The sequence below is a fragment of the Rhinolophus sinicus genome, linkage group LG07 (assembly GCF_036562045.2).
Source record: "Rhinolophus sinicus isolate RSC01 linkage group LG07, ASM3656204v1, whole genome shotgun sequence".
NCBI classification, from domain to species: Eukaryota; Metazoa; Chordata; class Mammalia; order Chiroptera; family Rhinolophidae; genus Rhinolophus; species Rhinolophus sinicus.
Window position 1 is genome coordinate 104,350,131 of NC_133757.1, and position 288,358 is coordinate 104,638,488.

The 288,358-nt window shown below is 40.3% G+C and overlaps 2 protein-coding genes, 2 long non-coding RNA genes, 1 other non-coding gene and 2 pseudogenes across 24 annotated transcripts; 2 read left to right on the forward strand and 5 right to left on the reverse strand.

Annotated features, from left to right (window-relative positions):
* Positions 1-2,104: 2,104 nt before the first annotated feature.
* Positions 2,105-34,568, reverse strand: LOC141572734 (uncharacterized). Of its 3 annotated transcripts, none has more exons than XR_012498175.1 (4): positions 31,117-34,568; positions 28,885-28,964; positions 4,037-4,124; positions 2,105-3,471 (listed from the first exon to the last, which is right to left on the reverse strand). It is a non-coding gene; the product is annotated as an uncharacterized LOC141572734 (long non-coding RNA). The 3 variants fall into 3 exon arrangements; XR_012498177.1 differs by lacking the exons at positions 28,885-28,964; positions 31,117-34,568 and adding exons at positions 16,939-17,080; positions 22,608-22,813; XR_012498176.1 differs by lacking the exons at positions 28,885-28,964; positions 31,117-34,568 and adding an exon at positions 22,608-22,813.
* On the forward strand, positions 22,933-28,532 carry LOC141572735 (uncharacterized). Its single transcript, XR_012498178.1, has 2 exons — positions 22,933-24,618; positions 25,406-28,532. It is a non-coding gene; the product is annotated as an uncharacterized LOC141572735 (long non-coding RNA).
* Positions 34,569-36,728: 2,160 nt separating the features above from the next.
* MND1 (meiotic nuclear divisions 1) lies at positions 36,729-83,587 on the reverse strand. Its single transcript, XM_019722334.2, has 8 exons — positions 83,523-83,587; positions 77,981-78,046; positions 74,052-74,109; positions 70,329-70,477; positions 51,073-51,147; positions 48,269-48,383; positions 41,687-41,731; positions 36,729-36,971 (listed from the first exon to the last, which is right to left on the reverse strand). Exons 1-8 carry the CDS (start codon positions 83,523-83,525, stop codon positions 36,865-36,867), a joined length of 618 nt encoding a protein of 205 aa, XP_019577893.1. The 5' UTR covers positions 83,526-83,587; the 3' UTR covers positions 36,729-36,864.
* A 261-nt stretch (positions 83,588-83,848) lies between these two features.
* On the reverse strand, positions 83,849-217,713 carry TRIM2 (tripartite motif containing 2). 18 transcript variants are annotated; one of them, XM_074338427.1, is made up of 12 exons: positions 217,552-217,713; positions 136,602-136,783; positions 132,470-132,707; positions 121,890-122,041; positions 120,511-120,691; positions 118,923-119,646; positions 107,105-107,208; positions 106,707-106,874; positions 100,857-101,037; positions 99,694-99,764; positions 95,544-95,684; positions 83,849-88,228 (listed from the first exon to the last, which is right to left on the reverse strand). In XM_074338427.1, the coding sequence occupies exons 2-12, from the start codon at positions 136,733-136,735 to the stop codon at positions 88,076-88,078; spliced, it is 2,247 nt and encodes a 748-aa protein (XP_074194528.1). In that variant the 5' UTR covers positions 136,736-136,783; positions 217,552-217,713; the 3' UTR covers positions 83,849-88,075. The 18 variants fall into 18 exon arrangements, with proteins under 18 accessions (XP_074194528.1, XP_019578109.1, XP_074194526.1 ...); XM_019722550.2 differs by having other exon boundaries at positions 100,869-101,037; positions 217,552-217,708; XM_074338425.1 differs by lacking the exon at positions 217,552-217,713 and adding an exon at positions 189,409-189,562 and having other exon boundaries at positions 100,869-101,037.
* On the reverse strand, positions 88,844-95,528 carry LOC141572736 (large ribosomal subunit protein eL14 pseudogene; annotated as a pseudogene).
* Positions 136,811-139,350, reverse strand: LOC141572737 (large ribosomal subunit protein eL34 pseudogene; annotated as a pseudogene).
* Positions 217,714-227,317: 9,604 nt separating the features above from the next.
* On the forward strand, positions 227,318-227,424 carry LOC141572991 (small nucleolar RNA U13). The gene has a single exon (XR_012498578.1). It is a non-coding gene; the product is annotated as a small nucleolar RNA U13 (small nucleolar RNA).
* Positions 227,425-288,358: the final 60,934 nt, after the last annotated feature.

The following is a 288,358-nucleotide window of genomic DNA, read 5'->3' on the forward strand; positions in this document are numbered from 1 at the left end:
GCAGAATTATGGAGAAGTATGTATGAAATAATGTCAACTGAAAACAACTTAATGTAAACATGAAAATGTTTACATTATATACAAATTTTATACACAAGAGCAAAGCGTGGAAGAGGCACTAAGGAGATATCTACTAGAGTATATCAATTTTAAATTAGAGCCTTGTAAATTAAAATGGTTTTAAAAAACACCTAAAATTGATGAAATCTAGTTATTTTAAATATACAAGACATTGACCATGCTTTTGACTTACTTTACCCTTGTTCTTTTTTTCTTAATGAGTACAGGTGAACACCAAGCAAGTCTACACTTGTTACTACATCTTAACACATCCTGCGTAAAATTGACAGTGAAGTGTCAAGCCCACACCACCTATATGTATGTACTCCAGAGAAGAGTCAATGTACCAGGTCACAAGGTGGCTGTGAAGATTAAATGAGATAATTTATGCAAAGCATCTGATATAGATGCTCAATAAATGCTAGTAATGATATCATCGTGTATTCACATTGTAGGGCCCTGCCAGACCTTTCATTAACAAGGTAATTTGATACTGATATTTAATTATTTGAATTACCTATTATCATTCATTATCATATCATTTATCACTCAGGCATGCTGGAAAAGGGAATGATTAATGAAAATGTACATATAACAGCTGTTTGCTGGCTTATCTATCCATCTGTTTTGGGCCTCACCCCAATTGTGACAACAAAATCAAGTGTTGCATCAAACCACCACCACCATCGTGGCTGGGAACCACCAGGGAGGAAATGCCCAGAGGGCATGGTTCTTGAGTAGAGTAGAGCCTAGTGGTTAATTCAGGTACTTTTGAGATGCAAACTGTTCCCTTGACACAGGGGAGGGGACCCTTCCTATCTGACTTTATTCCATTTCATCTTATCTCAGGAAGCCTCAGTGCATTGGATAAGAGTTCTTGACTTTGGGCCAGCCTGGTGGCTCAGGGGGTTGGCACTCAGTGCTCCTAACGCCGAAGGATGTGGGTTCGATTCCCACATGGGCCAGTGGGCTCTCAACCACAAGGTTGCCGGTTTGACTCCCGCAAGGGATGGTGGGCAGTGCCCCCTGCAACTAGCAACAGCAACTGGACCTGGAGCTGAGCTGCACCCTCCACAACTAAGACTGAAAGGACGACTTGAAGCTGAACGGCACCCTCCACAACTAAAATTGAAAGGACAACAAACTTGACTTGGAAAAAAAAAAAGTCCTGGAAGTACACACTGTTCCCCAATAAAGTCCTGTTCCCTTTCCCCAATAAAAAAAAAGAAAGAAACTACGGAATCCGGAAAAAAAAAAAAAAAGAATTCTTGCCTTTCTCAAACTATTCTGTTGTCTTCAACAATTGTCCTTTTCTATTATAGGAACATCAAACAATTTGGGGGAGCATGAGAAGTCACAGTTAAAAATAGTCATCTTTCTCTCTATTTCAAAACTCATGAAACTATACAGTGAAAAGGATAAATATTACTGTACATAAATTAAAATTAAGTTGTTTTAAATTTTTAATTAAAGAACGTTTTTAAAAATTAAAGCAAATATTTTTGAAGGGAGGCTAGAATGTGATTTATACAGGATGCCTCAAGTCCTGCTAAATGTTTAAATATGATTAAATGAATGATACACAAATGAAAGAAAAAAAAGTCATCTTCCTAATTTCCCTTGCAACTTGGCATGGCTATTTAGCCACTTCTGATCAATGAGATATAAGCAGACTTCTACTGTCATGGCTTCAAAGGAAGCTATTGTTTTCATGATGAAAAGGAATAGATTCAGCAAGGACAGGTCTTTTGTTTTGTGTCCTTCCTCCTGCTGGAATATAGATGTGATGCCCAGAGGTTTGCAGCCATCAGGCAAGCCAGAGGGAAAAAGCTATTAGTTGAAGATGATGGATTAGAAAGACAGAATAAGTCTGGATCCTTGATGGAATTAAGGAATTGCTAGATTGTCTGCCTTTAGATAGTTTGTAAGCAAAAGTCACCCCTTACTGCAGTCAAGTTTTCTGTTACAGCCGAAAATAATCCTAAGTGAAAGGAAAAAAAAAGTCTTTTTTTAAATAAAACAAACATGAAACTAAACAATCATCATTAACAATAACCAGCCTCGATATTAACAGGATGCTCACATAACAAGGGAAAAGTAGCAAACTCATACTTGGTTTATTTTACAAGTGCAAATTAAAACAATTACCATGCATCATTTTATATCGAGTTAGCCAAAGAGAAGCAACAAAATATTGATTAGACAGCTGCAGAAAAAGTGCTTATCACTTAGCAAATTAGTTTATTGTCCAAAGGGCAGCGCTATCACCAGGGCCATCAACTTAAGTCTATGTAGTGGCATTCCTATCCTGTGCAACATACCGCTCTGGGTACCATCTATGAGATTCTCCCCCTACCTTCTCAATCTGCTTTGCAGTCTCTTCCTCCTGTGCCCAACCTCTAGTACCCCAGGGCTTAGTCCTGGCTACTCCATACTTTCTCTCTCTGGATGAACTCATCCAGCCCCATGGTTTTACATATTTGTAAGCTAATGAGACCCAAGTTATAATTTCAGCCTTGACCTGAAGTTCCACACTCACATATCCAAAGGCCTACCTGCCATCTCCACTTGAGTGTCTAGTAAGAATCTCAAAGCTAACATGCGCCAAACCTCTTGATCCCACCTACCCAAACCTGCACAGCCCGAGTCTCCCTAACCTCCAGTCCACAGCAGTACCATCTACCCAGTTACTCAAGACGAAAGTCAAGGAGTCATATTTAATTCGTCTTCTCTTCACACCCTTTAAATCAAGAAGTTCTGTGGTGCTCACCTCCATACTATTTCCCGCACCTCCCCTTTCTCCATCACAACCCTGATGGAAGCGCCTCATCCCTCACACAGCCTCCTACAATTGCCTTCTCCTGGTCTCTGTGCTTCTACTCTCAGCTCTTACATGTTGGTTGGACCAACATGGCCAAAATGATCTTTTAAAAACAGAATTCAGATTATGTATAAAACTCTCCAGTGGTTTCTTACACAATTAGAATAAAATCCAGTTTCCTGTCCTGTCCTGCATGGCACTGTGAGAGCTGGACCCTGCTCCCCTTTCTGACCTCGCCTTCTATTATATTAGTCTTTCCCTTGATAACTGTTTTTCAACCCAGGGGCCTTCACGTTCCCCAAGCCCACCAGGCTTGATTCCCATCTCCGGGCCTTTGCACTTGCTGTTTTCTCTACTTGCTGTTGGTCGCATGTCTTGCTGCTTCTCATTCACATAGGGCTGCCATGTATGGGTGTACATGGAGCTCCCGAGAAGTAGGAGCTGATTCACCAAACCAGGCCTTAGCTCGACGATGCCTGGAGCAAGAAGAGCCTTCTACCGATTCCACTGACGATGGCCAAACCACATGCCTGCAATGCTGTGTCCGCTCAGAGGGGGCAGCTTTTTCTAATCAATATTATTTCTTAGGTCTAAGGAGAAAGGAGAACTGAAAGTCACTGGAGACTCACTTTACACGTCTTATGTAAATGCACAACAAGATTAATCTTAACATCCTTATTTCGCATGTTAGAAACTAAGATTGAGAGGGATAAATTGTTAATCCAGAGTTAAAATTGGACTCTAAATTCCATTCACCGAACTATCTCTAAAGAAACAGGAACTCACTTGGAAACTTCCATTTTTTTTTTCCTGTTTTAACTCTACTTATTTTAGGATGCTCATAGGAAAGTTACAAAAATTCTGTAAAGGCCCAAGCTATAGTCCTTAAGAATAAGCTGCTATTACTACATAGAGCTATAAAACATACCTTACCTATACACCCGACTCCAGGTGATAAATTAAGATCAATATGAAACCCAGTAAAGTGGGTCATTTTTTTTTTTTTTTTTTTTTTTTGCGTCTCCACACTTTTGAACATACAGACCTTGTCCCTCTACTAACTTTTGTACATACTAGCTTTATAGTCCATTTGGGAAAGTCATTTGTGTAAACCTCTAAGATAGTCACTGCATTACCTTATTTGTTTGTACTTACTATTAAAATTTTCTACTTGGGAATTCAAAATGTAGACTAAGGAGCACAATTTCTTTTTCTCTTCCTTGCTGGCTTTCTTTCTTCCTTGCTGTTGGAAAAGATACAGAAGTAGACTTCAGAAGGTTGGCAAGAATTGCAATTCTGTAAATTGAGTCAATTTCTTGGTAGATGATCTTGGAAAAAATGTTTCTTTAAGGTCCCACTTAAGCTATAAAACAAGGCCTAGCCTTAGTCTGGGAAGCAGAAATAGTAAGTATTTTTTCAGCTCCATATAATAGTCTGAAGTGATTCCATTGTAACTCAGCTTCCTCTTCTAGAAATGATAGATAACCCGCATCTAGTGCTAGGCAGAGCCAAATCCGAGCCTAAGTGCTTTGCATATGTTAAGTCATTTAATCCTTCCAGCAACTCTATGGTGTGTGGGCACTATTATTATCCCTCTTTTACAGATGGAGAAATTGAGGCACAGATAGGTAAGGTATAACTGCCCAAGGTCATAGATCAGTAAGGCGCAGAGCTGGAATTCAAACCCAGGCAGTCTGTCTCTGGAATCTCGGCTCTTCATCACCAGAGCAATGTTACCATCCTATCTTCAAGTGACCGGAAGGGTGATGCTGACCACTGTTTAACAGTGATCATTAGAAACATATGCAAAGCACACTGACATTGGAAACACTGAATAAAGGCCATGGTGGCACCAAGAAAACTAACAAATTATTTTGAAGAGGATGTGGGTACTGCATAACCAACTTCTACTCATTAAATGGCATGCCCGGTAGTGGGAATGGGTGTGTGTAGGTAAGGTAACCTTGATACATGAGTTAAGTCATATGTTGCTGTAGGACCTCCCCAAACTAATACCATATATCGATTTCCATAACTATTCAGTTGGTGCAAAAGTAATGGTGGTTTAAAAAGTTAAAAATAATTGCAAAAACCGCCAAGACTTTTGCACCAACCTAATAGCTAGGATCCTAATAGTAGTATTTCAGCAACACTTATGCGACTTACCCCTCTAAACAGGCTAAATGCGATTTTGGAAAATATGTTTCACGTTCTTGAACAAGGCACTTCCCCTCCCTGGGCCTTTTTTTCTTGCCTATAAAATGAAGCCATAAAATGATATGACCTCTCCTTTCCATGTCTAACACTGAATGATTTTCTGTTCAGACCTGAGAGCTTGGAAACAAGAAGCTTGAACTTTTTATCCATCATTTCTTACTACTTCAAAATCCACTGAGTCAAGTAACTTCACAGCTTCCTGAATCGGCACGCTTTCAGATTACAATCATGTGAAGTTTGGCACTTAAAGTTCAAATAAAAAACTGCCAGGTCAGCAGCAGGGAGCCAGATGTTATGGAGAAGTGATAAAGGGGGTGTGTTCTCGCCTTAGGTACAGACCTGGACTGCCAGCCTAGGGCCACTTGGCAAAGTAGACAGTTGGTAGGATCTCATGTCCAATCTGTGTGGCCTTAGGCAAGTTACTTAACCTCTCTGTGCCTTAGTTTCTCACCTGTAAAATGGAAACAATAGTCTACCTCAGAAGTTATGGCAGAAAAATAAGTAGCTAGAAGCCTGCAGAAGAGTGCCTGGCACATAGTAAATGCTTCATAATGTTGTTTTGTTATTATTGTTGTTCCCTATATTAAGAAAAACAAAATGAGAACATGAAGAAGGGAAACCCAGAGTTTGTAGGGGCACTGCAGGAGCGGAGTGCATGAAGGCCCATAAAATGCAGCTACAGAGTCAACTTGACGCTAGGCCACTGTCAAACCAATGCCCTTATCTTGTGAAAAGGCCCCCATTTCAGTTCTTCCCTTTAGACATGTGCTCAAATTCCAGGCTCCGGAGCCAAGAGCCAAGGTAGGACTTCCTTGCTTTTCCTCCAACTGCCAAATAAAGTGGACCACCTACTGAAAAGGGAACATCTCAGGTGAGATCTGATCTGTTTCTCCCCTTTTACTCCCCCTCCCTTTTCAAGGAATCACAATAATAGGGGCAAACACTTACACAAGCCAGGCTAAGTCACTTCCCCAGGTCAGAGAGCTAAGTGGTGGAGCCAGAATTCAACCCCAGGCAGCCTGGCTCCAGTGTGTGCCTGTGGGCTGATGACCATGACATTTTGCTGCAACACAGACTGCATTCAGCGTGTGTGTGTGTGTGTGTGTGTGTGTGTATACACTGTGACATCTGACTCTGTATCATGCTATGCGTAGTCCTTCTATATACCTCCCTCAGGAAGGAAGCGGCAAACTTGTGATCAAGGAGGGCCTCCCCCAGCGTAGTAAATTAGTTCCATGCAACGCACAATTGTCCTGGTCCCCAGGCCAAGGCAACCGCACAGGACAGCAGGTCCTGTTACTCAGGAAGAGAAACCAGGCAAACGGGAGGCATGGAACACAACCTGAGATGAAGCAGCTGCCAACAGCGGTATGGCGGTAACAGCAGGAGCAACCCAAACTGGAGCGCAGCTGTGAGCCCAGGACTCTGGCCGGCAGCTGGCAAAGGGGCAGAATCACAGACAGTGGGTGTGCGACCCTCCTCAGAGGCCATGCTGCTGCTGCATGCAGCCAGGGCGCTGGGAGGGAAGCCTCCACCATCCAGGAGCAGCTCTTCTGGGACATCTGGATCCCCAGAAAGTAGGGAGGGGTGCAAGCTACAGGAGAACAGCACTGTCTCACACTCGGGAGGGGCCCGTCCTCGCTGGCTGTGTGTCCTTGTTTGCCTCCCCACAACCCCACTTCCTCTGTGAGCACACACAGTAAACTTGGAGAGCTGAAGGCTGGTAAATTAATGAGAGACTTTGGCAATCATCTGTGTGAGGAAAGAAGCATCTAGACTGGAGCAGTGGCAGCAATTCTGCTGAACAGCAACCAAGAGTTCTCCCCGCACCACCAATGGGTAGGCACATGCTGAGTCAGCCCAACAGACAGGAAGAAATGACCCATCCCAGTCCCCTGGGAAATTATTCTTGCTGTATGTTCAAGATAATCTCAGTCCTGAAATTTTACATTGATAGAAGTGCTAATCAAGATAACTGCAGTATCATTTTTATAGTGATTAAATCAACAACAACCCCAAAAAGCAATTATTAGGTTGGTACAAAAGTAACTGTGGTTTTTGCAATTATTTTTAACCTTTTAAACCGCAATTATTTTTGCACCAACCTAATATAAAACACAGCATTGGGAAAGACTCGAAGAAGTGCACTTTCACAGTGCCCAGGACAGGACGGGAGAGTACTTTTTCTTGAAGGCAACCTGAATACATAATAAGAGCCATAAAAATGACCGGAACCTTTGACACATTATTTTGAGAAAATAATTTTAGTTAAAGATATTTATAGCAATGTTATTTGTAATAGCTCCAAACTGGAAACACCCCAAATAAATCCATTACATGGAAATGGCAAAGATAACTATGATAGATTCAGTGAAAAACTACACAGTACGATGACATTTATATATATATATATATATATATATATATATATATATATATCAAGGGTTTTTAAAAGCGTAAAAAGAAAAGACTACACATACATGAGGTGAGAGCAGAAGGGATTTCTAGGCAATAAAACTGGGACAGGGTGGAGGAGAGTGTTTCCTTTGCGCGGAATGTGGGGTTCGTGAAGGTGGAAGGTAGATACAGCTCCTCCTGAAAGGTGAGTGCCAGGAGCAACATGGACGAGGTATGTTGAACCCAGACCCGAAAAACTAGAGAAGCCATATAGTCATAAACAATTAGTTTACACACTTTTTTCTGTCAAATGATTTAAAATTTTCAATTGCAAAGGGGACATGTGTATGGGTTTAATTGGATAGTGAGTAGACGACTGTGGTGTGAGTCATCAAAGAGCAGGTGGGCAAGCTGGTTACCTAAATGGGAAAAGGCATCACTGATTGGACTTTTCTCTGCTCTTTCTGAGCCGGTAACTAAAGATATCTCTGAAGCAGAAAGCTGGTACACAGGCCAGTGGCTCAGAAGGAGCAGAGCTCTGAGCAGGAAATGGCTAAGACAGACTTTTTAGTTGTCAGAGGAAGTTGATGTAATGAAGACAGGACCTTGGGAAAATGTTGCTCAATTATTCAGACCAAATATTTCAGCTCACCTCTGAAGAAACCCAGATGATATCTTAGAACCAAAAGGTAAGAGGTCAAGCGCATTAGATGAAGTAATGTGTGTAGAAGCACTTCGCCAGCTGAGAAATGCTTCATAAATACTTGCCCTGGAGACTAAGCCTTCATTCTAAAAGACTGCACAGTTAGCCAGTGTGTTCTTTATAATCCTAAATCAGTAGATGGTTTTATAAGTTCGTATAGTTCTAAATCTGAACAAGTAATGGTAAAATCATAATCTTTGTTCTATTTGAAGCTATAATTTTGTCTTAACCATTTACTTTTGTTGGTTCTTTTCAGTAGCTTTTGGGTGATCTCTAAGCCAGCCATAATAGATCGTGTTGTGAATTAGGAAAATAGTTCATAAACACCAAAACTGTGATTGGCTCGATGATTTTTTTTTACTCTGAATATTTTAAATCACATGACCATTCATTCATTCACAATCGCAAGAAAAGCGTTGTGTCTCTGTAAGCAGGATAACAGTGGTAAGGCAAAGAAAGGTCTAGAACACTATAGACTCTTAAAAGAGAAATGAAAGTAGGGCTACATTACAAACCGTGCTTTCTGCTGAGCTCAGTGAGCAAATAATTTACATCTTTGCAAAGAACATTTGATCTTTCTTGCCTAAGCCCAGTGCTTGGCTCCGTGAAGCCTGCGGAATTGTGCTAGCTCCATGCTTGCACTTACACGTCTCCTTAATGCTTGGCTCACCAGGGCCAAGAGTCAGCTTCTACCTCAGGCCTCAGGGATATCAGGTTTCAACTCCCAGTGTGTGAATCTTGTATACCTCCCCTCGTGCCTTACTAAAATGAATACTTTCCATTTTTCTTCTCCCAGCCACTGGGTCTAAGGGTGTTTTCTTTCCCTACTGTTGTTAAACACATCACCTGTATCATCAGGCCCAGATGGATGAGGTAGATAGCAGCACTTCTGAGAAAGGCAGTCATCTTGACTACATACCAGGTTATTCATGTGATGAAAGTACCGTTTCATTTTTGATGGTCTTCATTTAACATTTATCCCTGGGGTGGGGTCTTGTGTTCACACACACACACACACACACACACACACACACACACACACACGCAGAGCCTGGTACTTTTTAGGCACTTTTCCAGCTGTGAGTTTAGCAAGGCTTCCTGCTAATGGGGAGACAGACAGAATTACAGCTCCAAACATTCCCCTGCCACTGATCCAGAACATGTGTTATCATATCACACGCTGTAAATTGACTCCAACGCCCTGCCAACAGGGCACAGGCTGCATTCCAAATATTTTAGGCCTGGGACTGTGGTTGTAAAACAGAAATATGCCATGGTCCCCCCCTTAATTTGGTGTAAGCATGGGTACGTTTGCTAAACATTTTTGATTCTTACACTGTGTTTTGTTCTGAAAACGTAGAACAGCCTACAGAATCTCTATACCTGAGCGACAACAGACTTATCTTGAAGATCCCTAGTCCCCTCCATTGTTCATGTCACTTCCAATCTCTTGGTGAAGGTTGGTTACCAGAAAATAGGGTAAGACAGAGGGAAATTCACATTTAAGATAATAAAGGAACTCTCATTCAACGGATGGGAGACATAAACAGTCTGACGACGATCGTCTCATGGGAGTAGAAGTCTAGGGTTTCAAATGCTGTATAAACAGTTGCAAAATCTCTGCAATTACTCCAGAAACGAACTCCTAGCACAGATGGCAACATAAGGAATCAACATACATGTTCAGTCCATGCTATCCCATGTTGACAACCTGAGTTCTTATCCACTCATCCCGTATTCAAAATAAGTGTCTAGATGAGCGAACTTGTGTTTATTTTTGTGACTATTAAGGACTACAGTGTGAGTGAGAAGAGAGTGTCACTAGCAACCTGGCATTGGGAACATGGCGGGGATAAGCAGGGTGTTGGCTGAATCTCCTCAGAAGTCCCCAGCCCCAAAGGGTCTGAAGAGCCTCGATTTGGTTACCACGGTGAAGCCATTTCATTCCAATCCTTTCACCTGACAAGGTCTCTGTTGTTTCCTCACTCTTGAACATTAGCCCATCCACAATTCTTTGATCTAACGCCTCCTCATTAGAAGCTAAGAAACAGCCACATATGCACACGTGGGAACAGGGAGTTAATACATTCGACAAACGGGCAAATGCCAGAAGGTGAATTGCCAGAGCAAGTACTCAAATTTTATAGAAGAGGGTTCTGCATATTTTCAAATTAAATCTCATTATATATGGAAGAATGCTAGTATAATGGTGGCTGTGGCCTGGTTCACCCCAATGTATTAGCTAGTGCTAACCAATAAATAAAACCTGGCCAGCGGCATAATTACCCCAAATCATTTTCAAGTTGGTCTGGGATAATGAAGGCATTATTCCACTAACCTTCGGGCGGCGGTGGTGGTGGGGTCTGGCTTCCAGGACCAGCTCATGGTCAATCAGCTAAGTGACTCACCCTCTAGGTCTCCAGTTCTTTAACAGCAAGATGGAGAAGTTGGGCTGCTGTTGCCTCCTGGAGATCTCTCTTAGGTCTCAAATCCTATGATTCTTTTCCTTATTAGCCCTTTCTTCTTTGAGGTAAAAGAGTCTACGGTACATTACTAGCCTGTCTTACTTGATTTTGCTAATTTAAAACCTTTAAAGGATAAAAACAATCAAGTTTAAGGAGGTATATATGTTACCAAAATAAAAGAACTCTAACTTTTATATAATTTCCAAAAGAAGTAATTATGTCTATTTGGGAGAGGCGATCTGTAATATTATAATAGGAAAGAAGAATTCAAGTCTAAGCAGAATAGGTGTTTTCATTTCCTGAAAACCAAATTATGAACAATGGCTTTAAAACCAGATTTAAATTCTATAACAATAAAGGTGGATTCTTCTTAAATATAAATCTATCTATAAAAGACAAGCGTCTATATGTTAAAAATCCCTCGAGTAATGTTCTCCTGTTTATTTCTACTTGTTCTATTCCAATAGCTACTATCAGGGGCAGCATTTTCTGTAAAAGCCACTGACTATAAGCAGCTGGATTCGTTGACCCGCATCCCAGCTGGTACTCTCTGGAAAGGAGGTCTGCTCTAGTTGGTTGTGGGATGAGAGTATTTAAGAACCACGTGTAGCGAGGCTGGAGAGTTTCTCCTGTCTAACTTCGAGGAGGGGCTTGGTGGTGGTAGTGCAAGTAGCAGACAGGAACGAAAGTGATTTTAAATAGAGAAGTGATGGTAGGCCTCATTGGATAGATGATATTTGAGCAGCAGTCAACCTTGCAGCAGCCTGGGGAAGAGCATTCCGGGCAGAGTACAGCCAAACCCCTGTGGCAAGAGGGTGCCCACAAAAGGCCCACAAAAGGGGTAGCGTGAGAGGGAGTGTGTGAAAGGTAAGATCGGAGAGCAAAGAGTAGAGTGGGTGTTAGGCAGACTGTCCAGTGCCTCCATGGGCCATGGTCAGTGCTCTGAAATGCATTTTTACTTTGCAAAAAGATGGGGAGTCATGAGGGGTTTTAAGCAGAGTAACCTGATCTGGCACGCATTTCAGGGGGAACCCTCTCTCTAGCTGCAGTGCTGAGAGTAGACTGCACTCATGCAAGGATGAAACAAAGCACTCTGGGGGCTAATGCAGTCATCTAGTCTAGATTTTAAAGCAGCTTAGACCAGGCATTAGCAGTGGAGGGACTAAAAGGTAGTCAGATTCCAGATATGTTTTACAAGTAAGAGTCAAAAGATTTCCTGACATAGATGAGATGCAGGAGGGGAGGAAAAAAAGAGCCAAGAATGACTCCAAGGTTTTTGGCCTAAGCAACTAGAAGAGTGGAGTTGCCATCAACTGAGATGGTAACAAAATGAAATGCCAACTGACTCACCCACAAACCTGTGTTTTTCCTTGTTTTAAAAAATGATCAATTTGCTAAAACAGCCACTGTTATTCCAATTACCATTGCAATTTAGACACAAGCTTGTTCTTTTGTGCTCATGTCATTCTCCCTGCCTGTAACAATCCACCTCTTCCCTGCTCTCTCTGCCAAACACTAAAGGGTTAGTTCAAATATTATGTCCTCCAAAAAAACCTACCCCGACCATATTCCCAGCAAATACCTCTGCTATTGTCTTTAATGTGCTTCTGTAATGATTTATTTTAATCAAATGCTATCATTCATGGAACCACTGTTGAGTCTGTTCCCTGAATAACTATTTTTCCTCAAGTTCTTACATTCTTCAACTTCTTTCTCCAATTTTATTGAGATATAATTGACATATCACATTATATTAGTTTCAGGTGTACAACACAATGATGTGATAGTTACATATATTGTGAAATGATCACCACAATAAGTCTAGTTAACATCCATCACCGCACATAGTTACAAATTCTTTTCCTGTGATAAGAACTTTGAAGATCTCCTCTCTTAGCAACTTTCAAACATACAATGCAGTATTGTTCATTAGTCACCCTGCTGTGCATCACATCCCCAGGATGTATTCAACTCAGAACCCGAAGTTTGTATCTCTGGCCGCCATCACCCATTCACCCACCACCCAGCCCTCACGTCTGGCAACCATCAATCTGTTCTTTGCCCATTCTTCAACTTCTAATTCTTTTACTCATCTTTTTCACCAAGAATTCCCTCAAAAATGACAACCGACAAGAATTACCACTGCCGGGTTCCAGGATTCTCTTGCGCCTGTAAGCCCTACCTCCTTCAGCCTGCCTGTGGTTCCCCTCCTTGGGTCACCACCAGAAATTGCTTAGACGGCTCATCATCACAACATCTCCAGACATTTCGAGACAGTTAACAATTGAGAGGGATTCTGAAAGCTCCATTGTTCTGAGGCTCTGACTCAGGCTTTTCCCTCTGTTTGGGGCTGGCTCCTGCACCTGGGCTTTCGTATACAGACACTTCAAGGGCTGCCGGTAAACTCCTGGCTGAGCTGGCTCCACAGAAGTGCTTGCACAACCGAGAACTGCACACAGTCAACTCCCAGAGAAGCACTCCTGGAAGTACCAGCTCATCTTTCACAGTGCTAGAAGTTCAAGAACTTCTGGAAAACTAATATAGTGTCATTTCCACTTACTTGGGCCTGTTGTTGGTTTTCAGATATTTTTATAACAGGGAAAAAGTCATTAAACTTTACAAAAGGGGGAAGGGAATTTCAACTTCCCCTGGGCCTCATTGTTTCTCTTCTCTCTCCATGTGAACTGGGTTTCTCACCCAATCGAATGACTCCAACTCCCACACCCCAAACTATACCTTTGGCCTCAACTTCTCTCCTGGGCTTCGTGGTACAGACCAGTACTCTCCCTGGAAATGTGTAGGCTCCTCAATCTCCAAATATTCAAAATTGAATTAATAATCTTTTCTCCTTCTACCGGTTTCTCTTCTTGTATTTCCTATCTTGGTTTCTTGCCCAATGCTCAACTCAACCAAGACACTTGATGTCGTCTTCAACTCTTTCTGTTCTCTAAATACTAAGAGCGCTACTCAGAACTTTCTCTTAAATGTCTCCCCCCACGCCCCACTCACACTAGGACCAGTGGTTGTTACCTCTAACCCTCTTCACTCCCATTCATCTCTATGTTGCTGCCAGTCATCTCTCTAAAACAGATTGGATCTAATTATTTCCCTGCTTTTAAACTCCCTCCTACTGCCTACAGAATTAAATCCAAATTCCTCGCCGGGCCTCCAAGGCCTCCACACTCTGATTCTTGGCCTCACTTCCAGCATTCCTTTATTACCATCCCTTGCCCCAAGTCACGCCAAACTCCAGGAATGAACTAACTGTGTTCCCTAAAAATCCCACTGAATTTCCCAGTTCCATGTTTTTGCTATGGTGTTCCCTCTTCACATGTAGTACCTTACCCTTTCCTTCCCTTGGCATTCCTACTCATGTTTCAAGATAAAACGATGTCAGTTTATTCTTTCAAAAGTAATTACAGCAATGATCTCTCTGTACCAAGGAGTGCACGAAGCTACCCTGAGACATGTAACAGGCAATCCCTGCCCTCAAGGAACATTAGAGTGGTAAAACCAGCCTGAAAAGCAGATTTTATGATTGCACCAGATGACAAGTGCCATGGGCCCCGTCCTTACTTAGGGCAGCCTTCTCCAGTCCTCTCAGGTAGACTTGGTGACCTTCTTGTCTATGTTCCGCTAGGCATAGTGGGTCACCCTCTTGCCTGTGTTTCCCTCAAGTAGACTTTATCACCCCTTTTTTGATCTTACTGGTCTTTGACTCCCTAGCACCTGGTACATCGTCTGTACTTGGCACATGTTTCAGAACCAGGTGGCACTTCCCAGGAATACTGGCTCAGAGCCTGTGTTCCTTCAGAGGACACATCTAAATGGCAGTGAGCACCAGGAACAGCAGCAGTGGAAATTGCCTCCTGGAGTCCTCATGTAACTCTAGAGTCAACATCACTTCTCTCATAAACTTTCTAGAACATTTGTTATCATGCCCTTTTCCCCTGCAGAATCTACAATGGGTTCCTGTAGATGATATAAGGAATATAACTGTTGTAACCAGAGAGTAGACCCTTCTCGGAGCGATGTTCAGGTTTGGTTTCCACACGGGGGGTCGAACCCGGCAGTGTCTGGGCTAGATTCCCAGACCGGGGGTCGAACCTGGGCCTTGTGCAAACCTGGGAACCTTAGCCGCTCCGGCTGCCAGAGGATGGGCCCTCCTCAGCACGGTCCAGGTTCTTGGCAGCTCAAGCAAAGAACTGAACGAGATACAGAGGTAAAATAGTGAAACAGCAGTTTGTTAGAAGAAATAGTACACTTCAAAGAAACAGAAGTGGGCCTGAGCAGAAAGCAGTGGCTCAAGGGCCCATTATTAGAAGAGAGAGTACACTCCAAAGGGATTGGAGCGGGCCTGAGCAAAAGCGTGATTCAAAAGGCTCAAAAAGGCAGTTCCATTTCCAGTTTTCTGAGATACCTCCATACTGATTTCCATAGTGGGTACTGGAACTACCTTATGTCCCAGCAATTCCACTCTTAGGTATCTATCCAGAGAAATCCAAAACACTAATTCGAAAAAATTTATGCACCCATATGTTTATTGCAGCACTATTCACAATAGCCAGGACATGGAAAAAACCAAAATGCCCATCGATAGATGACTGGATTAAGAAACTGTGGTATATTTATACAATGGAGTATTACTTGGCCATAAAGAAGAATGAAATCTTAACCATTTGCAATGATATGGATGGACCTAGAGAACATTATTCTAAGTGAAATAAGTCAGATGGAGAAAGACAAATACCATATGATCTCACTTATATATGGAATCTAAAGAATAGAAGAAATGAACAAACTCATCAGAAACAGACTCAGAGATATAAAGGAAAAACTGAGGATTGCTAGATGGGAGGGGGTTGGGGATGAGGGAGAAGGTGAGGGGATTAGAAAGCATAATCAGTAACCACAAGATTGCCATGGGGATACGAAAGTCAGTTTGGGGAATGTAATCAATAATGTTGTAAATGTTCATGGGTGGTGTAGATGCCTGACCACTGCACTGTACACCTGAAGATGAATAATAATGAATGCCATCTACAATTTACCATATATCTAGTCACAAGATGTGGAGTACAGCATAGGGAATAGATAAGTGGAACGGTAACAGCTATATACGATGTCAGAGGGGTAGTAGATTGGGGGAGGGGGGTTATCACTTTGTGAGGGGTATAAATGTTTAACTATTACATTGTTTTGTACACCTGAAACTTAAAAAAAAAAAAAAAAAAAGGGCTCAAAAAGGCCCTGACTGGCCAGGCTTGGAGTTTTTATCCCCTTTCTCTAGAGTGGGCTGTTCCTTTCCGGGAGTGAGATCACGTGATTGACACCTGTGATTGACAAGAGGCTATTACCTCATCTTTCTAGACTGCACATGTCTAAAATTCAGTCTAAAAACTGAATTTTAGACTGAATTCAGTCTGCTATATTAATGAACTTCTGGGTATATGTATGTGTCATGCCGGGTGGCATGCAGGATCTCTGTTCCCGCTCCCCACATAAGAACGCAGGACATGGTGAGGCCAAAAATCTATACCCACAGAGCCATAGATAGGGGAATCATACCACTATAGTCTCACTGGCGGCTGGGTTGGAGACACAGGAAGCAGGAGCCACATGATCCACAATCTGCCATCCGCTTCTCTGCCAACCAACCTCACTTGCTAACTGCAATCCGCTCTTGCAGGCTTAGCCACCATCTTCTTGCTAGCCCCCATTTTCTGCTAGCGTAGCCACAGCAGTTATATTAGTGGCCAATGGCTCACTGGTTACAGCTGATGTCCAACTAGCCACAGCTGATGGCCATCCAACCACAGTTGATGGCCATTTACTACCTGAGCCAGCACCTTTCCACGTGAGGCCAAGAGTCTGGAAACTGCACTCCCGGTTCTGTCCCCACAGTATGATATTATAATGATGGTATAATGAGGTCCAGGTGAAATGAAGGTCGTTGTGGTCTTTACTGCACAGGTGTGAATGACTGGTTTAATCTACTTGGGTATTTTGTACCTATTTGTTTCCTCATGGGGTAGATAATTATAGTGAAAAGGAGAAGTTTTGGGCAGAGAGGGGAGGTTTTTTGGGCAGTCGCATTCTGTGGGTTGTGTTGCATGTGCAGGAATGCAGAGACCCAATGCCTGTCTCTAACTGCCTGCCTTGTTTTCCTCTTGAGAGACATGATCCCCATAAAATCTCTATGGAAAGTTGAGGGACAGGAGGTCTTTTCTTCTGTATTTGCTTCCTGCTGGGCAGGGGTGTAGAGCTGCCTTTACCTATTGGGGGATTCACGGAACTCTCGCCCTATCTGATCTCAGATCAGAGAAAGGGGTCTTAGGATCCACCTGGAAGATGCCGTTGGCTTCTTTGGTTGGGACTGGTAATCCTGCTGGGGTATCATCTGTATCCCCAAGGCCCCTGAATGAGGAAAAATAGATTTTAATTTTAATAAATTTAAAAGTGTTGGCTTGGGGCCGGGCCGGTGGCTCAGGAGGTTAGAGCTCCATGCTCCTAACTCCAAAGGCTGCCGGTTCGATTCCCACATGGGCCAGTGGGCTCTCAACCACAAGGTTGCCAGTTCAATTCCTCGACTCCCGCAAGGGATGGTGGGCTCTGCCCCCTGCAACTAAGATTGAACACGGCACCTTGAGCTGAGCTGCCACTGAGCTCCCAGATGGCTCAGTTGTTTGGAGCGCATCCTCTCAACCACAAGGTTGCCGGTTCGACTCCCGCAAGGGATGGTGGGCTGCGCCCCCTGCTACTAATAACGGCAACTGGACCTGGAGCTGAGCTGCCCCCTCCACAACTAAGACTGAAAGGACAACAACTTGACTTGGAAAAAAGTCCTAGAAGTACACACTGTTCCCCAATAAAGTCCTGTTCCCCTTACCCAATAAAATTTAAAAAAAAATTTAAAAATAAATTAAAAATAAATAAAAGTGTTTGCTTAACACGTTGCGTACGGCGGGGTTTAAATCCCTCGTGAAGATTCTCGTGATCCGTACTCAACGTGTTAAAGAGCAGAGCTCAAAGTTATTGACATGGGGTGGCTACGTGATGGAAAATCCATCAGCTCTTATGGAGCCTGTGGCCATTCAACTGGTGACTCAGGTGGTGTCAACTGTCCAGGAGCTGGGCCAAAGACAGGTTGGAAAGATCTTAGGCTTCAATGATTACAATCAACAAGTATAAATTGTAAGTTTTAGGGTAATTATCTAAAGCAGGGGATAGGAGATTTCTATGATTCAGGTTAAAAACAACTTATTGTTTATGATTAAGAAATGATTTATAAAATAGTTAAGAAGTAAGGGCACAGGAGCTAAAAAAAACTGGGAAAAAGGAAACTTAAAATTTCTATAGAAAAGAAAACTTAAAAAGTTTTTTGGGGGGTGGTGGTGGGGAACTACTTGCTTGGCCCGTAACACTGGGACACCAAGTTGCTGATTCCTCTATTTCCAGTCTGATGGTGGAGAAGGACAAAGGTTGCACAGAAGGGTCCCAACTTATTCCATTAATTCAACTCACTTAGATGCATGAGACTGTCTTCTGAAACACAAATGTGCCCTGGGGCAATGAAGCCAATCAGTCACCAATTTAGAATACAGTATTTTAACCAAGTAGTTTGCAATACTTGTTGACTACTAAGTACTTGGTGACTCTGGCTTAAATATGCATATGACAAAGTAATCTGAGGGTGTTCCAATTCTGACAATTGGAAAATTTACTTAAAGCGCATTGCTAAAAGGGATACTTTTAGGACAGAGTGTGGTTTGAAGGAAGGCAGACTTGTTCTGCGTCTGGCTGTATCAGTGGACAGTAGTGGGACATTAGGAGGACACTGAACAGTTAGCATCGTGCCCAGATGGGGTGACAAGCTTGCAGACAGGCAGGTAGGAGCAGACAAAAGAGAATTTCTTCCTTTCCTTCCTTTCCTTTCCTTTCCCTTAATTGTTGTTTAGTCTTCTGAGAATATGCCTTGTTTAGAAGCCATTCATAAATCATCTGGGGTTGTCACAGCCTGGATAATTTGGTCAAATTAAAACCCATCCAGGCTTTCATCTTCCCTACGTGGTCCACATCCTCACCTTAGGTCAAAAGTTACCCTGGCTGTAACTTACCATACTGGCCCCTGCTTCCACTTTTGGGTTACTCTGCTTACTAGGAGCGGGAGTGTCACTTCTCTAACACCTCCCCACCCCTCATTCATTTATCCAGTCAACAATTATTCACCAAAGACATTTACGAGACCATGCTGGGACACGACAACGACAGGAGACACGACAATGGCCAGGATATTGCAACTCCAGTCTGCTCTGGAAATGCAGCTTAACATCCCCACTCTGTACTATACCGCCATATCGTGTCAAGGGTAAGGAACTAAGGAAAGAAATGCTTTTCTTAGCCTGAACTGAAGTTTTGAGATAAGACTAGACCTGAGGTGGCAGAGGGACAGTGGGGGCTGAGAGTGAGAAAGTCACAGGGACGAAAAGGAAAAAACTCAACAGCCCTAAGGGAGCAGTAACTCCTTTCCACGCTGGTAATTCTAACCCAGAAATTTACTCTGGCAAACCCTTGGTGACTTCTGTTTTTATTTTAAGTTGAGTTTACAGACACTACTACTAGATTTCAAAACTAAAGTGATATAAATAACTTTGGACAGGGTTCAGTGAAGAACCACTGTGAGAACCACCATGAGTAAAGTGTGGGCAAAGGTATCTATTAATAGACAAAAAAAGTGAAGTCACTTAGCTTGACGGAAAGAAAGTTTAGGATCAACCGAGTAGCAATCTTTACTGGATACCAGGCCACAGGAGAGCAATGGACCAGTAGGAAAAGGACATAGTCTTAAAGCCACTCCATTTTAGAATCTCTATTTTTTTTTAAGGGGTGACAGAATTACTCATAATTTTTAAAATTTAAAGTGAAGAGAAAAGTTTCTAAATACTATCCACAGTGACTTAACAAAAAGTAAGAAGGCGCCTCTGTATTGAGAGTGGTAAAGGTTTTAAAAATTACCCATAAAATCTACTTAATGCCACTGAACTATACACCTAAAAATAGTCAAAACGGTAATTTTTGTGTTATTTATACTTTAACCACACGCACACAGAAAAATCCATGAAAGACAGCTAAAGCTAACATGTTTCCAATGGCTAAGTAATGTCACTTTTAGGAAAGTTCGTATTTCATGGCACCCAAAATATACTAACTCGCTTTTTTTTTTTTTTTTTTTTTTAAACTCTGGTAATATCCTTAGTTTTCCTGCAAAAGCAAATGACCCTTTAAAAGGAGAAACGGAAACTGTTAGAAGGTAGACTTCTGCCGTGAATTCAGCTGCAGAGTGATAAGATGCAATGGATGATCACTGCCTTATTGATTGTGTCGTCTGGCCAAAATAATTCTCCAGATAATCCACCAAAAGAAAACTGTTTATTCGGGAAAAGAAAAAGAAACGGAACCACCAAGGAGTGCAAACACACACTCCCACCCGGAGGGCAGTCCTCCTTGGCAAGAAGGACAAAAAAAGGGGCCTGACCCAACATGGCTTCTTCCCTTTAGTCCCTCCCTCCTCCCCGGAGTTCAACAGGAAGTCAAGACTAGAGAGTCAGCCAGGGGCCCAGCTCCACGCACACTCTTCCATTCTCTATAGTTAAGTGTCTTAAGATGTCAGTTTACTTTCAACAATTGCCTCTGTGTAGAATTTCAGTCAAGGCTAGGCAGCTGTATGCCAATGAAGTTGATTGGTTGCGACAATGTTTCTTTACATCAGGCAAAAATGTTCCTCAGAATGGAGTCTAGAAATAGGATTTCTTCTTCACTCTAATTTTCCCCTTCCAAATCCTCTTTTCTCCATTCTCAAAGTTAGAGTTCCCTTCCAGCTTCACTCATGGAACGATCAGTGGGCAACTCACTTGTAAACTGAAACTGCAGGGAGCTTTATACAATTTCCTTCAACTATATTGAAGAGGTAGAAGAAACACTTTCTTGCCCTGCTTGAAAATAGAGGCCTTTACTTGTTTCAATCACCTGGAAAATAATTTTAGATGAAAACAACTCATGATGACTTGTAAGGAACATGAAAGCGTTCCCTCAAAAAAAAAAATCAAAATATTAAAGCGTTCCCTCAAAAGAAAATATATCGAAATTAAAAAGGCCTAAAAACTGTAGGTCTCGCGTGTCCTTTTTGTAGCTCCTTTGCGTCATAACCGTGGGAAGCATGTCTGTGTACTGACTGTATGTAAACGCTCATATTTTCTTAGGCTTCTGCTTTGCCATGGCGACATGGGTCAATGGGTTATTGATAATTCCTGGTGCTGCCAACGTAGGTACTGTGTTTAACAACAGAAATCTCTGAATCTAACGAGTTTTGGAGATTATGTTTAGGGCCAGCTGGTCATTTCAAAGTGCAAGGTGAGACTGATCATGCCCTCCCATCTGCCATTAAAGATACCCTACAGTGAATTTTTTTTTAAAAAAAGGACCTTTTGCTTTTAGGGGAATAAGGTCAAAAGCCACACTTATGGCAATTTTAGAGCTGATCAGGAAAATCTTATTTCGGTAAAAGGCATAGGCCTTTTAACTAAGAGTTCAGTCTCACCCACTAATGGAGACAACCATCTGCATTTGGTCCATTATCTCTGAGATTAAAAAGAACCCATCCCAGAAATTAAGAGGAGTTTGAACAGTGCTACCTGAAGCCCAGATCCAGCCTCCTTTGGCCACATAAGAAATGCTAAAAAGCTTATTCACTGCTGTGGCAGTTTTTAAAATGTGGTATGAATATATGCACTTTTTCTTTTCTTAGAAAAAGAAGATTCTTTATATCATGCCTCCTACTTAAAAAATATAGACCCATTCAGCTTTAAAAAGTAAGGAAATTTTGGCATCTGCTACAACATGGATGAACATTATACTAAATTAAATAAGCCAGTCACAAGAGGACACTGTATGACCTAGAGGTACCTAGAATAGTCAATTCATAGACACAGAGCATGGTTGCCAGAGGGCGGGGGAAGGGAAGACGGAGTCACTGTTTAAAGAGGTACAGAGGCTCAGCTGAGAAAGATGAAGAAAATTCTGGAAATGGATGGTAGTGATGGTTCACCACCAATGTGAATGTACTTGATGCTCAGAACTGCACAATTAAAAATGGTTAAAATGGTATATTGAATATTATGTATATTTCACCAAAATTTAAAACATTTTTAAATAAGTGTAGGCCCTCATCTGGTGAGTTTTCCAGGCTGACAAACATCTTTTCTAGATGTTTTAATGTGGTGTAATCTACGTCTAAACCATAGTGCAAGACTCATAAATTTGGTTTAGCTCCCAGTAAATACCTTTTGAATCTCAACTGGGTACTTGACAGTGACTTTCTCAATCACACCTGCAGTTTTCAAGCTGCCTGCGGCAGGTAGACGTGCACAATGTAGTTTTACCATTAGCCTTGAGCAAGAGTTGATTAAACAGTTGATAAAATAACATCTTGAAAGACACTGCTTTCCTCCTGATTTCCCACCCTTTCCCTCCCCCATGAACACCACATAAAAAGTGACAGTTTGTAATTTCTTTTCTTCTTTTTTAAGTATTAGCGTCAAAGTTGGATGGGAGCTTTATTCCTCTACCGAATACAAACAGGCCACATTCTACTCTGGGAACATCCGTCATTCCATTCCAACCTAGGCAATAGCCTATTAAAGAGCTGGCATCTTCTCCAGTCACAAAATCAGGGGCTAAGGTGCAAAGGGACATTTCCGGCATCTCTTCCTCCTAATATGGTTGCTTCTTGGGGGAGGGAGGTGGCGGAGCACCTAGGAAATAAAGCCCTCTGGTCCCCAAGTTCCTCTTTCTATTTCTGTACCTTTCACTTCCCCTCCCGTCAGAAATCCCCACGTGGTGGCAATGCTTTCTCCTTTACCTTTCATTTCTCCCTGATACCTCTTACCTTAAGATGGAGCTTGTCCCATCTCCCTGCTACTGCTACTTTCTCTTTCTTCACATCTTGAGTTCCATTTCCCCGAAGGTGTTGACAGGCTGTTTCTACGAACACAACTCTCCACTTTCAGTAGGAACCTTCATATTTGCAATGCTGTTTGGCTATTCACAGTGGTTTTTAACACAGCAGACATCAATCAGGTAGGGGAGTGAGGTCTGCCTTCTGGCAGCTCACATTTGGTACCTACCACCAGACATCTGGGGGTGGGGGGTGGGGGGGTGGGAAAGGAGGTGACCTCCTCTGTGCATACGGACTTCTCTGGCACTCTGGCTAGTCAAAGAGGGGTTTCATAGGGAAGGTTTTACCTCCCACTGTTTCTTGGAGCTACAGGTCCCCATTTCACCTCAATGGTATATTTTGTTAAAATAGAAAAAGAATGAAAAAAAGGTTTTACTGGGTAAGCTGCCTCTAAAGTCTAAAATCGCATCAGGTCCTTTGCTACCTGTCAAAAATTCCAATCCTATACAAACTTCTAAATTTCCTCTCCATTGACTGTTTAAATGACTCTGACTTGGCACCGAGAAGCCCTGTCTTCCGTGTCTTCTCATTTCAGAGTGCTGGCAAGAGTAACACTCATTCATTCATATCTTACTGTTCCAGAATATGTACAATTACCTGGACATTCTAGAGTGCATTTCTGCACTTGATACAAAAGAAGAGTTTGCCCTTGGTAGCGGTTATAAATCTCAGTCCACAGACTCATTTTTGCAAGAAATAGAATTTTATTTTCTACATCAACTTATTTTCCATTTCAAGCCCCCATCCTGTAGGATCGAGATTTAACCTCAGTTCTTTTTGAGGCTCTCCCCTTCCTGTTTCCCAAGATTGTGCCACAGCTCTGGGGTCTTACATAGAATCAAGGATGTGTGCATCTGGTCCTCTGTCCAAAGAAGTTATGTGCTGCAAAGACATCTACTGAGGTCGGGCAGCTCTTGGCTGCCTCAGTGCCAGGTCTGGGACATGCGAATCCTTGCCCATCGACATGCTTCATAGCCATTTCCCTCTAGGGTCTTGCCTTCTCCTTAACAGTACAGCTAAGAAGCAGTGCACAGGTCCCCTCAACTCTTAGGGCCCCCAACTTCCCCTCTCTTTGCTCTTCTCAGAGGAATTTCTTCTAATACAGGGAAAGCTTGACTTCATGTTACTGGCCAAGACATTTGGACTATGCCCACTAATCCTTCCCACCTCCCTCTGCCTCTGAACCAACAGTTTAACTGTAACCAGGAATCCACCACCCTTTCTACCGCTCAGGCCACTGGGGAAAAAAGCCAGGATTTCTGCTTTCTGGCTTTTTCAGTGAGCTGCCACTAAAACAGTGAGCACAAGGCCACACCCGAAAAGATAAGGAACACACCATCACTTCCTGTCACGTTTTCAGCAGCAGTTTTGAACACAAACAATGAATGTGATAGTTACAAATAATTTTTAGATATCTAATTGATTAAAGAAAACCCTTCTCTTCCCCACGGAGTTGTCAAGTCTATACAAAGTTGTATATGTAGAGTAAAAAGTTTTATTTCTCAGAAATTAGTTCAAAAGTTATTCAAACTCTCTTATCTGAAGAAAATTAGCCAGGCATTTCTAAGTTTATAGATAACATCCCTTCTATACGTTAGGACCACTGAACGTGCGCAAACCTGCAAACCTGTGGCTTACTAATTTTTATAACTAAGAAAGTGAAGCAAAGTACGAGTAATTACAAACATCTAACATGGTACAGAAAACCTGTTTTTACTCAGTGGACATCTAAGAGAATCATCCTATTTCCATCCTACATATCATTCCAAACTCAAAATCATTCAAGCAGACGTTTTCTTTTTAAAATTTTGGTTTGTTTTGTTTTTCCTTATTTTTTTTCTTTTCTTTTTGTGTTTTATCCATCAGATTTTAACTACGGCAAAGGGCTGTGGCTATGAGAGCTTCTCACATTCATTTATTGATTGATTCTGTTGCTATACAAGTAGGTACTTTAGAAGCACTTAAACATAATTTTGTTTGAAAGACATTAATGTACATGCATATATGAACTTACAGTTTACAGAACGTTCCATATCCATTATCTTTTTGGATCCCCATAATCACTACAAGTGGTGGTTTTTTAAAGGGTCCTTTAATAGTTGCTGCAGCTGACATTTGCCTACAGGTAACTGCTGAGCCAAGGGCTTCCTAAATGAGGGGATTCCCAGCCAGTTCTCTGGAGCAGGGCAAAAGATGCCTGCCATCTGCATAGTAGGGTAACCATAACTCCTCCAATGTTTTTCATTTTTGTGGGAATCTGCGAATAGCATTACTTTCAGTGTACTACATGCTGAGAAACAGACTGAGGTAGATCTGAAAATGTACTATGGGTCATAAAATGGATCAGTGGAAAAAAGGAAGAGTCATAATTTATATACATATTATATATATAATTTATGTATAATTTAATTATATATAACAATCAAAACTGCAAATAACGAAAGTAATCCCAAATTTTTACAACCCAGAAGGTATTCAATACCACAGAGAGAGTGAGAGCAAGCAAGAGAAAGGTGGGGTCTTAGAAATCTTAGCGTTCTATGGGAATTATTTATCCTTAGATAAAAGATAGAACAGAAAACTTGAGTGTTAGAAGTAATTTCTCTCACAAAAATGAATAATTAAAAAATACACACCCACAAACAACTAAAATGACTTAAGAGTTCTTCCTTTTTTTTTTTTTTTTTTTTTTTGTCTTCAAAATTTAAATGGCAAACTTTTTTATTCAGCTCCATTCAAAGGGTAGGTTGACACCATGGTTTGAGAAGTTGCTCAAAGCAGAAACTGGCCGTGACCTTTAACATTAGCTTCCTTCCTCAGCCCTCACCCTCACCTCCATCCCCTCCAACCAATCATCAAGTCTTCTCCATTCAACCTGGAAAGTAAGTGTAAAATCTGTCTACTTCTGCGCCTTTCTTGCTCTAATCCAAGACTCCCACTACTTCCTAACTGGTAATAAAATAAACCTAACCTGTCTCTCCACGCCTAATCTTGCTCTCCCTCCTCACCCCACACCAGTAGCCTCCCAAATAGGACCTGCACCTAGAGTGCACAGGACGAGCTGATGGGTATGGCCAGAAAATCTCGGTTCTTCTATTTATTGCATCCTTTAAAATGACTACTTTTCTGTATTTTATAGAATACACGTAATGTTATGTAATGACAAACATCCCTGTATTGGCATGTAGGATTAAAATGTTTTAATGATTGAGGTACATAATGTAAAAAGTTTTGTGATTACTACTCTGTACCGTAGTCAGAGTGATTTTTAAAAATACAGATCTGATCGTGTTCATTCTTTTGCTTAAACCACTCAATAGCTTCCCATTGTCCAGAGTCTCAGGTCTGACAGTTCCTACAAACTCTGAAGGATCTGTCTACCTCTCCAGTCCCCCTACAACCGACTCCCTTTCCTGGGAATGGGGCTCTGTCTCACTGACTCTCCCTTCCTCCATTACGCCATGTTTTTCCCTAGAGAAATCTTCAGTCACCCTGTTCCCTCTGCCTCCATGAAGCTTTAGGTCTTGTTTTTAATGTTTCCTTCTCTGACATTTGCACACCAACACACCATCCCACTCCAATCCAAAAGGTCCCTCAGTTAAAGTCTCAGCACCTGCATTTTCAGTCACGGTACTTAGTCCAATTGCTGTTGTGTACATATAGTATTTTGTTCAGTGACTTCCACAGTAGGCCATAATTTTCATGAGAACTTGTTTACCACTGCAACCCCTGACACCTAATAAGTACCCAATAAATATTTGTTGAATGCAAGAGTGAATTAAAGTACCAACGGTCAGCCCCTCACTTCCTGCCTGAGAGTTAGGAAGCCTGGGCGGATCCTCAGATCATCATCTCGCGGAATCTCTGGCCTTTCTGGTGCTCACCTGCCCTGCTCCGAACACTTTACCTTTAGGGCTCAGACCCGACTAACCATCTGTTTCTCTGCGAGGCCCTCCGAGCGCCCCTGGACTGTTACTCTTGCATGTGGACTCCCAGCACCCTCTGAAAAGCTTTATTGCAATACTTATTGATATGTAAGTATCTATTTCCATTTCTGTTCCTACACCGAGATTATCTTCAGGACTTGGACCTTGTTATTTAACTTTGTGAATGGTACAAACGAGGCATTTCATAAGTGACTGGAGATCGCTGGTGTTCCAAGAATTTCTTTTGTAGGGGAAAAAAAAAGTTCCATCTTGCTTAATTTCCATAATTCTCAAAAAGTTATAACTATCCCTTAGAACAAGGCCACCATCTGGGTGAGGCATCTGCATAAGCCTACTGTGATATATGAAGTGCTTATATCCTACCCTTCTTGAGAACTGGCTTTGTCAAGGGGGTGGAAAGAGAGAATTAACAATCAGCCTCGTTCTGCTTTTTGCTTCTCCCTCTAGAGAAATTACTTTAAAAGAGAGTAACTCAATAGCAAAAAGTACAATGGAAGTGGCTTTTGTCCACATACACAAGGACATAAAAAAGACAAGAAAAAGGAAAGAAGAGACATACCTGATGCTCTTTGTGGTAATTCCACAATATGGAAACATAAGAGAGTTAGACATGCTTTCTTGGGACTCATGACAGGATGAATTTAAAACAGGGCAGGTAACTGGCTTTCTGTTAGAACACCAACCCCATACAGAACATTTATATTCATATCTCTTCCTCCCTGAAGAACTTTGTCCCAAACCCAGTTTGGTTGATCCATTTGGTATCTACCAGATTCTACAAACAGGAGATTCTTAATCTTAGCCCCTGAGCTGTGTAACTTTCAAGCTTGGATCCTAATAAGGGTCCGACTTGCTCACTTCAGCACTGAGAAGCGTTGTGGAACAGTTACCATACATGGGCAGAGAAGCCTGCGAGGAGGGGAGTGGGGAGGGAGAGAGCTGCTTCAGCACGGCAGTTACATAACCACAAGGGGAGCACTGCAAAAGGAAAGCCTCCTTCTGCCTTCCTTAAAACTTTTAAATTCTAAGAATGTCTAAAAGACACCTAACAAGCACATCTGAGTTGCTGGAGTTAGTAGCTCAAATATAATCAGGCCCAGGACGTCAGTTCAATCTGATAGGTTTATGGGGCTGCTATTTTAAATAACTTCAGATGCTTGGTGTCCTCAAGAAACAGTTATGGAGCTGTATGTGCAGTATGTTTCAGTAAGAGCCGAATAAATGTCATTTCCTTTTTCACTGACAATGACTTATGAATGTTGACCTACAGACTGTCCCTGAACAAGCTGCATTCCAGTAGTTCATTTCTAAGTCAGTTGTTAGGCCCTTGGAACATAGTTTCCCATAAAAACAATTTTAGACATAGTGGTTTGGATTTCCAGATACGGCCAAAGAAGCCCACGTACCGTAAGTCATTTTACTAAAGACCCTAACCACCATGTCTGACAATGCTTTTCTATGAGGACATGTGTCCTGACATCTAAGTTGGGATTCCTGGAACTCATCTTCCCTTGTCCTGGAAGGAGTGGACAATGCCCTGAATACAGAAGCTCCTGGCTGGGAAGTGATGGTGGGGTAGGGGAGGTGGAGATGCAGGAAAAGCAGGCTCCCCCAGCAGCAGCAAAGCCAGGACAAAGTGAAAGTGAGGTCTGGTGGGTCCAGGCCCTGGAAAGTGGTGCACCTGTGACAGTGAACTGTCACTGTATTTGCACTGAAGAGTATTTTATTTTCTCTGCCAAGAACTTCCTAGCTGTTCAGGATGATATAACTGTCTTCTATTGAACACATGCTCTGTGCAACAGCACAGTTCTAACTGCTGTGTCTACATTATTTCACTTATTTCTCCTAAAAAAAAAATCAACCTCTGGAGGGCCAACTGTTTTATCTGCATTAAGAAAGAGGGCATGAAGGCTTAGGGCTGTTAAGTAACTTGGCTATATTCACACAGATAGAGCCAGCACTTGAACCCAAGCTTGTTTGACTCCAAATCCACTATTCCACATTGTTTTCCAGGGATTTAGGGAACACTTCCAACAGCTTATTGTTTTGTTTTCCATTTAAGAGTCTGAATTAAGGCAGTAATTATCCCCCTCAACGAATGGACTGGATTAACTGATTCAAGAAATATTAAGTGTTTTCTATGCAGATAATGCAAGGAGGTGTGTGCTGGAAATCTAGTGGATACAACAAGATGTCCAAACATGAACATTTAAGTAACTTTACGGAGCAGCAGATGACTGGTGCCACCTGAACGGACATACCCTGTTGTGTAGAGCAACTGGTCACAGGAGGTCGCTGCGAGCTGGCATTATCACAGAAGACCTGGTGAAGGACGCTGGACCTGAAAGAAATGGGTGTAGATAGAGCAGAGGTCTGATGACAGACTCAGATGAGCAAAATTAGCATGCTAATGAGTCTTTATCAAGAGACAAGATTACAGAGAAATGGAAACTAAGATCGGAAAAGTTGGGGCCAGATGGTGCAGATACCGCTAGGATTTCTTTGTTATAATTTAACTTTTTGAACAAGTAATGTATATAGTTCAAATATAAAATTTATAAAAAGGAACAGAGGAAACACCTCTTCCTCTCACATAGGTAACCACTGTTAATAAGTTTCCTGTGCACGCTTTCAGTTTTTTGTATGTGCATATACAAGCAATTATAACTGTATGCTATTTCCCCCCTTTATTAAAAGGTAGCATATGGCCTGTAGAAATTTTGAATAGCAAATAATTTACTTAAATATATATACACACTTTTTTTACTACTTAAAATAATTGTTTATTTATGAAAATATAACGATATTTCCCAGTGTGGATTTATTAAGCAAATATCAAGAACTAGGATCCAAAATAGAGACAGTAATTTCCAGAGGTGAACTCAGCCAGCATCAACTTTCTATCTATGGCTCTAAACCCTAAAACGTGTGGGTTTGGTTGGCGGGGTGGATACTCCTCTTCAGGGTTATCGTAACACCCCGTGCACTCCTCTCCTTGGCTTTCTTCTTAGCTTTATAATTACCTGTTTGTGTGGCTGCCTCATTTACTTGGTTGGAATTCTTTGAGGCAAGGACTGTAGAACTCATTTATCTTTCTGATATAATGCCTGGCAGATTTGAGATTCTGAAAAGAATGTTCTCATGATTTAATGAATGGAGAAAAAGGTACGTTGAATGAATGTGAATAACATGTGCCAAGGAATGACTTAAACAATATAGCGAAACCCTAGGGTGTCAGAAATTAAGGGGAAGGAATGGTATTTTATTCTATCTGGTAAATATAGTTTGATAAAACACTGTAGGGATATGTTAGGAAAGATCAGGCAGTAAAGAGGAAAAGTGAAGATACTGGGGGGAGGGGAAGAGGAGGAAAATGAAGCAAGACCTTGGAGCAACCAGGAGGGAGTTGGATCATGGTAAATAGTGGAGAGGTTGGCTTAAACAGGACATACGGGTGTGAAAACAATTGTAGGTGGAGGTGTTAGGGAGTTCAGATTATGCTTGGAGGGATCAAATTTAAAACAACAAAAAGCATTTTATAATAGAGAAAATTGAGGAAAGTGGGGTTGAGTAGTGAAGCCTGAGTGGTAAATGTATGAAATAGTTACAGGGACTGAGAAGAAAAGCTGATTGATAGCAACGGCTGCCTTATAGCCTTTCTGGAATAAGGCCAATTATGAGTTTAAGTAGAAGCTTTGATAAGCAATGCTTAGAGTCTATTTGAGGCTGGAGATTATGAAGTTGTAATTCTTTTGTGTCAAATACTACCTGAGGTGTGCTGGGCTTACAGAGATGAAAAATCAACATGCCCTCACAAGGAGCTTTTGTCTAGTAGGGAGAAAGTCATCCAACCCTTCAAAACATATTTAGTTACAATACTACCACCTTCCTCGTAAATTGGTCTTATTATAACATAGTTAACATTGAAATATAATATGGCTGTCACTGATTCTAAATGTTCTGTTCTTACATGAGAAAAGTTAAACAACTTAGATATTTTCAGTTATGGTTATGCAAAGTAATTTTGATATGCTTTATTTCCTGAAGCTGTTCTATGTTGACACCATTCCAAAAAAGAAGTTATCTTTCTGGATCCATTAAGGGAATTGTTGCTAATAAAAGTATATTTTTAGCTGTTAAAAAACAAACAAAAATAGGCCATTTCAATCACTGTAGATACAAACTGATTTTATTAGGGTACTTAAAGACAAAATATTCCTCCCAGTTGACCTAAGAATCAAATCAAATCTGCTTGGATGGAAACTTGCTAAGAAAGTTAAACTCAGTCAGGTGTGGGTCCCCAGAGCTCACATAACACAGAAAACACATGTAAGCAAGAAGTACGTTTACTTAAACACGATAACAACCACAACTGGACAGAAAAAAATTACACATCTGTTCAACTGAAATGTGTAAAAAGTTCCCATAGTTACTTTTCAAAATGTTATGAGAAACATGATGCCTTCCAAGTTCGAGCTTGCAAAATAACTCACCCTTTCTGTAGCAGATCCAGTCTCCAGATTGGTAAGGTGTATTTTACAGAGGTTTCTCAAAAAGCATTTGGGCTTTAACTTTTGAAAGCCAATCTTTAACCTAAAGAAAATTGAACATATTAATTATAACTTTTCTTTTTCATTAATTCCAGCTAAAAGGCAGTATTTTTTAAAAATCTGTTTTTGACAATAGATTCCCAGTCTATTTTACACAAATCTTTTTTATTTTGCCCTGGTGTATGTCTTGTCTTTTCAGTTTTCTAACAGTCTGTCACAGAGCACAAGGTCTTAATTTTGATGAGGTCCAATTTATTCATTTTATTCCCTTACGTCTTGAGTTTTTCCTGTGTATTTTTTTTTAAGACTTTATTGGGGAAGGGGAATAGGACTTTATTGGGGAACAGTGTGTACTTCCAGGCCTTTTCTCCAAGTCAAGTTGTTGTCCTTTCTATCCTAGTTGTAGAGGGTGCCATTCAGCTTCAAGTTGTTGTCCTTTCGGTCTTAGTTGTGGAGGGCGCAGCTCAGCTCCAGGTCCAGTTGCTGTTGCTAGTTGCAGGGGGCACAGCCCACCATGCCTTGCGGGAGTCGAACCGGCAACCTTGTGGTTGAGAGGACGCACTCCAACCAACTGAGCCATCCAGGAGGCAGCTCAGCCCAAGGTGCCCTGTTCAATCTTAGTTGCAGGGGGCGGAGCCCACCATCCCTTGCAGGAGTTGAGGAATTGAACTGGCAACCTTGTGGTTGAGAGCCCACTGGCCCATGTGGGAATTGAACCGGCAGCCTTCGGAGTTAGGAGCATGGAGTTCTAACTGCCTGAGCCACTGGGCCGGCCTTATACAAATCTTTTTAACTAAAGATTACTTAGAGTTCATGGAAAAAACTATTTAAAAAGTTCTTAAAGCCATTATGCTTCCTCTTTTTTTCTATAAAAATCAACTCTGTCTTAAACTTCTCATACACTGTTTAGAGGATCAGTTCTTTTTTGAATAGGACTCTTTTTGTGATCAAGGAATTCATCCTCAGAACTCCCACAAATGTGCAAACAGATATATTTGGAAATATTCTTTGAAAATATTATCTGAAATAGCATGAAACTGAAAACAAACCAAATGAACATCAATCTTAGTACATCTTTACGAAGAAATACTACATAGGAAGTAAAACAAACTTTTTGAACAAACTTTTAGAACTTTTAAATGAAAAACAAAATAGTGTTGATCTACATGTACAGAATGATCTAATTTTTGTTTTTGTTCTTGTTTGAAATTATCGTTGAGTATCTTTGGAGACCAGATAGTCCCAATATTATATAAATTGTTTCAGAGCAAATGAAGGAAAACTTCCAATTTTTTTTAAAGAAGCGAGTATAATATTGATACCCAAATCTATAAAGACAGCACAGAGAAAAAATTATAGACCAGCATTACTTGTGAATATTGATGCAAAAATTCTAAATAAAATGTCATCAAATAGATGTTTATATCACATTAAGAATTCACCATGACCAAGTAGGTCTATGCCAGAAATGTATGGATGGCTGAGTATTAGAAAATATATTAATCATGCACCTTATTAGTAGATTTAAGGAGAAATCATATGCTTATCTCCATAGACGGGGGGAAAGCCTTTGACAAATTCACCCATTCCTTATACAAATACTTGAGAAAATACAACTAGATGAATACTTCCTTACCATTATAAATTATATATTATAAAAGGCCAGCATTTTACTTTATGCAGAAGTACTAAAGGCATTCTTAAGGTCAGATACAAATCGATGATGTCTCTATCTCCACTAGTTTTATAACTGGTATTAACCAATGCAATTAGATAAAAACAATTAAGAACATAAGAACTAGAAAATAATTAAGACATCCCTTGTTCTTGAACAGGATGTTTCATCATCATCAAGCCATCAGTTCTCCCTATGTTAATTTAGAAATTTAATACTATCTCATTTTAAAAAATAGTTTTGTTTTTTTTAGGTTTTTTTTAAGGAATTTGAAAAGTTGAAAATAAAGTTTGATTTCAAGTCAGTTTGTCAGCTTGGAACAACAGTGGGACTTACAGAAGGAATCTATATGCTGGCACTCCTCTAAGAAATGAACCCCCTATCATTGAGCCAGCCCTACTCACCTCTAGCTGATTTGCTGCCCTGTGAAAAGAGGACTTCTGCTTGATAAATCATCTGGTTTCCAAAAGCTGCTGGAAATCTCAATTTGCATGTGACATTTTACAGATGAATATGCTGCAACAAATTTAAATAAAAAATAAAATAGTTTGGGCAAAATAAAATACACCTTGTAGATCAGAACCAGGCCACAGGCTGTCAGTTTTTGATCTTTTGGAGGTTGACAAACTTTTTCTACAAAGGGTCAGATAGAACTATTTCAGGCTTTGCAGGCCACATACAGCCAATGTTACAATATTCCTGTCTATTTTTACATCATTAGAAAAAAAGTAAAGACATTCTTAGTTCAAGGGCTGTAAAAAACAGGCCCTGGATTTGGCTCTCAGGGGGTAGTTTGCCAATCTGAGTAAACAGAAATTCGCCTTTAGATTCAACAAGTACTTCCAGAGACAGCCATGTTACCTGACCTCTATCTATCACAAATAACTTTTTTTTTTTTTTTAATTAAGCTTGGTTAAGTACAATATACATAAATTCAGTAGCAGTTGGCCATTTCATAATGCAGTATGTTTCCTTCCTGTTATATATTCAGGAAGCATATCCTGAAAGGGAGTCTATGCATAATTTTAAGTTACTTTCCCACCATCTGTCACATCTTAACTGCTTTTATCAAATGGTGCCATATTAGCTGAAAAATGTTTTCTATTTTACTCCAATCATGTTTTCAAAAAATAGTATTATTAGGTTTATAATTTAGACTTTTCTGCTCAAGAATTATTAGGGTGGTTCTTGCTTCTTGGCTGCCAGATATACTTATTTCCTTTTCTAATCCCTTGAAGAGAATCGTGTTTGATAAAGTTAAGGACAACAGCATCTATTTCTGAGACAAGCCGAGAACTTTATGATCCCAGTAGACTAATGATGTGGCAAACATCAGAGGAAAAGTCATTCCAATTCATTCTTATGAATTGCTTTGGTCCTGGCCCAACCTCACAAGGGACATTTCAGTGATTTATCTGACCCTGCACAACGGTGAAACTTACTAGGAGACTAAAATCTCTTTCCTAGAATCACCTAAAAACAGGATAGTGAGATTTTAAAAATAACTACATGTGAACGTTGATAAGATGGGTATCAGCTCTCCAAATACCTTTTAAACTTCACAGTTCATTGAAAAGATACTGAAAGCATCAATTACAACATTTACTGAATCAAATTTGATCCTGGATCACTAGTAATTTGATTCTAGGTCTATCCAAGCTGTCCACAGTCTTCAGATCACTAACAAAACCAGCCCAGGACTAAGGATTACCTACCGTGTTTCCCCGAAAATAAGACCTAGCTGGACCATCAGCTCTAATGCGTCTTTTGGAGCAAATATTAATATAAGACTCGGTCTTACAGTAAAATAAGACCGGGTTTTATATATAAGACTCGGTCTTACAGTAAAATAAGACCGGGTCTTATATTAATTTTTGCTCCAAAAGACACATTAGAGTGGATGGTCTGGCTAGGTCTTATTTTTGGGGAAATATGGTAAGTAGCGTTTGGTTGGACCAATGCCCCTGGGCTTCTTGATCAGTATTTCTAATTTCAGGAAACAGCAAACTCAAAAGCAACTCTTAAAGATTAAGAACAGTGATGCACTGGACTAGGCAAGCCAACGAACTGCTAAGCAACGGAGCGAGCCAGCTGTTAAACACAGCTATCAATAAAGATGAAATTACATGAACTATGATGATATAATATTAGAAACAATGGTACTAAAACTAAAAACTCATCACTTTCTAATTATTTTACATTTTACCATTACCTATGCTCTTGAGACTATTTATATGTGATGTATCTGCATGGTAGAAAAATATATACTCGTATAATGGTGTGCTCCTGAGCATCTTTTCCCCACTCTGCATTGTCATCACATTGATAATCTGAAATGGGCTATGCTGGGAGCATTTACACCACACACATGGACAAATCCTACTGTAAATCATGCCCTGTCCCTATTTAAAGAGTCAGTTTAGTTAAACATTTACCAGAACACTACTCGCTTAGGAGGGTACCGCAGCCTCTGTATAGCTCATATATAGACTGCCATTTCAATCATTCTCATGCTAGCCCCATAAAAATAGACTCAATTAAAAAAAAAGTTGCCTTAATAGTTATACGATAGAATCTTGTAAGGATCATTAGAAATGGTTTCCTGGGGTAGCGGGTTAGCTCAATTGGTTTGAGTGCAGTGCTCTTAACAACAAGGTTGTCGGTTTGATACCGCCTGGGCCACTGTGCTGTGCCCTCCACAACTAGACTGAAACAACTACTTGACTTGGAACTGATGATGGGTCCTGGAAAAACACACTTAAATAAATAAAAGTTAAAAAAAAAAGAAATCGTTTCCTTTTTGAACATACATATCTTCTTTCTGAACAAGGAAGCATCTTTTCTAATGAATAGCAAACTAGGTCTGAGAAATTTTGGAATTCTAACAATTAATGTTTTAGGGAAAGGCTTCTGACTGGTTATTTTTATTTTTTGTCCTTTGTCTCTTACATCAAATACTTTCTCCTGGGAGAAGAGTTGGTGCCCTAAGGCAACATAAACTGGCCTCAAGAACAAACAAGGATGGACCAATTTGCTCCCACCCACCTTCAGGAAGTGATTAAGTAGGCCTGGAGCAACTCCAAGCAATACAAAGGCCAGATTCACTAACAAATGGCGTGGATGTCATTTGGGTCACTTCAGACATATGGAGTATCTCCTTCAAGTTACTGAAAAGAATATCAAAATTGGACAGTGGGAAAAAAAACGGCATGTGTATAAAAGGACATTTTACACTAGTTTTTATTTTTTTGTCTTAGCCTGCCTGCAAATACTCTAAATGCCTAAGCTGAACTGGAAAAAGATATATACACAGGACATGTTATTTTTAACCCACTTTTCAGGTGAAAAAAAACCCCCAAATCTTGCTGGTGATGTGTGCTATACTGACACCACTATATAAAGGACATAAACCAGGACAAAGGGCCACATGCTTGTTCTTTATAGTAGAAAGGCATCAAAAATTCAAAAGAAAGCAGTTTTCATGTCTGAGCAATTAATACCCAACTCTAAATTTGAGGAACAGCAACTTTCTGGATTTTTTCTGTGCGAAATTTGCAAAGATGATACGGTATACTGAGAATTAATCATACACATTTTCTACTAAAATGATAAATAGTAAAGCAGCCATTAGGGTTTTAAAGGTTATTTCCCAGCCTGTGCGAGTGTATGTGTATAATGGAGCCTTCGAAGATACTCTTAGTTCTTAACATTTAATATTTGAATGGAACTGAAAAGCGTAATCATGATCGCTCTGATTTCTAAAAAGTTATTCGTAAACCTAACTTAGGTGGATGGCTTTACTTGCACTACCCTACTTGGATGAGCACTGTAGAAATATGGATATCCTGCTTTCAAACAATCAAAAAGAGTGAAAAACATCTATACCTTTTACTTTATTTAAAATTGATAAAATGATAATCAGTTACAGGTAAATGACAACTTAGTACAATTGGTTCCATAATATAAAAAATTTACATATTCACAAGCACGTAGATCCTTTACCAACATCAAATATTTTAGTCTATGTAGTCAAAATCTTCTGGAATTCCAAAACTTTTATCAATTTTATTTTCTTCAAACCCAAATTTTCTTTTGGCCCAAGATTTTATTGCAAATACGTTATCTATAAAGAAAATGAGAAATATTTTTGAGAATTCAAAACACAATCATAAAACATTTCAAGTAGAATTATATCTGTTGCTTTTACTTCTATTACTTTCAGAAGTATCAAAATAAGGAGTTTTCTGTAATTTCAAGAGTAATGGCAATTAATTTAAGAAGAAAACATTTAATGTGTATTTTGAATAAACAGATCTCATATTTAAAAATTCAATAAATTAGCTGCCACTAAAGAATATGTGACTTAAGAATAATCCAAAGACAGGCAAACGCTAATGGGTGCCTCGTGCCCATTTCCACAGCAGAAGCCAGGACCCTGTTACCTCAGGAATTCGAGTTGCTCCTGTTCCCAAAGGGAGCACAGTGTCTCCAGACCCTCTTTCCTCCCTGACAGAGAGTAATGGCTTCCAGACAATCAGGTCAGCGTGAGGGAGACAGGGTGAGGAGGGAAAGGGTTCCTTTCTAAAGACTAAGATAGGAATAACAGTACCTTCAGTGTCCTCTAGGGGGAATTTAAAATGCATTTTACCACTGAAAAATATCTTCTTAAAAGAATTTATCCCAAGGAAATAAAACAAACTGTGTACAAAGATATATGGACGGATCTTCAGCCCAGTATAGAAAATAAAAGCAATCTAAATGTCTGATCACCTGCGAGGGTGTGTACGCACAGGTGTGACGGATGCAGCTAATCCCCACGTGCTTCGTGGTTGCACGGGAACAGGGTGGACGGGAATAACGGTGTGTTTTCTTTCTTTTTTTTTTTTTTTTTTTTGGTGTGTTTTCTTGTTTTAACTTGACACATTTTCTTTAATGAACTTATACTATCTTTACAACGAACACGTATTATAAATACAGAAAAATAATGGTACAAATGCTCTGGTTCAGAGTATTCTATAAATGTTAAGCACTGTATTAGTAGTGATTATGAAGTAAAAGGGTTAAAATAGGTTCTTTTGGAGTGTTAAGTGCCGAAGTGTGTCACCTCCCCCAAATTCATAGGTTGCAGTCCTAACTGCCAGATTTGGAAACTGGATCTTTAAAGAGGTGATTAAGTTCAAATGACCCATTAGAGTGGGCCCCAATCCAATCTGACTGGAGTCCTTATAAGAAAGGGAACTGTGGATACACTGAGACTCCAGGGTCGTGAATAGGAAAGACCATGTGGGGACACAGGAGAAGAGGGCATCTACAAGCCAAAGAGAGAGAAGTCTCAAAAGAAACCAAACTTGCTGACATCTTGATTTTGAACTTCCAGCCTCCAGAACTGTGAGAAAATAAGTATCATTTGTTTAAGCCACCCAGTCTGAAGTACTTGGTTATGGTATCCTTAGCAAATTAGCATATGGAGTTTGATCACTTTTAAAAATATTGTTTTAAGAAATTTAATTCCAGGTATCAAATAATGAAATTGATTTCTAAGGTTAATACTAATACATCAAATACAATGTTAAAAAATATCCTGTTATATAACTTTACTAACAATTGTCACCCAAATAAACTTTAATTAAAAAAAAATCCTCGATTTCTTTCAATTGAGACAGAATATCAATAGATATTAAATAAATCTTTAATTTTTAAAACACTCTAAAACAACTGTTTACTTTTCATAAGGACCTACGCAAGAATATTAAATACTACTACCATGAGGTGATCCAGAATGATCTGTTTAGTTTTACCAGTGTCTGTACAACCCACCCATTCTTGTCAAGCATAACCAAACACTTATAATAGAGGGCCCACTGCTACCTAAGACAGGTATTAAGTGTATTACAGGTATTGCAGAACATGAAGAGCCTATGCCTTCAAGTTGCCACAAGAATAGAGAGAAAAATCAATTTACTACTAAACAATTCCCAAGTGATATGTATGTTAGAGAGAAAAGATCAAGTATTATGTGTACAGCTTTCAAAATAGACTCTAAGAGTACCGAAAGATTTCCAGGAAACAAAGAGAACAGATGCAAGTTTGAAAGTAGGAAATTTGGAGAAATAAACTTCAACCCCGCATCAGGAGAGATTATGAGGTACCACAGTAAGGCTGTAGCCTCTGCAGGAAGGAGTTCTGATTCACACAAAGGGGAAAACCATTTTATTATAAAACTTCTCTCATCAAAAACAAATAAAATAACAAATAAGAGCCTCTCCACAACAATGCTGAATGGACCAATTCAAAAAGACTCCACTCAACAAGTCCTTGGGATGCTGCATGTCTCCCTTCCAGACAATGTTACCCACAATCGTGATAGTTCGTTCATTCCCTGTCAAATAATTTTCCTATTCTGTGGAAATTTTTATAAATGGATAAAAAAATAATTTTTTGTTTTTGTTTTTTAAAGAAAGAGCCTTAACACTGGCAGAATTCCTGTTAATTAGTATGGTGGCCTACCCAAGATACAACACAGAGGAATAGGATGCGCGTATCATACGCATGAGTCTATGGTAGGACCTCACAATATCTATTGTCCACTCACTCATCAAAATGCCTGTCATACAGCCATACAAAGTCCACTATCTTAATTATTAAGCAAGGAGTTATATAATTTGTTAAATCACATTTAAAGTGTATTTACTGTTCCAAAACATTTAGTTGTGATATTTCTAGTTATATTTATACCCTGAGGTAATCTCTCATTCTATAAAACTGAAATACTGAATTGCTGAACAGTAAATATTCTCAATTCTAGATACATTTTAGGGGCTTTTTTAAGTAAAAAGAAACCAAACCTTAACTAATAATTACATAACAAGCTTCAGTTAGAATAATTACTGATGTTTTCTTTTTGTTTGTTTTGAAGACTGGGAGATTTTCTGAGGCATAATTTGTTTCAACTCCATTATCTTTTCATAATACTTTCATGTTGGAAGGAGCAAGTTGCAACCTCAAATGAAAATATGGTTCTTTACAGCTGTTTCTGCTGTTCTAAAAATATCTTCCTTCCTACACGATTTTAAAAGTTCCAAGTTTTTTCTCAGCTAATAACATGGGGGGAGAAAGTTGTTCAAAATTCTTTTAAATTATAATTTTGGAAGTTTATGATCAACTGGAAAACATGAAAGGATTTTTTTAAGAGGAGAAAGGGAAAAGGGGAGTATTTGTTTATTTGTTTGTCTAATGTTGTGTTAAAGGGCTTACCAACTGTCTTATTTAATCCTCCCAAAATGTGAGATAGTATACTATCCACACTGAGCAGATGAGGGAGCAGGTTCAGAGTGCAGTAAGTCACAGAGCAAATAAGAAGCACAACCTAGATTCCTTCCAAAGTCAAGTTCTCCCACCATATATACACAGGCTGCCTGCTGCTACTGTTTGCTGAGCACGATTGGGGGAAATTACATTGTGACTCTTGTCTTATCTTTAACCTAAAAATCCACTTGCTTTTTTCTCACTCAAAATTTTGTTGTTTCTCAAATCCATAGGATAGCACTGTATTTATTATTTATTTATACTTTATTGGAAACACAATTTCATTATTTTCTTTAATGTTAGTCTGGTGTTTTTATCCCACTCTGTTCTTATCACTAAAGTATTATATTATTTAGGAAGTAACTTTGTAATAAATAAGACTGCAATTTTATAGGAACCAAAGGCCCATAACATTGATTCTATCCATCTACTTAATTCTAAAATAGACAAGAGAAACTGATTCTAAAACTTTTCGTGAAATACAAAGGTTGGGACATGGAGTCAGGGAAACCTTGCTCAAATCTCTGTTTTCCAGTGACTAATCACCTTTGACTTAAGGCATTCACTTTAAGCTTTCTGATCTCTGTGTTAATGTAATCTTATCCATCCTCTCCCACAGAAACAGAATGAGGATGAGTAATATGTGTGATCGCATTATAAACTCTTACCAGGATGGAACAGTTCAATTATCATTATTTTATAATTAAATACTGGGAAAAAAAATCAGTGTAATTTTCAGACAGGTTTTAACAATACTAATTATACATGTATGCAATTCACAGCAATCATTATTTTTTTAACTTTCTTCTAAACTTTAAGATACATAGATAATGCCTTATTAATTCACATTTCTTAGAATCTCTGCTGTAGACCAGAGGGTATATCCACTGGCAAATGGATTAACGAGGCATTTATAGGAAGGCAGGCATACAGAAAAGACAGTATCATGTAATGGGTAAGATCTTGTACTCTGGAATGAGAAAAGCTGGATTCTAATTCCTGCTCCACTGCCTAGCACCTGTGTGACCCGGGGCTCATGGGGGCCTCAATTCCATCTCTAAAATTAGGGATAATAATCCTATCTACCTCACAGGATTGTTGTACAGATAAAGTGAGAATGCATCATAGACACTTTTTACAATGCCTGGCTTATGGTCAGACCTCAACAAATGTTAGCTGTTATTATTAGCCAGAAGACAAATCTTTAGGATTCCATGAAACTCTTTAAGTTGTATGAAGGTTTAAGTGATCAGCCCAAGTGACTTATCTAGGAAAAGTTACACTAAAATTAAACTGGAAGCAATCACTGGTTTTTCAAAAAATCTTACACTTTACAAAATGACTCCTAATAAGATTTTTAAAAATAATTTTAAGTAACTAAAATGATTTAATATATAAAAACCTGCTTAACACATACATTTCCAGAAATGTCTTTTCTTGAACAAAACTAGGCACAAGAGCTTTTGCACTTCACATCATAGTAAGTGTGGAAGAAGCTTAACTATAGTTCAGCAGTGCCATTGTAATACATACCAGTCCATCTGTTAGCAGCTTCTTTGGCTATTTTATTTGCTTGACCTGGAAGAAAAACATATCCATAACCATCTTTATCTGTCTATAAATCCTTTTTCGTATATGAACAAAGGTTATACAAATAAAATGGCTATGGAAAAAAGCTCAGTGACATGTTTTATCTCACAAACCTGCTTAACTTCCAATGGCAATTTTAGATGTTGTCATTATGTCATTAACAGAAAGTCCCAGTGAACAATTTCCCTTTTCTAAATGCCCATCATTACTGTGCTCCTCCTTTAAAGACAACGTGTAAATTTAACTGAGATGTATTGCTCAAACAATTTACAACACCAAGAGGATAAAATAATTTAAGTTTAATGGTAAGAATTTTAGTGCACGGATGTATACCAGATCACAATAAATGTGACTTTAAAACAATTTTCAATGGTCATATAGTGGCCCTGTAGGAGGATTTTTACTTTATATTTAATTATACACCTGGCTATTAAATATGTCTGCTTTGATATGTCTTTCAAGTTAATCTACACAGCATATAACAATGCCATGATCAACGGGGCATAAATATTATTTATAATGATGGCATTTATTGGAAGATAACTTATATAGCACAGAATTCACTATATGATAGTGTACAATCCAATGGTTTTAGTACATTCACATGGTTGTACAACCACCACCACAGAATTCCAGAACCTTCTCATCATCCAAAAGGAAATCCCGTACCCATTAGCAGTCACTCCACATTCTCCCTGCTCCCAGCCCCTAGACAGCACTTACCTACTTTCCATCCCTATAGATTTCTTTGTTCTGGACAGTTCATATAAATGAAACCATACAATATGTATCTGGCTTCTCTGACTTACCAGAATGTTTTCAATTTTCATCCATGTTGCAATATGTATCACTACTTCATTCCTTTTTATTGCCAAATAATATTCTATTGTGTGGATATACAACATTTTTGTCTAAGTATTCATCAGTTTTTGGATATTTGGGTTGTTTGTAATATGAATAGTTTAATAATTTTTGTGTGAACATGTTTTCAATTTGGGTAAACACCTAGAAGTGGAATTGCTGGCTCAAATGGTAATTCTACATATAACATTTTTGGGAACGAATAAATTATTTTTAAAAGTGGCTGCATATTTTAACAGTACCCCCACCCAGCAATCTAAGAGTTCCAATTTCTCCACATCCTCACCAACAACTATTTCCCATTCTTTTTTATTCTAGCCATCCCAATGGTGTGAAGTGGTATCTCATTGTGGTTTTGATTTGTATTTCCCTAATGACTTAAGATGCTGAACTTCCTTTCATATGCTTAATGGCTATTTGTATATTTTCCTTCGGAAAGAAAAAATGTCTATTCAAGTCCTTTGCCCATGTTTAAATTGGGGTGTTTTTTTTTTTCTTGTTGAGTTGCAAGATTTTTAAAATATATATATTTTGATGGACACCCAGGTTGCCTCTGTATCTTGGCTATTTTAAGTGGAGTAAGTCAGACAGAGAAAGACAAATACCATATGATTTCACTTACACAAGAATCTAAAGAACAAAATAAACATACAAAACAGAAACGAACTCATAGATACAGAGAACATTTTGACGGTTGCCAGCTGGGAGGGCAGTGGGGATGACTGAAAAAGAGGACAGGATTAAGAAGTACAAATTGGTAGTAACAAAATAGTCATGGGGCTATAAAGTACAGCATAAGGAATATGGTCAATAGTATTGTAATATGTAGTATGGTATCGGGTGGGTACTAGATTTATCAGGGTGATCACATCGTAAGTTACATAAATGTCTAACACTATGTGGTACACCTGAAACTAATATAATATTGCATGTCAACTTGAACTGAAAAATAAAACAATTATTTAAAACATATATATACATACATATTTTGAATATTGGAGACTTGTCAGATATAGGATTTGCAAGTATTTGCTCCCATTCTGTGGGCTTTCCTTTCACTTTCTTGATAATGTACTTTGATACAAAAAAAAGTGGTAAATTTTGATGAAGTCAAATTTATCTCTATTTTCTTTGCTGGCTTGACCTTTCGGTGTCATATCCAAGAAACTGTTCCCTAATCCAAGGATACACCTATGTTTTGCCCTAAGCGTTTTATAGTTTTAGCTTCTACATTTAGGTCTTTGATCTGATTGAGTTAATTTTTTAACTATGGTATGAGGTAGAAGTCCAGGTTGATTCATTTGTATGTGGATGACCAGTTGTGCCCAGCACCATTAGATGAAAACGCGATTCATTCCTGATTAAATGGCACCCTTGTTGAAAACCGACTGGGCTGACTTCTGGACTCTCAATTCTATTGCATTAACCTCGATGTCTATTCTTATACAAGTACCACACTATCTAGATTACTGTAGCTTGGTAGTAAGTTTTGAAATTGGGAAATCTGAGCCTTCCAGCTTTGTTGTTCTTTTTCAAGATTCTTTTGGCTATTCTGGGTCCCTTGCATTTTCATATGAATTTTAGGATCAACGCATCAACTTCTTAAAAAAAAAAGTTGGAATTTCAATAGATTTTACATTGAGTCTGAAGATCAATTTGGGGAGTATTTCCACCTTAACAACATTAAGTCTTCTAATTCGAGATCTTAGGATGTCTTTCTATTTAAATAGGCCTTTAATTACATTCACTGTTTTGTAGTGTTAAGTATGTCTTGCCCTTCTTTGATTAATTTTATTCCTAGATATTTTATTGATTTTGCTATCATAATGGAATTTTTACTTAATTTCATTTTCAGAGTGTTCATTTTTAGTATATAAAATACATGTAATTTTTGTATATTGATTTTGTATCCTGCAACCTGCTGACCTCATTTACTAGCGCTAACAGATTTTTTGGGGCGTAGTTTGTTTAGGGCTATGTATCTAAGATCATGTCAGCTACAAATATAGTTTTACTTTTTCCTTTTCAACATAGATGCCATTTATTTCTCTTTCTTGCCTAAATGCCCTGGCTTGAACTTCCAATGTAATGATGAATAGAAGTGAGAGTGGACATTCTTTAGGAAAGCATACAGCCTTTCGCCATTCAATACGATGTTAGCTGTGGATTTTTTTGTAGATGTCATTTTATTAGATTGAGGAAGCTCACATCTATTCCTAGTTTGCTGAGTGTTTTTATCATGAAAGGGTGTTGGATTTTGTCAAATACTTCTTCTTTGTCTATTGAGACATCGTGTGGGGTTCTTCCACCTTTATTCTACAAATGTATTTGACTGATTTTTGTATGTTGAACCAATCTTGCATGTTTGGGATAAATGTCAGTTGATCAGGGTGTATAATCCTTTTCATATACCGCTGGATCTGATTTGCTAGTATTTTGTTGAAAATTCTTACATCTATATTCGTAAGCAATATTTACCTATAGTTTTCTTATGATGTCTTTGTCTTGTTTTGGTATCAGGGTAATACTGACTTTAAAAAATGAGTTTTCTAATTTTTTTTTCTTTACAAGTATTAATTCTTCTTTAAATTGGTAGAGTTCTCCCAATTCTACAACCCCACTGTAGACTGGGCTTTTCATTGCAAGAAATGTTTTGATTTCTAATTCAATCTCTTTACATGGCATAGATCTATTTACATAGTCTATTTCTGCTTGAGACAATTTTGGTAGTTTGTATCTTTCTGGGAATTTGTAAATTTCATCTAGCTTATCAAATTTGTTGAAATACAAGTGCTCATACATTCCCTTATAATCCATTATTTTCTGTAAGGTTGATAATAATGTTCCCTGTTTCATTTCCAATTTTAATAATTTGAATCTTCCTTTTTTCTTGGTGAGCCTAGATAAAAGTTTGTCAATTTTGTTGATCTGCTTAAAGAATCAACTTTTGGTTTCTCTTGTTTTTCAATTCTCTATTACTCTTATTTCTTCTCTATTCATTATATTTACTTCCTTCTGCTTGCTCTTCTTTTTCTAGTTTCTTAAGGTAGAAGACTAGGTTATTAATTTGAGAGTTTTTGCTCTGTATTTTTTAACATAGGCATTAAAATGTTAATAAATTTCCCGCTGAGTCATGCCTTCATTACATTCCAATGAGTGTTGGGCCATTTTCAACACTCAGCTAGGCAATTTACAACTCTGCCTTAGCCTTCATTTCCTGCTTGCATGGGTATGAAGGTCAGCTAGAGGTGGGAGATGAGGACCTTCTCAGGTCTTTCCTGAGAGTGTGCACAGGCCTATGCATGCATGTAGCCTTCTAGATTTCCAGGAACATGTTGCTTTTCAAGGCATCTATGAACATCTCTTTCAGCCTTTCCTGTTAAGCTTTTCAGTTAGTCTACTGTTTGCCTTAACTGTTATTCATCACCTAAGATGGCTGCGAAGTTAAAACTCTTACCTGTAATTGTTTTACCCACATACTCCCCAGGGGAGAGGCTGTTAGCACTGGACATACTCCAAGCCAGGTCAAATAAAGACAACCCTTTCTATTGGTGGCTTTCAGAGAACCACCAGAGACATCAAATAATGACAATTATTTGGGAATGAGGATTTTAAAGAGATGCAGTTCCATTCTGCTCCCTGATACCAGGAATGCAGGGCTGTTATTTTTCAAGGCTGGTGAGTATGGGTTTATTAAAGGGCAAGTTAAAATACCACAAGTTAAAACACCACAAAACACCTATTGTTGCTGAGATTCAGCCATTTTTCTTGAATAGGCAAATCTTTGGTTTGTTTCTACAATTCTGGAAAAGGTGTGACAATTTTTGCCAGCTCTCATGGAAGGATAAATTTTCAGAGTCCTTACTCGACCATTTTTACTGCCATTCTGGCATTTATTTCTAAGAAAATTTCTTAAGTGTTTCTAAGATTTACTTTCAAGTATTTTTGTGGGAATTCAATTTTTACTATAATTTATTTGTTCTGTTCTCAAGTAATGGTCACAGCAGTTAAAATTAACATTTATTTTTTATAAATTATTGCTTTTACTGCTAACCTCTTGGATATTTGCAATTAATCTTGCTAATAATACTTGCTTAATGATATCAATAATTCAGCTGGCATAATGAAAAATAAATATTTCCTACAGGAATTGAGATATAGTTAAGAGATAATACATAGCCACGTCTACAAGAACATAAGGGTTATAGCTATTGTCAGCAGAAAAACTGTTTAAAAATAAACCATGACAGAATTAAAGATAAGCTTAATTGTTGTAATCTGGGTGCTATACCCATGCTATTAAGAATCAAATCCTAATAAAAGCAACTTGTGAAATTCATAATGCTTTGATCAAGTATAATCTGCTCTGCAATAACACAATAGCCGAAATCTTATGAAATTCTTTATTACCAAAAAGCACATTTTAAAAACAATAATCTCATTGGGGAAAGGGGATTTGGGGGGAGTAGGGTTTAAAATCTGAAGAAGTTCTCTAGATTCAGTGATAAAGAGATCACTGCCATTTACTACTTATATATTTAAATTTCTTGAATCTGTGGGTTATAGTTTTCATCAAATTTGAAAAAAAAATTAGCCTTTTATTTCTGATATTTATTGAATCTGATAGTTGTTTCTTCAGATATTTTTCTGGCCTGGAAACCCTTCCTCCCCACCCAATATACACTCCTTTTGGGACTCCAATCTCACACATAGTAGGTCACTTGAAGTTGTCCTATGCTCCAGCTCTCTTTGAAAACCACCCTGGGGAATCACCTGAACTAGGGCCAACACGTGTCACCATCTAGGCTATGTGATGCATGTGCATGAGCTGTGCAGCGCAGAGACCTGTCTATAAAATTAAGTTTAACTTTCGGTTACACTAACTGAACTGCTTAAAGATTTTTAATTGTAAAGAATACTGTCAGGGATAGCTTAATTGTAATCCAACTATTCTCAGGTTAATTTAAAAGTGCCAAATATTTTCAGTTTCTCTCAAAGGCTTCAATCACACAGTATAATATCAGTTTTTCTAAAAGTTTCACTTGGTAAAGTTCCCTAAATGAAAAGACAGGCTAAAACAGAAAACTGTGAAGAAAGTTATGCATATTTTCCTAATCAATTAAATACAGTTTCTTTTATAATATACTCTTTCCTTTCCACAAACATTCACATTTCTATCTTTGCATAAATATATTAAAATTATTCAAAATGAAGCTTTAGGGACTCTGATTTAAAAGTAGGGCAAAATATCATTAATACATGCAAAAGGCAAATCAATGTACAGACTCATTTTCTGCAACTTGCCAACTGCAATATTTTTGGTGTCACTCTTCCTAGAAGATAATGGCGGATTTCTTTCTAGAACCAACATACTTTGGGCCAGCTTAGCTCTTTCTCTGATTCTTCAGATTCCTAAGCTTATACTTTATGTCTTTATTTTTCTACCCCATCTACCTTCCTTACTCTTGAAATGCATTATTTCAAAGTTGTCACTATTTAATGCTTCAACATGAAGATTCCCTTACAGAAATATTAATGAAACATTAATACTATTAATAGCTTTATTTTCTCATATACATGAAGAATGGGTACCAGGCGACTAGAACTATAAAGTCTTTTTTTATTAGCAAAGTTAAAAATCCTCAAGATATGATACAAACTTACGTATTTCTTCCACAACTTGTGGGTCACATTCTTTGTATTTTTCTACTTCTGCCTTTAGCTGTTCCCTTTGTTGTCGAAGTGAAGAAAGCTCTTTTACTAGCATGGTTCGCTCTTCCTACATTCAAAAATAGTTCATGTACAATTAAGACAAACAAAATGCCACATGTTATAAGACTATACATTTATAGACATTTTCATTTCATTTCTCATAATTGATATGCATTAGGCTTTTGACAATATTTTATATACACATACATGTATATAAGAACAAACTCGATTCTCATTATTTTCTGACCTCTCAAGCATCTTTTACATATATTGACTAAGTGATTGGGAATTAATAAGTAGAATGGAATGCTCATAAATAAATGTCACCAATTATGTATAAACTCAAAGACTATGTGATCATGTTAGGAAAAAAATTATACTGCCTCTTGGGTAGTTTCACAAGATTATGTCTACATATATACATAATATTTACGATAACATCAATCATATAATTTTCCTTAAAAGTGTTCTAGACAATTTTTCAACCATTAAGAATGAACAACCTTTAAAACTATTTAAAGATATCAGAAAGAACAAAATTATAACTTGTGGCCTCCCATCTTTTTCCTTTAAAACTAAAGAATACAGCTTTTAAACACACAATATGATCCAATAAACGCCATTTGAAATTTCTAGCTCTAGTTCTAACATGTAGAAGTCATAGTGCTATAGATATTCAATTCATGTGTGTGAAACCTGAAAAATAAGTCCAAACAAAAATCAAATATTAATACTAGCAAAGGTTATGGCACAGGGTTATAGGATAAGTCTGAGGTAAAACCTAGTAGCTCATGCTGCTAATAACACTGTTTAAGGTTCCTTGCTAGCTTGTTTCTGTACTTGTATTTTTCTATTTTTTGCTTTAGCTCTTCTCTTTGGTTCCATAGCGAAGAAAGCTCTTTGTTACCATTTGTACAAGTGAATGCTTGTACAGAGCAGCACGCCCTGAAGCAGCATAGTCCAACAGGACTCTGCAACAATAAAAATGTCCCAGATCTGTGTTCTCCAATGCAGAAAACGTTAGCCACAAGCGGCTCCTGAGTACAGGAAATGTGGCTATTGGCACGGAGAAACGGAATTTAATTGTGTTTAATTTAAATGTAAATAGCCACATATGATTAGTGTATTAGCACAGCTCGGGAGAGATTTTAAACTAACAACAGTATAAGACGGTCATAATTTGCCACCCACATCCAAATTATACATGCTCCACAAAGAAGAATGAGAGGAAAAAAAGCTAATGAAGGTGGGAGAAGCAAAGTGGTGAATATCCGTGACTCAATGATAGTTCCAGAAACCCTGAAGTGGGAGCCACCTCAGACTATTACTAGCACTGACACATTTGCCAAATTACTTCACCTCTTTGTGCCTTCAGTTACTCAAATGTGAAAATGGAGACAGTAATAGTACAACCTCCTTGGGCGGCTGGCAGGATTCAATAAATATACAAAATGAGCTTGGAACATTCCCTGCCTGGATCACAGTACGCAGAGTAGTTATGTGCACTGTTTCTCCTTATCATCATCGCCAGCAACAGCTCCGTCGGCACCTTGGACAGTATCTAGTAGATGGAGGCTACGCACTTCGGAGAACTCCTGCCTGGGGAACTCAGGATGAACACAAGAGGTCATCTTTCTTAGGAGCCGTTCTGAACTACCATACTCTTCTGATAGCTGCAGGCATCCACTAGGTTTGCTACTGGTTTTTTCCTCGTTGCAATGGTGCCAGTGGACTGGGCAACACTCCACAGACTGGCTGACAAGTTGGGGGCATGGGTATGTCACCATTAGTTGAAAGTGCTTCTGTATGTTATTGCCAATGTTAAAGAAAGAAAAGGAGGATCAAATAAAGGAGGAGTAATTGTTAGTATCAACTGAAGAACTCTAACAGCTTCAGGTGATGCCCAGAGCTTACCTTCCCTTGAATATTCTTCAGAAATCACCATTCTCCAATTCCTATCTGTGAATATGCTGACCATTTGCATGAAAGAAGGTATGTGAAATAACTTTGAAAAGTATAAAACCACAATAAATCTGTGATATATTCTTTTCTACACTGTTTTTTAGTCTCTTTCACAATCAAGTGGCACAGATAGGGGCCTAGACAGAATGCTTAGTGGTTCCTGTTGATCTTCAATATTTTCTCAAGTCATCGATTCATACCTGAGATAATGATAAAACTAGAAAGGACAGCGAGTTTTAACCTAACATAACACTATAGAAAACACTGCACTTTGAAAAATAAAATAGTAGGTTAATGTTCACTTAAATAATTTAGAAATATTACAAGGCCACAGGATAGATAGATACTACATTGATAGTTTTCAATTTGTTCTGTGCCAAGACTTCAAAAACATGACTTTTAAGAATGTACACAAAAATTTATATAGGGCTTACCTTGTACCAGGTTCTCTTCTAAGTGCTTTGCCAATATTAGTTTAATCCACACAATAACTAAATGAGGTAGATTTTATTATTCCCTATTTTACAACTGAGAAAAGAGAGTTTAGGCGACTTCCCAAGCCAGGCAGTCTGGCTCCCAAGTTCATGCTTCTGTGCTGTGCTGCCATATGCACAGTACAATAATAATAAATCTCGATTTACAATTAGTGAATCCTACCAGGTCAAATGTTCATGTCCTTTGCTGAGGCTCCCTTCTCTTCCGGTGGGAATGGCATACTCCTCACAGGAAGTTCTATGTCCTTATTCTTCTGTTTAGAATTGACATTATTAAAGAATCTACAGATACAAACTTACCGTTTCATGTCGGCCAATTTTAGCTTTCTCGATGCTTTTCTGAAGGTTTGCGTGCTTTTGGTTTCCCTCAGATAACTAGAGAATTAAAACAAATAAAATGGCTTGCTAAGATAAACTTGCTAAACATAAAGTTTATGGGTCAAAAAGACAAAATGAGATTTGTCTTCAGTCCAAGTCAATGTAACAAAACGGTCAAAGATGACACTGGGAAGTAACTTCTCAAATTTGAAAATATTAAGTACCGTAACTCATTAGGGCAGACTGAAAAAAAAAAAGTTTAAAACTATTTTTTCCTATCCTATGCAGAAAAATGAGTAATACGCTTTCAATCTTTTCTAGTCCTCATTTATCAGATTCCCCACCCCCATCCCAAAAAACTTGAGGTATATGATTTAAAAATTGACTTTGAAAATTCAAAATCTGTTCTATATAAACTCTTTTCAAATTTCACTTTGCTTCTGAGAAGTCTTTTCAAAACACCCTAGACTGTTTCTTATATACTTGTAGTATAGTGACCTGTTTCACTAACACAGAGTCAAAAATGTATGCATAACTTATTATTCTTAAATAAGGTACTTCATGGGCCGGCCCAGTGGCTCAGGCGGTTAGAGCTCCATGCTCCTAACTCCAAAGGCTGCCAGTTCGATTCCCACATGTGCCAGTGGGCTCTCAACCACAAGGTTGCCAGTTCGATTCCTCGAGTCCTGCAAGGGATGGTGGGCAGTGCTCCCTGCAACTAAGATTAAACACGGCACCTTGGGCTGAGCTGCCGCTGACCTTCCAGATGGCTCAGTTGGTTGGAGCCCGCCTCCTCTTAACCACAAGGTTGCGGGTTCGACTCCCGCAAGGGATGGTGGGCTGTGCCCCCTGCAGCTAGCAACGGCAACTGGACCTGGAGCTGTGATGCGCCCTCCACAACTAAGACTGAAAGGACAACAACTTGACTTGGAAAAAAATGTCCTGGAAGTACACACTGTTCCCCCAATAAAAGTCCTATTCCCCTTCCCCAATAAAATCTTTAAAAAATAAAATAAAAATAAGGTACTTCATGAGGAATTGATACTTTATATACTAAGTTCTCAGAGAAGAAAAAAAATCTATTAGTCTGTGGCCAATTTTATGCATGTTGTATGCACCTTAAAAGTGATCAACTTAAACATTTTACTGAGCTTAGAAAGTGGTAAATTATATATGGAAATGGATTAAATAATACCAGCATAAAGAGACCACAGATATAGAATATTCATTAGCATGTGACTGGGCCCACACCAAAAAGGACTGGTTAATGTCAGAATATTGCCACCCCTTCTTAATTTTTTAAATCTGACGTGGGCCCATGACTAAATAAATAATCACAGGAAATTCCCAATACTAAATTCTCCACCACATCAATTGCTATAAACTAGTCAGAAAGTTCAGTTTCATTTGATTGGGTAAGGGCCTTCTTAAAACATATTCCTTACCAGAGGGTAAGGGGGGAGGGGGATGGTAGAAGAGGGTAAGGGGATCAAATATATGGTGATAGAAGGAGAACTGATTCAAAGTGGTGAACACACAATGTGATTTATAGAAGATGTAATACAGAATTGTATACCTGAAATTTATGTAACTTTACTAACAACTGTCACCCCAATAAACTTAAATATATATTCCACCCCTCCCTCATTCATGTTTATGAACATTTAAATAATAATGACTGGATGAATGATTTCTTTTGGCTGATTATATGAAACTGACCTATATGACCTAGTTATATGCAAAGAGTGAATAACATAGTCAGGCGTTCTTTTTTGCTTAAAAATCAAAAACAGCATCTTGAAAAAGTTGGTAGTTTTACCCTAGCTTTAGGGAGTCTCCCACTTCTCAATATGCATGACGGGAACATCATCAGCCATCCCCTAATGGTTGTCTCATCACTGATTCTAATCCACAGCGCGAACAAGATCCACCTCTGATGCCAAGACACCACCCCCAAACCAGTTATACCTCTTCCTGACAGTAATTATCTTTCTAAGTTAAAAAACAAAAAACTTCTGTAGATTTAAGAGCCAAAATAAGCAATAAAACCCTAAATTTAGCAAGGAGATGGAGTTCTTTAAACAAGGGTTCCCATTTATAAAGTAACACTATGTTTACAAAGTTAATATTCCACCCTGAAGGATCCACTTGAAATAATTAATAAATGTATGTAATATTTAAATTCAAGAATAGAGACTTTTCCAATGAAAAAACACACATACATGTTCACATAACATTTTTTCATTAAAAATGTTTTTAACGGGCAGCAGGATGGCTCAGTTGGTTAGAGCGCAAGCTCTTAACAACAAGGTTGCCAGTTCAATTCCCACATCGGATGGTGGGCTGTGCCCCCTGCAATTAAAGATTGAAAACAGCGACTGGACTGGGAGCTGAGCTGTGCCCTCCACAACTAGATTGAACGATGACTTGGAGCTGATGGGTCCTGGAGAAACACAGTTCCCCAATATTCCACCCCCCAAAAAAATTTTTTTAAAGTGTTTAAAATAACTAAATAGGTAGATGTTATCCAAAAAATTAATAATTATATAAAAATAAGCCAATAATTAATGGACATATATCTTAATTATATTAACAAAGTGTCTTCCAGGTAGGTATTGTATGTCTGCTTGTAATTATTTACAATTTAAAGGCATTTGAGAGAGAGCTAATTCAGCAATTCCTTAACTCTGAAAATAATCTTATGTATTTTAAATGTAATTTCATGATTTGTCATTTTTAGTTTCTTGGTAATGGAGGGAGGCACAATCTAAACGATGTTATCAAAAGAGAAGTTTCTGCTGATTATCCTAAGTACTGACACAATCTGGTTCAGCTCAAAAGTGAAGTATTCTTGGCTCTCTGTTTAGTTCTTAAATCTCAACTACTGGAAACAATGAAACAACTCTTGTGAGGCGGCCCTTGCTATCAGTTTTTCATCTACACATCCCTTAGAAGCAAGATTGCTATAGTTCCTAACACATACCTTGGCATTAAACCAAACCCTGGCCTCAAGTGGTAAGAGCCAGTATTTTTAGCTACTGTATAGCTACTATCTAAACGAGTAATTCTCAAACTTTAGCATATATCAGAATAACCTGAAGGGCTTGTTAAAACACAGGTTTCTGGGCTCCACCTCCCAGTTTCTGAATATTAGGTCTGGGGTGGAGCCTAATAATTTGCATTTCTAACATACTCCCAGGTTATGGTGCTTCTGATGCTTCTGGTTGGAGTCACCACACTTTTGAGAACTACCGATCTAAACAAAACCTGTTGTGGTAACAAACCCAACTAAATACACAAGATATTAAAATGGGAGGCTAATAGCTAGTTCATCAGCAAAAATGAATTACTGCTAAATGTTGTAGCCTGAACTTAAAACAAAATATCTTAATATTTCTGTCACTAGAAGAAATTTTAAAAGTCCACATTTACAAAATTAGAAAAAGGAGTGATGGTTCTGTATTCAAGAAAGGTATTCACCATGGGATTCCTCTAAAGAGAGACCTCTCCTGACACATTTCTGTATAACATGAAGCACGAACCAACTGTACACTATAACAAATCCATTTCCAACTCAGAACAAAACAGCAGCAGCAGCAGCAGCAGTATCAACAAAAACTACTTAGAGGGGCGGCGGGTTAGCTCAGTAGGTTAGAGCACGGTGCAGCAGCAGCCCGATGCTCTTAACAAGGTTGCCGGTTTGATCCCCGCATGGTCCAGTGTGAGCTGCGCCCCCCACAACTAGATTGAAACAACTACCTGACTTGGAGCTGATGGCTCCTGGAAAAACACACTTAAAATAAATAAAAGTTAAAAAAAAACACTACCTATAATTAGTAAGAACAGGATTTCATCTTTAGATTTGAAGATCTGACACAATGCTTCTTTTTCATGCATTCCAGGCCACCTATAGACACTCAGGGTTGAGAAACATAATGCCAGTGTTTTCTCAAGGGCTAATTCACTGCCTGGAGGAACTGCCTATTCATAAAAGGAACAGAAAGATTGATTCAAGCTGGCTGCTTTGGAATTCTGATTTTCTCCTTTTTAGAAATTAAAAAAAAAATCAAAGCATTAGGGAAGGAATACAGAGTTTTTCATAGGTGGGAAAGAATGTCAAGGAACAGAGAGAGTGGGGAAAAGACGTAATAGCAAGAGAATCCAGATCTGTCTTTTGCTTTATCAAAATCCACGTACAATGTTATAAAAAAATAGGTTCTATGTCTTTTGTTTTTTCCTTAAAAAAATGTCAGTATCATTTAAAATTTTGTATGTTTAAAAAGTCTTGTTAAGAGTATCTAAAACTTTAAAATTTATATTTTAAGGCAATATTTCATGTAGGAATCAACCATAAGGAAACAATAAACGCTATAACGATATAGTTATATATAAAGACAGGAGCCGTGTAATTGTTTTAACAACAGAAAAATGTTAAATCAATTATTTCATGGTATAACTGTGTCATAATTATGTAGCCAAAGGAAATGTTTTGGAAGAATTTTTACCGACACTAAAATACTCAGAGAATAGAGTTTTTAAAAAGTGGAAACAACACAGTCAACACATTTGAATCTATCTATGATTAAAAAAAAAAACCTGCAAGAAAACACACAAAAATTTAAAAATGTTTCTCTCTCTATTGTGGAACACACTTTAAAATTTTGTACATAATGAGCATATATAACTATTATTTAAAAAATTCTTTTCCCATTATGAGCAACATATGAATGTGCTCTCAGGAGATTAAAATGAGTATTTTTTGTTTTAAAAGACTCAAACAACGCAGAAGTACTTACAATCCCCGTTAACTATCCACCTGTGTTCCATCCCCACAGACACCTCCCCAGATGTGACCCCTACAGAGTTTAGTGGGCATCATTCTTGTCCTATTCCTTTGCTTTATATTTAGATACAGATCAACAGAGAGAGAACATTTTTAAATAGATATGGGATTATTCTTTACATAATGTTTTGCAACTTACTATTTTCAGAAAAATTTCCATGTCAAACATATGTATGTAAATCTACTTAATTTTTTAAAATACATTTTATCTTTTAGGGCAGCTTTAGATTCACAGCAAAATTAGGTAGAAGGTACAAAGAGTTCCCGTACAACCCATTCCCATCATTCCAAACAGACACTTTGTGCATTACAGAATAGCTCCCCATTCCTATCTCCATGCAGCCCCTGATAACCTGCATTCTACTTTCTGTGTCTATGAATATCTCAAATTACTGCTGGTAGCCATCTGAAAACCATGAAAAAAAGCCTAGTTGAGGACATAAACATCACAGAAAAGGCAAAACCAAGATAAATGCAGAGAAACAGTCAGAATCTTGATTAAATGATGCCTGAGGAATGCTCTACCTTTGAAATTTTTTAATTTAAATGAACCAATAAATCAATCTCAGCTTTATTATTTATACCAAATAAACTTGATTTTTCTGCCATTACCACAGTAAACATTTTAACTGTTACAACAGATAAAGCTTTAACAATAGTTATTTCATACAGTGTTGGCCAGCAATGAAAGCTGTGAAATATTTTGTAAGACATCAAATTTAAAACCATTCTTATTCCTCTACACTGGGTTACAGAACAAGTCTCCAAGAATATGAGTGGATAGAATAAAGTAACATATGCCAGGAAAGCTCGTCATTCAATAAGCTTTTATGAAGTGTCCACTGCAGACAGTTACAACAATACTATTGGCTCAAATCTTTTCACTAAATTCATATAGTAACAAATAACTCAAGGCACATAGTGAGCATTGAATGTTTGTTGAATATTTTTGAATTAAGCTATTTTTCCTCATAAGACAGTGATTATTAAAAGATAACACTCTGTGAAGCTAGCAAAAATATAGCAGATTAATACTCCATTTGTCCAGGAAATCAAATTTCCAGCAATCCAATCTCTTGGAACACATTTAAGAACCTGGAAATGGGAAAAATATACCAAGAATCCTAAATAATGGACACAGGACAAGTGTGGGAATCCCATTAAGAAAGCAACATAAAGGGAAAGTGAAGCTACTCAATAAGTGCGAGCTTGAGAACCCAAAGAACTCAGACACTCATACATAATACTCGCTGAAGATAAGATTCCAACAATCAAAAATTACAACATGAAGAAATGAACTGTTAGAGTCACAGAAGTGCACAAAAAACAACAGATTGTCATTCCTTCCACTAGAAATATCAGGGACATGCTCAGTAAGATTATAGTCATAAAAAGAGGTGTAGAAAACTGAAGAAAAAGGAAAAAGCAAGAAGATTGCAAACTGAACTATTTAAAACCGAATTATTTTAAATGGAACTATTTTTTAATTTCTAAGAAGTGATAAAAATATTAAAAAGTAGTTAAGAGATATGGAAAATAAAAAAAGAAGGTCCAACAGAAGCTTCATAGCGTCATGAGAATGAATCTTAGAAGATATGATATTGTATAGTCAATCTTATGCAGAATCCAATTAGAAATCATTCAGATATTCTGAATGCCAAAGACATGCAAACTCCAACTGCCGCAGTGAAGGAAGTTAGATACAAAGTCATGGAGGAGTATAGGCTCTTCAGACATGAGAACTGAGTTCTAATATGACAAACTCAGAGATGAGGGCTAAGCAGTAGAGGCTACTAATGTCAACCAACACCCATTCTTTGTTAGTAACGAGACTCCACACACTAGCAAAAATACATAGCAATAATTATGTCTCATGATTATTAGTGCTGTGGGCAAGAATATGTCCTAGGTAGGGAATTTCTGTTAAGGAACTCATCTACATGAGAAGGAAACCCAAAATCTACATGGAAGGGCAACCCTAAAATTATTTGGAAAGACAGTGGTTTCTTTAATAAGTAAATTTTTTAAAGCAAGGGGAGACTTAGAATTAAGTATAAAGATGAGCAGACTTGTATTAATATTTTTGTATTAAGAAAACCTATATATATTTTGCAGTAAAACCATAGAAGCAACTTAATTCCTCCCTTTAACTGCCATGTGAAAAACAGATCAGTGAAGGAAGTACTTCCTCTGCCCCTGGATAGAATTGGGAGTCCCATGACTTTTTTGGCTACTCCAAGACCTACAATTATTTTAAGTTGTCAAGCAAAGCCTTGATTTAGACATTAGAATGTCTAACATAAAAAATCAACATTCAAATCTTGATTTAAAAGACTTCTCCCCTTTTCAGCAATAGCTGGTTGGCAGTGGGTGTTCTGCTAGAGAGAGCGCACTGCCCTTTTCTTTCCTGATCTAGAGTTTCTGTTCTCTATCCTGTCCATTGACTACAGTTCTGCTTCCTGTCCCCCAGTTCTCTCAAGGCCTAGAGAAAGAGAGACAGAACAGGTAAAGGAGACAGGAAATATCATACTTAGGTACTGTTGTTAAGATGCCTCACTGCTCCAGGGGCCTGACAGACAGTTAAGCTGAATCCTTGCATGGATACGCTCCTGCGTTCTTTGTCGGCTTCCCTGTTGGGTCCCCCTAACTGTAATCCCCATGATACAGAGGATACATTCTAGTCCTCTGTGGCTATACATCATTCTACCCCTCACCACCCACCTTGCCCAGTTTGCTCTGAGTCTCTCTTCCAGCCTGGTTTTTCAGAGGTTCATTCCACACTGACTCTTAGTGTTATGTTTCAATGTCCTCAGGGACAGAATTTAACAGAGGTGGGCTCTTGTTCTCTCACTTCTGAGTGTGGCTCACATGTAGTCCAAGGGGACGTCCCACTCATGTACCCAACAAATCCCAGGATTACTGGCCAGTTCCTTACTTTTATATACGAGGTCTGAAAATTAAGTTCACGAACTTGTTGCAACAATGTTGCTAACCTTTTTTTGATATCAGAGGGATTATTCACTACGAATTTGTACCAATTGGACAAACAGTTAACCAAGTTTACAATTTAGAAGTACTGAAAAGGCTGCATGAAAAAGACAACCTGAACTTTTCACCAACAATTCATGGCTCTTGCATCACGACAATGCACCAGCTCACACGGCACTGTCTGTGAGGGAGTTTTTAGCCAGTAAACATATAACTGTATTGGAACACCCTCCCTCCTCACCTGATCTGGCCCCCAATGACTTCTTTCTTTACCCAAAGATAAAGGAAATATTGAAAGGAAGACATTTTGATGACATTCAGGACATCAAGGGTAATACGATGACAGCTCTGATAGCCATTCCAGAAAAAGTGCTCTAAAATTGCTTTGAAGGGTGGACTAGGCACTGGTGTCGGTGCATAGCTTCCCAAGGGGAGTACTTCGAAGGTGACCATAGTGATATTCAGCAATGAGGTATGTAGCACTTTTCCTAGGATGAGTTAAAACGAACTTAATTGTCCGACTTCGTATTATTAATAATTGATAGAATCTGACAATAGATCTACCTAGATGCTAAAATTATTTTTACATAAGGAAATGCTTATTTTCCTATTGTCTTTCAAGAGCATTGGGAAATAATACTGTGTGTCCCCAAAAATAAGACCTAGTCGGACAATCAGCTCTAATGCGTTTTTTGGAGCAAAAATTAATATAAGACTCGGTATTATATTATATGCAGTCTTATAGTAAAATAAAAGTGGGTGTTATGTTATGTTGTTATGTTATGTTACATTACATTATGTTATGTTATATAAGACCCAGTTTTATAGTAAAATCAGAAGGGTCTTATATTAATTTTTGCTCAAAAGATGCCTTAGAGTTGATTGTCCGACTAGGTCTTATTTCCAGGGAAACACGGTACACATATCCTCACATTTTATTCCTAACATTTCCAAAACCTTCTTAGAAGAATTAAAATTGTCCACTATTGAAATTTTTAATGAAAATGTTGCTTAAGTACTACTTAAAGTGTTTTGATCCACTAAGTTATTCAGTTTCTTTAAGTAATTCAGTTTCATTAGAAGCCACCAATCTAAAATACAATAAATTACTTGCTAAAAAGCATCAAAGGGCTTAAGCTCAAATTTCTATTGAAGTTCAATAGAATTAATTTAAAGTTAAAGTTTTAAATTTCTGTTTAGGCCAGTTGATAATAAACTCCACATTAAATTTTTGAAGCCAAAGAAAAAGTCATAAAGAGACAATAGTGCTGAGAAATAGTGATTAAAGTACTTGCCTATAAAGATTTTTTTAATCTTTGTAAGAGAATGCTCTTTCTTCTTTGTCTGTTTCTGCCTCTGCCTCATATAGCAGAAAGATTCAAGAAAACTTTGATTTCAAAAGATTAGAAAGGCAAACTAATGCCTTCTCTTCCAAATTCTAAACAGCTTTAGAATTTAATTTAAAATTTAATTTAAAATTAATATAAGACCCAGTCTTATTTTACTGTAAGAGTAGGTTTTATATAATATAAGACTGGGTCTTATATTAATTTTTGCTCCAAAAGACGCATTAGAGCTGATGGTCTGGCTAGGTGTTATTTTTGGGGAAACAGGATTTGCTGAAAATTTAAGTGTTAAAAATTACTGAAAAGATGAAATGCAGATAGGTTTAAAAAATAACCAACAAAATTTTAAATTGAGGTTGTTTTGCATCTAACCAAAAGCTATTTTTCAAAAAAGAGTTATAGTGCAGGAAATTTATGGTTATAAATAAATATAAATACTAGGGAACCTGAACAAAACTCTCTACTTGAATCTGATGAAATGCAGGCCTGGAAGTTTGAGTCATGTTCTTTGGTCAAGTAAGAACCATACTTGCACTCAACTAACAAGGCTATTTTTTGTGAAACTACTAAATACATAAGGAAGCCAGAGAGACATTAGGAATATTGATATATTAAAATGTATAAAATATTGATTTTTTTTTTGAGTGAAATACAGGCCAAATGAATTGAAATTAGGACTATCCCAAGAAATTAAGGATACATATGACTTTGACACTGCCACCACCTGGTGGCATGACATCAAAATTGTAGGTTCAGTTGTTTGTGAAGGAAATCTTTTCCAGGTTGGTTGATGTGGGGGAAAAATTTACTTTGAAGGATGGTTGTTCCAAACCGGTAACTCAAAAGAAACATAGAAGAGTGTTTGGGTTTGGTCTAGAGAATTCTATAGCTCTGCAGTCAGGCTTCTCAAACTCATCCAGCAAGCTGCTCCAAAGAGCAAAAGAGAATAATTCCTGGGGGAAGGTTTGGAAGCCTAGCCCAAATCTACCTACTACAAAAGCAAAACAAACAAATATAAAAAAATAAATCTCTTAAGTCCTATCGTAAAACTGCTAACAAGTTGCACAGTTGTAATATTAACTGTTATAATCTTGTATTATTTTAAATTATTTACCAATAAAAATACCTGGTTTATATATTTCCCCTCCATCACCCACCCACAATTTTTGAGTTACTCAATTTCAACAAACATATTTAATTCTTGATTATCTAAGATGATAGAGTAAAAACATTCAATTTAAAGAACTTTTAAGTGCATACAACTAAAATTTTGCAGACCCTGTTAGCTGCCTCTCTAAAACCTTTCTTTGTAAACAGAACCCCAACTTTGTTCAGATTGGGATGGAAATGTGCTCAGAGACAATGGGTCCTTTTCAGGTCTCAGACGGTGAACTACGATGGCTTACCCACCCTTCATATACTTGTTCTTCAGACCTGTCCAATGAGACATAAAGGGAAGCATACTAGGGGAAGGGGGAATTCTGAGATTTTCCTCCTGGATAAAAAGAGGGAGATAGTTGGACATTGACAAGGGTAGATTTAGTGGCTGTAGTTGCTACTTGCATCCAAAAAGGGAAAGCCAAAAAATGTCAGAGAAACCAGTCCAAACCTCTGATACCAATGTGTGGTGATCCTGAAAGAGGCCAAACCTCCAGGCTTCTTATGTAAGATAAAGAACCCCTAGTATTTAAGCCAACATGGACCTACTTTTCCATTATTTGTGGCTGAAAATATCCTGATTTATGCATATAAAAAAGAAAGAATATGTATCAAAATATCAATGGTAATTAGTTTTAAATGACAGAATTGCAAATAATTTAACCTTTTTCTTTACTTTTTTCTACAGTGAATATTTTCCAATTTATTAAAGAAAAATGTAAATGTCAATATTTAAAAATATTACAATATGAGAGCAGATGGATAGTCCATAAAGCATACATTATACATACACTAATAGAAAGTTGACTACCACACTTAAGTGCCTTGTAATGGAGTTGTGATGGGTAAGAAATTATGGGTGAACTCTTTGAGAAGCCACACAGATATACTTAATCAGTAGAGCTTTGAACACGTTGGGATGTAGTTTGCTAACTGGCAAGACTATTTCTTGTAGCAACATAGAACATGCATCAGCTCTGGCGATAAGAAAGTAGTCTAAGGCAGTAAACAGTTTTATTTGCTGAAACAAACCCATAAAGGTGGGCAGCATTTCCCAAAGTGTGTTCCATAGAATATTAATCCCTCACCTCAGGAAAATGGGCCAAGTAAGATTCACATTTCATAATATATATGAATGACACCAGTAAGAACTTCTCAAAATTGATATGAAATAACTAGTGTTAACATACTTTATTGATATGAATCTAAGCTTTAAAATAATATTCCAGCCTCCCAAATTGTAAAGAAGGGTTTGTTTATTCTTTCCACTAGTCTCATTTTTGAGGAACTACCATTTAGTGAAACTACCACTCATGAGATTTTAGCTAGCCTATGCAGCCCCATCTTAAGTAAATATGTTTTCTGCTAAGATTTTTGAAATAAGGAAAAATAACTCAAATCCAGATAACTACCCTTGACGTACTAGGGATCCATCCCCAGGCTGGTCCCCAGTGTTTTGTCCCCCGTCCCTTCTTGCTCTGCACATTCTTCCTGGGGAGGCTCATCTACTCCTACGATTTCCCTGCCACCTACATACTTTTGATTTCCCAGTTTCTATCCCGTCTACACCGCTGCGCTGAGCTGCACACCGCATATTCAGCTACCTACTGGACACCTCCACCTGAATGGCTGACAGGCAGCTCACATTCAGTATGTTCAAAACTCAGTTCATTACCCAAACCTGCTCCTCTGTGGCTTCTAGACTCTGAAACTACTATCAGCTCAGTCACCCAAACCAGGTAGATACCTTAGGTTTTTTTTCCTCTCCCTTTTCTCCACACCCAGTTGGTTTCAAACCTCTGTTGACTCTACGTACTGGTATCGCTCAAATCTCTCCCTTCCTGTCCATCTCCACTGTGACCGTCTTGGTTGGATGTCTCTGGCGCAGAATTCTGAATTGGTACTGTCATTATGTTAATGCCCACTGGGTGCTTTCCCAGCCCTGAAGAGTGCAGTCCAGATTCCTCGGCCTGGCCTTCAGGCTCTCTGTCATCTAGCTCCTGCCACTGGCCAGCCTATAACCTGCGCTTACCCCTTCTGTAACCCTACACACCAGCTATACCAAATTGTTCACAGCTTCCTGAATGCCATCGTTTCATCTTAGTGTGTTTACAGGCTGTGCTGGACGGCTCTTTTCACTCCTCAAACTACCAAACTCCAACCTGTTCATTAACCAGGGACATACATCCATTAAGTCCCATCTCAAAAACCTTTTCTTCTGGGAAGTTTGTATCCTCTCCTCCTCAGCAGAGTTTAGTACTTCTTTGTGCTTTATTTCTTTTATAGAATTCCTGATTTCCACAGCAGGGATTTGAGGGCAGGGATAACTTAACCATGTTTATCCCCAGCATGGAATGCAGTTACTGAGACACGCAGAGACTAATAAATGTTGTTGAATGCATGCATAAATCAACACAGCACTACCTTAGTTTCTGCCCCAACTACTACGCACCTGATCTGGAACCCTTCCTCACTGGCCCATAGCTTTTTCTTTTCCTTCCAGTCCACACCATACAACAGTAAAGATGGTTTCCAATAAGTAGTAATGATTATAGTGACCTTACTTTTTTTGGAATTCAGTCTTAGAAATATCACATATTATATAGGAGTAATTAAGCATGCATCTTAATCATTATCATCATGTATGCTCTCTAAACCAGACTTTCAGAGAATATCAACAGACAGCATGTGTTCCCCATCCACACACAGACAGGCAACAAAGGGGAAATCTATGTTTGATAAAAATTATTCTGCTTACTTTAAAATCTGAACTTTATAGACTCGAAGTGTACACGACTAGTGACTATAGATTGTACCTCCTAAACTCCATAGTCTATTATCCCCAATCCTAGGGCCAGTGTCTTCGTTTAGGACTTCATCCTTGCCTAGCAGGACAATTTCAGTGTACACTCCAGGGGAGGAGTATCCATACTGCCAACAGAACCATCTTTCTAACATAAGGCTATTATCTCACTTCCCACTCAAAAGCCGTCAACCTAGCTACACAGAGCTCTTCATTATCAGCACCTGCCTACCAATCTAGCTGGAGTCCATTCACCCCTCACACACAATTGAGTGGTACAAAACAACTCAAGATTCTCTGGCACAGTATGTAGTTCTACACACATCTGGGGTTTGCCTATAATAACAAAAGCTAAAGCACTTACTATGTATTAGTCACTGCTGTAAGCAGTTCACAGAGAACATTTAATTGTCACAACTACCTTGCGAAGTAAAAAATATTAGGATCATTTTACAGATGGGAAAACAGAGGTACAAGAGGTTTCTAATAAACGGAAGAAGTTGGGTTTGAATCTAGAATCCACTCTTGAACCCCTATGTTATATTGCCTTAACATACTGGTCTCTGTACCCAGAATGCCCCTCACCCTAACTCCCTTATGAACTCCCACACATGTTCCCAGAACCCACATTTAAATGTCTCCTTCCTTAACTGTAAAGCTTTCTTCAGGATACAAAGAAATGCCATTTCACTTGGGAGTTCCCACAATATAATTAATTTTAAGCCATATAAAAATTCACAATAAAATCACAACAAAGACATGAGAAAAGGGTCTGGTCATTTCTACTTTCTGTGGAACCAAAACGGCTATTTCTACTAACACTGAAATACCGTAACATATACAACTATACATATATTTCAGAAGAACCACCAGATTTAAACATGTATTACCACTTTCATCATCTCCACATAAAGCTTTTCTTGCCTGTTAAAGAGAAAAGGCTTCAGGAATGCATCTGTGTAACAGCTATCTAGAGAGGCTAGTTTAACAACTCTTTTTCTACCCATCCCAAATACTGATTTCAGCTTTGCAGAAATAAATTACTACATCATATATTCTCAGCGCTGTTAACAATAATGTATTATTCACATATGGGGGAAGCTTTGCTTATTATCAGAATGTAATAACACTAGTTTCTAAACTTAGAATATATCTTTTAAAAGCAATTAGATCAGAAAAAAAAACACCGTAAAAATATTCTGGCAATAAAATTTTCAACTTTCCCAGTTTGGTGTATATGATAAAATCCAACCACTAAAACATCCCATAATATGGCCTCAATTTAATTTCTAACTTTATTTTTCCATTACTGTACAACAAAAAATTGCATATTCTTTCCAAGCTGGTCACCAACTATTCACTGAATGTAATTTGCTTTAAAGTTTTGTTTATCTGTGGTCACGAGCAAGGACTATGGCGTCAGAATGCCTGGATTTGAATCTTGCCTCCCCATCTACTAATACTAATACTGACACCTTGGGCAACTTATTTAACCTCTTGGTGCCTCAGTCTTCTCATTATAAAATGAAGCTAATACCGACCTCATGCAGTTGTAAGAATCAAATGATATAAAACATAAAAAAGCTCTTCTGTGATCTGAATGTTTGTGTCACCCCTCAAATTCGTATGTTGAAATCCTAACCCCTAGAGGTAAGGGTATTAGAAGGTGGAGCCTTTGGAAGGGGCTTATGTCATGAGGGTGGAGCCCTGCAGAATGGGATTAGTGTTCTAACCAAAGAGGCTCCGCCATGTGAGGATACAATGAGAAATCTGTGACCCAGGAGATTACCTGACCAGCCTCCAAAACTGAACAGAAATAAATTTCTGTTGTTTATAAGCCACCCACTCTGTAGTATTTTGTTACAGCAGCCCCAACAACTAACACAAGCTCTTTAAGCTGTACCTAGCCAAGTGCTCAATAAATTTTGGCTGCCATCGTCAATATCAGCATCAGTGGCTCTCTCTGTCCCCCTCCATCCATCTAAATCTGCTCAATTTTCAGCTCAAAACAATCATTTTTAAGAAGTCTCTCTTAACTATATGGACTTACAAAAATCCTTCCATCCTCTAAACTCATATAACAATTAGGACCCATAGCAAATACAGTATTTGGCAATACTCTTACATAAATTAAATCTACATCATTAATTAACTTTTCATAAAAAGTTAATCAACTATGTCTTTTCGTAAAAAGTTGATTAACTATGTAAGGTATGTATCGTCCTTTCCGAACTGAAGCATAAGTTATCTCAACAGGAAACACATCTAGTATGATTTTTATATTGCCCAAAGGTCTTGTTCCAGTGCACGCACAGAGCAGGCACACAGAGAATATCTGTAGAAATCGTTACTGCAACACACAATTGATGGCTTGTTTGCTATCTTAGAAAATGTTAAAGAAAAACATAAATTATAAGCATGAAGCTTTTAGACTGTCTTTACTAATGAGCAACACACATAACCTTAAAGCAGAGGAGAGAAAAATGTGTTTTCTGACTTAATTTTCGTATCTACTACCAAAAAAAAAGTCTATTCTCAAGAGATGAACACATTCCAGCACATAATTGGAATCACTGACAGAACCAAAGCAGAACAGAATGATGGGGGTCGGGGGGAGGAATTAAGAGTTCCCCCCTACTCTAATCTGGAAGTAATTAACAAGAAACTCAAAGGAAGCGCACATTTTACTTTGGCAATGTGTTGAATAAATCAATCCTTCAGTGCAACCTTGAATTTGGAATCTGGTTCAATTTAACATTAACTGAGTGCCTTCTATCTTTATAGAAATCCCACCATCTCTTGCAGCATTTTTAATCTCTACCGCTCATTCAGGAAGTTAGCCACATAACACTTTCTACTCTTCATTTCAGTCTTTTATGTGTATATGCATTAGCTTCGGCACAGGTTACAATTCTTTCTTATAAAGCATGGATCTTGACTTCTACTTTTTCAAATTACCTCTGGTATGTGGTAAAATGTTTTACACAGAATAGATTCTCAAATACTTGTTCTGAATGAAGGGCTACCAACCTTTTACAAATGACATTAAAATCCTGCTCTTCATTTGCTTCTGGAGTGCATAGAAGGTATTAAAACTACTGCTTATGTGTTAGCCTCTGATTTGACCTCTGATTTCTGAGCAGGTGTGTAAGATTAAGCTTTGACCTACAACTTGTAAATAGGGGTGGGGAGAGAAGGGTGTGTCACAAAATATATTGGATGCCAACTCTCAGACCAGTAGGGAGAGGAGTATATTATTAGTAACTAATCAGAACTTTCTATTCGTTAAGCATTCAGAAAAAATAAACAATGATATTATGTTCACTTCTTAAAAAGATTCACTGTTAAAAAAACAACAAAAAAAAATGAATGCCAAACAAACAAACAAAAGTAAACAAAAACAGATTCACTATACTAGCGTACTAGCAAGAATCTCTTCCTTACTTCTATTAAGGTTTGCCAAGCTCCTCCACTTGCTAAGTAGAGATTATGCTAAATCCAGAAGCAAAGAAAAGTGTACATTTGGCCTTTTTTTCCCAAAGGCAAAGAGTTTTATAAAGTTAACCAAGAAATACTTCATTAGCTACGGTTATGCCCAGTTTCAGACATGAATTGCCTAGAGCAAAGTAAAGTACAAAACCAGAAACACCAACCATAAAGAAACAAATTAATAAAGTGGACTTCATCAAAATTAAATACTTCTACTCTTCAAAACAGTTAAGAGAATAAAAATATGAATGACAAGTTGGGAGAAAACCAATTCGAAAGCATTTTTCTGGTAAAGGATTTATATCCAGAAAACATAAAAAAGTGTCTAAACTGAATAAAAACAAATAACCCAATGTTTTAAAAGACAAAAAATCTGTGCACACATTTCATCAATGAAGATATATGGATGACAAATAAACACATGCAAGGATGCTCAACATTATTAGTAACTGGGGAAATGGAAACTAAAACCACAAGATATCACTATACACTTCTTAGAATAGGTTTCACACCAAGTATTAGTGGTCAGAATGTGGAGGGACCGGAACTCTCCAGGCACTGGAGTATAAAATGGCACAGCACTTTGGAAAACAGTCTGGCAATCTCTTAACTAGTTAAACATATGCCTACCACATGATCCAGCTATTCAATTCCTAGGTTTTTACCCATTATAAATGAAAACAAACGTCCATACAAAGAATATATTGATAGTCATATACTAGTCACCCAAAACTAAAACAGACAAAAAACCCAAATATCCATCACAGATAAACAAACTGTTGTACATCCACACAATGGAATACCACTCAGCAATAAAAATGAATGATTAATACATACAGCAACTTGGATACATCTTAAAATAATTATGCTAAGTAAAAGAAGCCAGGAAAAAGAGTACATACTGTATGATTCCATTTATAGAAAATTCTAGGAAATATAAACTAATGCATAGTGACAGGAAGCAAATCAGTAGTTGCCTGGAGATGGGGGCAGGGAAATAGTGCAGGCAAGGGCACAAAAGACTACAACAGGGAATGAAAACACTCTTAGGGTGATGCGTATGCTCATTACCTTGACAGTGGTGATGGTTTCATGGAGGTATACGTATGTCAAAATGTATCAATTTATAAACTTGAAACACCAGTAGTTTTTGTATGTCAATTATTCTTCAATAAAGCTATTAAAACTAATCAAAAAGACTTATACATGTGAAAAATTGAAAGAACTGAAAATCTGAGGTATGAATTCTCAAGCTATGGGAGCTTGAGAAGGTGTCTGAGAGGAGACACATTGAGAATTAGCTAAGTAGAAATGAAGGACAAGGGAATTTGCAAAGAAGATTAAAAAAAGAAAAACCCATGAAGACAGGAAAGTGCAGTAAGGCCTAAAAGTAAATTACCCTCTATAAAGTTTTTAATTACATAACTTTAAAAAAAAATTGCTGGGTGATGAATATGCATGTCGCTTCCTACCATGTTTCCCCGAAAATAAGACCTAGTCAGACAATCAGCTCTAATGCGTCTTTTGGAGCAAAAATTAATATAAGACCCGGTCTTATTTTACTACAATATAAAACCGGGTTTTTATAATATAATAATGTAATATAATATAATGTAATATGATATAAATATAATACAGGGTCTTATTTTACTATAATTTTTGCTCCAAAAGACGCATTAAAGCTGATTGTCCAGGTAGGAAAAAAATGCAGCATCATGTTTAAGAGACAAAATATGGGCAAAAGACATGTCTCTAAGAAAGATATATAAATGGTCAGAAAACACATGAAAAAATACTCAACTTCATTAATCATCAGGGAAATGGAAATCAAAACCATAATGAGATACTACTTCATATCCACTAGGATGGCTAGAATCAAAACATCAGGTAATGACAAAATTTGGTGAAGAAGTGTGAAACGGAAATCTTCATTCACTGCTGGTAGGAATGTAGAATGGTGCAGTCACTTTAGAAAACCGTCTGGAAGTTCTTCAAACAATTAAACATAACGTTATCTTATGACCCAGCAATTCCCCAAAAATATGAAAACACATGTCCACACAAAAACTAATACAAGATGTAAATAATAAAGGAAACTGTGTGTTTGGTAGGCAGAAGGGAGTGGTATTTGGGAACTCTGTACCTTCCCATCAATTTTCCTATAAACCTAAAAGGAACTAAAATACTAGAAAACAATATCACAGCATGTGGGAAGAAAATTAAAACATTCTAAGGTCCTTGTATTGTTTGGGGGAGAGAGAGGGATGTTGATTATCTTTAGATTTTGAGTCAAATAATGAATGTTAAAAATTTAACAGAAACCATTACATGAAAAGATTCAGTAAAATAAATTTCTTTTTTACAAAGGCAATCTGTTATTATTTTTTATTAGTTTCAAGTGTACAAAACAATGTAATAGCTTGACATGAAGAGACATTTTTCTTAAGAGGACATACAGATGGCCAGCAGATATATGAAAAAATGCTCAACCTCACTAATTATTAGAGAAATGCAAATAAAAACCACAATGAGATACCACCTCACTCCGGTCAGAATGGCCATCATCAATAAATCAACAGGCAATCTATTATTTGTAACAGTGGGGGCTTACCTGAGATTCCAGAACCTCCAACTTACGTTTCCTTGCATGAAGAGCTTTACTTGGAAAAGCCCAATAATAATTAGATGTTCCAATCCTCTCACAGTCAACCATACCATCATCAACTAAGCTTTGAAGAACGTCTTTTACTGACATAGCAGCTAAAAGAGATAATTTTTAAAGACTCTACATTAAGACACATCATAAATAAAATTAAAAGGCCAATAACGGGAAATACTTGCAACAAATATTATACATCAAGAGTTAATAAGGAGCTTTTAAAAATAACAACCAAAAAAAGGCAAATACTCCAATAGAAAAACAAAAGTACACCAATGAGCATCTACAAGATATGCATGGTCAATAAACAAGAAAAATGTTCAACCCCATTAAAAATTGAAGAAATATAAAACAAAGCAATGAGATATGATTTCTTGAGTACCAAATTAAAAAAAAAACTAAAAAATATAATGAAGGATTCAGGGAAATGTGTACTCTCAACACGAGTGGAAAAATATGGCAGTATGTATCTAAAACCTTAGATTCATGCATGCCTTTTAAGTAGAAATTGCACTTTTATAAATTCAGCTAAAGAAAATAATGATGGACATGCATAAGGATGCTTGTCAAAGCACTGTTTTCAATTGTAAAAAACTGGAAACCAGTACAATAACTAGACTTTTCAAAGTATCTTACTGCGATGGAATACAATGCTATCATTAAATTTATGTTATAAAATATTTAATGGCATAGTGTATATACATTCAATATGTATTATATAGAAAAATAAAGGTATAATACGAAATATATTGTATAGAGGGCCGGCCCAGTGGCTCAGGCGATTAGAGCTCCGTGCTCCTAACTCCAAAGGCTGCCGGTTTGATTCCCACATGGGCCAGTGGGCTCTCAACCACAAGGTTGCCGGTTCAATTCCTCAACTCCTTCAAGGGATGGTGGGCTCCGCCCCCTGTAACTAAGATTGAACATGGCACCTTGAGCTGAGCTCCCGGATGGCTCAGTTGGTTGGAGCGCATCCTCTCAACCACAAGGTTGTCAGTTGCCAGTTCGACTCCCACAAGGGATGGTGGGCTGCGCCCCCTGCAACTAATAACGGCAACTGGAGCTGGAGCTGAGCTGCACCCTCCACAACTAAGACTGAAAGGACAACAACTTGACTTGGAAAAAAAGTCCTGGAAGCATATACACACTGTTCCCCAATAAAATCCTGTTCCCCTTCCCCAATAAAATCATATATATATATATATATAGATAGATAGATAGATAGATAGATAGATATAGATATAGATATATATATATAGTATAGAAAAAAATAAATAATGTGACTGGTTCTCTTTGAATGGTAGGTTAAGAGGCAATTTTTGCTTCCTTCTTTTTGTTCATTTTAAATTTTTTTCCAACAATAAACATGCACAGCCTTTCTTGCTAAGAAAATTATAATAAAACTATTATGAAACATTAAACAGTAAAGAAATACATTGGATATTATGGTTGGGGGTAAGATTAAAAATCAGAAAGAAGTTTTAAAAAACAGCATGCGGGGCAGCCAGATGGCTCAGTTAGTTACAGCGCAAGCTCTCAACAACAAGGTTGCAGGTTCAATTCCCGCATGGGATGGTGGGCTGCACCCCTGCAACTAAGATTGAAAATGGCAACCGGACTTGGAGCTGAGCTCTGCCCTGGAGAAACACACTGTTCCCCAATATTCCCCAATAAAATTTTAAAAAAAAATAGCATGCAAAAATACAGTTATATCTTACAAATGTTTGAAATTCATGAACAATTTGTTCATGAAATTCATGAACAATTTGTTAAATAAAACTGTACCAAGAAATTATTGACATTTTAATGCCCAAATAGATAAAATCTATTAAAAAGTTAAAGATTTAATAAATAAAATCAACACCAAATATGCAAAACATTCAACCTTACTTGTAAAGAAGTACAAACTGAAATGTCAAAAAATTCTAGAAATGAAAACACAGTTCTAAGAAATGCATTTGAGTATAATTTGGTATAGCCTTTGCTGAGGCAATCTGAGAATACATACAAAAAGCCTAAAACTACCCAAGTCTCTATTTTCTATTCTATTTTCTAGGGACACTTCCTACTGACATAATATGAGATGTGGAAAAAAATGTATGGGGGGTAGAGGAAGGGATGAATAGGCAGAGCACAGGGGATTTTTAGAGCAGTAAAAATACTCTGTAGGATATCATAATGATGGATCCGTGTCATTAAACATTTGTCCAAACCCATAGAATGAGCAAAACCAAGAGTGAACCCTAAGCTACGGACTTAGGGTGATTATGATGTGTCAATGTGGGTTCATCAATTGTAACACACGTACCACTCGGGTGCAAGATGTTGGTATTAGGAGAAGCTATGCATTGGGTGGCGGGGAGCAGGAAGTACATGAGAAATCTCTAGACCTTCCTCTCAGTTTTTCTGTAAATCTAAAAATGCTCTAAAAAATTTAGTCTTTTAGAAAAAAAATTATGGGTAGCATGTTAATTAATTCTAGCTGCAAATTTTGGGAACAATGTAGATGTTCAACAAGAGGTAACGGGCTAAGCAAGTTATGGCACAGTAGGTGGTCACAGAGTTAAACATTAGGAGATGCAGGTGTTGTAAATCATTTTAAAGCAATTGACATAGGTAAATGTGAGTAATGTGTTATATAAAAAAACACATGAACACAAAACTGTACATATAGCACAGTTCCTTCTTAGAGAAATGGACAGATACATACACACAAATAGAACCTAAGAATAAGACATCAAAATCCACCAAAATGTTAACAGTGGTGTTCTCAGAACAGAGATTACGAACAACTTTTACTTTCATATTTATAATTTCCATATTTATAATTCATATTTATAATTTCCAAATCAGTTAAAATAAGCATGTGTCGTTTTTATAATCAGAAAGTATTTTTTTTAAAAATGTAGTGGGTTTAACAAAATAGAACCCCCAGAACCTGTGAACGTGACCTTATTTGGAAAAAGCGTCTGAATAGATGTAATTAAGGATCTCCAGATGAAATCATCCTGAATTTAGGATGGGTCCCAAATCCAATGCTGTGTGTCCTTATAAGAGACAGAAGGGGAGAACACAAAGGGGAAGGCCAGGCGAAAACAGAGGCAGAGCTTAGAATGAGGTGTCCATAAGCCCAGCACTGTGGGTGGCCGCCAGGAGAGAAGCATGAAACGGTCCTCCCTCAGAGCCTCCAGAAGGAGCCAATCCAGCTGACACCCTGATTTTAGACTTCTGGCCACGAGAACTTCGAGAAACTAAATTTCTATTGTGTCAGGCCACCACGTTGGTGGTAATTTTCTACTACAGAAAACGAATACAGTTGTACAAAACTAATATACCATGTAAAGACAAAAAGTCACATTTAACAAATACTAGAACCTACATGAACAGTTTTTGCTTCTTTTGAAGTAAAAAATACCTGTAAATAAATATGTATATTTGTGTGTACATATATGTGTGTGTCTGTGTGTACACAGGCATGCATACATTACATTCCATTTTAATTTTCTTAGAGCAGATACTCCAAACACAGGAATCATGGCCATGGCCCAAATACATCATGAAAGGATTTTTACAAACATTCATCTCTAGCAATTTATGTTTCCATCAAGTGAAAGACTGTAGCAGAAAAGATGATGGACATTTCCCTAAATATCCCAGCATGTCTTTGATACTTACTAATGCCTTTCTCCTTGGGAGCAATCTTCTCCATGTCTTTTAACTGGAATACATCTTTCTGTTTAAGTTTTTTAAAAAAGAGATGAAAAACATGTATTTACTTCTACTATATATTTACCATAATTATATTCATACAACATTGTACTAAAAAACTATGCCTAGAAATGAACAGTGCAATAGAATCAAGCATTTTAGAGCTAGAAGAAATTGCTATTATCTTTTTCAATACCTTCAAGAGAAGTTGAAATGGACAGTTTGCATGAACATACAATTCTTTGAAGTAGTCGGAGAGGAGAACATCTTCCCACTGAAGTATAAAAACTAGTTATGATGAATCATTTGTTAACATGAGATAATCAGCTTCTCTGATTTCACTTTGATTTTAAGAAAACACCAACAGTCTTTGGTTAGCATATATCAATACATTACAGATTTAGCAGCTGTAACTAAAAGCAAAACATACAACTGTTAAGACTTGTTTACATTTATAGTTTCACGGAAGAGCCATACTTACACAATAGGAAAATTATATAATTCATAACTGCCTATCAAGCATTCACCTATACGTATTGCATGTCCACCAAAGGAAAACATTATGAGAAGATATACATGCAGAACATTTAGTCTTACAGTTGGAAAAAACCTAAACAGAATACTCCTTCCTTCTTGTAATAAGCCTTGGTTGAAGTGGTGAAAAAAACTTGGATAACAAAAGTGAAATATTTGAGAATACTGAAGCATACAGTAATTAGAAGAGAATTATTGTGATTAGTGTTATGGAAATCTGGGATTTATTTCTTCCAAAATAAACTTGAAAAGGCAACTTCAATAGAATGGAATTGAGACTTCATAAAAATTTAAAACTTCTGCTCATCAAGGGCACTATCAAAAAACTGAAGAGACAAATACTGACCAGAAGATAATATTCACAAAACATATACCTGACAAAAGACTGGGTATAAATTCCACCACCACCCCCAAAGACAAATTGATGGATGGATAAAGGAGTGATGGATGCATACATATGTAATAAAGCAAAAGGAGTAAAATGTTAATGGTAGAATCTAGGTGTCGGACATATAGGTATCACTGTAAAATACTTTCATCTTTCATAATAAAATGTTGGAAAAAGCAATTTCATCTCATTACACTTAAGATTTAGTAAATTAAGGAAAACATGAAGTCATTGGTCAATTTTTGTACACTGGGAATAGACTGTTTAAAGGTAATACTTTAGGGTCTCAGAGAACATGCAAAGAATTACTCATTATGTTAGGACTCTAATGCATTAAAAAATCAATTAATCAAACCTATTTGCAAATACCTTAGATTCCCTGGAAAAAGAACATGAACTCATTGAGACATCTGCCTATGGGTGGTCATCAAGGAAGAGCTCCAGACACACTGGCTGCCCCAGTGCGGCTACTGTGTAAATCAATGAGCTTGCAAAGAGCTAGTCTCAGAACTGAAATGTGGTCATTTAAGTGGACAGTGAAAATGGTCTCAAGTAAATATTAGCTCTCCCCAGCATTAAAGAGACATAATAGAGGACAGATGAACACAATGGTTCTAGCCCGTAAAAACAAAGAAACAAACAAACAAAAACCTAACTGTGTAAGATACCATGGAAGACACATAGTTATAGTACTAGATAACTTTTATTATCCTCTTTAATAGATGAGGAAACTGAGACTTAGGTCAAATAACTTCCTTAAAGGCACAAAGCTATTAGGTAAAACAGACTTCAGGTGCCAATTGTCAATTATTGAGCTATACTGCTTCCATGTTCTCAAGTGTAACAGGCAAAGTATTCCTTTTCTATTACGTTAGCAACTTCATATATACAGAGGGTGCCAAAAATATATATACATATTTTTAAGAAAGGAAAAAACTGTATTAAAATTGTAATACAATGAATGACGCTAGCATTCATTTGATTAATGCCATCTTTTGAGCGAACGTCATACTACACATTGCTACACAGTAATTCACCTTGAAAACTACTACATAGATAACATCTCTTAAAATGTGTGTACGTTTTTGGCATCCCGTATATGTGTATGTATTTATATGAATCAATATATGAACTGAAATCAATCAATACAATCACAGTCCTGTGCTGCATAATGACATTTTGACCAATGTCCCGTAAGATTATAATGGAGGTGAAAAATTCCTATTGCCTAGTGACGCTATACTTAGCCATCCTCCTAGTGTAACGTACTACTCGTGTCTGTGGTGATGCTGGGTGTAAACAAACCTACTGCGCTGCCAGCTGTATAAAATATAGCACGTACAATTATGTGCAATACATAATACATGCTAATGATAGTGAACGACTGTTACAGTTCATGTATTTACCATACTGTACATTTTAACGTTACTTTAGAGTGTACTCTTCCTATTTATAAAAGTGTGCTGTAAAACAGTATGCTGTGTTATGCCAGCAGCAGCCTCACACATCTCATGTTTACTGCATCTCTTGATGCATCACTTTCTCTTGTGCGTGATTGAACCTTGTGTTGTTTTGTACAGTAACATGCTTCATAGGCTTGCAGCCTGGGAGCAATAGGCTACACCTCACAGCCTAGGTGTGTAGCAGGCCATAGCACTGAGGTTTGTGTAAGTACACTCTGATGTTTGCATGACGACAAAATCGCCTAAGCCATTTCTCAGACTGTATTCTGCTAAGTGGTGCATGACTGTAATTGAGAGCAGAATTGAAAAATTTTCAATCAGAAACAGCCAATTTTGATATTGGAGAAAATTCTAACAATATCATAAAGGACAAAATAATTTCCCAACTACTCTCCCCAGCTTTCCACTGCCTGGTAGGAATTAAATTTACTTTTCTTGCTTTGAAACCATAGGAAAAATACTTCAATTCAGCAGAACAAATAATCATAATTCTCATGTACAAACTTCATCTATTTGTCCTCCTAATTATATCATCGTTATGACGAGACTGTTCTGCACTGACTTTCAGCAAGTCATTGCATGCAGGACTAGTAAGATTACAATGAGAAGGCCAACAGTATAAAAAGAAAAGGTCCCTAGAATATTTCACTTGTTTTACTGAGGATCTGCATTATCAAAATGAAAATGTCAAGAATTATCATTACTAATTTCGTATTCTATTTTGCTATTTTTCCCACATTCTTCACATTTGTATATGATGAAAATAGCCAGTAGGTTGGGGCTAGATTAGACTTTGAAGATCCTGTCAAGTATTAAGACACAAAAAGTTGATTTTTAAAAAAAATTTTTTTATTGGGGAATATTGGGGGACAGTGTGTCTCTCCAGGGCCCATCAGCTCCACGTCCTTGTCCTTCAATCTAGTTGTGGAGGGCGCAGCTCACTGGCCCAAGTGGGAATTGAACCGGTCACCCTGTTGTTCAGAACTCGCGTTCTAACCAACTGAGCCACCTGGCTGCCCAAAGGTAATATTTTTTTGTAGTTCAAAGGTATGGACTTTAACCTGGAAGCAAAGGAAAGCCACTGTATAGCAACACTGTAAACATGCTCTAGATCCAGGCGACCGGGTTTGAATCCTGGCTCTATCACTTAGGAGTCTCATAGGGTTAAAAAGGATGAAATCAGATCATCTGCACCACGTGAATGGCACCCAGGAAGCACTCAGTAGATGTGAGCTATTATTATTATCAGGCAGAGAGGGGACACAATAAAAAATATATGCTTCAGAAAGATAATTCTGGGTACAGTGTATAGGAGTCTGGCTAGAAGAGGCTCTGCAAACATTGGGATACGGTTCTTTAATACTCCATAGCTCACAGAAACCACAAATATTTGCAGAATTTTACTCATTCTTCGGGAAATTGGTGAATATTGATCTCTAATTAAAAAAAATACAGGTAACATTGGATGACATATACGTAAGGAAAAAATGCAAAATACTAAAACAACTTACCGTCTCAAAAAATATTTCCATCATGCGGGTTCTCTTTTCCTCTGCGCTCAATCCTTTTTTCTTCGACTAAAGCACAAAAAATTAAAAACAAACACTGCATTTTTTTAAATACTGTATTTTAAAACAATTTTCAGAAAGTATAGGCGTGGTCGTGTCTGATACCAACAGGTTTGATAACTCTCAGAGCCAGACCTAGACTGATTTTAGCTACTTTACTACGTACCATATGCCAAATCTTGTAGTAGGTGCTGCCAGTATAATAAAAACTGTGATTGAGACAGAGCTGGCATTTTGTAGAAATTCAATATTTACCAAATGATCCAGTGATGTGTCTGTCACTGCATTTACCTTCAAAAGACATAATCTCTCAAAAAAAAGAAAAAATTGACATGACTACTTACAATTGATGAACGGGTGCATGCACCAATTGCTACCAGGAACAGAATGAGTTAATCCCACGCTGGGGAGGGAGGAAAGCTAGCTAGGAAAATAAGTAGTCCGGATGAAAAGGATTTTGGTTCACCAAGACATGGGGAGAAAGGTATGCTGGGCAGACCATATACAATATTATGGAAGTACATGGAATGCTCCAGAAAGACTCTGGGTGATATTGTACGGTGCATGTAGAGGGAGTGGCAGGTGAGGTGAGAAAGTTTGTCGGGCGCGAGACGATGGAAGGCTGACTGTGCAGCCATAGAGAGTGGACTTTATTCTAGGCAACGAGGAGCTACTGCACAATTTCTAAAGCACGCATAACAGGATGAGTAACATTTTAGTAAGATAACTGGAGCAGCACTGTGGAGGGAGGCGGCTAAAGGAAGGAAAACCTATCCAAGAAGAAAACAAAGCCTACTGCAGGCTACTACTATTCTATAACTACTTTTCAGCCAGTTTGAAATTAAGATAATTAATATGTAACTGAGATGCATATTAATAACAAATTTTATTATACATTGTATATAGAGTATATATAGGTAAAGTCCAAAATTTAAAAAAGGAAAAAAATGTCAAATTTCCTTAATGCAAAGATTCACATAAAAGAGAATGAGAATCATCATTTCCAGAGCTCTAATGGAAGATTCCATACCAATGTCTCTTAAGTGATCTGCCTCTTTCTCAAAAATTGCATATAAATTGTTTAGTAAGAACTTTAAAACACTTTACATCACTTAAAAAGCAGATATAAATAAAATGACAATTAAAGATTGACCCTATCCCACCAAAAACTCCATCACGAAATGTGAGCCTATGAAAGATAGGGAAAGGAATTTGGAATTGTCATTCTGAATATACCGTGTTTCCCCAAAAATAAGACCTAGCCAGACAATCAGTTCTAATGCGTCTTTTGGAGCAAAAATTTATATAAGACCCAGTCTTATATAAATTTTTGCTCAAAAGACGCGTCAGAACGCATTAGAATATAAGACCGGGTCTTACAATATAATACAATACAATGTAATATATAATATACTGGGTCTTATATTAATTTTTGCTCCAAAAGACACATTAGAGCTGATTATCTGGCTAGGTCTTATTTTCAGGGAAACAGGGTATACACCAGAGTACATGAGTCTATTCTACTTGCAGAACCTAGAAACCCAGTAACTCATTTTCACAGTAATAGAATCATGCAGTGTTCCCTGATGAGTCATATGGATAAAATAAGTAGTCCGCATGTTTATATTTGTCTCTTTTTCCTCTGTCCACTCTCAAACACTGCAGTTCACCAGAGTTCTCCATTGATCCCCGCATCTCCTCTCACCTCTTCTTTGATCTCATCTGCTTTCAGGTTTCAACTAGCACTGAACGCTGAGTCCTCAAATCTTGACAGGAGTCCCTGAGGGTGTTCCCGATCTTCGATCTCCTGTAGCTACCTGCCTGCTGGACAGACTTCAAACTCAGGAGGTCTAATCTGAAATCCTCTCCCACATCTACTCCCCAAACCTGCTGTTCCAGATCTTGAGTTCAGTTAGATACCACCTTGATACCCCAGCCACCCTAGGTTCCTTCATTTTACTCCATTATCCAACCAATCACCGACTTCTGCCAATTTCAGTGCTTAACTATGTCACCAATCTATACTGTCTGCTTCATTCCCATTACCTATACCTCAATTCAGGCCTTCTTTATCTGTCTCCTGCAACACACCTGCAGTCCCATAAGCACACTGTCTTTTCTCTAAGTCCACATTCCACACAGCCAAAAAGCACATCTAATGATGCCTCTCCCTTGCTCAAAACCCTCAGTGGCTCCCAACTATCCAGAGGTGTCCCATACCCTAGAATGATAGACAAAGGCCCTCTATCACCTGACCCTGATCTACTCTCAGGCACCACTCCCCACCTCAAATTTTACCATACCAACAGGGAGAGCTAAGCAATTTGAGCTGTCATACAAAAACTGCTTGTAATTCTCCAATCGCAGAATGCTCTTGCGCATTTCTGCACCTTAAAAAAAAATGTTGTTCTCTCTACCCAAACACCTTCTCCTCTTACCTGTTCAAAACTACAAGTCTCCAAGGCTTCATTTAGGCATTCTCTAAGAGAACTTCCCTGGGCTCAGAGGCTGAGTGTTATTCCCTGGGATCCCAGAACACACCTTCATCAGATCACTTGGTAGAATTAAAAAGATGTTTACTTGTCTCTCTCAGCAGACTGGAAATCTTCCAAATATGAGCTGCCTTTGCCTTCCCAGAGATGAGCTAGCGCCAGGTTAGACAAAGCAGGCATAAAGGCCAGCCCTTAATTTCAGGGCTACGTGTCTAAAACCCCCTACCCTAAAATTTGAGGCTGTGCTCCCAAACCCCACGACACCCACTGGACCCACATAAATATGATGCAGGGTGAGATAATAAGAAGGAGATCTGTGATAACCATTTATTGCCTGGCTTGGAGAGATGAATCCGAACTCTCGGGTAGAGCACCACTAAGAAACCATCCAGACCTGTTCCCTAAACGTAGGATTGAGAGCTAGAGTTCAATACTGCTTTATCAGCCTCCCTTCCCGTTGGCCTCTGCAGCAGCTAAATAAACCAACCATGAAATTCACACCCAATTAGAAGTCTCCCTCAGCTTATTTCTCTAGTTCACTGGGTCTCAAACTGCCATTAGAATCATCTCAGAAGCTTTTAAAAAATACTGATGCCCAGGCACATCCCACATTAACTCAATCAGAATTTCTGAGAAGGGGCCTCAGCTTGGGCATACATACTATTTTAAAAACTGTTTCCAGGTGCTTTAATTGTGTCCCAGAATCTGAAGGCCATGTCAGGGGCACCTGTGGGGCAGTGAGAATCTCTTCAGGTCTTTAGTCTGTGGCTGCATCAGAAGAAAACAGATCCAAAGCTTTAAGAAAGGTTCCTAATATCTTGGTATTACAAACAGTTCCTTGGAGAGACCCATAGACTCCACAAAACTTTGCCCCCCAGAGACAGGCAATGAGGAGAATGTAGTGTCCTGGAGACACAGTGTAGGAAGGCTCTTATCACTCAACAGCTAAGAAAGTTATTCAAGAAATATGGATGAGCTGTATCATCCATTTACATTGTTTTCAGGCTAATTTATTCATCAGCCTCCTTTATGATTACAAGTAGTTTTTATTATTAACCACAGCAGGAGAGTATCATGGCCAGAATTAAAATAACTAATGTGAAAGATGCCATATTAACCTATATTTAGAAATTTCTCTGAAAACAACAACAACGAAAAATCAACAAGGGCTCATTTAATACTTAAGATTAAAGAAATCTCCCAATAGTGTAAGTTAGAGATGCATCCAAATTAGTAAGTAAGGGGACTCAAAACTTGACCTGAGGAAAACAAAGGAACTTTCTCCAACTAGAAGTTACAGAATACCTAAAGTCAGCACTGTTGATCAATTACAATAAAATTTTGCAAAATTAAAGGTAGATGGTATCTGCTACCCTCAGAAGTAGCAGGTTACACTGCATTTCTCCAATTCCAAAAATATGCCTGGACTTATAACAATTGTTTACTCAACAAGCCCAACCAAATCAAAACAGCTATTAATCAGGAAAGAGAACAAAAGTTATCTTTGATCAACAGATCATTAAACTTTTTTTTTTTTTGCCAGACAAGGTTTATTAAGCTTATGCTCAAGCACAAGGAAGGCAGCACAGAAGAAAGGAAGGTTCTCGGAACTGACTCCTAAACTTTATTTCTTAATCATTAATAAATTAATAGGAAGTATGTGTCTTACAAAAAGTTTTGTTCTAATTTGTTTCTCCATTATCAGAGGTAAGCATCTTAAAAGAGTTAACGGCACATTAAAACAGCAACTGTTAGAAAGCAATTCCCGAGTAAACAGAGATAAGGTAAAAGGACAAAGTTAATGCATTTGTGCCAGATAATTCTCAGCAGTCAGTTATGGTAAACCAATAACTCTGAAGAGAACTATGTTATCAGAGCACTGGCAACAGATTTAAGTGGGGTCCTGTTCGGCTTCTTACATCATTTCACGCCCAGGTGCCTGGGATGGGAGTTTAACCACAAAGAAGCCGTTATCAGTTATAATTACATCTGGACAAGTATCTTCATATAAACACGGTACAACCTAAGTCCTCATCCACCATTAGCTCAGCAAAATAACGGCCACTTAAGGACATTAAGACACTCAAATCTTAGGTCCATTTAATTAGATGCTGATTCTGACAAAAGCAGAAAAAAGTAGCATGAAACTTTGAAGGTTTATGAAAATGATTTGATGAACAGAAAGGTTAAATTCAGAGATGATGTGGCCTCTTAGCAGGACTTAACCGTCGTGGCATGTAAGGAAGACCAAGTGCAGTGCTTTCCTAACAAAGCGACTAGCTCCACCAACCAGCAGTCTGAAACACAAAAGTGCAACGATACCTGCTCTTCGGTAAAAAAACAACAACGGATTTTCACAGAAATCACCTCACTGGCATAAAGTGAAAGTTCGTTGGGTTACTTTTTACTTTTAAAATTGTGAGCAATTCACAAACGTGCTCTAACGTTGCAATGCATAGACCCACTCAGTTGCCAAAAACCAAGCGAGCTGTCTGGGATCCAGAGGGGTCCCTTCGAGCCTGCCCACTGCCTCGCTAGCGTTTTATTTCCCGGATCTTAACAAGGGGCTGCATTTATGGTGGCCGAATCCGGGGAGCCGGGGCCCAGATTCAGAAGTGACTCGTGGTCTCTCGGACAGACGGCAGTTGGTGAGATACTCGGGTCACACTCCCGAATACTTCGCGTGTTTAACCTAACCCGCCGGGGAGACAGCCGCGGGGTGCAGAAGCGGAGGGAGGGGACAGGAACCGCCGCGGCCCCGGGGCACGAGACCCAGGCGGCGCCGCGGCCTCCCAGCTCCGGCGGCGGAGGTGGGCGGGCGCGCGCTCAGGAGCGCCCCGCTGCGCCCGGAAAGTGCAGGGCGGCCACGGCGTCGACCTGGCGGGCCCTCCGGGTGAGGCTCAGGGCCGAGCATCAGCCCCCGAAGCCGTCCAGGGCCAAGGTCCCTGCAGCCCGGACACCGAAGAAAAGGAGCCGGGAACCTCAGATCTTACCATGGCGCCGGCAGCGCGTCTTCCGGCGGCAGGGCCTGCGCGGGAGGCGAGGGGCGGGGCGCGCCCAGAAGGGTTTGATTTTGGCGCCGACCCCGCCCCGGGGCGGAGCAGCGAAGGGGAGGAGGTGGGAGACAGACCGACCTTCGTCCTGACAGCGCGCAGCGACCCCTGGCGGCTCCGCGGAGAAGCAGGCCAGGGTGGGGTGGGGACTTCTCACTAGTACATAAACAATTTGGTTATTGCTATCTTCCACAAATTCTAGAACATTCCTTCATTTCCGAACATCACTAAAAAAGAGAGTATGTTAAATAAATAAACACTCATCCTGCAAACGGAGAAAACAAGCTTTATTATGATGATCTCAGATTTTCTGCATGGTAAAGATATACACGAGAATCTTGTTTCTCCTATGTTTCAAGACAATTTAAAGTTTTATTGTAGACTAAAGCATCCAAAATACTGTGGTACTTATGTAGCTACGAACGTACAAACACTTTGATGCACAGCATTTATTCTTTTCTTTAAATAGGCAGTCAGCATTTTGATTCATAAAAGAACAAATGATGAGAGTATATCAGTATCAATGTCAGAGAGAGCAAGACTTAGTGTTCTATACAGAAAACATATGAAACAGACCTATAAAGATGGAATGTACAAAATTTAAACAGAAAAAAAAGGAAGCAAAACACCTTCATACGCATACATAGGATTGAAAGGCTATAGAATTGAGAATGACAAAGAATTCTATTACAAGAATACACTCTTGTTGATGACAGAACATTCATGTCATAAAGCAAAAGCATTGTGTTTAAGGCTGTGTTGCTTTCAAAGGTTAATGGAAGTGCTGTACATTCATTGGAACAACAAAGCCAATTTATTAATAGATTTTAGAATATTAATAGCTTTCGTACATTCTCCACAGACAAACCACACAATCACTGCCACACAATTAATTCATCTTCAGAAAGTTTAAGATTAACATCATGATTTGTAGCTTACTGTCATTTAAAACAAAAAATTATTTATTTATACCAAACAAATCTTTAATGGGCACTTAGTTCCTTTATGGCAATACTAGATTCCTATTTATCAAAAATATTAAAATAACTGTAAAATTTTAAACCCTGCAATGTTTACAGAATGCAACAGTATTACAACTTTCAGTTTTAAGCAAAATTAGATGTTTGCAGCAAATAGCTTTCATTTTATCTTACCAGGAAATATCTTTTTAAAATTATTAAACTAAAAATACTCCTCCCTTTTCAGAAGCTGGTGAATAGAGAGGATACTATAGAGTCCAAACGTACAAAAAGCTTTTTTCCGTTAGAAGAAATCTGCAGATTACTTGATGGTTATTTGCTATTTCCTCCAATTCAGTAGGTATTACCAAAGCAATTATCTGAACCCTTTAAAGTTAAGGATTCATGGACACTTGCTGGTGTACGGCTATTCCAGTTAACTCCATATTAGGACATACCCTGTATACTTAGTAGTAGAAGCAAGTGTGTTCTCGTTTCATGGACCTGTAGTATTTATTTGCCTCAAATCCAGTCAAAGAATTAATTAAAATAAGGAAACTTGGGGACTTGTTTAGTTACTAGAGACTAAAGTTTGATCTAAATACTAAGTACCATTTAAAAAATGGCAAACAGTCATAAAAGCTTTTTATTCATATGTTTCTGAATGGTCAAGTGATTCTCTATGCCCCATGTCCAGCAGGGGAGGTCTGTATGGGGGGGTGGGGGGAGACTCGTTGTCACTGACCTTTACATTCTAACTGGCAATATTTTACCTTAAGTGCCCAGGGGAAATTTGAATGGGTAATTTTTCAGTGCTACTTATCATGAATGTATGACAGGTTCTGTACACTTGACAAAGAGAAATCAAACAATAATGGTAACCCAGAGAAAAAGTCACTTATTTTAATATCCTTCTCAGTTTACCAGAAACCATTTTCCATCAAATGTGAAAAAATTTCACTTAAATCTATTCGTATCTTAGCAGCACTTTTCCCCCAAAATATGCTTACTATGAAATACAGTAAATGCACATATGTATCTAAATGTGAAATGTTATTTATATTTTAACATATATGATTACATATTTTGAGGGGAAAATATAGTGTTTCCTGGAGTGCCCATAGCATGTTTAGTAAAGGATAATGGGAACAGGTCTGAATCAAACTATCTATTCTTTCCTTCCAGTTTGTGTCAATATTGACATGTAAAAAAACTAGCTTTGTCTTCAATCTACTGATTGAGATATCCAGCCTGCTTTGGTATGATGGCTGGTTAACTTCACAAATATAATTTAAATGTTGTGCAAAAAAACCCTTTAAGTAAACTAGTCTTAAGATCAATAATAGCCTGTGACAGAATCTAAATAGGAAGCCATTTTTACTTGTGAACGTAAACTAAAATTAACCAATTTAAAAAGTTTTCTTTTAACAGTCTAGGAGCTATCAAAAGCTTAGCTTATCTTTTATGCAGAATGTTAGTAAACAGCAAAATGAAATTCCCTCCCTAGAGTGTAAGCTCCAAGGTGGTAGGAGTTTTGTCTGTTTTCTCCACCACTATGCCTCCAGTGCCTAGAATAGCGCCTGGCTTCTAGTAAGCACTCATTAAACATAATGGTTTAAATTCAAAGACTTATTTCACTGATGCTAGGAAACAGTATCTTAACATTCTAAAAATGTTATTGAATTTTATAACTTTATCACAGACAGTCTCAAGTATTTTTGAAAACTACCTAACTAAAGAAATACTAAACCTAAATGTAAATCTTTCTGAAAAAAATTTTTTTCAGGTTGATTTGGGCATAAATTTGATAGACAACTGGAAGTAGCTAGATTTCCCTTCTAAATTTAAAAAAGTCCTATATAAGAGAGTGACTGAATTATAAATTAATAAGCAATAAACATCACATTCATATAATTATACATGGGAAATGTTTTCCTATAGTACAGTTCTAAGGTGCTTTCAGTGGAAAAAGATCCCAAAGTCATTATCGAAATGCCAAACATGACATCCTATTTGGTAGAACTGAGTAGAAAATTAAACAGTGGAAATAAACCACATCTTATTTTACAGTACCAATGAGATTAACGATTGACTAAATTATTCTTAACGTTTCTCAAAATGCATTTATAGTTTGTTTAAATTAAGTGTAACTCAAGTTCGATTTTTCTTTTTTGACTTGCTTTTTTATTTTTGAAAGCACAGAAGACTATTTTCTGACGAAAAGTCAGCCGATACCATCATTCCTGGAAAATGGCAAAAATTAAACTGCTTTAGGGCTTGTTCTGCTAGGACAGCTTTAAACTTCTCAATAAAGGAATGTGCTGAAGAAAGGCTGGACAATGCTTCTGTCTTTCTGAGTGCTGCCTATTTCAATACACCAAAGATTCAGCTATATATATAGATATATATAATACATTCTATCTTACCCTAATCATGTATACATAGTCATTTAATGCCTCTACTATTCATTAGACAATGATAAATAACCATAACATGCCCTTACCTGTAATGCTTTCACAACTTTGGTAACACTTGCTTTCTAAGGGGAAATCATTACTCAATCACATGCCTTTGGTTGACACCATCAGTCCTCCAAAGGGCTACTTATGGCTCTCTGTCCTAGGATACTGGTGTCCTACTACATGTGCTGACATTTTGCAGGAGGTAAAGCTTTCGCTTTCGTGAAGTGGAAGAGGAGAGACACATGTAAGAACATGGCACAGAAAACATGACTTTTTCTTGATTACATTCCAGTGCATTGATCTGGAGTTGGGCTATTTATCAAAAAGTAGCATGACATCTGTAAAATGCTTTTCAAAGCATTAGGAATTTCAGATTTCCCTTTGTTTTTTGATACAAAAGGAGCAGGAGAGAGAAAGTGAAAAGAACACCCAAAAAAGGATCTTTGATCTAACCCAGAATGGATGGGAAATTTGCATTTAATTTTAAGTGCTAAACTCAAGAAGCCTGCGAATCACAGATGAGAGGATTTTGCAAGACAGTCTTAATTTTTCCTAAAGTAATTATTTATATGTAGTTATTGATAACCAAAAAATGTCACAATGTCTACTGTAAAAGTGAGGTTAGAAGATTCTCCCGGGTCTTGTGACCGAGGTTAAAGTATACAACTACAACAGATTTTATTTTTGTTTTGTTTTTTTGGAAGCTCTGCACAAAAGCTACCATTTACAGGATTAACAAATAACTTTAAATAGTCTAGTTTTTCTAATGCTTTTTTGATTTGCAAAATTAGTTTAACTACATAAATCCTTGTCCTATAAGCCATAGTTCACAGGTGTAAACTTTGCAGTTTTATAGATTCAGTAGAAGAGATTTTTTTTTAATCCTAAAGGTCAATTACAGAAATCAGATATGCAGTTTTTAAGGAAATTGTTACATTCAGCAATAACCTTGGAAAGTTCGCCCATGATTCCTTCCAGCATGAAAAGTCTAATATAATCTGGTCCCGCGCCGAGAAATCCATTCCAGTTAATAGTGCAAGACCTTTGTAAGGGGCTATCCAGCTGCCCACTGTTACTGTAAGTACCGGTAGACCTTGAAACAGTGGTTCCCAGAGTCTGCAACCACAACGTGACCGTCCGATGTCAGGGCCAGGCCTTGGGGGCCGTAGAGTGGGTCAGCAGATGTGTTAATATAGGACAAAAACGATCCACTTCCATCAAAAACCTATGAAAAATATACAGTGTTATAGGAAAAGGCATAATAATGTGATGAAATGGGAATTAGAAAACTCTTGATGCTAATGTTTTTAATATAAAAGCATTGTGTGTAATACCCTAGGTTTATTTAGGTCACTATCATATATACAATCATTCCCTCCACTTACCTGGCTTTTTCTCCTCTCACTCTCTATGTCCCAGAGTTACTGACAAAGAACATGCCATTGGAAACCAGAGCTTACTTACATTCTTACAGGAGTCACATTGGAAGGCAACAGCCCTGGATGGTGCTTGAAAAATGATTCTTTATTTCTCACCCTAAGCCTTCACTCCCTCTCCAGCCTCACGTCCCTTTTTTATCCCCAATCATCAGAGAAAAATCAGCAACTAGATCAGAGAAGAATGGTCCCGAGTCATAATATGCAATGAGAAATAGGGGTTATTTTTTTCCTTTTCAGAAGACAGCAAGTCATAAGAAGTCAATGGTTCAACATGTACATTTGGATATGAAGTGGCTTTCTCTTGGTCCGTAAGCTTTTTTTTAAATTTTTTTTTTAATTTGTCAAAAAGAACCTTTATTACTTTTATAATAGCCTTTTGTTCTTATGCTTTTTTTAAAAAAAATATTTTATTGGGGAAGGGGAACAGGACTTTATTGGGGAACAGTGTGTACTTCCAGGCCTTTTTTTTCCAAGTCAAGTTGTAGTCCTTTCTATCTTAGTTGTGGAGGGTACCGTCCAGCTTTAAGTTGTTGTCCTTTCAGTCTTAGTTGTGGAGGGTGCAGCTCAGCTCCAGGTCCAGTTGCCGTTTTCTAGTTGAAGGGGGCACAGCCCACCATCCCTTGCGGGAGTCGAACCGGCAACCTTATGGTTGAGAGGACGCACTCCAACCAACTGAGCCATCTGGGAGCTCAGCGGCAGCTCAGCTCAAGGTGCCGTGTTCAATCTTAGTTGCAGGGGGCAGAGCCCACCATCCCTTGCGGGACTCGAGGAATTGAACTGGCAACCTTGTGGTTGAGAGCCCCTGGCCCATGTGGGAATCGAACCGGCAGCCTTCGGAGTTAGGAGCATGGAGCTCTAACCGCCTGAGCCACCGGGCTGGCCCCTGTTCTTATGCTTTCTTGCCAGATGCTTTTGGAGCAGGTACTTTCTGGTCTGGAGCTTTCGGACCCTTCTGAGCTTTTGGAGGCGCTGCCGTCTGGCCTGTAGCTTTCTGGGCAGGAACCTTCTGGGCTGGAGCCTTCTTGCCTGCAGCAGCCATCTTTTTTGCTGGAACCTTTGCAGCAGCAGCTGCTGCAGCTGTACCTTTAGCAGGAGGTGCTTTTGGGGGAAGCCTTCAGGAGAGCTGCCTTTTGAAGCTTCCTAACTTCAAGCTTGATTATTCGGTTACTCATTTTCTTTGCCTTCATGACTTTGTAACGATCAAAATCTGTCACCTTGGTTTTCTTTTCTCTGGCTTCAATCTTCTTGGCCCATCTTGTGGCTGCCCATTTTGTATTGATATCTCCCTTCTCCCAGGCTTTTCGGACATACTTCTGGCGGGCACTGTGTGGGAACTTGAGGATGAAGTCAGTGAGCTGCATGCATTTGAAAGGCATAGCCTGTCTCCTAACTTGAGTGCAAGGTTCATCAACCAAAGCCCTGTTCTGGTCAATAACATCTACAATCGTGACCAGCTTCCCAGCATGAGGCCCAAAGGAAATGTAGGCCACCCGGCCTACCTCTACGAAGCGCCTGAACACCATGTTGGCGGCGTTCAGCGAGAAGCTGTAAGCTTTTGCTATTACAAAATAAAAGGAACAGGAACACTTCTCCTTCAGAAGGCACAGGCTAGTTTCTTTTGACCGTTCTGTGTGGCCCACCGGGTGTTCTAAAAGGCAGTGTAACTAGGCAGGAGCTCCAAGAGCCACAACACAGCTCAACATCTGTGATTCTACACAGAAGTGCTTTGTGAACTAGGTTCCCTCTCTGGCTTCTGGTTTCCCATCAGACATGGAATGCCTCTTTCAAATGTAGATGTCCACTCAGATAATTAAACAAGATGAATATATTTCAGAAATAAAAGCATTTAGGGTTACATTTATACTCTCATCCCTTTTCCTGAGAAATAGATACGTATATCAGGTTCAAATTGCTGACCACTGCTGTCCTCACACAAGCATCTGAATGCTATTCGATTTAGCCAGCGCACTGGGTTCTCCCGTGCACTGCACAAGGCCACATCGCCAAGGATGAAAAGCCCCATCTGTAAATGCACGTTTAGATCCATGCAAGTGTTTACACAGAGAAATGGAAGAATAGCCTTTCGTTGGTTTGAAGATTTAAAAGCTTTATTCTTAACTTAGAGAAAAATCCAAGTTTTTTGTATCTTGGACCCCGTTGGCAGTCTGGCCAAGAATATACAGTCTCAAAATAGTGTTTCATGTTTTTTTTTTCTAGAATGTAACAAGTTTTATTACTTTTTATGCCCAATTAAAATGCCAAATGCCAGTCACGATACCATTCTTCTTAACCATGAAAACATATTTACATTTATAGTTATTCTTCTTTTAAATTTGTTTTTATTAACTTTTAATTTTGAAATAATCATAGATTCATAGGAAGTTGCAAAGATAGTACAGAGAGAGCCTATGTACCCTTCACCCAGTTTCCCCCAATGGTTATATCTTCTATAATTAAAGTACAATAATGAAACTCAGCACACTGACATTGGAATGTGTGTGTACAGGTGTATGTCATTTTTGTTAACTTTTACTTATTTTAAGTGTATTTTTCCAGGACTCATCAGCTCCAAGTCAAGTAGTTGTTTCAATCTAGTTGTGGAGGGCAAAGCTTACAGTGGTTGATGGGGATCAAACCGGCAACTTTGTTGTTAAGAGCACCCGCTCTAACCAACTGAGCTAACCGGCCACCCCTAGTTGTGTGTCATTTTATCACAAGTGTAGATTCATGTACCACCACTGTAATCAACATACAGAACTACTCCATCATCACAAAGCTCTCCCTCATGCTTGCTCTGTAGTCACACCCACTCCCCTTTCCCCACCGTCCTTAACTCTTGCCAACCACTAATCTGTTTCCCTCTCTATAATTTTGTTATTTCAAGAATGTTACAGAAATGGAATCATATAGTATGTGATTTTTTGAAAGTGGCTTTTTTCACTCAGTATGATGCCCTTGAGATGCATCTAAGTTTTTGGATGTATCATTAGTCTGTTCCTTTTTACTGCTGAGGAATATTCCATAATATGAACATACTACAATTTGTTTAGCCATTAATCTATCAAAAAAGCATCCTAGTTATTTTCAGTTTTTGGCTATTACAAATCAAGTTTCTATGAACAACAATGTGCACTTTTTTTTTTTTTTTTTTTTAAAGATTTTATTGGGGAAGGGGAACAGGACTTTATTGGGGAACAGTGTGTACTTCCAGGACTTTTTTTTCCCCAAGTCAAGTTGTTGTCCTTTCAATCTTAGTTGTGGAGGGTGCCGTTCAGCTTCAAGTTGTCCTTTCAGTCTTAGTTGTGGAGGGCGCAGCTCAGCTCCAGTTGCCGTTTCTAGTTGCAGGGGGCACAGCCCACCATCCCTTGTGGGAGTCGAGGAATCGAACTGGCAACCTTGTGGTTGAGAGCCCACTGGCCCATGTGGGAATCGAACCAGCACCCTTCGGAATTAGGACCATGGAGCTCCAAAGGCCTGGGCCTGAGCTACTAGCAGGCCCCTGTTGCTTATCTTTTAATCCTCTTAACAGAGTGTTTCATAGGGCACATGTTTTTAATTTTAATGAAGTCCAATTTACTGATTTTTTCTTCATGGATTGTACTTTCGGGCTAAACATTTTTACCAAGTCCTAGGTCCCAAAGAGTGTCTCTTAAAATCTTCTAAAACTTTTATAATTTTATATTTTTCGTTTAAATCCAGATTTATTTGGAGTTCATTTTTTTGTGTAAGGTCTCTAGCACCATTGAAAAGGCTATCATTCCTCCATGGAATTGCCTCCGTACCTTTGTCAAAAATCAGTTGGTTGTATATGTGTAAGTCTATTTCTGGATTCTCTATTCTGTTCTATTGATCTATGCACCCATCCCTCCACTAATATCACACAGTCTTGATTATTATAGCTATATAATAGCTATGTAATAAGTCATGAAATCAAGTAGAGTGATTCCCTTCACTTTATTTTTCTTTTTTCAAAATTGTTTTAGCTATTCCAGTCCCTTTGCCTTTCCATATAAATTTTAAAATTATCTTGTCTATAGCTATAAAAATGCCTGGATTTTGTGTTAAACCTATATGTCTATTTGGGGAGAACTGAATTTTTATTGAGGCTTGCAATCCATGAATTCAGTATGTCTCTCCCTTTATTTAGATAGTCTTTTATTTCTTTCATTAGCATGTTATAGTTTTCAACATATAAATATTGAATATGCTTTATTATATTTAAATATTTCATTTCTTTCAGCAGTTGTAAAGGGTGTTATAGTTTTAATTTTGGTTTCCATGTTTGTTGCTACTATATAGAAATATAATTGATTTTTGTATGTTGATTATGTATCCTGCAACCTTGCTGAATTCTCTTATTAATTCTAGTAAGTGTTGTGTATGTTCCCAGAGATTTTTTATGTAAACAATCATGTTATCTGCAAATAGGGAGATTCTTTTTATTCTTCCTTTCTAATTTGTAAGCTTCTTCTTTCCTTTTCTTTCCTTATGTGCTGGCTAGAGCTTCCAGTATTATGTTGAATGATGAGTAGACAGCCTTGCCTTGTTCCTGATCTTAAAGGAAAAGCTTTCAGTCTTTCAACATTAAGTATGGTGTTAGCTGTCGGTTTTCATAGATATTCTTTAACAAACTGAGAAAATTCCTGTATATTCTTAGTTCACTGAATTTTTTTTTTTTATCATGAGTAGTTGTTCAGTTTTGTCAGTTGCTTTTTCTGCATCAATTGATACGATCATATCATTTTCAATTGTTAGCCTTTTAATGCGTGGACTACACAGACTGATTTTCAAATAGTAAAACAGACTTACATCCTTGGAATAAACCCCACTTGATCATGGAGGGATTTTTATATATAGCTGAATTCTCTTTGCTAATATTTTGTTAAGTATTTTTGCATCTATATTCATGAGGAATGTGGTCGTTAGTTTTCTTTTTTGTACTTAGTCTAGTTTTGGGATCAGGGCATCAGAAGCTGAGTTGAAAAATGAATTATAAAGTGTTCCCTTGTCTTCTGCCTTCTGGAAGAAATTTTGTAGAACTGGCACTCAGTCTTCTTTAAATATTTGGTAGAATTCTCAAGTGAAACCATCTGAGTCTGGAGATTTCTTTTGCGGGAGTTTTAAAATCATGAGCTATTCTATAACACATCGTCTATATATTGCATTGTGCGTTCACCACCCAGAGTCAGTTCTCCTTCCATCACCATATATTTGACCCCGTTTACCATCTTCTACCACACCCTCCCCCTTATTCTCTGGTAGCCACTATACTGGTGTCTGTGTCTATGAGTTTTTGTTTCTTGGTTTGTCTGGTTTATTTGTTGCTTTCAGTTTTATATCCCACATATGAATGAAGTCACAAGGTTCTTGACTTTTTCTGTCAGACTTATTTTGCTTAGCATAATAATCTTAAGATCCATCCATGTTGTCACAAATGGCAGTATTTCATCTTTTCTTATGGCCAAGTGATATTCCATTGTATTCAAGTACCCCAATAAATTTTTAAAAAGGAATATTAGATAAAATTATGAACTGAATTTTCTTAATAGTTGTAGGGCTATTTAAATCATTTCTTCTATACTGAATGAGTTGTGGAGTTTGTACTTTTTGAGTAATTGGTCCATTTCATCCAAGTTGTCAAATTGATGCATGTAGAATTATTCAAAGAATTCCCTAATTATCCTTTTGATGTCTGCAAGGTCTGTAATGGTATTAATATTTTTTATTTTTTATTTTTCTCTGTCAGTCTTGCTAGAGGTTTGCCAATGTTATTGATCTTCTCAAAGAACAAACTTTGTTTCATTGATTTCCTCTATTGTTTTTGTCTAGAATCTTGTAATTCCTGATCCTATCTTCACGTTTCCTTCTTTCTATCTGCTTTGTTTGTTTTGCTCCTCTCTTTCTAGCTTCTTTAGCTGGGAGCATAGGTTCTTGATTTAAGACTTTTCCTCTTTTCTAATGTAAGTATTTAGTGCTATTAATTTTCCTCTCAGGTAGAATGGTGGTTACCAGGGCTGGGGTGGAGGGTGGAGAAAATGGGAAGAAGTTGGCCAAAGGGAACAAACTTCTAGTTACAGGATGAATGAGTTCTGGGGATCTTATTATAGTATTAACTAGAATCGCACAGCATGGTGATTATACTTAGTACCATATTATGTACCACTTGAAAGTTGCAAAGAGAGTAGATCTAAATGTTCTTACCACAAAAAAGAAATGGTAATTATGTGACTGTGACACAATAGTGGCTAACTCTACAGGGGTAATTATTTTGCAATATATAAGTGTATGAAATCAACACATTGTACACCTTAAACTTATACAATACTGCATGTCAATCTCAATAAAGCTGGGGGGGAAATTTCCCTCTCAGCACTGTTTTAACTGCATTTTACAAACTTTGATATGCTGCCTTTGCATTTTCATTCAGTCCAATATATTTTTAAGTTTTCCTTGAGACTACCTCTTTGACTCAGGTTATTTAGCAATGTTTTTAAATACACAAAGCAAAATATGTGGATTACAAAGGAAAACAACCATTAAAATACAATCAAAATATTACAAAATTGTGAAATAGTAATACGTGTGCTTTCTAAACCAATACATTGAATAAAAAGAAATAGTGATGGGTCTAATAATGACTGTAATTTTGAAGCAGTAGTGAGCATAAATGATAATGTGAGATGTTTACAACTGTAATATGAAAATGTCTGTGATTTCTCTTGGTGACAAAGCTATAGATATTACTAAAACTACCGTGATTGCTGCCTATATTAATAATTAAAGGAAATGATCATTTTTAATTAGAAGTTAGTAAAACTAATATTTTTGTTCAATGGACCTTTTGAATTCTATCCACAGACCCTTTAAGTGTCTATGGGATATGTCAAGAATGCCAGATGTAGAGGGTTTCTAAACCCTCTGGTAATAAGTTGACATTTTTTCTACTCCACCTTCCTTAGTTTGGTACTTCTTATAAGATTATCTATGGTCTTATGATCTAATCAATGAAGAATGAAAAACATTCCAATTTGGGGACAACCAATTCTCCACTTTTACTAAATACCAATCACTCTACACAAGTCAATTAGCACTTTCATCTACCTGGATCCTGCTGTTTCCCCAGTCTGCGACAATGATGTTTCCATTGGAATCCACCGCTACACCAGTGGGAGCATTAAACTGCCCATTTCCTTCTCCATTTGAGCCAAACTTCAACATGAATTCTCCTTCTTGATTAAACACCTGTATGAAATATTTTTAAACTGTTTTATTTTAAATGAAAATAGTTGAGCCAACATTATACATTTTAAAAACATTTATCTGAGCAGGTTATTTACAACAAGATCTATGAGTTAAGACATTCTTCAAAAAAAATAATCCACAAATTACAGCCCCATATCACTTGTGGTTTCACAATTTACTGTACAAATCTGATTTCTCATTTGTTAAATCACTTTTTTTCTAGCTTGTACCTGGTTATTGAATACTTATGTGAAAAATACTTCTACTATAAATTACAAAATATTCACAAATATAAGGGACAAATATAAGGTAGTATGAGAAAGTAGAGCTATAATTTTCAACAATATGATGCTTTCTGCCTTTAAATAAATAGCTGAATTTCAAGAACAGGCATTGTATTTCTAACAGGATGGATGATAATTCAAAGTTGGATCAGAAAGTAGCAGTTTTTTGTTAGGCCAGATGGTCATAATTTACCAATTTACTATGTCAACATATCAAGAAACAGTAGGCTGAACTTCACACCTATAACAGGAAATTGTGTGTGTGTATATGAGTGTGTGTGTGTGTGTGTGTGTGTGTGTGTTGGCAGTGGATGAGCAATAACAAAAAGGCTTTTTCTGTATGTGTTTTTTTCAGAATATGTTTTAGTTAAAATAGAGAGTTTATATGACCCTAAACCTTTGATGAAATGAGGCAACCAAGAGAAGGGAGGCCGATAGAAGTGGGAGCTAAACAGGACTCAAACTAATTCTCTAATCTGATATGGACACGCAAAGAGTTGTTGTGATTAAATATTCGTATTACTAGAGTGTTACTGTATATGTATCAGATACAGAGTTCTGATTTTGAGAGAATATGTATTTAATGATAAGACTATAGTAAGCATCATTTTCTCTTGATTCAGATGATACTTAATGGTTTTGAAATGTCTCCAGGATATTATTTTGAGTTTCCATTATTATGCTAGTTACACGTGTAGAAATACTCACTAACAAATCCAAAAGGATTACATGTAAGGCATCATGAGAATAAGGGTTCCTAAAACGTGAAACTGAGGGAGTGCAGATCTAATATGAGGATGATCTCAGGACCTTTTAGAGATTCTCCTATTGCCATCTCTGTGATTATGAAAATTAAAATGACTCTTTCTTTTTTAGTCACATACATTAGGAAAGCGAGACACTTTCATCTTTAAAGGCTAAACTTACTTTAAGATAAAGAAAAAGAGTCATGATCACTTCTTGAATTACTTACTTACTTGCCAACTAAGCAAGTTACCTCTTTGGTTCTCTGGAAAGGACACAGACAAGAACCAGCTTTCACTAAGATGCCATGTTTTAAAATCTTTCTTGACTCTTTTTTATCTCTTTTCACATAAAATTTTCTAGTTTTAAAGATCAATGGGAGTGTTTGCATGCTGTGAGAATGCAATTTATTATTCGCCAGTCTTTCCCATATTAAGTTCTACAAATAATCTTTTTCTTTGCTTCCTTATGTTTATCCCTCTGAGTCAGTATGTTTCCCTTGGCATAATCCAAATGGTTCAAATATTTCTGCTTCACTTTAGAATGATGGTGAGTGCCCAGTTTAGTCTTACTTGTTCTGCCATGAAAAGAAAATATATACTGAAAGTAGCTAAAGAATTAACTAGACCACTTGTTAGTCCTGACCTATAGGTACTTTTCACATTTACTAACAGAGAAGTGACCTGAATCCAGAACTATTGCTAACTGTGCTGTGTGACATGGGAAATAAAAAACCCAACTATTCTATAAAATACATATGGCAACAGCTATCAAAAAGAAGTGAAAACACAAAAATACTGGTTTTATTGAGAGAAAAATTGAGTTTAAATAACTAAAATAATCTATCTCTACTGTATTAAAAACTTGAAGTTTTCAGAATCAATAATTATAAATCATATTTTCTCCATCTAAAATGTCATTTAATTGTTTATAAAGTATTCAGATGAAAACATATTAAGACGCAGAAGTATGAGCAGAAATTGTTTTTATAGCTTTGCTTTTTATAATGTTTTTATAACTTTGATGATATTCAGAAATCAGAAATCCTTTTCTGATTTCAAAATTTTGCTCACCTCAAATACCACTCCACTTGGAAGTCTTCCCTGATACTTAGAAATCTTCTGCGTACTTCTAGAACCTTATATGTATGAATTTGTAAGTAATCACTTATTGCTATCTTCCTTGCATTTTGGTTCCTTACATATGTCTTATTTCCTTCTACAGTGTCAGCCAGGGCTGGTAAATAGGAGTCATCCCACATACCGATGCCAGGTGATTCACAGAGCCTGCCTGGAGCACTGGGACAGGAAAGACGCTGGGGCCACAGTTGCGCTTCATAGAAAAGAGCAACTTGATAAACATTACTGTCTTCCTGTGGGGGGAGCAGGGTGGGCGGTAGGGAGCATCTATGGCAGGCGTTTGCTGGCCTTTGCACTGTTAGGATACATATGGGTATTCTGATTGAATACCCAATAGTTAAATGACTGATTCCTCTACAAAGTGAGCGAAGGGTAGGAAGTGTAATAGCCTGTGTCATCCTTTTATAGTTATGCTCATTACACAGGATTGTGACAGCCCCCCGAGTGGAGGGTTGCAAGCCCAGTCCTCGTTGCTCTCAGTTTCCCTACGCCTCTGCCACTGACTTTTCCCACTGTCCTCTTCCCTTTATCAAGGCACCTCCCATAGAGGTGAGAATATGCAGCTTATTGGCATTGAGGGAGGTAGGGGGAGGGAGGACGGAGGTCCACCACTATGGTAGCAACTCTGGAGAGACAACATGGCAGAAGGCAGCCTTGGAAGTGAGCGATGGTGGGCATCCTTTTCCCTCATCCTACCCCTCACCATAGCTCATACGCTCTACCCTTTGCACAAGGACTTGACAGCCATCAGAAAAGCTCAAGCTTTTCCATTTACTCAGGTTAAAGATTATCTTCCAGGATGAACGTGGGAAATGAAGCAGTGAAGGACACAGAAGAGAGAACACCTTTAGGTGTTAATCTGTTCCAATTATCAACACTGACAAATCATTTTTAACTTTGGTTGCTCAATGGTTGTCTCTAAGTGCAAACTTCAGTCCTTGGCATACCACCTATGCTGTTTCCTTATTACCTTTCCTTTAAAATGCCTCACTTTTTAAAAATTTAAATGAATTTACTTACAAGGAAAACTTTATAACACTTCTGTAAGTACAAAACTAGTATCACTTGATGTAAACAGAAGGTAACCCTAAAAATAAATACATGGCTCTTAAAAATGTCTGCCCATGACCACCTGGCATGGCTTCAATGGAACATGCATCGCACCTTGAGAAGCTTTGTCTAGAATGTTACGAAACATTTTCTAGTTTCAGTAAATGAGACATTTGTTTTGAACCATTTTATTATTTGGTTTGCTCATAACAAAGGTCAAATCTTTCTTCCCCCTATACCTAGTAAGAAAGATGTACTATCTACTACTTGGTGGAGGGGATGGGTGTTTTTTCCTAAGGAACACCAAGCGTGAGAAAGCATTCTAAGAAGTACAAAAGATCCTATATGAATCTATGCTAGGGCTATTCCACTTCCCAAATCTGTTGCACCAGAGTTCTAATATCTAATTTTGTTTGTAAGGCCTTATGATGCAGGAAATTGAAAAAGTGACCTTGTTTTAATTATTGAATAGCCACAAAGTATTAAGCTTCAGAAAGTTCTGCTTCTCCAAGTTCAAGTAATTGCTTTTTCAAATTTAATTTTCAAGTTGTCTTCATTTACACCAATTTCAAATTAAAAAACTCATTGCCACCATATGTTGTTCAATTTTCTGACTCACCAAAGAGTGTAGGTCCAAATTAAAACCTGCATCTTTAAGGAGAAGCAAAATCTGATCTTTTAGATTACCTCCTTTAGGTCCCATGTGTATACGTGAACACTACATTACTTTCTCCCAGACTGATTTCTCAATGAAAAGTTAAAAGTTAACAATAAATGATGTGTTTATAGTACCTTGACAGAATGATTATGGAAATCTGTAATAATAATCTCATTATTGCTATTTACAGCTGCAAAATGGGGACCTGCAACAAAGATGGAAAAAAATATGCGATGACCATAACAACAAAAAAGGTTATAACAACATAGCAGTTACAAAACTTAATACATGGCTAAGTTATTTAAGAAAGAACAAAGAAGTTTAGTCTCAGTCCTTGACAGAGCATTCAGCCAGACCTCTGGCTCCAGGTAACGGGGATCCTCTATCATTCTACAGTTGTGATTGTCTACTCTGACTTCTTCCAGGTCGAGCTAAGCGTTTCAGCAGCCCTAATGAAGTGGGATGAGCAATAAGCATCAAAACTCATTCTCCGCTCCACCATCTGAACGTCACATCTGCTAGCTTCCCTGAGCACGTATTAGTCATTTTAGGGTCCTCAGTTCCCACCGAGGAAACACATGGCAACTCTTAACAGTGAGAAAAAAAAAAGACTCAAATGTGTCACATTTTTTAAAATGTAGAGCAGAAAACCCACACTTTATAATTTTGGGTGACATTCAGAACCTGGCAGAACTGGAGACAAAAGCACAAAGAAAGATTATGCAAATTAAGATTAAATGCCAAAAGCATCCTTTCAAGAAGGAAAGTAAATAAACCATTTCTGCTTTTTCTCATAGATGTGAAAAACTAAGTAAGCTTGTGGCTACAATAGTGACACACCAAAAAGAGAAATAAAAGAGACAGTCCTTCCCTTACTTAGCAAATACTCTAAACTCCCACTCTCTTACAATCACTTAAAACGGTGAACAAAATTCTCATTCAGAGGCTCTTTAAATAAAGCTACAGCTAGACAGAAACAGGAGTTCTAACGTTGTTCCTCAAACCTTCTTATTTAAACATATTTTGTTACAAAATGAATGTTTCATTGACTACTAACATTCGAAGATTAGACGTCCAAGTTGTAAAGTGCCACCAATCAGAACCGCACATGGGTTACCGGTCTACTTCCTGTGGGTGGGATCACCGAGAAGCGCCTACCCGTGCTCTCGCTCAGATTTCATCCCCAGTATCTTTCCCCCAAGCCGGCAAACACACTGGGGGTGAGGCATCTTCAGCATGCTCCAACCTCATGCAAATGTGCGCAGAAGAGGCATAAAAAAGGGGTTTTACATATTACCATTGAGTGTACCTGCAAACTGCCTGTCCCCATTGCCTCGGCTCCCAAACCTGGTGACTATTTTCCCGTTTGGCTGGAAGATAAACACGCAGCACGCCTTGTTATCCACAACAATGATGTGCCCATTGCGGTCCACGGACACTCCCTTGGGCCCCATCAGCTTTCCTGATCCGATTTTTGTCTGTTAGAAACAAGTACGGAAGTGAGGTTTATAACACTGCAGAACACGAAGACAGACATGGGTTTTAGTCAACATGGCCTTGAGCATTCAAACAGGCAAGCACAGAATCATATGCCACAATGATCTCCTGTCTTGGAAAATTATCTTTGTCACGTCCCATTATCGGCTACGGATAATTATATGAAATCCTTATTTTTTTTTAAGGGATTACCACCAAAAATGTTCTGGAATCCCCTTAACCAGGACCATAGCTCTTTTCTAAAGAGGCAGTGGGGTATAGAGCAAAAGATCACTGGATTAGGAGTACGGGGACAATCCTCCGTCACTTGCTTTGGACACATCTAGCACCAATAGATTTAATTTCCTGGAGCTTCAGATTCCTTACACATTAAAAAGGGTCAAAAAATGACCTCAGTCACCTCCAATGGTATTTTTGGAATATGTATTAAAGTAAAACAATGCAGGGAAAGTGCTGGATGTAAAGTAGAGCACATATTAAGCCATCATTGAAAGGAACCTTTGATTGTCATTATTATATATCGTAATTCATGTTGAAATCGCCAGGCATCTGCCACTGAACTTCCCTAGAATTAAGTTCCACACAGCCAGGAGAGATGTCTGTTTTATCCAGCACCACGTACTCAGAGCCTAGCGTGCTTCTTGGCGTCTAATAAGTACTCAATACATATTTCTTTAATATATTAACTTTAAAACTCTAGCATTATTATCAGGTAAAACGATGATTAAATGGCTCCAGTTTTTACAGTATTCTAAAATGGGAGGAAAGCATTAGATTTCCATCAAATATATACCCTACGCATTTTAAATCTTATTTTTCCGAGTCGACTACAGTGGGTACTTAAATGCCTGTATACCTTTACTTCTGTAGCTCCATTTTCTAGAGAGCTTAGAAAGAAGCACTTTACTCGTTTACCCATTTAGCTATGAATTCCATAAACACTGACTGAGCACCCACTAAGTGGCACTTGGTAGACAAAGACGAGTAAGACACAGCTCCTACCCTCGAAGATGTCTCGATCGCATTGCAGAGACAAGCATGTCTACTGTGCCCTTAAATAAAAATGGGCTTAAAGCTTACAAAACTCAACATCACAATAACTAGGTCACTCAGCAAACTGCCTGGTATCTAGTCTTCAATTTGGAAGATTTGGGAGAATTCAAATAGGCCATTTCAGAAGCCACGTGGAACAGTAACCTGATGAGACAGGTCACTACAGACAAGAAAGGGATCAGCCAAAAGAGAGCCTGGTGAGTGAAGAGGATGGCAAGAACCACCCTTCTCCCTGGTACCAAGGCTTACAATGTCAGAGCGAAGTAGATCCCTGTGTTTTTACAAAAGATCTCTCAGATATGTTATAAAGCAACATGCAGAACAGTGAGTATAGTTTGAGCCCATTTGTGTTAAATGCGTGTATACACACACACACACACACACACACACACACACACACACACACACTCCTGGAGAAGAAAGTAAAAAACCAAATGGTATTTATATCTTAGAAAGAGAAACTCTTCCTTTTCATTTTATACTTGTCTGTAGGCTTATTTGAAAAATCTACTTGCCTCTATTTCTTTTTAAATTAAAAACTTTAAATCCGGAAAAGTTACCTTCTCAAACCTTCTTGTTTAGTTCTCTTATTTTCCCTCTATATATTAGTGCTGTCTAATAGAAATATAATGTGAGGTACACATGTATCTTAAAATTTTCTAGTAACCACATCAAAAAAAAAAAAAAAAAAAGAAAGAAAAAGAAAAGAAACAGGGAAAGTGAAACTGACTTATACATTTTTTTAACCTAATATATATCCCAAAGTGATCATTTCAACATGTAATTACTATAAAAATTGTTAATAAAATATTTTAATTCTTTTCTGGGGACTAAGTCTTTGAAATCCAGTGTGTTTTTACAGTCACAGCACATCTCCATTCAGACCAGCCCCATTTCAAGAACTCATATCCACGTGTGGCTAGTGGTTACTGTATTGGACAGCACGACCCTAGACATTTCTGAGATCTCACTTATATTATGGCATCAACTTTCACCTCTATGTACGATTCTCAAATCCATATCTTTAGTCATTACCTATATCACAAGTTATCATCTTAAACTCAATGTCAAACCCAATTTATTTTCCTCATTTCCACCATTTAAAAAAGAAAACCCAAACTAGCACCTCCTGATTTCCTAATTCCTTTTATGACACCACAGTCCCTCCCGTTCCCCAGGAGCAAAATTTCAGAGTAAAATTCATTCTTTGTTTTCATCAGTTGGAACCTTAGTTTTCTCATCTGTAAAATGGTAGCTCTGCTATTTACCTGGGTCTTGCAGATGCCAATGGATAAAGGAAAGTGTCAAGCACAGAGTATGGCACACAATCTCCTTTTCCCTCACCCTATTCAACTGGTATCATACCGGACCCACAGGATTATCTTCTTTCCCAACAGAAACATGAAGATATGTGCAAGAAAGAGTATGGAGAGAGGGGTGGGGACTTTCCCAGAGTGGGGCTTCAGACTCTGTATAATCTTTTATTCTTGGAAGTTTGTAAATGACAGATTCACATTTGATATCTTTAGAACCAAGAGACACATTTACTTAGGAAGGAAACAGTGGCATTCTGGCAAGGGAATGTGTTCTATAAATTTGATTCTGATTCTGAAATCTCGCCCAAAGATCAAAGAGACTATAACATAATCGCTTGCAAAGAAATTACGTACTTTCTTTCATGACCGAATGGAAGATATGTCAGCGGAATCAAAAGGAAGAGAGAAGACTCTGATTATTAAAACAAGAATATTATTACGACCCAACATTATGAAGCACTAGTTGTTCCTAGAATGACTCAGATGTATAATACTAACTGGATAGTAATTATGTAGTAATAAAAACAGAAAATAAAGGATTACTGCCATTCTATCATGTAGTGAGAACTGGTGTAGTTCTAAAAGAAAAAAAACTTAAATGTTGAACCAAAACCTCTTTTCCTTCCACTTCCCTGCATCAGTTCTAGTTTAGCTGCATTTGATTCTACCAAGTGAAATAAGAATTACTGCATTTGGCCTGACAGTGTGTCCCCCATCTTAAATAGAATAGTAAGCAAAGATATTTTAGACCCTGGCTCTGGAAATGCTAAGTGAAAGTATTTAGCTTAACAAATAGGTCCTTAAATTGAAGAAGGAAGAGATGAGCTATTTTAGAATATGGTGGCCAGGGTCCTCGGTATCTGTTCTGGAGTCACAAAATTTCCTAGATGGACCAGAAGATATAAGTCAGGAAGAATGATGGAGAGGAAAAAATTAGATGTATATTAGGGCTAAGAAGTTAGTGAGTAAAAGAAAGAAAAGGACAAAAGATGTTACATCCCTAGATATATTAGGAATAAATACAAAGAATACACATTTATGTTAAAGGTTTGTCTTCCTGAGCATCTATTTAGTTTTACTGAATCCCATCAAAGAAGAAAATAAGTATCTCTCAGTATATGGCCATGGATATCACACTTGGACGAACTCCCATTACAGTATTAAAGTGTTTTCACTTGCTATCCTCTACCCTTTCTTTGGGTTTTGATCAACATCTATCTTAAAAAAAAGGGGTGTGTGGTGGGTATGTTGAAAGTATACCATGTCCATTCCCCCAATCCTCTAGAGGGCGTGAGCATTCTTAAGCGTTTATTCCAGTTATTACTAGTACCATGCCAGCCTTGAGAAACCAATTCTTCCAGGAAGAGTGTCTATTACATATAGAATACAGACCCACTGAATGATAAATGAAACCTTCCCTCTTAGATATAAAACTTCTGTTTCAATATGTTTCACTATATTAGATATAAAATATTTCAATAGATATTTTAGTTTTCAATACCTATTTTAGTTTTCATTTCTGAATTTAAAAAGACAGGTCATGGTTTTGCTGGAGTATAAAACAAAAACAAAGTGTGTTGCCAACCAAATGGATATTTTTAAGAGGTTTCTGAATAGTTTTCATTCTATTGATGTAAAAGTTGTCACATTTGGGTATGGCTTACTACAAATACAATTATCAAAACACAAAAGAAGAGGAGTAAGTTGGAGATACAAGAAGGCAAGAGACCTTTCTGGGTACATGGCCATCCTACAGAGACAATACATCGGAAGTGGGACAAATAAATCAATTGAAGAATTGTGTATAATCTGGTGAAATTAAAAACAATAGCTTTTTATTCTCCTAGAAGAAAATAATGCTGCCCCACACAAAACAGAGGCTCCCATCTGAGGATTAATAATTACATAACTTGTTTAATAAAAATTACATGACTGTAGTGATCTAACAACTTTAAAAAGGAAAATACAAATTCCTCCAATAAGAGACTAATGCGTGAACTTTGTGCAGTCTTCAGGATTACAGAATGGATTACGAAAAGCATCATCTCTGAACATTTAGACAAGGAAGGGATAACTACCAGGAACCGGTAAGAGGTCATGAAGCCCAAATCATAGCTGATCTAATCGACCTCTTCTTTTGGATGGGGTTACTAGAGGCATTGGAAAAGAACATTTCTTAGATGCCTAATTCATATAAGGCATATATAAAATCCAGAAATAAAATCTCATTTAACCCTTACCCAAAACCTATGAGATAGATTGTTAAATTCAAATTTGAAATAGGAGGCTATCAAAGCTCAAGGAAATTATATAATTTGCCAAAGGCCAAACAGGTAGTGAGCCACAGATCTGGGATTCCAAAGGGTTGATCTGTTTGAGTTCAAGTTCATGTTGTCAATTGAAAGAGAAGCCTCTAGATGGGGAATATAGAAGGCGTAGTACACATGGTCTTTAAAAACACCTTTGACGAAGTGTCTCATAATCTCTGAACAAGTGTAGAAAATGGACCGGAGGATAATATTCTTTGATGACACCTTAGAAGAGAGATTTCTGTTTTCAGCAGAGAGCTCTCTACTCTTAGGTGACTTGCTGAAAAGCATAGAAGATGATGCTGGGAGTGATAACAAATATGCCAAATGATGGGATCCCTCAAAGTATAGCTCAACTTACAATTTCTCCATGAAGCCAGCCCCCATTTTCTTTTCCTTTCAATTCCCATGGTGTATACATTACACTACAGTTTTAGATTGTACCAAAAATTTATGACTGATTAAGGACTGACATGAATTGTTTTCTGTCATTTGTTGTGTATTAGTCTTTTTTCCTCAAGGGGCTTGTATATTTTTAAAAGGTAGGGACCATGTCTTACAATTCTGTTTCTCCCATATCATCTATCACAGATCTGAGAAAGTAGAAGACACTTCATAAATGACGACCTGTAGGTTAATCAGGGAAACGTAAATTGCGTCTTAATAATCCTTTTCTAAAGGCTGTTGTTTTCCATTGAATTGAGGTAAACCTGACAGTATAAAAAATGCTGACTGGGTAACCTAATTGCTTTATAAAATGAAGCCACATTTAGGATACATCTGAGTTGATTTATGACAATATCATTGTTACTCTCACTTCGTAAAACTTAGATGTAACACAGTCAAGATGTCTTTGTGCATAAAGAATAGTTGAGTATTTTACTGGATCTCAAAAAAGAAAAAGACAATTTCATCATCTATTTCCTAGTCCTTCTCTCTACTGTTTAGTGGTCAGTTGGTAGTTACTCTTACCTTAAACTTCCCATCTGAAGAGAAAATGCTAACCCATTTATTATCATAATCTGCAATGATGACGTCCCCGCTGGGATGCACGGCCACCCCTGTGGGCCGCTGCAGCTGCCCGGGAGAGCGGCCTCGTATGCCAAAACGACTTTTGAATTGGCCATCATTGGAAAACATCTGTAAAACAAATTACATTCATTGGAATGAGAACTCACACAGAAATGAGTGAGGCAGAAACAGAAACCTGTGCCATACGTACAAATTCTATTTGAAGAAAAATCTATACACATATTATAAGCTTCCCTTTCTTTCCTTGAATTATGTACTTCAAGTCTTAAGTAAGAAATGTAGAACTGTACCTACTTTACCAATGTAAGGGGTTAACGGTATACAATTAGGGGCCATACCTGCACACATTGGTTGTTACTGTCTGCGATTAATATTTTTCCACTTGTAGATGCAGCTACTCCTTGAAGATTTGTAAATTCTCCTTTATTTCTTCCTTTGGTACCTAAAAATAAATCATAACACCACAGAAATTAAGCAATAGAGAAGACTTCTCAGTTTCAGCAAGGGAATTATTCAGTCTTCCATAGGTAATGTGAGAATGCATTATTTTAAAATTATACTTTTAAAACTTATACTTTTTTAAAAAAAAATTATACTTTTAAAATAAGAGAACGTTCCCCCCTCCAGACCTAATCCACATGCTGCTAAACTCTTCCAGACCAAGCAAGTCTTTGCAAAATCACTTTTTCCAGCAAATGCCAATCTTCCCTTATTAATTTGTAGCTGCATATTAACATGATTCAAATATGTTTAGATTCCACAAAGACATGATAATAAAAACTACCATTACAGTTGAGGATATGCAATAGGAAAGGGACTTATTTTAGACTTTTGCCAAAATCCCACCCTCTCAGCAGCTCTTAGAAAAACCATGGACACTTGACTTTCAGTATTATTTTCACAGACTCAGTATTTCATAGGCTGTATATTTTTCCTGAAAATGTAAACGATATCCTGACAGAGCACTTTCCGGATGAAATAAATAAAAAAGGCAAAAGAAAATTAATTAATCCTAGTAACATTCTCGTCTTTACTGTCTTTTTCTTCTAATGGAAGAGATGGGGCAGGAGACAAAATAGCACAGGTATCTATGGGTGTGGGGACAGAGCCAGGAGTGCAGTTTCCAGGCTCTCGGCCTCACATGGAAAGGTGCTGGCTCAGGTAGTAAATGGCCATCAACTGTGATTGGGTGGCCATCAGCTGTGGCTAGTTGGCCGTCAGCTATAACCAGTGAGCCATTGGCCACTAATATAGCTGCTGTGGCTACGCTAGCAGGAAATGGGGGCTAGCAAGGAAAATGGGGGCTAGCAAGAAGATGGTGGCTGACCCTGCAAGCAGAGCAGTGAGGGTTGCGAACAGTGTGGCTCCTGCTTCCTGTGTCTCCAACCCAGCCGCCAGCGAGAGTATAGTGGTATGACTCTCCTACCTATGGCTCCATGGGTTTTCCTTTTCGGCCTCACCATGTCCTGCATTCTTATGTGGGGACCAGGACTAGAGACCCCAGAAGAGACCCAGCATGACAATGGGTTAACAGATGTCTGTTATTGTTTCAAAAGAAATGCTTATAACTTATTTTAAAGGGACCATGTAAATAACAATGGATGGAAACACATCAATTTTGCTCAGAAATGACCCAGGAGGAGGTTTAAATTTTCATAGAGAAAGAAAGCTATACTTCAGTTTTATAATTTCGTTTGTATTCAAAAGAGCAATTTGATACATTGCTTTTAGACATCAATGCAGGGCCTTAGGAAAGAGTAGACAAAGATGCTGACAGTATTAAACTTCAACTTAAACACAGCTTAAGCACTACTTAAGAATAGTTAGACTCTTGAAACCAGATTTTTTTAACCTTATTTCTTATTTACTTATTTAATGTTTTTGTGGGTTGTTTTTTTTTTCAGTTTCAGGTATACAAAACACTGTAATAATTAGACATTTACACCCGTCACAAAAAATTTTGTAGCGTATTCAATGGACAGTTGTCCTGTCAGGGAGACCACTTCATGGACAGTGTAGATGCCTGACCACTGCAGTGCACATCTGAAGCTGAAGCTGAATAATAATGAATATCACCTATAATTTAATACCGTATTTCTCTGAAAATAAGACCTAGCTGGACCATCAGCTCTAATGTGTCTTTTGGAACAAAAATTAATACAAGACCCGGTCTTATTTTAATATAACATAAGACCCGGCATAATATAATATAATATAATATAATATAATATAATATAATATAATATAATATAATATAATATAATATAATATAATACAATACAATATAATACAATATAATATAATATAATATAATACTGGGTCTTATATTAATTTTTGCTCCAAAAGACGCATTAGAGCTGATGGTCCAGCTAGGTCTTATTTCCAGGTAAACACGGTATACATATATATAGTGACAAGATGTGGAGTACAGCATAAGGAATAGAGTGAATGGAACTGTAACAGCTATATACGATGTCAGAGGGGTATTAGATTGGGGAAGGGGAGCTATCACTTGAAACCAGATTTTTAGGTTAGAAAGTAAAACTGGTGGTAGAATTAAACTCAGACTAAAATCAGCAACAGAATTTCTGGGCAGAGCCATCTTAGATCACCTAGTTCTCACCAGATCCACAGGGTAGTTGTTTTATTGACATCCTGGACTGTATCTTGTTTACTCACCACCTCCATAGGTTATCTACTCTCACTAATGTGAAAAAAAATGTAAGGTCCCGATTCTCAAAACAACATCTTCCACAGGGCGGAGGAAACTATTTTATTTTATTTCAAATGAGTCAGAAGAGATGATCTTTTATACTTAATTCACACAGAAACTCTATAACATGTATGTCTATGGCACCAACTAATACTCTAAAAATGGTGTGTTGGTACGTGCTGGTGGGGGCAGGGGGAGGGATGGTTGAATAACAGCAGGTTAATGGGTACAGCAAAACTGAAGGACTGGGAAAAGAAACAATTCTTCAAAAAGGCTCAGTTTATGACTACTTTTGAAAAAGTAGTGGAGGCAAGGTCGGGGTCTCTTAAGACTATAAACGTAATTTATCAAAACTTTTGATGAACAAAAGCATGGAGGTGAGCAAGATGAGGACCCGAGGACCAAGAAGAAACATAATAAAAAAGCAGGAGTCTTATCATTGAATAGGAACCTGAACAAAATAAGAAGTGACTCTGTAAGGACAGTCCAGGCTGTTCTAGGTCAGTCCTCCCTTATGTAAAACCGGAAGTGCACTGTGGCTTAGAGGGCACAAAGACAGGGGAAAGAAATCCTGAAAACGGGGGTGGGGGGGTGGGGGGGGTGGGGGGGTGGGGGGGGTGAGTAAGAAGCCCCTGAACAGAGTATATGGACATTGGTTTGCTTGTCCTTCTGATCCAGGTAGGGACAAAAACCTGCCCATTGCCCTCTTTGATTTAACCCTTTGTCCATCCTGCTAAGGACAAAGCCTGTTCTACTGAGAGAAGGCTCTGTAGGCAGCAGCAGTGGATGTGTGAAAGGGAAGGGAAAAATGGGGAGAATAGTGTTTAGTAGAGGTTCGGGGATGCCTTAGTTAGCCAAACAGATTTCATTTTGCTTCTGAAAAATATAGAGGTGATGTTGAAGGAGGGAAACTATCTGAACAAAAAATACTAACGCTTTTTTTTCTTTGCAGAAGGAAAACCCACGTTTTGGAATGAATGCCGGTAGAAATGGGAAACAATTGTATTTGGGGGTATAATTTTAGAATGGAAAGACATTTAGCTGGACTCCATCACAATACCACTCCGAACAAGGAAAGGAAGACTCTTTGGCCACCGAAATGAATGTGAGATGCCCAGTACATGCCAAGACTGACTGGGTCACGACAGCAACGGAACTATGCTGCCGAAGAGAGGACCACACAGCTGGAAGGGGGTCCTCCACCCTCCCCTGAGCTCCAGGGTGATGTGCTGGCCCAGCTCTTATTCTTGGTCTCAAGTTAACTAGAGCTTGAGTCTGTTGCCCCACATGTAAATAAAATCACAGGGTTCGAGGCACGTCTGTTCCTCCAAGATTGCTTACACATTTTTAAAACAGCTAGATGGAACAGGCACTGCCATTTTAATTTTCTAATATTTATTTTTAAAAATCCTTTTCCTTACGCCACATGGCTCAGTGTCCAAATAGCTGGGATTGGCAATACTGGTCACCTCCTCTGATTCTAATGAGCATCTTTTGTCTCATCAGAGTCATTGATCATCATTTCTTTTCCAAAACTTAAGCAGAGCCGGATCACAGTGTCATTCAGGATTAAAGGAAACCACCAGGACACTCTTGAGGGTCAACTAATGCTGACAATTATTTTTTTTTAAATTGCAGTTAAACTAGAGAAATCTTGATATTGAGTAATGACACAGAACTACAGTCTATCATCGTTATACTGAAATGACCACAGTCCAAGTGCTTATAAAGTGTTTCATGACCAAAATAAAATAAATGGAAATTCCAAAAGGTACAAATAATTTGGGATCATGCTTTACTCTTTTAGAATTTTAGCAAATTCTATTTAGACTACAGAAAAGTCCCCCCAAAGTATTCTAGATACATAACGAAAACCAGTTCTTTCACAATGAATCTAAATGTGGCACATATACAGCACTTGTAAAATGTGTTCCCGTCTACTTTGTTGTAGAAGATTTCATTTGATGGCTACATTTTGGCTAGTAAAGCAAGTAACATGAATTTTAAAAGTAATTATAAACAATTTGGCAACAATTCCATAAGGCAATCAAACTCGTTTTTCCCAGATGTTGAACTAGCCTATGAAGCATAAAATGAATTTTTAAGCCAACAGCTTCTCCTCCCTGCTCCTCCTGGTCACCTCCACCCATGGCCCCAGGAAGATTACAGAAGTAAGGCAATAAAGCCCTGGAACTTCTATCTTTGACATTTGAAATAGGACATCAACAACTGTAAACTTCTTTCCATCCCCCCTCCAGCTTAATGAGAAAATTAATGCTAAATAAACCTAGAAACTTAGAATGGGATAATGCAAGAGGATGGAACTGAGCCAACCAAGTAGGTTTGCTGAATGAATTATTAATGACTGAGTTAATTACCACCTGCCTTATTACATCATGGGAAAGTCAAATGTTCAGTAATATTTATAGTACTTTCATACACTTTCTCTCATGCACTCCCTATAACAACCCCATAATTAGCAGGATAAATATTATCAGTCCATTTTATAGATGTGCATTTGAAGGTAGACACATCACAAGGTTAGAGAGACAGAGGGAAGACTAAAACCTGGGTTCTCCTGAGCAGGAGATTAGGAGATTTACATAACACTTTTTTCTGATACACACTATGCTTTTTCATAATTGGATATTAGAATACCAGGTATCTGAGGTGAGGGTGATTACCCTTTGGGTTCACGTGGATCATGAATTCCCCATAAAATCCTTTAGAAAACTCCATCTCTTATCACGTGGTATTTTAACTATATAACTGTCCATCTCCCTCACTACACTGTGAGCTTCCTAAGGGCAGAGGCAACATCTGTCCTGTTCGCTTCTGCACCGTATAACACATCGTGGTGCCTAGCTAGCACTCAGTAAATATTAGTGTCATCTTTTCCCACTTGACCCGTGCCAGAAGAATTCCCAAGGATAAGATGCTCAAGGGGTGAGGGCAGGGTTCCTATAATGACCTCAGATGCCAAATTAGCATGATCTCCTTTCCCTGAGATTTTGGGGACGGAAGATTTGAAGTGGTGGTTCGCAGAGGTGAGGCAGGGGAAAGGGGCGTAAAATATTATATCTTACTGTAAAGCCTCTGAACTCACGATAAGTGATTTTACACATCTATTTTATATGACAAGAAAGCACACTGCTCTAGAGTACAAATGAGTGTTTCATTCAACACTTACCGACTCACTAAGGTATGGTGTATGAATTACATAATTTGAAACAACTCAACTATAATTCTTTCACTCCTTCCACATCTGTCTTCTGCCTTTGTTCAGGGACTTTCTTTAGCAGCTGACAAACCCAAGCTCATGGCGTCTAGTCAGTAAACTCTGACAGGGCCAGGAAAAATGATCCCTGGGTTTCAAGGAATCATCATCAACAGATGCTCTAAGCTACTTCCCTAAACTCATTCAGGACTGTTTTGCAATACTAGAATAACACAATAACTCATTCACAGTGGGCATATAATTAAGTTTGCAGGCGTGGGAGGCATCACATACCTCAACTTTGGGAAACTACAATAGTTAAAGGACATTTTAGATGAAGAGGAATCATTGTGCAATTGAAAAGCACAGGCGTCAGCCACAGACAGCTTGGGTTCCTACCCCAGCTCTCTGAGCCTCCTTTGTCAAATTTATATGTTGTCCTGATAATTTGGCTCTTGAGGGGCAGGGGCTGGGAGCTGCTGGAGGAGCTCTGATTTGTATCATCTGCCCATTTCTAGAGTGTAAATATTCCCATCCTGGCTGATTTCAAGCTACCAACATGAAGTCACTAAACACAGAGTGGGGAGGTGGTTTGAGAGCCAGTATGAGCTGGCTCTAGCAAGCCACAAATTATGCTGTAGTTAGTATATTATACCATGGGGACATTAGGAACTGAAAGTGTATTATACTTACTAAGGATTTTAAGTAAGCTGACACACAAGTAGACTGCACAGTGCTTGGCTTAGGGAATGCCTGTTTCTTCTTCCTGCTTCTGTTCCCCATCCATTCTTTCCTAATCCAAAACTCCTATCTTTGACATTTTATTAAAACTCATGAGTTAAAGTAACTTCTCAACACTTTTCACTTCCAAGTTGATCTCTAGCCCTGACTTCTTTGTTGAACTCCAAACCCATACTCCAAACTGCCTATGGTACACTTCAACCTGGGCGGTCAAAACTGAAACATACCTCTCTTCCTCTTACTTTCCTTATCTCGGTTGACAATGACAAAACAACAGCAACAACCATTTAGAGAGTCCTTACTATGTGCCTGCACTGTTCTAAGCCTTTATATATATTATTTTCATTCTCACTAAGTGACGTATGTATTAAGTTCATCCCCACATACAGATGAAGAAACTGAGCACAGAGAGGTTAAATAAGTTTCCCCAAATTATACAGCTAACAAACAGCAGGCGGGGGTTCAAATTGAGGGAATCAGGCTTTTGAGCTCTTTACTTACTATGTTCTTAACTCTCAGGTTAACTATTACTTCTACACAACTATGAATATGTTAACTAGTATTACCTAGTTTGTCTCTCTAAAATGTATTGAACATTATTAGTCAGTGTCACTATTCTAAGCTCTTTTGTGTATTAATTCATTTAATCCCCCCATTAGGTAGGTTCTTTTTATCCCCATTTATGGAGGAAACTGAGGCACTGAAATGTTAAGTAACTTACCCAAGAGTGCACCGATAAGAAAGTCACAGTGTTGGGGCTAGAACCTCAGAATCTACAGCCTTAACCATCATTCACTCTACCACCTTACATCCCTACTGCATTCAAGCCAAACAGCTACATGCTGGACTTGGTCACCAAGTCCTGCCCTTCCTCCTAAGTAGCTTATAAATCTGCTATTTCCTCTCTACTGCATCACATCACTCTTAATTCTGGTTCATGTGGACTACTGAGATAGCAAGCAGTTTCCTGCCTCCCGGGAGACATTTCCAATAGATACCCTCTAATGCCTCCATGCGCTCTGGAGATAAATATCGTAGTAAGTCACTACACTACATTACACTGTTCAGTGCTTCCCCATCACCCATGTAGCAATGGTTCTCAAAACTCACTGTGCATAAACTTCATCGAAACTTACAGAAGGCAGATTCCTGGCCCTTCCTCAGAGATTCTGATTCTGTAAATGCAGTTTGGAATTCAGGAATTCTCATTTTTACCTCAACTTTGGGAAACTACAGTAGTTAACGCACCCCAAAGAATTCAAGTGGTTTATGGACCACACTTGGAGAAACACAGGTATACAAAACACAGTCCCAGAACCTTACTAAGGAAACATAAACTTTTCTCTGCTTCTTTCTCCCGTCATTTGATGCTCTGGGATGATGGACTCATGTGCAGTTCCTTGAAACTTCTCACCTTCACACATTTGTACCTGCTTTCCCTTCATCTAAAACACCCTTTTCCTCCTTCCATCAGATAGATTCTTTCAAAGCCAGCTTAGTTTATATGTCATCTAGGAACCTTCCCAAACGTCCCACTGCCTGCCAGCCTCATTCCCCATCCCACCCCAATTTCTGTGCTTTGATTCACTGAAAATACATTTTTTTTCCATCTGTCTCCTTTTAAACTGTGGCCTCCCCTAAGTAAGAGTCAGAATCTCATTCCTCTCTTTACACCACGACCCAGCCAAGTGTCTGGCACATAGTTGGTACTCAAACAGCAAAGTTACATCTAACTAGGGGGGCTGGATAATCAGTGAAGGAAAAATTTGAGTCAAATTTATCATCCCTGAAAATCTTTTATATCACTCAGAAAGTGATGACTCACTTTCACTCACACACAAAATTAACACATTATTTAGGGTTGTATGAGCCCTAACACACGTATTATGAAACCTATGTATCTTTAAGCACAAAATCAGTCACACAAGGAGTTCAGGATGTGTGAGACCAGTTGAGGGAAGAGCAGAATCACAGTTGCCACCTCAGATGTGTAGCTCCGAGTTTCAGTGAATTCTGGATTGCATGTGGCAGGCTTTAACTCATGCACAAAGGGACTGTTCAAATCATGAATGTTCTATTACAATGCACCTACTACCCTGACTGTACAGACATACTTAAGGTTCTCAAACAAAGGTATAACTAAAAGAAAGTTGAACTATTTTAATTATTAGTATAAGCTTTTCCCAATTGTAGCCAACAGTATACATGTTGAGAAGACAAGTTCTTAGCAGGCCAGCACTGTTTGTCTTGATACTGCCTCACATAGTTCCATGCAGGGGAGTAAATGGAATTATTGCCTTTGAACTGAGTGCATTGTTGTCTGGTCTGTGTGTCCCTGGCCTCAAAACTGGGACCTGACAGTGGTAGGTGGTAAATCACGCAGTAGGTCACAGTTTGATCCTACTTCAAATGGTCAAAGTACTTATGCAAAGTATTCTTCTGGGTATTGTTGGGGGATTGTAAATGATTAAAGATACCATCCTTGACCTGAAGTAATTTACAGTTTTATTGGGAAATAAAACCCATGCATGAATAATAGTAATCACAGTGGCTTCATCAAGAGAAGGTGGTACTTGAGGGAAGAATAAAATTGGGGAAAGAATTCATGGACAAAGGTGCCCAGGTGTGAAAGCACAGAGGGCATTCAAGAAGCAGAGGGTTCCAACGCTGATTTGTCCTGCCTCATCTCCAGCCACTGCCCTCACCACCTCCATTCCTCTGACCTTAGCTCACCCTGCATCTTTTCCCAGGATGTGTCCCCCTGAAATATCAGTCATGTGCACGCCTCTTCACCTTGCCGTTGCTCGTCACACTGCCCTCTGCCTGGGGTGCCATTTCCACCTGTCCACTTGGATGAGTCGTACTCTTCATTCCTGTCCTGTTTAAACTTTCTCATTTCCATAGCTGTCCATCACCTTACCCATAGCATTAGAGTTAGGTGGTCATACATCTGTCACCCCAAACGATAAGTTCCTTGAGGGAGGAGATCTCATTCCTTTCATCTCTAAACACACCTAAAAGAGATGTCTCTTGTCTCAGGTGAGAATCACAGGTGGACATGATAATTACTGATAATCTTAACAATAATAAAACAATAGCTGTCATTAATTAAGCACTTACTATACATAGGCAGCCATTTATTTTATGAGAATTCTTTCTCAGTCCACCCCCACAGCCACCTCATGAGTTAGGTAATATTTCATTCCCTTTATTGTACAGAGGAAGAAACCAGGTTACAAAAGCGTAAGCCCGTTGCCCAGCTGGCAAAGAGGATCAGGATTTAAACCCAGATCTGTGCCTCTCTCCTCTCTGCACACTGCCTGGGGAAGGAGACTGGGGTCCCTTAGCTGGCGGAGGGGAGGCTTGAATTCAACGCTGACTTTGTTCTTAATACAGGAGATCAATGGACAGTAGCGACTTAACTTTTTCTAGAAGGAAAAGTAGTAGGGAAAACCTAGCAGTCTTAATTGCATGAGCAAAAGCAATATTTTTTATTTATTCAGCTCCTCCTATATGCCAGGCATAAAGCTTGGAATTTAGAACAGTTCTCAGTAGCAGATATTCTTGTTTTTTTCATCTGATGGACATGGAAACTGAAGCCCAGGGAAGCTAAGAGACCCGCCCAAGTTTCAAATAAGTGGCAGAACCGGAGTGGCAGACCTGGGAGCCTCCCAGTCCTGCGCCTGCACCAGCTCGTCCACTCTGCTTTGGCGGATCAACAACTTCTGCACCCGCACTGCACACATGGCCAGTAAATGTATGGGGACTCCAAGCTCTGAGCAGACAACTATATATAACATCACGGTCTTCACCAAGACTCAGCCTAAAGGATAAACAGAATAGTATTTGCCCAAGAATGTTACAAGGAGTCTTATTTTCTCCCGTTGTCCCATGGAGAAAGTTCTCTGGTCAGGAAAGTTTGGAAGTGCTGCCTGTTATCCCTCCCCTGCCTTGGAGACTTAAAGTGCACATCAGCAGATTGTAAAGCTTCTGCAGCTTAAAAAAAAAAAAAAAAAAAAAAAAAAAAATCTGTTTCCTTCCCTTAAGCTAAGGTTTCCCCAATCTATATTAGAACTGTTTTTCTACACATGCCGGTTAATACACATGCAGTGTGGTTTTAGAGCTCCTGCCATGCAGGATTGAAGAGGCAGAAAGAGAAGCAGGCTGGAGCTACTTTTGGATACAGTAACTAAAATGGAGACATTTTGCTTTAGAATTGTCAGATTGCTTGTGGTTTGTATTTAGTTTGCTTTCTATTGAGAAAATAAACACAAGAAAATACATTAGTCTCAATCAACTTTTGTTTCCATATTAAAGAAAGAAAAAAAAAAATCTGGGGGTGAGGATAAGGAGGAAGGTGAGGGGACTAAAAAGCACAATCGGTAACCACGAGATTGCCACGGGGATACAAAAGTCAGTTTGGGGAATGTAATCAACAATGTTGTAAAGATTTTGTCTGGTATCCGATGGACACTTGTCTCATTAGGGAGACCATCTCAGGGTTGATGTAAATGCCTGATCACTGCATTGTACACCTGAAGCTGAAGCTGAACAATAATGAATGTCAACTGCAATTTTATATCTATATGTATATATATGGTTACAAGAAGTGGAGTACAGCATTAGGAATAGAGACAGTGGAAATGTAATGGCTGTATGCGATGTCAGAGGGGAAGTAGATGGGGGGCAGGGAGTTATCACTCTGTGAGGGATATAATGATAAATGTTGAACTGTTGCACTGTTTTGTACACCTGAAACTAACTAACTAACTAAATAAATAAAATCAGAGGCAATAAATCAGAGAAGGGAAGGGAAGGGCTATTTACATACCCAAATCTCTTGTCTCATCCTGCACCTTCTTGCTTCTGCCCCCACCCCATTCCATTCTCTAGGTTTCCCTCCACCCTCCCCTCTTTGGGACTGCTCTCCAGCTAGCTACACACACTGGAGGTGACCACAACTGGCAATGCACCATGTCCAGCATTTACAGGAGTACAGAAGCAGTGACAGACCCTCTGCCCACAGTGCAGCCTGAGCTGGCAGGTTTCAGAGAAATGCAGGAAGTTATCTGATAGAGCGATCTCTCTGCCTTTTGGCTTAGGCAGTACTCTAAAGACATTCCTACAGGGGGTAAAAGATTGCCAACATGTTCTTTCAGTTTTCCAGATTATGAGTGCTTTTTTGCCTAATTCTTTTTTTGCTTATTTTCATTTCAAATTTTCTGCAATGAATATGCAGCATTAAAAAAGAGGAGGAAGGAGGAGAGAGGGAGGTGGAGGGAGAGAAGCAGGACGAGGGGCGGGGGAAAATAAATCATAATATCTCCAGAGAAAGAGACTGCATAAGCTCACCTAATAAAATATACCAGTGTCTCCCAACACCTCCAGGTAGAAGCTCTGACCTGCAATGCTCCTCTCTGAGACAATACTCTCCCAAGCTACCCCTTACCCAAAGCTCAGCCTGCAGGCGCCGCCTTCTCCTTACCCACTCGAAAGATCAAATCATCTTCGATGGGGTTCTCTTTTCGTTTCCCAGTGCTGTACATGCTTGCGGGTCTTTTCACCGCTTTCTGCTTTACGTGACCGCTTCCCGGGGATTTCACGCGCCTCTTCACGCCCTCGGTGGTGGGCGACACATCCGCTGAGCGGATCACTTTCAGCTTGAACGGGCTGCCTCGGATGTGCTGGTCGTAGAGTCTCAGAGAGAGAGTAAAGTCCCCTTCCTTCTGCACGGTGTACAAAAACTCATAGGTGCCGTTTTTGTTGTCGAGGATTTCTCCGTCGGCCACGCTGCCATCGGGCGTGCTCAGCTCCGCAGTGATGTAGGCATTGCCGGTTTTACAAAGCTCCCCGTCTTTGTCCTTGGTTGTTATGGTGACGGACATGGGCTGCCCGATTATGGTCTGCCGCAGCCCCTCGCCCGTGGCCACCGTCTCGGACGCCACAGCGTTGGTGGTTAAGATCGTGCCAAGGTTGTGGATGGACTTCTTGAGCCCTTCGGTCTCCACGATGAAATCCAGCTGGTCATTCTCCCGCGGGTGCAGGGGGAAGTCCTGGTCCGCCAGTTCGTTCAGCTTCTCGCTCATCTGCTTCTTCACCAGCAGCACCTCCGTTTCGGTGCCGTGGTTAAGGGCCTGCGCAGTGAAGTTGCTGCAGCTCTTAATACTCTCCTGCCCCTCGAGCAGAGTATCCAGCTGCGACTGGAGGACCTGTGGGCAAAACCGAGCGGGGTGAGTGCTTCCTGCAGCTCGAGAGCGCAGCCACAAGAATGCAGCGGCGCGCTGGGCTGTGCTCTCCGCGGGCCAGCGCCGTTTCTGCACCTGCCCACTCAGCAAAGGATGTTTAATTCCACCCAGTGAATCCGGTTCTAAGGCATCATCCTACACTGCATGCCCAGTACCTTCTCTTTCCGTTTCGCCTCGCCCTGTTTCTCCCACACACATATTTCCTGGCCATGTGTTTTTGACAGGACCCAGTACAAACATCACCACCAAGAGCTTGGCGAACAGACTGCTATGCCTGACATCTGAAATATTCATCATTCAGTGTCTTTTCTCAATGTCCAAAGCTCCCCTGTCACCACTGAAAGGAACAGAAACCAGACAAAAGAAAACTCTCCACACCTGAACCTCAGAAGCTTTTCCTCCTTGGTTTTGTGCTCAGACATGCAGAGTGAAACAAAGCCTGCAGTCAGGGTTTACTTTGCAGTAGATGAACAGGTTAGTGTGGATGAGAGAGCAATTAAAAGGCTATTAGACGTTGTAATGAAGGAGGAAAAACAGCCCACTTTAACCTTAAGTCCTGAAAGCATTCCTTTATATGCAACCTCGCCTGTGTCAAATTATAAATTAGGACTTAAAGTCACAGAATCAGAGTTTAGCTGAAAACAGGAAGGAAAAAAAAAAAGATGGCTATGTCATTAAATGACAACTCCTGTTAACTGTGCAACAGTGACACGTAAGGGCCCACTTGTGTTCCCTTTGCTGCTATTAGAACACAGTAAGCTAGTGCCAAGAAGCGTCCCAGACATCGTGTCTCTTCCAGGATATCTGTGAGAACAGCTGGAGTCTTACTTTGTGTTTGAGGCCATAGTTGACTTCCAGTTCCATGAGTAGCACACTCTTGCGCACATTTAAAGTCTTCTGGAGCTCATCAAAGGTGGAATGGATGTCATCCACAATGCTGGCCTTTTGGTTGGTTAACTGATGAATGATTTCGGAGATGAACTGAAGAGCAGAATCTATTTCTGGGAGCCTGGAAAACAGTTGTTCGAGATCATTATTATTTAACATCAACCTAGAAATAGTAAAACAATCTACATATCTAAACACTGTATTTTGTCAAAAAGCACTTTCGGTGCCTTTCATCATCTTTCAAAAGTAATAACTGAACAACAAAAGGAATAAGACATAATTACAGCCTTTGAGAGAAGAGACTTTGAGTGCCCATGACTATTTCAATCTACCTTAGTCATATAATTTTTATCATGAATGGTACAAAGCGTTGAAGCTCTCCAAACCCCATGGATTTCCTCACACGGTAAACCAGGCTCTCTCAAATTTGACCCTATGGGTATTTTGAGCCAGATAATTCTTTGTTGCAAAGGACTGTGCTGTCTATTACAGGAGGTGTAACAGCATCCTGTCCTCTACCAGATGCCAAGAGCACCCCCACACACACAGTTGTGACAGTAAATTGTCTCTAGGCATTGCCTAATGTCCCTTGGAGGGGTGGGGGTGGGGGGATAGAATCACCCATGCTGAGAACCACTGTTCTAAATATACAGCTATGTCTTTTTCCCCAATCATGTGAAAAACTTATCTAAACATAGAGTTGCCTGGGAACTTCTTGCAAGTTCCCAAGTTCTTTTAATTAGCATAGAATAACCACGCTTTTAGCATTACCACTATTGGTAAAGAGATTTATTTTCAGCTGGCTATTTATTTCCTCCCTTTGGTCTTTCTCATGCATCACACAGTACTCTGTCCCTTTATTTCCATGCCAAGAAAAGAGCCTGGCAGCAGTGAAACGTAAGGAAAATTGAGCAATCTCTGCTTGATACCATTTTGCTGGGCTCAAGAAGAGAGGAGCCAGTCAGCTGACAATCGGTCTGTAAGTATGTCAAGCACAGCAACTAAGAAAGGCTCCTCAGAGAGGCTGGTTATAGGCACCAATTTCAGAGATCCCCGGAGATTATTTTCCTCGAGTATATTTTATTAATTTAGTCATACTAAGGTCCTAAAATAAAAATGCCACCACTCATAACATAAGGGGAACTTTACCAAGGGGCAGGGGACATCCCTCATCACTCACTAGTTTATGACTACAGACCCACCATCAGAGAAGAATTTATTTAGGTGACATGAACCCACTGTCCCACTGAGATAAGAGACCCTGAGGCCAAGCGTCAAGCAGAGGTGCCCAGCTGGGAGCCAGAGGGAGGTATGCGCACCTTTTGTTGACAGCGTCCAGCTGGACCTGGAGGGAAGCCTTGTGCTGCTCTACCACATCCTTGAGGGGCACTGTGGGGTGTTCTGCATGCTCCCCCTCAGTGCACTCCCGACACATGGCGGTCTCACAAGATTGGCAGTAAAAGTCCATCACCTGTGGGTAACACAAGAACAATTCCAGGATCGGTGCCACTGACGGAGGGCTTACTATACCCCCGGCCTTTACTTGCAATCTCTCACTTAATTCTCACCAGGATGTCAGAATATTTCCTCCCCAGGATGTTGGAAATATTATGTCCAATTTCACAGGAAAAAAGGAAAGATAAACTTTTATGTGCCAGACCTCAAACAGAGATGGACTGGACTCCAAAGCTGCTACTAGGGCCACAAAACCCGCTTTTCTGTGGCTGCTTGATTAAGGCAGAACGGGGGCGAGGGGGCTGTGGTGCTCCAACGTTTTGGTCTCGGGACCCCTTTATGCTCTTTATAAATTATTGAGGACTGCAAAGTGCTTTGGTTTATGTGAGTTACACCTATAGGTATTTATCATTTTAAAAATTGAAACAGAGAAAAAATTTAAATATTTTTTAATGTATTAAAAGCAATAATAAAGCCATTAAACGTTAACATGAATAATATAATTTATGGAAAATACATTTTGCAAAACAAAATATTTTATGAGAAGAATGGCATTGTTTTCCATTTTTGTAACTCTCTTCAGGGTCTAGCTTAATAGAAGACAGCTGGACTCTAGTATCTGCTTCTGCATTCAATCTGTCTCGACAGCACACATCGTACAGTCTCTGGAAAACTGCACTGTACACTATTAAGAAAATGAGAGCAAAAAGGCAAATAAAGTCTTAGTATTGTTATAAATATAGTTCTGGCCATGTGGACCCCTGTGAAAGGGTCTTGGGACCCATGAAGGCTCCTGGACCACACTTTGAGAACTGCTACTGTTTGGATAAGAGAAGAGCTGGACTGAGCAGTTTGCAGCCTGCCTCCACCACTTATGTAACCTCACTGTGTTTCCATTTTTCCTCCGTCAGATGGAGACAACAAGAGTAAGTTACTTCCTTCAGTAGATTAATATGCACAAAGAAGTTAGACGTTGCCTGGTACATAGTAAGTTCTTAATAAGTAGTAATGGTGATGACACTGATAGCATTTGCTTACCTGAAAATAAAACTACTTCATCCCAATTATTATGAACTCTCAGTAATAATATAACATAAAGACTGAAAGTTAGTTTCCTTGGGAAGGTATTCCGCTTATCCTTTCAACTTAAAATAACTTCTTCCAATTTTGAATTCCCAAAGCACTTTGGGGGTGGGGGTGGGATCTGTTTCTTAAAGTATTATACACCTACAGAAAATGGTGTACATCCTAATACAGACTGATGGATTTTCACAAAGTGAACACACGCACCAAAGCACTTTTATTCACACCCCATTTACGAAATATTTATGAGATTTTAAGTTACTGAGCACAGGAACTCTCTCATCTAGAGCTTAGGTAATTCCATGCACATAGTAGGTATTTAATAACACTGCTGAATGAGTGAACTGTATGCTGTCTGTAAGAGACTCACTTTAGATCCAAAACCACAAATAGGTTGAAAGTAAAAGTTGGAAAAAGATATTCTATGCAAATAGTAACCAAATAAGAGATGGAGTGCCTATTCCAATATATTAGACAAAACAAAATTTAAGACGAAGGTTATTATAACTGACAAAGAAGGACATTATATAATGATAAAATGGTCAATCCATCAAGAACTATAACCATTATAAATACATATGCTCCCCAAAACAGATCCCCAAAATAGATGAGGCAAAATCTGACAGAATTGAAGAGAGAAATAAACAGTACACAGTAATAGTTGGAGATTTCAATATTCCATTTTCAGTAATGATAAATAATTGGATGGAAGACCAACAAAGAATAAGAGAACTTGAGCAATACTGTAAACTGACTAGACCTAACAGATGTGTACAGAACACTCTATTCAATAACAGAATATATATTTTTGTCAAGTACACGTGGAACATTCTCCAGAATAGGCCATACATTAGGTAACAAAAATCTCAATACATGTAAAAAGATTGAAGTCATACAAAGTATCTTCTCTGGCCACATAGAATGAAATTAGAAATCAATAACAGAAGGAAATCTGGAAAATGTATGAATATGTGGAAATTAAATAACATATTCTTAAACATAGAACGAATCAAAGAAGAAATCACAAAGCAAATTAGAAAACACTTTAAGATGAATAAAAATAACACAACACACCAAAACATATGAGAGACAGTGCTCAGAGCAAAATTTATAAATGTACATGCTTACATTAAAAAGAAGAAAGATCTCAAATCAATAACCTCGGCTTCCACTTTAAGGAACCAGAAAAAGAACAACAAACTAAACCCAAAGCAAGCAGAAGAAAGGAAATAAAGATGATAGTGGAGATAAGGAAATTCGAGAATAGGAAAACAATAGAGATAATCAATGAAACCAAAAGGTGGTTCTTTGTAAATAAAGATCAACAAAATGGACAAACACTATGGATAGTTATATACCAAGAAATCCAATCACTTAGATAAAATGGACAAATTGCTAGAAACACACAAACTACCAAAAGTGACTCAAAGAAGAAATAAAAAATCTGAATAGACCTATCATCAGTACACAGATGAATCAATATTCAAAAAACTTCCAACAAAGACAAACTCAGGACCAGATGGCTTCACTAGTGAATTCTACCAAACACTTAAAGAATTAACAATACTTCGAAACTCTTCAAAAAAGGGAAGAAAAGGGAACATTTCCTGTCTCATCCTATTACATTAGCAATACCCTGATACCAAAGCCAAAGACATTACAAGAAAATTACAGACTAATATCCCTCATGAATACAGATGCAAAATTCCTTAACAAAATACTAGTTAACTGAATCCAGCTGCATACGTATTAAAAGGATGAGACATCATGAACAAATGGGATTTATCCCAGAAACGCAAGGGTGGTTCACATACAAAAATCAATATAGATATAATACATCACACTAACAGAATAAAGGGGGAAAACCCCACAGAATCATCTCAATTGATGTAAAAAAAAAACATTTGACAATATCGAACACCCTTTCTTGATAAAAACACTTACCAAACTAAAAATACAAGGAACTTCATCAGCTTAAAGGGCATCTACAAAATCCATAGCTAACTTACTTAATGATGATCCCCTAAGATCAGGAACAAGACAAGGGTGTTTCTTGCCACGTCTATTCAATAGTGTACTAGAAGTTCTAGCCAGTGTATTTAGGCAAGAAAAAGAAATAAAATGCATCTGAATTGGAAAGAAAGGAGTAAGAATTTCTCTATTAAGAGATGACATGGTCTTATACATGGGGAAAGAACATACACACATACACACACACACACACACACACACACACACACACAATTAGAACTAACAAATGAATTCAGCAAAGTTGTAGGATGCAAGACCTAGTTCATACCGACTAGGATGGCTGGACTTAAAAAGCCAGATAATAACAAGTGTTGACAAGAATGTGGAAAAATCCAAACGCTCATATTTTGCTAGTGGGAATGTAAAATGGTACAGCTGCTGTGAAAACAGTTGACGGTTCCTCAAAAGTTAAACATAGAATTACCATATCACCTATCAATTCCCCAAGAGAACTGAAAACATGTCCACACAAAAACTTGCTCACGAATGTTCTTCATAGCATTATTCATAATAGCCAAAATGTGGAAACAACCCAAATTTCCACCAACTGATGAATGGATAAACAAATTGTGGTATATGCAGACAAGGGAATATTATTTAGCCATAGAAAAGGATGAAGTTCTGATATAGGCTGCCCTAGAGATGAACCTTGATTAACATTATGATAAACGCTAGATGCCAGACTTAAAAGGCCACATACTGTAAGATTCCATTTATATCAAGTGTCCATTTGGACAAATCCATAGAGACAGAACGCAGACTGGTTGGTTGCTAGAGGTTAGGGCTAGGGGGTGGGGAATGAGTGGCCACTTAATGGGCATAAAGTTTCTTTTGGGGATAATTAAACTTTTCTGGAATTAGATAGTGGTGATGTTTGCACAACCTTCTGAATATACTAAAAGCCACCGAATTGAACACTTTAAAATGGTTAAAATGTTGGATTTTGTGTTATGTGATTTTTACTTCAATTAAAAGAAAAAGTTGATTGCAACTTTGAAGAGACAGCAGCAGACCTGGGTTATTGCTCCTGGTTCAGGATCCTAAGTGTTGCTTGGGAAGCAGAGGCCCTGAAATCATTTTGAATTGTCAACAACTATTCATTCTCAAGTGCTTATGCTTGGGTTCTGACAGCTTTGACTCCAGCTGAAAGTTAATTGTGTGAGGTGCGACTCTGCTGAGCTCATCCATCCTGAACTGAGATGCTGCTGCTGCTCCCAGGGGTGGGTGGGCCAGAAGCCAGGATGAGCTGATTGCTGTTGACAGGTAGTCACCATTTGTGTTCATTAGAAAAGAAGATGGCCAGGACCATATGCATTACTAACTGCTGAAAAGGATGGTCAGGGCCTTGCAGGCAACCCTCAGGCTTTCGGAAGTGGGAACTTGTTACTAGCAGGGCATTCTGAATGAGGATCTCTCCTTTGCACCTCCTCATAACATCCTCATTAGGAAGGCCTAAGCAAGCAACCAGGGGGGGTGGGCGTGGGGGAGAGGTTTAATGATCATTCCTGTTCTGGGACTGCCCAGGCATGAGTTCCAGTGTCTACTTTAAGTGCAAAGAACCTCTTAAATCACTGACCCGCTATTCCCGTTTCTCTTTGTATTTGGACAATGCTGCCATGGCAGTTTAATTAGAAGACAGATTGTGTCACAGCACTTAAAGTAAATGACAGGCTTTCATCCACATGTGCTAATCAGCACCAGGCAGTTTATCACAGCAACATCCTGCTTTATTGTTAATTACCAGATTTTATTAACCTTCAGACGCTTGAACTGTTTTTAAAGATTTACCCATGGCAATTAACTGCAGCAATTTATCTGTAATATTGCATGCATTTGGCTTGAATCTGCAATGAGGACCTCTGTTTCAAAGCAGCAGCAGTGAACTGCAATCTATGTTGAAACAATAGAGTGATTCAAGACAACACGCTGCTAATTTTCCAAGGTCTCTTGTTGGTTTATAAATGCTATGATTTCAAAGAATCATAATGACCTCACATAGAGAAAGTGCAAAAAACATAATTTAAATAGCTTCATTCCCTTCAAGGAGGATCAAACTCTTTAGATAAATTTCATTTGTAGCGTGATTTGATGTGATGCATTTGGCGGAGAGACAAGGTAAAGTTTTAACCTAAAGGATTCTTTAATTTTGCTGGAATTAGTATCCGAGTTTCTGCTTAGCAGCCTGTGACATCCAAGGATCTCTATTGTGAGGTGTGCTCAGGAAATACATCTTTAGGAATTCTTTTGTGTTTGTTCTTCAGGCACTAAGGACATACTTCGTTATCCAAGTTTCTCTAAGTTTGTTAGAAAATTCCTTTTTCTAAAAATGCACAGTAATTGTAAAGAGTCAACCTCTATTTCAGTTGGATGCACCACCACTTTCTCAGGAAGAACCCAAGCTAGGTACCTGGGAGTCATGCTGTCCCCATCAGTCCACCCAGCCGATCAACTCTTGCACAGTTCCCTTTTCCAGTCTTGTTCTGGCTGTTCTGGATCAGGTCCCTCTGTGGATTATTCCAGCAGGTTCCCAAGTGGTTTCCCTATCTCAGGCCCATTCTCTTAGAATTTACCCTCCCTCCCTATCACATCTCCAGTTACTCTGAAATGAGCAAAATGCAAATCTTAACCTGAGCATTCCACTGCTTAACATCCTTTCATCCTTTCATAGCCCCCATGACTTAGGACCGACTCAAGTTTCTCAAAATGGCATCCAGTGTCCTCCAAGACCTGGCCCTTTTACTTCTCTAGCCCATCACCCACCACTTCCTGGATCCTGGAACTCTGGGATCATATAGGAAATTATAGTCCCTCTGCTTTTCCATTCTCTGTGCCACTTTGTCCCTTCTGCATAGAATACCTATCTCCCTTCTATACTACATATATACTAATTAAAAAACAAACAAAACATACCAGAATACTCACATATTGGCATAAATGTTGTATGTTACCAAAACATCAGTGTTAATGGCTACCCAATTATCAGTTTTATGGCTTACCATAATTTAACCATTTCTCTAAAATTGCACATTTAGATTATTTCTGATTTTTACTATAATATAAAATTTTCAATAATGTTCTTATATCAAATCTTCGTTCTAATCTCTAGCAATTTCCTTAGAAATATTTCTATCAGTGAACTTGCTGGATTAAAGGATAAGAAGTTGCATAAAAACACACATTGCATTTTGTCAAACTGACGTAAACTGTTTGAAGAGCAATTTACCCTCCTACCCACAGCTCATAAAAATATCTCACCATACCCTCATCAGCACAGGTTATCTTTTTTAAAATTTGTAGCAAACTTGAGAATATTTGACTATTTGTGAAGCTCAGCAATTTTTTTTCTCATATGATTATTAGCTGCTTATATATTCCCTGTGAATCTTCTGAGTTCTTTGTCCATTTTTCTTAATTTTTAAAAGTTCTACATTGTAAGAATTTGCTGGGGTATTTTAATTAAGAATTTTACAGCTACTTTCATAAAATGAATGATTAATACTTCTTATTTTGCCTTTACTAGATTTCAGTGCCAGGGCTATGAATAGATCTTAAGCAAATTGGGCAGCTTTCTATCTTTTCTTATGATCCAGAAGTATACATGCTATGAATCATATCTGTTTTATACAGGTTTAAAGGAATTCAGTTTTAAATTAACTTTTACCAGTTTCTTTCAAGATTATCAGTCTGCTCAAGTTTTCTTGATCTTTTGTAATTTCCTAGATAATCACCTACTTCATTCAGACTTTCAATATATTAGCCTTTAGCACATAGAATTGATTTACTTATTTTAAAAATCTTTGTATCTGTATTAAGGTCTATTAGTCCTATTTTGATTTATCTATATTTCCCTTCATTGCTTCATCAGATTATTTCATTACTTTAAAAAATTCAGCTCTTAGATTTATTCAACTGTTTTATTATTTTCAAACTCTGTTTATTTTTTCTTCTTTTATGTTCCATATATCTTGCTGTTTTTCCTAACTGTTTCCAAACTGGTTTTCCTAATAGTTTGAATTGAACTCTTTTTAAATAAATACTTAAGCCTATAAAATTTCCTGAGTACAGATTTAACTTTACCTTGTGCCTTTAACAGAGAAGGTTTCTACTTTCAATATTTTGTAATATGTCTAATTTTGCTATTTTCTTTCTTTGATTAAATAATTATGAGCTTTTAAAAAAGATTTGGGGTTTCTTCCTAACATATTTTACTATGCAATTTGAGTGCATTGGGGTGTAGGAACTTGGTTTACACATTGGGAAAAATGTAGCAATTTTTGTGACCTAGTATATGACCAAGTTTAATTGCTCAAATTCTCACCATCTTAAGAGCTTATCTTCAGCATATGCCTTTTAATTTGTGGGAGGCAGATTCTCAAGTGAAAGTACTTACTCTTTTCTCTGAAAGTCATCCTTCCTTCTTCAAGTCCACTGATGCTATTCTTGTGCTACCTGTATCATCTCCAATATGGACAACTCAATAAACTCAGAACTAATGTCACAGCCTTCAGTCTCTGCTACTCCATTCCTCTACGTAATGCCACTAATATCCATCTCCTCCTTAAAGGTTGTAATGCTTTCCCACTGCGTATGGAATTTAGGTCAAATATTTTCTCAGTGGCATTCATAGCTCATCACCACTTCTCCCTATCTATCTTACCAGGCCCATCCTGAGTTTTCCAGCCCACCTGTGTTCCCACCCCACCCCTACTCCCACTTCCGTGCTCTAGCAGCACCGAGCTACAAGCTGTTTCCTGAATTCCACAACACACTTACCTTTACTTATTGAAGTAATCGTTCTAGTTGTCACTATTTCTCAATCTATATGATTGCTTTTCACATCCCAGATTTAGACCAGTGTCTACAGAAGGCCTCCTCATGTTTCTAAAACACCCCTATCAAGTCAGATCTCCAGAGAGCTCCATACCTGGATGACACTGTAATACCTTATACCTGATTAAAAATGTCCTCCTAGTCTAGTATTTAGAATGTGAGCTCTAGAAGGAGACAGACTCAGTATTCACTAAGAGACAGTGTGAGAAATAGTCATAAGGAGAATACTCAAACTGCTTTTGAAGGCATCACTGAAAGTTCCTTTTACAAAAGTTACATGGTAATTTCCCCTTATAATACAGTGCATGAAAAACTTATAGTGATTGATAGTCTGGTGTGCTTTCAATTAAAGATAGGTAATCCCTGATGTCTCCTTTCTTTTGGTTCCCAAAAAGCTCAGGGTGCTATTTCCTCCTGGTCTAGCTTTTATGATGTGTCAATTAGCTCTGTAACTTAAACTGCTCAAGTCTGTTTCTTCATCTATAACACGAAGGTCACTAACTCCTACTTTGCAGAGTGGTGTGTAAGAAATTAAGCATGGTGTCTGGCCCATTCGTTCAACAAATAGGTACTGATTAACTTTCCAGAGACTAAATATACAAATGGACAATGGCCAGGCCATATATAAAATTAGTACTCTCACTCACAAGTTACCCAGGAAACTGACTCCATATCTACAGTAAATAACCCAGGAAGTCAGCCTGCTATAAATCACATTTGTAGGCAGTCAGACTGCTACCTCTAGTAACAATCCAAAAAGCTAAATAACTTCCATAACAACTGGCCCCAAACTAGGACTTGATTACTAATAGCACCCCTAATTTTTGTCCCCACTTCCAACTTAGGACCAATCAGAGAAAGCCAAATATGTACCCCTAACCAACCACACAGGATGCCCCCTCTTCCAGGTAGCCGGCTTCCAGCTTCTCCATGCCACCGCCATTCCATCAGGGCACACCTGAAGCTTTCCCTTTCTTTCCTACTATAGAGCTTTCCCATTCCTCTGCCTGCCTTTGACTCTCTGCCAAAACACAAGTGACGGTGCCTAACTCCTTGTTATAGCAAGTTGGGAACACAGAGCCTTTGCTTATTCTCATCGGGCCGGTCTCCGACGATTTCCACACTTTCATGTGTAAGATACTGTGCTTATTGCTAGAGGTGTAATGGTGAACATGGTCCCAGCCCTCCTGGAGCTCACTTTCCAAAAGGAAAGCCAGAAGATCAAGAAGTCAACAAACACACAGATGAAGGCATGCAGAGGGCAGTAATGCCATGAGGGAGATCAAGAAAGTGATGTGATGGCGGGTCTCTTGGTGTCAGAGGTGGCCCGCCTTAGCGCTGTTAGAGAAGACGGCTCTGCAGGAGAAATCTGAGCTGACACATGAAGGATGACAATGAGCTAGCCACTTAGAGAGAGAACAAAGAGCACTCCAGGAATAAGGAACAGAGAACAGCCAGGCCCCGAGGTGGGACACCACATGGCAAGTTCTAGACCTGTGAGGCTGCACTGTACTGGGCAGAGAGAATGCTCAGAGCTAAGGCACATAAACAGGAGTGATGGCCAATAATAACGGCTTTGCTCCAACCATCTTTTGTCGCTTGCCTGTCTTATTATACCTGAGCCTTATACTATGAGCAGTTTCAAACACTATTGAAGTGGTCATCATATAAGGAACAAAGGAGATAAAGTGATTAATTAGAAATAATTTTAATAGCTAACATTTATCAAGAGCTTTCTATATGCTTGATAGGACTTAAACATTTAACTCGCCCAATTATCCTCTATGGTAAATACTATTATTACTTCATTTTCGTAGATGAGGAAGTGAGACACAGAGAATTTAATAAACTGGAAACGCTGACACAGGGAATACACTGAAGAGCAGGATTTGAAGTCTAACTCTCCAGCCCGCGCTCTCAGCCACCACATAACCTGCCTCTTCAGGTCACACAGCCATTGTAAGTCCGTTATTTGACTCAGGTCCCACTGAGTTTATAACAGTCATTGTACTTTCTAGTAGCAAGAAATATGTTTGGAATTCAGAATCTGTAATCTATGCTCAGGGACTCCCATATCTTCCAAATTTGATTTATGATTAAGGAATAGGGTCTAACAGAGCATGAGAAAAATGTCTCTCACAGAACTGTAATTAAGATTTCAATAAACATCCCCAATTTGCAGAACTTAACCAGTATTAAATCTTTATCCATAATTTATTACACAGATGTGTATGGGGGTCAATGTACGCCCAGCTTGTGAATAGTTATGGGTTTGGTCTCCTCAGAAACCAACAATATGTGCCTTATAAGTTGACACAACGAAGGTTGATTTCAGTATATAAATAAATTTGGTCAGAGGAAGAAAGCAGGCAAAATAGTCTGTGGGCTGGCAGAAATCTTTTTTAATCTTTTCCAGGTGGAGTTCTGTTTTCAGGTGGAAACTTTGAGTGCCCTAAGCCTACCCAAATCAAAGCAGTCCTGCTGCCAGGCAGTGACTTACATTCCCATCGTGGTTTGGGCAAGACAGAGGCTTTCCCGCAGCCACGGCGGTGACTGTCTCCAGGATGGAGGACTCCTCAACGTTGCTACCTGGCGTTCGCTGCAGCACGTCCATCAGGTTCGTGATGAAGAAGTTGTTCTGAAGCGCAGCCACCCCCTTCTCAGGCAGGATGGAGGTCTGGCGGCACACTGGGCAGGACAGGGTTAAACTGTGAGCGGGAATGTAGTTCTGCAGGCACCTGTGGCAGAAGCAGAAGCAGGACTGTCAGCTCAGTGCACTCACCGAACAGAAGAGCTACAATCGCAGGTACCATCCACGTTCTCAGCGATTACCCGGGCTACTTTGCAGAAACTCCCTTTGTAGTTTCCTTCACTGGGAAAGGGCTATTTCTGAAACTAAGAGGTAACCTGTATTTGCATTGGCCCTGTCAAGGAAAAGAAAACTGTCATTGACAGAAAAAGTCGAGAACCGTATGACTTCACTGAGCTGTGGGATATAAAACTGAAAGCAACAAAGGAACAAGACAAACAAGAAACACAAATTCATAGACACAGACAACAGTTTAGTGGTTACCAGAGGGTAAGGGGGGAAAGCCATGGTAGATGAGGGTAAAGGGGATCAAACATATGGTGGTGGAAGGAGAACTGACTCTGGGTGGTGAATACACAATGCGATATATAGATGATGTAATACAGAATTGTACACCTGAGAGCTAGGTAATTTTACTAACCATTGTCACCCCCAATAAATTTTAATTAAAAAAAAAAAAGAATACTGTCATTGACTTTGGTAGTGTTTTCTAGAGCCTTGTTGCTACACAGACTAAAGTGGACAAGCAGCATTGGTCTCACCAGGGAGCTTGGAGGAAATGCAGATTCTTAGGTCTCACACCAAGCCTAATGAATCAGATCCCAGGGGAGAAGCATTGGTCTAGAATATCTCGTCTGGTGTTCATGAGTTTGTGGGAGAAACACATCACACTTTTTTGTTAGCGCTGAAACTCTTTTTACATACTAAGTCGTAAGCAGATCTCGGCGGTTAAAAACACATCACAGTAGTGGAAATGTTTTGTTTGAAGCAGGAATGGGACACCCAGAGTCACACCGACATGCTCTCTTCTTGCCTCACCTCAACAGACATCAAAGTAATTCATTTAATTAGTGAAATGTATCACTAATAATGACCAACATTTGTTCTGCCCATTAAATTCAAAGAACTACCAACAAACCTATGAAGAAGGTGATATTGTGATAGCTTTTAGACATATAATGAAATTCAGGCAGAGAGGGTAAGTTACTTGCCCAAAGGACTTAGGTGGACAGGGGTGGAATAGGAAGTCAAACCAAGGCAATTTGGTACCAGAGTCTAAACTCCAAATAACTACACTATACAATGTTTTCCAGTTTGTTGGCCAAACAGAATTTGAAAACCAATGATTTTGTCCCATATCCCTTCCTTTGCTTCTATTGGAACACGCGTGTCAGATAAGAAACCTGACACCAAGGAGGTTAATTGACCTTCCGTATGTCACAGAAGTAACTAGGGCTGAATAAATACCCGAAAAGAAAAAGCTTTTGCTAAGGTCTCTAATGAAATCTACATCCAACAAACATTTTTCAGTCCTGTCTTACTAGGCTTCTCAGCAGCATTCATCAAATTTGATCACAATGCTCCCATCCTCCCACCTCCTTTTTGAAACTTTATCTTCCCTTGGCTTATGAAACCACACTCACCTGGTTCTCCTGTCTGCCCTACTGGTCGGACAATTAGGTTCACGAACTCATCCTAGAAAAAGTGCTGCATACCTCATTGCCGAATATCACCACGGTCACCTTAGAAGAACTCGCCTTGGGGAGCTATGCACCGATGCCAGCGCCTAGTCCATCAGAGCTACCTATTGTCATATTACCCTTGATGTCCTGAATGTCATAAAAATGTCTTCCTTTCAACAGTTCCTTTATCTTCGGGTAAAGAAAGAAGTCATTGGGGGCCAGATCAGGTGAGTAGGGAGCGTGTTCCAATAGAGTTATTTGTTCACTGGATAAAAACTCCCTCACAGACAGTGCCGTGTGTGAGCTGGTGCATTGTTGTGATGCAAGAGCCATGAATTGTTGGCGAAAAGTTCAGGTCGTATAACTTTTTCATGCAGCCTTTTTAGCACTTCCAAATAGTAACCTTGATTAACTGTTTGTCCAGTTGCTACAAATTCACAATGAATAATCCCTCTGATATCAAAAAAGGTTAGCAACATCGTTGCAACAAATTCACGAACTTAATTGTCAGACCTCCTTTTGTTTCCACTGAGTCCGTGCACTTCAGAATTCATCCCGGCTCCACTGTAACCACTCTTCTGTCCCTGGGATATTATATCCGTGTGCCTGGCTAAAGCACAACACTCTCATGTTTATATTTCTTCCCACAGGTATCTCCTCTGAGCCCCGGATCTGTACACCAACTGTCTTCTTAACATTTCCTCTTTGATGTCTCACAGGTTCTAAAACTCAACATTTCCCAAACAAACCCATGACTACCCCCCAAATTGTGTCCTCTTCCTGTCGCAACGAGCAGCACCTCCATCTCATCTAGGTGGGTAGGGCTGGACCTACCAGACAGGGCAGGGGGCAGAGCCACAGAAGACTAGAAGTGCTGTTTCTCACCTGTCAGAACAAGGACATGGGGGCCAAACAACAGACCACTGGGCACTGAACACTGGGGAACAGGGCAGCTCTGCCGAGCTCAGACTGAGTGGCTCTCAGCACCATAGATAAAGAGAGCCAGGTTATATCAACTGCTGCAAATCAAATAATGATCTTACCATGTGAGCCCAGGGACACATGAACAATTAGCTGGTATTCATGTTTTAGCTACACCTATTAAGTGAGAGGAAAACAAAAATTACTCGTCCATTTAGCCATCTTGGAATATGAATCACAAAGTACTGACATAAAAATTATGACAGAAAATGCAGCCAAAGTATAAAATGAATAAAGTGAAAAGTATTGGTACCCTATATACTATCACTGAGACAAACAACAAAAAGTCTGCATCCACATACACAAAAAAAACCTCACAACAAAGAAAGCAAGACAAACAAATACAAAACCACAACTACCAGTAACAAATCTACTTTCTCCCTCCATCCATCACCACCAAAAATGTGGTTATTCTGTTGCAGTTAAGACCCTCCAAAGTAAATCCACTCAAAGCACACTCAATCAGACAACTAATACATGTTAAATTGGATGGTAGATGTAATTAGCATTGATCTGAAGCCACTGGAAATACTAACTTCCTATTCTATAACAAGAAGCAATGCTTTTTAATTATGTGTATTAAATGATAACAGAAAATATATTTAACATGTTATAAAACATAATAACCATGCTTGTTTTTAAGAAAAGAAAATATAACCGTACTATAGAAATACTTAAAGTAGGCCATAGATAAACTAATTACTAACAATCTTTTTATGCTTAATTGCTTATGTGGTAGGTTGAACAAGGGGATACAGACGTATTTTGATAACTGATTAACTCAATGGAAAAAATACTATTCAAAAAAGATAAATAAGGAAGTATATTTTCACATACAGCAACCTGCTTATTCTGGTAATTTATAATTATGTCATATATATATACCTATATATATATATGTCATTTTTTTCCATCTGAAACATCACAATATTCAAATGTGCCATTAGTATGTGTCTTCTGAAGTATATTTGGAAGGAAGCTCTCTCCTTTTAATTAATCCTCATATATCCAGGTATCTTACCTGATTTGTTATATGGGAGGAAATGATAGATTTTTAATTGGCCTTCACCAAAGATCCTCTGTAAGAGAACTGTAGTTGGCAAAAAATTGTTTCACAAAGAACAAAGGAAAACATTTTTTAATATCTTAAATCTTAAAATATTTAATGCTCCATTTCCTGTGGAAATAAATTGCTTCTTCTCACTTGTAAATACTTGAAATAAAGTAAATTATTGGCAACTCGTGATTATGTTTCTCGATTTCTACCAGAAGCACAAAAGATTTATTGTCTCCTGTAGTTAACTGGAGAATTCTGACAAGAACCCTTTATGGAAGGCCAGTCTGTGAGACTCCCTCCTCCGTGCCCCCAGGAGGCTTACCTCTCGCAGAAAGTGTGCAGACAGGGGAGAACCTTGGGGTTCTTGTACCGTTCCAGGCATATACTGCAGATCAGAAACTGCTTGTCAATCTGGCGCACCACAGGACTTGGGATGTTCGTGGCTTCACTGGCCATCCTAGACCACTGACATGGGAGGCCAGCTGTCTTTGACCCTGCACGCTGCTGCTGGCGGACAGAAAAACCAGAATGGAAAAATATTTAATAATCGGTAAGTGTGAAGCAATCATTGTCTCATTCATGATACGCATTGTTTTATGAAAGGACTATAAACAACCCTCATTGCTCTAGAGGGAGTACAGTGAGCCGCCTGTTTGCTTTGTAAAGCAATAATCACAGGTTCACCTTGCAAACAAAACCAATGAGAAGAAGGTGTGTTGTACAAAGAGCAGTGCTTGCTGGGTTTCAAAGCAGTGGTAACTGAGGGATGAAATACTTACATACCTATGCCTTTAGCCAAAGGACTTAAAGTCCTTTTTCAGTCTATATTAAATAGTATAGTCTTTTTTTTTTTTTTTTGCCTTTTAATTGTTTTTGTTACTCAAAAAAAGCTTCATTTTTTTTTTTTTTTACTTAGCTTTCTGACGCTGTGATTGTGCCTTCAACACTTTCACAACGATTTTCTGCTCCTCAGTAAGGAAAGCAGGCTTGATCCTGTCACGGACACACTTAGCACATATACAACCACCACAGGCCCGGCTGACATGTTTTTCCATTTTAGACAACCTCATTAGAACTTTAGGTCTTACTGCATGAACTCTGCGAAGTCAGCCTGGGCACACGCCACATGCAGATTTTGGTGCTTTCCCAACCTTCTTGGTATAAAGGGAAACAGTCCTATTACTAGGGGTTCAGCACAGTCCAGTTTTGTTAGAAGCTGTATTGTAGGACAGTCTCCGATAGTATGTCAAACACTGGACCATTCTGAATGCCTGTAGATACCATCCCCAGATGAGCAAATAGAATAGTCTTGTTAAAATATAATATGTTTTCCCACTATTATACTCCATGGGGATCAAATTATGCCAACCCAAAGTATGCCATTGTGACATAAGGATCATTTTGAGCCGAAGGCAATTCCGAAACAGCCGACCCAGGAGGAGCACTCTGCCCTCTTCCATCTGCCTAAAAGCAGGGCATACATTTCCCATTTGTAAAGGTGCCCCACTCTCCCACACCAGGAAGAGGAGAAGACTCTTAACCACTGGAGATGACACCAAGAGGAGTCTGCATAACAAACCTTACTAAACAACCCTTTCCCACAATTTACTGCCCCTAGGAGTCCACCTCCCTTTTCCTTTGTCTAAAGCCATAGCTATGCCTTTAGACATGACTATATTTGAATATATATTTATAGTCTTTTTAAAATAAAGTCCTTTTTCAGTCTCCACAATTTGTCGCTATAGGCTCCCAGGTTTAACCACCTCTTTGGGTTTTCACTTCTTCCCTGTGAAGCCCCCACGCATGTAAAATTGAAACTAGTAAACCAATAAAATTCAATAAAATATAGTATATATTTTGTTTCTTTTTAAATAAAATATGTGCATCCTTTTCTCCTGATAATCTGTCTTTTTACAGTTTAATTCACAGCCTTCAGACACAGAACATAAGAGTGTAGAGAAAAAGTTTTTTCTCCCCTATATACTGTTAATATGCAGGATAGGAATAATTCAAATTTTTAATTAAAAACTTTGTATGTGGTTCGGAGTGTTTCCTTCAGAACTAAAGATTTATAGATTTTATACTAAAATGTATTTTGCTATGGATCAGGGACAAAGACTAGAGTTAGTCCCTTTTTTAAGAAATGTGTTGGTATTCATGTATAGGCATTTGAGGAACCTGATGAAGGGAATTAGTTCAGTGGAGGTTTCAATTAGTGAAGAATGATGCCAGAAATGGAGAATACTGTGTTTTATGTCATAACTTTTTCTTTATTCTCTCATAGGCCCTTGGCTTTCTTCTCTGTTTCCCTCTTCTAATTCTCCATTTCTGTCATGACCCCTCACCAATTGAAAACGCAGCTTCTTTTATCATCTTAAGAATTTCTGCCTTATATTCCAAACCAAGACTGAGCTAAAATTCACTTCCTAATTTCCTAAATACGAGGTATGATCAAACAATACAGTAAATGTGTAAATAAAAAATGTATTACAGTAAAAGACACATTGCCATTAATCCCCCTCAAAATACTCCCCCTTGCTTCGACCACACTTATCCCATCATTCTTGCCACTTTCTGAAGCAGTGCTGGAAGTCCTCTTTCGTGAGTGTCTTTAGTTGTGCTGTCATGGCTGCCTCGATGTCCTGAGTCATTTGGATTGTGGGGAAGAGCCAGAAGTTGCAAGGTACCAGGTCTGGTGAATAAGGGGATGAGGACACACCGTAATGTTTGTATTTGACAGATATTGCCGTGTACCAGAAGCGATGTGTGACACAGAGCGTTGATGGAGAATGATTTATGACACACATTAAAACACACCTTCTCTCAACCATAGCTCACACCTGATTGACTGCACGGAACAAGTTGAAACTTGTCACACACTGTTACTAAAATTCGATTCACTGCTTCCCATATTGAAGATCCCTGTCTTTCTGTTGGATGGCAGTTGGCAGCAGCATTCACCATATTTGTTGATCACAATGGAAAGGCTCCGTGTCACACATTTCTTCTAGAACAGCAATTTCTGTCAAGTAAAAACATTGTGGTGTGTCCTCAATCACCTTCATCACCGGATCTGGCACCATGTGACTTCTGGCTCTTCCCCAAAGTCAGAATGATTGAGGACATCAAATCAGCCACAACAGCGCAACTAAAGACAGTGTCGAAAGGACCTCCAGAACTGCTTCAGAAAGTGGCAAGAATGATGGGATAAGTGTGTTAAAAACAAGGGGAAGTATTTTGAGGGGGATTAATGCCAATGTGTCTTTTACTATAATAATTTTTTTTTCTTTAAACATTTACTGTATTATTTGATCACACCTCGTATTTAGTGGCATCGTCCACAGCCCTCCAATTCCCAAGAACGTTTCTATTCTCTTTACAAAAAAGAAAAAAAAAGTTAATTTTTATAACCCTAGGCAGGAGGTAACAGTCTTCTCATTCTATAAGACTTTTAACAAACAAGCTCAGTTAATAAATTTGCCAGAATGCAAACTCAGGGGTGTATGTCTCTAAAACCCATGGCCTTTTCTCTCCTTAAATCACCACACTTTCCTTGACCTTGTGTTTTAAGAAAGTTGTACGATACTATGGAACTTGGTTTATATATGAGTATACATTTTAACTTGGCCTGGGACCTATGTTTGAAGCTGGGGAATATACCATATTTACAGAATCAACACTTCTACACTTTCTAAAGAAAACAGGCTTTCCCAAACATAAATAGTAGTTCTTCTTTCTTCCCACCAAATCACCAACTTTTTAAAAAGTATGTCAACTTTTATTAAGAAAAGTCTGCTATTTACACATATTTGAGTATAGTTACATACATGACACACCCATCTTCCGACTCTATACCTTATAGATGTTCTTTAAAGAGCGTGATTAATAAACAGATAGAACCTTGTGACTGCTCCTGCCATACAAGAGTGTCAGGCGTCAAGAGAACTCGCACATTAGTTAAACATATAGGCATCTATATAGGCATCTAATTAGCCAGCATTATCTGCTAGACTTTCATAGAATGTCTCCCTAGAGAAGAGGGAGAACTAGAGTAGGGAATGATACACATTGAATTCGATGGAGCTCATCTCTCAGGAGCTCAAAATATTGGCACTTTGCTTTTCTTCAAAACCACATCCCTATGACATCAGACTAGGGAAGGAATGGATTTGCCTATCTTTAAGATAAGGAAACCAAAGCTAAGGGTTTAAATGACTTGCCCAAAGTCATCCAAAAAAATCAGTCAATCAGAAAGCTCAGATTGCAAGTTTTCTGCCTTATCTGATAAGTCAATGATACCTAATCTTAAACAAGTTTAGCACTTTACTGGTGTGTGTGTGTGATAAAAATTATAGAGTGTTCACTTCAGCAGCACTAAAAATGGAATGATAAGGAAGATTACCAAGACCCTGGAGCAAGGATGTCATGTAAATTCATTACACGTCCATATTTTTTAAAAATTATATTGGGCGGTCAGATGGCTCAGTTGGTTAGAGCGTGAGCTCTGAACAACAGGGTTCACTCCCATATGGGCCAGTGAGCTGCACCCTCTACAACTAGATTGAAGACAATGAGCTGCAGCTGAGCTGCCAGAGGGGCAGCCCTGATGGCTCAGTTGGTTAGAGTGCGAGCTCGCAACAACAAGGCTGCTGGTTCAATTCCCACATGGGCCAGTGAGCTGCGCGCCCTGCAACTAAAGATTGAAAACAGCGACTGGATTCGGAGCTGAGCTGCGCCCTCCACAACTAGACTGAAGGACAACGACTTGGAACTGATGGGTCCTAGAGAAACACACTGTTCCCCAATAAAAATAAATTTTAAAAAGCCACAAAACAATTATATTGAACTTTTCAGCTAAATTCAGTTAAAAATCATTTCATTTTGAATGGCTTTTGAAATTTTTCATATTACCCTTTGAAATAATCAATCATGATGAGTATTATAAAAACTAGAGAGAAAACATCATTGTTAGATTTTACTCTTTAAAAACAAAAAAACAGCAACAGAATTTTGGATTTTAGGCAGGGAAAAAACCATTTGTTTTAATCAAATGATATATGAAATTTCCTGAGTTGACATTTTTTCTCTAAAGCCGAAATAAAAAGCATTTCAATCTAATTTTGTGATCATTATTGTAGTGGGTGAGAGTCTTTGTTAGCATTGGTAATTTATATGGTAAATTAAGTTTACATATTAACACTAATTTAAAATCATGACAACTTTACAAATGTGTTACAAGTGACCTGTTGAAGACATCTGGATTTTCAAGGCTCCTAGAATCAACACAAAAGGTTTCCAGCCCCAAAAGTTCCCCCAATGGAGACTTTGCCAGGATACGGTCATTCCCTGAGTATAACTAGATACTCACAATAGGAAGACAATTGGACTACTCCTAATGGGATAATGTGTTTAGAAAAATGCAGGCACAGAACGAGCTAACAAGCACCATGGGAAGCCTTCCACCAGTCTGAATATGCCTCGAGGAATATACACACAATATACAACAGCCTTTAATCAAAGTGTTTGAGCGGGACCACAGTTTCTGGTATCCTTGGTTAGAAAGACAATAAATACTTATCTAGATTCTCAGCTAGATTCTGCTTTCCCCATCTTGGTTTCCGAATTGTCAAAGATCCTTCTGAACTCACATAACCAGCGGAAACAAGTGCACCATAATAAAGGAGATCAGGATATAGAACTATTCTGCTGGAGATCAGCAAAACTAATTTCTGGAGAGATGCATGTGAAAACATGCATGGGGTGGACTTTGCCCGTGAAGGAGCCTGAATGCTTTTGGATGCAGGAACTAGCACCAGACACATGGACAAGAAGACAATAGAAAGGAAATGGTAGAGGAGTGAAGGAAGAAAGAGACATTTTAAAATTATATAAATAGTCAACATGAGTGTGATATTGACATTGACCAGCTATGAGAGCTTTTATGTGGGGAGACTGAGCTTCTTTACTGGTGGAAAAACAATAGCAATACTGCTTACAGAAGGGTTTGCTCCCCTTCTGTAAGGGGAGCAAATATCACCTTCTTCATCTGACCATTCTGTTTAAAATTGAAACTGGCCTCCCTCTACCTGTCCCCTAACACTTGCTACCCCCATCCTTGCTCTATTTTTCTTCTTAGGTGACTTTCTAATATAGTCTGTAATGTATTTATTTTGCATGTCATCTCCTCCCCCACCCCACTAAGACGTAGGATTCACAAGGGATTTTTGTCTGAAGCTTACTGCAGAAGTCCCAGCTCCTAGAACTCTGGCTGGTACATAGTAGACACTCATTTTTTGAATGAACTGAACGAATGAAATATGAGAATGGACTCAGTCCCAGTAGCAGAAAAGAGGGGCACTTGCTGAATTACATGATAAAGAGCATGGTCATTACCAGTCATCTGAATGTTTTCACTTGACATTAGATAGTACCTACCTCCCTATGTGACAGTCGAATGCTTAGCAACATAAGCCATCACCCCCAAGGTAAGTAGTGACATATTTTAACACTCTCACTAAAGGCAGGAAAAGAAACTGAGAACTATTGAGGACACATATGCATAGACATTAAAAGTCAGAGACGGTTGATATAAATTTCGCTTACCAACTAAACACAGCTTATTGCGGGTAAAACAATGCAACAATCACATAACAAAATCCTTGGACATAGAAAAATCCAGTCCCGGCAGTTCTTTCCTCTCATCCTCTCTGGTATTTTTCCTGGCTCACTTTCTGAAATCTCCTACACCTTGGCAGAAATTATGACCAAATGGAAAAGAATTGGATTGGAGGAGATGAAGTGAAAAAAAAAAAAAGCCTGCATCCACAATTCTAAGGTTGAGACTGTATTTCCCACCCCAAATTATACCATGTAGATCAGAAAGCTATCCAAACTCTGTATTACTGACACCAGAGTGAGGAAGGGCACGAAGGGAGGATGGAAGAAAAAAGTCAAACTGAAAAACACTCTTCTTGAGAAGGGGAGAGAGTTGGTGAAAACTTGTCTGGCTGGTCTAGGAAACACGGTTGGGAAACAGGTCAAGATTCCCTTGGAAAACAAAATTTTAACGTGATTTGTGGGTAAGAGGCAACAAGCATATTTCATTATACATCATCCTAAAGGCACTAGATTCCATTTCCATTGTTTAATGTTAATGGCATTCTTGGGTTACTCCCTCTCTTTGTTGCCACTTAGCTGAACTTATTCATTAATATCGTTACGTTTTGTATTGTTCTTGGACCAATGACAGTGGTGCGAACATACTACAATAAAATCAGATTCTCAAAAAGTTAAAAATCTTCTGGCACATTTACAGAAAGGAAATCTTAAACCATTAGGATTATCTACAACTCACAATGTGCTACCTTTTACGTGCCAGGACAGGTGGTACCTTGAGCTCAAGACGCGGGTTTAAAACATGATTAAAGAAACACGGTATTTTTAATTTTTAAAATTTGTGAGCATATTATCATTCGCCTGCAATAGAATTTGCATTGTGACTGAAGACTCAACTAGAAGAAAAGAGGACAATCTTCAGTGAAATTAAAACAGGGTGACCTAATTCTAGTTATATCACGCTGCTATCCCAAAAGGGCCGTTTTGTAAATGAGAAGGCCAGATGCAATATCTTTCCTGACAGTATGTGTGAGTGCGAGTGAGACTGCATGCGTGCGTGCGTGTGTGTATGGGGGGGAGGGCATTCAGGGAGCCCTCCACTTTAACTTCTGTCTCTAGGCAAGGACGTGCCCAAACTTTCCAAGGGCTTGTCTTCTTATTTCCAGGGTCAGAGTTAAGACAGTTTCCCTAGACTGCTGGGTTTTGCTATATGGAAGCTGATTCCCAAGCCAAGCCCCCAAATTGCTTTTATGATATTTATATCTATTTCCTCTACCTCTTTCCTTAGGATAGATAACTATTTGCCATTGCTTTCTTCATAAAAGTCCTCATCTTTTGCAGTCAGTTCTTAAGATTTGCTTTAGGGTTTCTAACTTCCAGAAGGCTGGGTGTGTTAATGGAGTGTTAAGTGGTCAGGGTAATTGACATTCATCTTACAGTACCCTGGGAAAGTCACTGATGAGTGCGGTCTCCTCTCCCCACATCCATCACATTGCCAAGTCTCCTCCCTTGCTTTCCTGGGAACTACACAAAGAGGCTGAATATTCTGGGATCACAAAAAAAGGCGGAGGACAGCCAGGGCCTTACAGTAGGGGGAAGAAATTTATTCTACAACAGAACTTCAAAAGACACAGGCCTACTACCAGCAAACCTCTTTTTGGCCCTGGTTAATAAGAAGCATTATTATTTAATGCTGTTGTTGATTAGAATAAATGTTCATGTAAATTAATACATTTTCAACAAGGATAATAAAAAGCACTCCATGAAGGCAGAGGGTAAAATAGAAGAGAGTAGAAAGACGAATGCAAAAAGCAGTAATGAGTATTTCCTTCAGTGATGCTATTTGAATTATTATACTGGGCTCATTTATTCCTCAGTATCTGGTCTAATCTCAACCTCCAAATTCTAGGAGGAAATCTGATCTGCTGAATTCAGACAACCTGCACAATAATATTCAGAGAACCGTAATAGCCAGCCCCACTACAGAGCAAATTCTACTCTGACACTAAAACCCTTATGTAAGCAATAAATGGGCTGCACAGATGGCATCCGAGATTTTTTTTTTTTTAAAGCCATTACAAGTGTGTGCAAACTATAATTTTGCCACAACTACAAGTAATTCAGTCACATTTTTAAAGGAAAAAAAAACAATAGTAAATAATTTGGCAGCAAATTTTTTAAAGTTTGAAAGAATTTCTCTTCTATACATTTCAATAATACATACAAATAATTGGTTAAAGTCACAGTTTTATCAGAGAGATAACGCAAAAAAGGCACAAGGGAGTCTTAAAATTAAGTTTAGCTAAATTTTTAAAAATTGTTACCTACTTAGGATTTTTTTTCTACTTAATAAAAATAGATAAAAGAAAGTTGTAAGTTTGGAGAAATTAATATCTACAGATAACCAAACGAAGCACATTTTCCTTTCTTAGTAAGACAAAGGACTATGGTTACTTTATTTCACACGCCAACAAAATCCACCAGGCTTTTATAATATAAATAAAGAACAGCAAGTCATCTCAGGATTATAATAAGAAATCTGGTGAGAATGTGTATAGATTTTATTCTCCATTTCAAAAATGTGTGGGTTACATATGCTGCTTTCCTATTTCTCGTAAGGGCACATTCTATCAGAGAGCCTTTGCACACCGGGCGGTGTTGTAACCTTCCCAAAGCAAATCACTGCGTCTTTCTAGAAGAAAACTGGAAAGGAATACTTAGAGGTTTAGGAACAGCCACACTGTTCACGTGTCTGCAACAGAAAGCGGCTTTCTCAGACCACAGCACACATGAAACTTGGCATTGTGTGCGTGCTCGGGGTGGGGCGTACATTATTTAACAAGACAGTGGGTTAGGACCGGTGCTGCTGAAGCATCTGCCGGAAAATAAAGAAAGACACCAGGACATAGGTGCACAGCAGGCAGCGCGGAATCCTCATACTTGAGAAATCAGCGGAAGAATCTGGGCAAACAAATGGCTCTCCTTACATATTCTAATTTTTTTTTTAATGAAAAAACCCTCTAACAATGTATTCAGGAGGAATAAAAGTGCCGTAATATGATCTAAGCCAAAGATGAACCAATAATTTTTCAAATGCCTCATTCGGAATCTAAATCTGTCCCTGAAAGCTATGATACTGAAACCATCTTTTCTTAAGACAGAAATATCATTTTATCTTTTGGTTCAGAAACCCACCTAACATTCAATTTTCAGTTTTAAATAAATAGCCAGTCTTTCTACTTGCTTTCCTATCTCCCCAAAATAAGGAATAATGACTGGGCGTGGCACACTTGCAGAAAAAGCTCTCTCATACAAAGATAACGCTCAGTGTTTCAGGGGAAGAAAACCCTAAGGTCCAACCCAAGGATTTTTTTTTTCTTCTTTTTCTCGGTGATACTACCAGTGAACTCCACCCAGACTTCAGTCTATGTCAAAGGCAGCGGGGAAATGTCAGAAAAAAACCCCAAATCATCTCCTGAATATTTGCCGGTCATCAATGGCATTCGGAATTCAGAGTCGGGTCATGCATTATGAATGAATGGGTTTCCAATGGTAACAGGGAACCGTGGCGCTCAACCCCAGGGTTCTCTATAGAGGACAGGGTGGGGGAAGGGTCGAATCGCACGTTCTCCTCCACCCTGGGGTATTGAGGAAAGAATCTTGCCAATTAAATAGCCTATCCCCATCATCGTACTCAACACATGCAGGGGGGAAAAATCTATTTAAAACAAGCCGAGATACACATTAAAATAAAGACTAGTAGAAATAAAAAGCTAGTCAGATCACATTAGGAACTTGATAAAATCTTGCATGACTTTCTCCCTGTTCTTGTTAATTTGGTGCCTTTGTTTAAGCAGAGTGGGTCTCGCTCTCTCTTGTAGTTACAGAGCACGCCGCAGCACCACGACGGGAGATGGGGTGGGGTGTAGGGGCCAGAATAGAGAGAGCAGGAGAAATCAGTTTACCCACCTGGTATAATACTAAGCAATCCGAACATTTAGGACCTATCCATTTCTGCAGACAAATTAATCAACGAGGCAAAGCATTAAACCCTCCCAAGCCTGTCGCTGCAGCTCCGCGGAAATCCAAAAGAACAATGCGCATTTCTGCCAACATCTCAAGTTTGGAAGCACCATGCAAAGAGACGGGTTAAAATCCCCTACCATGCAGTGCAGCCATCATCAGAAGCCCAGCATATCTTCTGCTCTAGGGAGTGAAGTGCCAGTTCATGAACAGAACAGAGGAAGAGAAAAATGGAGGAAATGAGAAGAGGCTCAGGCAAGTCTGCAGGAATGTTTCTGGGTCCTTAACAAGTGGGAGACCCCTTTCGGCATGCAAACCAATCAATCTTTATCTTAGGACATCTTTTTCTCACTCAGCGTCTGTTGAAAAGACTGCAGCAAACCAAGCAAGGGATTATGGGATAGGGATGCAGCAGCGAGCTGCAATGAGATTCGTGGGTGGCTCGCTCTGCCCTCTGAGTCAGCAGTCAGCTGTTTCCATGCTCCGGTGCTGGGCCGCTGAGGTCCATCACCAGAATGTGACTGCACGATTAACCCAGGGAGAGGCAACCAGTGCATGTCTCCCGGACAGGCACCGTGAGTGTTACAAATCAGAAGGAGGGTGTCCTGATAAGCAAAAGGGCGGTGCAGTGAGAAGGGATTTTGGAAGGAAAACTACACATCTGGTCCCTCAATAGGAAAAGTTCAAATTTAGAGGAGTGTTGGGTGAATGTGCAAGCACACACTTACTTTAGAGAAAAAGATTATCTCTTTCCTTAGACTTTTCAAGCAGCTTGGAACACAAATGTCAATTTTAAAAATGCAAAACAGCTTAGTTGAACAAGCCTTGACGACTTTTTCCCCTTTTGGTATTTGCCCAGGAAATAAAAGAGAGTTCTCTAAGTCAAACAATGCAAATGACATTTCTCAGCTTTTTGTGGCTCTAATCATTCAGAGAAAAATCACATAGTACATTGATTTGCTTTTCTGATGATGCAAAAGTTTTCAGCTAAAGTTTGAGAAACTTGACAAACTGTACATATATACATAACTTGATTCCCTATCAAGTCATTAAATTTATTTTTAAAGTTTTAATAACTTAAAAATGATCAGTAAGGAACCATATAAAAATGATTAGATCCTCACATTACAAATTATACCGTAGAATAAAAAAATCGTCCCCATCAGAAGGGAATTCACAATCATTCCCTTTTTCACAGCAATAAAAGCAGTTATGGAATCATATTGCATTCTATTCCTTGGTCAGTCACTAGTTTAAAAGTCGATACTAATAATTTTTATTTAAATAATAAAACTGTGAATTTGCATATTTAATATGCATCCCATTCTTTCCATGCAGTCAGGGATTGCATTGAGCCCTGTGAGGGACGCTCAGCTCTGCAGAGCAGTGATTACCTTGGGTGGCTGGAGTGGGCAGCCAGCCATAGAGAACCCAGGGAATTCGACAGGCCCAGGAAAATGCACAGACATGCCCATTTTAGCATACTATTCCAGTTGGTACACAGTTCTTTTTTTAAAATCATTTTTATACTATACTTTATTTATAGTATTTTTAAAAACATTTTTTTTATTAGTTTCAGGTGCACAAGACAAAGCAAAACTTAGACGTTTATCATTTATATACCTCACACTGGGTACACAGTTCTTAAAAGCTCAAGTTAACACCCTGCTTTTGTTTTGTTTTTGTTTTTTTTAACAGCTTTATTGAGATATAATTCATACCATATAATTCATGCATTTCAAGTGTACAATTCAGTGGCTTTTAGTATAGTCACAGATGTGGGCAACCATCAGCACAGCCAATTTTAGAACATTTTCATTACCTCCTAAAGAAACCCTGTATCCTTCAGCTATCACCCCCTACCTTGCCATCCTCCACAGTCCTAAGAAACAATTAACCTACTTTCTGTCTCTATAGATTTCCCTATTCTGGCCAGTCATATGAATGGAATCATATAATATGTGGTCATAGGTGTCTGGCTTTTGTCACTTAGCATAGTGTTGTCAAGGTTCATTCGTGTTGTAGCATATATCAGTATTCTATTCCTTTTTACAGTTGAAAAATATTCCATGGTATGGATACAGCACATTTGTTTATCCATCTGTCAGTTGATGGAGATTTGGCTTGTTTCCACTTTTTGGCTATTATGAATAATGCTTCTGTAAACATTCGTATACAGGTGTTTGTGTGGACACATGTTCTGTTTTAGAAGTTTACAATTTAATTAGAACCAACTCCTGAAACTACAGACAGGCTACCTCCACTCCATTTTTCAATGTCCTCTTCCTAAGACAGGCCATCACAAAGGTGCCTGATGTGCCAAGAGAGGAGTCCCCTCTGCTTTTCATTTGTGCTGCTGAGCCCGTCCCATAACCAAATTCATCAAATGCTGACCCTCCCCTAGCACATCCTCTCCCCTGACTTCTCTCCTCTTCCCCCACTCAACCCAGGCATACAATTGGAGTGAGTCTCTGTGCTCTGAAGATGGGGGGGAAATGGGAGAGATCCTTGGTCTTGTAGCTGGGTTTGTAGTCAGAGAAGGTTCACCTACTCATTCAATCATTCATTCCAATGAACCGTCATTGAATGTCTAGTGTGTGCCTGGCACTGAGTAGGCACTGAGGATGCACAGAAGAATGTAACAGTTTCTCAGTCCTCAGGAAGGACAATCTAGTGTGGGAGATCGATTAGTAAGCGAGCAACTGTAACTCAGAGGGGTAAGCGCTTTGACTACAAGAGGAAGTAGACGCTCTGGAGCGCATAGGAGGGACATATCAGGGTGGGAGGAGTGGGGTGCATTTTAGGCATGGAGCACAACGCAGGCAAAGACTTGGAGGCAAGAGATGGCTCAGAGGAAATGAGAGTGATAATTCAGTGTGGCCGGAGCCTGGGGTGAGGTAGAGCAAATGGGGGGTCATATGTTTTTCTGATCTTTTCCTGGAATTGGGAATGCCTCTTCCTGGGAAACAGCATTACATAGGATAGTTGGATTCCAAATACCCTCATCACTATGGCGTAACTACTGTCTGAGTAAGTGGGTTTGGAAGGCTCAGCCAAGAACGTAACATGCACAACATTGTTTATTATAGGAAAATGCAGCCTTATTCTTAGCACATGTCTTCGCTGGCAAAGGAGTCAACTGTTTGTAAGTTGGGCCTGAGTTACCACAGGATGTGTTAGCTGGCCACAGCATCGTCCCCTTGGCACTTCCTGGCAACAGGTAGGTAGGTGGTGGTGATAATGGCTGTGGGTATATAGCAGCCCAGTTTCTTTGAGTTGGAGTTTGCTTGTACTGAGACCTCAAGCAGCCAGATGGTGGGGCTGCAAGAGCAGAGAAGAGCCTAAGATCCTTGGGATTCTTACTAACGTCTTGGAGCTGTCTTGCCCTCCTCACTGTTTTCTCCAGTTGAATAGACATTAGAGAGTTAACTGTCACCAGCCAGTTTGACTGTGATGTACACTCAGGGAATACACAGACAGAATGCATATGCATAAGAACAGGACATGTGCTGACTAAACTGGGTTTGGTAGGATCCGGGGAGACAGAGATCTGAAATGTATTGACCATCTGTTATGTGCCCAAACCCTTTACATACAGTCTGTCTCCCCAATCAAGGAAATTGCTCCTGGAAAGTAAACTCTTTGAGATGGCACAGAAGAGCATTTATGATCTGGCCTGTGCCATCCTCATTTTTTTCCGCTTTCTGTTCTCCCAGTCATACTCTAGCTCCTAAGACATGGCACCATGTATATTTTTTAGCAGTGGTTCTCACACAGGAATGGCACCAAACCCCTGATGAAGGGGTGGGATATGCATTTGGAAATGTGCAGGGACATACTGATTGTGTATTTGGGGGGTGGGATAGGGGGTACTACTGACATTTAGTGCATAGGAGCAGGGACGCCAAACATCCTCCAGTGCATGGGAGAATTCCATACAAGAACATAGGTCCCCTCCAATTGCCAAGAGTTCCCCCTTTGAGAAACACTAATCTCCAGGCTCATGCCACTTATTCTGCCAGGAACACGCTCTCATCCTTGCGTGACTCCTTCCTTTCCATGGCTAACTCCTTCCAATCCTTCAGAACTCAACAAAGACACCACTTACTGTAAGAAGGATTCTCTGCCAACCCCTCCAATCCCAGATCTTCCCACCCCAGTCTGGATTGGGTGCCACTCCTGTGTGCTCCATAGAATTCCTTGCTGGAAATTATTGACAGCTCTATGTTCCCAGGCCCTAGTACAGTATCCATCACATAATAGGCACCCAATACGTAGATGCAGAATGACAAATATCCTTCTGCAAATGAATAAGTGACATAACAAGATGCAAAGGTAAACGATTACCTCAGAATTGGAAAACAGTTGGATCAGGGACCACAGGGGAGAGGCAGTTGTTCATATCTGTTTAGTGGTTTATAATTTAGAAAACACCTTCATAATACAAAGCAAAGCAAACTCAGAAACAGATAGAGCCGGCACAATTATTATTTCATTGGAAACTGAAGTTCAGAAAGGTTACGTGACCAGCCCACAGTGGAGTCGCTGGTATGTACCACGGGTGAACTGGAGTTCAGGTCCCGTGACTGGCATAGTTCCTCTTTCAGGGTGCCAGGGTGCCCTGCAAGGACGGGCTGGCTAAAGCAGGAACACTTATCAGGCAATTCCGCAGTGGAACAAAGCCAGCTGATTAGAGAGGTGATGTGTTCCAGGGAGAGACAGATACAATGAACTAAAAGGAGGCAAACTGAAACCAGGAGGCCAGAAACTCTGCCTCATGCAATCATTATTTAGTTTTTCCTATTTTTGCTTTCAAAAACATTTCTCAAAATTCTTGCCCAATGATCGTCTGAAAGAGGATGATAAGGAACAATTATTTCCAGCCTTCAGATCAGGAGAAGAGATATTGTTATAATGGATTTTACTGGGCTCCATCTGCAGCCCCGCAAAACCAGGTTCCTTTGAGCCAGTCCAGACTTTTTTTTTTAAAAAAAAAGCAAGGAAAAAACTATTAAAATTACACTGATGGTAATCACTTTGAGGACCTCTTGTAATTGCAGAAGTCAAATGTGACTTATATTCATCTTTTGTTATAGGTATATATTGAGTATTACAATTTTAATAGTTTTTCCTTTCTTTTTTAAAAAAATAATTTATATTTTATTAGTTCCAGGTGTACAAAGCAATGTAATAGTTAGACATTTAAACCCCTCATAAAGTGATAGCCCACCCCCCTACCCCCCACAAGCTACTACCTCCCCTGGCATCTTATACAGCTGTTACAATACCATTGACTATCTTCCCTATGTTGTACTCCACATCCCATGACTATATCTACCTATATATTTACTTATAGTTGACATTCAGTATTATTCTACTTCAGCTCTTCAGTTGTACAGCGCATTGGTCCGGCACCTACACAGTCTATGACGTGATCCCTCTGATAAGTCCAGTGCCCATTTGGCACCTTCCATAATCTTTACAACATTGTTGATTATATTCCCCATAGTGTATTAACTATCAATTTGTATTTCTTAATGCCTTCACCTTTCACCCTGCCCCCAACCCCATTCCCATCTATCACCCTGACAGATCTAGTACAGTCCAGATTCTTTATAGTCAGTTTGGGAGAGTGGTTTGGCTTGGACCCCAAGAGACTTCTTTCCTCTATTTTGGCAGCGGCTCTGGAAGGCCCCCCACATTAGGGGGTTAGAGGCCATCCTTTAGTGGCTGTAGGGAGGTCCTAGGCCAAACAGGACTGTTTGAAAATAATAGTGATGAAGCAGAAACAATCTTCCATTTAAGTGTCCTTAAGAAGCGAGATGGTCCAAGTTGGCCTTAATCTACTGGTGTTATATGGATAGAAATGGATTAACCAGGAAACCAGTTGACCCAGTTGCAACACAAGAACTCTCCTCAGAATTGACCTGCCCTTGGGATTACCATTTAATGTTACACATCTCACAAATAATTATGTGCCAGGTGGTATACTAGGCACTGACGATACAAAAATAAGATGCAAACAGACCTCTTAAAGTCACTGCTGGGGACAGTTTCCTACCTCTAAGTCACAGTCATATTGATTGGGTCTCAGGTATCAGGATAGCCCTTCCCAGACAGGCGGAGTGTTTGCAGTAAGGGACCCAGATCAAGCTCCCCTGAGTCCCTGCCTCATGTCTTAGTGTCCCCTCTAGACTGCCTGTGTGTTTCCTACAGGCTGCTGCCCAATACTGACAGCATAAGCCAGGTGCGGTCTGCTCAGCACAGAACAGAGCTCTGGCTCTGTTGGTTCCTTGATGTAAGCTCTATACTTTTACTAATGTCCTCTGAGCTCATTTTACCTTTCATGGCTCTTTCGTCATGTTGAATCATACTGAACAGATGACTAAAATTCATGTCAAAAAGGAAACTCTAGTGGGTCTGCTATCATTTACACTTATGGAACCCAGGATGCTGTCTTTTCTAGGTGCTTGTGAACCATCCCATTAATATTCCTCTATATAAATTATGTTCCTTAGCCTGCAATGTGTGGGTTTGGTCTTTGTACATGAAAAGTGTATTTTCCTATCTCTGGTCTGTAAGACACTCACCTTTTCCCTAAGATCTCATAAAAATCAGGGTCTGTGATTTGGCAATCATAGCTATATGTTCTTCAAAAACCTGGAATGTCATTTGTTGAAGCCAGGAGACTTAAAATTTAATTAGATCCCCTGGGTTTTCTATTTTTACCTACTGTATTTGTTTCCTATGGCTGCTGTAACAAAGTACCACAGAGGAGGATGTCTTATAATAACAGAAATCTATTCTCTCACACTTCTGGAGGCTAGAAGTACAAATATCAAAGTGTCAGTTTCCCTCCAAAGACTCTATTACATGGCTGTCTTCTCCCTGTGTGTGTCTGCATGACACTCCTTTCCCTGTGTCTCTGATTTTTCTTCTTATAAGGATACCTGTCATATTGGATTAGGGCCCACCTTAACTTGATCACATCTGCAAAGATCCTATCTCCAAATAAGGTTACATTCATACCGTGTTTCCCCCAAAACAAGACCTATCCAGACCATCAGCTCTGATGCATCTTTTGGAGCAACAATTAATGTAAGACCCGGTCTTGTTTTACTACAATATAAGACCAGGTCTTATATAATAAAATGTAACATAAGATGGGGGCTTATATTAATTGTTGCTCCAAAAGATACATTAGAGCTGATGGTCCGGATAGGTCTTATTTTCGGGGAAACACGGTAGGTACTGGGGTTTGGGACTTTATCATGTCTTTTTGAGGAACACAATTCAATCCACAACATCTACTGTAGGTAAAGGGTTAACAGGAGGCCTGGGCTGCTGCAGGCCTGCCTGAGAATGACCTAGGTTTCCCATAGCACTGTTCCCTTGAAAACAGTAAAGATACATGGGGAATGTTATGTCTGCCTTACTTAGGGTGTGCATTAGTGGAGCTGTGAGATGGCTACATAACAGGATGGCATAAATGATTGGCAGGTAAAAGGAGCTATGACTTCTGTGTGTCAAGGTGACCCCCAAACCCTTTGGCTCTCATCTCTGGCACATATATTCCAAGCAGGTGAGCAGGCAACGGAAGCTTCTAGGCCTCCTGATGAGATGAACGTACTGTATCTCCTGCTCTGTATCCTTTGCCAATACTTACTAACCATATTATTAAAGCCTGCTTGTGTCTTGTGAGTCTGATTGGCAGCTCAAACCTATGACCCCAACTGTGCTGCTGGCCTACCCTGCAGAGTTCCTTCTCATTAGCCTTCAGAAGCCCCTTTTTAGCAAACCACCAGGCTCAACCATCCACTGATACAACAAACTCCCCAGCAGCAGGCTACCCTTTCCTTATTGTCTGCCTTGCTCTGCTAATAACAAAAATAAAAAGCAAAAGCAAGCCAACAAAACACTTTTGTTTTGCCATTGTTTGGCCTGGCTAATTCCAAGTTGACTCTACCTATCTTAAGTATGCCTGGAACATACCCTCCCAGGCCTAACTCTCGATTCCTAACACCAGCATCAAGCTGAAGAGAAAAACAGACCTGGTGACAGACCTGGCCCAGGCCCAGCCCAGCTCTGAGTGGGGCAGAGCCCAGGCCTGACTGACGGCTGCCAGCCGGGAGGTGGCCGATGTGGGTGCGCAGCTAATAATGCCTTACTAGCCGCTGACTTCCTCTCTCCCACATTCTTTCTTCTCTGTCCCATAAAATGGATGATTTTTAAACCAACATGTAGTTCAGAGACAATCTCACACATGTTCGTATTTGTTGACCAAACTATCCCACTTCTAGGACTCTACTCAAAGGTAATAACCACATCTATGGGCAATTCTCAGACAACTACGGCGGCGGCCCAGGCCAGGCGGAGTCCCGAGCGCATTCACCGCTCCCCACGCTGGGCGGGGGTTTCCGTGGCAACAGGCTCCTCCCCCAGGGAGCTGCGCTCTCCTCTGGCTAAAGCAAAGCAGGCGCCTCCTACACAAAGTCCAAGACTCCACTTATACAGTGTCATGAAAGTCTCTTGTATCCCCTTTCTGTAGGATTCTCTTCTAACCTTATTTCTCACCGGGAAACAGAACCACTCTGCAAAATAGCTGACTCAAGTGATGGCGATGGGAATACCAAGAGAAGGGAGTCAGGCCTGCGGTGACAGCTACAAAAACTGAACTACAGGGATCGCCCTGGCTGGACCCTTCCAGCACTGTGGGTGCTCCAACTGTGGCCCTTTCCCATCTCCCGGGGCTGCGGCTCTCCTGCCCTCCAGCCCTCCAAGGGTTCTGCCTCTGGGCTAACATGACCATGGTGCTAGGGAATTAACGTGGGGCTTCCTGACGTTCAGAGGCCTGAGCTCACTGAGAACTTTTACAGTTCAGTGCTTTACCCCCAGGATGATACTAAAGTAGGAGTCTGGGCACCTTGGTAGAGAGATAGTAAGGGGAAGCAGAGTTTGCCACCCCAAAATACGCCTTTTTGAACATATTAATTATTTTAAGCCAGTTATTTTTAAGACACGAAAGACTCAGGAAAAACCTTTGACTTTCCCCATAACTGCCTAAAAGAATTTAAAACAGAGAACCTGCTCCAGGAAGGGAGCTATCATCATAGATAACCAAACTTTAATCTTTAGCATGTGAAAGGAAAGAAACTAGCAAGGCCCTTTTGTTCATAGTCTTCTTGTTGTTAAAGACAGCCTAGCAAACATTTACCAAACATTTGCTTTTCATCCCCATGTGAATTGCCTTTCTCCCCTTTGAAGTCCCAAACCACAACCCCCCCCCACTCCCACCCTTTACCTCATCTCAAAATGGCATATAAGCCATAAGTGCCAGATCTGTCCCATATTCTTATGGAACTCCTGTATGTATATACATAATGAATTTAGTTATCTCCTCCCGTTGATCTGTCTCATGTCAATTTCATTATTACACCATCCAGAAGAAGTTTGAAGGGTAGAAGAAAAGTTGTTTTTCCTCCCCCACAATATCCTTGGTATCTAAGGATAGTGGAACTTGGCTGTCTCCCGCATACATGTAATCAGGAGAGAGTGTTTTCCTAAGCAGTAAATGTGGCACCATGCCACACACAGGTCACTTATATCCCAGTGTTACAGTCATACTGCAGATGTCAGCATGCAGCTGTAATGAAGGCACAGGTTCTGAAGACACAGCTGTATTTGGTCTATGTTCAGGCTGCTCATTGCCTCTATAAGCGCTTTTGTAAAATATTACCTCATAAGGCTGCCCTGAAGACTAAATGGTATAGTGTGTAAGTGCCTTAGCACCTTGCTTCACGCACAGCAGGTCTCAAGTTGCTATAGTCAGAAGCTGTGTGGTGCTGTAATGGAGAGTATGGGCCCTTGTGCTAGGGTAGATTTGAATCCTGGCTCTGCCACTTATGACTTTGAGTAAGTAATTTCACCTCCCTGTGCCTCAATTTCCTCATCTATATCACGGGGATAGTAACCTACTTCAGAGGGTTATTGTGAAAACTAAATGGTTTAAGAGAACCCATCACAGTGCCTGATACATAGTAAGTGGTCAATACAGGTACTAGTATAGTAGTAGTAGCAGTAGTATTGCCTCTCCTAGATTTATGAGTTCCTTTAGGAATGGCTAATGGTTCACTTTTGTATTCCTAGGGCGTGGCTCGTGTAGGGTCCAATAACCATTTATTTTTTTGATAAATCAATAGACTAATAATACACTACTCCCCATGAATTCTTTTTTAATGCCAAATGAAATAAATCAATAAATGAGACTGGGCAGAATGCTGCAAAATCAGAAGAGATATATCTATATACTTTTATCATACTTCCCTGGACACAGACTCCCTTGGCCTTCTCACCCACTTAGCACTGGTGTCTCCTAGCTGGCTTTGACACAGTTGAGCAAGAGGCTAGAATGCTACTTTGTTGCTCTTGGCGAGTCCTTACACTAACTCATAATCCCAAGCCAGCACCAGAAGGAAGAAGGTCTCTGCACAAACCCACCTGCCCCTCGTTTTTGTAAAAAAGGAGCCTGGTGCTTTTATGCTGGCCAGTGGCCAGTGGAAGTAAGTCCTCATTGGCCAGTGTCTTGCCTTTAGAATGACACTAAAGGCAGCGGCCTTCTTGGAATGACAAGAAGACAAATGATTCCTACTGGCATCTTTCCAGAGTCAAAGTCTTCCCCCTCTGATAAATGTCATCGTCTCTGGACATGAGAATGGGAGGCCTTGCTTTCATGTCCTTCTCTGAATGGACATGCTCCAAAGCAAATACTGAATCACCTAGTTCTCTCCCTAGGCAATATGGAGGCTGGGTGCCAGGCAATATGTCCAGGCCGGGTGCCAGGAAGCCACAGTGCAACCAGAGGCAAGGGGAGCAGGGGCAGGAGAACAAGAATAGCTAGGCTGCAGCACACTGGGTCTGCAAACCGGCCAGGTCGGGCCTGCCAGGCCTAGGGTGCCCTGCCCACACCTATGAGCCCAGGTACGGGGTAAGACGCCTTGGTGCTAAGTCAAGCATCCATGGCCTGGGGTCCAATGCTGGGGTCACCCTGGCTCTTCTGGATAATGTGTTTCCTTCTCTCATGTGTCTTCTCCCCTTTTTCTCCTGGCCTCTCCCTACTCTCCACCGACTTCTTTCATACAACAAGCTTTTATTTCAGTTCTTCAGTGTGCTGGGCACTGCACTGGGGTCCACATTCAGTCACTGTCCTTAAAGAACTTAACACACTTTCATGAGAGATAAACAAAAAAATCTCACTTGTATAATCAATTACATTAACAAAAATAAAAATAAATTCAATCTCAAATAAAGAATATCTATCTGTGGCCTCTACTCAGCCCCACCAAGGATGCTGATGGGTGATGCCCCAGCCAACTGGGATGGCACCCTGTGGTGAATGATATTCTGGACGCTGGAATCAGACACATGTGTGTGCAATACCCAGCTCTGACACTGACCAGTGGTGTGATTTGGGGGAAATTGCATAACCTCTCTGACACTCCCTTTCCTCACTGTAAAAGGACAATAAGAGTGACACCTCATAAGATTGTTAGGGAAAAAATAATAATAAATAAATGAACAAATAAATAAATAATAAAAAAATAAAAATAAACAAATAAGATTGTTAGGAGGATTAAATAAGATAATGCCTGAAAGATGCTTAGCACAGTGCCTGGCACATCGTAAAATTCAAAAAATGTCAATTATCATTGTTGTTTTAATTACTCAAGAGACTAGAGGTCAGCAACTGTCTCTGTAAAGGGCCCAGTGGTAAATATTTTAGACTTTGTGGGCCACACAGTATCTGTTACAAGTACTCAACTCTTTTGTTGTGGTGTGAAAGCAGTCCTAGGTAATATATAAGTGAAGGAGTATATCACTGTGCTCCAATAATACTGGATTTATAAACATTGAAATGTGGTATTTTATACGTAGCTCACGTTACAGAATATTATGATTTTTTTCCACCCAAAGTATTTAAAAATGTAAAACCATTCTTAGCTCACAGGCTGTACAAAAACAGGCAGAGGGCTGGGTTTGGCACACAGGCTGTGGTTTGCCCACCCCGATCAAGCCTAATGAAATGGCTGGCACTTCCTTTCATGGATTTTGCTTCAAAGAAAAATCCACTTGGTGGGTCCATAATACCCTAATTCAGCATCTGAATATTAAGACACAAACCCCACTAACTTCAACAAGGTTACACACCAAACCAAGGACAGCAAACATCCCATAACGGAAAAATAATACCTATAATTTATTTGTGCACAAACAAAGGTAAGTAAACAATACCCACAATTTACTTGTATGCAAGATAAGATATAGAAAAAAACAATCAGTTCCTTAGATGTACCACCACCCTGTGTTTCGTAGACAAAAGCAAGCTGTTCCCACAGACTCAAGGATTGCCTGTGTGTGTACTTCACTTCTCAGTGCTGCGCACAGAAAAACCCAGCTGTAAGAAATGTCACAGAGGACCACAATACCCCGAAATTTTACACACAGGCTGCAAGAAGACAGAATGTGTGGTAAGTGAAGAAGGCTAGGGAAAATGAAGGAGGGCGGGAGGAACCTGCCAGAAACAGGCCAAGTCCCACCACTGTGGAAATCAGATTGCAAATGATTTCCTGATATAACGGCTCCCCCAGAAATGTCTGTACTTCCTAACTCCCTTCTTTCCTTGCCTTCTCCCCTGCCTTCTTAAGCATCTGTGGATGGACACAGGACATTGGGTTTTACTTGCCACTGCAATCTAAGAAGAGTATTACTCTCTGGCTCATATCAAATTCCTCGCAGTCTAGAAACTTTCTCCAATGCTATAAAAAGGCCATATTCCAGACACATTGCAATTAATAATTAAACGTGTTGCCCTTGATTCCAAGGAAATGCAAAGGCTTTCTTATAAAAGCCATTCCAAGTATCAAATCAGCTCCTATACCCCTTTAAAAACTATGTGTGATCCATGTCCGCCTGTCATTACTGGGTAAAGGATCTGCCCATCCAGCCCGACTGAAGTGCTGAGCAGTCCTCAAGGTCAGATGTCACAGAAATGCCCTTTGATTCGGTGGGGACGCTCCTCTGGGAAGAACACGGCTGAGGGACAGATGTGTATACATAGCTCAAGTCATAGCTAACCCGCTGGCTCCCTTCAGAAGTGCCTCTTGGTTTTAACTGCTATCTGATGAAGCAAGCATGCAAGACTTCTTTAGAAAGGAAAAAGTGAGGAATTGGGACCTAGCGAGGAAACCTGGCAGGATGTCCCCAGCTGCATTCAATGTCCCTTCCTTACCCATCAAGAAGCATAAGCCTGAAGTCACAGAACCTGGGGTTTTCTTACCCCACCACAGGGTGTGGCACTGGTACTCCACAAAGGGATAACAACCACCCCAAGTGGATCTCCAGTCTCAGACCTGGATCACAGGCATAAACTCCATCACTTTCCAATCCCATGGGGGGGGGGGGTGTTCAGTTCACTCCCCCAACCCCAGGTCTGACTACTAATCCACTCCCCTCCTTGCCCGGCAGGGCCTCTCCACCAGTCCTTGGAAACAGGAAGGCATAAGACTCATCCTTTCACGGAATCAGAGGTATTTAAAGTTGAACAGGACTATAGAGAAGATACAGTCCAGTGGTTTTAAAGCCACAAAACACTTTCTCTAAAGAGCTGGTCTTGGTCCTGGGGGCCCTGCCAACATGCTCACCTCTCCCTTTTGCTGGGTCCCTGAGGCCTCTCTTCAGAACATTCGGCCATATCCAGTCTGATCACCATCATATAGACAAAGAAACAGGTTTGGGGAGGTGATGTGACTCCTCCCACACCACACTAGTAACAAATGGCAAAGGCCGACACAGAACTCAGGCCTGAGTGCATGCCTCTCTCCACCTGCCCCAGTGCCCTCTCTCTACATGCAGACCTTGGAGCTAGAGGTCTGTGCAGGCTGCCTGGTTTCCTGATGATGATGGTCGCTCTGTGGAGGCTGTTCCACAACAGAAAGGTCTTGCTAAGTAAGAATTAAACACTATATTCAGGAATAACAAACAGCTCTTAAAGCACAGCTGGTCTGCTTGAAGGTTAATGATTTCGAGTTTATGAACAAACTGCAGGCGAACACCAGGAGTTCCCAAGATAGCCGAAAAACAGGAACCCACCCCAAAGGATGAGGGTACTAAAAGGTTAAAACTCCGGCCTTCCACATGGCAAAGGGCAGGGAAAAAATAAACCATGACATCCTGTTAGAAGGGGATTCACAGCGAAGAGACGCCTGGGAATAAGAAGAAAAAATATATAGTAGACGGAGGCTAAATATTGTACCAACTTTGTAGAGTTAAGAAGCTGCATATCTTCAGAATGACCTTGACAATAAAAATCTGACACTAAAACAAACACAGAAGAGTGGAGGTTAAATCATTAGCAGCTGTACAGACTGCGTATAAAGCCTTTTAATCTAGTCAAATTTGACACACAGATTTGCTCCAAAGATCTTTGTTGTCGGCATGGACGGCTGGCGTCTTCCGGTCCTTCTCTTTCATGCTCCCTGAGGGGCTTTGGTGGAATTGCCATTCTATTTTTAAAAATGTTAACACATGGTTCTTTGGTCCCCGAAGTGGAAGAACCCAGTCTTAATTTAGACTTGCCCATAAAGCTTATTCATTGTAAAAACAGGTTTTATTTCTGTTTTTCTATTTATGCTACCTGCCAGGCCTCTCCTAGCAGCATTCTGGGACCTCTACTCAGCCCTTCTGTGGCCTCTGCCTTCTGCTCTTCCCTCCATCATTCTTTCTGTCTCTGCTCTTTCCAGCTTTTCAGGAATCAATCACTCCATTACCTCAAGTCCAAATTCTGAGATCTTAAATCCAGAGAAAGAGGTGGCTTCTCCTTAGGAAATGGCAAGTGGGTCTTCATGCAGGGCTGAGGTCCTCATAGGGCACCTCATGCCTGCGGGTCCCGCTGCCCCCATGCCCTGGCTTCAAGGCAGCCTGTGCTCCCTCAGCTGTCTGCTCACATGGTGCCTCTTCTCTGAGGCCTTCTCTGACCCTCCTGTCAAAGTGGGTAGTCCCCTGTTTGTGATTTAGCACTCCATCCTGTTTGAATCCTTCATGACAATTATCACAGTTTGTAATGACGCATCTATTTGCTTGCTTAGTTAGAACCGCCTCCCCCACCAATCTTTAAACTCCATGGGACAGGGTCACACTCCAACACGGACACAGCACACACGCAGTCTTGGCACATGGCTTCCAATAGTGCATGGTATGGAATGACTGAGCGTCCAACCTGACTGGACATGACCTGGGCGCTGTGCGAGCAGCACCTCTCTGGAGAACACAGGCTTCGGCGCCAGGTTCTCATGGAAAACGCCTTCAGAAATACTTGCTATGCTTGCACCTCAGCTAAAGATACCTGTGAGCTCTATTTGTAGAAGGGATCTGTTAGGAAAATGGTGTCAACCAAATTAGGTAGACAACGTAACCTGCTTAAGAGTTACACGTACTCTACAGAAAAAGTACTTTTCATATTACTTCCTGAAGATGTTTTCATCCAGTCATGAAAGTACACTTTATAACACATTGACATGGTTACTGGATAAGTGTAAATACTGGGAGTAATAAAAAGAAACAGCTGTTTAGAGATTCTGTAAGTCACTGCTGCTTTTTCATGTATTCTGAATGAGCGAGCTCTTACAAGACGTTCAGTCCTAGAAGCAGAGGAAGGAAACTTGTACTGATGAGAGACGCCACATAGGCAAGGACACCATTTACTCCTAGACTCATTCCTTTCACAGTGGGTGAAGGTTATTTGATATTCTACTTTTTTTCAACTAAGAGAAAAATACTTACTGCTTATGCAAATACGTAGTTTTGAAAGAGTAGTTCAAACTACGAGGTAAAATCTCTTCCTTCAAATAGGGAGCCTAAAAACACACTGGCAAGAAAATACTACCAAATAAGATGCTCTGCTTTTAATTAAGACAAAGAGGAACAAGAGAGATATTATCTGATAAAAAGTTGTCTTGTTTGTCCAAGAGAAAAGAGAAAAGGAGAGGGTGAGATGCAGGCCACTCTGTGACATCCACTGAGTCATTCCTTCCCTCCACTTTCAGGGAACAATGAATGATGCTAATGCTTACATGGCCCAAGGTGGTTTTGCACTAAGGGGAGTCAAAGCAGTATTATGGTGATTGCACTCTTTGATGATTACAAACAGGGAATCACATTTTCTCTTGGTCAGCAGGGAATAGAAAGAGCTTAAGAAAACAGAAAGGATAACCTTTGGTGGAGGGACACAATTCAACCCATAATAGGAGCCTTTGAAGAGTGTTGAGCTATAGAGTAAGAGGGGGAAAGTGGTTTTAGTAAAGACGGACTGACAACAGAATGCAGAATACGTTGGCAGGAAGGGAAGGAGCTGTAGGCTGGGAGTGGAGGGTAGAGAAAAAATAGGTAAAATATATACACATTTCAAAGGAAGACTTGAAAAGATTTAAGCATTAGCAATGCTAGTATGTTATAAGTCTAGAACATGACAGTTTGAGGAACATTTTACCGCCTTTGATCTTCCTGACTGACTAGGGAAGGCTGACACAGAAGGCTGCGTGGCTGGCGTCTTCAGGGTTTCCGGCCTGAAAGAAGGACCAATGGTGAGGTCACCCAACCAGTGCGGGCAGCTGGCAAAGGCAGCTGCATGTGCTGAATTTGAGGTGGAGACAGTTAAGTGAAGACATCCACTGGGTCACTGGAAACCTGAGCCAGCTCTCCTCTCTCTAGACATAGATTTGGGAGTTAAACACATTCGAGTAGTCCTTTAATCCATGAGAGCGGATAAGAGCCTTGAGGGAGCACGTGTAGGAGAAGAGCTGTGGGCTTTGTATTCTGGCAAAGTCCATAAGTTAGATGATTGCTAGTGAGTCAAAGTAGCATGTAAACAGGTAGAGGAGAAATGGCCAAATTCTCTACCTCCAAAGCTGAAGAAAAAGAGTTTTGAGTAGATGTTTCAGTGCCAGGAACCATAGGAAGGTGGGAGAAGAACAGGAAGAGAACTGACTGAGGTTTCACCTGGGGGAAGACTTTGGATTTTCGTATGAAGACAGTGGGAAGAGGAAGTGCCGGGGAAAGGGAGGCAGGAAAGAGGGTAACACAGGGCAGCGGGATTAAGAAAAGGATCTGTGGGATTTATTTTAAAGTCCTGGTTTTTTAAGATATAGTTTACGTAGAGTAAAATTCACTCTTTCGAGTGTTCAATTCTATGAGTTGTTTTGTATTTGTAAGCATAGTCTCATAACCACCACCATATCAAGAGGAGAACAGTTACCTCACCCTCAACATTCCTTCTGCTGAGGGGCTTTTTGAGAGGAAACCAAGGTGTATTTGAAGTCAGAAGGAAGGGAAGCCATGCTCAAGGAGAAAGGGACAGCGCTAACGAGGGAAGGAAGGGTTAACTGAGGGAGAGAGGCCCTGGAGGGGGTAAGGGGGCAGGCAGCAACTCAGAAGGGGTTAATTCTAGGGAAACGGAATGTTTTCTCTCTTCCTATGAAGTAGAAGGAAGGATGAATGCATTCAGGGTCTATGATATATTTGGGGAGTGGATTCCTAAACTTCTGCTAGCAAAACCATCTCCTGCTGAGCAAGATGTTAAATGTCATATTCCATAACTTCCGCCTTGGAGATATTGTTTCCTATTGCAATTACTGACTGCAGGAATTACATCAAAGTGAAATACAGGCTGGTTTTCTTTGGGCTGTGTGCCCAAATTCTGCTGCCATGTAATCCTGTAGCAATTTTAGAACTCAACTTCACAATTCTCCAAAGTTAAGTACACGTGCATCTTTTCCTGTATCATCCAGGGGCAAAACTTGGCGGCAAAAATGGTTTCAATCCTCATAGATGCATGTGACAGCCATAAACGACTCACTGCTGAAGAGCTGGCTTTCCCAGACATGTCCTCGGGGCATGATTTGGCGGAAGAGATTCGCGTCTCATCATGTTATACTTTTGACTTAAAATCACCCTGAAGTGCATTTCCCTACTAACACCCATGACATCGCTCTCCTCATCTTTGCAGTCCCATGGCTGTCACCCTATTCAGGTGTGGGAGGCAGGAGAGTGCTGAACTGTAATTCTAAAACTGTGAGTTTCAAGAGTGGGTTGGGTATCAAGGTGTGGGTGGCAACCAGCCTATGTAAGCAATGCAATAGGACAGAAAACAGCAGAGGGCTAAATGTGATCTCATGCAACTTTTGTTTCCTGGAAATATATGTCTATCGTGGACCACAATGTAAAATATGTTTCTACTGTGGCTCATAGGCACAGTCACGTTTGGGATATTCCGTGTAGAAGTGCATGGATCCCCTGCTAATAGTGTGACGCTAGGCAGGTGACTACTGAATGTCCTTGTGGCTTAGTTAGATCCATAGTCTGTACAATGGGGAAGGTAACAGTATCTATTATACATATGGTTGTTGAAAGGATTAAAGAGAAAACGCATGGAAAGCATTACGAACTGACTGTGCCTGGTTAATTAATAGTCAATGCTTATTATTATGATTTCTTTTCTTGCCTAGCTCTATAGCCCACATCTTTGTTTCCTATCCAGACCTTTATTCTGAGCCCAGAGCTGGGAACCCAATAGCCTGACTGACATCTCCTTGTGGTTGTTCCGTGTCATCTTCAGCTCAACATATCCAAACTTGAACTCAACTCATCGCCACCTTCTCTATCCAATCCTCACCCCTCCCACTGCCTCTTTAGGACCCCAAGCACGCAGACCCCTCTGCTGCTCCTTCTGAATTCACTCTTGTCTGAGCAGTACCAGTACCTCAGAAGATGATCTAATTTGGAAACAGGTCTTCAGAGGTAATCAAGGGAAAATAGGTCATTAGGGTGGGCCTCAATGCCGCATGACTGGTGTCCTTATAAAAAGGGGAAATTTGGGCACAAAGACATGCATAGACAATGTGAAGACACAGGAAAAACACCATCTGTAAGCCAAGGAATGCCTGAGGCTACAAGAAGCTAGGAGAGAGAGTCACAGAATAGATTCTCCCTCACAGCCTTCAGAAGGAACCAACCCTGCCCACACACTCTAAAGTTTCTCAACATCTGGCACTAAAGATCCTCTCTGATCTGTCCCCATCCTCCCTAGTGAACTTTAACACCCCCCCATTGCCCCCTCCCCACCCCCGCCTTCCCTATCTAGACCTTCTGGTCAGCTTTCCTTCAATCAGACAGGTCTCCCTGCTAATCCCCATCTGGAAGATGGCTCTCCACCTTTGCTTGGTGTGTTCCCAATAGCCTATTATGCCCCACCTACTTTTCTTCCATCTAAATCTTGCACGTTATTTATGCTCTAACCTTTGTCCCTCTTCCTCAAGTATACTGTCCCTGATTTTTTGGCCTATGGTTTTCTCTCTCCTGTAAACTGCCACTGTACTTATTGTCTGTATCATATAAGTTGACACTTGATTATGTCTTGTTCACATAGTTCCCTAATAGTTTCTTGTGTAATATTCCAGAGTTAAATTTTAAGTGACTAATCTATATTAGAAACCATTTTTCCAGATACCTTCCTAGATTTGTTTTCTCAATAAAACATCCTTTCATCTAGAGTTTCCCACAGTGCTTGTATTATTTTAACATATGTCATCCAACTGAGTATTGCTGAGCATTTTGGTTTAGTGAGAAGGCTATCCTAGATGTGACTCCTAACTCTTTCCTGGAAAAGTCACTGGACTTCTTGGAGTCTTGGTTTCCTCACCTCTAAAATATTACCTCTCAGAGCCCTTGTAAAGACAAGATGGGATAATTTATATGGAAGTGATATTTTTTAGGTAAAGATTTGCTCAAATGCGAGATTAAATCATTATTATCGCCTTAGTCCAGCTAGTTAGCTGCTATGCTGATGAAATTATGGGCTTGAACCAAGTGATCTGGTTCTTCAAGATTCATGCCACAGGGGCCAATAAATTTCAAGACTAATAAAGAGGGAGAGGAGGGATGGAGAAAATTGCAAAGCACATCCTACTGAGTCATCAGGGTTATCTTCATAAATAAAAGATGGAGAGCATATAGTCACCTCAATCTATCTTAAGGCATGCAGTATCCCAGGCTCTCAGCAGAGATAACTGACAGTCCCTGACATACTCAGCTCTGGTGCAATAAATCCATAAGGTACTACATTATGCCTAAGTCAAGAGTTTAATATTTTGTTTGTTTGTGTATTTTTTTTAAATGAATTCTACTGTTTTTAAGACTGAAAACTAACCAAGAATTGATAAAGATGCCCGCAATACAAAAATCAAGTCAACCTCTGTCGATTTAGAATCTCAGTATGGTTCATCTCTTGAACATACTGAAGTAAGGAAGAGTCAAACCCTCTCTCTCTAATTTCCAATGAAGATGAGCTTTAGCAGAATACAGTCAACATTCACATCCCGAAACCATCAAACTCTGTCCATAAAACTCGCCAAATGAATGTAGACTTGTTGTTTTTGTAACTTAAATGTTTCTGTTTTAAAGGGGTAAATTAACTTGTTGTCTTTTACTTCACCTTTGGTGTTTATTTGTTCCACAAACTTTATACTCTGGCTGATGATTTCGAGTGGAATCAAGTGACCGTTTTCAAGTTGTGGACACCAAAAACAGTACGCATATTAAGAGTATAAGTGTTGTAGCAGTCATTTTATGTAAAGTTCAGAAAGCCGGGCCCTGGATCTCTACACTCTGGTAGATCTAGGGCACAAGCAGGTCTGAGTATCCCCACTTGGAATGACTCCCCTCGGTGAGCTGGGGAAGCACAGTCCCTGCTGACCTCCCATCAACAGATACTTAGTTGAAGGGCTAGGTAACGATGATTGATGAAACCACTTGTAGAGAAACCAGGCAGCACTTCTGTGAATGCATTTATCCCAGGGACTTGATGAAGAGGAAATGGTTTAGGGAAAAAACATCTAGGAAAAGATGTCTATTTAGTTCTAGCTAGATTTAGTTTTAGCATGGAGCATCCTGTGTGGAATAAGCCCCAAACATGCCAAGAATATTTTGTACCGCATTACAAAAGAAAAACAGTTCCCATGCAGATGGAATTCAGAATTTCATAACCCGACAAATCTGTCTTCCTCCCGTTACAGAAACTGCTTTAACTATTCAAAGCAAATTCTTAATTGTTTCCCATTCTTGATATGTAAAGGCTTTTTAGAAAGTAGTATGAATTTGATATACAATAGCTGCTTATTAAAGATTCAGAAACTTCATTTTAGCAAAACAATTTATGTGGACTACAAGTAAGTTCCTTGTAGAGGACGTCCCTGAGAAATCCAATTTGTTTTCTTCTAATGAAACTGTACTAAAAATGAATAAAGCACACCTTCTGTGGGGTCTGTAGCTGAAGCTCAGAAATTAGAATAAATGTCACAACAAAAAGGAGCACTTTGTACAGGGCCTCCCCACACCTTTCACTCCCACCTCGTCCCTTGTCAGGCTCCTAGATCTTTTCATGTTGTTTTGGTGGGTGGTTGGGCAGCTCTGAGTGGTTTTTAGCCTTCAGGCATCAACTAATTTACAGTTTAAGTTTCTGGATCCAGACGTTTGGGGAGGAAGGGGATAAAGGACACTTAAAAGGTAATTGCTTCCTGATGGCTGAAAATAGGGAGAAACAGCAAAAAGACTGCAGTTAGTTAGCCCCTGCTCATCCTTCCTCTAAGCAAACGGCATCCCATCACATCACTTCTTCATACACTACTATGTGACTTCCATGTGACCTGGAGCAAAAGACAACATGTATCATTTAAGGCTCATTTGTTACAGAGTGTGTGGGACAACAGACGAACAAATCATTGCTCCCCTAAAATGGAAATAGCTTTGTAAAAAGAATTCTTTTTAATCTGGAGATCACATTCTATAGCCATTTGTTAAATTAGGTTTTGATAGTGGTTTCATTATTGGCTACACTTTCAAAGAGAAAGATATCTAGTCTTTCCCATTTCTTTTCTGCAGCAATCAAGAAGCAAACATTCAGCCAATCTGATTGCATTTTTATCTCCTTTCCTTGGGTGACTTTTGATTGGCCATGCTAAATAAAGAGGTATCCACAATATGTGCTTACATTTCATAAGAGGTTCACTTTTATAATCTCCTTCTTTGACTAACATGGCAGTTATTTTGACTTTCGTATGCAGCATCCAATGCATGGGGTTAGTGCAGGAAGCCCAGCACATATGCTGAACCATCAAGGAGAGCCAGCTGCCCCAAATCTGCAAGGAGACAATTCTCTCCCAAATACCAAGGCGATTACTGCACACTGAGATAGCCTGTGTTTCTGCTAAAGCAAATGTAGCATTAATTTTGAATTACACAAAAAGGGGAGGTGTCAGAATTGACCTAAAGCTTCCCTTCTTTTCAGTATCCTGCAAGTTCCTGCCCTTTCCCTTCCCCCTCCTACGCTCCTCCGTCGTTCACTATTTTAATTCCCAGCAGAATCGTAACTAACGCAGGCTGCCCAGCTAATAAGATAGCAGGCAGCCTCTCATTGTGTCCAATCGTCAGCAAACGTAGGCAAACTAATGAGATGCAAATCCCGTTCAACGTGGCTAATGCCTTTCTTATCCTTAAGCAAAGGCCCAGAAAACTCACCCTTTTCAGAAGGGTTATAATATAGCTTTGACGCCATTGTTGAACGGGCAACACTAATTTAAATAAACTGGAGCAACACTAATTTAAATAAATTGCACGTAGTCAGCAAAAGAGACAGTTCTTTGTTTAGTCTGAGAAGCTACGTTCACGATTAAGGAGACCTGATTTCATCCTGTTAATTAAGGCGAAGCTCAAGAATATCTATCATTTACCCTCCAGCAATGCCCCCATTATGGGTCATTTTGGTGCTCGCCCAGTCACTGATGAACGGCTTGGTGGCTGGGAAAAGAGCATTATAGGAATAAAGCCAATCAGCAAATAGGAGTGTTGGGGTTAGGTAGCAAGTGTCACTTTGCCTGCGTCATGTTGAAAGAGCCAAGAACACAATTTTTGCTGCCAAAAGAAGCAAATCTCAGGTCAAGGGGCTACCTTGATTTCCTCAGGAAGTGGTTATAGCTGAACTAGGGAAGAGGGACCTACCATGTTTCCCAGAAAATAAGACCTAGCTAGACCATCAGCTGTAATGCATCTCTTGTAGCAAAAATTAATATAAGACTCAGTATTATATTATATTATATTATACCTGAATTTATATTATATTAAAATAAGACTGGGTCTTATGTTAATTTTTGCTCCAAAAGACGCTTTAGAGTTGATGGTCTGGCTAGGTCTTATTTTTGGGGAAACACGGTACCATGGCCCTTGACCTGGTGAGGTGAGGAAATCGGTGAATGTGTGGAAGAAGGATGCCCGATAATACCTGAAGTTACCACCAGGGCTTGAAAATTCCTTCAAGGCTTAAGTTCTGCCTTTTACACTATTGTATTAATACTTTTCAGATCATAAAACAAGGGGCTTGAAACATAGTATTTGTTAAATAAATCCTGACAGACCGGGCTTAAAAAACATCTTTCCTTTCTTCTACCTGATTGGACAGAACAAATTAAACACAACTGAGTCTATCTAATCTTTCACATTGTGAGTCTTATGTTAGATCTCTCTCTCTCTCTCTCCCTCTCTCTCTGTCAAGGAGGGCGCAGCTCACAGTGGCCCATGAGGGAATCGAACTGGCAAACTTGGCGTTATTAGCACCATGCTCTAACCAACTGAGCTAATCGGCCACCCCAGGTCTCTCTTTTTCAGGAGTCTTAAACTGAGAGGCTTTCCATTTTTGCTTCCTGGTTCTCAAATTCCCCCTCTCTGAAAGTTAGCAATGAGAGTCCTGAAACACTAGTCTGGACCCTAACGGGAGATAAGCAGGTCAGCAAAACTTTAAGTGTCTCTTGATATTTTGGTTTAAATCAATGGCTACATTTAAACTTAAAAAGACATCCTTCAACAGCAGGCATTCTGAAACGTGAAAAACATTTACAATAAGGAGATGATGATTTAAAAGTTTAATTACCTCCCAGAACTCCAATTGCCTCCAGCATATTTCTACAAATTACTCTGGTTCCAAAAGCCTGCACGTCTTAGGTTGATTCATTCACTGCAGTTCAGAACTTCTATTAATATTTCAGTGTTTTTAAACTGTCATAAATTAATAAAGATGCTGACAGATACAGTGTTTTTGTTTGACTCCGGGCCACATCCTTATCTCCCTGCCTATCCCTTCTGCCTAAACACATTTCATCTAGACATCAGTATGTTACGCAAAAGAAGAATGTATTGAAAATTGAGCCTATTACTGTTCAAGGATTAAGATGAGATTCAACAGCAGGATATGTAAAAATAATAGTTTCACATAGGAAGGAACCAGTATTAGTAAGACAAAATATTTGTCAACAAAAGCTCAGTTTCTGAGGCTGAATTTCCACTAACCTCTCAAAAATACATAAAAGCTGAGTGGCTACTAAACAGTGGCTCTGTGTCACTGGATTTACTCCCTTTCACCTCCCTTTACCTACTTATCTAGAAGGTTGCATTTGCCGTTTCTTCTAAGACCAAATACTATCCATATCAAAGACTATTCTCTTCCAGAGAAAATAATAAACTAAACTCACAGGTGACTTACAGGGACTCTTTCAGACCTGCCAACCAGCAGGTCAGATTTCAAGTCTAATACATAGAGCATAAGAAATAATGTTGGTGATGGAGTATGATAGTAACTCAACCTTGACTCAAGGCTTTTAAGATAACAGTCTCAGAGGGCTCTCAAGCAGACATCCTGGAATGTAGTTTCTCACGAAACCCAGAAGGAAAACGTCACGGTTCCGAGCTGTTTCATCAGCAGCATCAAAAGTATCTTGCCAGCACCTGCCAGCATAAACCTTTAGCGCCTGTACAAATCAAGCTAAAACTGCCTTTTAGGAATTTGTCATCCAAGGTGGACTTGGTGTAAACCAAGCAGTGTCATTTTTAGTAGAGTGGTGAGAGAAGGAGAAAGTTCTAATAATGTTATCTCCCCAGATTTCTGGATGGCATTTTCAAAGGTTCCTTGCACATTCCTGTATTATCCGATTGGGCTATGGCCACTGGACAGGAAAATTGGCACCAAGCCGCACTTGGAGAGGTGGTGAGTTACTGCTTCTCAGAAAAGGCCAAATAAACAGATCGCTCCTGAGCCTCAAAGTAAGAATATCCAGCTTCTTTCCAGAGTAGCCAGTGGACAGAAATTCAAAGGACAGAATTTAACACAAAGGCAAATCAAAGAAAAGGTCAGAGTGTAGGCTGTCGATTCTCAAAGAGACTCCCTGACCCATTTGTTTTCAGTACCTCATGAGAAGTTCCTTCCACTTGTGTTTCAATATGAAGTAGAAATAACAAGCTGACCAATCAGGAAACCATGCAAGTCAATATTAAAATAATGATGCAAGAAAAATAATTCAAGGTGTAAGTGCCACATTTCATTTCGAAAGATACAATGGAATTTTCACTGGAGGATTTAATAGACATAGAACTTTTCCAGGAAAATAAAAGCAGTAATTGGAAAAATGTCCTGAGAATACCGATAAGGGGACACTGTCAAGGTAGTGTCCTACATCCCATGACCCAAAGTAAGAGTCATGGCATATACCAACCTGGCATAGTATAGAAAAGGGTAGAAAGAAAAAGGAGGCTACAGGGAAAACAATGTGCAAATATGAGGGGAGATCTATTGTTAACCCTTCTGTACCCAGTTCAGAACATGGCTGAATCCTCTTACCCCGAAGACATTTCATTAGCCTTGCCTAACTCAACCAAATCCACATTCACCGTAAGGGAGGAGGGAGGTGGAGGTTTTGTTTGTTTTTTAATTGATCTTTAATTGCTACAGGCACCTACATTTGAAGACGCGTGTAATGTAAAGTGTGTCATAAAGAATTGAATCAAATGCTTCCGATCTGAATCATTCCTGCTCTTTTGTTGCTTTCAGCTGAAGGGCAAGTAATAGGTTTGCCAAGGATGAAGTCAAATAGAAATCTGAGGCTAGAGGTCGAGTGGAGCTGGGAGGCAGTGAACTGCGCACACCTCCTCCCACCTCCTGGACAAGGAACACGGAAATGCAAGTTTCATGCAAGAAGCCCATAATTATATTCTCGGCACCAAAAAAATGCATACACATTTTAAGAAAGGAAAAAACTGTATTACAATGGTAATAATATACACCGATAACAAAAGATGGGTACAAGTCATGTGAATACACTTTTTTGGCATGCCTGGTATTGATGTAAAAGTTAATCTCCATTTTTTAGAAGACAATAGGCTAAAAAGTGTTTTAGTAAAAAAGGCATTGGTTTGGGGGAGAGTGTTATCACTTTGTGAGGGGTGTAAATATCTATTATGTTGCTCTGTACAGCTGAAACTAATTTAAACAAAAAGGGCACTGGTGTGCATACTGTCACAGGAACAGCCACAACCTCCCACCCTAAGGGCTAACCTAACCTTTGGGTGTCTAGAATTATAAGTTCTTTATAATGAACTATTTTAAAACCATTTGAATCTAAAGCTGTCTCTGTTTCGTAAATTGAGGCTGGTGATTTCTCAGAAGAGGGACGGGGTGAAGAAGGAACCCTGTGTCTACGGTGCTGGATTATATACAGGTGGGAACGACTTTGGGCTTCACAGAATGCGTTGACTCTCACAGGCATTTCACGTGACAAACCTTCTCCTCCCACCCCCAGCCTTTTACCTGATTTGTCAGAAGCTTGCCGACAAATCAACATGAGGCACGTATTCTTTCAGAATACGTTTATCAACGAGATCCCTGAGAGGATCCGAAAAGCAACATCTCCCACCTCTGATAAGCCAGAACTTGAGCGGAGGATAAGAGTGGAAGATAACAGGAAGGACATCTAGTCGAGTAGTTTTAGGGAAACGGCCAACATTTAAGAGAAGGGGTGGGGGAGGAGGAGGAAACACAGTTTCAAAAAATGATTAAAGTTACTGCGTTAAGATTGCAGAATATCTTTTTTTCCCTTCCTCAGTGCAAAATGACGCTAAAAGCTTTCCTTCCGAAGCTCTGCGCGTATTTCAGGAATGGGAGAGGGCCCTGGTCCCCCGGGAGACCTCCGCCGGCCCGGCCTGGGAGCGATGCAAAGTCAAGGTTGAGCACTTCCGCAACCGCAGCGGACAGTGCCTGCAGGCTCCTGCCACCACCGGCCAGGCGGGCTGCGACCAACCGCGCCGGGATCCGGAAGTGGCGTCTTTGCAGGCTGGCCGCACACCTCAGCCCTCCTGGACCTTGCGCAGAGGTCAGGTTCCAGGTGGGCAGGGCTCGCTGGCGGCGGTACTCGTGCTCAGCCCCAGCACCGCAGCCCGAGCGCTGACTTACTGCGTGACGGCGACTTGCCTGGCAGATAAAAGGCGCGCAGGCAGGAGGGGGCAGCGAGCGGCTCCGCCTCCGGCGGGGCTGAGCCCCCAGCCAGGGCCGGGGGTGCTCGCTCACACGCCGGCAGGCAAACCAGGCGTTGATGGCTCTCCCGCGCACCTCCTTCTGCTCCCCGCAGCTGTGGTCCTTCCTGCGTCGGGTGGTATCTGAAGGTGACACTGCTTTATCGCCCGCAGCAGCTTCTGAGCACTAAGCTGAAGTAGTGACAACCGACCAGCGGAGGAAAAGCTGCCCCCTGGCTGGATTCGAAAGGGCCTTATCTCGGAGTCCTTGGTTCCAAAAGGCTTTCTGGTTAGTCACTTCCATTCTGTTTTCCATACGCCGCGAGGCAGAGGCAAATCCTGGATTACATGTTACCCAGCTCTCGCGCGCGCAGCATTCCCAACCCGGCCCGGCAGCGAATCGTCGTACAAAGCACGAGAACAACACGCAAGTTGGTGCCCAATTCCAGAAAGATTTCCCAGCGCGATGACTAAAGGCTCCTGCAGCCAGCCTCTAGGAAGGGCCAATCGCAGCCGGGCAGGGGGTGGGGGGCGGGGGGGTGGGGGGGAGAGGCTTGGCTCAGTTTTCAGGTCTACTCCTGAGAGCACGTCCTCCTTGCCAGCCCTGTAAACACAGATGCAAACTCTGTCCCTGTAGGGGAAGTGACTTGAATTGGATGGGCCGAGAGAGCTGAAAAGGGCCAGCATCCATTACAGGAGAGTTCACCATTAAAAGCAGTCACAACTACTGAATGTGAGAGATGGAAAAAAATCTCTGCATTTAATTCTGACAAATGAGTCAACGATGACACAATCAGCACCAAAAATGAAGAGAAATTACTGTCTCTTAGGGTCTTAACCCAGTCTTATATTATATTATATTTTATAAGACTGGGTCTTATATAATATAACATTATAATATAATATAATACAATATAATACCCGGTATAATATAAGACAGGGTCTTATATTAATTTTTGCTCCAAAAAACGCATTAGAGCTGATTGTCCGGTTAGGTCCTATTTTTGGGGAAACAGGGTAGGTTTGGGTAGGGACTCTCCCCCTTACCCCCCTTCCTTCCTTCTTTCCTTCCTACCTTCTAGAAACATTCATGAGTGCCTCCTATTTGCCTGGCACTAAGCTGAGAATAGAAAGTTGGAAACAGGCTGAAATCTCTAGCCTCAAGTGCCTTAACTAATGGGGAGGGTGGTGAGAAAAGTGGAGGGGAGAGAGACCAACAATTTCAGTGCATTGTGAAATCGCTAGTGTAGAATGTATGCCCAGAGGGTTACAGGAACATAGAAGCAAGTTTTAAAGCATGCTGGAAATCAAGGCAGGCTTCCCAGAGTAGGCTTCATTTGAGTTTTGAAGACTGACCAGACATCAGGTAAAATGAAGAAAGATCTGAACCTCTGAATGGCCTGCAGAAAGCAGGTAGGAGGAGTAAAGTTGAGTCATGAGATTATTGAGGATGGCAGGGAGTCAGACCGCAAAGGTCTTACATGCTAAACTCTGGGATTTGACTTTTGTTTGGAAGTTCTGGGGACCCACGGAAGGATTTCAAGCAGATAAGTGTTTGAATCAGATTTGCGTTTCAGAAAGATTACTGTGGAAGTCCTATGGAAGGCAGATGCCTAGGAAGGGAGTGGAGGTGGGGCTGGAATAGAATGGACAGACTCCAAAAATGTGAGAGGTGGAATCTTTAGGATTTGGTGCCTGGTAACAAGGATGGGGAGGGAGCTGCAGGCTATCACCCAGGTTCTGACATGGGCAGCAAGGTGGATGGAGGGTACCATTCACCAAGAGAAAAATGAAGGAGGAGGAGCAAGTGAGACCAGAAAATGAGGAGCTGAGTTTAGATGTTGAGCCTATGGCTTCTGTGAGACATCCAAATGCAAATGTCCCAGCAGGCGAGACAGCCACATGGATCTGTAAAGTATTTGGGGCACTGTGGGCTGGCTATCTCACTTGGGGCTGACAGAGCTGAAAAGGGCCAGTTGTCCACTTATAAGTAGAAGGCAAATATAGGAGTAGAGAAAAACTCATTTAGTTTGCTAGGGTTGTCCTAACAAAGCACTGCAAATGGAGTGACTGAAACAACAGAAATGGATTGTCTCACAGTTCTGGAGGCTGGACGTGCAAGATCAATGTGTCAACAGGACATGCTCCCTCTGACGGCACAAGAGAGGACTCTGTTCCAGGATTCTCTCCTAGTAGCTTCTGGTAGTTTCTTGGCTTGTGGCAACATAACCCCAGTCTTCACATGGCGTTCTCCCTGAGTGTCTTGTGTCTAAATTTCCCCTTTCTGTGAGGATACCAGTCATTCTGAATTAGGGCCCCCCCCCTACTCCAAGATGATCTGATTTTAACTAATTACATCTGCCCTTATTTCCATGTCCTATTTGGAAATTACCATATTTCCATATAAGCTCACATTCTGAGGTGGTGGTTAGGACTTCAACATATGAATTTGATGGTGGGGGGTACAGAATTCAATCCATAACAGTCACACATGAATTTCATTATTAAGAGCAGGATTAAATATGATATGAGGAGAAATACCAGATTTATGTGGGCAAAGAGAGCAGCTCTGGATGGACACAGAGAAAAATTATTAGAAAGGTACATGAGGTGTGGCCCACAAATAGGGAAGATAAATGTTTAATTAGGAGTGATTAAGATGGCCAATGTTAAAAAGTCAGACAAGATAAAGCCAGAAATTGCCCACCGTCTTTGGTAGAGTGACAGTCGGTAGATGCAGTGGTCAGACCAATAGATGAACTTCAAAGGTTCACTTAGCTCCAACATTTTATGACTTGAAATCCATTGTCCAGGCACAGCCATTGAGAGAAATATGGAATAGTGGACATTTGTTTGAGTCTTGCCACCCAAGCCATAACCTGCTTTCTCGGCCTCCGTTGCAGTTAGGGCTTGAAACTATGACCAAGCCTCTGGCAATTGGGTGGAGGGACACTAGACTTCAGTTTGCATGAAAGCAAGATGAGAAAGAAGATTCTAAAGAAGCCATTTTCTGTGAGGTGGTAGAGCCCAGGGGAGAGGTATGGCCCCTCAGGGCCAGCAGGGGCAAAGGTCCTAATAGCTGTCCAAAGGAGTGTTTCTAGTACCTGTGCTCAGAGGAGCAGTACGAGGGCTCCTTCTGGAACCATCTGGTGGTATAATTTAAGCATTGTTCTTCGCTGAGTAGCCTCTGAGACTGATTCTCCGGATTTCTTAGAGATCCTCTGAGCCATTTAATGTTCTTTTTAAAAAATATAACAGTTTTATTGAGATATAAATCACATACTATGAAATTCGTCCCTATGAAGTGTATAATTCACTGGGTTTTAGTATATATATTCACAACCTTGTGCAGCCATCACCACTATCTACATCATTCCATAACATTTGCATCATCCCCAAAAGACACGTCCTATACACTAGGAGTCATTCCCCATTCCCCGCTCCTCTCAGGCCCTGGCAACCACTAATCCACTTTCTGTCTCTATGGATTTGCTTATTCTAGACATTTCATATAAATTTAATCATACAATATGGGCCTTTTGTGTCCGGCTTCTTTCACTTAGCAAATTTTTTTTAAGGTTTATCTGTATTGTAGCATGTATCAGTACTTCATTCATTTTTATTGACAAATAATATTCCATTATATGGGTACACCACATTTTGCTTATCCATTCGTTAGTTTATGGACCTGTGGATTGTTTCCACTTTTTGGCTAGTATGAATAATGCTGCTGTGAACATTTGTGTACAATTTTTTGTGTGGACATACATTTGCATTTCTCTTGGGTATGTACCCAGGAGTAGAATTGCGGGGTCATATGGTAATTCTATATTTAACATTTTGAGGAACTGCCAGACTATTTTCCAAAGGAGTTAAACATCATTTTACACTACCAGTAGCAATGTCTGAGGGTTCTAATTTCCTAGTGAGTACGAAGTGGTATTTCATTGTGGTTTTGATTTGAATTTCCCTGATGACTAATAATGGTGAATAACTTTTCCTGTGGTTACTGGCCACTTGTGTGTCTTCTTTGAAGAAATGTCTATTGAAATTTTTTGCCCATTAAAAAAATTTTTTTTTTAATTATGGTTAAATATGCATAACATAAAATTTACCTTTTTAACCATTTTAAGTGTACGGTTCAGTGGCATTAAGTACATTCACTTTGTTGTGCAACCACCATTTGACCATTATTAATTGTCTTTTTAAATTTATCTTTTTTTGTTGAACTTTTATATTCTAGATACAAGTCCCTTAGCAGACATATGATTTGAAAATATTTTCTCTCATTCGGTAAGTTGTCCTTTCACTTTCTTGATGGTTTCATCATAGTCTTCAATAAATTCCTTTTATGCTCAAACTCACTAGAGTAGTTTTCTGATGTCAGTAGCTAAGAACACTGACAGATGCACTGGGTTCTGTTAAATACCGCCTTTTTCCTTTTTTTTTTTCTATAACAAGCTGTCTCGTATGCTATCTTCTACTCAACATTGCCTTAGGATTTTTTTTTCCTAAAGCTTTTCCTCATCTATCTGAATCCTATCTACACCTTACATTTCCTGGGCACAGACCCAACGTATCAATGGCTGCCACTAACACAATTAGGAGCACAACTACCACCAGCCCTCCCACTTATGTCTCACCTCTATCCAGTCCTGACCCAGCACCTTGGCACTCACCCGCAATGCCCTCCCTCTCTCCAACTCCTCCCACTCCGCGCTCATCCCTCTCCTCGGTAGTGTCAGAGCCATACAGGATCTTATCAATGAGATCAATGTCCGATTTAATCTTTGCATCATCTTCAGTGCCCAGGACAAGGCCTTGCAAACCCTTGGAGCACAGTAAGTACATGCTAAATTGAATTGAATCTTGTGCCCTATTTAATTTTATTTTTTTATTCTAAAATAATATTTATGCAGTCCTTAATTTTAAACTTTCTCTTAATGGACACATTTGGAGGGTTAGGGCCTGAAGTTGGGGTGCAGGGCAAATCTATGGTGTTCAACTTGAGACTGGAAGAACGGAATTCTTTGGGGGATTAATCTCTAGGAGTCCCTAAAATGGTCAAAAAAAGTGTCACAGGTAAACGTCTCAGGACCCAGAGAGGAGCGAAAGAGTATTATTGGAGGAATCACAAGTCTAAAGTGAATGCATTTCCTGGCAGACTTTTCTGGTGGGTTAGGCTTCAGAACTGCCACTGATCAGTGCTTTGGTTCTGTTTAGTCTTTGTAGGTTTGCTTCTCCCACCTCCTTGCTCCTGTACCTGTGAAACAATCTTAAACTCTTCAGATTAGGAGCTAAATAAAAAGCAGCTGTTGGAAACAGCAGGAAATAGCCTGTGTTTATTCAGTCATAACCCGCCACCCCACCCCCGCCATGTTTGCTGAGCACACACTTAATGCGAGGCACCACTCTGAACACAAAAAGAAACAAGATTTGTTTCCTGTAATAAGGATTTGGATGATGAATGCGGGGGGTGGGGAGGAGTAAGACAAACACCATTAACTATACTCCAAAAGCACAATGGACCCCTAATAAAAGAGGCATAAACCCTGTTTTGAGGATTCAAGGGAAGAAGAAATCACCCACTTTTCCAAACAGTGAGAAAGGCTTTATGGAGAAGGTAAGGAAAAAGAACTAAGCTTTTGCCTAGAAACTTAGAACCTCTAAACCATCATCTGTGTTCTCGTAGCTCCCAAACTAGTTGGGAAGAAAGTCACATGTACAAGTGGCTGCATTTCAAGACCACATATGATAAGACCAGTTTGAAAGAGTCACAGGAAAGTGAGAGATCACTTCTCACTTCCTAGCAGAGTAACTAGGAAAGACATTATGGGAGGGTAGGCTTGCGCCCTAAAAGATGGAAAGGATATTTTACGTAAAAAGCAATGAAATAGTCTAGAAAATTTGGAAAACCTAGTGAAGTATAAAGAATAGAATAGAAATCATCTATAGACCCACTACCTACAGTATATACGTTGCCAGATATACAATATGCTTAATAAATATTTGCAATATGACTAAATGCATAAATGACATTACCATTTATTGTCTCTACTTTTTCCTCATGCATATTTTTACTACGCACATAATTTTGAAACCTGATTTTTAAACACATATCATATAATATGCATTTTATGTCTATAAAATCATTTGAAAACACATTTTTAAACAACTGAAGAATATTCCATTGATATATAATTTATGCAACCAATTGCCATAGTGCTTATATTTATATTGTTTCTAAATTTTCAATTATTATAAATAAAACTTCAATGACATTGCTAAACACAAATCTTTTCTTCACACCTCTATAGTCTCAGCATAGATTCCTGTAAATGAAATTATCACATCAAGGTGTATTAACATTTCTAGGGCTCTCAAGAGAGCAAAACATTGCACAATTACTTTCAGAAAGGTTGCACCAATTTACGTTCCCCTTAGCAACGTATGAGATTGAGAGACACACCTTCACCAACAGTTATATTTTAAAATATTTGCTAATCTGGCAAGAAGAAAATAGTAACTCAGGGTTCTTAAATGTTGTATTTATTTGATCACTAGTGATATGAAACATTTAAAAATATCATTTCCATTAACATCTCCTGTAAGTCGCCAGTTTATATTCGTTGTCCATTTATCTTTGGGGAACTTGGAGAGAATCTGCAATTCTCTGTCAAGCCTGGTTCTCCCATGGCTATCATTGTGTGAGCATCCTGCCATAGTAAGTGTGAGCTTATGTTTTTAAAGTTATGTTATCATTCATTCATTTTCCTTCCTCCTTCCCTCCCTCCCTCCCTTCCCCCTTTTCTCTCTCTCTCTTTGCCACAACATGGCCCCTAAACACAACCAACTACTTCATTTGGCTCAAAAGAACTGTGGCCTTTTGTAACCCTGGAGGGAGAACTGGTGGTATCAGAATTATTGAAAGGCAATATTGCCAGGTTGTCAAGGGACACTTAGTCACTGTGACTCTTTTTTAAGTGCTGATATTAGACCCTAACCTCCTCCTACGCCAGAACATTAAACACCATGGTGTCCACCAATTGACTTCCCGTGTCTCAACAGAACTGCACTTTCCTGCTTTCATGGTATCTGTTCCTGCTGAGCCTGGTGTGGTCTTTTCTACATCTTCCCCAGTCCAAATCCTGCCTGTCTCTGATTACACAGCTCAGATGGTGGCTCTTACATGAGGATAATCTCCCTCTGAATCCCACAGCACACTGTATTTGCAGTGCTTCCACTCTCCCAGGTAGTCTGGTTATCTGTGCATTCAACTTACCTCCTTCTTTACTTTGTAAACTCCTGAGGAGTCAACATGAGCCTACATATTGTCTTTCAATAATTCTGTGTTTTTTTCGCATCTGGGTTCCCATAATGCAGTTAGCAGGAACCCAGAAATATTTTACAAATTAAAAAAATGAAATGTCATTTAACAGAAACACTAGGAGAGTAAAAGCGACTTTGAAATGGAAAAAAAGGTTAATTTTAGTTGTACAGTGGTCCCCTGTGATCCAGTTTTGCTTTCCGCTGCTTTGGTTACCTGCGGCCAACCACAGTTCAAAATATTAAGTGGAAAATTTCCACCTTACTTTATCTCATCATGTAGGCATTGTATCATCTCACGTTATCACAAGAAGGGTGAATACAGTACAACAAAGTATTTTGAGAGAGCATACATGCACATAACTTTTATTACATATATTGTTAAAATTGTTCTATTTTATCATTAGTTATTGTTGTTAATCTCCTACTGTGCCTATTTATAAATTAAACTTTATCATGGGTATGTATATATAGGAAAAAACATAGTATATGTAAGGCTCAGTACTTTATGAGGTTTCAGGCATCCACTGGGGGTCTTGGACTGTATTTCCCACAGGTAAGGGGGACTACTCTATTGATTGTGGTAACGTTATGGACTGAATATGTCTTCCTCTCAAATTCATATGTTGAAACCCTAACCCCCAGGTTGGGGGTATTTGGAGATAGGGCCTTCAGAAAAGTAATTAAGGTTAAATGAGGTCATAAGGATGGGGCCCTAATCCAATAGGATTAGCGTCTTTATAGGAAGAGGAAGGGACACCAGAGCTTTCTCTCTCTCCACTTGCATGCACCATGAAAAGGCCCTGTGAAGACACAGTGAGAAAACACTGTCTGCAAACCAGAAAGAGAGCTCTTATCAGAACTCAACCAGACAGCCACCTCGATCTTGGACATCCAGCCTTCAGAATCATGAGAAAATAAATTTGTTTTTTAAGCCCCTCAGTCTGTGGTATTTTGCATGGCAGCCTGAGTTGACTAATACAGAGGTAATGGTAAGATGTTAGGAAGAAATGGAAGAAAGTCCGTTTAAACAAAGGAATATTAATACATCAAACAAAGAAGTCACAGAATCTCAGGTTGAGACCTTTTGGGGTAGAAATGAAAGGACGAATTGAGAAACATGCCTCCTTTTGTCTCATCATAAAAGGTATAAAATGCCCTCTAATTCTGCAGCCACTTAAGTCCTGTGTGGCAGAGGAATGAAAACTGATAAAAATTACGACTGGAATCCAGGAATTAAGAAACTGAATGGGGCTAAACAATTAATTTTAGATCGACTATAAGGTCAGCAGAGGCAAATAAGCCCTAAAATAATATTCCAAAACCATTGGGAGAGTGACGAGGAGATTGCTACTGGCTGCCATTAGAGTAAGAGCAGACTTTCTTATATTTTCTTGAAATGATGACCTATGATCATCTTCGGCTGATCCATTAGCCATGGAAAGGTGCTCCTGAGTTTCTCAGGACGTCACTCAACACAGGCATCAGGCCATCTCACAGCACCGCACACGATTCAAAACCAAATATGCAGGAAGAACACACTGGAAAGCCAAGAGAGAAAGAGAAAAACTACCCCTGAGGCCTTCATTATTGTTCTCAAGTCCTTGCCAAAAACTCGGTCATCGTAACTCTACATATTTTAAATATGTGTCATGCTTTTGAAGTTTCAAACAAACAAAAAAAACCCTTACTTGGAAGAAATGAAAACAATAAAACTAGGTAAAGGAATTTTTTAAGAACTGTATTTCTTAGTACTATTGTGATTTAATGTCTCTTCAATTCTTGCATTAGAGATGAAAAAAGAAAGGAATCGTGAATGTGTTTCTTTCAAAATCTCCTTTCATCCAACATGTGGAGAAAATATGGAGACCACTGAGTCATTTTCTTATTCTTTACACTAGATTTCTATATATTCTGTATCCAACTTCCAAAATACACACACACACACACACACACACACACACACACACACACACTTGATACATAGTTTTTAAGAATACATAAACTTTTAATTAGTATAAATTTAAAAAAAAAACACAAGTCCTAAGGCAACAGTTCAATGAACGATCCACAACAGGGTACACACCATCCAGATCAAGAAAGAGGACATTACCAGCATCCCAGATGGCCCCTCCCAAATGTAGTTTGGAGCTAGATCTATGTTTTTCATGACAACAATATTATTTATGGTAGCAAGCGCCCCGATCAGCCCACAGAAGCTAAAAGGGCTCATGGATACACTGCCCTGGGGCTAGAGGGACAAGTCCATTTACCAGGGGCTTCTCCAACTTCCAGATTCCTTAATCAATTACACAGTGCTCACACCAATACAAACTAGTACAACCATCCAGTGTTACTGGAAAGTCATTTTGTGATATGTATCCAGATCCTTCAAAAATGTATCTCTGATGCTTTAGTAATTCCAATTTGAACATCTTTCCCAAAGCAATATCAGAGACGCGGTTGACAGCATCTAAGAGCAGCAGCTCTGAGATAGCTCTGCCACTTAATTGTGAGATCTGGCACAAAATATTTAACCAGCTCCTCTGTGCCTCAGTTTCCCCAGCTGATAAATAATTGTACAAAGATTAAATGAATTACAATGTATAATGAACCTGAAACAGTGCCTGTCACAATTAGCTATTCAGCAAATGCTAAGAATTATTAGCTTTTATTACAAAAACATTCACCACTGCATTATTTATAATGGGAAAAAATTTGAAAGAAGTTAAATGACCAGAAACGTGGGAATGAACACATACACTCTTGTGCATCTATACAAAAGAATATAATGCACCACATAGTGGTTAAAAATGCAGGCCCTGAAGCCTGAATGCCAGCCTGCCCCTGACCAGCTGTGTGACCGTGGACAATTTTCTTTACTCCCTGAGCATCAGTTTACTCACCTGAAAATAGAGAATAATAATACCTATCTCAAAGGGTTAACTGGTTCATATACATAAAGCACTTAGAACAGTCCCTGCCATACTATTGGTGCTTTATCGGGGTTGGTTTCTCTGTTTGCAGTTTCAGTATTATTGCCTGATTGCCTGGTGGCATATCACCACATGAAACTCCCCAGTCCTTGGCTAAGAAAGTGCGTGCCCTGGGAGGAGAAGGAGAATGGACCAAAACGTATATTCCCCTTGGAATTAACAGAAGGCATTAGAGATACAAGCCTAGGCCTGGATGCTAAAGGCACAATGACCATGTAAAGGAAATGGAAAGAGTTGTTCCACTGACAGCACCGGAACGGATTGCTTTGATTAAAAGGAAAAATTGAAAGGCCCCCAAACAAAACCTCCCACCCCAGCAACAAACAAGTCCCGCTGAGAGAAAGGAGCTGGGGTGGTTTTCCTGATCTCCAGTCCCCAGCTGTCCAGCTCTTTTCTTTTTCCTGCCTGCTGCCCGCACCCCCCCACCCTTTGGGCTTTTCAGAGACTAAGAGACAGGGAATGGAAAAGATGGATTTACGTCCACTTGGGGGAGGAGATGTGCAGATGTGTAATAACTGGGAGCAACTCTGATGTGACCCTACCCCGCTCCTAAAGCTCTGGGTGGGGGTGTGGACACACGCTGGGTGTGGTTTCTGTCCTCAAGCAGCAGCTTTACAACCCGCCTTGGAAACCCGGCTGGTATTGGGATGTTTCTATGACCCAGTGACCCCAATTTCCTGGAAAGGACAAGGATGAGTGGTCGCCACGCCCTTCTTCACCCAGCCCTATTCCACCCGGACCTCAGGCCCCTTCACTATCAGCAGGTCCCCTACCCCAAGGACTCGGCTCCTCAAAAGCCACACCCAGAAGCTTAAGACATCACCAGGTCTGTGTGCAGATGGCAGCAGTGGAGCCCTGGTCGGCACGGCCTGTGAGAAACAGGCAGCCTCACGCTGGAGGCCAGTATGCCCTGATACCCCTGGGTAGCGATGGGAAAGGCTGGGCGGGGGCCATTGCCCCCACCCAGCCCTGCAGTGACAGCTCAGACAATGGCACCCCTCAGTTCATGGCATGTGTTGAGTGTGGGAAGAGAGCTGCTTTTTTCAGGCCTTGTCACTGTCTTTCCTTGTCACACAGTTCCAACAAGGCTTCTGGGGCTTGGAGGGTTGCTGCTACCTTACAGGTGTCCTTCTATTTTCTTTTCGTAATGGACTGGCATTAATTAGTATTTATGCTGTATCCCCAGCGTGCCCAGAACACAGGGAGGACCCAGAAAACACAATACCTATCCTCGCTGAGGGTATATTTAAAGGGGCCACATTTCTAAGAAATCACTGATTGCTACTGTTTTCTTGTTAAAAGTGATCTTAATAGAATCATCCAGTGAGGGGCACTGGTCAAGAATCCTATATCCTGAGAGCCCTGGCTCTTGTGGCTGGGTCCCCAGTGACATATCAAAGGGATTCGGCTCTCCTGGCCATTCTGGAAATGAAGTTATTGCCCGCGAAGCACTCAAGGGCCATGGGAGGAGCCGACCTTCACAGATTTCTCAGGACTTCTGTAGCCAACAGAGGCTCCTCAGCAAAAGCTTCTGTATTTAAAATTAAATCACCCAGCCTTGCAACCAGGAATATTTTGTGAAACTCCACAGATTTGAAACGGTCTTGGAGAGCACACAAGTGCTCTTTGTGGTACATAGTTCTGAAGCCAGGTTACAGATTCAAAATTCAGTTTCAATTCTGTGTTCTGCACTTCGGGGAAGATCCGAGAAGCCAAACCAGAGGGAGAAAGGAAATGTACCCAGTAAGAACTCTGTCGTTGGAGGGGTCCCTGGTGGGATCTCAGTATATATTTAGCTTTTTAACACATCAAATAACACACATTGGAAACTGCCTGCTCTGAATGGGTTTCTACTGAGGTTTTGAGGGAGCTACAGATTGAAATATCTTCTTCCTACACAGCCCTTAATGAGAAAGTGCATTTTCCAACTTAGTCCCAGAGACTGGTGTCAAGAAGCTTATCTAATGTTTGCAAAGTCAGAGGTTGGCCCTTTGGCTCCTTGTGGTTTCTAGAATCCACCGTTTGAGGAATTACACGGAAGTTTTATTTGCACAACAGCTGCAAAATGTGAAGTGTGCCATTCCCTCAGTGTCATTGTCAGGTATGGTACTAAAAAGTGCACGCTAAGGGTCGGCAAATACACCTGGTGGTTAAAGACCTACATAGCACAAAATGTGCTCCTCGAAAAGCTGAATAGGACTGCAGGTGTGATAAGGGATAGTGTTCCCAGCAGGTGCGACTTGAGGTGACATGATGCATATCTAAATGGCTCCCAGGGGATGCAATCCCAGTCTGTTTCGATTCACCTTCCAGGTTTTTTGATGGGTCACCATATAGCATGGGGCCCACCAGTGTGGCAGGGCCAGGACCCAGACACATCCTCTCCGCAGGCCCTTCCTGGCATTGGGCTCACTGGAGCAAAGCTGTTATGCTTTGGCACTCTCACCCATTTAAAGGAAGTGGTTCTTGGCTTTCCTTCTTAGCTGCCAATTAGCTTCCTGCAGGAGATCACATTTTGGTGGCAGTGTCTGGATGGATTCTTGAAAAGCTATAAATATGAATGCCAACTATATTTATCAGGAAATCCTAATTTCATAACACAAGGTTATGTACTGTATACCTTCCTAATGGTTCACATTTCAGGTCACTTACTAGGTGTGACTTTGTGCAAGTCACTTAACCTCTCTGTGCCCCAGTTCCCTTCTCTGTAAATGAGGACAACAGTACTTACATCAAAGGGGTTATTGAGGACTAAGTGAGACAATACATGTAAAGGCCTGGCATACAATTGGTGCTCAATAAATGATAGCTATTATTACTTTCAGTGTTTGTCATTGTCATAGTATTTCATCCATCCATGTCTATTCCTTTGGTTTCATAAGCCAATGAGAACAGTCCTCAGTATTTAAAAGCTCTAGGAGAATATTACTTTTTATTGTAAATCTCCTATTTTCACATTAGTTTATGTAAATTCTGTATCCACAAATACGCTGTAAATTCTGTATCTAAAATAGTCTGGAATTCCAGGAACCTGGCATGCCCACCATTCTGATAAAAGAAGTCAGGCAAAAGCTCTTTGTGCCTGGTGGGGTCTCCTGGAATTCAGCCCTCCTCTCTCTCAACAGGCCTCTTCTTTGTTCTTTCTCATCTTGCCATCACCTTGGAGTTCACATTGGGCGCGGAATGTAAGAATGCACCGACCCGAAGCCAGGATTTGTGAGGCCTCAGGCGGAATGACGCACATGCCAACTTTCCTTGCTGAGCCTCCCCCGACCTGGGGCAGCCCTGGCAGAGTCAAAAGTTCTGTTCCTTAACAAGACCACCCCATGGGGCAACTCATCCAACCCACCCTCCCACCCCCGTCTTTCCCCAGGCTCTCAGACCACGGGGGAGGGGGGGAGACCATGGCCTCACTTAGAAACCCCCTGGTGTTTTCATACACTGTACTGAAACATTCATGCTGCTTTCAGTCAAATTCACTTAAAAAATAACCGTTGCATCTGATTTCATTCCTCCAGAAGTTCCCAAAGCATGTTGGCTTTAAATATGCTGTATTTAGAGAATAGATACAAATTCTGGGGATTAGGAGATTTAATAAGGCACTAAAAGTATTAAAGTCCTACGATTCACCTTCCACTCTATCTAAAAATTAAACCACACCTCTTCAGGCTCTTGTCCATATCAAACAGACTGTGAGTTCACTGACTTCACACCATGAGGCTCATCAGAAAGGAAAAGGCAAAATTCTCTGATCAAAGCTGCCATAGGTGATTTTTCTGTTCAGCAGAAGGCAGGAATTTTCAAAGCAATTCCCAGGGCTGTAGCTGTTCCATCCCTTCGCCCTCCCACTTATGGGCCAAGTGACAGCATGTCCCCTCTCTTGCTTCATCTGTCCCTCTGCGCTATGAGAGGTGTCTTACTTGGCACCAAATGGGGCATCGAGACGATGAAATCAGGTCCCACATATTGGTGCCTGAACAGTTTTCCGCCCTCAATCATTCACATGCCAGAAACCAGAAAGAACCGCAGATGGGCTGGCTAAGCCTATTTCAGGTTTCACTTCCATCTGACGTGGTGCCCTCTGGCTCTGCTGCCTTCTCTCTTGGGTAGTCAAGGATAAATGCTCTAATCGCCTGGGGCTGTTCTTTCATTCCTGAGCCCCACTGCAGAGGGCCACAGAGCTCTTGGAGCACTTTTATGGGGCAGTAAAACTTTACAGCCTGCCCACTCTAAACCGTTCCCACATTTCTGAATAGAACGATTTATGACATATGAGCTACTTTAGTCTGCCCTTTGAAAATACCAGCAGATATTAGACCCTCTCAAAAGGGGTCAACTGAGTTACATCGGCGAACAGCTGGCTTACAGAAACCACATACTAGAAGCAGAGAGCTAAACTCCTGAGTGTGCACAGTTAAGTTAGAAAATGAAACAGCCTTTGATTTTCACATCACTGTAGTAGCCCTAAGCGCTGCCGCTCCCATATTGCTTTGGTATTAAATCTGGCACCAAATTGCACCCCTCTCCCAATTTTTTGCTTCCCTGCTCCTTTCATGCCTGGGTTGATGGGGATTGCTATGAGCTTTGTCAGCAAATCCTAGAGAACCGATCTTCTTGTGCTGTCTTCAGCAGGCAAAAAATTAAAACCAGGAAAAACCCAGCCACTGAATCACAACTACCAAACAGTGCCCAGCCAGCCCAGAAGAAGCATCGTTACACACTCAGGAGGGTCCTTACCCCTGTTCCGTAACAGCCATTCTTGTGCATCAGAGTCGGGCCCCAGGCTCCTCGGGTGTGGGGACTCAGCTCTCTGCAGCCCGCAGACAATTGGGCCCATTATAGTCCTCAGGCTGCCGAGTTAAAGAGTGGCCCTTACAAAAATATAAACAGCTTGTCAGCACAAGCCAAGGGGGCGGGGCTGCGGTATCAGGGGACAAAGGGAACCAATGATTAGTCTCCCTGGGCTCTGTTAGCTTAAGATATTACATTTCATTCTGAAGTAGGGGAGACTGAGCAAGGGAACACTGAAAAGGAAGGGCCAGAGTCCTCATCTGTACAGCCCAGCAGCATGACAGGGGTCCAAATGGAAAACTTTAATCACTGCCTGCAGAAGATCAGTTTCAAGGAGGAGTTTGTATGCCTCACACATAATAATAGATATTTTAAAAGCCACAGATTCTTGTGTTGCATTAGCCATCTTTGGTCTTCCAGGGTTAATAAATGTAGTATTGTTCACGGAGGTACAAAGGAGTTTTTCAATCAAAGAACAAAGTCCAAGGAAGATGCTTTTATGACACATTTGTTTTGTTGACTATAATATCTGATGAGAGATACTCATTGCATCTGCAGAGAAAAGGCTTAATTTGACTGGTATGACTTCAGAACCCAGAGAAATGGGCTTATTTTATTCCCCCAATATAAGTGGCTCACACACATGTTTTTAAATCTCGCTTCATCTGATCATATATATGCAAGCAAAGCAGAAGTCAGTTCAGTATATTTGGAAAAAGAAGACTCAACAGCCGTGACTTTTTCGCTCTTCTGAACGTAACTGAATTCTGCTTTTAAAGCTATATGCCAGCTTAACCTTGCAATGCCCCATAATAATAACCAAGAACTAGAAAATGACTGTGGCTTTTTTTCCTTTATATGATTTCTAAATAATCCACTGAGGTAAAAAGAAAGTTAAGAAATTTGGTTTATTTGTGGCATTGCATAAACGACAGGCATACAAAGTTTGAGAAAATTACAGTCATTACAATTTGGGATAGTCTCAGTGTTTATAAAAGGGAGAACAGTAGCTATCAAAATTAACTAGCAGAGAAACAGAAAAATGTTGAAATATACTCATTTTCCATAAATACTATATCAAGCCCTTCTGATTTTGATTATAAAAATAATAATCCAAAGAGACTGTCCTTTCTAATCTATATTTAAAAATATTTATGATTCTGCCACTGGTGTTTAATTTGTATTAAAGTAAGATTCTTCCAGTAACTCTTCCAAATGAGGCTGCTTCTGGCTCTTCTTTTCCAATGATAGCAAAGGAGCTCTTACATCTGTACTTGCATGGCTCTTACTTTAAAGTACAGATGATATACAAATGGCTAACAAGTGCATCAAAAATGCAAATCAAAACACAATGAGGTACCACTTCACAACCACCAGAATAGCAATGTGTGTGTGTGCATACACACACACACACACACACTCAGAGAGTGCCAAAAAAATGTATACACAATTTAAGTAAAGGAAAAAACTGTATTAAAATTGTAATACTCAATATATACCGATAACAAAAGATGGATACCAGTCATGTTTGACTTCTGCAATTACAAGAGATGCTCAAAGTGGTTACCATCAGCATAATTTTAATACAGTTTTTTCCTTTTTAAAAATGTATATACATCTTTTTGGCACCTTCTGTATATATAATATGCCTTATATGCTATATATATCCACATGTATTGCTATATCTATCCACATATATATAGTCATGTATAAAAACCAAAACAGAAAATAAAAAGTGTTGAGAAGGATGAGGAGAAACTGGAACCCTCATACACTGCTAGTGGGAATGGAAAATGGTTCATTTGCTGTGGAAAACTGTTCTGCAGTTCTTCAAAAAGTCAAACGTAGAATTACCACATGACCCAGCAATTCCACACCTGGCTACATACCCCAAAGAATTGAAAACAGGCACTCAAACAAATACATGTATACTCATGTTCACAGCAGCATTAGTCACAATGCCCAAAAGGTGGAAACAACCCAAATGTCCATCAGCAGATTAATGGTTAAACAAATTGTGGGATATACATAGAATGAAATAGTATTCAGCTATAAAGAGGAATGAGGTACTGATATATGTTACAACACGGATGAACCTCAAAAACATTGTGCTAAGTGAAAGAAGCCAGACACGAAAGCTCACATATTATATGATTCCATTTATATGGAATATCCAGAACAGATGAAGCCACAGAGACAGAAAGCAGATTGGTGGTTGCCAAAGACTGGGAGTGGGGCATGTGGGGAAACTGCTTAATGGATGCAGGACTTTATTTGGGAACTAGATAGAGGTGGAGATTGTATAGCATTGTGAATGTACTATACGTCACTGAATTGTTCACTTTTGTGTTCCTTTTGTTTTAAATAAAAAGCTTAATATCTTCTGAGTTCAACTGGAGACTTCCTTGAAAGGTTATCCTACAAGTTTACTGAAGATTTTGTAAAAGACTTATTCAATTCATTCATGCATGCACTATCTATGCATTGTTCAGCATCCATGAAGCGACAGATACTGTGGGGGAGCCGGGTGCCAGGAGGCCCACTTGCACCGTCTCCTCTATCAAAGGTGAAAAAGAACAGAATCATGTAATGGGGAAAGGAAAGTGGCAGGTAGGGTGCGAGAATTAATGTTTGATAAATAGCTGCTATGTGCTAGGTCGTCTCATGCTTGATCTCATTTACTCTTCAAAACCACTTGGTGTGATGATGGAAGGAATTATTATTCCCGTTTTACAGATACAGAAACTAAGAATCAGAGTTTAATGTTCCAAAATCACCCTGCCTGTAGGCAATGAAGCCAGGTTTTCTCTATTCCACCATGCTACTTGCCGAGCAGAGGTATGTGAAAAACTGAATCTATTGGGGGAAAGAGGTTTCCCAACGCAAAAGGAAAAATAAATAAATGATTAAAAGTTTTTAAAGAATTTTAGATGTCAAAACAAGTAGTGTGACTCTCTTTCTAGTGGGATGAGGACACAAACGATGGGAAAAAAACAAAACTAATTGTCAAACTTTTTCTCAGTTTCATTTTCAGAAAATAACCATAGAACTTCAGAAAATGAGGGATTTTCTAAGTAATCTGACCAGATATCCTCATTTTTCAGATGGGAAACCCGATGCCCTCCAAAATTAAGTAACATGCTCAGAGTTATACAGTAAGATAGTAGCAAAACCAGGGGTAGGATTCAAGTCTCTTAACTCCTAGTCAAGGGTTCTTTCTACAATATCATACACACAAAAATTAAGACATCAATCCCAGATTACTTTTCACTGAATATGTCTCAAATTCTCTACCTCTCCATAATATTAGCAGACACAATTCCTATGCTCTATAACCTCTGAGTGTAATGACCTACCAAATGTTGGACATTCTCAGAGAGTTTATTATGTCTTCATCATATATTTTGTTAAAAACCAATAAAGAAGAGGGAAATTCACAAGTTGTAATCTGGGAAGGACTATATTTGAACTCAGTTCATTTTAACACAGGTAAACCTCTTAGAAAGGTGGGACAGGAAATGAAATGAGAACAAGGAGGAGGAAGAGACTTTGAAAACATAGAAGACTTTGCCAGGAATTGTATCAAGAAAGCACAACTACGTAAGACTGAAACTCCCTGACAAAGCTGTTCCACACATTCCTGAGGCCTATTTCTTTCCTGACCATCTTATCCCTTGGCATTGGCCTATTGCTGTTATTAAAAATAATACACAAAATAATTACAGAGAGCGATGTATGCTCTTTTAAAAGATGGGGAGATGACATCACCAAATTTCAATCCATTAGATTCAAATTCAATCTAAATTTCAAACCATTAGATTATGCAATTCAGAAAATTGCTATATGCCCTTTGAGAATGCTCATCATCCAATTAAAATTTTACCCTTGATCCGAAACGGCCGCCTCTTAGTCATCCACCTCTTGGCAACCTGAGGCTTCAATCACCCATAAGCAGAGCTTCATCCAACCCTTCTAAGGAGCTGAAGCCCCAGTGAACTGACTTTGTTCAACACCTCACAGTGTACTCACTATCAAACCCCTGATTTACCAACATACAAAATACTGTACTGAAGGAAAAACATTAAATTGTCTACTGATATATTTTTTAAGTGATATACAGATAATATTAGATTTCCATGTTAGAAGACCATGTAATAATATGGCTCATGGAATTAGGGGAAGCCACAACAGAGGCCCTTTGGATAATACACGGATGAATGGTCAGATCCCTTAAGTCTTCCTAGATGATTCTAGATATTACAAACTTCTAAGCCTAAATTACTGTTTTTCCCCTGAAAATAAGACCTAGCTGGACAATCAGCTCTAATGCGCCTTTTGGAGCAAAAATTAATATAAGACCCGTTATTATATTATATTATATTATATTATATTATATTATATTAGACCTGGTCTTATATTATAGTAAAATAAGACCGGGTCTTATATTAATTTTTGCTCCAAAAGACGCATTAGAGCTGATTGTCTGGCTAGGTCTTATTTTTGGGGAAGCATGGTATATATTTTAAAAATCCGTTACTGTCATTTGTAAGGAAATAAAGGGGATACAGAGGCAACATGGCTTAATAAAGAGGAGAAGCTGAAGATTTAACCATCAGTGGCACTGAAGGACTTTGTAGCTAAATGGATGGCAGAGAGCTACAATCTTTCTTGACTTTGAAAAGGCTTTTGATTTTGTTCTGCTTAGCTGCTCCTCAATGCATTGTAAATTATGGATAAAAATCACTCACTCTTAGGTCAGCCCACAACCTGTTAAAGAGATGAAAAGTTCGGAACATATTCCATTAAACTGTCATCATCCTCAAATGCATTTATCCTTAGTAGATGAGACAGTTTATAATTATGTGGATGTTCCATATTTATTATTCTATAGGATTTCTTTGTACTTCTCTAAGAAAGACAGTAATAGTAAGGCTTAAAGTCAGGTTTCATAAGAAGTTGAGCCATGAATGAAACTCTGCTAACCACACATCAACATGAATGTATTTTTATTTTTCCAACCTTGCTGATGGATTTTTATAAGCCTCTATGGTCTTTTGTTCTGACCCATATGACCAATGGCCCACATTTGTAAAATTATGGGTAAAGTTAGGCTGTAGCTGTGCAAAGAGCAGTAAATTGACTTACATGGTGGGCCGAACCATGGCCTTGGGCCCATTTGCCCATCACCTAGTCCACTGAGATAAACCATGACAAGCTTCAATACCACAAGTTTTTCAATTAGCTGGAGACCATCAGTGAATTTGCTGAAAACCTAGTTCAGAATTAATCCCAGGACCTATATAATAAACGGTTGTTCTAGATCCAAGTGTAATGCAGGGTTTTCACCAATGACGCAAATGATAGAAGAAAACGTGCCATTAATTTTGAGGAAACCGCAAGATGAGTCACCCCTTCAGAAGTGGAAGCAGAACTTAATAATAATGGTAATAATGTGTATACAGCATCTGCTATATGCCAGGCACTGTTCTAAGAGCATTTACATGTATTAACTCATTTAATGCTCCAACTGACCCTAGGCAGTAGGTACTCACACTCATTTTACAGATGAAGAAATGGAAGATAAACATTCATCAAGATAGAAGGGGTCGGTCGACTACCAAGAGAATAAAATTCCAAAAGGATTAGCTCAGAGAAGGAAAAACAAGCAGCAGAAATAAAATATGGGGGTAGCACTAACTAAGGTTAGGTAGGAATAAAAATATCGGGAGGCCCTGCACTAGTTACGCTGTAACACACACGCGTAAAACAACAGAAATGTATTTTCTCACAATCTGGAGGCCAGCCGTCCAAAATCAAGGTGTTGGCAGGGTTGGTTCTTCCTGGAGGTTTTGCCTTTGTCACTTGGTTTAAGATGAGGAGGAAGCACCCCTTCCCCCTGCCATGGTTCAGGGTGGGACAGAGACGCTCATACCCCAACCGTCTCTCTAACGGTGCAAAGAAAACCTCAAGGTATGTGGTGGCATTGGTGTACAAAATAGTTTCTGGCCACCCCCTTAGCAAGTCCTTCACAGTGGACTCGTCTTGCTTTGGATCATGAGTGTGGACAGCATCTACTAATTTTTTCTTGACTTTTAGGGCCTCTGTTTACATTGACACAGAAAGCATTCTGTTTTAGCATTAAAAAAAAAAAAATATATATATATATATTTATGATTTGTGACTATAAATACCTATAAATAAATTCTGATCTTTCCATGAAAATATTGCTCAAACATTCTGAAATTAAAATTTATCATATTTGTGACATGGTAATGCTTAATTAGAGTTATCTTTGTATAGAACTTTCTTTTTATAAACAATATATTGTACAAGCAAACTTTGAATTTTTAATATTATATATTTTTTAGAGTACATAAAATAGCCTTCACTACTTTGTGGTAGGGGATTTCATTAGAATCTATTGCTTTTTCTGGAAAGTACCAATCAATGTAATATCATCAATCTATTTGGGCAACTCGGACAATTTGTGTTCTCTTTAGGCCAGCTTTCCCATGTAGGCAAAGCTTGTTTTTTTTCTTTTCTTTTTGTCACTCTTTGCTTTCTGGTCATTTCTTAAGGACGGGAAGAGCCGACTCTTTGTGATATGAAGAGAGACATGTAGCAGACAAGGTGTGGCTGCAATTCAGTCAGAGGACACTGAAGAATGGCCCCGGCTTGGGAGGGCAGTGCTACAGCATTCAGGGACTTGGCTTCTGGGACAATACTTGAAAAGCAGCCCTCAGGTGCAGCCGGCTGGTTCTTAGGTTCTGTGTAATTCTAGGAGAAGATTCTGCTCAGGGCTGTCCCTTGAGTCCTAACAAGAATTCCTTCCTCAATGACAAAGCATGAGAATGTGGGGCCCTTCTAGCTCCTTTTACAGGTTTAATGAGGGTGAAATGGTTCAATTTTTTCGAGGTTCACCTGAGTATCAGCACTATTTCCTAGAAAGTCTCTTTTAAACCTCCCGTTTCTTCTTTTTTTCCAAAGCATGAAATTCTGAAGACAGTTACATCCCATCTTTAGTCTTTCGTTTAGTTAGCTTCATTGAATCACAGAATGCTAGAGCCCATGTAACCTAAGAGGTCATTACGTCATAGATAAGTAAACTGTGTCCCAAGGAGCTGAAGTGACCCAGTTCCCACCACTCAGACCAGATTGTCCCTCAGGCTGTCACATGGCTTCTCAGCCTCGGCATTATTGATATTTTGGGCTAAATAATTCTTTGTTGTGGGGACAATGCATTGTGGGATGTTTATCAGCATCACTGGCTTCTACTCACTAGTTGCCAGAAGCACCTCTTCTCCCTCCTCCATTGTGACACCCAAAAATGTCTCCAGACATTGCCAAATGTCCCATGATTTTGCCCGCAGGGGAAAAATCAGCTCTGGTTGAGAACCACTGGTCTAGCAATTTTCTCAGCCCTTGTTCATTGTGGTCTAGGAACAGTCAGTTTTAATAACAAAAGCACCTTCCTTTGTTCACGCCCACTCATTGGCTGCTCATTGAACCTAATCTTTCTTAACAAACTACTCCTTAAGTAAGCACCCTTGTCATGAAAAACCTCTCTGGTCCTGCGATTCTCCTCCTGTAATTTCCCGTGTCTATGTCTTGTCTACCCACCTCCTTTCTGAGCTCCCTGAGACTGGAGGCACATTCTGCCTGATTAGCATAACTCATCCCAGAATCATCCCTACTGCACACAGGGCTTGCGACAAAGCAGAAATACAATAAATGTTATTGGCTAAACAACTCCTCAGGGAGGCCTGGCTCTTTTCAAACACGAAGACACAGTTGCTCAGATCACTCATGTAGACATCGGAGCAAACGTGAAAGGAACATCCCCAGAAAATGACAGGCTGGCCGTCCCCGCTATGATTCCAGATCCATGTACGCTGAGAATGCAGGAGACGGCCGAGCAACCTCACGCCAGGATCGCACAGCCTCCGAGATGGATGTTCTTTTCACTTTATGTAACTGAGGTTGAAACTGAGTAAACTTGGAGTGAAAAGGCCCACAAGGTCAAAACGAAACAGGCTGGGATTTCCAAATTTTATGATAAGTGAATAGCTGTTTTGATGAGGAGCCTGCCATTCAAGGAACTAACCACATTCGGTGCTCTTTTGGCCAGAAAGTTTTTGTGAAAAGAAAGAATCAACAGTGTTCTCAGGGAACTACAGTGAAAATGACTCATTCATTCGTTCACGCATTCTTTTTTCAGTCATTAGATGAATACATTGAAAGACAAAAATGGAGACAAAGGGCAAATCGCTGTGGAACAGTGCTGCCGAGGGAACATCAGGAATGTCTGTCTAGGAAATTTGCCCTAGAAAATGGTATGTGAACATGAAATAGGACACCATTTGCACAATTTGACTCCTATAAGAAGGAATGACATTTCCCACCATAGGGAAAATGGCAGGGGCAGATGGATGCTTTGGGTGGAAGAGCATCAGCAGGCATGAGGCTGGCAGCTGTGCTTTCTTAGAGGTTTCTCACATCTGAGAGACACCACTCCATTTTCCCAGGACAGGAAAAAGCAGCAGTATTGACGGCAATGACCTGAATTCCAAAGGGCTGATCTTGGCCATGCATACAGTAGAGTTTCACTTTAAGGTCAATCACAGGCGAGCAATGCTGAGCTCACCTATCCTTAAACCTGGGATCAAAAACACACCCAGGCAGGGCGGCGGGTTGGCTCCGTCACCGGTTCGATTCCTACATGGGCCGGTGAGCAGCGCCCTCCACAACTAGATTGAAAACAACGACTTGACTTGGAGCTGATGGGTCCTAGAAAAACAAACTATTCCCCAATATTTCCCAATAAAAATCAAACAAACAAACAAACAAAAAAACCCACCCAGGCAAGAGCCAGGGAGAATGGGGCTCTCCTCCACGTGCCCAGAGGGCTTCTTGTCACTGAAGCTACTGCTACCCTCCAAGGAAGTAATTAAGGTTAAATGAGGTCATAATGGTGGGGCCTGATCCAACAGGATTAGTGGCCTCATAAGAAGAGGCTCTGGTTCCCTCTCTCCACGCACATACAACGATGAAAGGTGAGGACACAGTGAGTAGGTAGATATCTACAAGCTAGCAAGAGGGCCCTCTCCAGAACCCGACCATGCTGGCACCCTGCTCTCAGACTTCCAGCCTCCAGACCTGTGAGAAAATAAGTTTCTGTTGTTTAAACCACCTAGTCTGTGGTGTTTTGTTCTGGAAGCCTTGGATGCTACTGTAGTAAAAAGAACCACATGCTCCCCCTCCCCCCATGAACTAGAATCCCTGCTAAGAGAATACATAAGCTAGTACTTAGAACAACAATACAAAGCTCATGATGTGAGAGTTAGCTCTTGTTATCATTATTATTATAATTATAACAGCTCATTCTCCTGAGGTCCCCCTCCTCAGCCCTTGTTATCTTTTTACACCCCCAGAAGGTTCTATGTGACAGTTGAGACAAGGGTATAAGCACATCTCTTTGAGGGCAGGGTCTCCCCCCAGCACTCAGGACAATGTGGCAAAGTGGGCACTTGATACATATTTACTGAATGAATGAATGAAAGCATTGCTCTGTGGGGCTCCTAAAGGAGCTAGCAGGAGTGGTATTTTTCCCAAGGGACTTTCAAAAAATATTTTTGGGCATGATTGCAATCCTGAAAACTTGGCTTTCAAAGGCTGTGTGCTCTGAAAGCTAAGGTATGGGACCTGGGAACTCTTGCCTCTGCTTCCGACCATGTCCCAATTACCTGCATGACCTGACACTGTCTAGAGCTCCATTTTCCTGATAAGAACAATAATACTCACATCCGAGGGGTATAATAAAAATTAATGAAATGGAATGTGAAATGTGCCATGAGCTTCAAAAAAGAAAACCTTACATTATTATCAAGCAAAATTATTAAAAGTGTACCCAAAACAGCATCGAGTTCAGGGGGATGCTAATTTTCTCAAGACAAAGTATTGCTCTTGTTTTAGTTTGCTTCGTAGAGGCAAGGTTAGCTCTCTGAAGAGAAAGCAAATCTATTTTATTCCTTGCAGGTTTCAAATAGAAAGTGAATATATCTGCTCTCATCTCCTCACCAGCTTAAGTAAAACTTAGTTTAGTATTCTGAGAATTTGACGTGGTTTGGAAGAGAACTCCAGGCTGCACGATGCCTGTCCAGTTAACCATGACAGATCTGGCAACAAAAGTGACAATTAAAGGTTGTTCTCCTCCTAAAATGGCCATCTGCATTCGGGTCCCTGGTGTGAGAGCTGCAGGGCTGCCATGTCCTGAGGTTTACACCCACAGACACTGGTGTCCAGCTCGGCTATGATACTGCCACGAATAAGGTGTTGATTTTCAAAGCATCCCTTAAAAAACACTCAGGTGTCATGTCTTAGATAACCATGGTAAAGGGAGTTTACAAAAGAAAGGGAGTTACTTTTCTTTAAAAAGAAAAGAAAAATCCAAATGAGAAAGAAGTATTTTTTTGTATATCTAGCTTATTGTCACTTCTACCTTTTGTGCTTCAAATTTCATATATCTGACACTCTCCTGCAGTCAAGTTCAATTCTAGGTCCCTAAATATAGCAGTTTTCCCCCGTGCATTTTCCTAGATCTACGATACAACTACCATACAACACCTTCCCCATTATTCCCAATCCTGCTTCCCAGAGTTCTGCCTGTTGTAGTCACAGTGAGGCCGTCCTTGTTGAAGTGTTAGAAATTCTCACCTACGCAGCAGTCAAGAGTGGAGAATGTTGTCCTGTGCACGTCATTTCCAATCACTGCCGGATGGAATCAATATACCAGAAAAAATTGCACCGGCACTTGACAAACAGGTGACAACAGGGATCATTTAAGCCTCCTGAAAGTATCCAGCCATTCAAGAGTTGCTCAAATTTTGTTCAGATACATACGGTTAATCAACATCTTGAATGCATTTGATAAAAGTGACTTGAGACATATGATTTGTTCATCCTTGTGAGTTTATTTTCATTTTATCTGTCTTTACAGCAAAGCACCAAGCCTCTGTATCTCTGGCCTTGGATACAAGGTGGGCACACAGCAGATATTCAATACACATTTGTGTGCTAAAGGAACAGTTATGATCAAACCCAGGCTCTCATCAATACAGACACAATTCCAGACAATATTAGGAGTGGAAACCTCCTGAAAATTGGGCATCACCAACTCCCCTAATGAAGTGCTTCCACAGTCAGTTAAAAATCACTGTAATGGACAACTGCCCCAGTTTCTCAAAAAAAAAAAAAAAAGAGTCAATCTCCTTAAAAGTGCAGGGGGTGGGGAGACTCTAGGAAAAAAGTACAGGAGACATACCAAATACAACATGCATGTACGTTCCATTCTGATTCTACAAACTATAAAAAGATGCTTTTGAGACCATTTGAGTATGGACTAGGTATTAGATAATATTAAAAATTACTGTTAATGTTTTAGGTATGATAATTATGTGGTGGTTATGTGATTTTTAAGCCCTCATCTGTCATCCATGTTGAAGTATTTAAAAATGAAATGACATGTCTGGGATTTGCTTTCAAATAGAACAGGAAAAAAACAAAACCTAGCAAAAAATGTTGGCGAAATGTGGATAATTATTGACACTGGCTTTGGGTTCACTGAGGTTTGTTATGCTATTCTTTCTACTTTTGTGTAACTTTGAAATCTTCCAAAAGAAAAATATTTCAAAAGTTACTGAAACCACAATCTCCAACCCTTGAACTAGAATGTACCATCTTTTTTCCATTAGCTAATTCAGTGCATACTTACTGAAACTCCACTATGTTGACAGCATTGGGGTAGGAACTGCGAGGGGTCCAGAGTGACATAAGACATGATCAAATATCAATATGTCTAGGATAAATATCTATAGTAGTTGATATTTGGCCACTGGGGCATGGAAAACTCTGATCCTTCCCAGATGTTGGGTATGCTAATCTGCAGCCCAACAGCCTGAGTTCTAAAGCTGGATACACCCTTTACGAACCAGGCGATCTTGGGCAAACCAGTAACCTTTTCTCAGCCTCCAGTTTCTCATTTATGAAAACACAGCTAATGGTAGTACTCCCTTCATAGGGTGGTCACGTGTATTAAGTAAGATAACAATAGGCCCAGCCTAGTACCTTCCTAGGCTATTGAAAAGGAGTCGCTAATAATAGTTTACATTATTTTCTGGTTATGACTAGCCCACCAGTAGCCCTTCATGCGATTAGAAAAGAGGTGGTCCTTTCTCAGGCCTGGAGTAGCTCTGAACAAGGGTGAAGGGCTTGGTGAGTGGAGGGATGGCTGGTTTCACCCCACAAGGGTCCCCCTTGTCTAGGACTCACGGTTACGCTATGTAGGGCCTCTGAATAGGTTTCCCAGGCCCACCCTGATCCCTGTCAAATTTCCCAAGAGGAATAAAAGCTCCAGAGCTTGCCTACGATTTAGCATGTGGGTGAATGTATTCAGCACTCAGAAAGCAGACACTAGGCGTTAACAAACTTGGTTGGGGATTGTTGTGGCAGGATTGCCGGGTTTTGAAAAAAGCATCTATGCAGTAGATGTTTTGTAACTAATTCCCCCCAACACTACCCGCTTCACGACCACTCTGCTCCTCTTCCAGGCTGGGGTAAGGCTAAACATGCCATTCCTGATTGATTTTAAAATTGTACAGATGCTCCTTGACTTATGACCCAATAAACCCATGGTAAGTTGAAAATATTGTAAGTCAAAAATGCATTTACTACACCTACTCTACTGAACATCATAGCTTAACCTAGCCTACCTTAACCATGCTCATCACAATATCCAAAAAATGCCAGCAACACAGTAGACTGTAGAGCATCATTTGTTTACCCTTGTGACCACGTGGCCCACTATGCTCACTGTCCCTGCCCAGCATCACAAGAGAGCATCGCATCGTCCAGGAAAAGATCAAAAGTATGGTTTCTACAGAATAGTATGGTTTTCGCACCATCACCAAGTTAAAAAACTGTGAGTCGAAACGTTGTAAGTTGAGGACTGTCTGTATTCTCACTTCTCCTATATGGTGGTAAGAGGGTTGGTGGCTAATGTATGAACAAAGATTAATTTGAATGTGTCACTTGAAATGAAAGTTACTTTATCATCAGCCTTGATTACACGTTGTCTTGTTTTGTTTCCGCCTCCTCCTTCTCTTCCTTCTCCTCTCTCCCTCCACTCCCCCTCCTTCCTCAATTCAAAGGCTGACACTGTTAGCCCCAACAATCAGGCCATTCTCTTCCGCATGTATTTTGCTTTGCAGTGGATTGGAATGTACCATGCACATCCTGGCTGCAGGCGCCATTGATGCTTCCATGGATGGTCAGTCACACAACTGCACATCTGTTTCGTCCATGCAGATGAAGCTACAATGTGCCTGATTATATGGATGCCGTTGCAGAGAGACACATGCCTCGTTCACACAAAGTACTGTGCTGCAGGGGGAAATATACATGGCTCACATGTGCGCCATATTTAGGCATGAGTAGATGCCACGCATAGACCGTCAGAAATCAAAAATTCAAATCCATTCCAATTCCAATCCATCTGGAAGGCTGGAGAAATATTTCACAAAGTTGGTGCTTTTGTCAATGTTATGGCAAAGGATCACAGGGAGCCTTCAGCAATACTAAATTTTTTACATATGCTATGGTTTAGGAATATTTACTTTTTCAGTAAAACATCTTATATATATATGTATATATTCATATATACCCTATATACTCACACATATACATTTGTATACATTTATGAAACTTGAATCATACCAGAAAAATGACAGGTAAAAATGCTACCTCAAATAGTCAAGTAAAATTACACCAAAATTCATATACCAAGGTAGAGTGTGATAAGCAGGGCGTACTAGGTCAGACAATTAAGTCTGTGAACTCGTCCTAGAAAATGTGCTACATACCTCATTGATGAATATCACCATGGTCACCTTAAAAGTACTCCCCTTGAAAAGCTATGCACTGACACCAGTGCCTAGTCCACCCTTCAAAGTAATTTTGGAACTCTTTCTGGAATGGCCATCAGAGCTGTCATCGTATTACCCTTGATGTCCTGGATGTCATCAAAATGTCTTCCTTTCAATATTTCCTTTATTTTCGGCTAAAGCAAGAAATCACTGGGGGCCAGATCAGGTGAGTAGGGAGGGTGTCATTTGTTTACTGGCTTAAAACTCCCTCACAGACAGTGCCACGTAAGCTGGTGCATTGCCATGATGCAAGAGCCATGAATTGTTGGTGAAAAGTTCAGGTCGTCTCACTTTTTCACGCAGCCTTTTCAGCACTTCCAAAGAGTAAACTTGGTTAACTGTTTGTCCAGTTGGTATAAATTTATAATGAATAATCTCTCTGATATTAAAAATGGTTTGCAACATCGTTGCAACAAGTTTGTGAATTTAATTGTCAGGTCTCATATTACACAGTTTTTCTTCGAATAACCCAGTAACTAAGACTCTTGCCTCCCAGATAAAAAGTGTAAAGATAATTAAATAAATACAGTATGTTAAATCTATACATTAAAACGCAGTGCATCAGTTCACATTTTCTGAGGCATGGAGTCACAATGATATATTTTTTTCAAGAATCGACTGGAACTAATGGGCCCAAGTCTGTCATGAATAACAACCTCTCTGCTCTTCAATATAGATTGATTTCTTGAAGAGAACAAATTGCCTCCACTACTACAGAATTTATATCAAACAAAAATCTTTTAAAGAATTTTGAATAAGTACTAGATTAGAGCTGAAAAAAATCAACACTTTGAAAATGTATTTTTAACAATGCAATTAAATCAACCACTATTTATTACTATACTTTCTAATTTAACAAACATGATTTTATATCTTCAAGCCTATTCAACTGGTTTCATCTGTGAAAATGGAAAGTCAACATTTTGAGTTATTTCAACAAAAATATAGTTTTAATCTCAATTGTGATTATCCAATATGTGTGTTATTAAGGTCATTTTCTTCTAACTCTGTGCTTTCTACTGCTTGCCTTCTGTCACTTTATAGCTATATACAGGTTTTTTTCTGCTTTCAAAAGCAGTGAATGATCTTTGCATCAATTCAATTTTCACCTATTATTCTACCACACAGAAATGATTACTTAAAAATTTAGCATCATCCCAGATGGTTCTAGACAAACATTAGTAAAACAGTGCTTATTAAAACAAACCGATGCACAGTAATTTATAACTTCTTTTACTTTTCTACCAATATATCATGGATAACTTTCCTTATGGAAATATTTAGTGCTATAAGCTCATTTCTCGGTGTATAGTTGCATAGCATGCTGTTTTATAGATGTAGAATAATTTATTTGACCAATCCCCTAATGTGGGTAAATTAATATTATAAACAAATGTAGAAACAAAACAAAACAAAACAAATCAACCTATCCTTGTACATTCATTCACTTTTGCAAATTTAAGTAGCTGGCTATATTTTCCGTTGTTTTTTTTTTAAAATCACCATATAAAACTCTAGAAATAAATTAGCAAATGAGACTTGGAAAGTACACATATTCATATTTTTTATTACTTAAACATATTTTGTCATTTTCTATGCTTCAGAGCCAGAAAACATATAGAAGACATACTCTAGGTGGAGGGATTCAGGACCACTTTCAACAACCCTTGCAAACCTACGCCCATTTGGGGACAGAACACCTGGCCTGTCTCCTCCCTAAATTGTGTTGTTTGGGAAGCCTTGACCACAGTGTGTCTGCATCTCTCCTCTCCTGAACTTTTCTCTGGCCAGTTGCTCCTCTTCTTCCATTCTTAACCATGGGAGAGGTACGGTTCTCTGCCACTCCATGGTCTTATGTTTAACCCAGAGGCAAAGATAATTCAAGCTGAGAAATATCCACGTTAATTCTAAGTATGGCAGTGAACTGAAAACAGATTACCTTCTTAAAGACACCAACGGTAAAGCCAAACATGAAAACTGAGTAAGATTTCAAAATAAACATTGTTTCTTTGCCATTTTGTCGGACAGCTTTTGATCCTTTTGTAAGACAAAATTTTCATTCAGGACTTCTTTCTATGTTGCAATTTGCCACTGCATCATCCTTATGTCATCATATATATTTTCAATGGCCTGTTTGTTTAGAGACTTTTTCCTTTTCTTATTGCCAATTCTGTGAACAGTGAGTTATTTCAGCGGGAAATGCCATACTATCTTTGCAGAAAGATCACATATGCAATTGTATTTCTTTGTGCTTTCATTGGTTTGGTTGGTGTATTATTAAATAAAGTGTTTTTAAAAATACAAAATAGATAGCCTAGGTTAAAGAGAAATAAAATTCAAATGTGCTTTTTGCTCCCTGGGCTTTTATGGTTCATTTTTAGCTTGGAGTCACCAACTGCAGGGCTTAGGGAACTTGACCAAGGTCAGACAGCTAGTAACTAGTGGAGCCAAGATTTGAACCCAAACATTCTGGCTGCAGAGTCCAAATTCTTGATATTACTATACGGCTGATTCTACCGCACACAGCCAGCTCTGTGGTTAAGTAAAAAATTAAAATAATAATTATAATAATAATAATGACCTCTACTCAAGAAGAAAAATTTAATCTGAAGTCACCAGACAGACTCCTGGAAAGTAGAAGCAACACCAAACTGAAACCTGAAGATTAAAGTGAAGTCTGCATAGTTTATACTGTATACCGAATGCAGGCATACCAGATTCTGTACACTTTCACGCTCTCAGAATTGTGGAAATCAATTTTATCCACCCAAAGCAGAAGAATTCTTAGAAGACTCCTTAGTCTTAGAAGAAATTAAATGTTCCCACTAAAGAAAAATCCTCCCAGCACTGCCGTTTGGAATCTCCCAAAGAACCAACTGGCTCACTGCCAGATAATTCTTCAAAGGAGATCCACTAACTGCCAAACCCACCAATCACACAAAGACTGCAATCAAAGATTTTAGAGCCTCACTCTTAAGTATGTGTGGACTGTCCAAGTTCACCAGACATTTGAAAAAAGAGAAAGTCTAAAACCAAAAAAATCCAAACAAACAAAAAAGGAACTCACAGTCCACAGAAACAATACAGGTAGCAGAAGAAAGGTTTTTAAAATCCACTGTATTTACTATCTTTAGAGGCCCCCTCCCCTAAAAGAATATATTGCATCAGAATACATAGGAAGAAAAGATAGTTCACATTGAAGAAACTGAAAAGGCAATGGCAAAGGACGTTCCAGTACCAATAGTAGAGACTAGACAGCTGAGGAGTAGCCTTCAAAGTTCTGAGAAAAAGATGATTTTCATCTGAGAATTCTATACCCAACCACACTATGAAGTGTGTGGGTAGAATCAAGTCATTTCAGATATGTAAAAAACCTTCTATGTACCTTTTCTTTAAAAACTACTGGAGGATGTATTTCAGAAAAACAATTAAATCAAGAAAGAAAAAGACATTGGGGTCCAAAAAAAAAGAGAATCCAAAACAGGAGAATGAGAATGACAAAAGCAAGTCCCAAAACAACTGCATAGTGGGAGTAGAGGAAAAAGCAGCCCAAACTGGAGTGGAACTGAGGCCTAAGAGAGAAAAATCTCAGAGGGGAGGGAAGACATGGAACCAATTAAATGTTTTAAATTTTTTGAATCAAAAAAAAAAAAAAAGATCAATTATGTGATATATCTGTTGGATCATTTGAAAAAATATTAATAATAGGCCTGTAGAAAATATAATGAAAAAAATGAAGTGATCATTAGCTCTGGGTAAAAAAATGCAGTATAGGGACGGCAGGGTGGCTCAGGTGGTTGGAGCGCTGTGCTCCTAACATTGAGGTCGCTGGTTTGATTCCCACATGAGCCAGTGAGCTGCACCCTCTACAGCTAGATTGAGAACAACGGCTTGACCTGGAGCTGGGCTGCTGTGAGCGGCCTGGTGGCTGGTGTGAGCGGCCGGCAGCCAGCGAGAGATGCTGTGAGCTGCTGTGAGCTGCTGTGAGCTGACTGGTGACCAACTGGCTCAGCTGGGTAGAGCGCAAGGCTCATAATACCAACATGGACCAGTGAGCTGTGTCCTACACAACTGGACTGAGGACAACAGCTTGACTCAGAGTTGGAGGGTGGGAGGGGGGGAAATGCAGTATATAAAAGGAAACATAATTATAGTAAACTACTTGGCTCAGCAGTGACAATATTTATATAGTTATAATAATATAAATAATGATTCAATCAAGACATACTATAATTAAGTTGCTGGGAAGGAAAAAGAGAAAATAGAGTATAGGAGAGGAAGCTAAATTCTCATCTACTGTGACTGATAATACCTAAATTGATCAATAAATAGTAGTGTATGTATATGTATGGAAATTCCAGGAAGGATATATGAGAGGCTGGTAATATTCCTGTCTTCAGAGTGGGAATTAGGAACGCTGGGGACCAGGGTGAGAAGAAGATTTTTCATTGTTTTTATCCTTTTTTTTTCTTTTGAATTTTGAATTATGTAAATAAATTGCTATGTGAATAAAAAAAGCAAAGAAATAGCAGGAAGAGGACAATTTTCACAAGCATGGAAACAAAGAATGGCTAAGAATATTGAAAGGGGTTGTCTTCAGGGAGGACGATTGGGAGATGGGGTAGTAGGGAGGTAAGAGACTGCTAAGGATAATTAGCTTTTAAAAATATTTTGTTTTTAAATTTAATTTGACAAAATTTCATTTTGTTTTCAAAATTAAGTGCATGTATTTATTTATATAAATAAAAAAGTTAAAACAACATTAGACTACGAGGACATTTTTCAGGGAGATGCTAACTTAATTGTACAGGGAAACTGGGTGAAAGAAAACTTGCCACAGTGGGAATTTGTGCAGATGTCAACTCTGCGTGAGCAAAATGCTAATGTCCTTAATAACACTTTTCTTCAAACACTTCTTGTCTACAAAGGTACAATGTAAAGTGGATTTGTATGCAGATAACAAAAATAAATACAACTTAAGTCACAAAACAGGGCCATGTCTCTCAGGTTTCTTTACTTCGCAGCACATGTTTTAAGATGCAAATTTAGAAAACTGATTCCAGAGTACACAATAGGAGTTATGATTTTGGAGAATCAATAATCTACAAGTTTCAGAAATTCACAGAAACCACCTAACTGCATTAAATCAACGATGCAAAGCAGTCTTGTATATGACCGCATGCACTTGGGTAGCATAAAGGTTATTTTCCCCATGAGTTCTTGGAGAAACTAGGTTCTTACATGTTTTAGGGTTCCACCTTCAAAAAACTATCACCCGTAAGAAAGACATCCTCTCACCCCTCAACTCTAGAGAGCATGGTATATGTCTCAACTCCTTTCTTTAATTCACTTGGTCCAGTGGTAACTGATCACTTGGGCGCAAGTGGCCAAAGGAAGATTCACCTAGAGTCGCGTCCTGGTTTCCAACTCTGTGGTCTGTTGGAGCTGCCTCACTGGGAAGAAGAGTCCTTCTAATCACTAAGGTACCATTTTCACTGAAGCCTGTAATAGCAGAGACCTGCTATCCCTCTTGCTCTGCCTCAGTTCAGAAGCTACTGTTTTGCATTTACTCATTTACTCACTGTGGTGATGAATTCTATGTGTTTACTTGACTGGGCCACAGGGTGCCTAGACATCTGATCAAACATTATTCTATATGTTTCTGCAAGAATGTTTTTGATGACATTACCATTGTAATTGGTAGAATAAAGCAGATTGCCCTCCATAATGTGGGTGAACCTTATCCAATCAGTTGAAGGACTGAACAGAACAAAAATACAGACCCCCTCCTGAGTAAGAGAGAATTCACCAGCAGACTGCCTTTAGACTTCATCTGAAACACTGTCTCTTCCAGCCTGTCACCTTTTGAACTAGAACATTGGCTCTCCCTGGGTCTCTAGCCTATGGTCCCACTCTGCAGACCGAACTTGCCAACCTCCATAATTATGTGAGCAAATTCCTTATAATAAACAAACAAACGAACAAATGAAGTAAATAAATATCCCGTTGGTTCTGTTTCTCTGGAGAACACTGTCTAATACTCTCCTTCAAACAAATTCTTATTGAACACAGACTATATGCCAAGCAGTAAGCTAAGTGTCAGGACAAAGAGTTAAAATTACAGTCCAAACCCTTGAAGATTTAGGAATTTGGCAATACCGTAGACAACAAATAGTTTCTTCGAAGAGAAAGTTGGCAAGTTGGCCCCACATAGAGAGAATGTGCACATGTGTTTCATTTAGGAGCTGGAGGCTTCACTGGGCTTATTCATGATTAAAGCCTGACCAAGTTTGCTTAAGCACTTGGTTTTTACAGTCTTGCTTTATCTGTTTTTTCCAGTGGTTGTAAAGGTTCCAGTGAAAGACTACAAATTTCCACTCCCTAACAATAAGTCATCTGCAGAGGACGTAGTGCATTTACTGGCTGGTGGTCCACGGAGTAACCCTACTTACCCTTTCGTATGGGTCTTAGATATAGTTTACCATCTTGGAATACTGCCCAACATTCAGTCATCTAGGAAATGTGTTGGATATGCGTTGTAGATGTTGGCTTGTGAAAACTAGATGATACAAAGAAAACTTACAAGTGTACTGTCTTGTCTTTTAGTTCTTTGAGCATGAACCATTCACTAATTAGAGAACTCTCGTGAAACCCAAACTGGGGAACAGAACATTCCAAGGGATTCTTCTGTGCATCATATTAGATGTAGACTAGACTGGAAAGAGCACTGGCTTTAAACTCAGACAGGTCTGAGTTAAACTCCTGTGCTTGCTTCTTAGTAGCTGGTGACCTTGGAGAATTTATTCAACCTCTCTGGGCTTTGGCTTTCTTTCCTCTAAAATGGACAACAATACCGTGCCACAGGATTCCTGTTAGGACTGAATGGGACCATCCATGCACAGTAATAAGGACACTGCCTGCCATACACTACACATGCTCAATCAATGGAGGTTACTTTTTAACATGGAGCGTTGGTGTACCTTTGATCCATGTCTGTGCTTGTAAAAGTGGGGGTTGGTTATAAACATTTACTGGCCAAGTGTTTCTGTGTAAAGGAAGGATTACAGTCCTCATTTCAAAATTTTGTGTTGAGTTTTTAGGACAAAGGACCTATTTTAGTTCAAGTACAAGAAAATCTTTGTTACTCAGAATACTAGAGAATTGGTGGTAAATGGATCGCCAAAGAATCTGGCCAGTAAAGAGTTAATTCACACTGGGCAAGATGATCTGCCTGGTCTCCCTCTCCCTCCTGGGGGGAAACATAAATGTGAATGAAAGAACAGAAAATGGAAGGCCTTACTGTTTGTGAGGCGGAGAGCTAGCCCCCAACCCTCCCCATTCCCCCTTGAAAAATGAAGCCCGGAAAACAATCATCTTCTAAAAATCCTTATACTAACTCACAAGACTGATTTGTTTTCCTTTGGGGAAGCTCATGAGATCAGTGATTTTTGCTGGATTATTTCAGAAATGCTTATTCCTAGAACCTTGGTGGGGTGAGGTGGGGAGTGTCTGATAACACAGCTTACTGAGCTCAGTGATTATGTTGAACAAAGAAATTAAGGACGGGAAGGAAGGGGAAGAGAGGGGAGAGAAATTTCAGAGAAACATTTCACTCAGAAGGTTCATAAAAACACGTTTCAAAACTATAGCGTGAAGATTGCAACTGACTCATATTCTAAAAATTGCACTAAACAGTTCTGGAAAATTGTAAAATCGAGATGTAACAATGGAAACGTAGTATGCATTGCCAAACCAAAAACATAGTAAAGTTGTAACTTTTACTTAAGATAACTGAAAAATAAAGGGGCGTGGGGAAATGTCCAAGAAGAAGAATATACTCGTGGAAATTAGGTGATCCCATACTACATTTTAATAAAAATTTCTGAGCATCGAATTTTCACAAAGCTTATCTGTCACAGAAGTAACTGGCAGTCACGGCTTAACTATATCATTAAACTCAAAGCTACTATTAGTTCTCGGAAAGGCTGGAGTCCAATGCAGTGCTGACCATAGACCACAGTTTACCCACAAAGCATCGTGGGAGATGGTCTTCTCACAGGTTGAGAGGGCTGTATTTAAATTCTGATTAACGTGTTCAAGTATTAGAGTTTGAATTATAGACCTCCCCCCAAAAAGAAAAAAAAAACATCCAAGCAGAAATTCAAACGGTCATACGGGAATGTGTGAAAATTCAGTAAGCTTTTTATACAAGTGGTACAAAAAGCTTTCATTTCCTAAAGACTCTACGAAGGCTCCATATTGTCTTGGGAACAAATTCAACATCCTCATTCTGATGTTGAAGTTGGGTAGAGTCTCATCTTACGTCTTTGTCTTTCTAACCATACTCAACACAGGTTAAACATCTGTGTTCCATGAACCACACTGGACCCTCCACATCAATCCTCTACGTTCCTTAAAATAATGCAGTGGTGATCCCCATTTACAGATGAGGAAACTGAGACTCTGCGTGTGAAGCAAATTGCTCACACACCTTTGGGACACAGCTCCCAATCATCTGATTCTAGAAAGAAGGCCTATCTTCTTTCTCCCCATAAACTATCAAAACAGAGACACCAAATCCATGCCTTTTGAGCCACTGCGTAAGCTGTTTGCCTTTGGGTGAAAAATGCCTCCACCTTCTCTACTTACCTTCCAGTTCTAGACCATTCCTCAAAGCCCTGAAGTCACTAGCCAGAAGGTCCCTGATTATACTCACAAACACCAATACCCCCTCTTCCAGCGTTTGATTAGACAGTCTAGCTCTCCACCCGATACTCTCTTTGTTATACTCTGTGAGTGTAAATCTTTCTTCTAAACATGGGGGCAGACAGCTAATTTTTAAAATTGTCATATGCTTCCTTCTTTTTCTATGCTTAGGAGAAACAGGGTAATCCAATGAATAGATTTAATTTAAAATTTTCTGCATTTTTGTTGCCCACTATATAACTACATATTAAGAATAATTTTCTCGGGGCCAGCCCGGTGGCTCAGGCGGTTAGAGCTCCATGCTCCTAACGCCGAAGGCTGCCGGTTCAATTCCCACATGGGCCAGTGGGCTCTCAGCCACAAGGTTGCAAGTTCAACTCCTCGAGTCCCGCAAGGGATGGTGGGCTCTGCCCCCTGCAACTAAGATTGAACATGGCACCTTAAGCTGAGCTGCCGCTGAGCTCCCGGATGGTTCAGTTGGTTGGAGTGTGTCCTCTCAACCACAAGGTTGACGGTTCGACTCCCACAAGGGATGGTTGGACCTGGAGCTGAGCTCTAAGACTGAAAGGACAACAACTTGACTTGGAAAAAAAGGCCTGGAAGTACACACTGTTCCCCAATAAAGTCCTGTACCCTTTCCCCAATTAAAAAAAAAAAAAAAAGAATAATTTTCTCTTTGGCCTGCCACTATGTAAGAGTAAGAATAATATACTTTGAAATAAAATTTCCAATGGAATCACTGTTTATTTTAAAAAGCAATTATGGTTCATAGTATTCCATAATTGAGCTCTACTACTATTCTTATGACCCTGATACAACAAGAATCTTTGATCATGTAGGACAGAGATGAACTGAATAGTCATGAATAGACAGCTAAATGTTAGCCAGCACTATCACATCTCCCCTTAATTTTTCAACCATCATCATGCAGAAGTTCAAAAGAATGGATTGGAGTTTTACCTTCTCCCTCTGTCCCTGGACACAGGTAAGTACATCTTCTGTTAGGAGTGAATTTTCCATAAAAAGACAACAGGAAGGTTCTAGAATAGAGAGCAACTGGATAAACTCCTTAAGGAAAAATATCAGTTGCTTATGTAAACTCTGGTAGGCAGCCCATCGGTTGGGATTCCCCACAAGCCACCTGTCATTATCAAGCCAGAAATGGGCAGAACTTCATGTTCCAGGAACGGAGGTAATTAATGTATTTAACAGTCAGCCTGGGCTACAGCAAGAAGACAGATATCAAGTAAGTCTGGTTCCAAAGGACACTGCAGGTTAGTCCCACTTAGAGGAGGATGGAGTGAGAGAAATCAGCCATTCCTGGGTCACAGCCCTGAGGCTGCATGGTGCTTTGAAGGGAGTGACACCCTCAGTTGGGCCTCATAGCACCCCACCTTACATCCTCGTCCTCTGAAGCTGGTTCCCACCTGGTGGCAGAGGCTGACAGGGTGGAATGTGTTCATCTAGGATTCCAGTGAAAGAATCAACCACTGTCTTCGCACAGTCATTAGGAGAGAGAACATCCTGGCCCAGCCTAAGGCCTTGGCAGCTCAATATCAGAGCTGATGTGGCTTCTGCCCACCCTTCCCCATAACCTAAGAAACACATTTCCAGGTTTGGGCAACTAGAATCCAACTGAACACCTGAATCCTATCTCCTTCCCTTTTCTCTGGGCTTTTTCCACATTCTAACTTCAAAACTCTCCTTCCTTTCTCATTGATAGTAAAATCTTTGTATCACAGGTGCTGTGTTTTCAACTTTGGAGAACCGAGAGACCAGCAAAAGGACTGAAGACAGTATGGCCACGGCTTTCGGAGGTTTTTCATCACCATGGAGGGGAGCCCGGCATCTGTTTCATCACTCTGGTTTTGCCGGCTTACCCCAGAGCCTACGGAAAGTGAAAAGGGGCAGTGGCTAAAGGACGCTGATTCCATTTATGTACGGTGCCATCTTGCTTAACAAAGCTGTTTTGAACAAACCTGGCTTATGCTCATCGCGCTGGGGCAAGTGCTTATGTCCTCCGTGTGAGTCCCTGCCACCTTGCATGCACAGCTCCCAGGGTCAGCCTGGAAGGTTCCCTGTGCCTCATCACTGGGAAGGAGGGTGGTACCACTCTGGTCTTAGCACTACAATGGGGGAAGTGGGAACAGCCAGACAGGCAGAGATTCTCCTTTCCTGTTACTCGACCTGTCCCCAACATCCAAACAAAATAACAGCAGCCTTAACCCAGAGGGGAGAGGCAGGGAAGAATCCAGCCATCACATTTTTAGGTCTCCTGAATTTTTTCTACCTCTGGCAAAGAAGTTCTTAACTGTGGAAAGGGATGTTGAATGCTTCTGCTTTGCTCATGTTGACATACTATTTTCCATCACTTGTGGCTTAGGGAAGGCTAGAGGGAGATTTAGGAGATATGTGAACTGGGAACTTTTGAAATCATCCTTCAACATCAGTGTTGCTTGCATGCCTGGACAATCTATGGTCCCTCTACCTGCCATCCCACTACCCCAGAGACACTGGAAGGCAGCTTCAGGACAGTTTGCAGGCCTCCCAGAGAACAGATCAAGCCTCCCAATCCCCATTCACCCCATCTCCACCACCAGCAGGGAGAGTCAGGGAGCTCAGAATGGTCCACATAGGGGAGAGAGGACAGGTGTGGTTACTTCCTAACTCAGGGGCCCATGGTTACTATCCCCATCTCCAGGGGCCAGCCTCTCTAACTTGCAGTTAGGGGAAAGTTAAGGAACTAGAGAATTTTCCTCAGTCAAATATCCAGAGAGATCTATTGAGGAGTAGACACTCAGCCAGAAAGACATGGAACTTCAGAAAGAATGAGGCAGAGAAGTGTTTCTTTAAGTTAAACAGAAAGCATAAAAAAACACAGAACTCAAACTAGAAGAGGCCCTGGGAGAGCAGCTCTTCCAGCCCCTGCTCCGCCCCTGCAGAGAAGGAAAAGTCCAGGGCTGAGGTTGACCTGTGGGCCAGCTTCACCAGATATGCTTTCCTTGGCAAGCACAATATTCTTTAAAGTGTTTTTCTCTTCATTAGTTGCCAACCTTTAAAGCTCTGGAGATTTCATATTAATACATGCAAAACTAGATTTCTAGGTTCCCTTGATAAAGCAGAAGATCTGACAATGCTGGCAGATATCCAGGTATGGATTACACCTGTCCTCCCTAGTTAACCCCCATCAGGCTTGCGTGCTCCCTGCTGGCCTCTGGAGACATTGACTTTGCCACCTCAGGCATGACCAGTGTTTCTCTACCCATAGGTAGTGTTTCCCCCAGGGAGCGCCGACCAAGTATCGATACCTGCACTCGCACTAGTAAATCAGAATCTGGGCCTGGGAAGGGACCTAGGCCTTCAAAGAGTTTTAAACCTCAGGTGATTCTACTGTTAGGTTTAAGAATGGCTAAGGGCAGACCATGAAGGGCAGGTGATAAATTATTCTCTTCTTAAAGCTCCTCAGTGTCTCATTTCTCTTCCACCATTTTTGAAGTTCTTCATTATATCCTATCAAAACCTGGTTTTCTCTTATTCCATTCTCAGCAACTCACACAGCCTTGGATTTTTTTTTTATAAAGCTTCTTAACTGCTTATTTTGGTGGGTCCCTTCTGAACCCCTTCTCTAGTTTCACCAACTTCTTTTTAAAGTACAATGGACAAAATTAGAAACAATACTCTAACTGTTAGTTTACTAGAGTAGAAGTATTTATTTCTGGTTCTATCATGTCATACTTAATATCTCAGAATCACATTAATTTCTTTTCTCAATGCTTCTCTTTTTACTTAAACATCATCTGGTTTTAGTTAACAAGGAATTCATTTGGAAAGACCCTAGAAACCACACTCCAGGATGGAAAACCAAGATTTGGAGCAAAATTAAAGCACCCAATATCAAGTCTCATTTTCTAGTTAGAGGGACACCAACCTTTCCCCAGGGCCATAACCAGTGTGTAAAATTAAAGGGGTCATACGCATATCCATAACAGTTTTAGTTCTTTACCTTTAAATTAATTTACAATCATTAGGTTAGTTGTTTTTAGGCAATTTCTAAGCTAATTTGTTGACTTTTTCTGGGGGTTATTTAAAATTTTTCCATTTTGTAGGTTTTTTTCTTTCCTACTTGCTCTCATTAAGCCAATCCTCAACTTTCAGGTTATAAAAGTTGAAGACGGAATTAGTGGAAGACGGAATTAGTGGAAGATGGAATTGGAACACCAACACAAATTTTAGCAGCTCTCTATGAGATATTACTCATTATACCTATTTTTCAGATTTAGGAAACAGAGGCCTGGAAAGCTTAAGCAGTTGGACCACAGTTGACTGCCAAAGCCAACATCGCCTGTCTTGCCACTGGCCGGCCCTTTGGGAAAGGTGAAGCCTTTCGTGGCCATCATCAGCCCCGGACGCTGGATACCAGACACCACATCAAGAAACCGAACCTCAGAGACGGTGGGAGTTAGGCTTTATTTAGATCTGGCAAGAGCAGAAACTGCGTCTCTATATCACACACTCGGGCCTGAACCAGATGGACGTGGAAATGCACAAGAAACATTGAACATGACATTCTGGAGCCAGTTGACACTGTTAAACGCTCCTTGGAACCCCTAGGAAAAAGCCAAGGTCCTTTCACAAATGTCTAAACCACAGAGAGACCCTTGCACGATGACAGCTCTGTAAAGTTGGAAATCTTGTTCAGAAATAAATATAAAAAGGAAGTTGAACTTCAAGATGCTCTTCAGCAAGCGATAGAAAACACCACACCCCTTTTTTCACCCTCATACTTTGGGGAGAAAGGAGGGAACTGAGGTCTTTTCGCTTTACGTCGTCCATAAAAATGTCTGCCCTGTTAGAATGCAATCTGTGAGGAGGGGAAGGCGCGAGCTCGGAGCTCTGAAATCCCAAAGGCGCTGAGATCCCAAAGGAACACCGACACGCCACCCGCCCTCCCCCCCGCAGCCACGCCCAGGTCCCTGCAGGACCGGCCGCAGCGCACAAAGGTTCCCCCCCCTACCCCCCCGGCAGGAAAATACGGGCCTAATCTCATTGTTTCCACCCAACAGTAAAATTCAGCTTCTCCCCTTTCTCAAAAAGGGGCGGAGGGATTGGGGACAGACAGGGCTACACCCGCTGCCGAGGCCCGAGGTTCTTTGTGCATCCGTCCCCATAGCACAGGACCTGTCCCCAAGCCAAGCGCTAGAAACCCGGCACTCAAGCCCCCTCCTGCAGTCGCCTAGGTTGTCGCCAGCGCGGACCACCTCCAGACAAGGCGTGGCGAAGTGCCTCGCGAGGCCGACCGCAGCCGGATCCCCCGCGCTCCGGCCTCTCCTCGCGCCGCCTCTGCGTCCGGGCCACCGGGCTGGACGCCTTATGAGCCCAGCCGCGCGGAGCCACGGATACTCACGTTTCCAATTGCTTCCGCGGAATGCGTGCACTGCCCCCGCTACTGGTAATTAGAAAGAAGAAAAAGTGCTCTGAGAGCCGCCTTTCCGGCAGCGCGAAGTGACAAGCAGGCCGCCAGCTGAAAGCCCCTCATTTTCTGCAAGCTCACTTAAAAATGCTCCTCGGGGCCGTCAACGCAGCTGCCAGGTTTAATAATTATGTCAGACAGCCCCTCCCCCCATAAAGAGACAAAGATGACAGGCTGCGGACCGAGGTCCGCAAGTTTAACCGCAGGCACCCTATCTCAGCCCCAGCGAGGCCGCAGCTGCAACCACTGCGCAGACACCCACCAGGGAAAGGTTCAAAATGCCAGCCTTGACCTAGGAATTCTCCAGAAACCTCAGTTGTTTCCAATGCACCCCGCGCATAAATACGATACTCTTCCCAACGGTATTTGTGAAACAAAACAAGAGGCAGGCGCGTCTCCAGTTAACCTAACTAACCTACGTCTCAAATGTAAAGGGGCTTTACTTAAAGGAACGCAGCAAACCTCAATCAGATGTCTGCTTGATTGCTGGGCACTGGTGGGATATCCTGTCGCTATGCAAAGCGCAGGAAGCTCATGGAACTGTGCTTCCCTCACGTTTTGGTGGCGCCCGCGAACGCTCCCGCCTCTCCAGAGGACTCTGGCCAACAGAACCTTACTGTCTCGGGGGGTCCTTGGCAGATCCTCCTTGACCCGGACCATCTCCAGAGTGCGGACAGCTCCTCCAGAGCGACTGGATTTGACCAAGCCGGAAGGAATTAGTGGTTTTGGTTTGCAAGTGAAAGTGCTTTATAAAAAGTACGGTATATATAACCTAGGTACGCAGGGCGCACCGCAGCCGGGCGGCCACGCCCCGCGGGCTCCTCCGGGTCCCGCCCCGCCCAACCTGCCGCACCTGCCTCTGCCAGGAGTGGTTTCCGTGGAAACTCCGGAGAGCCGGTTCTCCCTTCGGAGGCGCTGTTACCCTGACAACTGCGACCTAGCGTTAGGCGGTCCAGGGAAGGATGTCGATGGATGCCTGTTTTCAATCATAGATTCAAAGAGATTCAGAGTGGTAGGGCAGGAATAGGAAAGCAGTGACATTGGGAATGGAGGCGGAGCCGCGCGAGCCCACCCGTGGGTGGAGTTAAGTGGACATCCCAGACCCCTCGGTACTGCATCGCTCATCCCTCCCCCTGACCAAGTGAGTTTAAACGTGGTTTTAGAATGAATTCCATCATTCTCTTCAGCATATTTACTTTTCTCTATTCTGCTTAAGATACTATTTTAAAGTTATTTTCTACGGACTCAGCACTAACTAGCTCGAGGTAGAAGTGAGGAGAGGCCCATAAAGATGTGTGGAGGGGTGACCTGGGGAATGATAGTATTTGACTGAGAATGATCTTGTGCACAGAAATTTCTGAATACCACCTAGCACCATCAGGCTATGATGTACACATGTTTACAAAATTAAATGCACTATTTCAGGTGAAGGTTTTGGGTAGGGAACAGGGAAGGGTGGATGAGACTACCCACATATGTTTAAAATTTAAATGTTCCTATTCCATCTGGTTACTTTTGGGTATGGGCATTTTGTATTCATCAAATCACAAATAGGAACTAAAAAATAAAATGAAACAAGTTCATGAGCTTTAGTGTAAGGCATAAGAAGACTGAAAACACACACACACACACACACACACACACACACACACACACTGTATTGGTTTCTCCTTACTATAAATTGTATATTTCATATCTGAGTTACTAAAAGTTAAAAATCAGGGGCCTATTTGAATTAAGATTTCACTGCATACATCACAATACGATGATAATCTCTGGGTTGAGACTTTTCATGCTGGTTGTCAGCTGGGGGCTTCTCTCAGCTCTGTAAGTCTGTCTACATTCCTCCTTAGGGGCCCCTTCCATCTTCAAGCAGTTAGGACACATTGAACCCCCTATGTTTTACATCTCTAACTTCCTTTTTTATCTACTGGCTTTTAAAGGAATCGCATGCTTAGATTAGGCCCAACCAGACAATCTCCCTTTGCCACATAAGATAACAATCATGGGAATAATATCTTATCAAACTCACACTCAAAGAGGAGGGGATTATACAATGGTGAGGGTCATTGGGAGTTATTCTTAGAACTCTGCTTACCATACCGTATGACCCACCCATTCCATTCCTCGGTATTTACCCAAGAGAAATGAAAATATATGGCTATGCAAAGACTTATAGGTGAATATTTATATTCACTTTATTCATAATAATAATTAAAAACCAGAAAAAACTCAAATGTCCATTAATTGGTGAATTAATAAAACAACTAGTGGTATATCCATTCAGTGGATGAATACGACTCGTCAACAGGAAGGCACACAGACACCTCACATGCATATGAACACGGAAAATCCTCAAAAAAACATGGTGCTAAGAAAAAGAATGTAAATGCTGTTTACTTGAAATCTGAGCGTTCCAGGTGAGAAATGAAGCCACACCCTATACATGAAAGGCAGGGAAGAGATGGAAGAAAGAGGTAGACCACTCCAGATTGGTTGGTGGCAGTTTTAACCAGCAGAGGGACTTGTGAGTTTTGTGTGGAAAGATGAGATCTCTGCACCTGCCCACTAGAATCTTCAAAATTTATATAAAGGCCTTAACTGGGTTCAGTCATGTACACATCCAGGTGGTCTCAACAACATATTGACACATATACTATCTCAAGGCTGTGTCCTTGGCGCAGCTTTGAGTGGGAAGGTAAGTAGAACATACATGCCAAGGTCATGGGAGGGATGAGGAACCTCCGATTGCCTGGGTCCAGCTCTCAGGTCAACTGGCGGTCACTTCCTCTCCATTACCTCCTCCAACAAACACAAAAGATGACACATTGTATGATTTAATTTATACGAAATTCTAGAAAAGGCAAAACTATAGAAACAGAAAGTAGATCAGTGGTTGCTAGGGGTCAGGGGGTAGGGCGAAGGGACTGACTGCAAAGGGACACAAGGAGACTTTGTGGGATGAGAGAAATGTGCTGTATCGTGATTGTGGTGGTGGTCACATGACCCTAGATGTTTGTCAACATTCATTGAATCGTACAATTAAAATCAGTGAATTTCATTACATGTAAACTGTACCTTAACAAAATTGACAAAAAAGATTATGATTTTTATATTTTATCCAGCATTTTAAGGTGTTCTATGTTGGGAGTTTCTCTACACATTGAACTTACAAAATCAAAGACTTTCTTAGCAGTGTCGAAATGTGCCTGTGTTTTTAAGTCATAGCCCTTACCCTGAGTAGAACTGCATAGTCATCGATTATTTTCTGTCCTCTCTGTGCTCGACCGTAAGTTCCACGTGAACAGGGTCATGTCCATGTTCACCCCTGTACCCTAGTACCTGTCCTTTGTGGGCCTTTGATAAATATCTGTTGAATAAATGAACTAGTCTCTCCCTCAGGGCAATTTGAACACTGGAAAATCTGATTACACATCTTTCTTCCAGCTGATCTCTAGTTACCTTCAATTACAGTACTAAATCCTTTTCTCGACCATAATTAAAGTTGGAGTTAAAAACCTTTCATTTCGCCCCATTATTTTACAGCAACTGTTTATCCTGACTTCTGTTCTCTGGGCTGGGAACCCAGGGTACACTCAGAGTGTCACAATTGGGCTGATAGGAGAGGAATACAGCGACCAAGGGTAGATTATTTGGGCTGTTCTGACTGATCCCACAGATTTCCTGCCATTTTCAGTCTTCTTTTGTCACCGCAGACTAAGCACCCTATTTCACTTCAAGGCTTAAATTCAAGGTTTTTCTTTTAAGGCACATATGATTCATCTAAACATTAAAAAAATATATCTATATTAATCAGAGGGCAATGTCATTTGGGATCAGGTGAAACATTAATAAAGCTAGAGAATGTAGAATCCTTTGGGCTGTAGCTGACAGCATCCTCAGAAGGGAGGGTGGCCAGGAAGACACCAGTCATTTCTCTGTTTAGGGAACTAATTAGGCCCTCCATTCATTTGACCTTGGCCATCAGTTACTTACCTGAATGTCACACCCACCCACCCACTCTCCCCTTCCATGTTAGAACTAAGGTGCAAAACTGCCAAGTGCTAAAATCCTTCCTTATTATTGTGCTCTATCAACAGAAAAAATATCATGTGAGAAATAGGCATTTCTCTTGCCTTTGTTCTTAGTATACAAATGTGTAAGTACAAATTGTGTGAATTTGACAGCCTCTCTTAAAAATGTGACATAGCACACATTGGTTATTTGCTACCCAGCACCTATTCCCTCTCCTGCAGTAGGACCTCACATTTTGGGAGGAAATTTGGCTTGCATGGGACTGACCTCACCCCAAGTTCCAAGAGTAGGCTCTGATAGGCTTAAAACAACTGACACTGCCACCTGAATTAAAACAACTGGCACACCCCAAGTCAACTGGATTAGCTCGGAGACTGGGACGAACCCAATCAGAGCCCAACAAGCCAAAAGATATTTGCTGGGGTTTTGGGAAAAAATAAGCCTCCTTTCTCGTGTAGTAGTTCTGGGAGAAGAGACCATTCCATTTACTCGGGATGATGTGTCATGAGGATGTGAGTTTGGAGCTGCTGCAACCATTTTCCCTATAAAGGAGATCTCAGACCTGCCTTTGGGGCCACCTTGTGGAGCCTGAGGATAAAGCCAAGACCATAACAGGCAATGTGGGGAGGAGAGAAGCCGGGCCCTAGGTGGCATCTTTTGAGCTGCTAGATGAAAAGTCACCTGAAATCAGTTTCTCTAGGTTTTCAGTTACCAATGAATCAATAAACTCCCTTCATCTTACAAGACAGTTTGGTTTCAGTTTTGTGTCCTTTTCAATAAAAAGTAAATGTGACATTTAGTTTAAAGATCCTCAGATTATAAAACTAGAGTATCATTTGACATCACCTCAAAGTTCTAGCTTGCCTGCTTTTTGACAGATCTTTCATAAAAGTTTCACAACCAGTTTTCAAGCTTTCAGATTTGTAACATCCGGACACAAAGTTGACTGATGCCCAGTGGTCCAGGCACTTGGTCCCACTGACCTGCTCTTCATAAGGCTTTTATCCTGCTATTCAGCAGAGAATCTGTGTGCACATTCTTAAAGGAAAAGCCCTAGAAAAGATTAAGGATAAAACAGGCAGAGTTGGGACCCAAATCTGGGTTTGCAGCCAAAGTCCATGTTCTTAAGCCGTTCTCCGTATTGTTCTCAAGTCAAGCTTGTCCACCACAGTTGAAATCATTCCAGTATTTCATCTAAATAACAGCCATTCGTTACTTTCCTTGATACAACTGAAATCATGAAAGCTCTTTCTTGTCTATAAGTGAACCCTCCTGTTCACTGAAAGACCCCTGTTCATATTGCCTATATTTGCATTCCCTGGTTTGCAAAATTCAGAAATTGACTTGGAACAGGCAGAATAATAACGTGCCATAGATATTTTTCTGTGTAATAGAGATATTCCTGAAGAGTGGGGAGAAAAATCCGTTGTTAAATATGATAATAACAGCTAACATTTAAGAAGCATGTCTCTGTACAGGCACTGGGATAGTTTTTTTCCATGCTTTATCTCATGGAATTATCTCAGTATCTCAGTGCAGCAGGCACATGGCAAAAATGAGGAAGTTCGGTACAAAGCGATTAGCTCACCCCAGATCCCAGTGGATATAAATGGCAAAGCCAGACTTGAGCTCAGGCGGCCTGGTGTGAGAGCCCCTATGTATTCTTTCTTATCATAAAGGTAGAACGTGCTGGAAAAGGTTTTTGATAAATCCTTTCAAGGAGAAGAGAAAGATTTGGTACTAAAGATATTTGTGCCACAATTCTTTCCATTCTGCACGTCCAGACTTGTATTGATCAGATTTGAAGCACAACACTCTTCATATCAGTCACCCAAGACATTTTGTGGCACATTTACTATTTCATTGTTAAAGCAACAATCACAATACGGTAATCCTTAGCACTCGGAAGAGGTGTCTATATCATGCTCTGTAGAAAATAAGAGAGAAATGAGCATCTCTGCCACCAATGGCTTTTGTCCAAAAGAAGAAAAGAGGCACTCAGCTCTCTGAGTCATAGAAACTTGTGTCATTTCAGATAAGCCACCAGCCACCAACCAGAACCCACAGGCCAGGGTGGGGAGGGTATCCGTATTCAGATAAGGGCTGCACATGACCATAGCAGGAAATAAAATAAAACCCAAAAAGGAGTTCAGAGGATGATGATAAAGATGCTATGCTAATGAGATTGTTTGGCGCCTTATCCCTTTTGACCAACACAGCCTTTTTTTGTTTCCCAGGAACACTTGGACCCGTGATGTTTGTGGTCAGTGATTCTTGGCTAGAACTGGATGAGGGTTGTTCCAGAGCCGGAGCTGCAGGTCCATGGAATCTGGGGCTGGACCCCTGTAACCTGGGGAGCAGCTTCCTCCCTCAGGAGGCTCTGGCTGCTTCAGCTAGAACAGTAGCCCGCGAATGCTATGGGTTCAGAGCTTGCTCTCATTCTGTCCTCTCACACAGCATCTTTTCATCCTCATTCCTGAAACGCTCATTCCCAATAGCTCAGACTGAAATATCTTTGACATTAAACATCTGCCACGCATCTGTCTATACCCTGCCATTGACTCTGTGAACAACAAAACCAAACCCAAACTCTTAAGTTCAATAAAGTAATGGAAGGAAATCACCCCCATGAAACATTCTCTTCCTTCTTTCTCCTGTTGAAACAGTTTTTAAAATAATATAGAGCTCCCCAAGACACATTAGATAGAATTCGATTTAGAAAAATTCAGTGTTTTAGATACACCATGATTCTTTATCTGTAATTTGGCAAGTTTGATGCAAGTTCACATCACACTCTGTCTAGCAGTCTCCTGAAAATCCTGAGTCCTCTGCAGTTCTGAAACCTTGGCGTTCAGGGAGGGGCTGGAGACATAAGCCAGGAGAAGCAGTGGTCAGAGAGTGTCAGACTCAGGAGGCTCCCAGACTTGCATTTATGGTTTTGAGATAAAGTCTAACTGAGTAGGGGAGTGACCTGCTTCCTTGTTCTGCAGTTCCTGACACTGCTCAGATGCCCAGCTGGAAATGGGAGCAGGCACTGAAGGTAGGAGCCAGGCTGCAGGGAATTCTGGGAGGTGTTCCAATGATCAGAAGCAGACATGTCCTCTAGTGCCCTAGCTGACAATCTTCCAAGATTAAGTCCAAGATTAATTGAATGTCTCTCCCTTTCTCAGACTCTCTTATTTTGTCTGTATGAAGAGAGCAAGTGGGTCGTTTTCTCTAAAATACAACTTTACTTCCAACTTTGTGCAACTCCCCATGCTCTGCCCAACCTGGTGCAGCCAGTGGGGCTTGGGGGACTTCTGGGGTAGTGACATCTGCTGTACTCCCCACTGGGAAGGGCCTGCTACTCCACATGTGGCCAGTCCCTGGGGATCTCTTCCTCTCTCAATTCGAAAATATGCCACCTGCCATGCTCGCTGAAAGTCTCATTATGATTCTGGAAACACCGGTTTGGCATTTTCCTTCTTTAGTATTTGCTTTAAAACTGTCTGGGATTTATGCCACAATCATTTTTCTAGTCAGTTTTCCCAACTTCTTTTCTCTTTAGAAAATCATAATGATGGTAACACATTGGAAATCCCACAGTATTTTCTAACTAGTGCACATGAGGCGGGAAAGAGGATGAAAACCCTCATAGGTATCTACCATCAGGGCCAGGAGTGCTGCTGGTCAACACATGTGAAAGTGCATCAAGGAAATAGCTAGGTTCACATCTGTGCATGTGTGTGAGTATATATATATAGATATATATAAAACAATATCATTATTGAAAAGTAATAATGAAAGAAAATTTAACAAGAAAAAGACCCGTTATTCTTCCACTAATGAAAAGCTGTTTTGGAACTGTGCATTCCATGCCAACCTTTGCCAGATACCTACACTTTATAGAACATATGCAGTTTTATTTCTCTACATAGGCATTCCTGTTGACAGTGACGTGCTCTCAACAGCTCCCCATAGCATACCGTATAATTTGTATTTCTATTCTAGCAATCATTTCCCAGCACCACGCTGAATATTTGGGTATCACTCTCCCTTATTCCTGGACGGGAGAGAGCAGATCACATTTATCTTTACATTCTTAGCATCCAGCGCTGTGTGTCTGGTGCAGAGTTGGCAGTTGGTAAAGGCCTGTTGAGCGACGGATTACAAATACAAAGCAATCAGAGCAGATTAGTCTAGACTGAGGTTATTCCAGGTCAGGGGGCTGTGAGTTTGTATAGAGTCCAGAGTTCATGGGATCCTAGGCATGAAGCTCTTGGGATTAGAGAGGAGATCCTGAAATTTTCAAAAAGCATGTCCCTGGTAAATTCTCAGTAAGGTGTACTCCACCAGCAAGATGCATAGCAGACGTGCAAAGGGACTGGGAAAGATGACCGGTGTGGCTCAGCTCTTGGTCAGAGGCTGTCGGTGGACTTGCTGAGTCACTGGCTCTGAGGCTGCTGACGGCCAACGTGGTTTGAAAGAACCCAGAGTACCTGTAGCCTTCAGCGCTCATTAACCACAGTGATGAAGAACACATACGATTTAAGTAACTCACGAGCCCCAATATGATTATCAACCTCCCCCTGAGTCTGAATCAAGTTCAAAGCAAAGAGCAGAATGAAAGGCAAATTAAATTTCATTGTCAGTGAAAAGGTCTGGGAGGGACTCTAGAAAGACGGAAGTGGTGACCACATAGTTTTTAAATCACACCAAATTCTCTCATAAAAAAACAGAAAGAACAACTAAAGTAGCAAAGCCATCCCCAGAAACCCCAAACTATAAGCAAATAAGAGCCAACCACCATAGCCACAGGCCTGTATAGTAATCAGTGTCTGTGCAGCAGAAAGCAGAGGGTGCAATGAGGCATTTGACAGACTGCTGAACAGGAGAATCCCAAAGTAGCCATGAGGTGTTCACTGGAAAGCATGCTGGAACAGTTTGAGACAAGCAGCTGAAACTAGAAGGAGTCTGTCCAGTGCAGTAGTGGGTGAATGCAAGAGGTCCATGGTAAACTCAGTCTAACGCCCCTGAACTCCCAAAACAGTCCAGCCAGGGCCTCCTTCTAGCATACAACTCCACACGGAGGAGAAACTGTACAATCAAAATAGAGAAGGGCATAAAAAATAAAAAATAAAAAATAGAGGAGGGCATGGACAACAAAGACAAGGAAAGAAGGTCCAGACAAAAGTGGTGGAGGGGAATGGAGCCAGGATGTCTCAGAACGCAAGACACACAGTCTCACACACATACACAGAATCACACAATCAAAAAACAACAGGGAGCTCTGGGAAGATAGAAAAGCTACCCTGCCACCTTCTGAAAGCTAAGGAAAACTAATTTTGCTTAAAAATGAACAACAGAAAAATATAGTCAAATTCCATGAAAGTTCTTAAGGGGAAAAAGAGGGAACAAATGCAGAACAACATTACTACAGACATTGTAAGCACATTAGAAAAAACAAAAAAGTTCTCAGAAAAAAAATCACAACTATCTTTAACTTTCTCTTTCAAAATAAGCTTAAGGATCCAGCTATCTTTACTGAAAACAAATGTCCCACACGCCCGTGCTATTTCATCCTGTTCCTCATCTTTAAAAAAGAAGGAGTTTTAAATCATACGTTTTAAAATAAGTTAAGTAGAGAAAGAAAATGAGCCATTAGGTTTTAAAAACAAAATTTTGGATCCTCTTGTAGTTCATAAGTGTGACGACGGGTGGTTCATGCTAGATGTGCCTCTCTCAAACCTTGCATGTTCCTTGTTATGAGATCGGCACATTACCCATCTGACATAAACAACAACAACAACAACAACAACAACACAATTTTGGCTATAAAGTGAGACCATACCTCTTTCAGAAAAACTATTAAAATAATGGATCCTCTTCTCTCGCCAAATCACTTTGAAAATTCAAACGCAAGATGTTTTACTTTGGGGATAAAAGTAGGCCCCTTTAATGCGTGGGACATAAATTTTCTTTTGTGTTCTCTATCAAGAAAATTCAAATACAGGGCCTGTTTGGTACCAGAGCAATGCTTCCTGAATTTGCAATTAGTGGATTGTCCAGAAGAGGGCACTCGTTCCCTAGGCTACTCAAGGGAGCCACCTGACACAGTGGTAGCTGAGTAGCAAAGAACAAAAGAGGCGCTTTCCACCCAGAGGAGTGAGAACAAGGTAAAGTTTTAAAAAGCAAGAGAAACTCACTATTTAGTGCTGCCTCTCATAATCTCCACAAACAGCCTCTAACTCGGCCACAACTTGCCACAGACAGGCTGAATACTGCATTATAAAAAAAATAAACTGGAAAGCACCTGGTTTTTTTTTTCTTTTAAAGATATTTGCTTAGTTTAGTAATTCCATCTGAATGATGCCTATTTATTCAACAGTCAACTTTGCCTGAGTTGTGTTTTCCCAGAATGAGATGTACGCAGGCGTTACTGAATCCAAAACCAATGTATTGTAACGTGAATCGTGTTTGGTGGGACAAATGTGTAGGTATAACTCAGCACTCCCCCCATCATGCCCTCTGTTCTTATCCCTGGCTTTGTTCTAGCTTACTGATGAAAACACATCTCTTCCACATGAATAGTTTTACTCAAATAATTATGCTTTTAAAAACTTAGAGCCACTTTCATGGTCTGTTTTTCAGAAAACAGTAAATATTCCTCGGCAAACACAAAGATAGGAATATCTCAGAGCGAGCAACCCAGAGCAAACACACAAATGGAAACCCCAACCCTTATTTACTTACAGGTCTTTAAGCTCCTAATATTGACATTAGTTTCTTAGGTCTCCTGTGCATTTTCTTTTCTATAGCAAACAACAGGACTTTAATCTATAAAGAGGCAGGTTTTTGCTGCTCCAGAAAGATGGGTTAATTATACCCCCAAGGACGCAAGAGTGAACAGTGCTGCAGAGCGGACAGGCTCTGTGTTATGGGGAGCGACAAGGCAAGAAGTCGTGGTTAGCAAAATACGCTCCTTTGCATAAACTATAGAGATACATTACAGAATGCAGGCGAAAGAACCCGAACAAGAGACAAACAATCGTAAGATTACAGTGTTTGAGAGGGATTTGGCTACAGCTTTTTCTTAGGGTTTGTTTGAAAGTATTACATTGAACTTCAGCATGCCTTTCCAAAAGGTATTTTTAGAATTAATTATCTTAAAAGCTTTGAGTTCCTTGGAGTTTTATCTATACGGATATCTCTTGGCCTAAGGGACCTTAAGGTATTGAATTAAGTGAGTCTCCTCTTAAAAAGCAACAGCTTCCATATATAAAGAAAGCAGCCACACTTGCAGTGCACAGGCTGGAACACATTTGGAAAAGGCCAGGTGTGTCTGGTAGGAGCACTGCTAAGGGGATGAGAGTTGTTGCTTCCACATGCATTTTACCCGATGGGTAGACTGGTCAGGAAAGGGGCCTGTGAAGGCTTGACAACCGGTTCAGCTATACCTGACGCCCTGCTCCCAGGGTGGTCCTCAAGAGAAGAATTAGGTGGCAGGCACACAGAAGAGCCCTCCAAAGCATTCCTGCCCCAGGCCTACTCGATTTTTCTATCTGGAAGGACTAGGAAACGAGGGTGAGGCCTGGCGTCCCCTGCTACCAGCACCCCCAGAACCAAGTGAACCCTTCCCTCTGATCACATCTTCTATGAGGGCTGTTTTTAACTTCAGTTCCTTTCAGCTCATTGTCTAGTTAGTGCAGGAGATTTTGTCCTGGGGCTTTACGAATGGGTACCTTCAGGGTCTGGAAACCCTGAAGTCATGTGTGAGATGTGTGGTTATAAAAATGACCTTTTTTTTTTTCTTTCCTGAGAGGATGAGCCTTAGCTTTCATTGGATTCTCAGAGGGATTTCCAGCTCTCAGAGGGATTTCCAGCTCCCAAAGGGCATGTAAACCACCCCAGAGGGACTGTGAATGAACTCAAGTCAGAGAAACTCTCACGGCTGAGTGATCAGCACAGCTATCAACACTTGACAGGCAGAAGAGCCAGACAGAGCTGACAGAGCCTCTTATAGTATGGAGAGGACAAAGGAAACTTAGAGGTAATCTAGCACGATTCCTTTATTTTATAAATAAGGAAACTGTCTCAAAGCCACAGGTCTGCTGTCAGGCCAGCCCCCAGGGCTCCTAACTCTCAGTTGGGAGCTCTCTCCATAATACCACCCAGGACGATCAAGCTCTTTTTGTTCTAATCCTGAAAATTGTGTGATGATATGGCAGGAGCAAGATGACCTCCAAAATCATCAAAGTCATTTTAGACTTTACAGGGTTTATATGAGCAGCATATTGTTGGTAGTGTGGTCTCTGGAGCATGATTCTTCCTCTTCTATGTGTCTTTAGGAAAACTATATCTTTCTCGGTGCCTTGGTTTTCTTATCTGTAAAGTGGGAATAAAGTAGCACATACCATTTAAGATTCTCCTGTGAGGATTAAATCAGCCAATGTATTATACATTATATATAATGCTTTAGAATACGGTCTGACACATATTAAATACTCATCCTCATCCATTATTGACATTTTAACAAATATTTATTGAGCATCTGTTGTATTCAAAGCATTGTGCCAGACACCAAAGACATAAAGACAAATGACCCAATTTATTCCCTCCAGTCAGGAGTAGTGTGTGAGGGAACCACAGTTCATTAAAATATATGTGACAAGACCCTTGATAGTGGTTGGCACAATGCACTTGGTAACTGGGAGAAGCACTAACATAAACTTAATGTCTTAAGATTTCCCTGACACTCAAAATGCAAACGTACACAGGGAAAACAATGGTATGCTCTCTGGATCTACCTGCCAAGGGACCCTGGAGGAACTGAGGGTCGACAATATGCCAGTGCAAACATTAGCTGCTCTGGCTACAGTACGGCAGGGCTGACAGGAGCTGCCAAGTGGCAGGTAGAGATTGGAGGAGTGAAGTTGGGGCGAGGGCAATGGACTGGGAAGGGGCTGCCTGAGGACCAAACACAGCAAAGCTGCCAGGAAGTCCTGGGATCTGATTATGTCCCAGAGTTAATGAGCCAGCAAGAGCAAAGACACTGAGAAGCAGAGCGGGGATTAAGACATACGTAGTCTGGGTTTATCTCCTCTATGGTGGCTGTGTGTTCTGTGTTCCCTTTTTGAAGGCAAACAGCCAAGGCTCCAAGCCTACCAACCCTCTGGGTAAAATATAAAACCCTCTGTAATAGTAAGGGTTCTCCAGAGAAATAGAACCAATAGGATATGCTGCCATCTGGAGGCAGAATTTCATCCTCTTTGGGAGACCTCAGTCTTTTCTCATAAGGCCTTTAACTGACTGGGTGAAGCCCGCTTACATTATGGAAGGTAATCTGCTGTACTCAAAGTCGACTGATTTAAATGTTAATCACATCTAAAAAATAATTTCATAGCAACATCTAGACTGGTGTTTGACCAAACAATGAGGCACCATCAGTACCATCGCCTAGCCAAGGTGACACATAAAATTAAGACAACCCTCTGACTCTTAACACTCACCAAAGACTGTAAGACAATGTGTAGTCAGGAGAGAAAGGGGGTGGGGGTGGGGACTTTTAAGTTTAAAACCCTGGCAAATCTGAACCTTTTCTTCCAACTCTCAGTTCACTTGTCACCTACCCTGGAAAAATGTGGCATGAGTTATGTGTCCCTCCTCAGTGGAACCAGTGCCCACTGCCTGATGCTATGACCTTGTCAATTTTGTGCTATAACCCTGTGCCTATTCTGACTCTTGTCTTTTGTTCTTGTACCGCTGAGCCTAGCTTTCATTGCACCTACTACTATGCACAGCAGCACTCAAGAGGCAAATATGTTATATATATATTATATAATGTAAATGTTTGTGCAGTGATAAAGTTTCTGCTTTTGGAATTCCATCTGAGCTTCCACCCCAACGAAGAGAGGAATTCAAGTTCCCTGACAAACCTTGAAGCCAAGAGACCCTAGGATCCAAAATGGCCGACAGCCTGCATATTTGTGTTGAACGTTGAACTGACCAAAACACACATTGTGCTTCAGTGATGAACACTAGTCTTCTATGTAAGGTGCTAAAAGAAATACATATCTTTCTTATTCACCATCATATAGCAGTCATGAGTCACTTCCTCAGGAGTGGGGGTTCATATTAAAGATCTTAATGTGGAAGATTCTAGACTCAGTCCTCTGGGCTTGTCTGTCATTCCTTCATTCACCCTAAAAGCATTTCTTGGATGTTGACTGTATACCAAGAGCATGGTCCCAGCCTTTAAACAACTCATGGTGTAGAGCTCAATATTTCACTTATATTTTCACAAAGAAATGCCAGATTCACTTGATATTTTGCCATAAGGAAATGGAGTGAATTTCAGGTCAAAAGGCCATGCTGCTTTGTGACCTCCTCTTTAAATCTGACACAGTAAAGCTTTCAGCATTGTGAAATCCTGGGCCACTTCAAATTGAAGCCATTTCTCTAGCAAAACATGATATGTAAGAGCGCCCCCTGTCAGGAGGTAAATTCCGACCCTTTAACCACTGAAAACAGAAAAACCAACGACAGTCAAGAAAAAAAAACGATTTCTCTGGCCAATACTTAAGACCGAACTTGGAAACCCAGAAAGAAATAGAGAAAGATTTCCTTTGTAATTATCATAAAATTAGCACACTGTCCAATTTTAGATTACAAAATAGAAAAAGAAGTTTGACAGAAATATGACGGGCACCACCACAGGGGGGAGCAATTTGTTATCATCTAAACAGCATGAATGCAAAACGGAAAGTATCAATCAGTAGGGGATGGCTAAATAAATTGTGGCAATATTCATACATTGCAATACCACATGTCAGATAAAATAAACAAATAGATGTACATGTATTAATATGGATATATTTGGAAATAGTCTTGTGAAAAAAGAGGCGCAACAGGCTTTTTGTACCTAAAAAGGAACAGAAATACTGTATAGTACAGTATATAAATATATACACTAAACAACAATATATATTTCAAAATTATAAAACTCTGGCTGAAGGACACATACCAGTTTCAGAATCATTACTTCTGGAAAGGAAGGAAAGGAAGGAGATACATGGATGGCAGTGAGGATTCCAACGGTTATTTATAAAGATTTATTTCTTTAAAAAAAATGTTTAAAGAAAATATTGTAAAATGTGTTCAATCTTAGTATTTGGCATGTGAGTATCTGTTAAATGAGTTTTTGTGTATTCCAACATTTTTTTCTGAAGAGTATCTAGAAAGTAGTCATGGCTACCTCCACCCACTTCATAAGTGTGGGAACTGGAAGTAGAAGACCCTCCAACTCCATCTATTTAGCTCTCTTATTTTAGAAGCTAGAAAAAACAGCAGGGCTACCACAATTTTTAAAGTGAGGAGTTTTAAATATTTTTGGCATGGATTTCTCACATAATAGGCGATTATCAAATACTTGTGAAATAGATGGGAAATGCTGTCCAAAAGTGCTCATTTGCTGCCCATTGCATGCATTCATCATCATTGACTGCGACAATTACAGACGAGGCCTGTGACTTCAAACCTTGGTACTGCCCTGATTCCTACGGCTAGCCTGGGCCAGTGGTTTTCAAATTAGTGTGTACACCTGTCACCTGGGAACTTCAGAAAAATGCAGTTTCCTTGGCTTTGCTGCCAAAGACACTGATTGGGTGGGTGTGGGTAGGGACAGGGGTGGGGCTGGTGGGCAGCTGGTGCAGGAGTTATGGGTAAGGTGCCCTTCGAGATGCTGCGGATGAGGGTGGCTTGCAGGCTACACTTTGAGGGACAACAGCCTCAGCATTTTGGCCACCTTTGCTCAATACCTGCCTTCGTTTCCTCTTCTTTGAAAAAGAAAAGGGTAAAAAGAAGGCCTGGCTTACTGCTGCTGAACATGAGACCTCAGAAACCAGGGCAAGGCTCATCACCCAACCTCATGGGGAAAAAAAATACTGGACTAGTCGCCAAAATGAAAGTAGATTATATATCTAGTTAGAAATGGAAGCGGCAAGTTTCCACTGTAAGTGCCAAGGGTGGCGGCAGAATGGTAAGGTAATGCTTGAAAGAAAGGGGAGTCCAGTCTCTTCCCCCATTTGATTGGCACAGGGAGAAAACAAGGAAGAATCCAGCTGAGGAAGTTCCTGCTAATTTACTCACAACCACCATTGTGTCCTGACATCTTATCACTTATTCATGTTTGCAAAGTGCTCTCAGCCTCTCTGATAAGAAAAAGGGCGGGAGACAAAATATTGGCAACATGTTCATATTATTTCATTGAAGCAGAGGCCCAGCATAGATATGAAGATAGCCACTGACATCCTGAATACAAAACTTGCTAGCAGGACAGAGAGACAGACTGGTGGCTAGAATGTCAGAATGACATAAACTAAACCTTATGCTACACACTGCCCCTCACCCGCTCAGCAACATTTCCTTTACAAAGTCCCAGACAGCTTCTGTAACATAGCGACTGTGAATGGTGTCCTCTCTGCTGAGATCTGGGAAAGCCCTCAGTGCTAATGCCATGGGCATCGGTCATCTGGGAGGTTACCCAGAGGTGATACCTACTGAGTCTTATGGGAGGCTGTTGAAATGGCCTACACACCCTCTTCCCACTCCTGAAAAGCTAGGTCACAGACACCAACCCAGGCTCAGCCAGGCAGCTCCATCTATTTCAGGACTTTGAACCTTGCATCAGTAAAGCAAAGAGTCAGGGATGAGGATGTCATCTTTCAGGCAGTGATGATGATGGCAGCAGAACAGTAACCATGTCCGGAGTCTGGGGTGGGCAGAATCATCAAAGCCAGGTTCTAGGGCAGAGTTTTGGCTGTGTTCTGGACTTGGGGCTGCCTTTATTACCACAGTTTTTATTCTTCTCAGTGGCTCTGTGAACTATCCAGCATCTCTTCAGTACTTCTACTTTTTTTCTACTTTAATCAGCCAGAGTTTGTGTTCATTGCTTACACTCTAAAAACCCTCATTGATTCAACCAATACCTCAAAGAAGGGAAGAGTTTCAAGTAAAAGAAACTACCTACTTAAAAAAAAAAATCCCCATAACTCATTCCAGAGATGATAAAGTCAGGAGCTTCAAAGACTCGTTTGTTATTCAGGATGAAAACACGTCAAAGATCTCTTCACATTTAAGAAGTGGCACAAACAATTTGCTCAGCCTTTCCTGTTCTAGAATTTTATCTCCAGGAACACTTACCCAAGGATAATGCTAGTTGTTGGATTGAGCTATAAGCAAGATGGTGGTACCATTCTTTGGGGCCTGATGGAGGAAATAAGCTGAATGGAAGGGGTGGGAATTGAGGATAACATTTAGGAAATGTCCATTTTGAGATGCTCCTGCAATATCTGAAGGAGGTACCAAGCCGGCACTTAGAAGGGTGTCTTGAGCCACAGATATTTGAAGGAAGGAATTTGGAAGTCAACAGCAAATAGATGGTGTTTAAAGCCATGGATGAAAACTCCTATCGTGTTTCCCTGAAAATAAGATCTAACCGGAAAATAAGCCCTAGCATGATTTTTCAGGATGACATTCCCTGAACATAAGCCATAATGTGTCTTTTGGAGCAAAAATTAATATAAAACCTGGTCTTATTTTCGGAGAAACACAGTAAGAAAAAGAAATTGAAAGAGAAGAATGAGAGGGCATATATAGAGATCAAAGATAGGGTTACCCAGTAAAGGATACTGGTTAAAAGTGTCTGGTGGGATAAGAAGAAAATTTAGAGGATATTGGATCAGGAAAAATGAGAAAGGAGAGTGATTCAAGAAAAGGGAGCGAGCGGTTGTGTTGCACCATGCAAGATGGTCACATTACATGAAGTTGGATTTGACAACATGGAGGTCATGACCTTGATGAGAGGAGTTTCAGGGGAGCGATAGAGCAGAAGCAATTGGAGAGGATTGAAGAGTTAATGGTAGGTGACAAAGTAGAGATAATAATGTATTGTAGACGACTTGGTGGAGAAGATTTGCTATGAAGTAGAACAGAGAAAAGGGGGAGAAACTCAAATATATGGTGATAGAAGGAGAACTGACTCTGGGTGGTGAACACACAACATGATACATAGATGATGTATTACAGAATTGTACACTTGAAACCTATGTAACTTTACTAACCATGGTCACCCCAATAAATTTTAATTAAAAAAAAGGAGAAGCTGACGACCTATAGAGTCAAGAAAAGACTGTTTTTTGTTTGTTTGTTTGTAAATGATGGGTAATTCCAGCACATATTTGTATGTTAGTGGGAATAGTTTAGAAGAGAAGAGGTTGATGGTACAAGAGAAAGTGAGATGACTGGAGGAAGGAAGTCCTCCTCATTTAGCTAATATTCAGTGCTTACTACACGTCAGGCACTGTTCTCGTTGCATGTCTTAGAGCATTGAGTGACCCAGACAAGGTGGCCATTCTCATGAGCTTCCATTCTGGGGGGAGTTTAGGAGAGGGGTTGGCTTTTGATAGGAGACAGGTATAGATGGGGTACATTTGTAGGTTTGGGGATGGGAAGAGAATTGAGCTCCCCTCTGGTGGTGTCTATTTTCTCAGCTAAGTCATCAGCTAACATTAATGGGGGAGGAGAGGAAGGTCATATAAGAGATGTGAGGAGAGAAGAAAATTATGACATTATTGCCCGGGGAAAGTAAACTTCCAATGAAAATTGATAGGTTAGGGTTTATGGTCATGAATTTAGAGTGAAACCAGCCAGCCTGATTGTGGGATCACTGTTTCTGTTAGAGTCAGCTAACAGGCAGGTAGAAGATCAGTAACAGGCAGGTAGAAGGTCAGTATTTGAGGCAGTCAAGGTTGGGGTTTTAGCACAAGGGTATGACTTAGAGAAGAGAGGAGCATGGGAGTTGAGGAGGTCTGTCAGGGAGAGGTCATAGTGATGGGTCTTGTCATCTAAGTGGTGAGGAGAGCAATGATGGTGGCAGATTAGGCAAAGGTGGGGAAGGTAGGAACATCAATGAACCCGCACTTTTGGGATGGGGTCCTGGCACATATAGGAGACCTGGGAGGGAGGGGGATAGTAGCTAGGGATGGCGGGGATGTGCGTAGGACAAGGTGTATGGTGTGACAGTGACACTGGAGTGGTTGGGTGGGAAAGAGGTTAAGGTTGAATAGTGGCCCTCAAAATGAAATGTTCATGCCCTGGAACTCGCGAATGCGACCTTATTTGGAAAAGAGCCTTTGCAGATGTAATTAAGTTAAGGATCCTGAACTACCCTAGTGGGCTCTAAATCCAATAAGTATCCTGTAACAGAAAGGAGAAGACATAGACACACAGGAAAAGGCCAGGTGAAGAGAGAGTCTTTGCGCCTGAAGCCACCAGAAGCTGGAAGGGGCAAGGAAAGATTCTCGCCTAGAGCCTTCAAAGGGACTGCGGCCTTGTCAATACCTTAATTTGGGACTTCTGGCCTCTAGAACTGTGAAGGAATAAGTTTCTGTTACTTTAGGCCACCCACTTTGTGGCACTTTGTTACAACAGGCTTAGGAAACTAATATAGGAACTTAGCAGCTGTGGGGGTGGTGGATCCCCCACATGGATATCAAAGTCTCTGAAAATGATGTCGAAACAGAGGTTGAGGAGACATTAATGAGCCAGAGCTAGTTACTAATGAATAGGGGAGGTGATCAGAGGTTGGTAACGACAGCAGTGAGGAAAGACAGGCTGTGATCTCACTGGATGGCACAAGCTTTAAATAAGCTGTGGTTTTTGAAGAAAAGAGAAGATAAATGGTAAGGGGTATGGGGGTGGGGGAGCTGCAAGGGAAGCAGTGTCCTGGGGGGACAGTCTGGTTTCAGTCAACACAGAGATGGAGGGCACACTCGGAGATGGGTTTGGAGTTATGGCGTCTACTGATCACAGCAGAGATGGGGCTGCGGTGAGAGGGGGCGATGGGAACATTTAGGGGACACGGAGAGCAGAACAAGGATGAAAGCTGGGGGAGAAGTGACCGGAGGCTTGAACTTCTCATGAGACTGAGTTGATAGGCGCATGACGCTTACTGCACTGAGTCCTGCGGTCTTGAGAGGGCGCTGGGTCAGGCTGTGCTTCTGAAAACTCAGCTCAATTGTTTGTGGGCCTTGGGGGACAGCTCCCTCTGACAGCTTGAGGACTGTGTGGGGGCCCTGTCATGGACACACCTGCATGCGGCTGCCTGGAGGGACTGCTGCAGCACGCACACGCAGGTGGCTGTATAACTTCTCAGTCATTTCCTAAGGGCAGAGCAGAAGCGTTTGAGCTTGTTTATCTAGATTAATGTCCAGATTATATCTCAGGATTTATATTAATGTGTATCTAACAATAAGGGGTCTGTTAAATAAATTATGATACGTTCATACAATGGAATGTTATGCGACCATTACAAATTATGTGGTTGAAGAATATGGAAAAATGATCATGATAAATAGTTAGGCACAAAAATCAGATTACAAAACATGCCTTATGAATCCCATTTGGCAAAACAAAGTTTATCTACAGGCATATGTAGATCTGGAAACAGACTGTACACTAAAACTATAACAGTCCTCTGTAAATAGGAGTATGGAACATTTTTATTTTCTTCTTACTTTACTGTATTTTCCAAAAAATGACAATGAATATTTATCACTTTGGGGTTCTGGGGGGAAAAAATTAGTCTTGACTGAATACACTTCTCAATTATTTTCTCTCTCTCTCTCTCTCTCCTCTCTCTCCTCTCTCTCTCTCTCTCTCTCTCTCTCTCTCTCTCTCTCTCTGAGGAATAAAGAAACTTTTGAAATTACTTTGAAACTTTCAGGGACCAATTGTTGTAAGTAAGAAAAAAAAATTGTGCAAATAAAGAAACTTTTCATGGTTTCCTTTGGCTCACAATCCGTGGGAGACTTCCCCTTACAGCTCTGCCCTTCCCACCTCACACCCTTCCCACCCCTGCACTCTGTCCGCCCTCACAAATCCGCTGCTGCTTGAACTTGATCCTTAGCAAGTCCTCCAACACTGATTAAAGGATCTGGACTTGGAATGATCACAGTGTTCTGGATTTGTGGATCTTTTCTACAATGTCCTGGAAGAGTGGCTTTCTGGAGAGGGCTTGTTCCTGTTTGAATGTGACACCCACCACGTGCACAGTTGATTTTTTTCCTTCTTCTTCTAAGACCTGTCCTTTAAGGGACCTGGCACCTTGAAGGGAGTCCAGGGCCCGCAGTCTTCATTCTTCTAACAATAACCCTGACTGCTTCCAGGCTGGGGCAATGACCCTCTCCCCTCCAGGCCCTTCTTCTCCTCCCGATCCTGCAACCCTAATCCCTCCTGGCCCTTGGCCTCGGATGCACTTCCTGGCATGGCCCCTATCCCTGGGGCTCAGGATTAACGCTTCTTGGGTTTACACTTAGCCTCTGGCTCCTCTGCCCCATCCCACTTCAACAAGATACCCCAGGCCTCTCCTGGACCCCACAGGTCTGTCTCTCTGGCCTCTTCCCTGGTTGGGTCTCTGAAATCCAGGAGCGGAGAAGGGAGGAATAGGTGGACAGATCTCTCTCTACGTGTCACCAGTTTTTGCATTTGGTTTGAATTGGCTCATTTGTTAAGAATATTTTATTCTAGAAGCATTTTCCTCCATCTGTTGAGATCTTGCTTCCAGGTATACCCTCTGTTTGGCTCAAATAAACTCATAAAAATTCAAAAAACAAAAACAACAACAAAAAAAACAAATCAACCCTAAAAAGAATTTTTAATTCTAATTATGTTTCAAGCCATCTACAAATATGATTTGTATGTTGTCTCTGCCCTTTTAAAAGACCCTGATGAGCCTACTGAATGTGCTCAGGATGGCACTGAAATGCAGGTCTGATTCTCATGGGACACAGTAACTGAGCCCAGCTAACATAGATGACTCAGCCCGAATTCTCCACAGGTTGACAAGGCCAAGGTCAAAGGCCTTGCTGAAATCCCAGCACAAAATTCTCAACACTCCCCTAGTCTGCTGGTCCAGGTTTTTCCTCCATCACTACTCTCCTGAGCGATTTAAAGCCTCACTCCTCCAGTCTGTACAATGAGGACACCCACCAGTGGCAATACTGGTCTCAGGCTGTTGTGAGATAATGTGTGTGAAAGCATTTTGTGGCTCATCGTTTAGGAGTGTCACCCATTTGTCAGCTGAAACCCTACCAAGACAAGGTTGAGAGACCCGCGTGACTTGTTTTTGTGATCTGTGCCCCTCCCAATGATCACGACTTCTCATTCTAAATACTCACAAATCATCCCTTGACTAATCTGTTCTAGCTTGTTGCTAGGAATTTATATCAGACTCAGGGGCCTAGAGCTCATGAAATGAATCTCCTTCCCTCTTCTCAAAACTGAAGGAAACCACCATACCCTTATGTATCCCTGACATGGGAGTAGTCTCCAGACACTGTATAGAACTCCAATAAATCCGCGAGAAAACGATAAACAACCCAGTGGAAAAACTGGCAAAGGACACGGATAAGCAATCCACAGAAGAGGAAACCCAAGTAGCCAATACAAATATCAAATGATGCTCCACCTCAATTGTAATCAGGGAAATGCAAATTAAAATCATGATGAGAAACCATTTTACACCCTTTAGATTGGGACATATTAAAGTCTGACAATTCCAAGGGCTATGAGGACACAGAGGAAGTGAACTTCACACACTGCAGTGGGGTGGGAATTAGGTGGCTCTGGAGAGCACCCAATGGCAAGATTTAATTAAGCTGGAGACATGCAGACCCCACTCTCAGCAAGATGGCACCTGGGTATGGACCCGAGACCAATTCTTGCCCATATGCCCAGGGAGACACAGACCCAAAAGTTCACAGCAGTACTGTTTATCAGGAGAAAAAGTACAAACTTAAATGTTCCTCCATAAGGAAATAGATTTTAAAATCATAGTATATTTATACAATGGAATTCTACTATTCAATTAAAATGAATGAACATGAGAGGGGGTATAAGGACGGCTCCTAAGTCCCGGTAATGTTCTACCTACCCTGTTTTAAAGCTAAGTGATGGTTACACAGCTGCAATCATTTTGTAATATATTCTTTGAACTGTATCTTTAAGATTTGTGAATCTTATTGAATGGATATTACGCTTCCATAAAAAGGTGTACCAAAAGTGAACCAACGTGAACTATATGTATTATCATAGATCGATCTCCAAAACACAGGGTTAAAAAAACAGAGGTTGCTGAAGGCTACATAAAGTATAGTGCCATTTATGCAAAGTCTGTAAATTTGCCAATTAGGTAAGTTGTTTAGGGAGACACACAGATGTGGCAAAATTACGCAAACACACATGGGGCGTGGAGGCAAAGGGAATGGGTTTAGAAAGGCCATATGCAGTGTACCTGAAAACTTTTACTTTTTAAGCTGAGTGGTGTGTACACAGCTATGCCGTTGAACTATAATTTATATTTTTCTGTGAAATAGCTTATGTAAAACTTTTTATAAAAAATCGGGACGCATTATGTCTTATTCCAGTTTTCTGATTCTCTCCCTTTCTTCAGGATTCTCACAGATGAACTCAAAAACTGAGAGTCCTGTCTGCATGTCTTTCTTCTGCAAAAGGGAGCTTATGGTGAAAACTCTGAAGCCAGACTGCCTGAGCTCAAATCCCAGCTCTCCTGTTTGCTAGCTGTGTGACCTTGGGCAAGCAATTGAACCTTTCTGTGCCTCAGTTTACTCATCTGTAAAATGAGGATTGTAACAACACTCCCCTTATCAACAAATAGGACGTTGATAAGATTAACTGAGTTAAAATGCTGAGAGCTGTGCCTGATATGGCATACACTGCATGTTTTTGTCCTGACCTTGAACTTGCCAGGACAGAAGTCTGGACTGCTAAAGAAGATGAGTGCTGCTGCTGGGCTAACCCTCGTTTCACTCTTGGCTTTGTTGTTCCACCCTTTCCAACCCTCCTCTTAACAGAAGGCAGAGAAACGAAATAAAAGCAGAGCATCCCCATATTCTGATCTGACTGTTTTCTTCATGGTCCATCCTGACCTAAAGGCCTATTCCTCCTTTTGCCCTCTTTATCTGCCCTTCACTCTAAAACCCCACTGTTAGCACCTGTAGCACTCTTCCCAAGCCTGGCTCCCTGATCTTCTGCCTCAAAGGCCACTCATTTATTTGTTGGGTCTACATGGCATTTAAAGTTATTTGAAACAGTTGTCTACGTTTATAAATCAGGATACCCACGGAAGTCTGTATCCTTCTCTTCTCTTGAAAAATTGGAAGATCTGGCAACATAAGGCCCATATCCACATGTGGCAACCATTGATTTGGGCAGAGTGGCGGTCCCAATAATCTCCATAGCCCTCCCTACTGCCTTAACTCTAGATGTCACCCACAAAGGACAGTCAGGACACTTGGCCAGGGTGCCAGGGGGCACTGAAATGCACCCAGGCTCTGCTCACCCAGCTGTGGTCCTGACACACAGAGATACATCAGCTAGAAGAAGAGGCCCCATTTTCTAAATGACACAAAGATGCCATACGGGCTTGAGGCAGCCCTATTCTGTCCCCTGGCTTGCTCTGGATGTTTGAGTTAGCAGGAGGTCCCATGCTTTCCATTATAGTACCATTGTATTCCGAGTCCCTCTGCCCGTCTTTGAAATTTGAGCCCCTTGTCAAGTGTATCTACCCTTTAAGTTCCTGAAGTGTCTAAAGGTGACTTTTCCTTTGTGGAGAAAATATTAAATCATTTAAGTTAAATCATTTATCTGAAACTCCCTGGAAATGTGAATTATGTGTGATGAGCATAGCTTGGCATCACTATGGCACGTGTGTCATCACTCCCACCTCCCACACCTGGACAGCCACTACTAATCCCCCCCAGATCAGCAACCTGGTGCCTAGTGGAGGGGAAGCTGTGTGTGTGTGTGTGAGTGTGTGTGTGTGTGTGTGTGTGTGCGCGTGCGCGCACGCGCGCGTGTATAGCATGGGACAGAGAGGGTGAAGCCAGAGGGCAGCACTTCCATGTACCTGGTGTGGATGGCCACCCTGAGATATTTGGAGCCTCTGGAATTTCTTCATAATTGCATATGTCTAACCCTCATTTATTTTTCTCTGTGATTTGCCAATACAAAGACTTCACCTGAAGGAATTACATGCAGATTTGTGGGAACAACAAGAAAAACATTGAGCTTCAAGATTGTGCAATTCAGCAGAAGATTTTAAGGAGAGGAAAAGCTGAAGGGATGGCAGGTGCAACTCTAACAGTGAAGGGAAACCAGTTGTAATTGCACAGAGCAGAACCAACAGGAGGCCGGCGGACTTCTAAAGACACTGCCTCTTTCTCCAACAATAGTCTCCTTCATATTTCTCTGCTTGGAATTTTATTTGTGAGCAGCTCCCATTTTTCTTGACTCTTTCTTAGAGTCTCATATCTTAAAATTTGCCTTCTATAGTTAGCAATGTCTAACCAAAATGTCAGACATCTTACAGACCCCCCCCGGGGGGGGGCTGTACTATTATTTATTCCATCTAAGGCTATAATTGGGGTATATATGGAATCAAAGGTCCCACCCCACATCCTTCCAGAGTCACCAATGCTTTTCTCCTTTGACCCAAATTAGATGCAGACCAGAGCACTCTCCACGGCCTCTGGGAGTCCTTTTACCAAGTCCTCAATGCTCAGAAGAGAACTGCTTTAACCGGGGCTTTGTAAATTGGAGGGAAAGGAGGGTATTGGGACATGATTTGTAAGCAGCTTGAGGTGGCAGACATACTTAAGTCTCTTTTACTTTTAAGTTTCAGGTTTAGTGTTTTTTTGTACCTTTCTTTCAAACAAGGACTGCAAACCCAGTTATCAGATTTCTACCCAGGACTGAATACACACTCACGGGCTGCCAGGGGGATGGGGGTGGGGAGGATGGACCAGAGGCAGAGGTGAGCAGTGAGACACACAATGAATAATTGTTGCCCATATGCCCCCCCCCGCCACCACCACCACATACACACCCTCTCAGAGAGAGGCAAAGAAGGGACACTTTTTAACTTTCACATGTGGTTTGCCCTGGCCATGGGATGCAGATGGAAATGTGCGAGAATTTTAAGATGCAGCCTTAAAGGGGGGACATGCCCTTCTCTCCCTCCTCTTTCTGACTGGCTGGAATCCAGACATACTCAAGCAATGAGGCAGAAGCCGCGTGTTGAGTGTGGTGGAGGAGCAAGAGAGAAGAAGTCTGAGTCCCCGAAGAATCCTCTTACGCATGCACTGCCTCACTTCTGTCTTCCTCCATGAGATCACTGCTATTCGAGGTTTTAGGCTAAACTGACCCCTCTTTCCACCATGGTCATTACTCTTATTTGTATCTGAGTCAGCACAGTGACCTTACCTCACAAGAGATTCTTTGCCTCGACACCCACCTAAGTCAGCCAGCTTTGTTACTCCCACTTAGTGTTAGAGAAAGAAAAGAGAGGATATAGGTAGGGAGATGTATTCTGGTTCTATCTTAAATAAAATGAAGCTGAAATACAAGAGCAATTTTTAAATAACTTTAAAGCCTTGCCATTTGTTGAGTTGCTTAAATGTACTTACTGAGCAGTTTCAGTTCCAAAAGTGGAAAATGATGCATTCAGATCACACTCAAGGGCTGCTCTGTGGTGTGAATTATATGTCTGCGCTCATGTGTGTGCTTGTCTTATGAGGCAGTGTCTTATATTCCCAACTACATGGTAAGGGTACAGGGACCACATCTAATGCATGTTTGTGTGTCCTGGACAGCCTTTCCTAAACGTGATTACTGGGATTATGCATGTATGTCTTTTATCAGAATTGCTTTAGAGAGGTCAATCGTCTGCACAGTCGCATATGTCTTCCTTTATTTCCTTGCTTTGTTTCCCTTCTCCTAGTTTACAAAGAAATTTTAAAATGTCTCCTCTCAGTCACGTCTCATGGCTTTCTTCTCTGCTCTGAGAATTAGATGCAAATAAGTTTGACTTGCAAATTCTAACTCAGCAGCTGAATACTTCAAGAGGCGCCCATGTACCTTTCTTTTTTCTACGCCAACTCCTTCAGGAAAATCAGTTCATTCTTTCAAAATGCAGAAATTCCTATGTCAAAAGCACCAGTATCATAATTGCCTTGTCTTGTGGTGATCTTATACAACTCTTGTTGGAATCACAGTAAAATAACAATCTGTCATCGGTAAACACACTTTAGCAAATGCATAGGGTATTTATTAGGTTGGTGCAAAAGTAATTGTGGTTTTTGCAATTTTTAACCTTTTAAACCACAATTACTTTTGCACCAACCTAAAATATGCTGTCTTACAGTCTTTCTTCAATGACTTCACTTTTTTAATACTTCCTGCAAAGAAATGTACTATTGTGTTAAGCTATTTCATTGTCACGTAGGTTTAAAAAAACATGTCCTGTTAGAATCTTCAGCTATATGCTTTAATCTTACTATTTATAACCAGAAGAGAAATTAAATCAGTGCTTCCAAAACCAACATTTCAGCCTCAAAAGCCCGCTGATCTAGACTCAGTCTCACAGCTCACAGAAGCCCTCCTGGATGTGGACTGCAGATAGCTCCCAAACTGTTCACCTGAGATTCCTCATGACGTTTAGGGAGAAGCGCCCAAAGAAAATGGTCAGCAGCAGCAGCCCTCCTTCCAAAATGCTTCTTTTCTACAAATGGAGGCCACGTCCAGTTTCCAGGGCACAGGTATAAGCTTAGAGGTTTGACACACAGCCAGTCAATGATAAACCAGGTGAGCTTGTTGAGTCAGTTTGTGGAGCATGTTTTAATTTTAGCTGTTCCACATCAACTAACAGGAAGAATTTCAAAAGAAAGTCCTCTAATTAAAAATGGAAGGTGGGGAAAAAAAGAAAACAGAGACAGGGTCCCCTTCACCTCTTCAAGGCAATAATCTGCATTGGTGCCCACACTAAAAAGTCTGGGAAGAGACATAATAATACCCTAGACCTGAGCACTCAGGAGCCCTGGTCCTTCTCGGTGTTCCTTCTACATTTTCCTCCAACAAGAGTTTCCATGAGACCTCATGTTGCCGAGAACAAGCCCTCGAAAGCCCAGGTCCTGTCACTGTGATACCAAGTAGAAATCTGCATACAAAGCAGACAGCAGAGACCCCATGTTCTGCAGGGATAGATATTCATTCTCCCTTCTCCAGCTAAGTTTAAGTGAAATAGGTAGCAAAGTTCATGGAGGAATTTTGCATAAGCAGAAAAACCAAAGTGCTTGAGGCAGAAACTGAACCTGCTATTCCTTGACGCCATCTCTTTGCCCTCTCTTTATAGGCTGTGTCAGCCGTTATTCTTCATCGCTTGCTGCCACTAGCTAAGGTCAGGTTTTGGCCATTGATTGTCCAGTTTCCTGTAAGAACGTTCTTCTCCCATTCTCAGAACCCATTCAGCCTCCACACGCTTGCTACAATGATTGTTTTCAACGGTGGTGTTTCACCAGGTTACTTTCTCACAGGGACTCTTTGAGTGCTTTCCAGTTGCCTTCAGAATAAAATTTAAATCCTTATCTTAGCTCTCAGGTCCTCCCTGCTCTGGGAATTACTTACTTCTCCCAGTCTCCTGTCCTACACACTCTTTGCCCCCATCTTCCAGAATCAGCCCCAAACTCATCGCGCTGTTTTATATCTTTGCACAGGATTTCCACTCTGCCAGGTGTGTCCTCTCCCTTCATCTGTTAACCTCCTGGCCATACACTCAGTTCCTATGGGTTAACTCAGGAAGCCTCCCCTCACTTTTCAGTACCCACCTCTGGGCTCCCTCCGTGTCTCGAGCGCATGTCTGCCAGGGAGTTTGCCTCACTGTGTGATAAACGTGAACTGCTGTACCTCATAAGCACCACTGAAATATAAACTATATGATTCCTGCAGGCAGGGCTGTGCATTATTCATCAGAGCTTGGCACAGTGTCTGGCACAAACTATATATTCAGTAAATAATTGATTAAGTGAGTGGATCCTCGGTCATATAGACATAGAGTAAAGGGAACATGGTGTTTACTGCAAATCAGGACACCACGGAGCCTTCCTCTTTTTTCCTTTTCAGTTAGTCTCTCCCATTTCGCCTTCTGTTTCCACTTTTTACTCTTGACTCTCCATAGTTACCAGCATTGGGGACAGGGCCCTGAGAATATCCTAAGGGGGGAAAAGGGAGGAATGTTCTAGAAAGTTCCACTTGCCTATACCTCTGTCCATTTCTATCTAAGTTCCTAGTATCCCTAATCATATTGGATATTGGGTGTGAGCCAAAACAAGAATTTGGAGAAGAGGGAAAGAAGCTGGGAAAAAAGAGGGGGGAAAAACACTATTGTTTTTTTTTTTTGGTAGTACCAGTCCCATAAGATGAGGTTATAAAGAAACTTTTGAAATTGAGAGAGTTACAGATGAATATGTAAAGGATAGAAAAATTAAACTTCCTATGCATATGTATAAGCCATTGACTACAAACGTTCTTCTTCATTGCTCCCTCAGATCCGCTTCCTTCCCAGCTCCTTGCCCGGGGAGGCTGACATCTCTCGGCTGCATCGCCCAGGCTCTTTGCCCCTGGCTCTTAGGTCAGACCCCTGGGAGGCACCGTTAGTAGTTTAGAGAGAAAGAGGAGAAAGAGGTTGAAGTATTCATTTCCTTTCTCCCTTCCTATCTCCCTGGCTTCTGGCAAGTTTCACGTGTCCTATTTTCAAGAGAATTGCCAGGCTAGTCATGGACAGAATGATGGTATCCACACTTATTTAAAGAATATGGTATCTGTAGCATTAAGTAAGTAGACTTTGTAAGTGTCGTTGCTATACGAACAGAGGAAATTTTGACTGCGATGGTCTTTTGGGGCTACAAATAGACAGTGCCCAACGAGACTTTCTCTGGGTCCTCCTTTGTATCTCTCTCTCCTGAAACAGAGCCGCCCCTGCCCACAAGTCCTGTGCTCGGGCCCCTTTCCCTTCACTCATATAACAAATAGTGATAGAGTGCCCAAGAACTTTAATCTGTGGTCATGAATTTGAGCCATGATGATACCCAAAGGTCACTCCCACGCTCCCTTTACTCAATGGCCAAAGTCAAATGTTCTATCTGAAAGCCAAATATCCATTGCTGCTTTCTTCCATGGTCTTTGAGATTCTTCATTCTTCTACATCCAGGACAGAATGAGAAATGTAGAGTGTTATTCAGTGTAGAAAAAACTGACAATACAGATAAATCGCTCTAAGAGAGTGTGTTCTAGAGATGTATCACTCACCGAGGTCAGGCACCATGCTAGGCGCTTCCACGTGCATCGCCTAATTTAATCTTCTTACGAAACTCTGAGGTAGCGAGCATTATTTTCTTCGTTTCATAGATTAGACAACTGATTACTGAGAAGTTACAAAACTTGCCCAAGATTACACTAGCTCCTGACTGCCAAGGCTGGATTCAGACACACAGACGCCAGAATGCTTGCTCCTAACCACCACACTCTACCACTATGAGAACTCAGACAAGCCTGTCACCTTCTCTAAGCCTGAATTTCCTCCACTGAAAATGCGGGGGCAAGATTAAATCATTTTTTAAAAGTTCCTCTTGCTCCCAAACTGTGCAGTTTTGCTCGGGAGGCTGCTTTATCTTTACCAACCACTAGGTGGCGCGCAGCCAACCGTGCAATCGGGTTTCCAGGGCTGCAGGGCAAAGACCTCTTTGCCCCCTCAACTCTCTGATGCGGCGTGGGAATGGATTGGAAACTTGTTCCCATAGTAATCGGTGCAAAGCAAGCTGCTTCCACATGGCAGAGCCAAGAGTTTAACCAGTTGATCTGACTCCTTTGGGCATGATATTTCCATCAGCTGCTCAGCTGCTACTCTTAGTTGACTGGTAAGAGAGGAGACATGGGGTCTCAAGCCCAGGTCCTGTTAGCTCTTTTGATGAACCTTATGTTTCCTGCCAATGGTGTATTAGAATCAATATTCAAGATAAATAATGGTGAAGAAGTAGATGCATGCCACATCAAGGTGGATGTTCTTAACCAATGACAGAGAGAATTGCTGTCAATAGCACACCCAAACCCATTCTCTGAAATCCCTGAGAGGAGCTCTGACCAACAGCCCCCATTTGAATGTGTGAAAATATATAAACTGAACGTGGCTTGTGAAGATGAAGACAGAATCAGGGACTTGCTTCCCACAGAAATGGATCTCAAGGACCCAAATGACATCTTCAGGGAGAACGTGCTGCTCTGACAACCTCAGGCATTGAGAAGTTATAGGAATTGTCCTCAGTATGTTGACTCTTTCTTGCCGGTGGAATAACTGAGATCCTGGCCAGCCCAACCTTGGCTTGCTTGTCTGCATGCTCTGAGATAAACGCTGGAGAATGGAAATGGGGCACCGATGCCTGGAGAGTTGGGAAGTGAAAGGGAATTATAGAGACAAGGAATGTTCCTTCTCAATGCTCTGCCTAAGGTTCATGGGTGTGCACATTTGCTAACTAATAAAAATGGCAGTGACAGCCAGGCAGCAAACATTTCCAAGGAGAGAAGATGCAGTTCAAGGAGGCGAATAGGTCTATTTCATGAGGGTACAAGGATCCCAAGTCCCAAAGTCATGGTTACTACCTCTGCCCTCACTGCACGAGCAGCTCACACCCAGTCTTCAGATGCTAGAAGCATCTGTGGAGAGATCTGGTGACTCAGAGAAGTCACACCAGTTGCTCTGGCTAACTTAAATCTTTGGGAAAGTGATAAAAATGACTGCTGACGAGAAGACCTGCTAAAGAGAAGGTCACTATGTTCGTTTAGAACTGCATTTTCCAATTTGGATTCCGGTTTTCTTAGTGGAGGAAAAAAAATATTGCAGTCTCTAAAAGGTAATTCAAAAAATATTAAACTGACATGATTTATTTAGAAAGTGTGGTTTGTAAACATGGTTCCACAAGAATGGAGTTTCTCTCTCCCTACAGCTAACTAGATCACCCAAACACCCCACAAGCTAGAAATCAGCTCTGAATCCAGCATCAACATGCTTGTTGGGAGCAATTAACACTGAGTCAGGTCCAAATACATGTTGGGAGATGATACCACTTTAATCATCTCATCCCACCATATGAAGAAATATGCACTTATATTAGCTCTAGGTCACTGAGTGTGGCTCCGACATTTATGAGCTTGGAGTCTTGTCAGGCTTAACAAATAAGATCACACTCCTAGCTCCTTTGGTCCCACCGTCTTCCCTGGCATGGGCTGTTCTTCCGTGAAATGTCAGCTCTCAACAGTGAAGAGAACAAAGCAAGCCAGAAAATTAACTAGAGGAGGACTAAGACACCATCTGGTGGCCATTCAGTATAAACCTTTGCCTCAGATGCAAATGCCTTGCTCAAAGGAGCCTGGTCTTTTCGATTTGATTTGTAGGCTGCAGGGATGTAGTCTGTGTTACCTGAGAAAGCCTGAGAATACCCAAACTTCTACAGCATGGCAGGATTCTTTTTAAATTTTTTCCCTCATTGTAAAGTACTTGACCCCAAATTGTATAACACATCCTCACCATGCAGGACAGGGAGGGAGCTCCTCTTTGAGTCTTTCACAGCATGAGAAAGAGAAAGAAGGATTGGAGTCACAGTGTTTTACCCCTTAGTCGTGAGGGCTCTTGAAAGGAAAAAAAATGCCTCAGGAACCCTGATTTTTTTTTTTCTATGTTCTGCATAAAATAGAAAAGAATTTTAAATAAGTAAAGCCAGTCTTTCAGGTTCCCTTTCTCATTTAACACTTCCTTTACTGACTACAGATCATTTTTACAACACGAATGCATCACAAACTTAACCTTCCCCAAATCCAACCTCTTGCTCTAGGCTCCCTGACCACGAATGGCTTTTGTCCTCTTTTGTAGATGGTACTGACTAAAGTGACTGTAACTTGACATTTATTGATGGCTAACCACAGAGCAAGGCTATCCCTGAGCAAAATCCCTTAGCAAGAGAAGTTTCTCTCCAGGGTCCCTCACCCCCACCCAGCTGGTGGTCATCCTTCGTCCTCCGACCCCTTCTCTCCCTAACTCTCTAACAGCCCATCCTGACCAAGGTGGGAAGTTTGTGCCTCAGTTTTGAAGAGTTTTGCGTGCTGAAGTAAAATACTCTCTGATGTTTTCATTTTAAAAGGGGCTCCACAAAACCTGCATGAGACTTTCTAATAGTGTAATTTGGGGGTAGGGATAGTGAAAGTTGAGGAAAGTGGTGATGAGCAATAACCCTGCTTGAAGCCGCTCCACCTGCAGTGAGCCCTTGCTTTGCATACTGGTAAGGCTGGCCCTCCAGAGAGGCTCTCTAAGACCCTGAAGTTTACTCCCTAAAAAAACGAATACCCTCTCCCTGATGCTGGAACTCCAGTGCCCACAGCTCTCAACTAGACGAGCCAAGTACCTTTACCACTTTTTTCTCCTACTGTGGTTGGTAGTGCTGTGTTCAGACTTGCCTGTTCTGAAATAAATAGTTGGGCACTTCTCAGAAACGGGTACTTTACGTTAATTAACAGGAAGAAGATGAAACAGGAACCCAGCTTAGAAGGAGCTGTTCACCTCACAGATCAGGAGTAACAGGTTGAGAATGGGGGGGTGGGAGTGGCGGGGGAGGGGGAGGTGCAGAAAGCCAGGGTGTAGAGGAAGGAAGGGGATGGAACAGAGCAGGTAAAAGTTTTCTCAGGCACAAATGCATTTGTTTTTCCTTGTCTGGGATTAGAACACGTAGAAATAAGGGCAACTGTCTTATCACTCACTTGCCAAGACACTTTAGTTAAAGCTAGAGTGGGTGAGCAATGCATCCCATTCACAAAGGCCAAAGGCCAGGACAACCTGTGCGGACTGATGGCCCTGGGATCGTGGGGGAAAGAAAGCCCGCGTTTCTGATCTCATGCACCTCAGATTTTAAGCAGTCCCCATATGCCATGGGCATGAGAGTTTGTCAAAAGTACTGAGCCACTGAAAAATTATGAGGCATTAGTGTCAAGGTACTACCTTGAGAACAGAAATATATTGGAAAAGGTAAACATGAAGGTGAATAAGAGGTTAAGAAAACCAGGGTGTTATGGGTTGAATTGTGTCCTCCTAAAAACCATATGTGGGCTTCCTAACATCCCTTCACCCCACCCCTCGAACCTCAGAATGTGCCCTATTTGGAGAGAGGGTCTTTACAGAGGTAATCAAGTTAAGATGAGGTCAGTAGGGCGGGCTCTCATTCAGTACGACTGATCTCCTTGCACAGAAGGGACATTGGGACACAGATTCCCACAAGGTGAATGCCGTGTGCACATGAAGATGACCATCTGCAGGCCAAGGAGAGAGGCCTGGACCAGATTCTCCCTCACAACCCTCAGAAGGAACCAACTCTGGGGACACCTTAATTTTGACTTCCAGCATCTAGAACTTGGAGACAGCAAATCTCTGTTGTGTAAGCCATCCAGGCTCTGTGGTACTTTGTTAGTATAGCCGCGGGGAACTAATAACCAGCCTCTGCTCCTGGTCATTCTGTGGACAGTCTGTGTCTGGGTAGGTCCCTTCATTGCTCTGGGTAATTAGAAGTGTTGCCCAACTTATTCCAGAATCCCTTCCAACCCAACACTGACTCTCTGGCTCCCGAGCCTGTAAGCACAAGTGGAACATCTGGCCCATTGAACCTAAAAATGGTAATGGCCCGAGACCCTACTTTAGTGTAACCATTCCAGAGACATCATTTTCTGAAGCACTGCACCCAGATATGGGGGTAAGGCAGAGAAATGCTGCCCAGTTCTACAGCACTGTTCAAAATTGTATATGTGTGTGTGTGTGTGTGTGTGTGTGTGTGTGTATAAAATTTGAATTTGAAACACATTCAAAAAATAAATCAATAAATAAGACACAGAGTACTTCTGCCTTCCCCATAAGCCTTGATGTTGCCTTGAAGTTCAGGGCACGTTATTCTTCTGTGTTATTACTGGATGGTGGTAATGGGGAGCCCATGGCTTTGAAACCACCTTGTTAACCACATTCTCTATTCCCGCCTCTTTCCCACAGCTTCTACCATCAGGTTGGTAGGGTTTTTCATGGAGATATGTGTGTGTTGGGTGAGCTCTGTGGCGTTTGGATTGCAGGTACAGGCTTGTTGGACGAGGAGGTGCAGGAGGGGTGGGTGTGGCGAAGGTGGAGACCAAGATTGTTGGCACATGCGAGTAACCTGGGAAACATTTTGGTGGGTCTACATTTCTTGAAGGCGCCTCCTTCTCTGAATACTTGTATCTTTTCCTTTACAAGACGTGCATTAAGTGGGCAGCAGCTGTGGGAACCAGACCTGAAATTTAACAGGTCAATTAAATAGCTTGTTTTAACATTTTGATACTAAAGTCAGTGGTGAGACCATTCCAGGAATGGGTTTAATTGGGAAGAGTCCCAGGCCTCCCCCTCCAAAGGCTTCCCGGTGTGTAACTCTGCTCGCCCCTGCCCATGCAATGAACTCAGAAGAGAGGTCCTGGGCAGCAGGAAAGACCATGCCTGAGGCTGACCTAATATAACTTCTCACTCCATAAGTGGGTGGGGGAAGGAAGAAGTCTCCAAGTGTCATGAAAAGGGAGGGAGAGAGGGAGGAGTAAGGGGAAAGGGGTGAGGGCAGTCTCCTGGGAGGCTCAATCTGTGCTGAGTGACTAAACTAAGGGTGATGTAATGAACAATCTGCAGACTTCCAACTGCTATAATTCTGTGTGAATAATTCGGATAATGACCCTTTACTTAGCAAGAGTGGCATCCAGATAAGCAGAATGCTAGGGCTTTCCTGTCAGCTTGTGCTCACAGCGTATAAAATTGCCCTCTGACGTGAGGTAACACACAACCATGACTGACATTTCCTTGTGGGGCCTGCTGGGGACCATGGGAGAGATGATGAAACAAGACCTGTCCAGAGGGAGAGAGCCACCTCATACCGTCCTCCAGGCTTGGAAGTCCACAGTGCTCCTGAGGCGGGTCCCCTCCTCGCCTCTCTGCTGGTGGGCACTAGGCTCCCACCAGCACTTCCCAGGCCAGAAGCAAGGTCAGATGGACAAAGGCCTCCCCTGTGGGGACACAGTTAAAGTTTCCTTTCTTCTAAGGAGCCTTGTGTGAAAGGAGGAGAGGTTGTCACGACAAAGAGGTTGGGCTGTGGTTTGTTTGTGCATCTCAAAGTCAAAATGCTGGTAGCAAGTGCCTTGTGTTCCAGCCACTGAGGTTTTGTGTCAACCTTCCCTCCATCCCTTCCCACGCTTTGGTAAGAGTACCCCCAAGGTCTCTGTGGAACCATCCTTCTCTCCATTCTCAATCCATGTGGTTTGGGCGACTTCACCCCCAGTTCTGGTCCTGGAGGGGAGCACATAGTTCAGGATTGGCCAAGGAGAGTACAGCCTTTCCCAGCAATGATTGGTTCAGGCCCCGGCCAGTCAGGGAAACTCCTGGGAGTTTTGTCTTAATCATTGGGAAACGGGTGCTCTATTTCTGCTAGAGTTGCTAAACTAGTTGGATTAATCTAGCATGGCCAGTGGGCACCTCTGCCAACTTGGGAGAAGAGTGGCTGATAAGAATAAAGCCAATACTGAATAAGGCCAAGCAGACTGAGAGATGGAGATGGAGAATGATAGATAATAGATAGATAGACTGATAGATAGATAGATAGATGATAGATGGATAGATAGCAAGCACAAATAATAGAATAGGCAGAAACGGTAAATGTGATTAAAGGCTATAGGGGTGTACTATGTACTATTCCTATTGTTATAACGTCTCCGTAGATTTGCAATTATTTCCAAACTGTTGTTGTTGGCTTTAAGATGTTGGCACCTGGTGCAGAGCTGTTTTCACTTCTCTGGGACAGTGACTCCCCCCGCTGTGCTCTTTGCTGGATGACCCTTCCTGTCCCAGCAGGCTCTGCTGTATCTACAAGAGCAGCACATGAGACATCTTTCCACATGGATTGGTAGTTTTGTCACGTGGAATTTAATCCTTCCAAATCAGGAGGATTATTTTGGATAAGCCATTAAAATTATTAATTAAGACGTCAGTGTCTGATTGCTTCCATTCCTGTTTATGAGAATTCTCTCAGAGCCCAGGCATGTTGCACCTCCCTCTCTGGCTGCCTTGTTTAATCCATGTTAAGTCCAGGGCCTTGATGTCACTCTCCATTTCTGCCCTGTGCCTGAGGAACCCTCTAAAGGTGGGCAAGAGGTTTAGGAGAAGAGATATTTGAAGACATGCTCCAAGTGAAGAGGAGACTGAACATTTGGGACTGAATCTATTTGGAGCCTCTAGTACATGCAAGGCAACATAGCTATGTCACAACGACTATAAGATCTTCTGTTCAAGCAGCTTACAAGTTAACATGAGAAAGCAAGAACACACATAAAAAACTAGACAACCATACAAGGTGTGTTTTAATAGTTCCCTATGTGAGAAATACTGTCAGGCAATGGAAATTAATGGACTCATTAGTGGAAGACTATAAGGACTCCAAATACTTGGGGTGGTGGGGAGAAAAAGGGTTCCTGTGGGTGAAGAGGGTTAAGGAGACTTTATGGAGCAAAGAGCTAACTAAGACTGAAATGGAAGGATGGGTAAGATTTGTTTACAGGCGAAGAGGAGTTCCCAGGAGGGGAGGACCCCATGAACTAGACCACGGAGATGAGAATGCTCGGGCCTGTTTGAAGTATAGTGAATGGACCCGTTTGTCAGAAGTTGAGGGTTTGGGAAGGAGCATTAGAGGTAAGTTTCTTTGAGTAAATTGGTAACGCATACCCATAGCTCTGCATACCAGCAGCCTAGGCTGTGTGGGTGATGGAGAACCAAAGAAAAAATCTTTGGAGCAGGGGCTGGAGGTAGCAAGAACCCTTTGGTAGCTACTGACTACTACAGCTCGCTTACTTGCACCCATTGTGATTCAGGTACTTCATATACTTATCTCTAATCTTCACTAACCCCCTGCAAGACAGATAGAATCACCTCTACATTGGCATGAAGAACTGTAATTCCTGGGAGGCGCAAGTACTTTGACTGGGGCCAGACAGGGAAGAAGGGACAGAGCCAGGGGTCAAACTGAGGCTTGTCAGGCTTCAGCGTGGGTCTCCCTCCTCGATATCATCCTCCCTCCTCGCTGCTGTAGTAGGAGCAGGGAACCCTCAAGCCTGAACCAGGGCAATGGCAGTGAACATGGGAGAAAAAAGAAAGATGTGGGGAAATTGGAAAGGAAAACTGAGATTGGGAGAACAATTAAGTTTAGGGGGTGACTGAAAAGGAAGTTAAGCAAAGCTTTGTTTCGTTCTTCAAGCAAGAACTTACTGTTACTACCAATAGCTATTTGGGAAAAAAATAATAAAAAGATCACAATATGGACCCCGAACTCAAAAAAACTTTATAGCCTAGTATGAAATGTTATAAATGTACGAAAGTGTGTATAATGGGAAAAAGTTAGATAAATGCTTTAAGAGTGAAATAGGCAAAGCACTATAGACGGTTAAAAGGGAGAAAACCTAAGGGGTAAAGTCAAGCATTCACAGAAGAGAAAAATATTTGATTTGGATTTTAAGTACTAAATACAGCTTTGAATGTCAGAGGAAAGAAGTGAAGGGAGGATAATCTAGAGCAAGGTTTCTCAACTTTGGTAGTATTTACATTTCAAGCCAGTGTCATTCTTTGCTGTGGGTGTCTGTCCTGTGCATTGTAGGATGTTTAGCAGTGTCTCTGGCTTCTACCCACTAGAAACCCCTTCCAGCTCTGACAGCCAAAATGTCTCCAGACATTGCTAAATTTCCCCTGGAGGGCAAAATCAACCTCGGAGAGAACCACTGTTCTAATCTAAGAGAATGATGTTAGAAAGAGAGTATGTTTGGGGAATAAAGAAGCATCTGTATCTGCCTGTTTCAAAATGTGTTTCTGGGAACATTAGCATCTGGTGAGATAAGTGATAGTCCCTTAAACAAGATTCATGATCAAACAGCATTGAGAAACACCACATATTTTCATTCTCCATTGGAAATTCACAGTGTACATTAGAATAGTAAAAGCTTTGAGAGATTATGCAGGAAAACTGTTTGGCATTGGTTAAATTTAATTATCAAAGAACTTTTTTTTTTTAAGTCAAGGAACAAGTTTTAACCTCCTGAAGGGCACTATTGTGTTGCAGGATGCAGCTTGAACAATGATGATATATTTGACTGAAACAGAGTCTATGAAAGATTTAAAGCAGGAAAAAATACAGATAGATTCTAGAACTATATTCAGAGGGCTGAATTTCATTTAGTCTGAATTTCATTTGGAAGCCTAAATTTCATTTAGTCAACAATAGGGAAGTAGCTAGCAGATAACATAATTAAAACCGTGCTTCAGTTATTCATCTATTTATTCAACATATATGAAGCAATGTTTGTGTAGTAGCAGCAAGTCAGATACATTAGAAGGTCTAGAAATAGGAACCAAAGTACACTACAAAAATAATAACTTAGAGTGGTAATGATGGAAGGAAGAGGAACAAGGAAAAAGTATTTTAAATGTTAACAGAACAGAGTGTCTGATTTGTTGGAGGGTAAAACAAGAAAATAAAAGAGTCAATGATGACTACGGATTTTTAGGCTTGAGTTACTGGGAGCTTCTTGGTACCTTTAACAGAGAAAAGATACTAAGGAAAAGGAGCAGATTTGGGGAAAAACTATCTCATTTTGGACACACTGAATTTGAGGGGTTAGTAGGACATCCAGGGACAGATTCCAGTAGGTAGCTAGAATTAAGAGTCAAGAGTCAAGAGTGAAAATGGAACTGGAAACAAATTTTGGGAAGTCATCTCCCTTGAAATAATAAAAGAAGTTGTGAATGGGAATGTGGCATCAAAAGGAGGAAAGAACAGGATGAGAAGGAAAAAAGGATACGGCTAAGAATAGAGACCTGGAGAACATCTATACTGAGAGAGTAGAAAAAGGAAGATGATGTAGCAAGGGAAATGGGCGGGTCTGTCAGAGAACTAGAAGATCCAAGAAAAAAATATCAGAGCCAAAAGGGGAAGAAGTGTCAAGAGGCAACTGACCATGTTAAAAGAGGTCAAAGAAGATGCACACTGGAAGAGGCCATTGGATTTAGGATTTATGTCCTAAAAGGAGGCTATTGAAAAGAGTCTCTACAAAGTGGTGGGGATAGAAACTAAATTGCAAAGAGTGAGTTGGGTAGTAAGGAAGTTAAGACAATGAATGCAAATTACTTTTTTGAAAAGTTTGCCATCATGACTGTTTAGTAGTCATAGCCACTGAAGGCAATGGGATTGAAACAAGAATTGTTTGTTTGTTTGCCTGTTGGGGGATGGAGAGATTTGATCATGTTTACTGACAAAATGTGAGAAACCAAAGGAGATTAAGAGATTCAAGAAAGAGGAGTGATAATTAATAGGACAAGGTTTAGGAGGAGTCAATTGAGATGAGATCAAGGTCAGAGATTCTTTGAGTCAGGAGTGAAGGAATAGTAGATAAGAAAATAGAGAAATCGTGAGGTGGAGACCTCAATAAATTCAAAGATCTAGGTCATCAGATGACAATGAGAGGGACAGGAATGGGAATAAACATTTGAGAGTATAGGAAATAGCAGTTATGAAGAATATGAACATTAAATACGATGGCTAAAAGGTTGTCCCATTTGGAATGAAATCTAAAATTTGCTACATGGACTTTTAGCTAACCCATCAGTATAATTTGGTGACTTTCTTTAAGAATGCTCAGAAACAAAGAAAGTGAAAAATGGGCAATAAAAACAGATCTACAGGTGTGATCCAATCATTGGTGTTATCAGACAGGGACTTTAAAATAACTGATCAATATAATCAAGAAAATAGATGACAAAATGGAAAATTTTACTAAAGATCAGAATCCACAGGCATGTTAACTACACTTATTGTGGTAGTCATTTTGCAGTGTTACATATATCGAATAATTATGTTGTACTCCTAAAATGAATACAATGTTATATATCAATTATATCCCAATTTTTAAAAAGTAACCAAATGGAAATCATTGAACTGATGTACAATAATTGAAATTAAGAACTTAGCCGATGAGTTTAACAGAAGATTAAATACAGCTGAAGAGAAGATTAGTGATCTTAAAGAGAGTTCAGGAGAAAATATTGAAACTAAAGGAAGGAGATCAAAAAGATTGGAAAATATAGGAAAAAATGTAAGAGACAGATGGAACATGTAAAAAAGATCTCACGAACATGTAATAAGAGTCCAGAAGGGAAGAATGAATATGAAACAGAAGCAATATTTGAAGAGAACAGCTGAGAACTTTCTGAAATTGATAAATGACAGCAAGCTACAAATCAAAGCTCTGTAAACATCAAGCAGAATAAATTCAAAGACCACACCTAGATACGACATAGTTAAACTGATAAAAATATATATAAAGCTACATATTATCTTCAAAGAAGCTACAAAAAAGAGTGACAGTTAACATTTTTTCAGGCACACTGGAAGTGAGGAGACAATCAATAACCTTTTTAATGTGCTGGAAAATAAATAAATGTCATCTTAGAATTCTGTGCCCAGCAAAAATATCCTTCAAAATACAAAAATTGGCATGCCCCAAAGAAAGAATAGACAAATACACAATCAAGGTGAGAGATTTCTAATGCTTTTCTCAGAATCTGATAGAATAACTATATAAAAGCAAACAATAACAACAAACCAGTAAAGATATGGAAGATTTGAAACATACAATTCACAAACTTGACCTAATTTAAACGTTGTAAATACGGCACGAACAACTGCAGAATACATATTTTTTTATATTCTCATAGATTTTTTACTAGATTGACCTAATGCTGGGCCACACAACAAATTCAACAACTTCAAAAGATTGAAATCATACAGATTAAGTCTATGACTAAAATGGAATTAAGCAATAAATCAATAACAAAAAATAAGTTGATAATTACCCAATGTTATCATATTAGGCAATGCACTACTAAATAACCCATGAGTCAAAAAGGCAATCTCAATGGAATTGGAAAATATTTTAACTGAATAATAATGAAAATATTACATAACAAAACATGTGAGATGTGGCTAAGGTCACTTTTAGAGGAAAAGATATAGTCTTAAAATGAATAGTTTAGAAGAAAACAGTTGAATGGTAAAGAAGACTGAAAATCAGCCTAATCTATGGATAAACTATTAGAATTAATAAGTAAGTTAAGCAAATCTTCTGGAAGCAAGGTCAATGCACAAAAATCAATTATATATCTAAAGAGCAACAACAAATAATTAGAAAAGCAAACCCAAAACTTGATACCATTTACAATAGCATAAAAAAATCGAATGCTTAGGAATAATTATAACAAAGGATGTGCAAGATCTCTATACAGAAGTTATAAACATAATTTTAAAACTTTAAAGTAAATCTAAATAAATAGAGAGATGTATCAAGTTTGTGGATTGGAGCACATAATACTATAAAGATATCAATTTCCCCAAAACTGATCCAGAGATCCAATGTAAACCTCAAAAATATCCTGACAGGTTTGTTTGTTTTTAATGTGGAACTTGAACAAATGAATTTAAATTATATATGGAAATACAAAGGGCCAAAGACCGAGAATGGCCAGAACAATCTTGAAGAAGAACAAAGCTAAAAAACTTACACTAGATATATTATAAGCTATTATAATGCTAGGTGATTAAGAGAGTGTGGTATTAGCATGAGAGAAAAATAGAACAATGGAACAGAATAGAGAAACCAGAAACAAACCGACACGATTTAAAACAAAGATGATATTGTAATACAGTGGGGGAAGGGACAGTATTCTTAATAAGTGATTCTGGGTCACTGGATATTGATATGGAGAAAACAGCATTTTAATCTCTACCTCACATGACTAAAAAAAAAAAAAAAAATCCAGCTAGACTGTAGATCTAAATATGACACTTTTAGAAGATAACACAGGAGAATATTTTTGTGTTATTAAGATATGCATAGATTTCTTAAACAGGACATGAAATTTACCAACCATAAGAAAAAGCATTGATAAATTTGACTACATGAAAATAAAGAATTTCTGTTCATCAAAAGATACCATTTGAAGAGAATGAAAAGGCAAACCACAGACTGAAAAAAGAGATATGCAATATATATTTCTAACAAAGGACTCATTCAGAATAAATAAAGAAGTCCTTTAAGTTACTAAGGAAAAACAGGAAAAACTACCAAAAAATGGGCAAGGCACTTAGCATGCACATCACAAGAGAATATCCAAATTGTCAATACACATCTGAAAAGGTGATCAACCTCACTATTCATCAGGGAAATGCAAATTTAAACCACATTAGATACAGCTCTTTACACACCAGAATGGCTAATAGTAAAACAACTAAATGTTGGTGAGGATGTGGAGCAACTAGAAATGTCATATACTATTGATGGGGGTCAAATTGGTACAACAACTTTGGAAAACTCTTTGAAAGTATCTACTAAAGCTGAATATATACATACATTATGACCCAGCAATTCTACTCTTAGGTATATATTCAACAGAAGTGAATACATGTGATCACAAACAGACATTTAAAATGTCCTTAAGTAATAGTAGCCATAATAATCAAAAACTAGAACCCCAAAGTCCCTCAACATTAGAGTAGATAAATAAGTTATAACAAATTTATTTACCTAATGAAATGCTATAAAGCATTGAAAATTAATTAAATATTGCTCTATGCAATAATATGGATGATTTTCACAAAAATAATATTAAACAAGAGAGGTCGGATACAAAATAATAATATTGAATGGCTCAATTGTTATAAGGTTCAAGAACAAAGGCAACCACCTCACACTCATTAGGATGGCTACTATTTAAAAAACAAACAAACAAGCAAGCATAAAATAAGAAGTTTTGGCAAGGATGTGGAGAAATTAGAACACTTTTGCACAGTTGGTGGGAATGAAAAATAATGAAACTACTGTGGAAAATGGTATGATGGGTCCTCAAAAATTAATAGAATTAGTATCTAATGCAGCAATCCTACTTCTGGATATATGCTAAAAAAAATTGAAAGCAGGGTGTTGAAGAGATACTTGCACACCCATGTTCATAGCAGCATTATTTACAATAGCCAAAAGGTGGTGGCAACCCAAGTGCCTATTGACAGATGAATAAACAAAGTGTGTGGTGTACACATACCATGGCGTATTATTCAACCATATAAATGAAGGAAATTCTGACACATGCTACAACGTGGATGAATCTTGAGGACATTACACTAAGTGAAAGAAGTTAGTCACAAAATTACAAATGCTATGTGATTCCGCATATATGAGGTTCCTAGAGTAGTCAAATTCTTAGAGACAAGAAGTACAATGGTGGTTGCCAGGGGCTGAGGGGAGGGGGAAATAAAGAGTTGTCATTTAATAGGCGTAGTGTTTTAATTTTGCAAGGTAAAAGCGTTCTGGAGATTAGTAGCATAATAATGTGAATGTAGTTAACACTACTGAACTGTACACTTAAAAATGGCTAACATGATCAATTTTACATTATGTGTATTTTACCACAATTTACAATTTTGAAAATCATACAAAGACAAAATGAATGTGGTGATTGACATCAGTATAGTGGTTATCTTTGGTGAGGGGCAAGCGACTGGGAGTCTTATGGGGAGTTTGGAGGGTTCTTGAGATGCTATTCTGGTCTCGGGAGTAAGAACAGTAAGGACATGAGTGGTTTCGCTTTTGAAAATTGATCAAATCATGTACTTTGAGTTGTATGCTTTTCCACATGCTTCAATCAAATCAACAACAAAAATTACTTTAAATGTAAGTCAAAGTAGAATGTAGAAGAATAGTCAGGGATTTTGGTGGGGGGAAGATAGATAAAGAGTAGGTACTTATATTATAAAGCTATTAAAGGAGTGTGGCTACTGACATAGAAATAGACAATCAAATCAATGGGAGAAAATAGAGTCTAAAAACAGGCCCATGTATAAGAAAAATATAATATGTAATCAGAGAAGCATTACAAATCAAAAGAGGAAAAGATATTAATGATATTAAGACAACTGGCAAATTATTTGGGTGTCAGGGAGCTAGATCCCTACCATATACCTTACCCCTCAAAAGAAATTCTGGTAGAGCAAAGATTTCCACTTTTAAAATGAACTATAGAGATACTGTAATAATGATCATGTCATGGTTATGACATTTTAAATCACAGTAACCCAAAATACTAATAAATTTTACCTCATTAAAAATAAATAGCCTCTTACTATCAAAAAAAGACAAATCATATATTCTCAAAATATATGACAGTAAGGGGCTTATATTTCTAACACATAAAGAACTCTTACAGCTGAAAAAGAGAAGTAACACCTTTTTAGAAAAATGGACCAAGGACAGGGGAGCTAATTCATAAAAAACAAAACAAAGCAGGGGCAGCCAGTTAGCTCAGTTGATTAGAGCGCGGTGCTCTTAACAAGGTTGCCGGTTCGATCCCCACATGGGCCACTGTGAGCTGCACCCTCCACAACTAGATTAAACCAAGTACTTGACTTGGAGCTGATGGGTCCTGGAAAAACACACTTAAAATAAATAAAAGTTAAAAAAAAAAAGTATATATATAAAAAAAAGCAAGTGGCCAGTGAAAAGATAAGAAATGAAAATTAAAACTATTATATATATCATACGGGTTCTTCAAATAGGCAATGTTTAAAAAGTATATCAGAGTGTATGAGGAAATTGTCACAATTGTACTCTGATGTTGAGATGATAAACTTCAGAGCAGAACAATAATCTGTATCAAAATTCAAGCAAACTTTCCCTTTGGTGCAGCAATTTAATTTTTAGAAATTTACTTTTAAGTATATAATCAACCATAACCCTAAAATATGTCCATTGCAATATAGTTTATCACAGTGAAATGTTAGAAAAAAACTAAATGTATATCAAATCAGATATAATAAATTATAATACATAAAATGAAATGCCAAGTAGTCATGAGAAATGGCTATATTTAGTGTCATATGTTGATAAGTGATAAAAGGCAGTTACATAAAAACACGCATAAAATCATCTGCTTGATGTAAATTTACTTATGATACTGTCCATCAGCAAAAAATAACTCTCCAGAGAATTCACCAAAAGAATGGTTTATTCGGGAAAAGAAAAAAGAAACAAAGCCACCAAGGAGTGTGTATACACACACTCACCAGCCAATGTCCCAACCGGCTGCCCATGTGGAAAAAGTCCCTAGACCAACATGGCTTCCTCTTTTATTCCATCCCTCCCCAGGAAGTTACCACAAAGTTCAACAGGAAGTCATGACTAGAGAATTAACAAGGGGCCCAGCTCCACCCATAATCCTCCCAGCTCTATGGTTAAGTATCTTAAAATGCCAGTTCACTTTTATCAGTACTACACACACATACACACCCCAACCTACCCACCTGGAAAAATGTTCACCAAATTTTAAGTCATTGTCTCAAGGTGGTAGAGTTCAGCTTTCTTTTTAATGTTGAAATTTTTTCAACGAGTAATACATCATTTTTATGATAAGAAAAAACAATGTTATTCTCTTGAAAAATAGAAGGTCAAGGGACAATAATCTGAATAATCTGGTCTGTTTTCACAGGCAACACTTTCACATTCCTATGCTGCTTGTCTTGTTTCCCACTTGTATTACCAACCTCCCATTAAAACCGCAAATTAGACTGAGAAGTAAAGGATGGGGGTGGGGTGCCTTGGGGTGTAAAGTGATGAGACAGGGGGCATTGTAATGGTGGCACTCAATCTTCTATTTTGAGATTTGGATCTCTGGTATAATTTGATTTACAAGTGTAATTTAGCTTGGAACTTTTTGAAAGCTTTCTTTTCTTTCTTCGTTTCCTTTCCACCGAATGTTAATGATTCTGTTTCCTATACATTTATTATGCAGTTTCAGTGGTTCTGTTTACTTCCGCCCAGTGCTGGTCCTGGGACTTGGGAAAAGTTTTGCACCCGTATGGGATCCACTCCTGGCTCCAACTTAAATCTACATAACATATATATGCAAAGGTTTCAATAACTAGTTTAACCACTTCCTCCACCCCAATGGACAAAGCCAAACTCAGTAGAAAATTCCACTACAGGCCGAAGCCATTTACATCCTGGTTAGAAAATATAAAACTTGAGACCAAACAAAGACTCGTGGTTGCAGTTGTTTCCAGCAGACTCTGCCCAGCCAACGCTCCTTGTACTTTAATAAATTTTCCTTCTGTATTTTTACCTGACTCGTGAATTATTTCAAGACCCGCAAGCAAGAAGCCACAACATAAGGTCCCTGCCGAATTTACACTGAGGGCTACACTCAAATAGGACCACCACAGCAACTGGAAGGCCTTCTCTACACCATGCCCATTGCAAAAGACTAAGATGCTTTCCTTGAAGTGAAATGTTTGCCTTCCCCTGGGAGCTGATGGCTGTACCTCCTCCTCTGACCCCCTCTGGAGCAGGAAGTCATTGCCTAAGTGTCCCCAAGGCCCCAATTTGTTTTTCTGCATTCGGAGTTGTTCAGTGTTGGCTGAGTACTTTGCATTTCTATAGGCCTTTCACTCGGAATCTTTGAGCACATTGGAGCCATTAGTCCTCACTGCAAACTTTGGAGACCCATGGGGGCCAGGAAGGGAGTAGTTGGTTTGGGTTTTGTGGGAGATAAAGTGTTCTACAATGACAGGTGGCGTGCTGTACTGAAAGAAGTTTGAAATGTTCAGTCCTACCCATAATCTCTCATCCACCACATTTGCACATCCTACAGAAATAGCCATAATTCTCATTTTAATTAGCAGCTAGCAGATGGTAACTCAGTAGGAAGAAGCAAGCAAGGAAGAGAGGAAACATTTAGGACCTGGGCTCCACAAGACACTGTTTCCAAGAGTCACACTACCCATCCAGGGTTGAGCACACTGCTGAAGTAAGTACTTGAAGAACTGGAAATTTTGACTGTCTCTCAAGTGGCTCCTGCCAGTACAGACATTTCAATGTGTTCCACGTTGTTTTCAAGGGGCAAAGTGTGATTGAATTTCTACCTTTACTAGTTAACAGTTTTGAAAACGGAGATGCTCGGAGTATGGCCCAAAAACTTCAAAAACGGGCACTAGGACCTAACTGCCAGCAACTCTTCCGTGACCTGTAAGTAAAGCCTCTCCTAATACAGCAGCCCAGGAAACCCAGGGGCACGTGGATCCCCCATGCCACCTCCCTACTCATGCATGGCACCTCCTGATAATCTTGAAATTTGGTTATAAGCCAAGAGGAACTGTTATATAACACTGAAAGTTTAAACTTGGGAAGACACAAACACATATCTAAACAAGAACTCGGTGAAAAGGAACAGACCACAGCACTGGATCCCATTTCTCTTTTATTGCCCTATAAAGCAATAAAGATGTATTAATTGTTACATCTACCTGCCTTCCTGGCTGCCCAAATGGCCATGCCATTTAACCAATTAAAAAGTCCTTGCTGCCTTTCAGGGCTCTTCAAATGTCATTCCCTGTGTGCAGCTATAAGTGAGAATTCTTGGAAATATCCTTTGTACTCATCTTTGCATTTCTTTCTTATGACCCACCTGGAGGGCCTCCTCTCTCAGCCCCAGGGAAGTGAACATGGCTCATTTCTGGAGCCTGCCTGCCTGTGAGGATCAAAGGCACTGAATAAGGATTCCCTCCCTTCCCCTCCCCACAGGAGCCTGAAAGCAGAGGCAATAGCAGAGATGGACTGAAATGGGGATGGGGGGTATAGGGGGTGGGCAGCAAACTGAGAGGGAAGGGCCAGGGTGCCAGCGACAGGGCCTAGACCCCAGAACCAAGTTTTGGGCTCTGTGAGCTGGGTTCACTGTTTTGCTGCCAGGAACCTCCACAGAGAGCTGCAGGACCAAAGCAGGCCAAGAGAGAGACAGCTTTTCCAGGTGGGTACAGAGGGAAGGAAAGGAAATGCAGCTTTGGTGCTGAGAGGAAGGGTGACTGGGCCTCAGGCTAATCCCGGTGAGAATGGTTCGCCTGGGGAGACACGGCAGGCGTCCAGGAGCCATGGCCCTGGATGCTGTCCCACGAGAGAGATCATTCCACGGCCCCACCCTGCCCTGCTCAGTGGTAGACAGCTAGGAACCAGGAGGGGCACTGTCCTTGCCAGCACTGTCCACCCGCCAAAAATGAGCAGCAACTCTCCCCAGTCCATTCCTATAGCTGATGCCAGCCCCCCACTGCCCACTCTCGTCCCCTTCCCCCCGTTTTGTCTATAAGACTTCTGGAGGGGAAGGCAAGTGGTTTAACTCAGTGCCAATTAGTGCATTGTGCCTTCAGAAAATGAGAAAATAGGGACAATGCAGTGAGATTCTCAAAAAACTAAAAGACTTCAACAAAGATTGTTCCTATCCTAATTCCACATCCAGCCTAATGTTTTGAATCTATTGATGGCGCCAGTAGTTGATCATTGTAGTTTTTAATTCCTTAACTGGCTAACTTGTCCAATTTTTCCATTTGATTTTACTAGCCCATGAATCCCCAAACATCAGAGAAGAAAAGCATCCCAAGGCCATTTTTTTTTTTTTTTGCCTTTTTCTTCTGTGATTTTTTTTTTTCTACCTGTGTCTTATTTCATAGTATGAACGCCTAACATTTATTTTTACTTAGTCATTCAACAGACAGTAAGCAAGCATTTAGTATGTATTGGATAAAGACTTTATCAAGATATAATGTTTACTACAGGTGATAAAAGATTTTGACGATTTCAGAAATGAACAACATAAAACAAAAGCATTAAATGGGTACCCTATTTATCACGACACATTTAATCTGTGAAAAACTTTACCACAGTTTAGCCACTAATATTTCACAAGTTAGCTACCATCAAGAAACTTCCTATTTGATCATGAAACCTAGTGTTTTTTTCTTTTTAGCAACTTTATCATTTAAAAGTCATGAATCTTTATCTTCCCCAGATTGAAATGACCACGGCTGCTTTCATTGTCCTTCCTTTTAGTTGCTATCTAGATTTGCCACTCCACATGTTCTACCCAGTAAATGAATATGGTAGAGATTTCCAGGGACAGAATTTCAGGGCTCATTTATTACTGCAGCATAACCTTGCCTATCCTGACTCCTAGTTTAAATTTCTTTCCCTTTGAGTGCTGACTATGGCTTACCTAACACCTGGATGAACTAAGTTACTGCTGCTCAAGTGTGATTTGAAGGTTTCTCACCCCAAAGCACTTCTCTCTTTGTTGTGTAAGTGTCTACCTAAGATGACTTGACCTCATGCCTCTAAGCTTCGCTTTCTTCGGTTGTGACGTGGAATAATAATAGTTCCTTTTTCATAGGGCTCTGGTGAAAAATAAGTGATATAATTTGAGTCAATCACTTAACACGATGCCTGCCACATAGTAATAATACAATGGTGCTTATTATGGTGTGTATTAGTTTCCTAGGGTTACCGTAACAAGCTGGGTGACTTAAAACAACAGAAATCTATTGTCTCACAGTTCTGGAGGCTAGGAGTCTGAAATGAAGGTCTTGGCAAGGTTGGTTCCTTTAGAGAACTCTGAGGAAGAATCTGTCCCAGCTCTCTCTCCCAGGTTCCGGTGGTTTGCTGGCAGTCTTCGGTGTTCTTTGGCTTCTGCTGTATCACTCTAGTCTCTACCTTTGTCATCACATGGTATTCTTCCTGGGTGTCTCTGTTGTCACATGTCTGTCTTCTTAGGACACCAGTCATATAGGTTTAGGGGCCCACCCTACTCCAATTTCATCTTAATTTAATTACATTTACAAGGACCCTGTTTCCAAATAAGGTGATATTCTGAGGTATTGGGGGTTAAGACTTCAACAAATCTATTTTTGGGGAAACACAAATCAATCCATGACCTGGAGGATAGGATTTTGTCTATTTTCCTCCTCCTCCTCCTCCTCCTCCTTCTCCTTCTTCTTTTAAAATCTTTACTTTAATTATTTAAAAATTATTTTTCCTATTGTTGTGATGATAATACTAATTATTACCATCTTCATCATTTTTCTACTGCCAAGTTTTCATAATCTGGCACCAGGCTCGGTGCAGACCATCACCAAATGCTGGCTGCATGGCAGTTTCTTAAGGCAATCCCCTCCAGTCCTTTGTTGGCAGCTCCCTCCCTCGTTCCCATGCCCTCTCAGCCTGAACAAGTTGCTCCTCTTCTCTCCATCACCAATTCCACTGCAGTGAGTTCTCCCCGCTGCCACTCTGCCTCGTCTTCTCCATCTCTCCAGCTTCTGCCCACCCACATCCAAGGTGAGGGGGCACCTCCCAGATGGAAGCCATCAGCAGCCTGACCTCACACACTTGCAGTGTGCCTACAACACAATGAGGCTGGCTTCATGAACCTCCTGGGAAAGCGTCTTGCTGCAGTGGAGCCATTCTTCACACACGACTAAACTTCCTGGTGCATAGGGTCACCCTGGCTGCCTGAAGACATCTGCCAGTGGCCGTCTCTCTACAGGAATAACTTGCTTTTGCAATCCCTGCCTTTCAGGAGGGTGATGTGTCAATCTGCCTCTTTGTTCTGTTTTTCTTTTCCGAACGGCATCCCATTTTAAATGCATGAGGGGAGTTTTACTAATTAAAGAAAGTCTGTAGTCGACCCTTTTGTCGAAAGGATAAAATAATCACTCACTACTATATGTTTGGCAAATTCAGATTTTTATATGTGGTATTGGGTTTGCTTACAGTGGGAGTGTACCCAGGCATGGCTTTGCAGCTTAAAGACTTGGGTGTAACCGTTGGTGTGAGATGAAGCGATGACAGGCGTATTCGGGCCATTGATTTTTGACTTCTGTCAGGACCTATCCTGTAGGATCTTTCAGTCCCTGGGATTCAGTCTCTTCCTTCCATGGAGGGCAGCCACAGTGGGCCCATGACACCCGGGATTACAGTGTGGCATCCGGATTGCCCCACCCCCGCCAGAGTTTTCAGACTCCCAGGAAGTAGCATGGCCTCGAACCCCATCCTTCCTCCCAGACTGTCTGTGCCTCACCCTATGAGGGTGGTAACCCACCTCAGGAGCTGAATTGCCACGCCAAAAAGAATCTTTATGACTACATGTACTACCCTGGCTTAGAGAGAAAGGGGAATGGGAAGGGATGTTCTCTGCCTCTGTTTTACAGTTGCTGGTTTTAGTGAATAAAAATTACAAGACACCCAGTTAAATTAGACTCTCAAATAACAACAAATAATTTTTTTGTCATCCTAACCATTTTTAATGCAGCCTAACTATAGTTAAATAACATTAAGTATATTCACATAACAATAAGTCATTTTTCAATATAAGTCTGTCCCAGGCAATATTTGGGACATACTTATACTACAAAATAATTCGTTGTTTATCTGATATTCAAACTTAATTGGGCATCCTATATTTTATCTAGCAACTCTACCACCGTTAGTGCAAACCACTTGTGCCAAGGGGCATGGGGACAGACACAGAAGAGCTTTCTCCTCATTGCTGCACCAGGAAATACCTTCCCAGCTCGTGTGGTTGCAGTGTGCTCAGATACACATCAGGTTGGTGATGGGCAGTGGGTTAGGAACCACTAAAATATACATAGTGAACTTTTTATTTTATTTTAACTAGGTTATTACATACTGAGCATGCAAAATACCATATTTTTATTGCACAGTCATGTGGACTTGAAGATTTAATTAGTGAAATTTAATTAAGTGAGAGTACATGGCTTTTTAAAAAAATAGTAATAAAAAAATACACACAGTGACCCACATGCTCAACTACCCTAGCTTAGAGAGAAGGGGGAATGGGAAGGGCTGTTCTCTGCCTCTGTTTCAGAGTTGCCGGTTTTAGCAAATAAAAATTACAAGACTCCCAGTTAAAGGATAGATCAATTTGTACCTTTAGAGGCTTTTCTTGCAACTGATTACGGTAGTACAGAAGTTAACCATGAAAACATCTCAGTAGGTTTCTCGTGGCAATTCAGTTCAAACATATTAAGCATGGCCACATACCGGGTCATGTGATAGAAGCTGGGGTGTAAGGAGAACTAAGACATGCCTCCTCGTGGAGATGCTTATGGTCAAGTGGCAAAGATTGACAACAGGACCCCCAGTCACAGCACAGAGGGGTTGGTGTTATGATAGAGGAGGGCACAGAATGTGTAGGAACACAGAGGATGGCTATCATCCAGTCCAGGCATGGGGGCATTGGGAAAGGTGGGCAAAGAGGTGATTCCTGGCAAGGTCTGAACAAGCAAGTGACCAGTTGAACAAAGGCATTTTTGGCAGAGGAGGCTCTATGATGGAAGCCAACCCAACCGAGGGCCACTGTCTGGCTCAGCTCTACCGACCCCACTCTTCTGGCCCTAGACTTTCCTTTGAGTCTCCCTCAAGTGGACCCTACCAGCCATGGTAGACAGAGAAGTAGAATCCCCTTTCTTAAGCTTTCTATTTATTCATTTCAGCCAAGCAGTTAATTAATTTTGGGAGATTCCCAGAGTGATTCTAGTACTTCCATCCAAACTTCAATTAATGAAAAGCTTCACAATGTTGTTCTCCAGAGCATTCAGATTGATTCTTTCTTATTTTACCACTGAATAGGCTGCCTTTGAGGCCAGCAGCTTAGGGGAGCTGCTCAGTTGTTTGCTGGTTTCCATTTTCTGGAGCTCAGCTGTAACTAGGGATTTTGACCACCAACTGGGCTTTCAACGCCACTTCTGCTCAAGGGTCTGGTCATAAAGGCTGTTCTTAGCTCAAAAAAGCCTTGTCCCACCCCTGCTTCTATAGCCATGTGCTCCGACAGCCATGTCAACATTCATTCTGTTGGCCCACTCAATTCACATGTGGATGACATTGCAACCCAACCAAGTACCTGCCACGGAGTCAGTGATGAGATTCTTGGGGAGATTTACATAATAAAACCTCATGAGTGAACCTGCCAAAGGTCAGTGTCAGGGAGGGGATGTGAACCTAGGGGCATGTCAGTCCAGGGAAGAGCAGGTAGGGGGCAATTACTACATGTGAGCCCCAAGGATCCTTGATAAGGGACACTGCAGGCTTTATATGGTCCCAAACCCTACCAGATACAGATATATTTAGTTTGGGAAAATTTGCTTGAGGGATACGTTAACTAGATACAACAAAACTTAAGGAGAATGACTAAGCCTAGCGTGGAATGGGCAGAGAGTATCTGTAGGGTATATCTGCGGAGGCATGGGACATTGCAATGTCAGTAGCCTCTCAGAGGTTCAAGTGCAGGCCCCTATATCCTTCTGGTAAAGTATCTTTTTACTTAAGCTAGATTGCAGACAAACACCTAGGCTGAAACACTTCCTCAGGTAAGTAACAAAATAAAATCAGTACTGGGGGATGAGAAAGTGATGCAAACAGTCAGAATCGAACAGCGGGAATGCAGAGACGTGGGGAGGCCTGAATGAGTCTATGGGAACATGAGGCACATACAGGCATTGAGGAGGTTTGCAGTAGCCAGACTAAGGCTACCTTGGAGCCTTTAGACTGCTTTGTAGGCGTTATCAATAGGCTGGAAACAGGATTTGATTTTTAATAGTTTTTTGTATTTCTACTCCTTCCCCTCAATAAAAAGGAAAGAATTATGCCAAGTGGAAAGATATATTTTATTTTTAAAAAATTTGTCAATATTGAAAATGACAAAACATTGCTTAGAGGAACTAAGGACCTAAAGAGTGGAGGCATGTATCAAGTCTCAATATTGTCAATATGTCAGTTCTATCCCCAAATGAACTATGGATTTAATGCAATCCCAATCAAATGTGAGAAGGGTGTGTGTGTGTATGTGTGTGTGTGTGTGTGTGTGTGTGTGTGTGTGAGAAAGAGAGACAGAGACAGAGAGCAGAGAGAGAGTTGGCAATCTGATTCTAAAATTTATATGACAATAGCCAGGATAATCTCAAAGGATAACATTGGAAGATTTATAATAGCAGATAACAAGATTTATTATAAAGCTACAGCAATCAAGACAGTATGGTATTGATATTCAAATAGATCCATGGATCAGAATTGAGGGCCCAGAAACAGACCTACACATGTACAACTACTTTATAGCAAAAATACTCCTGCAATTCAGTGAAAGAAACAATGGTCCTTTCAATAATAGCCCTGAATCAATTGTATATCTATATGGGAAAAATGAACTTTGATCCCTACTTAACACTATACACAAAAATTAATTCAAAATAGATTACAGACTTTAACGTGAAAGGTTAAATAATGAAGTTTCTAGAAGAAAACAGAATATTTTCATGATTTTAGGAGTAATCAAAGATTTCTTAAGTAGGGCACAAAATGCACTAATCATTAAAAATCAGATTGGACCATAATAAAATTAAGAACTCTTCCTTCATCAAAAGATATATTAATAATCAAGAAAGTGAAGAGGCAAACCACAGACTAATAGGTGTTCATATATATATGACATGGCATTAGTGTCCAGAATATGTAGAAAGCTCCTACAAAAAGAAAGAGATAGTACAACTTTTCCAATGAGCAAAAGACTGAAACTGGCACTTTGCAAAAGAGGATATCCAAATGGCCAATAATCATACAAAAGTTACTTCACATTAGGACTGCATCGGAAAATGCCAATTAAAATCACAATGACATACTACTATACACACAACAGAAATGATTAAAATTCAAAGGCCAACATGACAAAGTGTTGACAAGGATATTGAGCAACTCGTGGATTCGTACTTTACTGGTGGGAATGTAGATTAGTAGTCATTTTGGAAAACCATTTGGCAATCTCTACTATAGCTAAACTATGCTTTCCTTAAAAGCAACAATCCTACTGCTAGGTATACAATCAAGAGAAATGAGCTTACCCACCAAAAGACATGTACACGAATTTCCATAGCAGCATATGTCAAAATAACCCCACATTGGAAACAGCTCAAATGTCCATCAACAGTAGAATGAAGACATTGTGGAATATGCGTACAATAGAAAAACAGCAATAAAAACAACCACTGCTGCACACAGCATGAGTCTTACAGATATGTAAGATAAGCAGAAGACAAGCACTAAACAGTACATAGTATATGATTCCATTCATATGAATTTCAAGAACAGGCAAAACTAATCCCTGATGATAGAAGTCATTAAAGTCATATTGTCTGTGGTGGCGATTGGTATGAAGAAGGAAGGGGCATTAGGGAGTATTAGAGAACTTTCTGGAATGTTGAAAATATTGTATATCTTAATCTGGGAGGTCAGATATACACATACCTGTGTGTGTGTTATGTAAAAATTCACTGGGTTATACACTGAAATCCATCCTCTTTGCCGTATATATGTTTCCACAAAAATTAAAACCTCTTTGAGATAGGAGTCTATCATACCTCAGTTGATACATAGAAGGAAAGAATAATTCTAGTCTAGATCTGGATACATGGGAAGAAAAATTGGAAAAAAATTTTTTGGAAAGATGTGGTAGACTTAAGAACTGCAAAAAGTTCATTTTTAACTTCATTTGTGCAGCATGTAACTGGCAAACCTCTGCACAAGTACAGCTCCAGAATTTGCAGAGAACTCTTATAATCCAGCCACCACAGAGTACAAATCAGTTCAATAGTGAAACTCCAGGTCAGTGATAGTCAACTTAGTTTCAAAGGAACATGAACCTCTGCAGGGAGAAACTTGTAGAGAAACAAAGGAAATAGCCAGATTCCAAAGGACTTTTTGAATTGGGTGGAGGGTACATGGTGGGGAAGGAGGAATTATTCCTTTACTAGAATCCAAGCTCCCCCACTCTTCACTACTAGAGCCAAGGCTGTGGCTAGAGGAATTGATGGATGGGCACTCCGAGGGAGTCAGGTGGAAGAATACCTCATCTTAGAGAGACAAGAACCCCTCATCTTGAGCTATAAATTTAAGGAAAACAAATGGCAAGAAAAGTCCAGGTCAACATGGATGGTCCTAAAGGGTATTATCCTATGAGAAATGAGTGAGACAGGGAAATACAAATACCATGTGATTTCACTTATATGTGGAATCTAAGAAACTAAATAAACAAATAAACAAAACAGAAGCAAACTGATAGATACAGAGGACAAATTGATGGTTGCCAGATAGAGGGGTATAGGAGATGGGGTGAAAAAGGTGACGAGATTAAGAAGTACACATTGGCAGTTATAAAATAGTCATGGGGATATAAAGTACAGCACAGGGAATATAGTCAATAATATTGTAATAACTATGTAACGTCAACTGTAACTGAACAAAATTTGTAATGTAAAAAAATAACACACACACACACAAAAAAGAAAAGAAGAAGAAAAGGAAAGTCAAGTGTTGAGTTCTGTGAATCAGCAGGAGAAACAGTTTGTTGCTCTCTGCAACAAAGCATGTCAGCCAGGATGCTAGGATCTGATCATGGAATTTGTACCAGTGCGAATAAAGTTCCCAAGGGAGGGAAGAGGAAGAGCATCCAGCTTGGAGTCAAGACAGGGCTTTCCCCTGGTAACCATTGGCTGAAGCCCTCAAAACACCCTGGAGGAGTGGGATTGGAAGGCAGCATCTTCGTCACCATCATCATCATCACCAATAGTTAACTGTGCTAAGTGTTTTCCATATATTTCTCATTCAATCTGCAATAGTCCTACACATATGAAGTAGAACTGTTATTATCCCTATTTTACATGTGAGGAAACCGGGGCTTAGAGGTGTGAAGTAACTTGCTCTAGGTCAACACAGCTAGTTAACACCAGAAAAACCTCCTAGTTATACCTGTCCGATCGGCCACCACACCCCACTTTCAGGAGTTGGTCCAGCCCAGCGAAGGTGTGGACGTTGAGCCTGTTGCCAGGCCAGGATTCCGGCACTGTGACAGGAAGGTGTGAATGAAAAAGGGGCTACATACTACACCTGACAAGCTCAGGGGTGCTGCACAACAGGCCTTACAAACTCGGTGACCGACAATAACCACACAGGATGGTCTGCACATACAAATTCCTAACTAAGCAGATCATGGTACGTAGTCACGTCCTGGGCCGGTAGCTTCCTTGATAAAAGGTCAAACTTTATCATAAACTAGCCCTGTCTATTATGTTTGTGCATCTAGGATAACATACCTTTGAAATGTCAGAGTAATTTTCTTTTCCAGATCCCTTGAAGGCACAACCACAGGCACAAGAGCACAAGACCACGGAACACCTCATTGTTATTTTGTTGCCCGTATAGCATCTCTATTTACGTAAATGTTGAATACTAACTGTCCTGTACCCACCAAGGTAAAAGAAGTCTGTTCTCCATTTTGCTTTTCATCCAATCCTAGAGATTTCCTGCTTTGCTTTCTCCTGCCTCCTTAACCTACCATCAGTGGATTTCATGTCACCTTCCTCACATTTTCTCCTTTGAGTCTAAATGCATGAAAAGAGCTGCAAAATGGCCATTCTCCAGAGCATTTGCTCCGTCTGTTGTGTTCTGGCTTCTAGGCATGTCCTCAAATTTTTGGCTCAGATAAACTCTTACAAAGCTTTTCTATAGGTTTGGATGTTCTGTTGTTGACAAAGGTAACAGGGTCTGAGGGTGAGGGCAAGATCATGTTTAGCACTTTGCTTGTCTACATCCTGGCTGGGCAAAGTCACCGGCTAGTTAGTGGCACAGCTGCCCTAGAACTTCTCCAATGCTGTGTCCTAGGCTTTGATAAAACAATAAAAATAAGTGGAGGCTTGGCATTTTAGGGATGGATTTCACATTGATTGCCTCTGCAGTGAGTGGTACACAGAGGGAGGAGTGGGCAAAGGGCACTCGGGGGTGTCAGAGCCATGGAAACTTTCCCCTTACCCTTTTAGTTCTCCTGGCTGGTCAAACAATTCAAATGACATACAGCGGACTAACAGAAGAAAATCAAATTTTAATACGTGTACACAGAGAGCTCACATAAGCATGAAAATTCCAAGGACAGTGAAACAAAATGAGGGATATACGGAGGGTGCCCAAAAAATGTATACACATTCTAAGAAAGGAAAACTGTATTAAAATTGTAATTATATATATATATATATATATATATATATATATATATATATATATATATACCAATAACAAAAGATGAATACAAGTCACGTTTGACTTCTGAAATTACAAGAGGTGCTCAAAGTGGTTACCATCAGTGTCCAGACACTTCTGATGATGGCAAACTACTGTGTGAGCAACCAAAGTGTCCATTTGCGTCCTTTTTTTTTTTTGGCACCCCCAGTATGTCATTTTGGACTAAGGAGGGGAGGTAGCCAATTCACAGATAGATGAGAAAGAGCCAACATTTGGTAAACAAATTCTTCCAGGGCCACCCAGAAACCATGGGACGCAGCGGGGAATCTAGCGAACAGATTTTTGCTTGGATCCTCCCTGCTTTAATTCATATGTGCTAAGGTGATTTTGCTAAGGTTCCTTTCCCAAAGCAGATTTTTCTATCTGAATTCCCTTTGGCAGGAAAGGGAGAGGGTCAAAAGTTATTTCTGGGTCTTTTATTTCTTAATAACCAGCTTAAAGCCAATATCCCAAAAGACATATTTTTGGGGCGGCAAAATTTTGGTCCCCTTCAGGGGGATGTGGAAAGAAGGTAAGAAGGATAAGAAAGTGACGCTGCTAGGAGGGGAAACTTTCCAACTGATGCTACTTCAAGTTAGCTGATTCTGTGCTTAAAACATCAAACGCGCCTAATGGGATGTTATTGCACTTACGATGAAAGAAAGAGATGACTCAGAATCAAACACTGCAGTTCCAGAAAAAAATGCATTGTTAATGTGAGAGACCACTTCCTCAAGAAAAATGGACCAATTGCACATTCTCAGCCTCCCCAACTCACTGCGTTTAGCCCTGGGAGACCACGGAGTCCCTGCCTGTGACTCCGGAGTAGTCCCTAAACCTTCTCTCCAAAATCTGGACGTGCTAATGTGGTATTCAGCCTATGGGAGTGACATGGAGAAAATCAAAACATGTATTTATGCTGGTTACCAAGTCAGCCAAAATGGTTTTCCTAAATATTTGCCAGTACCTGCTATCAATCACTCAGCTTTTAAGTGAATCCAAAGCAGAATGACCTTTGTCTTCCATGTCGGGAATGGAAAGCCAGATTTCAATACAAGAACAGTTTAATTTTTCAAATATGTGTATCTTGTAACAAAATTCACTCCTAACCTTGTGCTAAGGTGAAGGTTAAGTAGAAGTCATGACTCTTACTTACATAATTTTTAAAAATTATGTACAATCCATTAACTCTACTTCTTCATAAAGTATCACACTACTTCCAGTTGAAGTTTCTACCCATGGGAGACAGACTGGACTGGAAGAGAGTAGACCTGATAAGAGTCGCAGCCTTGCCTTCACCCTGCCCTTTCTCCCTCCCTATCTATGTCCTGTCCTCGCTGCATGACCCAGTTCCATCCCCACTGCCTCAGTAAGGCTTCTCCAGGACAGGAATTCAACACGATTGCCTCTGCAGTGAGACGACAGCCCCAGAAAAGAAAGATGGGAGAGAAAGTTGCACAGAGGAGCTGGGAAAATAACACTGATACTTCTCTGTTATTTTGATTAAAAAAAAAAATCATTTCATCAGATGGCTTAGTGATGCTTGGTTGTAAACATAAAAGCAGACACAGGCTCTGCAATCCCATAACATTTCTGTTCTAAACAGCCATCAGATGATCCAAAACTTTCAAAGTCATAAAATGTATGGGTCCCTAAAAATATATTTGCATATCTCTAGGGGTCTGTAGCCTACAAATTGAAAAATACTGCTTTGGATCCCTTTTTTAAATCCCACTGGGATTAGGGATCTCAGTAGACCTCATTGGTTTTAGGTGCTACGGGATTTACATGTGCCAGGTGCCCCAGGGGCTGTGACGTATGGACGTGGCAGGCACGAGAGCACCTCTGTGTCTGCCATCAGCGCTGAGTCAGAGCCCTGCTTGGGCCTGCCTGTCCCCACACGAGCTGGGCCTCCAAACAGGAGCAGATGACTGCAGCTCATCCAAACAGCAGAAAGAAAGATTCCATTGTGGAACCGATTTTGATCCCAAATTCAAATTGAGCAACTCCCTCCTCTTTCCTCACTCCCTTGCATTCTTCTATCTCTGCCTCATTCCTGTTTTAAATTATATTAACTTGCTGCATTGAATGCAAGGGCTCTCCCAGTCTCCAAAGCTTCCTTGATAGTCCTCCAAAAGAGCGGCAGCATGGTTAAGCAGTTAGTCAGAAACTGGTTCAGCGGTGAGAGCACAGGCAGTGAAGTCGGAAAGACCAGAATTTAAATCTGAATTTTGATGTGCACACTTGGACAAATCCCTTAACCTCTCTGAGTCTTTGTTTCCTTATCATTACCCCAGGGCTAATCGTTGTGAGCTAATGGGTGTTCAAAGTTTAACACCTCATCTGCCGCATATTAGGCTTCCACCAATGGTAGTTGTTAAAGCAAATACTAGAAAACAACAGATAGTTCAGCTGTGAGCTTAGGCGGTGTTTCTCTACACATTCACATCATCTGGAGAACACTGAAAAATCCCGATGCCCAGGCCTCACTCCAGCCCTGTTACATCAGAATCTCTGGGGGTGGGACCCAGGTATCAGTCTTTTGTAAACCTGTCCAAGTGATCGAGTGTGTGATAAAGTGAAGAAGGACTGGAAATGGAGCTCAGTGATAACCCACCCAGGCCATGTTTGCTGCAGTACAGGTACCCATAGAGAAGCCCCCTCACCTCTGGAAATCCCCCAAAGGTAATTACAGAGGTGCATCATACAGCCCAGAGCCAAGGTGGCCAAATGTCAGGTGGCTGGGACCCAATGAAAGCGTTTCAGCCACAAAGGGGGCCCAGATCTTCCAGGGGTCCTGCGGCCTCTGCATCCCTCCTTGACACTGTGGACAAGAGGAAGTGACTCAGTTTTCTCCTGCCCTGGCAGGGAACTTGACTCTGCTCTGCTCTTTCTATGAAGGCCATAGCTGTCTGTTTCTAGTAAACAGCAGACAGGCCCTGCCTCACTCACCTGGGGACACCTCTCTGGGCCGACGTTTCTATTTTCAGAACTTCGGGCTGCATTCATAAATAACCTCTGGGAAATACTGAGTAGGTCCCAGTGCTGTTTACCTTTCCACACAGGAAACAGAGAGGGAGTTCAACAGTCCCCATATCCGCTGGTCCCCAAAGGCTAAGAACACCGATGACACATTTTAAAAAGAAAAAAACAAAACAGTTTGCACTCGGTTCAGCAGGGAGCCCAGGGTGGGATTTTCCAGAAGCCACCAGAAATCTGGCCTCTCCTGCTTTTCTGATGTGGGAATTTTGCTCCAGCTCATGAATCCACCAGAAATTTCAGGTTATGGAATGTGGGTGGCCCTTCCTCAAGTGCCTGGGGCAGAGAAAAGGGTGGGGTGGGGTTGAAAGAATAAAAAGAGTAGAAAAAGAGAACAGGAACTAAAAAGTGTAAAGAAGAGTAGATTGGTCTTTAGAATGAATCTGTGAAAGGAAAAATGGAGAATAAATGAATTGAAAGGAGAAAAAAGGGTGACATGGAAATAAAGTGAGGAAAGGATGCTGAAAATCATCCTTTTCTTTGTCGTTGAGTATTAGAACAATGGTAATTTTTTTCTACTTAACAATGATTTAATGAATATAGGTTTCTTTACAACAGAATTAACATTTTAATTTAGAAAAGGATGAGGACTCCAGGTGGGGCTGTGAATTGGTACAATGACTTTGGAAAAGAGTATGGCTGCCCACACGGTACATTCAGCAATTCCAGTTGTAGGTATATTCTAGGTGCAGATATTCACCAAACATATGGACAAGAATGTTTGTAAAGATACTGTTCATACAGCCACAACCCTGAAACACCCCAAATATCTACTGATGGGAGAATTAATGAATTATGGTATGCAGTGGACTAAAGGGGAGTGAAAGAAGGAACTACAGCTACATGTATTCACAAAGATGAACCTCACAAGCATAATATTGAAAAACAACATCAAAACAAGACTGTCACAAAATGACAGTTTTAAACCATTTATATAAACATTTCACAAAAGCAAAGTATTGTTTAGTGATAATCATATATGATAAAACTATGTGAAAAAACCCCCACAAAATTCAAGGTAGTGGTAATCACGTCTGAAAAGAAAGAGAAGAGACAATCAGGGAAGGTTACAATCTGGATTGCTCTATTTCATCAGCTGGTACTATGTTTATTACTCTTATTTGAACCATACATATGCATTAAATGGCCTCTTTTTGTATGTGATATATTTTATAATTAAAACGAAGGGGAAGATGAAGTCGTAAGGTAAACCAGGGAGGAATAAGAGGAGAAATGAATGTGAGAAAGGAAATGGTGAAGAGAAGAAAGCCATTCTGTTGAAAAAGCAGGAATGAAATTTTGGTCTGAGCTACAAAAATATATCCAGTAGTTGTTAGAGGCTGCGTGTTATTGCATCAGAAGATGTGTTCCCCAGGGCTCATCCTCTGCTCACTGCCCTTCCCGGATATATACTCTACTCTCCCTGGGTGATTTAAGCACCCTCCTAGTTTTGACAATCACTGATGTGCTGATGATGACCAAAATTTTACCTCTAAATAAGTCACTTTCATTGTGCCTTTGACTTCTGCTACAGACTGAAGGTTTGTGCCTCCCCCCCCACTGCCCCAAATTCGTATGTTCAAACCTAATCCCCAATCTGATGGCATTTGGAGGTAGGACTTTTGAGAGGTGATTAGGTTATGAGAATAGAGCCCTCATGAATGGCACTAGTGCCCATATAAAAAAAGGCTCCAGAGAGCTCCCTCACTCCTCTGCCACATGAGGACACAACAAAAAGACAGCCGTCTATGAACCAGGAAGTAGGTTCTCAACCAAACACAGAATCTCCAGGTGCCTTGATCCTGGACTTCCCAAGCTCCCGAACTGTGAGCAATACATTTCTGTTTTATATGTGCCATCCAGTCTATGGTGATTTTCTTATAGAAGCCCAAAGGAAATGAGACAGCTTCTATATCTAACTGCTTATTGAATATCTCTATTTGGCCATTCACACAGACACCCAAACTCAACAGGTCTGGAAATGAGCGTTATCCTCCTTTCCACATTGCTCTTTCTTCTGTGATCTCCTCCCATCCTAAATGGCACCACCATCCACCCAGTAGTTAGAATTATAGGAGTTCTCCTGGTCTCCTTCCTCGTCCTCTTATGCCATATTCTATAAGCTCTTGAATTTTGTCTATGCTCCTTTATACTTCTCAAGTCTTCTGTGTATTTGTTCCCATCCTCACTATCACTACCAGAGTTCAACCGTCTCTGTATCTTTCTTAGCTAACTATAATAGCTTCTTAACTAGATTCTCAGCCTCCAGGCTGGGTGTCCTTACCTTCTCCTGCCACTTGCCACCACAATGGTCTGGCTGGAACAGAAATCTGACCATGTGACTTGCCTGCTTAAAACCTGAATGTCTGCTCACCACCTACAAGATCAAGTTCAAGCTCCGTAACATCTCATGCAAAACCTGCCAATCTAGCCCATTTGGGCCTCTCCAACCTCATCTTTATTCCTCTTAACTCAAATTTTATACTCCTGCATCATGGAACCACTTGTAGTTCACCATACACATTAGAATCCTCTTTTCTTAAACCACGCAATCTGTCTCAATGCCCCCTCCCAAACCCCAGTTACTCATTCTTTTAAGACCAACTCGTGTTATCCTGAGACAACAGCTGTTTCTTAGGGCAAGCAGATTGTTGCCCAAGCCAAAATACTGGCCTCGTTACCAGCTATTTCATTTTTCCCAAAGGGAAACAGAAAAAAAATCTTGGTTTTAATGAGAAATCCACCAGTTTTTATGTGAAATTTCCGAGTTTTAACATTGCCTCAGGTTTTTTGCAAACATTGTATAGAGTCAAACAAAACAGACCTGGATTCTGAATTCAGACTGTGAGCACCATTTTGCAACTTCAGTCAAGGGGTTCCACGCTAAGTTATCCAGATTTGGTTTTTAATAATTTACCTAATCATCACATATTCTTATTTCTTAAGGAATAAAGCTCGTGGCTCTCCCCACAGTTTGAACCAACAGATGGTTCAAAGTAGCAGAAGCTAGATTTCGTCCACATTTTAAGAATAAGATAGATATATTTTAAAGCCTAATATTTTAATATTTGGAAATATACTGAACACATTGGTATACATCAGATTACCCATTATAAAATATTAAAGAATGTTTTCAAACCAGGAGAGTTTAAGTAACTATACGTGAGAGAAGGAATAATGACTTAGGTCAATATTCCTTACCTTCTCCTCAACCCTGGTGTTAAGGAGAAAATGAGTCACATGTCTCTCTCATGTGTCCCCATAATTTGCTTGGAATTTACCACTGCATCCACCATGTTTTTTTTTTATATTTACCTGTTTAATTGTTTGTCTCCCCACAAGACAATAAACTCTTATCAAATAAAATACCTGGAGTATAAGGTCATTAGGATATTCAATTGAATAATAGAGTATCTAGAATAGTGCCTGGCATATAGTAAGGAATATACAAGTGCTTGTTTTAAAAAATTATTTTTTGTCACCTTGCTTAGTGTCTATTTTATAGTAGATATAACTACTGAATGAATAACACATATAGATGAAGAAAATTCGAGTTAAAATTGTAGTTACTATTATATATATGCGTCCTGTTAACGGCCACAAACCACAGTGAAATCCTCTATTCATATATTCCTTAGGGATTCCCAAACATGAATCAAATCACATTATAACAATTCTGAGGACTCTTTAATTGCTGTTATAAAGAGGCCACCGGCTGGGGTTTGAGGGTGTTTTATTATCTAGAGTTTTTTATTGTTGTTGTTATTATATTTACATGTGTTATAATTGAATTGAACTAAGAGCTCTTCTAAAGCATGGATATACTTACAAAACCCATGAGAATTTGAAGAAAATGTATAGGACAATAGTCTTGTGTCCATATTTTTCTCGAAAGAACTACAATGCATGCAGCAATTTCCAAGATGCCTCAAGGGGCTGGGACCTTTGACTTCTGACCTGGCATGACCCCAAGAACACAATTTCTGGTTGTAACACTGTTCAAATAATTTCTGACTCTATGGCATACCAGCCCAATCCTTGCGCCTGATATCAGAGTCTGAGGGAAGAGAGAGAAGAGGCATTTTAAAACAGGATTTGGAGCCCAGAAGTCCTATTGCTTGACAAATTAAAAATAATTTAGGAAGCTTAGGAAAAGCAACATCACACACAACTGAATTTCCCCCTGAATGGAATCCCAGGATATTTTCCATAGAATTCTAGAACAACCTGGAATGATAAGCTTCTATTTAACTGCTTAACAATGACTCAACACCTAGCTGGTTAAATGGAATTCATTAGTTCAACAAATAACTGAGCACGAATGCTATGCGGCTTTCTGTGCTGGCAGTAGGGTTGAGACAGTGACTAAAGCACAGCCCCTGCCTACCAGGAGTTCTCAGAGAAAGCCACAGGAAAACAAACCATTACGAAGTGCTGCACTGTGCTCCCTCAAGGACAAACTGGAGAGTACAAAGGGGTGCCTATCGTCTACAGTTGTAAGTGAAAACCCATCAGGGCCTCCATAAGAGTTTTGTAGCTAATCCCTTCTCAGATTTGCCCAGAGTGTTTTAGAATGAGATGCAAACCTTTCCCTATAAGACAGAACAAAACTAAAACCACACCTAATCATCTCTTCCTGAGATGTCTTCCCAGATTTGAGTTAGTGACCGTTTACTGCTTCAAAGAAAATGGACTTAAAAGCTTGCCTTGGTTTTCCCTATTCGGACGAGTGTCTGATCTTGTTTTTATCCTTGCTTAGTTATTTGCTATAATAATAACTTGTGGCAGTGAGCTCTCCTGGGTTACTATTCACTGTGAAAGGGAAAGGACTCTTTGTTTCATTGGTTTAGATTCGTGTGGGAACCATTATGCTCCTGTTAGGAGAAAAGCTAAGTATAAGCTGGTTCCTAGCAGCTAAAAGGGGCCATTCATTGCTCTGCTGGGGATATGGATGGGAACAGGGTCAGGAGTTCTGGCACCTGGTCCCCATTCTGACTCCCCGTAAAAGCCATTGCAATCATTCAACATCTTCATCTATAAAAAGAGAATAAAATGTCTTTAAAAGTGTTTGAAATGTCGCCAACGAGGCTGACGTACTGCAGAGGAGCCCCTCCCTCTTTGAGGATACACTATAACAGGATGGCACAGGGACCAACATGGGGCCACCTTGGGGAAGCACCAAAGAGGCAGAAGCCCTGTATTGTATGATATATATTTGCTACCGTACATTTCCTGGGGAAACCCTGCTCTACTTCTACTCACGTCGTCTGCCAAGTCTCTGGGCAGTCTTTTGAACTAAGAGTTTACATATTCCATCATCCAATACAATGCATTTATGGGGCACCTATATCAGGTCTCAGACCGAAGCACTAGGACAATGGTCCGCAAAGTGTGCTCCAGGAACCCTGGTGGTGCCAGACGCCCGCAGGGGCTCCTCAAGGCCAAAATTCAGGCATGGATACCTTCAAAGTGCAAGATAGATAAATGGATCCTTTTTTTGTCATGGAGTATGGAAAGTTCATTAATATAGTTTGAGGTTGGACATTGCAACTAGTCTTTAAAAAAACTATCATTTGTCAAGTTTTTGTGTAGTATCAAAAAAGAATATCTACAAAAATATGAAAAGGCTATTAAAACACTTTTCCAGTTACATATCAAAATGGGGCTGGATTGTCTTCATATACTTCAACTAAAACAACATCTTGCAAGAGGCAGAATGCAAAAGCATGTGTGAGAATCCAGCTCTCGCCTATTAAACCAGACATTACAGAGATCTGGAAAATGCAAAACAATGCCACCCTTCTCACGAATTTTCCTTTGTTTTAAAATATAGCTATTTTTCATGAAAATACGCTATTTGTGTTCATGTATATTAGGCATGGTTTGCTATTTGAAAATGAATTGAGTAAATATTTTTATGTCTCTGTTTTCATTTTTAATACCGTCAGTATCAACAGAGATAGCCAACATAAGCAAGCTCTCTGTTATCTTCAATCATTTTTAAAGTTAAACTTTTCATATTGAGATCATTGTAGACTCATACTCAGTTGTAAGAAATAATGTAGGCAGATATCACGCACCTTTTACTCAGTTTCCTGAGTAACAACAGTAACGTCTTGCAAAACTATAGTACAACGTCACTGCCAGGATGCTGACGGGGATACAGTCAAGATACAGAACATTTCCATCATCACAAGGATCCCTCATGTTGCCCTTTGACAGCCACACTCACTTTCCACCCACTTCCACCCCTTTCTTAACTGCTGGCCCCACTAATCTGTTCTCCATTTCTATAATTTTATCATTTCAAAGATGTTATATAAATGGAATGATACAACCTGTCATCTTTCGGATTTGTGTTTTTTTTCTACTTGGCATAATTCTCTGAAGATTCATCCAGATTTTTGAATGTATCAATAATTGATCCTTTTTTAGTGCCGATAGTATTCCATTGTATGAATGTCCCAGAATTGTTTAGCCACTCACTCACTGAAAGACACCTGTGTCGTTTTCAATTTGGGGCTTTGTACAGGTTTATATAAAGTATTGACATACAGGTTTTTGTGTGAACATGCCTTCATTTCTCTGGGATAAGTGCCCAAGAGTAAAATTGCTGGGTCACATGGTAGTTGCATGTTTAGTCTTTAAAGAAACTGCCAAACGGTTTCTTAGACTGGCCATTTCAAATATTGAACTAGCCTTGCATGCCTGGAATAAACCCCACTTAGTCAGGCTGTATAATTTTTTTCTGTACGTTGCTAAATTCTACTTGATAATATTTTTAAAGGACTTTTGCATCTATATTCATCAGGGATATTGGCCTCCCCAATTTTTTTTATACTATCTCTGCCTGGTTTGGGGATCTGGGTAATACCAGTTTCATAAAGTGAATTGGGGAGTGTAACCTTTCTTCTGTTGCCTGGAAGAGATTGAGTAGAATTGGTTTTAATTCTTTTTTAAATGAATGGTGGAGTTCTCCAGTGAAACCATCTGGGCCTAGAGATTTTTTTAGCAAGTTATTTAGTTACAAATTCAATTTCCTTAAGAGCTATAGGGCGACTCAAATGATCTATTTCACCATTTATAAATGGTAAAAAAAAAAAGTCATTTTCTGCCTGTGTCATTATCGTAGAGACTCCCTCTTCTGCTCTCCCTCCCAGCATACCACACTGCTCTATATCACACTAATAACAGGGATAGTGACAATTTGGAGTCTGTGACAGTTTAAAAGTGCTCCCATGTACATTATATATTTGATCTTCACAACAGTCATACAAGGTATTAACTAGTAATACATTCAGCAGGGCTGACATTTAGCTGGCACACACTAGGACAGTTGTACTGGCTACTAAAATAACAAAATGCTTCTGTAAAAGCTGCTGCCTTGAACGCCCAAGTATCCCCCTGCCACCTGTTCCTCCACCTCCAATTGGTCCTATAGCTAAAAGGTTAATGGTAGGCCAAGACCGGACCTCTGGTGCCAGAGCCACTCCCATTTGTCAAACACTTTGTCACCTCTTAGTCTTCTACTCAGACACTGAGGCTCCAAGAACAAATGAATGGCTCACTGTCTCCAATCAAGGATTTCAGGACCCAAAGACCCAGATCTTTCCTGAGCCAATAAGTAGACTGCGAAGCATGGGCAGCGCAGCTGATAGGTGGCCCCTCTGAGGCTTCCACACACACCCTGCTTATTTCTCCTGCCTGTGTCTGTGCCTTGGCACCTGCTGTTCCCCAGATGACCAACAGCACCCACCTGCAAAACCTTCTCCAGGAATCTCAGCCCCCACTGATCTTCCCCCTCTAAGCTTCCCTGCAACACACCTGCCCTAGCTCCTCACACACACCAGCTTTTGCAGGGAGGGGAGAACCCAGGGCTCTATAATGAATCATGCATGTCTGTTTATATTGCTCCCCAAAGATCACATGCTTCTTGAGAAGAAGAACCATAATATAATCCCAAGTCATCTGGAATATAATGTCATGCACATAATGGGTTCTTTAAAGCCCATAAAAACTATTGATGGACAGGCAGGTTATCAGGTGAGCACAGGTGTCATAGATGGGAAGATGAGGTCACACCACCGTCTCGGCTCTCTCCTTTCTCCTGCTGGCTTTCCACCCACTTAAAGTTTCATACACACCCATGAAATAAGAGATAAATGACGCCAAGTTTGTTTCTCTTGTGCCCTCAAACATTGAAGGAAAGGTTTTCCCTTGGGAGTTATATGACTGGTGTGTGCTCACTCCCCATGCATGCTCTCACAGCATATGTGTTTAACAACCAGAAAAGGACAAACTGTGATGAGTGAGTGGGAAAGTGGGATGAAGTGGAGCTCTTTGACTCTGGCCGTCTGAGAATACCTGGGTCGGCAAGTTTTTGGGAGAATAACCAGGCCAGCTGCTCAGGGTCTAAGGCTCGGGTTGTGCCACCACACGTCCCTCAAGTGGCCCTCCTAGGACAGAACCATTGTTAGAAACCACTGCATGAAATGCTCTCAGTCAGCAGACTTGATGGGATGACACCCATAGATGAATAGATGAGATGGTTCCCTAATTTCTGAGGCCGACCGACGAGGATAACAGTCACCAGTGGCAGCAGCTGGGCAGTCTGTGAACGGATAGAGTGGGATCAAGAATTCCTCTAGACCTGATTTGGGATGTT

Coding starts and splice junctions, on each gene's coding strand:
- TRIM2 (XM_019722519.2), bottom strand. CDS start 189,438: ATGCACAAGAATGGCTGTTACGGAACAGGG. Junction 136,787..189,408: donor ATGGCTGTTACGGAACAGGG/GTAAGGACCCTC, acceptor TCTGTCCGCCAG/CAGCAGCGTGCAGGGTCAAA. Junction 119,647..120,510: donor ACTATGGCCTCAAACACAAA/GTAAGACTCCAG, acceptor TTTTGCCCACAG/GTCCTCCAGTCGCAGCTGGA.
- MND1 (XM_019722334.2), bottom strand. Junction 48,384..51,072: donor AAATTGGCCGACATGAAACG/GTAAGTTTGTAT, acceptor TTTTGAATGTAG/GAAGAGCGAACCATGCTAGT. Junction 41,732..48,268: donor ACAAGTTGTGGAAGAAATAC/GTAAGTTTGTAT, acceptor TTTTTCTTCCAG/GTCAAGCAAATAAAATAGCC.